The 212,208-nt window shown below is 45.3% G+C and overlaps 4 protein-coding genes across 6 annotated transcripts; 1 reads left to right on the forward strand and 3 right to left on the reverse strand.

Annotated features, from left to right (window-relative positions):
* Window positions 1–21,856: 21,856 nt before the first annotated feature.
* BSX (brain specific homeobox) lies at window positions 21,857–23,854 on the forward strand. Its single transcript, XM_059867348.1, has 3 exons — window positions 21,857–22,124; window positions 22,944–23,140; window positions 23,615–23,854. Exons 1-3 carry the CDS (start codon window positions 21,857–21,859, stop codon window positions 23,852–23,854), a joined length of 705 nt encoding a protein of 234 aa, XP_059723331.1.
* Window positions 23,855–34,641: 10,787 nt separating this feature from the next.
* JHY (junctional cadherin complex regulator) lies at window positions 34,642–53,565 on the reverse strand. The gene is made up of 8 exons (XM_059867358.1): window positions 53,219–53,565; window positions 49,664–50,147; window positions 44,474–44,584; window positions 39,608–40,137; window positions 38,631–38,886; window positions 36,799–36,879; window positions 35,988–36,107; window positions 34,642–34,839 (listed from the first exon to the last, which is right to left on the reverse strand). Exons 1-8 carry the CDS (start codon window positions 53,557–53,559, stop codon window positions 34,642–34,644), a joined length of 2,121 nt encoding a protein of 706 aa, XP_059723341.1. The 5' UTR covers window positions 53,560–53,565.
* Window positions 53,566–57,558: 3,993 nt separating this feature from the next.
* Window positions 57,559–80,206, reverse strand: CRTAM (cytotoxic and regulatory T cell molecule). 2 transcript variants are annotated; one of them, XM_059867219.1, is made up of 10 exons: window positions 79,816–80,206; window positions 74,503–74,655; window positions 72,205–72,357; window positions 70,027–70,158; window positions 63,766–63,936; window positions 63,175–63,267; window positions 62,692–63,075; window positions 61,175–61,321; window positions 60,190–60,273; window positions 57,559–59,262 (listed from the first exon to the last, which is right to left on the reverse strand). In XM_059867219.1, exons 1-10 carry the CDS (start codon window positions 79,862–79,864, stop codon window positions 58,901–58,903), a joined length of 1,728 nt encoding a protein of 575 aa, XP_059723202.1. In that variant the 5' UTR covers window positions 79,865–80,206; the 3' UTR covers window positions 57,559–58,900. The 2 variants fall into 2 exon arrangements, with proteins under 2 accessions (XP_059723202.1, XP_059723201.1); XM_059867218.1 differs by having other exon boundaries at window positions 62,692–63,267; window positions 79,816–80,205.
* An 8,223-nt stretch (window positions 80,207–88,429) lies between these two features.
* On the reverse strand, window positions 88,430–176,967 carry UBASH3B (ubiquitin associated and SH3 domain containing B). Of its 2 annotated transcripts, none has more exons than XM_059867068.1 (14): window positions 176,718–176,967; window positions 118,364–118,417; window positions 116,746–116,932; window positions 116,132–116,330; window positions 111,807–111,976; window positions 110,485–110,693; window positions 107,653–107,788; window positions 106,035–106,155; window positions 104,338–104,460; window positions 100,894–100,986; window positions 98,257–98,401; window positions 95,677–95,783; window positions 93,487–93,596; window positions 88,430–89,606 (listed from the first exon to the last, which is right to left on the reverse strand). In XM_059867068.1, exons 1-14 carry the CDS (start codon window positions 176,858–176,860, stop codon window positions 89,469–89,471), a joined length of 1,935 nt encoding a protein of 644 aa, XP_059723051.1. In that variant the 5' UTR covers window positions 176,861–176,967; the 3' UTR covers window positions 88,430–89,468. The 2 variants fall into 2 exon arrangements, with proteins under 2 accessions (XP_059723051.1, XP_059723052.1); XM_059867069.1 differs by having other exon boundaries at window positions 118,360–118,417; window positions 176,718–176,911.
* Between the last annotated feature and the right edge of the window lie 35,241 nt (window positions 176,968–212,208).

Here is a 212,208-nt window from a genome sequence, read left to right on the forward strand (position 1 = left end):
TATAATAATGTGGTGGTAATAATAATAATAATAATAATAATAATAATAATAATAATAATAATAATAATAATAATATATCCTGTAATATTATAGAACATAATATCACATTATATAATAGTAATAAACACTGAGATATAGTAATGTGGCTGTAATAATAATAATAATAATAATAATAATAATAATAATAATAATAATAATAATAATAATAATATATCCTGTAATATTATAGAACATTATATCACATTATATAATAGTAATAAATACAGAGATATAATAATGTGGCTGTAGTAATAATAATAATAATAATAATAATAAATCCTGTAGTATTATAGAACATAATATCATATTATATAATAATAATAAATAATGAGATATAATAATGTGGTAATAATAATAATAATGATTATCATATCATATAATATAATGCCATATTATATAACATCATACAATATATAGTAATAATAAATAATGAGATCTAATAATGTAATAATAATAGTAATAATATCATGCAATATTATATAACATTGTATCATAACTAATAATAAATAATGAGATATAATAATGTGGTAATAATAATAATAATAGTAAGAAGAAGAAAAAGAAGAAATAATTATAATATAATTTAATATCATATAATATCATGTAATATTATATAACATATCACGTTATATAATAGTAATAAATAATGAGATAATAATGTGGTACTACTACTACTACTACTGCTACTACTACTAATTATTATTATTATTACTATTATTATTATTATATAATATCATATCATATAAAATAATAAATAATGAGATATAACAATGCAATGATAATAAAAAAATTTAAAAATTTAATATCACATAATATCATATAATGTAATATTATATAACATATAATATTATATAATAATAAATGAGATATAATAATTTAATAATAAGAAGAAATAGTCATCATATCATATCATATCATATCATATCATATCATATCATATCATATAGCATAATATCATAGTATATAATAATAAATAATTAGATTAATAATAATAATAATAACAATAATAATAACAATAATAATAATATTATTATTATTATTCCATGGAGGAGAGTTTGCTGTCCAAACCCATTTATCTGACCCCATTTGCAGCCTCGTTGTGCAGATTTAATTTCATTTTTTCAGCAGGAAAAGGACCCAGAACTCAGACACCCCAAATTTTCTCTTTTGAGGTCCCCAAGCACCCCAAATTTCCTGATTTTTCATCCTGAAGCACCCTGAATTTCCTGGTGTTGGTCTCCAAGCACCCCAAATTCTCTGATTTTTCACCCCCAAGCACCCCAAATTTCCTGATTTTTGGTCTCCAAGCACCCCAAATTTCCTGATTTTTGTTCTCAAGCACCCTAAATTTTCTGGTTGTTGGTTCTCAAGCACCCAAATTTCCTGATTTTGGTCTCCAGGCACCCCTAATTTCCTCAGTTTTGTCCTCAAGCACCCCAAATTCTCTGATTTTTGGTCCCCAAGCACCCCAAATTTCCTGATTTTGGTCTCCAGGCACCCCTAATTTCCTCAGTTTTGTCCTCAAGCACCCCAAATTCTCTGATTTTTGGTCCCCAAGCACCCCAAATTTCCTGATTTTGGTCTCCAAGCACCCCAAATTCTCTGATTTTTCATCCTCAAGCACCCCAAATTTCCTGATTTTGCTCCCCAGCCACCCCAAATTTCCTGATTTTTCCTCCTCAAGCACCCCGAATTCTCTGATTTTTGGTCTCCAGGCACCCCTAATTTCCTGATTTTTCATCCCCAAGCACCCTGAATTTTCTGGTTGTTGGTTCTCAAGCACCCAAATTTCCTGATTTTGGTCTCCAGGCACCCCTAATTTCCTCAGTTTTGTCCCCAAGCACCCCAAATTTCCTGATTTTTCATCCTCAAGCACCCTGAATTTCCTGGTGTTGGTCTCCAAGCACCCCAAATTTCCTGATTTTTCATCCTCAAGCACCCCAAATTTCCTGATTTTTCCTCCTCAAGCACCCCAAATTCTCTGATTTTTGGTCCCCAAGCGCCCCAAATTTCCTGATTTTAGATCCTCGAGCACCCCAAATTCCCTGGTTCTGCTCCCCAGGCCCCCCAGATTCCCTGGCTGTGCCCCCAGGTCTCTGCCCTTTGCTGCCTGCAGCTGCTCAGGGCTCAGGGGCCGTTTCAGGAACACCTGGGGGGGTTCAGACCCCGAGCCTGGGGCTGAGCTCTGCCCCCCCAAAGAGCAGAAAGGGCAGAGCTGGGGCTTGCAGGGGCAGGCTCCTGCTCTGGCACTGCCAGGGACAGCAGCAGCTCTTCCTTCAGGGGCCCGGGGTCTAACTGAGTGTTTCTGCTGCTGAAATTGGAAATGTTTCTGCTGTCAGAGCCTCCTCGAGGCTGCCAGGGGATGGTGGGGCCTGGGAAACTCTCCCTGTGCATCCCACGGGATCTTCTTCCTCTGGCTAAGGGGAAAAACACCAAAAATATGAATTTTCCTGAAAGTTAAACAAAATAACCAATCCCTGATCCCTGCTGGTGTGGTGGCAACAAGGCACAGCCATATTTAATATCTCAGCCTCTGGCTAAGGGGAAAAAACATCAAAAAATATAAATTTTCCTGAAAGTTTAACAAAATAACCAATCCCTGATCCCTCCTGGTGGGGTAGCAACAGGGCACAGCCATATTTAACACCTCAGCCTCTGGCTAAGGGGAAAAACATCAAAAAATTTTGATTTTCCTTAAAGTTCAACAAAATAACCAATCCCTGGTCCCTGCTGGTGGGGGTGGCAGCAAGGCACAAGACATATTTAACATCTCAGCCTCTGGCTAAGGGGGAAAAAAAAATCAAAAAAATTTAAATTTTCCTTAAAGTTTAACAAAATAACCAATCCCTGATCCCTCCTGGTGGGGTAGCAACAGGGCACAGCCATATTTCACACTTCAGCCTCTGGCTAAGGGAAAAAACATCAAAAAATTTTGATTTTCCTTAAAGTTCAACAAAATAACCAATCCCTGGTCCCTGCTGGTGGGGGTGGCAGCAAGGCACAAGACATATTTAACATCTCAGCCTCTGGCTAAGGGGAAAAAAAAAAATCAAAAAAATTTACATTTTCCTTAAAGTTCAACAAAACAACCAGTCCCTGATCTCTGCTGGTGTGGTGGCAACAGGGCACAGCCATATTTAACATCTCAGCCTCTGGCTAAGGGATAAAAACCTCCAAAAAGTCTCATTTTCCTGAAAGTTAAACAAAAGAACCAATCCCTGATCCCTCCTGGTATGGTGGCAACAAGGCACAAGACATATTTAACATCTCAGCCTCTGGCTAATGGCAAAAAATCTCCAAAAATTCTCATTTTCCTGAAAGTTTAACAAAATAACCAATCCCTGCTGGTGTAGTGGCAACAAGGCACAGCCATATTTAACATCTCAGCCTCTGGCTAAGGGATAAAAACCTCAAAAAATGCTCATTTTACCTAAACAAAATAGGTTATTTTGTTTAACTTTAGGTAAAATGATCCCTGGTCCCTGCTGGTGGGGTGGGTGGTAACAGGGCACAGCCATATTTAGCATCTCAGGGGTTTTGGGGGTTTTTTTGGGGTTTTTTTGGGGGTTTTTTTGGTGTTTTTTTTTTTCCCCAAGGAGCCCCTGGTGCTGCACATCCCCCTGGATTTGGCTGCTCATTTCCTAGCCCTGAAATCCTTCCCTGAGCCCGAGCTGAGCAGATGAGCCTCCAAGATTTTTCCCTTTCTGGTGCATTTAGGGGTGAAAAATCAGCAGCAAGGATTCAATTAGCATCATAGCTGTGCCTGCACCCACGTTTGGGCCTGACAAAAGCAGCATCTGCCTCATTAGGAGCTGCTTAATTAATCCTGACATGGGCAGTTATTATATGGTGACAATGTCCTCTGGGTGAGCACGCCGAGGGGAAGGGATGGGGCAACCATCCCAAAAAGATTTCCTTCTTTTTCTTGGAGCTCCTTTCAGCACTAAAAGCTGGGGCTGACCTCGAGCCTCGCCTCGTTCTCAGAAAGGTCCCTGAGCTCTGGCTGAGCTGGGGCCAGTTTGCCTCTGGAAGTTTGGGGTGGTTTGTAAATTTATGATTTTTGTAATCAGGAAATGCACGGGCAGCACTGGCAGGGAGGTTTCTAAAGGGTGTGGGATGGATTCGTGTGGTACACGAAAATTGAAGAATTGCAGTTGCCTGAATTGCTCCTCCTTAATTGCTTTTTCTCTTTCTTTCCTTCCTTCCTTTCTTTCTTTCTTTTTCTTTCTTTCTTTCTTTCTTTCTTTCTTTCTTTCTTTCTTTCTTTCTTTCTTTCTTTCTTTCTTTCTTTCTTTCTTTCTTTCTCTCTTTCTCTCTTTCTCTCTTTCTCTCTTTCTCTCTTTCTCTCTTTCTCTCTTTCTCTCTTTCTCTCTTTTCTTTCTCTCTTTCTTTCCTCTCTCTCTTTCTTTCTTTTTCTTTCTCTCTTTCTCTCTTTCTTCCTTCCTTTTTTTCTTTTTCTTTCTCTTCCTTTCTCCCTTTCTTTCCTCCTTTCTTTCTCTCTATCTCTCCTTATTTTCCTCTTTCTCTCTCTCTTCCTTTTTTCCTTTCTTTCTTTCTTTCTTTCTTTCTTTCTTTCTTTCTTTCTTTCTTTCTTTCTTTCTTTCTTTCTTTCTTTCTTTCTTTCTTTCTTTCTTTCTTTTTTTCTTTCTTTCTTTCTTTCTTTCTTTCTTTCTTTCTTTCTTTCTTTCTTTCTTTCTTTCTTTCTTTCTTTCTTTCTTTCTTTCTCTCTTTCTTTCTTTCTTTCTCTCTTCTTCTTTCTTTCTTTCTCTTTCTTTCTTTCTTTCTTTCTTTCTTTCTTTCTTTCTTTCTTTCTTTCTCTCTTTCTTCCTTCCTTTTTTCCTTTTTCTTTCTCTTCCTATCTCCCTTTCTTTCCTCCTTTCTTTCTCTCTCTCTTTATTTTCATCTTTCTGTTTCTTTCTCTCTTCCTTTTTTCCTTTCTTTCTCTTCCTTTCTTTCCTTCTCTCTTTCTCTCTCTCTCTTTCTTCTCTTTCTTTCTTTCTTCTCCTTCCTTCCTTCCTTCCTTCCTTCCTTCCTTCCTTCCTTCCTTCCTTCCTTCCTTCCTTCCTTCCTTCCTTCCTTCCTTCCTTCCTTCCTTCCTTCCTTCCCACCCATACCACACACAAATATTTCGATTTTTGGTTCACACCCAATGCATTGAAGCCCAGATTTACCAAAACCCACAAATCTGAGCCCCATAATCAGAATTAACCCGTGCAGAGCCCTTTGCTCCCCTGACCAACCCAGAAACCCCCATGAACCCCAGAATTTGTGAAATTCCCTTTTCCAACCCTGAAATCTCCATGAACCCAAAAATTTGTTAAATTCCCTTTTCCACCCCAGAAACCCCAGAATTTGTGAAATTCCCTTTTCCACCCCAGAAACCCCAGTGAATCCCAGAATTTGTGAAATTCCCTTTTCCACCCCAGAAACCTTCCTGAACCCCAGAATTTCTGAAATTCCCTTTTCCAACCCACAAATCCCAGAATTTGTGACATTCCCTTTTCCAACCCAGAAATCTCCACGAATCCCAGAATTTGTGAAATTCCCTTTTCCACCCCAGAACCCCCAGTGAATCCCAGAATTTGTGAAATTCCCTTTTCCAACCCAGAACCCCCAGTGAATCCCAGAATTTGAGAAATTCCCTTTTCCAACCCAGAAACCCCTATGAACCCAAAAATTTGTGAAATTCCCTTTTCCAACCCATGAATCCCAGAATTTGTGAAATTCCCTTTTCCAACCCAGAAACCCCAGTGAACCCCAGAATCTGTGAAATTCCCTTTTCCACACCAGAAACCTCCCTGAACCCCAGAATTTCTGAAATTCCCTTTTCCAACCCATGAATCCCAGAATTTGTGAAATTCTCTGATCCCAGCAGCTCCAAGTGCCCTGGATTTGGTTGGAGGAACTTCTTAGGGAGCATTAATTAAACTTTTGCCCCTAATTGGAAGGAAATCTGGACTAAAGCTCCAGGTTTGGGGCATTAATGGATGGCAGAGGAGCAGCAGAGACAGATCCAGCCTTCCTGTCCTTTTAGGATTGGATGGCAACGAGCTCCCAACTAAATTAGAGAAGATGGCTTTCCATAATTTCTCCAAACAATCACTTAATGGGAGAGGTATAATTCCACGAAATAGGTGAATGGAGTACTGATCCATTTTATGGAACCATCAATAAACGAAACCTTGGCTGCTTTTAAGATTAAAAATAAAAAAAGCCCCCCCCAAAAACAAAAAAGAGAAAAAGCCCACAGGCAGTGAAGGGAGAAAAAAGAGTATTTATCTTTACACAGAAAATTTGTGTGCTAGTAAAGTGCAGGCAGTGACAGGAATTTCAATTATTTAATCAAAAAGAAAATGAAAGTGGCTTTAAGTGTTGTGATTTGAGCCAGTGAAATCTAATGTGGGCTCACATTGAATATGAGGAAAATGGGAAGAAAATTAAAGCTGCTCCTACTTAAATCATGTGGTTACAAATGGTAAATTAGTTTCTCGATGTTTTCATTTAAGTGTTTAAGTGGAAGGTTTTATTCTTAATGTAGTGTTGTGACACAGAATAAAAACCTTCTCTGCCTTTTTTTCCTTCCCCCCTCGGCGCTGCTGCCTTGGAAGGCGAAAGGGGAAGAGCGGCAGGAGCGCGGGGCTGCTTTTGTGCGAGCGGCGAGGCCCCGCGCTTTCAGCGGGCTCATTAAGGTAATAGAGCAATAATGGCAATTAAAAATGCACCGGCCTAAATGAATTTCATCTGGGCTGCCAGAGGGATTGCGCTGGCTGGAGGGAACAAACGGGAGATCTCCCTTTCTCTTGGGTGGTGTTAAGGGTTGATCTCTGTCGGGCAGGAGCGCACACGCTGAGCTTTATTTGGGATGGTGGGAGAGCTCCCAAAACCCTAAAAGCCCTCAATATTTTGGGGAGCATTTCCTCTGATTCCCACGTTTCTTATGGCCCTTGCCCTGTAAGTTTAATGTGCCACATGATTTTCCAATCACCATCGGCCAACTCCTCTGCCAAGGCCGAGGCTGGGTCCCCCAAACTCCAAACAAAACCAAATTTGGGCAGAAAACCCTTGATTTCCTTTTTTTAGCATTGTTAACGTGGTGATTTCACTGCACTGAGCACCTCCACCACCAGCTTTGGAGAGCAAAAAATACATTTATCATTTATTATACACATTATATATAATATATATAATAAAACACATGGATCATTTATTATACATGTTATACTATACATTATATGTAGTTATATATCTTTATTACGTAATGTACACATTATTATATATATTATTATATATAGTTATATATGTATTATAACACATATATTATTTATTACACACATCATATTATATATGTAGTTATAGATTTTATATAACATTTTTATTATGTATTGTGCATATTCTATTATATCTTATTATATATAGTTATATATATGACATAACTCATGTATTATTTATTATACACATTACATTAGACATTATTTTATATTTATATATAGTTATATATATTATAACACATTCATTATTTATTATACACATTCTATTATATATTATCTGTAGTTATAGATTTTATATAACATATTTATTATGTATTGTACACATTACGTTATATATTATTATATGTAGTTATATATATGACATAACACATGTATTATTTATTATACACATTAAACTAGACATTATATGTAGTTATAGATTTTATATAACATATTTATTATGTATTGTACACATGATGTTATATATTATTATTGTATATAGTTATATATATGACATAACACAGGTATTATTTATTATGCACATTATATTAGACATTATTTTAAATTTATATTTATATGTAGTTATATATATTATAACACACTCATTATTTATTATACACATTCTATTATATATTACACGTAGTTTTAGATTTTATATAACGTATTTATTATGTATTGTACATATTCTATTATATATTATTATATATAGTTATATATATGACAAAACACATGTATTATTTATTATACACATTATATTAGACATTATTTTATATTTTTATATAGTTAGATATATTATAACACATTCATTATTTATTATACACATTCTATTATATATTAAATGTAGTTATAGATTTTATATAACATGTTTATTATGTATTGAACACATGATATATATTATTATATAGTTGTATATATTGCATAACACATGTATTATTTATCATACACATTCTATTATATATTATAGGTAGTTATAGATTTTATATAACATATTTATTGTGTATTGAACACATGATATCTGTTATTATACATAGTTATATATATTGCATAACACATGTATTATTTATTATACACATAATTTTATATATTATATACAGTTATATATATATCTTATATTTATTATGTATTGTACACATGATATTATATATTATTATATATATTTATATATATGACATAACACAGGTATTATTTATTATACACATTATATTGTATATTATATATATAGTTATCTATATTATAGAACACATGATTTATTATATCCATTATATTATATATTATTATAGATATATTGTTATATATTATAGAACACATTATTTATATATGATGAATTATTTATATTGTTTTATATATTATACAACACATGTATTATGTATTATACCCATTATATTATATATTATAATATACATTATATATATACGTTATACAGCACATTTATTATGTATTATACACATTATATTAGACATTATTTTATATATAGTTATATATTATATAACATATTATTTATTATACCCCTTAGATATTATCTATATAGTTCTATATATGACATAGCATATTTATTATTTATTATACACATTATATTAGACATTATTTTATATTTATATATAGTTACATATATTATAACAAATGTATTCTTTATTGTACACATTATATACTATATTATATATGTTATATTTTATAGAACATATTTATTATGTATTATACACATTATATTATATATTATTATATATAGTTATATATATATAATAACATTATTTATTGTACACATTATATTATATACTATTTTACATATATAGTTATCTATATTATATAACACTTTATTTGTTATCTCCATTATATAATATATTATTAGAGATATATTGTCATATATAACAGAACACATTTATTATATATTACTCCCATTATATTGTATATTATTTATATTGTTGTACACATTATACAACACATGTATTATGTATTATACACATTATATTATACATTATTATAGATATATTGTTATATGTCATAGAACATATTTATTATGTATTATACACATTATATTATATATTATTTGATACATAGGTATATATTACATAACACATTATTTATTATACCCATCATATAATATAATATATATTATATATTATTATCTATATAGTTATATATATGACATAACACATTTATTTAATATACACATTATATTAGACATTATTTTATATTTATAGATAGTTATATCTATTATAACACATTTATTATGTATTATACACATTATATATATTATTATTTATATAGCTATATATATGGCATTACATATTTATAATTTAATGTGCACATTATATTATACATTATTTTATATTTATATATAGTTATAGATTATAACACATTTATTATGCATTTTTCACATTATATTATACATTAAAATATATTTAGTTATATATTATATTACACATTTATTATTTATTATACACATTATATGATTTAATATTTTATATTTATATATAGTTATATATATTATATAACACATTAATTATTTATTATACACATGATATATTCTTTTTAAATATTCATATATATTATAACATATTTATTATTTATTATACACATGATATATTCTTTTTTATATATTCATATATATATTATAACACATTATTTATTAAACACATTATCTATTATTTTATACATATTCATATAGATTATATACCAAATTTTTTATTTATTATACACATGATTTATTCTTCTTTATATATTCATATATATTATATAACACATTTATTATTTATTATACAAATGATCTATTCTTTTATATATATTCATATATTTTATATACCACATTTATTAGTTATTATACACATGATCTATTCTTTTATACATATTCATATATATTATATACCAAATTTATTATTTATTATACACATGATCTATTCTTTTATGCATATTCATATATATTATATATTACATTTATTATTTATCTTACACATCATCTATCCTTTTATATATATTCATATATATTATATACCACATTTATTATTTATTATACACACGATCTATTCTTTTATACATATTCATATATATTATATACCACGTTTATTATTTATTATACCCATGATCTATTCTTTTATATATATACATATATAATATATAACACATTTATTATTTATTATACACATGACGTATTCTTTTATATATATTTATATATATTATAAAACATTTATTATTTATTATACCCCTGATCTATTCTTTTATATATATTCATATATATTATATACCACATTTATTATTTATGAACCAGGAACCCCATTCTCAAAAATCCCAGATTTCCAAGACCCAAAACCCCCAAATTCCCTCCCCTCAGCAGGAATTCTGCAGGTTTGGGGTCTCTGGGATTTTCTATCCCATTTTTCAGCCCCAACAGGAAATTCCAGACTCCTGCAGGGATTTCCAGGCATTCCCAGCCTTTTCCCAGCCCCTGCCACCCGGAATATTTGGGAAATGTCGATTTGAGGCTGCTAATTGTCCAATTAATTTGGCTTTAATTGGCCTCTGGGAACCGGAGATTTAGGGAGGCACAGACCAGCACAAAACTCTTGGATTTTTTCTTTTTCTTTGTGGAGGAAATCAGGTTAAAATCAAATATCAGGAATAGCTGGGCTGAATCAAAAGGTGGGCTTGGAAAATCATCTGAATGTTTTGTTATTGGTTTGGAAAATCATCTGAATGTTTTGGTTTTGGTTTGAAAAATCATCTGAATGTTTTGTTATTGGTTTGGAAAATCATCTGAATGTTTTGTTATTGGTTTGGAAAATCATCTGAATGTTTTGTTATTGGTTTGGAAAATCATCTGAATGTTTTGTTATTGGTTTGGAAAATCATCTGAATATTTTGTTCTTGGTTTGGAAAATCATCTGAATATTTTGTTAATGATTTGTTATGTGCTATCCACGTGCATCACTCCTTGTTTTAAATGACATTTCAGTATTTCCCTTTGAGAATAATATTAAATTTAAAATTAATATGATATTAATATTATCCAATGTGAGGAAGTGCTTGAACACCAGACACCATCCCCTCACCTCCAGCACCTCACCTCTGGCAATGGCCAATTCTTTCTTTTTTTCCCTTTTTTTAATGCAGGAAAACAGGTTAAAATCAAATATCAGGAATAGCTGGGCTGAATCAAAATGTGGGTTTGGAAAATCATCTGAATGTTTTGTTATTGGTTTGAAAAAATCATCTGAATGTTTTGTTATTGGTTTGGAAAATCACCAAAGTATTTTGTTATTGATTTGTTATATGCAATCCACCTGCATCACTCCTTGTTTTTAATGACACTTTGATATCTCCCTTTGAATTAATAATAAAATTAATATTCTATTAATACTGACCAATGTGAGGAAGTGTTTTGAAGACCAGACACCATCCCTCACCTCCAGCACCTCACCTCTGGCAATGGCCAATTCTTTCTATTTTATCTTTATTTTTGTGCAGGAAATCAGGTTAAAATCAAATATCAGGAATAGCTGGGCTGAATCAAAAGGTGGGTTTCGAAAATCATCTGAATGTTTTGTTATTGGTCTGGAAAATCATCTGAATGTTTTGGTTTTGGTTTGAAAAATCATCTGAATGTTTTGTTATTGTTTTGAAAAATCATCTGAATATTTTGTTACTGATTTGTTATGTGCTATCCACCTGCATCACTCCTTGTTTTAAATGACATTTCAGTATTTCCCTTTGAGAATAATATTAAATTTCAAATTAATATTAAATTAATACTGACCAATGTGGGGAAGTGTTTGAACACCAGACACCATCCCCTCACCTCCAGCACCTCACCTCTGGCAATGGCCAATTCTTTTTTTTTTCCCCTTTTTTTAATGCAGGAAATCAGTTTAAAAATCAAATATCAGGAATAGCTGGGCTGAATCAAAAGGTGGGTTTGGAAAATCATCTGAATGTTTTGTTATTGGTTTGGAAAATCATCTGAATGTTTTGTTTTTGGTTTGGAAAATCATCTGAATGTTTTATTATTGGTTTGGAAAATCACCAAAGTATTTTCTTATTGATTTGTTATGTGCTATCCACCTGCATCACTCCTTGTTTCAAATGACATTTTAATATTTCCCTTTGAGAATAATATTAAATTTAAAATTAATATGATATTAATATTATCCAGTGTGAAGAAGTGTTTTGAACACCAGACACCATCCCTCACCTCCAACACCTCACCTCTGGCAATGGCCAATTCTTTCTTTTTTATCTTTATTTTTGTGCAGGAAATCAGTTTAAAAATCAAATATCAGGAATAGCTGGGCTGAATCAAAAGGTGGGTTTGGAAAATCATCTCAATGTTTTGTTATTGGTTTGGAAAATCATCTGAATGTTTTGTTATTGGTTTGTTATGATTTATCCACCTGCATCACTCCTTGTTTTAATGACATTTCAATATCTCCCTTTGAATTAATATTAAAATTAATATTAAATTAATATTGACCAATGTGGGGAAGTGTTTGAACACCAGACACCATCCCTCACCTCCAACACCTCACCTCTGGCAATGGCCAAAATGCCATTTCCAAATGCAATTTCCCCTTTTAAAGCATTATTTGAAGATGCATTTGTGAGATGCTGCCCTGATTCTCTCTCTTTTTTTTCCTCCCCTTTCCCCCCAGACCTGTCATCCACTTCTGCAGCGCTTAAAATAAAGTGCCCAGATACAGGGGAAGCTGAAAGAGTCAAGAAGGCACCTAATACAGAAATGTTTGGAGTAAAGTGTGTTACTCAGATCTTTCCAAAGTACATTTCTGCCTTTTTTCTGAAGGCCACAGCACAGCCAACTCTGCCTAATGCAAGTAATGGAACCAATCTCTCCCTTTGATCATCAAAAAGGGGATTCTTCTTCTCGGTTTTATTGTGTTTATTTATTTATTTTCCCCAATCTGTTTGGGGCAAACATGAAAGAAAATAAGGTTTAATTGTGCTGCAGTAAAGGACAATTCCTTTTAATGAGGAATGGTGTTCCTGTGCAGGTGACACGGGGACACCTCAGGTGGGAGCTGTGACTTTGGTGTGCAGAAGGTGATGGAGAAATTTGTGTGCTTAAAAAAGCCAAGCCAAGTGCACTGGGGCTCAAGTGCTTTATAAAATCCACTGGAATTGAGCTTTTAACTGCAGCCTGAATGGTGGTTAGAAAATCTAAACTCAGAGTTTGTGAATAACCACAAAAAACTCAAAATATGAACCCAGAAATGAGAGCTGAGCAGAGATCTCAGATAAACGTGCTCATTCCCCAATTTACAACCACTCCCTCCCTTCTAGATTCATTGTGATGATCAAATAGAATTTCAAGGCTTAGAAAACTGGTTTTTTTATGCCACAGGTATAAAATTGAATGAGACAATTCATGAGGAATGGTGTTCCTGTGCAGGTGACACGGGGACAGCTCAGGTGGGAGCTGTGACTTTGGTGTGCAGAAGGTGATGGAGAAATTTGTGTGCTTAAAAAAACCAAGTGCACTGGGGCTCAAGTGGTTTATAAAATCCACTGGAATTGAGCTTTTAACTGCAAGCCTGAATGGTGGTTAGAAAATCTGAGCTCAGAGTTTGTGAATAACCACAGAAAACTCAAAATATGAACCCAGAAATGAGAGCTGAGCAGAAATCTCAGATAAACGTGCTCATTCCCCAATTTACAACCACTCCTTCCTTTCTAGATTCATTGTGATGATCAAATAGAATTTCAAGGCTTAGAAAACTGGTTTTTTTATGCCACAGGTATAAAATTGAATGAGACAATTCATGAGGAGTTGTGCTGCTGTGCAGGTGACACGGGGACATCTCAGGTGGGAGCTGTGACTTTGGTGGGCAGAAGGTGATGGAGAAATTTGTGTGCATAAAAAAACCAAGCCAAGTGCACTGGGGCTTGTCTTCAGTGATTTTTAAAACCCACTTCCCACTGGAACTGAGCTTTTAACTGCAGCCTGAATGGTGGTTAGAAAATCTGAGCTCAGAGTTTGTGAATAACCACAAAAAACTCAAAATATGAACCCAAAAACAGGAGCTGAGCAGAGATCTCAGATAAACGTGCTCATTCCCCAATTTACAACCACTCCTTCCCTTCTAGATTCATTGTGATGATCAAATCGAATTTCAAGGCTTAGAAAAGTGGGGTTTTATGCCACAGGTTGGATTTTTTCTGTGTGTTTGACACAGAGCTGGGTTTGGGAGGAGCTGTGGGGTCCTGGGTGCTCCCAGCAGCTCCCTCTGCCCTTGGAGTGCAGATTTTTACTTCTGAGGCTTCAGAACGAGACATTTTAAAGCTGGAAAGCAAAAAGTGGAACCCAAAAGGTTTCAAAGTATTGGTGGTTGCATTTTCACCAAAAGCCATTCAGGTTTTTGTTCTCTGGTGGCTGAGGTTTGTCCTTATGGGATGGCAGGGAATTCCTTTCCCAGCCTTTGATCCCACTTTGATGGCAAAGCAGAAATGAGGAGAAAAATCAGATTTTCAGGCAGACCCAGCCCCACTCGGCACTTCAGGCTGGAATTGTTGCCTGCATTAATTAACTGGGGGATTTGGGGTTTTTTAGGGATTTTTTGGTTTTTTTTCTGGTAGGTTTTATAGAAGTGAACCCCCTCACTCACTCCAGATTGGGATTATTTATTTATTCCAGGGGTTTCTCTGAGTGGGAAAGGCACGAGAGGTTTTCCATGGAGCAGCAGAGGGTGGCAAAAAGTCTGAGGGAATCCACAGAGAACAGGAGGAAAACAATGGGAATAAAACCAAGGTTGGCTGGAGCAGAAAGGGAAAAGCAGGATTATTAAAGGCAAGGATGGACACGCTCAGACACCACAAAATGAGGGAAACAGGGGAGGTCCTGAGCCTTTAGTGCCAAAGAGGGTGAGCCAAAAGGTGCAGATGTGCAGCTCCACAGCTGGAATGGAAGCCAGCCACGGAGCACTGATGGGCTGAAGGCAACGACAAAGAGAAACCTCAGCAGCAGGAATGGATTTTTTCCAGAGCAGGATTAGCCCAGATCCCAAAGTACAGATGGGGCTGGGTGAAATAATCACCTCTGCCCCCAGGGAGGCAGCAGGGCCCGAGGGCTGGGCAAGGAGGAATTGAGGGGGAACCAAAGGGAGAGGGGAATTATTGAAAACAGCTCCCAGGAGAAGTTCTGAGCCTCCCTCCTGATTTCTGATTGCTTCTGAAGAGAAAGGAAATGGAAGAGAGAAAGAGGGAAAGGAAAAGGGAGAAAAGAAAGAAAGAGGGAAAGAGGAAGGAAGGGAGGAAGGAAGGGAGGGAGGGAGGAAGGAAGGAAGGAAGGAAGGAAGGAAGGAAGGAAGGAAGGAAGGAAGGAAGGAAGGAAGGAAGGAAGGAAGGAAGGAAGGAAGGAAGGAAGGAAGGAAGGAAGGAAGGAAGGAAGGAAGGAAGGAAGGAAGGAAGGAAGGAAGGAAGGAAGGAAGGAAGGAAGGAAGGAAGGAAGGAAGGAAGGAAGGAAGGAAGGAAGGAAGGAAAAAAGAAAAAGAAAAAGAAAAAGAAGAAGAAGAAAAAGAAAAAGAAAAAGAAAAAGAAAAAGAAAAAGAAAAAGAAAAAGAAAAAGAAAAAGAAAAAGAAAAAGAAAAAGAAAAAGAAAAAGAAAAAGAAAAAATCTGTCTGTCTGTCTGTCTGTCTGTCTGTCTGTCTTGTTGGGTTCTGGAAATGTCCAGACCACCCTGCTGAAGCTGAGAACAGCTATTAGGGAATGAAGAAAGTCTCAATTAATAAATGTCACTTTTAAGGGGAGTGTCTGGATCAGACCTGTCAGTGTCACTGCTTTTATCCTCTGCCTTGAGGAGATGCTCAGGGTTACCAGATAACGAGGCAGATTTTCAGTACAGAGATGAAATTCTGGATTTGGGGATGAAACTGCTGAGCCCACCCATGGACAGCTGGGTTTTGGAGCTGGGTAAGGAAGCTACAGTCCTTTTACACTTTCAGTTTTTATCTCTTTTTATCCCCAAGATTCCTGCAGCTCTTGGTGGGACAGAAGCCTCCAAAGTGCCTCTCTGTCTCAGAGCCTGCTCCCATCAGCAGCACTTCCATGCCCCTGTGCCTTTCCCCTGGCACTTCAGCCTGGAATTATTGTGCTTTTCTGGGGAGGTTCAGTGATTTTCTCAGAATTACACAGAGCTGGCTTTTGACTGGAGTGTTTATTGTCTGGGGATAAATCACCAGGCTGATTTCCCCTCCAGTTCCCATTCTGGCTTTTCTTCTTCTCAGCACAGGTGAAGGACAGTGCCAGGCTGGGCAGGGATGGGGTTTGAGGCAGCAGGAGCCAAGGGAGGAATTATAAGCCTTGGAACACTTGGATGGATCTTCCCCTGCCACCAACCCTGGTTAGGAGGCAAACTCCTCTCTGCAGCTTCATTTCCCCTCCCTCAGCCCTGGGACAACATCAGACCCATCCTCTGGGCTCTCCTGGAGGGCACAGCAGAGGCTTTCCAGCAGAAATATTCCCAGAGTCACCAAATATCCCAAGCTGGAAGGGGCCCATGAGGAAGGGAAATATTCCCAGAGTCACCAAATATCCCAAAATGGAAGGGACTCACAAAGAAGGGAAATATTCCCAGAGTCACCAAATATCCCAAGATGGAAGGGGCCCATGAGGAAGGGAAATATTCCCAGAATCACCAAATATCCCAAGCTGGAAGGGGTCCACGAGGAAGGGAAATATTCCCAGAGTCACCAAATACCCCAAAATGGAAGGGACCCACCAGGAAGGGAAATATTCCCAGAGTCACCAAATATCCCAAGCTGGAAGGGGCCCATGAGGAAAGGAAATATTCCCAGAGTCACCAAATATCCCAAGCTGGAAGGGGTCCATGAGGAGCTCAGCTCCTGTTCCTCTGTGGCAATGCTGAAATGGCAGAACATTCCCAGTGCAGCCCCAGCCTGGTGCTCCAGGGGCTCCCACTTTGTCTCAGCTGAGCTGGATTGATGAAATCCCTCATCCCCAACATCCACCCACCCCTGGATTTCCCACAGGGCGCCAGCTGAGCCCGAGCTTGTGGAGAAAAGGCAGATTTGGGCAAAGGCAGCCAGGGTGGGGATGGGGAGAGGGGCTGGGGCCAGCCAGGAGTGGTTTTGCCTCTCCCCAGCAGCAGAGGCACTCGGGAAGGGGAAGTGGCTGAGCCTGAAGCATCGAGCAGGGAACATTCTCCATTAAGCCAAGCTTTGTGTTCAAAAGCCCTCTCTCGGTGTTCCATGTGTGCCTACTCAGGCCGGGCTCTTCAGCCCTCTCTGCTGCAGCCAGGCTCCCATTTGGAGCCTATCAAGGCTGTCTGTTTTTAATTTAACCCTTCCTTTTGGAGTGGATTGGTCTTGAAAGGCATGAAAAGGCCGGGCTCCCGAGCTACCTCACCTCCTCAAGAGGCACGGCAAGGTAAGTGCCTGTATTTTTAAACCACACCAAATTTATCCCTAATGCAGCACACTGAAATGAAGCTGCCAGCATCAATGCAGCCAGGCTGATCTTTGAAATGACCCCCGAGGTTTTAAGTCAAATACATTTCTGTTTTCCTGAGTAAAATTCTGCCAAATGATGTAAAGTGTGCGAGTGATGATGGTTGGTGTTTATCCCAGCAAAGCACGTGTGTTCTTAAATCAGAAACTGGGGCTGCATCACTTCCAGCCAGTCTGTAAACCTCCAGGAGCCTGTAAAAATCAGTTTTGTTTTATTGAAGGAGCAAGAGACAAGCTCCACAGCAGCGTGGCTGTGGTCAGATAAAAGTCAGGGGGTCTGAGTTGTTTGGGGTGCCAGGCTGGGATTTACAGAGTCCCCAAGGGGTTTAGGGAAGATGGAGAGAGGGACAATTCTGGTCCTCCCCTCTGTTCCCTCCCAAACAGGGAGGGAGACCCCCAGTGAGTGAAACAGCCCAAGCTGCAGCTTCTCCCTGCCTTACCCTGATCCTGATCTTCATCCTCATCCTCACCCTGATCCTGATTGTGATTGTGGTCCTGGTCCTGATCATGGTCCTGATCCTGATCCTGATCCTGATCCTGATCCCGATCCCAATCCTGATCCTGATCCTGATCCTGGTCCTGATCCTGATCCTGATCCCGATCCCAATCCTGATCCTGGTCCTGGTCCTGATCCTGGTCCTGGTCCTGGTCCTGATCCTGGTCCTGGTCCTGATCCTAATCCCGATCCCAGTCCTGATCCTGATCCCGATCTCGATCCCAATCCCGATCCTGATCCCAATTCTGATCCTGATCCTTCTCCTGATCCTGGTCTTTGTCCTGCAGCTGGTCCTTCTCCTTCTCCTTCTCCTTCTCCTTCTCCTTCTCCTTCTCCTTCTCCTTCTCCTTCTCCTTCTCCTTCTCCTTCTCCTTCTCCTTCTCCTTCTCCTTCTCCTTCTCCTTCTCCTTCTCCTTCTCCTTCTCCTTCTCCTTCTCCTTCTCCTTCTCCTTCTCCTTCTCCTTCTCCTTCTCCTTCTCCTTCTCCTTCTCCTTCTCCTTCTCCTTCTCCTTCTCCTTCTCCTCCTCCTCCTCCTCCTCCTTCTCCTTCTCTGGCTCCCTCTGCTTTTCCCTCCTGTTGTGTCCCAGCCCTGCAGGTTGGGGCAGTTCCTGCTGGGGGACACCTCCCCGGGGTCTGCAGATGGGATGGGGTGTGTAGGAGAAGGCTCTGCTTGTGTCCATCTGTCTGTCCAGCCTGGCAAAGGGCTAATCCAGGATCCAGGGGCTGCTCCTGGGCGTGTTCGGGGGTCCCTGGATGAAATCCACTCTGCTGGGTCCCATCACCCCAGGGACCTGCAGAACAGGGACAAATGGGGAAAAACAGGGAAAAGACTTCTGGGGCGAAGAGGACCAGCCATGCCCGGCACCCCATTAGTGTCACCAAGAGCTGTGACATGTTACATTTAAACCATCCCTGGATGGGAGCGCTGCAGGGGCGATCTCCCTTCCTGGGGCCGCCATCCTGTCCCTTCCCCACAGACGGGGTTTGTCCCCTCTGCTTCTTGCCCCAAACAGCAGCAGGGAGATGCTGCCGTGCCTGAAGTGCCCCTGCACAATTTGGGGACGAGTTTTGCTGCAAACGAACAGGCAGACTCAGCCCCTTTCCTGCCCTGCCTCATTCACCTGCGCCCCTAATCAAGAGCGACTCCAAAAATCAGCCCTGCCCATGTTCCTGCCGAGCCCTGGAGCTGTGACCCAACCTGGCCGCGGTGACACCGCTCCAATCTCTCAGCTCTGCTTTAAATACCCAAATTTACCCCCCAGGGGCCGGGTGAAGCCCCGGCCCCCCCGGCAGAGCAATCCCGGCTGATGAAATGGCCCCTCAAGCAGCTTAGACTCTCCTCATTAGCAGGGGGCATTAGCCCCGTTTCATCACCCTCAATTCATCGGCTCAATTGCTCCAGCGCAGAAAGTTGGATTTAAAAATCCTTCAGCCAAAAACTCCTGCTGGTCATTTCAGGAGGGGCCACTGCGACAGGATTACTGCCTTTATCTGTTTATTTTTTAATCTAGTAATTTGTTTAGCTATTTATTTATTTATTTATCTATTTTTTCCTGGGGAAAAAGAGGGAGAGGAGAGGAGAGGAGAGGAGAGGAGAGGAGAGGAGAGGAGAGGAGAGGAGAGGAGAGGAGAGGAGAGGAGAGGAGAGGAGAGGAGAGGAGAGGAGAGGAGAGGAGAGGAGAGGAGAGGAGAGGAGAGGAGAGGAGAGGAGAGGAGAGGAGAGGAGAGGAGAGGAGAGGAGAGGAGAGGAGAGGAGAGGAGAGGAGAGGAGAGGAGAGGAGAGGAGAGGAGAGGAGAGGAGAGGAGAGGAGAGGAGAGGAGAGGAGAGGAGAGGAGAGGGAGTTATTTATTTATTTTTTTTCCTGGGAAAAAGAGGAAGAGGAGTTGAGTTGTTGAGTTTTTCCCCCAGTCCTGGGGGCTCCTCCTTCTTTCCCTCATCAGGGTAGCTGATCCGTACTCTGCAGGAAAGGATCTGAGTATAAATATATATATTGTTTTAAAATATAAACCCCACATTTAAGACTATAACACGTGATATGAACACAAATATAAGGCACACAATAAAGGCAGAACCGGTACAAATTGAGCAGACATCGACCCTCGCTGCCGAGGTGTGTGAGCACCGCCCGTGCGCGGGCACCCGGCCCCGAACAAAGTGTGGGTGTGGCTGCAGCGGGCACAAAACGCTCCCGGGGGTTTCCTGCTGGCACCGGGGGCTCTCCGGCCGCCCCCTCCCGAATTTTGGCCGCTGCTGAAGGAGCCCCCGCTGTTCCCCTGCCCGGGGCTGTGCCCGGCGCTGGCACCGCTGGAGAAGTCGCGAGCCGCGCGCTCATTAAAGCGCCGCGCTCGCCGTTTCTATTCTTTCCCAGCTTTTTCCTCATCTATTTACCATTTACCAGCTCATCCATATGGAAGGCATGGCTCGCACTTGCCGGAGAACTGTACTTTTAGGACTAATTGATTCGGGTAATTAATTTGTTCTACCTGCTGGATCAGATGGAAACGCTGTCCGTGTGCCCAAGGATTAGCACTTGTCTTTCTAACATCTTTCTTAATTATCTAATAGCATGGGTTGTGCGAATTCTGCCTCTATTAGAACACTTTTACTATTAACGGGAGTGATTGGAATTGTGATGACAACTCGATTTCAACAAATTAGAGCTTAAAATCAGGAGATGAAGGAGAAGCGCCTTCTTTTAATTTCCCTGAGTTTAACATCAATAATTAGAGCAATTTTCCGAGATGCGAACCGAAATTATCTCGGCTATGATGTGGCGTATCACCCTCATTTGAGCAAATTGACTCCGGGGAAATGAATGGTGCAGATTAGAGGGGTGAGGAAAGGCAAAAAAAAAAAAAAAAAAAGACAAACAGAGGAAAGACCCAAAAAAAAAAAAAAAAAAAAAAGTGTTGGCGCAACAGAGAGCGGGGAAGGGATGGGAACAAAACCGCGGTGGGATGAGAGGATGAGAGCTGAGAGGGACGGGAGAAGCTGCGTGAGCGGGGACAGGTTAGGAGCGGAGCGTGGGAAAGAACCGCTGCTTTATTTTCCCCCAAGTTTTGTTCTTCATTTATTTATTTTTAAAAGAGAAAAAGGAAAAAAAAAAGAGATCCCCCCCGTGTTTAGGGAAACGCCCCAAGCGCGGCGCTCGGAGCGGGGCTGAGCGCGCTGGTGCGGAGCGCTGCGCGGGGGAGGCTGCGGCTCCCGCCGGCTCCTCGCCCCCTCCTCGCCCCCTCCTCGCCCCCGGGGTGCTTTGGGTGGCCCGGCAGGCCCGTCCCCCCCCCGCTCGCCATTGGCTCAGCGCGCATCCCCCTTCCCAGCGCGCCTCAAAGGCGCGCAGCGCCCCGCGCATCCCCGACGCGCCCGCCTCGCCTCCCCCGGCTCCGCCAGCTCATTTCTGCCTGGGGGATTCATTTTTTTAAAAATTATTATCGCTGTTTATTTTGACTGAGGATTTTAAAAAGTATTCTTTCTTTCTTTATTTCCATCACCATTTTCATTTCTTCCCTGCCGGCCCGGGGGTGCAGCCGGCCGCCCCCTCTCTCTGCTCCCGCAGCTCGGCGCGGCTCCGTCCCTTGCCCGCTGCCCGAGGGAGCCCGAGCCGCAATGAACCTCAACTTCACCTCGCCCGTGCTCCCCGTCTCGACGGGCCGGCCCACCTCCTTCTTCATCGAGGACATCCTGCTGCACAAGCCCAAACCCCTGCGGGAGGTGCCCCCCGAGCACTTCCCCGGCTCGCTGGCCTCCCGCGTGCCCCTCTTGGACTATGGGTACCCCCTGATGCCCACCCCGACCCTGCTGGCACCTCACCCGCACCCCGCCCTGCACAAGCCGGAGCATCACCACCACCACCCCTATTTCCTCACCACCTCGGGTAAGTGCGGCAGCACCTGCCGGCTTCGGGGTGCCCCGGTGGGGACTCGGGAGGGGACAAGGGTGAAAGAGCCGCTCTGGGGCGGTCCAGGCATCTTTTACATCCTCGCCACCACCCTGGCTGCATCCCCCGGGGCAGGAGCCGCTCGCCCCGGGGCAGCCACTTCGTCAGCGGGTGCACAAAACCTTGAGGCTTTCCCTCTCTTTGCCTTTAATTTTATTTTCTTTTTAAAAATAGCTTTTATTTTGGGACAGATAACCGCTCTTTTCCCTCTCGTTGTCCAAACGGGCTCCGCTTTTCCAGCTCCAGCGGCCCCGCTGGGGCTGCGCCGCTCCTCTCCCGCTCCCGGCTCTGCCCGAGCCCGGGCCCGTTCCTTGCTCTGCGAGGTGAAAACCTCCCAAGTTTCCCAAGCCCTGTGTCAGCGGGGCCGTCAAGGATCGCTTCCCCCTTCCCAGTCTTTTCCAGGGCTCCCCCGTTTTTTTCCGTGCCCAGTTCGTTGTGGTTTCCCCTCCGGGAAGGTTCAGGTGTCCGCGCCAGCCTCGAGTCCCCTCCGGGGGCAGCGCTGCCCGGGCTCCCTTCCCCTTCCCGGGGTGGGCTCTTGGAAAATCCCCCGTTTTCATCACAACAAAACCCCCAAACCCAAACCAATCAATCGACCTCAAAAACGAAACAAAGGAAAAAATCACAAAAAAACCTCAAGGAGGCAGAGGGAGAGCCCACCCCGAGCCGCGGCAGGAGAAGTCCGACATTCCCGGGGGTTCGGCCCGGTCCCGGCCCCCGGGCCCACCGCAGCCGGGTCTCTGCCCTGTGTCCCCCCAGGAATGCCGGTGCCGGCGCTTTTCCAGCACCACGCTCACGCCGAGCTGCCCGGGAAGCACTGCCGCCGCCGCAAAGCCCGCACCGTGTTCTCCGACTCGCAGCTCTCTGGCCTGGAGAAGAGGTTTGAGATCCAGCGGTACCTCTCCACGCCCGAGCGGGTGGAGCTGGCCACGGCCCTCAGCCTCTCCGAGACGCAGGTACGGGGAGCGGGGACTGGCTCTGGCACCTGTCCCCAGCCCTCATCCCATGGGTCCAGCATCCCCCACATCCCGAGGAGCATCCCCCACATCCCGAGGAGCATCCCCCACATCCCGAGGAGCGTCCCCCACATCCCGAGGAGCATCCTCACATCCCGAGGAGCATCCCCCACATCCCGAGGAGCATCCCCCACATCCCGAGGAGCATCCCCACATCCCGAGGAGCATTCTCACATCCCATCCTTTCAGCATTCCCCGCATCACTTCCAGCATCCCAGCACCCCGTGCAGCATCCCCGCATCCCCTCCAGCATCCTTCACATCACATCCCCTCTGAATCCCCGCATTTCACGCACTCAGCACCCCCGGATCACTTCCAGCATCCCCGCATCCATCACACTCAGCATCATTCTCTCTAATTTTTACCTCTTTCCTCCCCCCCCTTTTTTCCCCCAATCTTTCCCCCACTCCCCAGGTGAAAACCTGGTTCCAGAACCGCCGCATGAAGCACAAAAAGCAGCTGCGGAAGACGCAGGACGACCCGAAGCAGGCGGGCGGGGAGGAGAGCCGGGAGCAGAGCTCCCCCGAGCCCGAGCTGCCCGAACCGGCCGGAGCCGAGCCCCGCAAGGGCCCCCCCGGCCCCTTCCTGCTGCAGGACCCCGAGGACGAGGTGGACATCCTGGAGGAGGGGGACATCTGCCCCCACCGCCTCTAGGACAGCTGGGGCTCTCCTGCCTCTCCTTGGCTCGGCCCCGGCCCCGCAGGTCGCCCCCGAAGGGCTCGGGAAGGGGGGCACGGCTCGGGAAGGGGGTGTGGAGGCGGGGGGAGCCCCCTCCCCTCCCCGGGGCCAAGGTGGCGATGCCCCCGAGGGGGCCGGGACCCCGCGGTGCCGCCGGTGCCCCCCAGCATCACCCCAAGGCTGGGTTTCGCTCGGAAATCTGGGGCGGGGGGAGTGAAACGAGCCGAGGTTGGTTTAGGTTCCCCCTTCCCTCCGAAGCGTCGGAGTTTTCCTCGTTCCCCGAACTTTTCCTCGGGTGTAAAATAAATGTATACTCGTGGCAGCGTGTTGTGGTTCCTGGGAGCCGCAGGCAGGACAAATTTCCCCCTTTATCCCCCGAATCCCTAAATCCTCGCCGCTCTTCCCACGCTCGCCGTCTCCATCCCCAGCGCGGGAGGTCGGGCAGAGCTTCCAAGACGTGCATAAATAAAAAGAATTGTAAGAAAAACCCTCCGAAAGAAACAGGTAAGGCAAAAATTCCGGTTTATTTCATTCCTCTGTGGGGAAGTGAAGGGGGAGCATCACCAAGAACTCGATCTTGCCTCAGCTGCACGGAGCAAACGGCGCTCCCAGCCAGAAAAAAGGGATTTTCTCCAGCGTGGAGAAATGTTGGCAGCGTGATTCCAGGTGTGGATGCCGGAGAATTCCCGCTTTGCTCGGGAACAGCCCCGGAGCGGGTCCCGCGCTCGGCTCCCGTCCCCCTCCCGCCTCCCCGCGCTCCGAGTCCGCTCAGCCGGAGCAGCCCCGCTTTGCCTTTCCCTTCCTGCCAGGGCTCATTTCCAGGTAAATTCTGACTTTTTATTATTTAGATTTGATTTTGGGCTGAGCTGCTGGCTGCGAAATGCGCCGGGAGCGCGGCGGAGGTTCAGCATCTCCGGGGAGGAGGAGATGTTGGGATTGGGAATTTTCCCGGGAAAATTCTGGAGCGGGGGCAGTGCTGGCTCAGCATCCCCAGCTGCAGCAGCACCACGGCGGCGTGGCGGCGTCTCCTTCGCTTCTTTAATTTATTTCCTTATTTTATTTTGGTTTTCTCGGGAATTTCATTCGGTTGTCCGGCGTTCTTAGCACTTTCAGGGCATTTTGGATGATGGGACATGTCGTTTTGTTTAATTTTCCTGTTTAATATATAAAATATAGATGATTGAAATGTGTATGTTTGCTTCCTTTTATTTTTTTTTTTTTTGGTGAGTCTGCCTTTCTAGTTTTTTAACATGAAAAATAAAGATCACACTGTGTGTTTAGAGGAAAACCCCCAATACCCACCCACCTACCCAGGAAAAAAACTGCTTGTTTTTAATAAATCCTTTCTGGACAATTATTTCTACCAACAAAATGCCACCAATCTCCCTAAAAATTAGGATTTTAATGCAACCACGTTTCTCGGCGGGGTTTGAAGCAGAGCCGGCTGGAAATGCCGCTCCCGGCTCCGGGCTCTCCCCTTCCCCCAAATCCCGCGGGCAGGGGAGCGATGGCAATTTAAAACAATTTAAAAACCGGGAAATTTCTCGCTTTTTCTGTGTATTTTGCCCTGTGATTATCGTCAGCCTCCCCCCACCCCGCACGCGTTTCTTTGGGAATTATTAAAATTAAGAGCAGATCCACACGATATTTATGGGATCGATATGATATTTATGGGATCTCTAAGGTATTTATGGGATCGATATGATATTTATGGGATCCACATGATATTTACGGAATCAATATGATATTTACAGGATCTATATGATATTTACGGGATCTGTATGATATTTATGGGATCCACATGATATTTATGGGATCTATATGATATTTTTGGGATCCTCATGATATTTATGGGATCCACATGATATTTATGGGATCTCTATGATATTTACGGGATCTGTATGATATTTATAGGATCCACATGGTATTTATATGATTTAGGTGATATTTATGTGATCTAGATGATATTTACGGGATCAATATGATATTTACGGGATCCACATGATATTTATGGGATCTGCATGATATTTATGGGATCCACATGATATTTATGGGATCCACATGATATTTATGGGATCTGCATGATATTTATGGGATCCACATGATATTTATGGGATCCACATGATATTTATGGGATCTATATGATATTTATGGGATCTGCATGATATTTATGGGATCCACATGACATTTATGGGATTTTTTTTTTTTTTTTCTGACCACGTCTGCCGCTGCAGTTCCAGGGTGGGGAGTGGCTCGGGGCTGGCCTGGCTCTGCTCTGGGGCGGCAGATCAATGAGAAAAAGCTCCAAACACGACTCAAAACCCCCTCAAATCTCTGCTGCTGCTCCCCTGCCACTCCAGGAACTCCCTTCCCAAAGTATTCCTGCCGATCCATAAAACCAACCCCACAACTTTCTTCACCTCTGGGCGGTTTTAGGCACCTTTAGGCTGACAACTAAAGCCAAAAATCAGATTAAAAACCGATCCCACGCAGGCAGAGTGGGAATATTCCCATTCCCAGGGATGTCCCCATCCCAGCAGGACACGGAGCCTTGCAGGGACCAGGAAGATTTGGGAATCTGCTTATCCCACAAAGTTTGGTGCAAAAACTCCTGAAATGGAGAGAGCTGAAGGAAACCCTGCCAGAGAAATCCCGCGTGTCAGCAGCAGCTCCTGCCCAGCTGGAGATGGGAAAATGGCATTTCCAGAGAGCCTGGGAACGTTTGGGGACGGGTTATTGGAGAGTGGAGATGGTGCTGGGCAGAAGGAAGGGCTGGGCAGTCAGAATTTGTGTTTCTAGCAGAGATTTTTTCACTTGGAATAAATAAAATGAGATTTTATTCGGAGATTTTTTCACTTGGAATAAATGAAATGAGATTTTACTCAGAGATTTTTCACTTGAAATAAAATGAAATTTTATTCGGAGATTTTTTCACTTGGAATAAATGAAATGAGATTTTACTCAGAGATTTTTTCACTTGGAATAAATGAAATGAGATTTCACTCAGAGATTTTTTCACTTGGAATAAATGAAATGAGAGTTCACTCAGAGATTTTTTCACTTGGAATAACTTGAGGTTTTATTCAGAGATTTTTAACTTGAAATAAATAAAATGAGATTTCATTCAGAGATTTGTTTCACTTATAATAAATGAAATGAAGTTTTATTCAGAGTTTTTTTTTCACTTATAATAAATGAAATGAGGTTTTATTCTGAGATTGTTTTCACTTGGAATAAATGAAATGAGGTTTTATTCAGAGATTTTTTTCACTTGGAATAAATGAAATGAGGTTTTATTCTTGGATCCTGACTTATTCCAAGCAGCCGAACTTTTCCCTGCTCTTCCCAAGAAACTTGAGGAGTAGGGGAGAGATTCAGAGCTGCTCTCTCTCTTTTTAAAGAAAATAAAAATAAAATAAATCAAATTAATGTGTTGACTTGGGGGATGCTGGAGTGGAAGTGACTCACAGGAAATAAATTTTGGGAACAGGGAATGCCGGTGGATTTCCTATTTTTCAAGAAGATCGATTTTCACCACAATTCTTCAGTCAGTTGCTCTGAAATGCAATTGTGTTCTGGTGATTCATTTAAGACACAAGTGGTTAATGCTTTTTTTGTTGTTTTTTCATTATAGAAAATCAAACCCCAATCTATAAAACCCTGCCATGAACTTTTCTTTTCTGGTTTGATTTTGAGCATTTTCCTGCATGCTGCCTCAAACATTTTGAACTTTTCTGGCTTTGGACAGCAGCTCCAACCCCAATTTTTAAATTTCATATCCAGAGCTCCATAAAAGCAGCTCAGATATAGATTTTAAGGGCATTTATAGAGCAAATAATTTGAATTTCGTGCTGTTACACACACATGGAGGAAGTGGGGAAGGTGTAAATAACCCATGGCCAAGCCCAGCAATGACCTGGGCGTGGTGGAAAATTCTTTTTGTGATTCCTCCCCTCATTTCTCTCTGCTGGATTCAGTGCCTTTTTTATCACTGATGTCCCGAGGAGCTTTTCCTCTCTTCTGGTCCCAAACACAAACAGCACCACCTCCACCAGCTGCAAACTCCTGCTTGGGTGGTCCTGGCTTAAAAAGGGGCTGATTTTGGTCTTGGGTTTGTCTTGTGTCCAAGAGCTCCTTGGATTTGTTTCTGGATTTCTTGGTTTTTAGATTTATCCAGTTTCTAAATGTCTTGTTTCTGTGGTTTTTTCTGGATTTCCTTTTTTCTTGGATTCATCTTGTCACCAGATTTCTTCTTTCTTGTATTAATCTTGTTTCCAGATTTCTTGTTTCTTGGGGTTTACTTTGTTTCCAGATTTCTTGTTTATTGGATTTATCTTGTTTCCAGATTTCTTGTTTCTTGGGTTTACTTTGTTTCTAGATTTCTTGTTTCTTGTATTAATTTTGTTTCTAGATTTCTTGTTTCTTTGGCTTGTTTCTAGATTTCTTGTTTCTAGATTTCTTGTTTCTTGGATTCATTTTGTTACCAGATTTCTTGTTTCTTGGGTTTATCTTATTTCCACATTTCTTTTTCTTGGATTTATTTCTAGATTTCTTGTTTCTTGGATTCATCTTGTTCCTAAATGTCGTGTTTCTTGGGTTTACTTTGTTTCTAGATGTTTCATTTCTTGGATTTGTTTCTAGAGGTTTTATTTCTTGGATTTTTTGGTCTAGATTTCTTATTTCTTGCATTTGTTTCTAGATTTCTTGTTTCTCGGGGTTTACTTTGTTTCTAGATTTCCTGTTTCTTGTATTAATTTTGTTTCTAGATTTCTTGTTTCTTTGGTTTGTTTCTAGATTTCTTGTTTCTTTATTTATCTTGTTTCTAGATTTCTTGTTTCTTGGATTCATCTTGTTACCAGATTTCTTGTCTCTTGGGTTTATCTCATTTCCACATTTCTTGTTCCTTGGATTTATTTCTAGATTTCTTGTTTCTTGGATTCATCTTGTTCCTAAATGTCGTGTTTCTTGGGTTTACTGTGTTTCTAGATGTCTCATTTCTTGGATTTGTTTCTAGAGGTTTTATTTCTTGGATTTTTTTTCCCTAGATTTCTTATTTCTTGCATTTGTTTCTAGATTTCTTGTTTCTTGGATTGATCTTGTTTCTAAATGTCTTGTTCCTTGGGTTTACTTTGTTTCTAGATTTCTTGTTTCTTGGATTTGTTTCTAGATTTCTTATTTCTTTGTTTTGTTTCTATATTTCTTGTTTCTTGGCTTTACCTTGTTTCTAGATTTCTTATTCCTTGTATTTGTTCCTAGATTTCTTGTTTCTTGCATTTGTTTCTGGATGTCTTATTTATTGGAGTTTTAAATAGATTTCTTATTTCTTGGTTTTGTTTCTAGATTTCTTATTTCTTGGTTTTGTTTCTAGATTTCTTATTTCTTGGTTTTGTTCCTAGATTTCTTATTTCTTGGTTTTGTTCCTAGATTTCCTGGGTTTGGGTTTATCTTGTTCCTAGAGTTGGCTGAGCCCCGGCTGGTGCCCGGCAGGGCTGGTGCAGCTGGGGAGGCAGGAGGTGCCTGTGTGTGCTCCTGACCCCTGGAGGGGCATTTCCTCAAGGGAGAAGCTGGGTTAAGGAGTTTGCACCCGGGTTTGTGGTGGCAGGAGTGAAGGTGAGCTGCTCACACTTCAGCCATTCCTGAAACCCCTGCAGGAAACCACTGAAACCATTCCTGAAACCATTCCTGAAACCATTAATGAAACCATTCCTGAAACCATTCCTGAAACCACTGAAACCATTCCTGAAACCACTGAAACCATTGAAGGAACACTGAAACCACTGAAACCTTTCCTGAAACCATTCCTGAAACCATTGAAGGAACACTGAAACCACTGAAACCTTTCCTGAAACCATTCCTGAAACCTTTCCTGAAACCATTCCAGAAACCATTGCAGGAACACTGAAACCACTGAAACCTTTCCTGGAACCTTTCCTGAAACCACTGAAATCACTGATACCATTCGTGAAAACATTCCTGAAACCACTGAAACCATTCCAGCATCCACTCCAGAAACCACTGACACCATTTCTGAAACCATTCCTGAAACCATTCCTGAAACCATGAAACCACTGAAATCACTGATACCATTCCTGAAACAATTCCAGAAACCATTCCAGAAACCACTGAAACCATTCCAGAAACCATTAAACCATTCCAGAAACCACTGAAACCATTCCTGAAACCACCGAAACCTTTCCTGAATCCACTGAAACCACTGAAATCACTCCTGAAACCATGAAACCATTCCTGAATCCACTGAAACCATTCCTGAATCCACTGAAACCATTCCTGAAACCACTGAAACCATTCCAGAAACCACTCCAGAAACCACTGAAACCATTCCAGAAACCATGAAACCATTCCTGAAACCACTGACACCACTGAAACCATTCCTGACACCACTGAAACCATTCCAGAAACCCTTCCTGCCACCATTCCTGACACCACTGCCACCATTCCTCCTCCTCACACCAGAGCTGCTCCTTTCTCCACATTCCTGCTTTTTCTCACATGGAAATTTTTTTTTTTTTTTTTATTAGCTATAGGAGTGATGTGAGGGAAAAACAAAGCACAGTTTAAATCAGAGGCAAACCTTCCATTTCATTGGTTTAATATCAATCAAAACTTAGAAAAAACACTGGATTTTATTTTGGTTTGGGCAAACCAGGAAAAGCCTGGCTCCCTGGGAGGAAACAGCAACAATCAGAGCTTGGTTTGTGGGGGGCTATCTGAAGCCTTCAGGGACTGCAGGACTTGGGCAAAACCTCCCCTGGTTCCATTCCTCATCCACTTTTCAGAGCTGGAATGATGGCTGTGAGGTTTTGCCTTGTTTAGTGCATTGAACTGATGAAATTCTTGTTCTGGAGGGTGCCAGCAGCCTGCTCGTGCTGTTTGTGAGGTGCTGGGAGCCAACTTGGGTGTATTTTGGAAGAAAAGCAATGGGGATTTTATTACAGCAACATTTTTTAGGTTGAACTGACACCAAGGCTTTGCCCACCGGAGCTGCAACACTTCCAGAAGTTCAAACATTGAAAAATGATGGCACTGGAAAGGTGTTGCCAAGAAAATGTTGGGAATTTCCATTGGGTGGTGCACACAGACTCCTCCCTCAATTCATAATTAATTCGACATTTAAGACTGATTTTTATTTAAATATTTAGCCTTCCTAATCTGGAATACATTAAATTTTGGCCTTTAGGCAGCTGGATGCTCTCTGGTCTCATTTTTTGTGCCATATCTGTAAAGTGCAGGGAAAATCTGAATCTGTAGTTGAAAGATTTTCTTTCAGTGTAAAAATGGCATTTTGTGGGATTTAAAACACCCAAACCACCAGAATTTCTAAATGGTTTGTGAGACGATCATGAGCAGTGTTATTAAAAAAAATAAGTGGTTGTGAAAATAATAATAAAAAACATTTTTATATCCAACTTTCACACGAGTTCAATACTTAAATATTTCCTAAAAATTCATTATTTTATTAAAAAAAAACCCCAAATGAACAGATTTCTGCCCTAATTTCTGGGAGGAGGATGCCAGCCAGGGAGGAAGGCCATCAATTAAGACATTAAGCATTTTGCACCACATGGACACATCTGCATGGCAGCCCAATAATGCAGCCATCAGCTCATTTTCAGGGGGCTGTTGCCTACTTCAACTCAGCCCTCAGATCAAAGAGAAAATGTCTGCTTGCATTTTCTCATCAGAAAAGGGATGCTAATTTAGGTTCCTTAATGTGTGGTGATAAGAGACTTCTTCAATTAAATGAATTCTATAGGCCAGAAAAGCAAAAAAAAAAAAGGGGGGATACAAAGGGAGTCGGGCTGGAAAGGCAGAAATTCTCATTAAATCAAAGGTCCAATATTCATTACCTCAGCATCTGGGGCTAAACACTGAACATGGAGCTCATCAAAGGGGGTTTAATGGGTTAAATTGAGAATATAATCTAATTAAAATATTAGATACGAGTAAACAGCTCTTTGATATTCATCTGAAGGTTTCATTAAAACAGGCACTTGAGGTTTGGATTAAGGGGGGATTATCACTTTTAAGCAGGAACAACAAGTTGAGGTGCCCTGAGCAGAAATGTTTCAAAGTGTTACAGTTTGGTTCAGAAATAAAAGTAGGAAAGCAGAGCATGGAAGCGTTTCCCAGCCTGGCAGTGCCCAAAGGAGAGGGGGAAGAGGCTGAGGAAGAGGAAGGTTCTGTTCAGAAGATGAAATTGGATGCTGTAAGTGACCAAAATGTCATGGAAATCATTCCCCTGCAGCCTGACCCGTGGTCCCATATTGGATAAGGCTTCTTCTCCAAGGCTTCCCAAAATATCCTTAATATTTCTCAATATTCCCAAAATGTCCTGAAATTCCAGCTGTGAGTCCAAGGGCTGATTCAGCAGTGGGGGAGAGGTTCCTGCCCCTCAGGAGGGTTTGAAGCAAGGCCATGAGGAAGGGCAGATTTGGGATCACTTTTCCCCATATCAAATTGGGAGCCCCCACAAAAAAGAAACCAAATAAATGGGATAAAGCAATTCCACACCATCACAGGATGTTTGGGATTGTCTCAATATTCCCCAAATGTCCTGAAATTCCAGCTGTGAGTCCCAGGGGCTGATTCAGCAGGTTCCTGCCCCTCAGGAGGGTTTGAAGCAAGGCCAGGACCCTTCTCCATGAGGAGAGGCAGAACTGGGATTGCTTTGCCCAAAATTAAATTGGGAGCCCCCACAAAAAAGAAACCAAATAAATGGGATAAAGCAATTCCACATCACCACAGGGTGTTTGGGTTTGTCTCAATAGTCCCCAAATGTCCTGAACTTCCAGCTGTGAGTCCCAGGGGCTGATTCAGCAGTGGGGGAGAGGTTCCTGCCCCTCAGGAGGGTTTGAAGCAAGGCCATGAGGAAGGGCAGAACTGGATTCACTTTTCCCCATATTAAATTGGGAGCCCCCACAAAAAAGAGACCAAATAAATGGGATAAAGCAATTCCACACCATCACAGAGTGATTGGGTTTGTCTCAATATTCCCCAAATGTCCTGAAATTCCAGCTATGAGTCCCAGGGGCTGATTCAGCAGGTTCCTGCCCTTTAGGAAGGTTTGAAGCAAGGCCATGAGGAAGGGCAGAACTGGATTCACTTTTCCCCAAATTAAATTGGGAGCCCCCATTAAAAAGAGACCAAATAAATGGGATAAAGCAATTCCACACCATCACAGAGTGATTTGATCTATCTCAATATTCCTCAAATGTCCTGAACTTCCAGCTGTGAGTCCAAGGGCTGATTCAGCAGTGGGGGAGAGGTTCCTGCCCCTCAGGAGGGTTTGAAGCAAGGCCATGAGGAAGGGCAGATTTGGAATCACTTTTCCCCATACTAAATTGGGAGCCCCCATTAAAAAGAAACCAAATAAATGGGATAAAGCAATTCCACACCATCACAGAGTGATTGGGTTTGTCTCAATATTCCCAAAATGTCCTGAAATTCCAGCTGTGTGTCCCAGGGGCTGATTCAGCAGGTTCCTGCCCCTCAGGAGGGTTTGAAGCAAGGCCATGAGGAAGGGCAGAACTGGAATCACTTTTCCCCATATTAAATTGGGAGCCCCCATTAAAAAGAAACCAAATAAATGGGATAAAGCAATTCCACACCATCACAGAGTGTTTGGTCTATCTCAATATTCCCCAAATGTCCTGAAATTCCAGCTGTGTGTCCGATTCAGCCACGGGGGAGAGGTTCCTGCCCTTTAGGAAGGTTTGAAGCAAGGCCATGAGGAAGGGCAGAACTGGAATCACTTTTCCCCATATTAAGTTGGGAGCCCCCATAAAAAAGAGACCAAATAAATGGGATAAAGCAATTCCACACCATCACAGAGTGCTTGGGTTTTTTTTCCTTTCTCCAGCCTCTTTTCCAGGAGGTTTTAGCCCAAATTCCCTCGCTGTGTGCTCTAATCACATTTCATATGGTGACTTAATTCATAATTTGCTAAGTTCAAGAAATGGAAGTGCCCTAAGAAACCCATCTGTTTGTTGTTATTTTTACAGCCTTAATCTGTTAAAAGCTGTTTCCTCTCAAACATGCAGCTCTCAATTACCCTCAGTTACCCAATCTATTCTCCAACTGCTCCTGGCTAATCCCAGATTGTCTGCATGCTCAGCCAGGACTTGTTCGGAATTTCCTTGTCCCAAATGAAGCTTCAAAATTTTCTTTTTATCACAGAAACTCTTCCCTAAGAGACAACAGAGTAACAATTAAATAATTAGCATTGTGTCACTACCAACTGCTGCGTTTGGAGCACATTTTTGTTCTCTTTTTTAGCAGCAATGGATTATTTTTGATTTATTTCTGGCCAAAAGTCTCTTCTGCACTTCAGAAAAATAAATAAGATCATCAGATGAAACAGAAGTTTATTTTAAATGTTTTGTAGATATGTCTGTCTGTTTATATGTTTAAAAATGACCCAGCTGTGACAAGCCAAGAGCTGACTGGTTTGAAAATGCAACTGTCAGATCATTTATTTCAAAGCAAAGAGGACTAAATTTCTAATAAAACATTTCCTAATACAAGAACCGAGCACTATATTTAAAATGCTATAAATGCAAAAGGTCAATTTATTAACAAAATAGGTACAAGTAGAACAATTAGAACCAATTCTAACATTTAAAAACAATTAAACTTCAGCCAGTTTAAATTTCAGTGGACTAGGAAATGAAAATGGGATGGTCACAGCTGAAAATAAAACAATTCAGGCATTTTTGCCTTGATCCCTGAGATTTCCCAAATACCTACAGGATGTGAAGGGCTTCAAAAGCAGCCACAGCTTCCTTCTCCTTCTCGTGCCTGCTCCACAAGGATTCCAGGGATGGGATTTGGGGGAGGCTGGGTCCAGCTGGAGCCCGGGGCAGAGCCTCCTTCACCTCCTGCTCCAACTGCCTCGCCAGGAAAGTCCTTGGTCGTGGAATGTTCTTGGCATATTCCAGAGCCTAAAGCAGGAAAACTGGGGGAAGTGAGCAGGAGAGAACCTGGCCAAGATTTCAAAAAAATCCCAAATATTTTCCCACTCTCCCCTGCCTAAATCCACTTCTGGTTTATTTCCTTTCTCCGAGGATATCTCTCTCAAGCCAAGGATATAAAGTCCCAGAGAATCACAAATTCTGATTTCTCTGCCACTCTCCCCTGCCTCAATCCACTTTTGGTTTACTCACTTTCTCTTTGATTGTTTCATAGTATCCTAAATACTATTTTTGTATAAAATAATAAATAAATATTATATATATATTTATATATAAATATTTTCCAAACATTTAGGTGGGTTGGGTAAGATATCTCTGAATTCCTGAGCTTGTTTCTGGCAGAATTCAATCCCAGATTCTTCAGGGGTGACTGCAACATAACCCAGCCCAAGATTTGCTTCCTGGCACCACTGGAAGCCACCTTAGACACTGAGGAATTGTTTTTATTTGGAAAAAGAAAGAACAACACAAATCTTTACATTTATAAACATTTTAACTTTTTTTTTTCAGTCTCATTGAGCTCTTGCCCTCAGGCAGGGAGTTTTGCAGGTTAACAGGATGAGCTCAGGTTCTCCTGCATAATGCACTTAATTATCAAAATTAAAAAGCAAAATGATGCCTGGAACATGGAACTGGAGAGGGAATGGAAAGAGTTTTACAGAAATGCTGGAGCTGCTCCAGCCTGGGTGGGTTTTGGTGCCTGTGTGCTGCAGGGATTTGGGAACACCTCATGTCTCCAGTGGAAGTTGAATAATCTCCTGGTGAAGTCCCCATAAAGAATCCAAACCCCTTTTTGCCACCCAAACAACACAGTTTTGTCTCTTAGTGGTTTAATTTTGGGAATAAACTGAGGAATTCTGATATTATTGAATTCCCAGCTTGGTCCTCAACCTGCAGTGCTCACCTGTCACCCTCAGGAACACCCTGGGAAGGGACTCAGCTCTTAAAGAATCCAAACCTCTTTTTGCCACCCAAACAACACAGTTTTGTCTCTTAGTGGTTTAATTTTGGGAATAAACTGAGGAATTCTGATATTCTTGAATTCCCAGCTTGGTCCTGGTCCTGCAGTGCTCACGTGTCACCCTCAGGAACACTTTGGGAAGGGACTCAGCTCTTACCTTCTGCCTGGCCACTGACACCTGGGGCTTTGCAGGCAGCCTCTGGAGCACAGTGATGTTCTTCATGTTATACTCCTTAATTTGCCTGGAATATTCCTTCTGCAGCTTTATCTTTTCTTTCTGAGAAAAGCAGAGCACAGGCCTGGAATTCAATGCTGGGGGGATCCATCAATGGAAGCCTTTCCCCACCAATATTCCATTTCCACCTCTGCTGCTCTTCAGCTGCCTTTGCCATTGATCCCTCCTCAGCACACAACAGGAAGCCCTGATAAATGGCACAGCTTTTTTTAGTTGCTTTTCCCTTTTAAGAGCTTTTCCCTGGACTGAATAGAGGATGGAGCTCAGCAGAAATGTGCCAGGTCCATCTTTATTCTGTCCTGAACAATCTGTCTCCATTTCACCAGAGTGCAGCCAGATATTTTCTCTGTTTACACAACTTGGAACCTTTGGTGGATCTTTACACTGGGAATGACAACTCAGCCTTGAGTGTGTCATTTCCTGATGTCCAATTAGCCCTGGTTAATTCCTATTTCTGGTTTTTAAAAATGAGAGGGTTAAATTATCCCCAGGACAGCTGTCTTTGCTTTTATTTGAATTTTCCTGTAGGATCTCCAGCTAGCCAAGGATATAAAGTCCCAGATAATCATAAATTAGATTTCTCTGCCTCTCTCCCCTGCCTAAATCCACTTTTGGTTTATTTCCTTACTCCAAGGATATCTCTCTCAAGCCAAGGATATAAAGTCCCAGAGAATCACAAATTCTGATTTCTCTGCCACACTCCCCTGCTTCAATCCACTTTTGGTTTACTCACTTTCTCTTTGATTGTTTCATAGTCAGGTCCAAGGCCTCCAAGCTTCATACTCAGATTGAGGCAGAATTTGGAGCCACCCAGCTGAAAACCAAAGAGCAAACAGATTTTCCTTGACATGATTCCACAGAGAGAATAATTCAAGGAGGTCTTGTAGTGGAAGGCTCAGGATTTCATTTGCAATCTCAGTCCCACCCCTGGCACATTTTAAAGAAGTGACCAGCAGGACTGAGGTAATGGGACACAGAATTTCCTTTGGGTCCAGGTGGGAAATTGCCAAATATCCCAATCACAGAGTGATGTTTTCTCAGTCAAAAATGACCTTTGAGTTTTATTGTGAAACAGCCTAAAGCCACTCCTTTGACTGTGGTTAGAATGAGGCTCCAAAGAAATATTGTGTGAGAGAAGCAGATAAAATTACCTGACTTTGGTGGCAAAAATCAGGCAAATGATGTCAGTGAGAACAACTTTGCCTTGTTCTGAAAGCTGAAAAATCCACATTTTTCTGCACAGCAAAGGCTTTCCAGGGGCAGGAGTGGTGGGTGATGCCATCCAACACTTCAGGACGTCACACAAAGACTCCAATGCCTCCATAATATTTTTATTCTCCTTCAAAGCCACATTTTTAGAAGGGAATTTTGCTTTAAAAACTTGTGAGTGAAGCTCGTTGTGATCAGCTCTGTGGTAATTCCAACCACAGAGTAAGGCAGGAACAGCAATTTCCATATGCAAATAAAATGGGCATTTCTTCAAAACACAGGTTCAAGTGAAATTAATTTGATGCACTGAGAAATTAATTTGAGAAATTATTTGATGCACTGAATTTCCTGTTTGAGGTTTCTTGGTGTCAGCTATCCCTGCTCTTACATGCTACAACTCACTAATTTTTAATTTGGGCTACAGTGAGGAGTCAAATTCTCTGTGTCCCACAAAATCAGGGGTTCCTCACTGGCTGCAATGAGAGCATTTGTTTATTAGGAAAAATTGGATTTTCCTGGCAGCACAACCAGTCTGGTTCTCTCTGCATTCCTCACATGTGGAGCGTGAGAAAACTGCTGCAGGCCTGGGACAAGAAACAATGGTTTGAACAGAAAGAGAAGGAGCTCTGCCCTTCAGCCCCCACCATAATCCTAATTCTTCTTAGAGGCACTCAGGCAGCAATGCCCCAAGTGCATGAAATCATTATTCCAGCTTAGTTTGTCTGCCCTGAGACCTGGAGCAAACCCCTCAAACACTGAATTTGTCACGGGCAGCTTTCTGCTGTGCCCCTAAGTGGTGACTCCAGGACAAGTGGGCATGCAGAGGAGACAGAAATCCAGGTTTTAATAAGGACCATCAGGAGCTTTGGGATGATGTTTGTGCTGTTGGATTCACAAATCCTGCAGATTTGGGGCTGGAATCCCTCGGAGAGCTGCACAAGAAAGGAGCGTGAGCAGGATAATGGATGGCTCACATCTGAGGCTGCCTGCTGCTCCTCACAAACAGCCCGACCCTGGTAAATTAAAATAATTTTATCTGAGGATCAATGACAGGACAAACCCTGCTCTGTGTGTCCCTGCAGCTAAACCAGACCGATCCCTTCGCTCTAAAATGATTTCAGTGAACCAAATGAACCAAAATGATTTCAGTGAACTCTGATCCAGGTGGATCCCTTTGCTCTAAAATGATCTCAGTGTCTATTTCTGCCTTTGTTCCATGATTTTTAATGCTCTGCTGTTTGTCCATGTGCTTGTACAACATTTCTCAGTCCCTATTTATAGGTTTTTTTAATTTGGATTATTAAGAAGAAATGTTAGAGGGGGAACAGAAATGTTAAACCACATCTATCTCCTCACCTTCTTGCTGACTTTGGGCTGGTTTTGCTTCTCCCTTTGCAGGAGTGACCCTTCTGAGCTGCTTCTTCTCATTTTCCTTGGATTTCCTTCAGCTTTTCCTGAATCTCCCTGGGAGCCCCTGTGCACCTGGGGCAGGGCAGGTGGGAACAAACCCCACAGCCAGGTGCCAGCAAAATCATCTTCAAAATCAGAAATTCTTGGCTGATGCTGCTCCTTGTCTATGAAATGGGAGATTCTACAAGCAGATGTTGGTGAGCTGTGAGGAAAACATGGAAAAGGCCTTCAAAAATGAGGGGGAAAGAGTAAAAATCTGAATTTACACACAGCAAACAACCTGAACAAGGGAGCAGGGAGATGGGAAGGTGAGGATTTCACAAGGAATGACTTTGCTGGCACCCAAGTGAATGGAAAATAAATGGGAAAAAAAAAAAAAAAAAAAACCAAAATGGGGAAATTTCAGCCTGATGCAAAGGTGATTGAAGCAAATGAAAGGTTTTGGATCAGGGTGCTGATACTGACAGAATTATTTGTTTATGTGAAATAAAACCTTCATTTTTTTAAAAATCAAGACAGGTGAAATTCTTCACAATTGAGGATTTTCCTGCTCTCCCCTTTAGGGACAGAACTGACTCAGGACATCCAACCTGCAAAGCCAATTTTGCAACAAACTCTAAATTTATGCCCAACGCCTTTTCCTATCCATATTTTAAACTTTCCCACCCAGCCTCCTAAAAGGAAACTTTCAATTGTGGAAATTTCCACCCCTGGAGGACAGAGCAGTCCTTTTCCAATGCCATATTTAAAAATCAACACCTATCACGAATCTTCAATGAGTACCAAATTCTAATGGCAGGTTTGTAGCAAAAAAAATGTATATTTTGGAGTTTAAATCATTTATTTGTTTATTTTCTGGGCATCACAGGGCTATGATAATATTATTTTACCACTTAAATCCTTACCACAAACTATTCTGATACCTGTGATCCTCGTGAATGTGATTTTTGAAATCTGGAAGTGGTGATTGATCCTTCACCCTTTCTTGAAAAATGGCATTAAATTCAGATAAAATATTCTCCAGTTCTGGATGTGCCTGGTCACTGCTGCTGTTATTCCTGGGAAAATGCTGCCCAGGGATGGCACTGGCTGGGAATCGCTGTGGAATTCCAGCTGCAGAGTCCTGCTGGTATTTCTTGTCCTCCTGACTGGGATATTCAGGATTTAAAACCTCTGGTGGGTAAAAATTCTGAAATATTGGGAGAAAATAGGCAGGCGTGGTGAGGATTGAATTGGGGAAATTATAAGAAGTCGGGTTCAGGGCTGAGCTGGGGTCCTGCCCCAGTGCAGGGGGGGCAGCCTGGAATCCTGGGGGGTGCTGGAGCCTCTGGATCCAGGGATTTGCTTCTCCTGCTGCTGCTGGGAGCTCCTGGCCGTCTCTGCTGGGCAGAGCTCTTGCACTGCGAGGCTGCGCGGGCTCTGCTCCGGCTCCCTGCGGGAACCTGGGCTGCTCCTGCAACAGCCACCACAGCTGGCTCAGTCCCCAGGGGATGTTTGGGAGACATTCAGGTGTAAATTCCATCACTCACACCAAAATCCCTCTGAGCTGCTGGATCTAACCCTGCCCATGGATTTAACCCCAAATGTGAATTTAAAGGAACCCTCAGTCCAGAACAGAGATGTAATTCAGGTGGTGCTGGGTGAATTCCCAGGGGAGATTGAGATATTCAGGTGTAAATTCCATCACTCACACCAAAATCCCTCTGAGCTGCTGGATCTAACCCTGCTCATGGTGGATTCAACCCAAAATTCAAACTTAAAGGCACCCACAGTCCAGAACAGAGCAGAGATGTCACTCTGGTGCTGCTGGGTGAATCCCCAGGGGAGATTGAGATATTCAGGTATAAATTCCATCACTCGCACCAAAATCCCTCTGAGCTGCTGGATCTAACCCTGCTCATGGATTTAACCCCAAATGTGAATTTAAAGGCACCCTCAGTCCAGAACAGAGATGTTACTCAGGTGCTGCTGGGTGAATCCCCAGGGGATGTTGGAGATATTCAGGCATAAATTCCATCATTCACACCAAAATCCCTCTGAGCTGCTGGATCTAACCCTGCTCATGGTGGATTCAACCCAAGATGTGAATTTAAAGGAACCCTCAGTCCAGAACAGAGCAGAGATGTCATTCAGGTGCTGCTGGGTAAATTCCCCAGGGGATGTTGGAGATATTCAGGTATAAATTCCATCACTCTCATCAAAATCCCTCTGAGCTGCCTGGATCTAACCCTGCTCATGGTGGATTCAACCCAAGATGTGAATTTAAAGGAACCCTCAGTCCAGAGCAGAGATGTTATTCAGGTGCTGCTGGGTGAGTTCCCCAGGGGATGTTGGAGACATTCAGGTATAAATTCCATCATTCACACCAAAATTCCTCTGAGCTGCTGGATCTAACCCTGCTCATGGATTTAACCCCAAATTCGAATTTAAATGCACCCTCAGTCCAGAACAGAGCAGGGATGTCACTCAGGTGCTGCTCAGTGAATAATTCTGCATCAAAACTTTGCTCCATGGCCTGAGACAAATTCTGCAGCACTGGACTATAAAATCAGGTCCTGGCAGGTGCAAACCAGGTGTGCTAAATGTGGATTTTATCTGCAGGAGGGGCCAAAATGGTGCCCTAAAGTGCTCAGATCCAACCCTGTGAATAACCCAGAGCTCTCTGTCAATCACCTGGAAAAATGCTCCAAAAATCAAATCAGTTCTTGATTTTTATGTGCCAAATTTCAGGGGAAAATGGCTTTGCACACCCTGTTAGACTGGCCCATGGCAGAGCAGCCTGATGCCAGTTAGAGAAATAACCTTATGTTATAGAAATGATAAAAAATTATAAATGATAAAAATAGAAATAATATTATATTATAGAAATGATAAAAATAATTATAAATTACACAGACAAATGTATATTATAGAAAGGATAGAATTATTAGAAATTATAAAAATATTATAGAAATGATAAAGGGTAATAACTACAAATTATAAACTATAATAGCTATAAATTATAAACTATAATAACTATAAATTATAAACTATAATAACTATAAATGGGATTAAAGAGGTGGGAAATGCACCCAGCTCCAGCCTGAATTAGCACAGGGCTGTGTTTGATGGTTTGGGAGGATTCTGAGAATTGATTTAGGAGATGATTTGATTGATAATCTAAAATGATAAATCAGTACAGGTTCTGTTGGATAGTTTGGGAGGATTCTGAGAATTTATTTAGGATATAATTTGGTTGATAACCTAAAATTATAAATCAGCATTTATTGAGTTTGATGGTTTGGGGCATTCTGAGAGAAAACTTATTTAGGAGATGATTTAGTTGATAATCTAAAATCATAAATTAGTGCATGGTTGTGTCTGAGATTTAGGGAAGATTGTGAGAACTTATTTAGGAGTTTATCTGGTTGATAATCTAAAATTATCAATCAGTACAGGGTTGAGTTTGATGGCTGGGAGAATTGAGAGGCAGAATTTATTTAGGAGATGATTTAGTTGATAATCTAAAATTCTAAATCAGTATTTATTGAGTTTGATGGTTTGGGAGGATTGTGAGAATTGATTTAGGAGATAATTTGGTTGATAACCTAAAATGATAAATCAGTACAGGTTCTGTTGGATGGTTTGGAAGGATTCTGAGAATTTATTTAGGGGATGATTTGGTTGATAATCTAAAGTTATAAATCAGTATATATTGAGTTTGATGATTTGGGAGGATTCTGAGAATTTATTTAGGAGATGATTTGGTTGATAATCTAAAATCATAAATTAGTAGAGGATTCTGTTCAATGGTTTGGGAGGATTGTGAGCCAGAATTTATTTAGGATATAATTTGGTTGAAAATCTAAAATGATAAACTAGTACAGGCTTCTCTTTGATGGACTGGGAGGATTCTGAGAATTTATTTAGGAGATGATTTGGCTGATAACCTAAAATTCTAAATCAGTATTGAGTTTGATGGTTTGGGAGGATTGTGAGAATTGATTTAGGATATAATTTAGTTGGTAATCTAAAATGATAAATCAGTACAGGTTCTGTTTGATGGTTTGGGAGGATTCTGAGAATTTATTTAGGGGATGATTTGGTTGATAACCTAAAATGATAAATTAGTATTTATTGAGTTTGATGAATTGGGATGATTCTAAGAACTTATTTAGGAGATGATGTGGTTGATAATCTAAATGAATTAGTTCTGTGTAGGTTCTTGATAACCTAAAATGATAAATCAGTATTTATTGAGTTTGATGGTTTGGGAGGATTCTGAGAATTTGTTTAGGAGATGCTTTGGTTGATAATCTAAAATTATCAATCAGTAGAGGGTTGAGTTTGATGGTTTGGGAGGATTGAGAGGCAGAACTTACTTAAGAGATTATTTAGTTGACAATCTAAAATTATAAATAGTACAGGCTTCTCTTTGATGGTTTGGGAGGATTCTGAGAATTTATTTAGGATATAATTTAGTTGATAATCTAAAATGATAAATCAGTACAGGTTCTGTTGGATGGTTTGGGAGGATTCTGAGAAATTATTTAGGATAAAATTTAGTAGATAATCTAAAATTATAAATCAGTATTTATTGAGTTTGATGGTTTGGGGGCATTCTGAGACAGAATTTATTTAGGAGATGATTTAGTTGATAATCTAAAATGATAAATTAGTAGAGGGTTGAGTTTGATGGTTTGGGAGGATTCTGAGAATTTATTTAGGAGATAATTTGGTTGATAATCTAAAATTATCAATCAGTACAGGGTTGAGTTTGATGGTTTGGGAAGAATCTGTGAATTTATTTAGGATATAATTTGGTTGATAATCTAAAATTATGAATCAGTACAGGGTTGAGTTTGACGGTTTGGGAGCATTCTGAGATAAAACTTATTTAGGATATGATTTAGTTGATAATCTAAAATTATAAATCAGTACAGGGAAGTGTTTGATGTTTTGGGAGGATTCTGTGAATTTATTTAGGATATAATTTTGTGGATAATCTAAAATGATAAATCAGTACATGGCTGTGTTTGATGGTTTGGGAGGATTCTGAGAATTTATTTAGGAGATAGTTTGGTTGATAATCTAAAATGATAAATCAGTACAGGGTTGAGTTTGATGGTTTGGGGGCATTCTGAGATAAAACTTATTTAGGATATCATTTTGTGGATAATCTAAAATGATAAATCAGTATTTATTGAGTTTGATGGTTTGGGAGGATTCTGAGAATTTATTTGGATGATTTGGTTCATTTTCTAGCTTGTGGCAATTAATTCACTCCCCATTAATTTTAGGGGACAAATCAGGCAGAAATGGTGAAGTTCTGGCTCAGAATTTCCCAAACCATCAAACACGACCATGTACTAGTTTGGAATTTGAAATCATCAAATAATCTAGATAATTTAGATTATCAAATAATCCCCTAAATAGACAATCAGAGATTCTGTGAGCTCAGAATTTCTTGGCATTCTGCTTTAAATTATTTTAGCCCATAAAGCACACATACATTAAATTACAATGCTCATCTATGGACAGATATTTCAGGATTTCTTGTCCGTAATAATTACTTTAAAAGCCACAAGATGACAGTTTAAACATCCAAATTCAGTGCTTTTATAGAGATATTTCAACTCATAAAATATTTATATATATAAAATATTAAAATAGATATTTATAATATGACTATAATTTAAATATAAATATGGACTATTTATATATTAAACTGGATTTCAATTTGAAAAATGTCAAATTCAAAATGCTCAATTCCACTGAATTTCAGTGATTAAATTCTCTCAAAAAGGAACCTTGAGCTGCTCTCCTTTTGGGTGCCATTTGTCTTCAGGCTTCATTCTCCCAGTCTGGGGTGCTGGGACATTCTGGAGTGGTTCCTCATCAACTACTGGAGGATCTGGGACCTAAAAACCAGAATGTTCATGGTCACAGCAATCAGGGGAAGATCTTAAAATCTTGGGGGAATCATGAGGAAATAAAAGTAAAATTAGAATTAAAATTAGAATTAAAATTAAAATTAAAATTAAAATTAAAACTAAAACTAAAACTAAAATTAAAATGCTGAATTTTGGCGGGATGGAATGGATGACAAGGAAATGGTTAAAAGGAAAAAAAAAAGAAGCAAAACCCAATTAAAGGGAGGGATGATTCCTTCTGCCTTTAAGAGGAATAAAATAAAGGAAAATTGTGCAGCACAGAAACTCTGAAATGTCTGAGCTGCTCCATGCCCAGGAGGAAATGCAGCTAATGACAGAAGAGCAGGCAGAAACATCCCTGGCCAGGCAATCACACCCCAGCCTCGGCAAGATGGGCTGGCAGGAGAAGCTGCACAAACACAATCACGGGGCTGAGAGGCACAGGGGGAGCTGCAGGAATGAAATCTGGGATTCCCAGAGCTCCCAACAAGGAGAGCTCCACACAACCACGGCTGCAGATTTATGTGGAGCAAGATTTTTTGGGTTGTGCACTGCACAGAGAGGAGTGATCCCCGTGTAAATAGAGCAAGAATTCATTTTTTTCTTGAAATAAACTTTTTTTAGTCTATAAACCTGCAGGAAATCCATTTTTTAGTTTTTGGTTTTTGTCCCAAACCATCCTGCTGAGTATTTTAGTGGGCAGGGTGACTGGGACAGGAATCTCTGCTCCACCCCAGAGTGGCAGTGGGAAAATATTCATGACCAAGGGAATCATCAACTGAAAAGCATCTGTGGGGACAAAAATGTGGGAAACTGAGCCTCTCACTTCGGGGGCAAGAGATTGGGGCAAAAGAGAAGTGGGCAGGGATTATTGCTGAATTTGTGGGTGAACTCATAGCTCCAAATCCAACATAAATCACCGGAAAGATTCGCAAGAAAATTAAAAAATGCCACGGAGGTTTTCCTGAGCTGTGGACTGACAGAGCTTTGCAGTGAATAAGATGTTTTTGGTGGAACCAACTGACTCAGTGCATGCATGGAGTGCTGGGCAGGTAAAACATACTTCTACATTATCTCTTTGAAAGAGGAACAGGACACAACCTCTGCCAGCAGTTTTTTTCCTTTTTTTCCCTTTTTTTTTTTTTTTTTTTGTGAACCATTCTATTAATACCAATCAAATTGAGCAAATGATCAAATGAAATTGCATTTTGAGAATCATAAGCTGTGTAATGCCTATTCTGTTAAATTGAGGCCCATAATTGCTTCTCCACTGAAAAGATACAACAAAGGCAGCAATCATGGCATGTCATTATCCCAGACTGCCAAACCAGCCTTTGCAGGGAGGACTTCAAAGCCTTGTGGTTCTCGAATTGCATTTGGCTGCTATTGTTGAAGCACAGGCAATCTTGATTAGGTGTTTACACCGAGGGAAGGCTCAGTGCACACAGAGTCTGAGTGCCTTGCTCTAGAGCCATTAAAAAATTGTACATTATGTTCCTGGCTTTGAAGTAAGGGGCTTGGAGGTAGGGAAGCAACTGGGATGAGCACAGCTGAGCTAGATTGGGCCGCTGCTTCTCCCTCTGCCTCGCTCTCTCTCTCTCAAAGAAACTCATCCTGGGGTTCTTTAGGAATCAGGCATAAAAACGCCTGTATAAAATGCTGTATGAATTAGGAAATGTACAGATCAGCCCGGGTTTGGGGCGTGCTCTGGTAAATCTGTAAATGTAAATCGTGCACAGCGAGGCTGGAAGTGTTTTAACTCAGTTCTGCACCAAGTCCTGCTGATTGTGGGGCCCTGGAAAATAAGATAGATAAAACTACTTAACATTTCAGATAAAACTCTGAAATGTTAAGCCTCGTGTTTTACCTGTGTAAGTAGTATAATTGCTAGATGTGATGATTGTTTAGTAATTAAAACAATTATTGTATAATCATAAGAAGAACAATGAGAAACTGTATGTTCCTAGCCTAAGGTGGCCATGCTTGGCTGAAATCTATGTATCCAATAGAACAATGTAAGTTTAATAATTAACATGAAAGTTATATAATGATAGCATATAAAAGCATATCCATCCCAAACCTATGTCAGAGTCAGATTTGGGTCTTTACCCCTGACACCCAGAGCTCTTCAATAAAAGCACCTGCATAGAATCATTTCTCATGATTATGTGTTCCTGAATGCTAACACTGCCCTCAGAGCAAACACGATTTCATTACACACCCCCAGCAGCCAGCAGATCAATAAATTCAGCTCCAGCCCTTGCAAAGCTCAGAACAATCCGTTTAGGGAAGCACAGCTGGATTGCTGACGTGGGGCACATCTGTTCCTTCACAGCCTGGGGGGTTTTGCACTTTTGGGTGGAGTTTTCCAGCTGGGGTGACCAAAGTTGGCTCCTGCACCACCACAAGGTTCCCCTCTGGCCTTTTTCACCCCTTCCAACAAGACTGAGCCGTGGATATCTGGTTAGGAATCTGTAAATGAACTGCCAATTAACAGGAAATTAATCAGGTCCAGGGGTGGCTGCCAGCAGGTGGTGATGCCCCTCGTGGAATCCCAGAATCATGGAATGCTTGGGTGGAAGGGACCTTGAAGCCCATCCTGTCCCACCCCCTGCCACGGGCAGGGACACCTTCCAGCAGCCCAGGCTGCTCCAAGCCCTGTCCTGGAACACTTCCAGGGATGGCAAGTCCACAACTTCCCAGGAACTTGTCAAGGCCAGGAACACACTTTCCTACCCCCGCTCTGCCTGCTGTGTCACCTCTCTGCTGTCCCCAAGGCCACTGCAGCAAGACAATCTTATCTCACAACCCTGACTTTCACTGACTCCTTTGCCTATTCCATATTTTTAAACAGTGTCTGCACAACAAAGCCCTGATCCCTGGCTCCAACACTTAGACAGAAAAGATTTCCAGAATTCCCTGAACAGCAAACATAATCATATCAACACAGCTCTAATTAGCATCCATCCACACTCATTATTTTTACCATCATCCAAATTAGAAGTGAAAAAAAAAACAAGTGCTCTTAATAGCTCTACTAGAAAAAAAAAATCCTGTCCATCATTCCTGGCACTGGAATGAAGGCAGAAAATTCCCTCTGGTGTTGTGTCAACTCTTCATTAGCCTTGGCAGAGGTGGCACTTGGAGCACAAGGTCACTGGAGCTTCCCAAGGTGAGAATTTTCTGTGTGGAGTGACTGAGTGACCCCCCCTCCCATTATGCATAATAAATAGCAAGGAAAAGCAATGAACTCGTTCCTAATGGTGCATTAGGAACTGTAATTACCCTGCCACAAGTTGGCTGAGACTGTGCACGGATAGAACTTCCAGAATGTGAATCAGTCAGAACTTCCAGAATGTGCACAGTCAGAACTTCCAGAATGGGACTCAGTCAGAACTTCCAGAATGTGCACAGTCAGAACTTCCAGAATGTGAATCAGTCAGAACTTCCAGAATGTGCACAGTCAGAACTTCCAGAATGTGAATCAGTCAGAACTTCCAGAATGTGCACAGTCAGAACTTCCAGAATGTGAATCAGTCAGAACTTACAGAATGTGCACAGTCAGAACTTCCAGAATGGGAATCAATCAGAACTTCCAGACAGAACTTCCAGACTGTGCACGGACAGAACTTCCAGAATGTGAATCAATCAGAACTTCCAGACAGAACTTCCAGACTGTGCACGGACAGAACTTCCAGACTGTGAATCAATCTGAACTTCCAGACTGTGCATGGTCAGAACTTTCAGACTCTGCACAGTCAGAACTTCCAGAATGTGCACGGTCAGAACTTCCAGACAGAACTTCCAGACTGTGCATGGTCAGAACTTCCAGACTGTGAATCAATCTGAACTTCCAGACTGTGCACAGTCAGAACTTCTTGTCAGCAATAATTACTTTAAAAGCCACAAGATGACACCTTTAAACATCCAAATGCAGTGTTTTTATAGATATATTTCATCTGAAAAAATTCTAAATGTCTAAATCCTACACTTATAAAATTTAAAATTCTAAAATTAGAAATTCAATGATTAAATTCTTTAAAAAAGGAAGTGAGAACTTCCAGAATGTGCATGGTCAAAACTTCCAGACTGTGCATGGTCAGAACTTCCAGGCACAAGTGCTGATGTCCAGAACCAGATTTGTCCTGGGATCCTGCCAGGCTGGGATCCTGCAGCCCATGGAAACCTCATGGAGCTGGAGCCAAGCACAGCCCAGGGGAAGCACGGAGCTGCTGCAGGGCTGGAGCCAGGCTGGGACACCTGGGGGGGCTCACCTGGAGAGGAGAAGCTCCAGGGAGAGCTCAGAGCCCTCCCAGGGCCTAGAGGGGCTCCAGGAGAGCTGGAGAGGGACTGGGGACAAGGATGGAGGGACAGGACCCAGGGAATGGCTCCCAGTGCCAGAGGGCAGGGCTGGGTGGGAGATTGGGAATTGGGAGGGTGGGGCGGGGCTGGGCTGGAATTCCCAGAGCTGCCCCTGGATCCCTGGCAGTGCCCAAGGCCAGACTGGGCAGGGTTTGGAGCAGTGAAGGTGTCCCTGCCATGGCAGGGGTGGCACTGGATGGGCCTTGAGGATCCTCCTGACCAACTCTGCATTTGCTCCATTGAGAAAATCTGGAATAAGGCACAGCAGAGAGAATCATGATCACACTTATGCTGATAACACTAACATTAACATGGTGACACGATCAAACTCATTATCCAACTCAAGCTGGCCAAGCAGAAAAAATGAGAGGCAGCACAAAAAGAGCCACTGCCAAGGAGTAGAGCAGATGCAAGGAAAGGAGCCAGAATTTCCTAAAGATCAAGATAAAAAGCCAGTTTGAGGTCTGTGACACTGCCCTGGCCAGGCACAGACAGCTGGAACGTGGCCACCACAGGGCTTGGGAGCAGCTGGAGATTTGTGCTCATCCCACAAAGGGTGAACAGGAAAAGATTTCTCCCTGGAAATGCAGAGCTGGCACTCACTTGCATGGTGGATTTCAAATCTGCTTCTCCCCTGCAAAGCTGGGAGCTCAACACCAGCCAGACCTAACCTGCAGAAACGAGGGAATTTATACATTTACCCACCTGCCCTTGGAGAACTTGCTGCTTTTTATTGTGCAGCTCAAGGTAGGAGTTCATCCTCCCTGACTGCAACCCCAAAGTCCGTTTATTTTTTTTCACAAAGTTTTTTTTGGCTCTTTGGGGTGGATCCTGTTGATTCTGAGGAGGGAAAGCATGGCCAGGATTATTTTTGGGATGAAATCCATCTGCAGGCTCCTCCCTTTTGGCTTGTGGCCCATCAGGTTTGTGGCTGGCCACGTCTGCTCCAGAAAAGCTGAATAATTCTGGCTCAAACTCTGGGAGTGAATCCTGGCTCTCTGCCTCCTGTTGATGATTTTCTGAGGAGCCATCACAATGGAGATAAAATGAATCCACTGAAAAGTCCCCACTGCCTCCTCCAAAAATTTGGGATGCCTCCTCAGCCTCCAAAAAATCTTCTCCCTTTTTTGCATTCTTCCAATGAGGATTGTACCTCAGGCTGAAGTATTTGTCCACAGGCAGTTTTTTCCTAATTTAAAAATAAAAACAACCAAAAAACCACAAATTATTTCTGCATAAATGGTACAAATTCTGGGTTATTTCAGTGTGCAAACAGATGTCCTGCTGTGGCCAAATGAATGATTCCAGGGCATTCAGTATGGCACCAGGATCAGAAGAGTTTTATCAAAGATTTTTTGGTAGAAAATTTAGGCAGGACTTGCTCTTCCTTTTTAATTTCCATCATCAGTGAATGATAAATGGGTCTAACACTCAGATCACAGTGGAACACAATCATTATCCTAAATTTGACATAGACATTTTTAAATCTTTGTACAATCAGCTGAAATGTGAAATGATCAATTGCATTGTTCTGTTGTCTCCTTAAAAATGACACAGTCTGCAAAAGGCAATTTGTGCTGTTCCTTCTTCAAAGGCTCTGCTGAGTGAAATAAAAGTGAAATTCCTGGTAAAATCAGTTTTCAAGTGTCCTTTCGAGACTGTCCAAACAAGAACAGCCCCCAGCTCTGTGTTCCTATTTTCTCTCCTCATTCCTGTGAAACATCTTGATGCTTCGGTTAAAAAACTCCTTCTAGAAAAGATTTTAAATCCCTTTTTATTAAAAACCAGGCTGTGATTAGATAAGAATAGTAAAACACAAATGGAAACTCTGTGTGCTTGACAATTTTTTAACAAGTGGCCAAATGATTGCTCTGAGTTACATTTGTCAGAAAGCAAAGCCAGATGCTCTGCCTTAAAAAATCCCCAATTGATCCAATTTCTGCTTTAAGATCTGATCCAATGGGAGGAAAAGCAACTGCAGGAGTCAAATCCATCCATGCAGGCTTCCAGGAGGTGTGCAGGTGGAAGGAATGGGGGAGAAAAAAGCTTTTAATGCAATTTTTTCTTCCCTGGGCCTGCACTTCAGCCCTACAGCCACTGAAACCTGGTGGATTCTTCAGCTCCTGCTACAGAAATCTGCTGGATTCCCCAGCCCGTGGCTTTATTAATGATATTAAAAAAACCCCAAATCATTTATTCACCATTTCTCAAGGAGCTCCATGCCTCTGCCTATATTTCTATTTATTTTTAACACAATTTTTTCTTCCCTGGGCCTGCACTGCAGCCCTACAGCCACTGAAACCTGGTGGATTCTTCAGCTCCTGCTACAGAAATCTGCTGGATTCCCCAGCTTGTGGCTTTATTAATGATATCAAAAACCCTCAAATCATTTATTCACTATTTCTCAAGGAGCTCCATGCCTCTGCCTGTATTTCTATTTATTTTTAACACAATTTTTTCTTCCCTGGGCCTGCAGCACAGCCCTGGTTTCTGGGTGGCTCTGCCAGAGAACATTTACAGCCACAGAAACCTGGTTGATTCTTCAGCTCCTGCTACAGAAATCTGCTGGATTCCCCAGCCTGTGGCTTTATTAATGATATCAAAAACCCTCAAATCATTTATTCACCATTTCTCAAGGAGCTCCATGCCTCTGCCTATATTTCTATTTATTTTTAACACAATTTTTTCTTCCCTGGGCCTGCACTGCAGCCCTACAGCCACTGAAACCTGGTGGATCCTTCAGCTCCTGCTACAGAAATCTGCTGGATTCCCCAGCCTGTGGCTTTATTAATGATATTAAAAAAAAACCCAAATCATTTATTCACCATTTCTCAAGGAGCTCCATGCCTCTGCCTGTATTTCTATTTATTTTTAACACAATTTTTTCTTCCCTGGGCCTGCACTGCAGCCCTACAGCCACTGAAACCTGGTGGATTCTTCAGCTCCTATTAAAGAAATCTGCTGGATTCCCCAGCCCGTGGCTTTATTAATGATATCAAAAACCCCCAAATCATTTATTCACCATTTCTCAAGGAGCTCCATGCCTCTGCCTATATTTCTATTTATTTTTAACACAATTTTTTCTTCCCTGGGCCTGCAGTGCAGCCCTACAGCCACTGAAACCTGGTGGATTCTTCAGCTCCTGTTACAGAAATCTGCTGGATTCCCCAGCCCGTGGCTTTATTAATGATATAAAAAACCCTCAAATCATTTATTCACCATTTCTCAAGGAGCTCCATGCCTCTGCCTGTATTTCAAGTGGCTCCAAACAACCAAATGATCAGTTTGTCTTTGCTCTCCAGGTGAGCGTGGCTGCCATGGTCTCCTGGAGCTGCCTTCCTCCAGGGAAAACCTCATCCTCCCCAGCTGGCAGGGGCTGCAGGCAAACAGCACGAGGTGAGGCTGCTCTGAAGTGAGTACAGAACTATGTGAGCTAATGGCAAGGACTGCAGTGGCAGGGGATAATGCTGAAGAGTCCCTTTGTGCTGAAATGTGTGCACAGAACCCGACTGCGGGACTGGGCTCGGGTCACCGCCCGGGGACAAAATGAGTGTGAAGAGCTCCTTCATCCCTCATCATCCCCAGACAAAAAGGGCACCTTTTATTCCTGCCCCCAGCTCCAGGGGGAGGCTGGATGGACTCCCTGCTCCTCAACAAAAGTGTGGTGAGCAGACAGCAGCTGCAGCATTTCCTCTTCAAATTCCGAGGTTGGTAATGGATGTAGAGAGGGGTTTCACATGTGTGTGCTGCGATATTTGCTCTGCTTAATGGACTGCACTGGAGTACTTACTGGGCTGAGTTCAAACAAAATAAAATCAAATTTCCATTTAATGAAGAGCCTCACATTCAGCACAGTATTCAGTCCAAAAAAATTACTAAAAATTAGAGCATGTTTCTAGTACAATTAACATCATTTGCACTCACAATAAAATATTCAATAACTGGCCATTTTGCTTGTTGAGGAGGTGAATAAAAGCATGCTATTAATCATTTAGCCTTCATTTGTTTGTCATTTTATTTTAAGTAGACTATTAAATTGAAACTGCACGTTGTTATTACTTGGGGTTTAATGTAATCCCTTTAAACTCAAGAATTATTCCCAATTTATCCAGGGTTAAACCTTCCATGCATATGACAGGATATTCAATTTTATTTTATGTACCCAGTTAATGCTTTCTGAAGGATGTTGAAATGTGGCCTTGAGGAACATCAGGTTAAAAGAGTCAGAATGATTCTACTCCACCCAAGTTTTTGCCTTACCTTCCACTGCCACAAATCTTGGGTTTCCCTTTCTTTTCTGTGTCGTTCTCAGCTCCTTCCTCTCCAGAACTCATCCCCTCCAAGCTGTCCCCATCCAAGCTGTCATCCTCCAGGATGTCCCCAGCCTCCTGCCCTGCCAGCTGGAGCTGCCTCTGCTTTTCCAGGCCCTCCCAGTCGGAATCCTGGGAATCCTCAGGGCTGGAGGCAGAGCTCCTCTGCCTTTCCCAGCTGGCAGCTTGGAACACGGGGGGCACCAGGGTTTTGGGGGGCACGTGGATGGTGGTGGTGGTGTGAGTGTGTGGGGAAGAGACTGAAATGTATTTCATGTTTGAAGGATTCATCCCCTGCTCTGCACTGGATCACACCAGCCCTGCATTCAGAGAACACAGAAAACATTTCAAAAATATTTAAAAGCTCTTTGGAGAACACAAAAAACATTTCAATAATATTTAAAAGCTGTTTGGAGAACACAGAAAACATTTCAATAATATTTAAAAGCTGCATTTTGTTTGGAAAACCCAAAAACATTTTAACAATATTTAAAAGCTGCATTTTGTTTGGAGAACCCAAAAAAATTTTAATAATATTTAAAAGCTGCATTTTGTTTGGAGAACACAGAAAACATTTCAATAATATTTAAAAGCTGCATTTTGTTTGGAGAACCCAAAAACATTTTAATAATATTTAAAAGCTGTTTGGAGAACCCAAAAAACATTTTAATAATATTTAAAAGCTGCATTTGAGTGCTCCCATTGGCTTAGGCTCAGAATTTGATCTTCTATTGTTCAAACAATTCTCTGTTCTCATCTGATTTTCCTTTATTCCCACTGATTTTCCTTTAAGCAATAATGCCAAGATCTCAGAGAATTTACTGCTATGAAATCTCCACTATTGGTGGTAATAAATAATGCAAAACCAGTTTCTGACAAAAAAAAAATTAATCTGTTATCTGTTAACTCTGAGAGTTAAAATGAATTTTTTTTTTTTTTTTGTTCTCTTCATGCAGCTTTAGACCCTGTGGCCCTGTAAAATCAGCAGAGGTTGTGACAGGGAGCACAGGGAGAGCTGCAGCTCTGCCTAAATTGGGATGAGAGGTTCTTTACACTCAGCTGAAGGGTGCAGAAGTCGTTTGCACAGCCAGATATTCCCCAGGTGAGGTGGGAGGGAGGAACAGGAGCGTTCTGTGCTGAGATCTCTGTGCTGAGATCTCTGTGCTGAGATCTCTGTGCTGAGATCTCTGTGTGAGCTGTTCTGTGCTGAGATCTGTGTGCTGAGATCTCTGTGTGAGCTGTTCTGTGCTGAGATCTCTGTGCTGAGATCTCTGTGTGAGCTGTTCTGTACTGAGATTTCTGTGTGAGCTGTTCTGTGCTTAGGTCTCTGTGCTGAGATTTCTGTGCTGAGATCTCTGTGCTGAGATTTCTGTGTGAGCTGTTCTGTGCTTAGGTCTCTGTGCTGAGATCTCTGTGCTGAGATCTCTGTGTGAGCTGTTCTGTACTGAGATCTCTGTGCTGGGATCTCTGTGCTGAGATCTCTCTGCTGAGATCTCTGTGCTGAGCTGTTCAGTGCTGAGCTGTGCCCCAGTGCCAGCACACCTGGCACCAGCACGGTCCCAGGTGCACAGGCAGTGTCACCTCAGCACCTGAGGATAAAGAATTTTGGATATTTCACACCTGAGATCACCCTGGGGGAGCCCTGACACCCGGACTGTCCCCTGTGTCCCCTGTGTCCCACCAGTGACCAGGGCAGCCCTGGGATGGGCAGGGAGTGGGGAATCTGCTGGCCTGGAGCAGGACCTCAGCCCCCAGAGGAAAGCCACTGTGTCCCCAAGGCCACTGTCCCCAGCTCCCTGTCCCTGCCTCCTCTCAGCCCCAGCCCCCTCTCCTCTGTCCCTTTTGCCATGTCCCTCACCCAGCCCTGTGTCCCCTGTCCCCAATGTCCTCACCCACGCCCAATCCCACATTCCCTGTCCCCACTCCCTGTCCCTGTCCCTGATCTCCTGTCCTGGTCCCCCATCCCCATCTCCTCTCTCATGTCCCCTGTCCACTCTCCCAGTTCCCTGTCCCCTTTCCCTCACCCCCTGTCCTTGTCCCCTGTCCCTGTTCCCTCCCCCATGTTCTCTATCCCGGTCCCCTGGCCCTGGTCCTGTCATCCCCGTTCTCCTCTTCCATGTCCCCTTACCTGCTCTGCTGTCCCTGATCCTGCCTCCCTGTCCCCTCACCACTGTCCCCTCTCCCAGTCCCCCATCCTCTGGTGCCCTGTTCCATGTTCCTGTCCTCCATCCCCTCTCCCGTGTCCCGTGTCCCTGTCCAGTGTCCCTGTCCCCCTCACCCTCTCTGCTCCCGTGTCCCTCTCTCCTATTCTGTGCTCCCGTCCCTGTCCCATGTCCCTGTCCCGTGTCCCTGTCCCCTCTAACCACCATTCCTGTGTCCCCTGTCCCGTGTCCCCTGTCCCTCTCACCGCCGGTCCCGTGTCCCTGCCCTTTGTCCCTGTCCCGTGTCCGATGTCCCTGTCCCTCACTCCGCTGTTCCCGGCCCATTCCCCTGTCCCTGTCCCTGTCCCTGTCCCTGTCCCGTGTCCGATGTCCCTGTCCCTCACTCCGTTGTTCCCGGCCCATTCCGTGTCCCTGTCCCGTGTCCGATGTCCCTGTCTCTCACTCCGTTGTTCCCGGCCCATGCTCCTGTCCCTGTCCCGGTCCCTGTCCCTGTCCCGTGTCCGATGTCCCTGTCCCTCACTCCGCTGTTCCCGGCCCATTCCCTGTCCCTGTCCCGTGTCCCTCTCACCGCCGTTCCCGTGTCCTGTGTCCCTGTCCCGTGTCCGTGTCCCTGTCCCCGCCGTTCCGGGCCCGGGCCCATTCCGGGCCGTGCCGCGCTGTCCCCGTTGCCACGGCAACCCCGAGGACGCCGGCCGCACCCACCACGGCGGGGGGAGCGCGGTTCCCCCCCTCCCGCGGGCGCTGTGGTAGCGCCCGGGAGCGCCGCGTTCCACTGAAACATGGAATTGTTTCCTTTGGAACATGGAATTGTTTCCTTTGGAACATGGAATTGTTTCCTTTGAAACATGGAATTATTTCCATTGGAACATGGAATTATTTCCATTGGAACATGGAATTGTTTCCTTTGGAACATGGAATTGTTTCCTTTGGAAAACGGAATTGTTTCCACTGAAACATGGAATTGTTTCCTTTGGAAAACGGAATTATTTCCTTTGAAACATGGAATTATTTCCACTGGAAAACAGAATTATTTCCATTGAAACATGGAACTATTTCCACTGGAAAACAGAATTATTTCCATTGAAACATGGAATTGTTTCCTTTGGAAAACGGAATTGTTTCCTTTGAAACGTGGAATTATTTCCATTGAAACATGGAATTGTTTCCATTGGAAAACAGAATTGTTTCCTTTGAAACATGGAATTATTTCCATTGAAACATGGAATTGTTTCCATTGGGAAATGGAATTGTTTCCTTTGAAACATAGAATTGTTTCCATTGAAACATGGAATTGTTTCCTTTGGAACATGGAATTATTTCCACTGAAACATGGAATTGTTTCCATTGAAACATGGAATTGTTTCCTTTGAAACATGGAATTATTTCCATTGAGACATGGAATTGTTTCCTTTGAAACATGGAAATATTTCCACTGAAACATGGAATTGTTTCCATTGGAAAACAGAATTGTTTCCTTTGAAACATGGAATTATTTCCATTGAAACATGGAATTGTTTCCATTGGGAAATGGAATTGTTTCCTTTGAAACATAGAATTGTTTCCATTGAAACATGGAATTGTTTCCTTTGGAACATGGAATTATTTCCATTGAAACATGGAATTGTTTCCTTTGGAACATGGAATTATTTCCACTGAAACATGGAATTGTTTCCATTGAAACATAGAATTGTTTCCTTTGGAAAACGGAATTGTTTCCTTTGAAACATGGAATTATTTCCACTGAAACATGGAATTGTTTCCATTGGAAAACGGAATTGTTTCCATTGGAACATGGAATTATTTCTATTGAAACATGGAACTATTTCCACTGGAAAACAGAATTATTTCCACTGAAACATGGAATTATTTCCATTGAGAAATGGAATTGTTTCCATTGGAACATGGAATTATTTCCACTGGAAAACGGAATTGTTTCCTTTGAAACATGGAATTATTTCCACTGGAAAATGGAATCACTATTCTGGGATTGTGCAAATGATAATAATCATTATAATTCACATTTAAATGTAAATCACTATTCTGTGATTCTGCAAATGGCAAAAATCTCTGTAATTCACGTTTAAATAAATAAATCACTATTCTGTGGTTGTGCAAATGGCACAAATGGTTGTAATTCACATTTCCTTTATTTTAGGGATTTGCTTTTACCCTCCTGGAGCAGGGAGGGCTCCTGTAAGGCCCGGGAGAAGCCCCAGCCCTCCTGCTGCCCTCATCCCAGCACTTGGGCAGCCCGTGGGGAATGTCCCCTTCACAGAGCCACCAAATCAGCGAAGAATTGGGGTTGGATTGCTGCTGGTTTTTTATTTTTAACCCTTTAGCCACCAGGCCGCTTCCCAGCTTGGTTAAACCCAGCTTCAAGTCCCAGGGAGAAAAGAGAAGTCACAGCTGGTTTGTAGCACCTGAGGTCACAGAGGAGGTGACAAAATCCATCAGAAATATCCCAGTTTGGGTCTGGGTGTCCTGCCAGGGCGCTGATTGCTGCTGGGGGGGACGAGCTGGTCATGGCAGAGGTTCATGGCATGTTCTGAGGGTCCCAGTGACTCTGGCCAGGGCTCCAGGAGCACCTGAGGCGCTGAGCTGTGGGTGGCAGAGGTTCCTGATGTGTTTGGAAGGTCCCAGGTGACTCTGGCCAGGTCTCCAGGAGCACCTGAGGTGCTGAGCTGTTCATGGCAGAGGTTACTGATGTGCTCTGAAGGTTCCAGATGACTCAGGTTTGGGGTCCCAGGAGCACCTGAGTGCTGAGCTGTTCATGGCAGAGGTTCCTGATGTGCTCTGAAGGTCCCAGGTGACTCAGGTTTGGGGTCCCAGGAGCACTTGAGGTGCTGAGCTATTTGAGGCAGTTCATGACATGTTTGGAAGGTTCCAGGTGACTCTGGCCAGGTTTCCAGGGACACCTGAGGTGCTGAGCTGTGGGTGGCAGAGGTTCCTGATGTGCTCTGAAGGTTCCAGGTGACTCTGGCCAGGTTTCTAGGACCATCTCAGCTGCTGAGCTGTTCATGGCAGAGGTTCATGACATGTTTGGAAGGTTCCAGGTGACTCAGGTTTGGGGTCCCAGGAGCACCTGAGGTGCTGAGCTGTTGGTGGCAGAGGTTCATGACATGTTTGGAAGGTTCCAGGTGACTCTGGCCAGGTTTCCAGGGACACCTGAGGTGCTGAGCTGTGGGTGGCAGAGGTTCATGACATGTTTGGAAGGTTCCAGGTGACTCTGGCCAGGTTTCCAGGGACACCTGAGGTGCTGAGCTGTGGGTGGCAGAGGTTCCTGATGTGCTCTGAAGGTCCCAGGTGACTCAGGCCAGGTTCCCAGCAGCTCCAGCCCCACCTCCCTGCCCTGCTGGGTGACAAAACCACCCCAGGTGCCTTTGGGATGGAGCTCCTGACCCTGCTGCTCCCTCAAGCCAAGATCCCTGAAACCTTCCCTAGGGAGCTCAGGAACTGCAGCTCCTGCCCCGCTACACATCCGTCTCCCTTCCACACCAGAACATCTCCTCCTTCACTGCCCCGCTCTTGGCACCTGGGCTCCCCTCTGGGGCTTCCAGAGCCTTCTCTGGGGCTTCCAGATTCCTCTCTGGGACTTCCAGAGCCTTCTCTGGGACTTCCAGAGTCTCCTCTGGGACTTCCAGAGTCTCCTCTGGGGCTTCCAGAGCCTTCTCTGGGGCTTCCAGAGTCTCCTCTGGGGCTTCCAGAGTCTCCTCTGGGGCTTCCAGAGTCTCCTCTGGGGCTTCCAGAGTCTTCTCTGGGGTTTCCAGATTCTTCTCTGGGGTTTCCAGGTGTCCTTCTGTTACATATTGCATGTTGGACTTGGGATTTCCAGCTAAAACACAACACTTGTTTATTATTATTTATTATTTATTATTCATCATTTATTATTTATTATTTATTCTCTGTTGTTTATTATCTATTATTTATCATTCATAACTATTTATTATTTATTATTAATAAATACAACTTTAATAACATTTATTTACTTATTTATTGATGTATTTGATATCTAGTATTTAGTATGAACGGCTCCCACCTGCTCTGGCCACAGCCAGCAGCAATTAAATAAAACAAGAATTGTTTATTATCATTAAATAAAAATTATTTATTATAATTAAATATTATAATATTAATTGAATATTATAATATTATATCATTTACATTATTATGCTAATTATTCTAATTAACCAAACAAGTTATTTATTATACTTAAATATTATAATATTAATTTAATATTATAATACTATAACATTTATAATATTATGCTGATAATTATTTATTATAATATAATAACATTTACATTATTATGCTAATTATTCTAATTAACCAAACAAGAATTATTTATTATACTTAAATATTAAATTAATTTAATATTATAATACGATAACATTTATAATATTATTGTGATAATTATTTATTATAATATCATAACATTTACATTATTATGCTAATTATTCTAATTAACCAAACAATAATTATTTATTATACTTAAATATTATAATATTAATTTAATATTATAATACTATAACATTTATATTATGATGATAATTATTTATTATAATATTATAACATTTACATTAGTATGCTAATTATTCTAATTAGCCAAACAAGAATTATTTATTATACTTAAATATTATAATACTATAACATTTATAATATTATGATGATAATTATTTATTATAATTAGACCCCCCCAAAATTAGTTGTTATTTAAAACAAGAACATAATTACAAGGATATGTTAATTAAAGATTTTTTACCTTGGCCGTTCTTCTCATGGCCTGGACTGTCTTCGTTAGATCTGGATTTATAACTCTCCAGTGTCTGCTCTGAAACATCATTTTCTGTGGAAAAAACCACAAAAATTAATTGAAATAATTCAATTATTTACATTTAATGAAATGAAATAGGTTAAATTCAATAATTAAAATTATAAATTAATTTAGAATTAATTAAATAAATACATAAAATAATAAAAGACCCCACAAAAATTAATGGCAAGAATGAGATTTTTTTTCCATTATTCCTTCTCACCCTCTGCCTTGAGCAGAAAAATGCTGAGAGAAGAGTCACAAAATGGGGATTTATCAGCCTGAGGGAGATCACCATCAACTCAGAAAAATCCTGAGAGAAGAGTGACAAGATGGGGATTTTATCAGCTTGACAGAGATGACCATCATCTCCTACAGCATCATCTCAGAAAAATCCTGAGAGTCACAAAATGGGGATCCCATCAGCCTGACAGAGATCACCATCATCCCCCAAAAATGCTGAGAGAAGAGTTAGAAAATCAGGATTTCTCAGCCTGATAAAGATCACCATCATCTCATAAAAATTGTGAGAGAAGAGCCACAAAATGGGGATCCCATCAGCCTGCCAAGAGATCACCATCATCACAGAAAAATCCTGAGAGAGGAGTCATAAACTGGGGACTTCTCAGCCTGAGATCAGCATCATCTCAGAAAAATCCTGAGAGAAGAGTGACAAAGTGGGGATTTTCTCAGCCTGGGAGAGATCACCATCATCTCATACACCATCATCTCATACACCATCATCTCATACACCATCATCTCCCAAAAGTCCTGAGACAAGAGTTAGAAAATCAGGATTTCCCAGCCCGAGAGAGATCACCACCATCTCATGCAGCATCACCTCCCAAAAGTCCTGAGAGAGGAGTCCCAAACTGGGGATCTCCCAGCCTGAGCAGCCCAGGGATGGCCCTGAGCCCCAGTTCCTGTTCCTCACCTCTCTTCCACACCCCGTGAGCTTTCCTCAGCTTCACCATGAACAGCAGCACAATGATGAGCAGCACCAGCACCAGAGCAGCCACCAGCATGGGCAGCAGGAGGTTCCTCTCCCTCCTCAGGAGCCCTTTGGATTCGGGGTTTTGCTCTGTAACACAGGTTTGTGCTGTTAAATGTCCTGGGAATTTCTGGGAATTCAAACAGGAATGATTTCACCCCAGTGATGCATTCCTGAAACATCAAGTCTCTTTCCTGCAGGGAAAACTGACTGGAGCCAAGAGACCTTTTTGCAGTTCTGTATACTTTTTCCTTTTATATATTATTTATTTATATCATTTATACATAAAAGGAAATATTTATGTATTTCCTTTTACATATATTTCCTTTTACATATATTTCCTTTTATATATATTTCCTTTTCCTTTCCTTTAGTTATATCTCCTTTTTCCTTTCCAAAACCTTCCAGTGATCTTTTTCATCAGTTACACTGGTTGCTACAAATTGATTTTTCCAGCTGTGCTTCCCAGAATTTCCCCCCTGCTACCCCATTCCGTTCTCTGAGATTTTCTAGACAAATCATCCTCTTTTGCTACTGCTTGGATTTCTCTTTTTGTCCAAGAAGCAGTGACAGACCCAGAGCTCACAGCCTGCAGCTGTGCCAAGGGAAGTACAGGCTGGAGAGCAGGGAAAGGTTTTTACAGAAAGGTGATAAAGTTCTGGAATGTTCTGCCCGGGGAGGTGTGGAGTCCCCATCCCTGGGTGTGTTTAACAAAGCCTGGATGTGGCACTGGGTGCCAGGGTTTAGGTGAGGGGTTGGGCTGGTTGGACTCGATGATCTTTGGGGTCTCTCCACCCTGGCCATCACTCTGTGGCTGTGTGAAGAGCTGTCGCACAGTGCCATCTAGCGCAGCCCATCCGAGCATCCCAGCCTGCCTCCCACCCTGCTCCCGCCCCTCTTCCTCCAAGGAGAGCGATCCTGGCTGGGCAAAGGAGGGAACAGGCAGGAATTGCTGCGCTCAGTGTCCCACACTGCTCCGGGAGCGGGTCGGAACGCTGTGCCCGGCAGCATTTCTGTGCTGTAAATCAAAGGTGACTCCGACAAAGGGGAGAGAGAATGATGCACCTAACTCCATCAGCAGAGGGCTAATTAATTACTAATTAATTACTTTATCATACTGTACTGTGTATATTCCATGTAACCTGAATCTGCCCTGCACTCTCTGTTGCTCACACTGCCAGCCCTGCTCTGGTCTCTGCCCCTGTCCCGTGACAGTCCCACACAGCCCTGGCCCTGGCAGGCCAAGGGAACCAAACACCCTCACTGCGGGCAAACCATCTCCACATTGCATTCTGCTTGGGCACAGCACAGGCACAGCCAGCCCGATGAGAATTGGGGTTTTGTGTTTTCCTTCCTCTCTGCTCCCACAGCTTCTCTCTGCCCAGAGGGCGTGTGAATGCCACGTTTCTGTAATTGTCATTTCAGCCTGGATAAACTCAGGGGGCTGAGGCCAAACTCACCGTGCAAGGTGACATCTGTGAGGTTTGGCTGGGCTGGTGCTGAGCTGGGAGCTGCTGGATTCCCTGGGGATGCAGAGGGGCTGGAAACTTCTGGATTCCCTGGGGATGCAGAGGGGCTGGAAACTTCTGGATTCTCTGGGAATGCAGAGGTGCTGGAGAGTTCTGGATTCCCTGGGGATGCAGAAGGGCTGGAATCTTCCAGATCTTTTGGGGATGCAGAAGGGTTGCAAATTTCTGGATTCTCTGGGGATGAAGAGGGGCTGGAATCCTCTGGATCTTTTGGGGATGCAGAAAGACTTGAAACTCCTGGATCATTTGGGGTTGCAGAGGGGCTGGAGAGTTCTGGATTCTCTGGGGATGCAGAAGGGCTGGAAACTTCTGGATCTTTTGAGGATGCAGAAGGGTTGCAAATTTCATGATTCCCTGGGGATGCAGAGGGGCTGGAGAGTTCTGGATTCCCTGGGGATGCAGAGGGGCTGGTACCTGCTGGATTCTCTGAAGAACTGGCAACTGCTGGGTTCTCTGAAGGGCTGGGAACTTCTGCATCCTCTGAAGGTCTGCTTGCTCGTTTGCAGCCTGAAGAAAGACCCCAAAAAATGACAAAAATCAGAAGAGGCTTTGCCACCGAGCAGATCCTTGAAAAACTGCCCTGCCCTGCCCCATGCCCTGCATTGTCTGGGTTTTCTATCCTGCTCCATGCTCTGGACTGGGTTTTCTGGGTTTATTGGGTTTTCTGCCCTTCTCCATGCCCTCCATTGTTTGGGTTTTCTGCCCTGCTCCATGCCCTGGATTGTTCATTGGGTTTTCTGTCTGATCAAGGGTCTCACTTCCAGCCCCCCCTCAGTTTTCCTGCCCTCAGAATGTTTTTGCTGCTCTGAAACGAGCAATCAAATGAAACACTTGGCTCTGAGGAACTTGGGGCAGGTGCTGCTGCTCAGCTCTGCCCCCAGGAACAGCCCCAACCCCTTTTTTTGCCCCAGGCTCCTCATTTTACAGCAGACCCCACACTTCTGGGTGCGGCTGGGGCGTTCCCCAGCTCGGGGCAGGGGAATTGGAGAGGCAGAGCTGCAGAACCTGAGCTGGGCAGGTCCTGGAAGGGGAAAGATGCCACCAGGCTCCGTGGCCCGAGGGCAGGGTGCTGGATGATGCAGCTGGCTGTCACTGTGGGGCTGTAGCTGAGGATCCTCAGGGTGCTCCTTGAGCTCCATGACTTCCCATCAGCTCCCAGCTGGTGCCTGGTGTCACCTGCACGCCCGTGGGGAGAAAAAAAAAAAACTTTAAATAAAATAAAATGAAATAAAATGAAATGAAATGAAGTAAAATAAAATAAAATAAAATGAAATAAAATAAAATAATGAAATAAAATAAAATAAATTAAAATAATATAAAATAAAATAAAATAAAATAAAATAAAGTAATGAAACAAAATAAAATAAAAGAAAATAATGAAATAAAATAAAATGAAATAAAATAAAATGAAATAAAATAAAATGAAATGAAATGAAATAAAATAAAATAATGAAATGAAATAAAATAAAATAAAATAAAATAAAATAAAATAAAATAAAATAAAATAAAATAAAATAAAATAAAATAAAACAAAATGAAATGAAATGAAATAAAATAAAATAATGAAATAAAATATAATAAAATAAGATAAAATAAAATAAAATAGCATTTCTGTCACCCTGAAATCATGCTCTCAGCACAGGTTTGACTCTTCCCCTTTCCCAGCTGTTGGAATTTGCAGAGAGGATTCCTTGCCTTGCCCCAAGGAATTAGGGGGAGTCTGATGGGATTCCCAGTCTTACTGATTCCTCCAGGTAATGTTGATGATATGGAAAAATAAAATTATATTTTATTTCTATTTAATTTTAGAATGATTTATTAATTTATTTAATAATTATATTTATTTATTTTTAATTCTATTTGATGTAACCAGAGGTGTGTTTGACCAGCCCTGGTGGAGGGGAAGGTGTTTCAGATATTTGCCTGAAGGACACAAATATTTCTGTTTCTAATGCAGAGCTTTGATGCTCCCCTTGCTCTGTTTCTCTGAAATGAAAGAAATTCCCAATTTCCAGATGAACCTTTCCAGATCAGCATTTCTCAGCCTCTTCTCCATCCCCAGCAGGGCCAGGTAAGAGCTCCCAAAGGATTTCAGAAATCATCTTTGTCAGCAGCAGCTCAGCAATTACAGCTGCTCGGCCCCTGCTGAGCCCTGGCGCTGCAGTAATTAGGATTTATTAGCTCTTTTCTGATTAGTGTAAATATTTGCAGGAAGTGATTAAAGCTGGGAATGGAAGGGGGAGGAAGGAGAGTTACTCCAAGCCTTCAAAAAATGCAAAAAAACCCCCCAGAAATTGGAGAAATGGTGGATTAGGGCAATGAAGTTTTGTATTTTAAACAGTGAAATTTGTGTCTCTCATCTCCTCATGCAAATGAGGAGCTCCAGGTGAACAGGCCAGCCCCAGGTGACCAGGGCAGCCCCAGGTGAACAGGGCAGCTCCAGGTGACCAGGGCAGCAGCCCCAGGTGAGCCAGGGCAGCCCCAGGTGAGCCAGGGCAGCCCCAGGTGACCAGGGCAGCCCCAGGTGAGCCAGGGCAGCCCCAGGTGAACAGGGCAGCTCCAGGTGACCAGGGCAGCCCCAGGTGAGCCAGGGCAGCCCCAGGTGACCAGGGCAGCAGCCCCAGGTGACCAGGACAGCCCCAGGTGAGCCAGGGCAGCCCCAGGTGACCAGGGCAGCAGCCCCAGGTGACCAGGACAGCCCCAGGTGACCAGGGCAGCCCCAGGTGACCAGGGCAGCCCCAGGTGAGCCAGGGTAGCAGCTCCAGGTGACCAGGGCAGCCCCAGGTGAGCAGGGCAGCCCCAGGTGACCAGGGCAGCCCCAGGTGAGCAGGGCAGCCCCAGGTGAGCAGGGCAGCCCCAGGTGACCAGGGCAGCAGCCCCAGGTGAGCCAGGGCAGCAGCCCCAGGTGAGCCAGGGCAGCAGCCCCAGGTGAACCAGGGCAGCCCCAGGTGAGCCAGGGCAGCAGCCCCAGGTGAGCCAGGGCAGCAGCCCCAGGTGAGCCAGGGCAGCAGCCCCAGGTGAGCCAGGGCAGCAGCCCCAGGTGAGCCAGGGCAGCCCCAGGTGACCAGGGCAGCAGCCCCAGGTGACCAGGGCAGCCCCAGGTGACCAGGGCAGCAGCCCCAGGTGAGCCAGGGCAGCCCCAGGTGACCAGGGCAGCCCCAGGTGACCAGGGCAGCAGCCCCAGGTGAGCCAGGGCAGCCCCAGGTTAGCCAGGGCAGCAGCCCCAGGTGACCAGGGCAGCCCCAGGTGACCAGGGCAGCCCCAGGTGAACCAGGGCAGCCCCAGGTGACCAGGGCAGCCCCAGGTGACCAGGGCAGCAGCCCCAGGTGACCAGGGCAGCCCCAGGTGACCAGGGCAGCCCCAGGTGAACAGGGCAGCCCCAGGTGAGCCAGGCCAGCCCCAGGTGACCAGGCCAGCCCCAGGTGACCAGGCCAGCCCCAGGTGAACAGGCCAGCCCCAGGTGAACAGGGCAGCAGCCCCAGGTGACCAGGGCAGCCCCAGGTGACCAGGGCAGCAGCCCCAGGTGACCAGGCCAGCCCCAGGTGACCAGGCCAGCCCCAGGTGACCAGGGCAGCCCCAGGTGACCAGGGCAGCTTCCCAGGTGACCAGGGCAGCCCCAGGTGACCAGGGCAGCAGCCCCAGGTGAAGAGGGCAGCCCCAGGTGACCAGGGCAGCCCCAGGTGAGCCAGGGCAGCCCCAGGTGAACAAGGCAGCCCCAGGTGACCAGGGCAGCCCCAGGTGACCAGGGCAGCCCCAGGTGAGCCAGGGCAGCCCCAGGTGAATCAGGGCAGCAGCCCCAGCTCGGGGGGCTCTCCCGGGCTGGCAGTGCCAGCTCAGGGTCCCCTCTGCTCCAAAGGCAAGGAGAGATTTCTGTTACAGTACTGGGGAAATGCAGCTCTGGCTTGCAGGAGGGGTCGGTGCCCGAGCTGTCACAAATAATTCACTTTATCGGGGGGGTTTCAGCCTTGGGGAGCCCCCTGGTTTCAGAAAATCACTGTGAGAGACAGAGATAAAAAATCAGGGGGACCAAATACCAGTCCATCGATATCTTGAGGTTTTTATGATTTCCCAGGCCCTCATACCCAGCCCAGCTCCTCCCAAACACAGGCAGGATTTAAAACCTGCTTTTCCACATTTTTTTTTTTTTTTTTAACATGAAAACCTCCCCAGGTTTTATCTGCCAACCTGATTTATTCTCATTATTAACTCTAATTTCCATCCCTGCTCGGGCCAGAACACAAAATAATTCTCTGCTTTTTTCTAGAGCTCTTATTTAAAAATAAACCACCTTGGGCCAGGGCAGGTGACAGGTTCAGCTTTAAACAAATTTCTTGATGATGCAAAACACAAGTAAGGTTGTTGATGTGTGAAAGAAAAAAACATTTGCATCCCTGAGTGTGTTTTTCTCACATTTTGATGCAGGTGTGCACTGGAGCTGATCAGGCAGTGATTTGTAGAATAATCTTATTTTTAGCACTGCTAGAATGGCAGTTATTGGTGCAGCAGGCAGCTTAAAAACAACTGAAAGGCTGCTGGGCAACTGGAAAATTGGGGCTCCAGGATTTTGGGGGGTTTTCAATCCCAAATAAAGTGGGAAAAGTGGGATTGTCCCAAATAAGTGGAGTTCGGTGCTGAAATTCCAGGACTTTGTGTTCATTTTATCCCAGTGGAATTCAGAGCAGAAATTCCAATATTTGGGTTCATTTTATCCCAGTGGAATTCAGAGCTGGAATTCCAGGATTTGGGTTCATTTTATCCCAGTGGAATTCAGAGCTGGAATTCCAGGATTTGGGTTCATTTTATCCCAGTGGAATTCAGAGCAGAAATTCCAATATTTGGGTTCATTTTATCCCAGTGGAATTCAGAGCTGGAATTCCAGGATTTCGGTTTCATTTTACCCAGTGGAATTCAGAGCTGAAATTCCAAGATTCTGGGTTCATTTTACCCCAGTGGAATTCAGAGCTGGAATTCCAGGATTTGGGTTCATTTTACCCCAGTGGAATTCAGAGCTGAAATTCCAGGATTTGGGTTCATTTTATCCCACTGGAATTCAGAGCTGGAATTCCAGGATTTGGGTTCATTTTATCCCAGTGGAATTCAGAGCTGGAATTCCAGGATTTGGGTTCATTTTACCCCAGTGGAATTCAGAGCTGGAATTCCAGGATTTCGGTTTCATTTTATCCCAGTGGAATTCAGTGCTGGAATTCCAGGAGTTTGGGTTCATTTTATCCCAGTGGAATTCAGAGCTGGAATTCCAGGATTTGGGTTCATTTTACCCCAGTGGAATTCAGAGCTGGAATTCCAGGATTTGGGTTCATTTTACCCCAGTGGAATTTCGTGCTGAAATTCCAATATTTGGGTTTATTTTATCCCAGTGGAATTCAGAGCTGAAAATCCAGGGGTTTGGGTTCATTTTATCCCAGTGGAATTTCGTGCCAAAGTTCCAATATTTGGGTTCATTTTACCCCAGTGGAATTCAGAGCTGGAATTCCAGGATTTGGGTTCATTTTACCCCAGTGGAATTCAGAGCTGAAATTCCAAGATTCTGGGTTCATTTTATCCCAGTGGAATTCAGAGCTGGAATTCCAGGATTTTGCCTTTATTTTATTCCTGTGGAATTCAGTGCTGAAATTCCAGGATTTGGGTTCATTTTATCCCAGTGGAATTCAGAGCTGGAATTCCAGGAGTTTGGTTTCATTTTATCCCAGTGGAATTTCGTGCTGAAGTTCCAATACTTGGGTTCATTTTACCCCTGTGGAATTCAGAGCTGGAATTCCAGGATTTGGGTTCATTTTACCCCAGTGGAATTCAGAGCTGGAATTCCAGGATTTGGGTTCATTTTACCCCAGTGGAATTCAGAGCTGGAATTCCAGGATTTGGGTTCATTTTACCCCAGTGGAATTCAGAGCTGAAATTCCAGGATTTGGGTTCATTTTATCCCAGTGGAATTCAGAGCTGGAATTCCAGGATTTGGGTTCATTTTACCCCAGTGGAATTCAGAGCTGGAATTCCAGGATTTGGGTTCATTTTACCCCAGTGGAATTCAGAGCTGGAATTCCAGGATTTGGGTTCATTTTACCCCATTGGAATTCAGAGCTGAAATTCCAGGATTTGGGTTCATTTTACCCCAGTGGAATTCAGAGCTGGAATTCCAGGATTTGGGTTCATTTTACCCCAGTGGAATTCAGAGCTGGAATTCCAGGATTTGGGTTCATTTTATTCCAGTGGAATTCAGAGCTGGAATTCCAGGATTTGGGTTCATTTTACCCCAGTGGAATTCAGAGCTGGAATTCCAGGATTTGGGTTCATTTTACCCCAGTGGAATTTCGTGCTGAAGTTCCAATACTTGGGTTCATTTTATCCCAGTGGAATTCAGAGCTGGAATTCCAGGATATTGGTTCATTTTATCCCACTGGAATTCAGAGCTGAAAATCCAGGGGTTTGGTTTCATTTTATCCCACTGGAATTCAGAGCTGGAATTCCAGGATTTGGGTTCATTTTACCCCAGTGGAATTCAGAGCTGGAATTCCAGGATTTGGGTTCATTTTACCCCAGTGGAATTCAGAGCTGGAATTCCAGGATTTGGGTTCATTTTACCCCAGTGGAATTCAGAGCTGAAATTCCAGGATTTCGGTTTCATTTTACCCCAGTGGAATTCAGAGCTGAAATTCCAAGATTCTGGGTTCATTTTATTCCAGTGGAATTCAGAGCTGGAATTCCAGGATTTGGGTTCATTTTACCCCAGTGGAATTCAGAGCTGAAATTCCAGGATTTGGGTTCATTTTATCCCACTGGAATTCAGAGCTGGAATTCCAATATTTTGGTTCATTTTACCGCAGTGGAATTCAGAGCTGGAATTCCAGGATTTGAGTTCATTTTATTCCAGTGGAATTCAGAGCTGGAATTCCAGGATTTGGGTTCATTTTACCCCAGTGGAATTCAGAGCTGAAATTCCAGGATTTGGGTTCATTTTATCCCAGTGGAATTCAGAGCTGGAATTCCAATATTTTGGTTCATTTTACCCCAGTGGAATTCAGAGCTGGAATTCCAGGATTTGGGTTAATTTTATTCCAGTGGAATTCAGAGCTGGAATTCCAGGATTTGGGTTCATTTTACCCCAGTGGAATTCCGTGCTGACCGCTCCCAGACCTGCCCAGGCTGCAGGCACCATTTGCAGACCCCGCTGACATTTCCCCCTCCAGCCCCTTCAAGCCCCCCACCTGCCAGACCCCGATCTCAGAGCCCAGGGGGTCTCTGAGCTCTCACCTGGGAGCTCAAGCCCGCCGTCCAGGAGCCAGGAGATGTGGGGCTGGGGTCTGCCCCCCTGGCTGAGGCAGCAGAGCTGGACGCCTCCTCCTTCATCCTGGGATATCTCCAGCTCGGGGGGGGAAGGAGCAGCTGCAGCAGGGAGATTTGGGGTCACTTTGGGGCATTTTCTGCTCCTTCTCAGCAGCATTCTTTCTGCTTTTTTTGCTTTTCCTCAGCATTGTTGGAGGGTGGGGTAGCAGGCCCCCAGCTGGGTAATAATTAGCATCGACTCCATGACCCAGAAGGCACCAAAGACACTTCATTATTAAATTATTAATTATGATTAAATGATTGGAAATTGTGTATTATTACAGTTCTTATAGAAAGAATGGAAAATCTCAGATTTTAATGTTTGAAATCTATAGTTCTTCTAGAAACAATTAAAATCTAAATTTTATTGTTAGAAATCTATAGTTATTATAGAAACAATTGAAATCTAAATTTTATTGTTAGAAATCAATAGTTCTTATAGAAACAATTAAAATTTAAGATTTTATTGTTAGAAATCTATACTTCTTATAAAAACAATTAAAATTTAAGATTTTATTATTAGAAATCAATAGTTCTTATAGAAACAATTAAAATCTAAGATTTTATTGTTAGAAATCTGCAGCTCCTATAGAAATAATGGAAAATCTGACTTTATTATTAGAAATCTGCATTTTTTTATAGAAACAACTAAAATCTAAGACTTTATAGTTAGAAATCAATAGTTCTTATAGAAACAACTAAAATCTAAGATTTTATTATTAGAAATCTGCAGTTTTTATAGGAATAATGGAAAATCTAAGACTTTACTATTAGAAATCTGCAGTTTTTATAGAAACAATAGAAAACCTAAGAATTTGTTATTAGAAATCTACAGATCTTCTAGAAACAAAGGTGGACTGAACACCTGATTGGTCTCAAAGTGAAAACCTCTCCCACTCTTGGTGGCTATCAAAAACACACCCTAGAGAACCACATTTATAAATAATGGTTACAGACAGGGACATCAGAATTGTTTGAATTCTTTGAGTTGATTGATTTGTTTGAATTTTAGAGAACCATGTCCATAAATGATGGTTACAGAAAGAGGGATAAGAATTGTTTGAATTTTTTTAATTCTTTGAATTTTCTGAATTCTTTGAATTGTTTGAATTGCTTGAATTCTTTGAATTTTAGAGAGCCATATCTCTAAACAATGGTTACAGAAAGAGGGATAAGAATTGTTTGAATTTTTTGAATTCTTTGAATTTTCTGAATTCTCTGAATTTTAGAGAACCATGTCTATAAATTATGGTTACAGAAAGAGGGATAATAATTGTTTGAATTGTTTGAATTCTTTGAATTTTAGAGAACCATGTCTATAAATGACGGTTACAGAAAGAGAGATAGTAATTGTTTGAATTGTTTGAATTCTTTGAATTGATTGAATTGTTTGAAATCTTTGAATTGTTTAAATTCTTTGAATTTTAGAGAACCATGTCTATAAACAATGGTTACAGAAAGAGGGATAAGAATTGTTTTAATTTTTTGAATTGTTTAAATTCTTTGAATTTTAGAGAACCATGTCTATAAACAATGGTTACAGAAAGAGGGATAATAATTGTTTGAATTGTTTGAAATATTTGAATTGTTTAAATTCTTTGAATTTTAGAGAGCCATATCTATAAACAATGGTTACAGATAGAGGGATAACAATTGTTTGAATTGTTTGAATTTTAGAGAACCATATCTATAAACAATGGTTACAGAAAGAGAGATGGTAATTGTTTGAATTCTTTGAATTGATTGAATTTTTTGAAATCTTTGAATTCTTTGAATTGATTGAATTTTTGAAATCTTTGAGTTGAATTCTTTGAATTGATTGAATTGTTTGAATTGTTTGAATTGATTGAATTTTCTGAATTCAGTGAGTAGTTTGAATTCTTTGAATTTTAGAGAGCCATATCTATAAATGAAGGTTACAAAAGAGGGATAACAATTGTTTGAGTTCTTTTCCTCTAAGTTTCCCACAGCTTCCCAGGGTTTTTCTGGGAAAATCTGTGCCTGCTCTCTGTCTGCCACAGGAGGGGACTGAGCTAAAATCAAAATGAGGAAAAACCCAAGTGTGGATTTGAGGGAAAAAACCCAACCCCAGGGGAGGGGACTTACCCAAAATCTCAACATTCTGGCTCTTGGTTTTGACGTGCCTGGTGTAGTGCAAGCATCTGTAAATTCCTTCATCCTGCTGGGTCAGGTTGGAGAGCTGGATGGATAACTCATCCTTGGCATAACGGAGCAGTTTGTACCTCTGGTCCCTTAGGACTGCCAGGGACAGAAAGGGGGGTTGGTACAGCACAGGAAGTCCAAGCTGAGGAGAGTTTTTATTTAAAGTTTCAGTTTTTTAAATGACAGCATCTCCTAGGGCACCTCTACTCTCCTTCCTCTCTCTGGGCTTTCTAATCTTTAGTTCTTTCCTCCTGCTGCACAATTTACAGGAGCCCTCAGGGGCAGCCCAGCAAGTCCCTGAACTTTTCCCACAGCAGCAGCACAGAAAATGCAAATTTCTGCCCTTAAATTGAACTGAAACTGGGGGTTTGTGCAAACATCAGGGGGAAAGAGACCTCAAAACTTCTCTTTTTATCCTATTTTTTTTTTTTTTTAAGCTGAGGTTTTGACAGAATAGTGAGCTGGAAGGAAATCCCAGCAATTGGGGAGAATCCCAGGCCTTGTTGTAATTAAAACTGAAAGGATTTGAGAAGGAATAGAAGGAATGCTGAATGCTGCAGAGGGGGGAGGCCAAGGGACTCCTCACCCTGCACTGGGGCCGAGAGGAGGAGAGAGAAGGATGGAGAGATCAGAGGGGGGAAAGCAGAAATGGGAACCTCGGCTCTGCCAGCACATTTCAAAATCATTGTTATTTCCCCAAAATCCCCTCCTGATGCCTGCACAGAATTCCTGTGAGTGGAGAGAGCCAGGGCTGCCAGGAATGTCCCCTCCTGTCCCCAGAGCCAAGGGTGGGCTCTGTGCTGGCCCCTGGGGGCTGCAGCTCAGCCCTGGGAGCTCGGCTGGGGTTCCACTGCAGCTGGAAATGATTGATCAGCTCTTCTCTCCTGCCAGGGAGGGGCTGTCACCCACGTGTTCCATGAAAAATCCTTTCCTCAGGATTTGTCCCTCCTGAGAGGCCTCGGGAACAAACTGCAAACAATTCTTATCTGCTGCTGTGGGGTGCAGCAGGTGGAGCTGGGATTGGTCTCTGTGGTTGTTTCTGATCAATGGCCAATCCCAGCCCAGCTGTCCAGACTGTCTGGGTCACAGACAAACCTTTGTCATTCATTCCTTTTCTATTCTCAGCCAGCCTTCTGCTGGAATCCTTTCTTCTGTTCTTTTAGTATGGTTTTAATGTAATATATATCATAAAGTAATAAATAATAAATAAAGTTTTAATGTAATATATATCATAAAATAATAAACCAGCCTTCTGAACATGGAGTTGACTTTCTCATCTCTTCCCTCATCCTGGGACCCCTGAGAACATTGTCACAGGGGGCTGCAGCTCAACCCCCCCAAGGAAGGAGTTGGTGCCTCAGGATTTCAGCTTTTCTATTTTCCCTCAATTTGTAACCCTGCAGTTCTTTAGTGCAGAACTCCAAACCCCACACACAGTGGGAGCTGCTGCTTCCCCATGTGGGGCAGACACAACAATTCCTCTCCAGGCCTGGCACTCAAGGACACCTCACTGCCTCAGGCCCCAGAGATGGAAACAAAAGTGAGTTGGGGGCAGCAAACTTGGGGTCAATGCCTTCATTAGCTGGAATTGGCAGATTCACCCCCAAAATGCAAATGGACCAAAGTTATAAAAGTGTGAACCCCGTGTGCTGCTGTGGAACACGACAGAACCCAGGTGCACACTGCTGCTCTCCAGGTGGAGAGCAAAAAGGGAACTCTATTTTCTGACTCCAACATTTAAAGTTTTCTAAAAGTGACCCTGGATTGGAGGGTGACAGTGCCACCTCTGCAGTGACACTGGACAAACCAGCAGTCCATCAAATTTCTCCTCCTCCATAGAAGAATGCAAAACAATGAGTTATTTACAGAAAGTGTGTGAGAAAGTTCTCTACAAGAATGTCAACATCAGCAGGCTCAGAAAATCTTAAAAAACTCAAACGACACCCGTGACCCATTGTCCATTTTTGGGTGGGTTTTGTCTGCCCTAAATGTCCCTGAAGGCCCTTCAACAAACAGAAAACCAGTGGGTTTTATTCTCTTAATTTTTCTCTGGTTTTATTCTCTTCATTTTGTCTGACCTCTGGTTTGAGGTAGCCCCAAGAGGCTCCAGTTTCTGGTTCTGGACCCAGCTAGAACCCCCCCTGTTGGCACTCTGGGCATCCCCCTGGCCAGGGTGGCAGCAGGGCCAGCTCAGTGTCCCCAGCCCTGGTGGCAGTGCCACCACTCTGGGGTCACACTTACCCTGCTGGGCGTTGAGGAAAATGGTGAAATTCCGAGGGTTCAGCCACTGCAGGGTGAAGTTGCTGCTGCTGGGGGAGCTGAAGGTGCAGTTGAGGTTTAGATTTTCTCCTTCCTTCAGAGCCACAGAGTCACTGGCAGCCCCTGGAAACCCCCCTGCCACACAAAACAAGGTGGAAATTGTGACATCAAGCAAAGCAGGGATATTTGACACAGAGCAATGTGTCAATTTTCCTTTCTTTGCAGTGGTTTTTCTCAATATTTCTACATTGCCAATGTGGTTGTGGGGATAGAAATGAATTATTGTCATTGGACAGGTCATGTGTGACAAAGGTTTGGGGTCTCCACCTGCCAGCACCACCTGATTTAATTATTAAACACTTTTAGTTGTTAGCCAAGAAATATTTCATTGCTGGCCAAGAAAGAACAGCAGTAGACCCATTTCCTGCACTCTCTCCCTGTATTTAAACACAACCATTCCATTTTCACTTATTCCATGATTACAACTAAATAATATTTAAGGTCTCTTCCAACCCAAACCATTCTCTGATTTTGTGTCCCGTTTGCTCAGCGTGTGGCTGAGCAGTGAATGATTTCCCAACACCTCTAAAAATGAGCCTTTTTTACTCAGAAATGAAACTTCTTTTGAAAAGAAAACCACCCAAGCCTGGCCTGGCAGAGGTCACTAAGATGAGATTTCTCTCTCTCTTCTCCCAGCTCATTTCACAGCTGGCAGTAAAATGTGCTTTTTCTCTCCAGCCATTCTAAGGCAGATAAAGCACTTTGTGAAAATATTTGATGGCAATTTGAATGAATTGCCTTCTCCAGACAAAAACTGTGCCCTGGAGAATCCCAACACTTGGGGGCTGAGTAAATGGGCAGCAGGAGAGTTCTGTTTTCATTCCTGTTTCTTGTCTTTGGATTTGATTTTCCACGGAGCTGTGGGCTGCCAGTTCCCACTGCACTTTGGGGAAATGAATCTTTCTGGGCTTTGGGGAAGATTTTCACTTTCTTAACAATTTTAATCGCTCAGAAATGGCCTTTTTTTGGTCGGGAATTTTGCTGGAGCTGATTTTTGTTCCTCCAGCAGCAGCCCTGTCTCCCTGTAGCTGCCCGTGGGCACTGTGGCTGTGCCTGTCCCTGAGAGGAGCTGTGGCAGGAGGTGAGAGTTGTTTAGAGGCAGCTGGGGCTGTGTGTGGTTTTCCTCAGCCCCCTCGGGTATTTCTGTCCCCGTGATGGTTTCCTGTCACCACCAGCAGCGTGGGGACATCACACCTTTGGGGGTGACAGCAGCAAGGCTGAGCAAGAAGAGCTGGGGGTGGTGCTTGCTGCTCCAACGCGGGGCAGAAATGGAATTTCCACGGGAGACCACTGGAAAATGGGTTTTATTCACAGCCTGACTCACAGGGCAGCTCTTCCCAGCACGGGGACCCTGCTCTGCAGCCACCGTGGCCACCAAGTGTGGGACGTGTCCCCAGGGCAGCTCCAGGGCTGGTGGCTTTGGTGCCATGGGGATCCCACCTGGAACAACCACTCTGCCACCAAGTGACAGATCCTGGGCAGGAGAGGGCAGCCGTTTGGAGCTGGAATTGCAGGAGGCACTGAGCAGAGTGGTTCTGCTCTGGCTGCAGCTCTTGGAGCCCCCAGAAAGTGACTGAGAGCTCCTGGCACTGAGGCTGAGAGCACGGGTGCAGTTATCTGTGAGCCTGTAACCCACAATCATCCCATTCAATAACTTTGGTGCAGTTAATTGTGAGACTGTAACCCACAATCGTTTTTATTTAATGATTTGGTGCAGTTATCTGTGAGCCTGTAACCCACAATCATCCCATTCAATAACTTTGGTGCAGTTAATTGAGAGGCTGTAACCCACAATCATTTTTATTTAATGATTTGGTGCAGTTATCTGTGAGTCTGTAACCCACAATCATCCCATTCAATAACTTTGGTGCAGTTAATTGAGAGGCTGTAACCCACAATCATTTTTATTTAATGATTTGGTGCAGTTATCTGTGAGCCTGTAACCCACAGAGCCACCCCAATTAATGAGGAAGTTTTGGTGTAGTTATCTGTGAGTCTGTAACCCACAATCACCCCAATTAATGATTTTGGTGCAGTTATCTGTGAGATTGTAACCCACAGAGCCACCCCAATTAATGAGGAAGTTTTTATGCACTTATCTGTGAGTCTGTAACCCACAATCACCCCAATTAATGATTTTGGTGCAGTTAATAGTGAGATTGTAACCCACAGAGCCACCTCATTTAATGAGTTTTGGTGCAGTTAATTTGAGATTTTTACTCACAGAGCCACCCCAATTAATGAGTTAGTTTTGGTGCAGTTAATTGTAACCCACAGAGACACCCCAATTAATTATTTTGGTGCAGTTAATTGGGAGACTGTAACCCACAGCCACCCCTTAATAACTTTTGGTGCAGTTAATTTGAGATTTTTACTCACAGACACCCCAGTTAATGAGTTAGTTTTGGTGCAGTTATCTGTGAGATTGTAACCCACAGAGCCATCCCATTTAATGATTTAGGTGCAGTTATCTGTGAGTCTGTAACCCACAGCCACCCCATTTAATAAGTCAGTTTTGGTGCTGTTGTCTGAGATTGTAACCCACAATCACCCCAATTAATGAGTTCGTTTTGGTGCAGTTATCTGTGAGTCTGTAACCCACAGAGCCACCCTAATTAATGAGTTTGGTACAGAATTATCTGTGAGATTGTAACCCACAGAGCCATCCCATTTAATGATTTTGGTGCCCTTATCTGTGGGTCTGTAACCCACAGAGCCATCCCATTCCATGAGCTGCTTTTGTCCTGGCTGCTGACCTGTGGGTGGAGCTGAATGAATTCTGGAAGCCGAGGCAGCAGCTACAAATTCATCCTGCAGGAGTTTGGGGCCAAAGGGAGCAGAGGGGCTGTTCTGAGAATGAGCAAATTGTCAGCGAGAGCCCTGCAGTGGATCCTGCTCCAGGGTCTGGCAGGGAGGGAGGGGGAACACTGCTCCAGGATCATTTCTCCTGCAAAGCCTGCAGGGATCCGGTCGTGGATTGCTGCCCTGCTCCTTCCTTGGATCCTCTCTTAGATCCTTCCTCCATCCTCTGCCTGACACACTCAGACATGAACCTGTCACACTCAGACATGAACCTGTCACACTCAGACATGAACCTGACACACTCAGACATGAACCTGTCACACTCAGACATGAGCCTGTCACACTCAGACATGAACCTGTCACACTCAGACATGAACCTGACACACTCAGACATGAACCTGTGACACTCAGACATGAACCTGACACACTCAGACATGAACCTGTGACACTCAGACATGAACCTGACACACTCAGACATGAACCTGTCACACTCAGACATGAACCTGACACACTCAGACATGAACCTGACACACTCAGACATGAACCTGACACACTCAGACATGAACCTGTGACACTCAGACATGAACCTGACACACTCAGACATGAACCTGTCACACTCAGACATGAACCTGACACACTCAGACATGAACCTGTCACACTCAGACATGAACCTGTGACACTCAGACATGAACCTGACACACTCAGACATGAACCTGTCACACTCAGATATGAACCTGTCACACTCAGACATGAACCTGTGACACTCAGACATGAACCTGTCACACTCAGACATGAACCTGTCACACTCAGATATGAACCTGTCACACTCAGATATGAACCTGTCACACTCAGACATGAACCTGTGACACTCAGACATGAACCTGTCACACTCAGACATGAACCTGACACACTCAGACATGAACCTGACACACTCGGACATGAACCTGTCACACTCAGACATGAACCTGTGACACTCAGACATGAACCTGACACACTCAGACATGAACCTGACACACTCGGACATGAACCTGTCACACTCAGACATGAACCTGACACACTCAGACATGAGCCTGACACACTCAGACATGAGCCTGTCACACTCAGACATGAACCTGTCACACTCAGACATGAACCTGTCACACTCAGACATGAGCCTGACACACTCAGACATGAACCTGTCACACTCAGACATGAACCTCCACACTCAGACACGAACCTGTCACACTCAGACATGAACCTGTCACACTCACATGAACCTGTCACACTCAGACATGAACCTGACACACTCAGACATGAACCTGACACACTCGGACATGAACCTGTCACACTCAGACATGAACCTGTGACACTCAGACATGAACCTGACACACTCAGACATGAACCTGACACACTCGGACATGAACCTGTCACACTCAGACATGAACCTGTCACACTCAGACATGAACCTGTCACACTCACATGAACCTGTCACACTCAGACATGAACCTGACACACTCAGACATGAACCTGACACACTCGGACATGAACCTGTCACACTCAGACATGAACCTGTGACACTCAGACATGAACCTGACACACTCAGACATGAACCTGACACACTCGGACATGAACCTGTCACACTCAGACATGAACCTGTCACACTCAGACATGAACCTGACACACTCAGACATGAACCTGTCACACTCAGACATGAACCTGTCACACTCAGACATGAGCCTGTCACACTCAGACATGAACCTGTCACACTCACATGAACCTGTCACACTCAGACATGAACCTGTCACACTCAGACATGAACCTGACACACTCAGACATGAGCCTGACACACTCAGACATGAACCTGTCACACTCAGATATGAACCTGTCACACTCCTCTGCCCAAAACCGAAGGAGCTCTAAAAGAGCTGCCTCCTCTGGCAGCAGTGAGGAGATGAGCGTCTGAAGAGCTTTTCTTTTCCAAAGAGCTTCACAAATTCTCCCCAGGCTGCTCTGACTTCACACAAAGCACCACAAAGGGCAAATCTGGATTTCTGACCCGGGCAAAGCAAGCAGTGATCCCCTGCCCCAAATTCAAGGCGGAATCTTTGGATACCCCAACGCTTTTGTCACCCCAAGCTGCCAGGAGTAACTGGGTCTCACTGGTGCTGGGTGTGGGACTCCGTCAGCTCACTGACCCCTAAATGGGGGGACAGGATTGGGAATGGGGTGATGTCCTGGTTCCCCCCAAAGGGGTTCTTCTAGAAGAGCAGATCCATCGGCCAGCACACCAGGGCAGGACAAAACTGGGAACGGGGTGACAAAACTGGGAAAAGAGTGACTCTATAATTTTGTCACCCAGACATCAACAGCCCTGTGCACTGTGCTGGAACTCTGGGAAGAGTTTTCCCAGCAGGACTGGGGAGGAGAGCTGGGCTGAGATAAAGCCTGGCTTACCTTGCAGCAGGAGCAGCGGCACGGTGAGCAGCGCCCCGGGCACGCTCATGCTGAGCTGGGCTGGGCTGGGCTTGGCTGGGCTGAGCTTGGCTGAGCTGAGCTTGGCTGGGCTGAGCTGGCTGGGCTGAGCTTGGCCGGGCTGAGCTTGGCTGAGCTGAGCTGAGCTGAGCTGGGCTTGGCTGAGCTGAGCTTGGCCGGGCTGAGCTTGGCTGGGCTGAGCTTGGCTGGGCTGGGCTTGGCCGGGCTGAGCTTGGCCGGGCTGAGCTTGGCTGGGCTCGGCTTCCCCTCTGCGGGGCTGCCGCAGTCAGCGCTCCCTTTTGAGCGCATTTACGGTGACTTCATCACCTCCGGGGTCGCTGCCCCTTCCCTTCCCCTGCCCCAGCCCGAGTTTCCTCCCGCTGGCGGCGCCCAGCCCGCCGTGACCTCACGGTCCCCCCGCAGGAACTGGTGGGCGACAGCGGCGGCGACTCGGAACTTCAGCGATGTCCCCGAGCCAGGAGCGCGGCTCGGCTCGGCTGGGCTCGGCTGGGCTCGGCTCGGCTCGGCTCGGCCCGGCTCGGCTCGGCCCGGCTCGGCTCGGCCCGGCCCGGCTCGGCTCGGCTCGGCATGCGCCGAGAGGGAGAAGGGAAAAGGTCGGGAAATGTGGGATGGGGTCACCCTGCTGGGGGATGCTCCGGGATTTCATTCCCCGGGGTCAGGGAGGCGGCACGCACTTGGTGGATGTGGCAAGGCTGCTTAAAAACCCATTTTAATTCTTTAATCCATCCATTTTAAATGCCCCGATTATAAAGATGACACGCGTGGATGTGGCAAGGCTGCCTAAAAACCCATTTTAAATGCCTGGATTCAAAAAAAAAAACGTCACTCGTGGAAGTGGCAAGGCACCTTAAAACTCATTTTAGATGCCTGGATTATAAAAATGACACTTCTGGATATGGCAAGGCTGCTTAAAAACCCATTTTAGATGCCTGGATTAAAAAATGTCACTTGTGGATGTGGCAAGGCTGCCTAAAAACCCATTTTAAATACCTGGATTATAAAATGTCACTCGTGAGTGTGGCAAGGCAGTTTAAAAACCCTTAAAAATGCCTGGATTAGAAAATGACACTTCTGGGACACTCCTGGAAGTGGCAGGGCTACTTAAAAACCCATTTAAAATGCCCGGATTATAAAATGGCACTGGTGGAAGTGGCAGGGCAGTTTAAAACCCATTTTAAATCCTGGATTAAAAGGAAAAGTCCCTTTTGCCCAGGAGGTTTCTGGCTGATGGAGGAGCTGCAGGAAGAGCCCAGGGAAAAGGTGTCCCCCCAGGTGTGGGGTAACATCACATTTATCCAGGTTTATCTCGTGATTGGTGAGTTCCCAAAAAGAATTTTTGGCAGATCCTGTTCTGGCCCCCCTTTGGAAGTGCTCAGGGTTTGGTGTGAACGATTGCAGTTAAAATAAACGGAATTTAATAAAGTAATGATGGTTAAAAACCTGAGAGTGCTTGAGGGAAGTGGACAAAATTAGTTATAAACCCATGGTGTGTTTTATTCCTGGTTTATTAGAACCGATTTCCATGAACTTTCAGGTGCATCACTCCGTGGGCATTTGGTTGATAAAAGCTGTGGGGTTTGTGTTCATCACATGAATTAATTTTACTGGAAAACAGAGCTGCAGGTCAAGAATTTCAAGCAGCTGGCTTGAAAGATTAAAAAAAAAAAAAAATCTAGATTAAGAAAGATGTGATTTGTGAGTTCCCAAAAAGAATTTTTGGCAGATCCTCTTCTGGCCCCCCTTTGGAAGTGCTCAGGGTTTGGTGTGAACGATTGCAGTCAAAATAAACGGAATTTAATGAGGTAATGATGGTTAAAAACCTGAGAGTGCTTGAGGGAAGTGGACAAAATTAGTTATAAACCCATGGTGTGTTTTATTCCTGGTTTATTAGAACCTGTTTCCATGAAGTTTCAGGTGCATCACTCCGTGGGCATTTGGTTGATAAAAGCTGTGGGGTTGTGTTCATCACATGAATCAATTTTACTGGAAAGCAGAGCTGCAGGTCAAGAATTTCAAGCAGCTGGCTCGAAAGATTAAAAAAGAATAAAATTAAAATCTAGATTAAGAAAGATGTGTTGGAAAAATAAATTTGGTTTGAAAGTTGTGGCTTCACTCCACACATCCAGACCTGAGAGTGAAATAACTCCGGGGAAAATCTGAATTCCGAGGGGAAATTCAGAGGGTTTTGGGCCATCTGCTGTCAGGTGGGTGAATTTCAGCCTCAGGAAAAAGAAAAACGCAGCTCAAAACTCCATCAGGCTCCGGAGGAATCTGAAATAGGAAGGGGGCCCGGCATCTCCATGAAATCACCCACGAGATATTTCTGTCTGACTTCTGAGTTCCATTTAATGTGAGAAGCAAATCAAACCGCAGTGCTTGTTTTCACCGTTGGTGGCACTGAAAACTGAGATTAAAAACAGCCACCCACCCCCCTGCCTGCCCCAGCCCCGAAATAAAAAAATACAGATGTCACAGGTAATTACAGCTCTTTTTGGCAATACAGTAATCGGGGGTTTTTAAACAGCAAACATTTGTTTTTCCCTCTCAAATAAATACAATCTGCTCGCACTAAATAATAAAAAACAAACTCCAGAATAAACAGAATGATCCAACAGGTTGGAAACGAAACGAACAAACAAAACAAAAAATCAACCAAAAGGAAAAGGAGCTGTTGGTAACGTGGAGTCTGAAGAGATGCCATGGAGAGAAAGTTCAGGAAATGCTGAAATAATGAGAAATAATAAAGGAACTGCCGATATTTTCTGTCCCGGGTCAGGAGCAGTGCCTGGGGATGAATTTGAGGAAGTGGGGAGCAGCAAGGAGCCACTTAGAGCTGTAATTAACAGCCGCCGTTAATTGCATTGCTTTTGTTCAGGGACACCACCCGAGCTCTGCTCCCCCTCTCCCACCCGGGCTTCATCTCTGTCGGAAGAAACGACCCCAAACCACAAACCAAGGGCGTCATTTGGGGATAAAAATGACCATTTCTGTAAAATCCACCAGAGTTTCACAGCAGAGCCCCTGGCCCCAGCCAGCTTCTGTGGCAGAGAAAAGGGAAATTCCAATTTTTACTGAATTATCACAGCCTGGATCCTCATTTTGCATAAACAAGCAAAGCTCTGTTGAGCTGAGTGCACTCTCAATTTAATTCTTGTTGTTTTTCTAAGCCATACATTGCAAATTATAAAAATTAACTGTTGATTCCTGGCAGGTTTGCAGCTTTTTTTTTGGCCTTAATTGTGGAGAGAAGGAAAAACCTGGAAGTGCTGTGAGAATCAAAGCTGGGATCTGATGCAGCTCACGGTGAAGGGAAAGATTTTGGAGAGCTGAAGTTTAAAATTTTGGATGAACCACTGGAGTGACATCAAATCCTCATTAATGAGCATCAAATCCTCATTAATGAGCATCAAATCCTCATTAATGAGCATTCAATCCTCATTAATGAGCATCCAATCCACATTAATGAGCTTAAATCCACATTAATGAGCATCAAATCCACATTCCTGAGCATCCAATCCACATTCATGGGGTGAAAACGAAGCAGCAATTTTGTCTTCTCACCCTCTCAATCATAAATTTAAAAGGAACAACATTTTTTCTCTTTTATTCCCACCCAAAAAAAACTTTTTTCAACGCTGCTACACACAAAACCCCCAAGAAAACTCAAAATGCTGAAGAAAATAAGATTTTCCTCCCTGTGATTCCTGATACCTAATCCGAGACAAGACTACAATTGTCAAAATATTTCCCCAACATCCAAAAATATATCTATATATTTAAAGAAGAGGATTTTAACATCTACCCCCTCAACCAGAACACTTTTTTTTCTCTGCATCAAAGAGCAGCTGACACCACTCAAATTGTGCATTCACCTCTGTTTCCTGCTCCCAAAAATCTCCTTTTAATGTCACTCAACTCCAGCAGGATCTGAGCAATAAATATTAGAACACAACAAGATTTCCTGCCCCAATTTTTACACCTTGCTGGCATGAAACAAAAAAAAAAAAAATAAAATCTGGAGAATTCACACACCTCAGCCACCAAATTTTTTCTTTTTTTTGGATGTGATTGTCAAATATTTAATTTTTTTTTTTTTTTTGCATGGAGGTAAACAAGCCAGAAATGCTCTTCAGAATGTCTGTACACAGCCAAAAATAATTTAAATGACATTTCAAACTGAACCTGACAGTGATAAAACCACACAGAAGCAGGTTGGGTTGGTTTTTTCCCCCCTGCCCTGTCCTGAATTTCCTCCCTGACTTTTCAGTTCCATCCCTGCTGCAATGAAGCACTGAGGAGAGGCCCAGGGGGTGAGACCTGCTGAGAGGGGAAGGAGTGGAATGTTTCTGCTGGGGTTGTGGGAGTAGCTGGGATGTTGGCCAGGCTGGGCTCAGCGGGGCCCAAACCCAGCTCAGCCCCTCGGGGTTTGCTCCAGCCCAATTTTCTCCTCTTTTGGGGCTTTTCCATCCCAGTTTTCTCCTCTTTTGGGGCTTTTCCATCCCAGTTTTCTGCTCTTTTTGGGTTTGTTCCATCCCAATTTTCTCATTTTGGGGTTTGCTCCCAATTGTTTCTCCTCTTTTGGGATTTGCTCCCTCCCAATTTTCTCATTTTGGGATTTGCTCCCTCCCAATTTTCTCATTTTGGGATTTGCTCCCTCCCAATTTTCTCATTTTGGGATTTGCTCCCTCCCAATTTTCTCCCCTTTTTGGGTTTTTTTTTCATCCCAATTTTCTCCTCTTTTGGGGTTTTTCCCTCCCAGTTTTCTCCTCTTTTGGGGTTTTCTCCAGCCCAATTTTCTGCTCTTTTTGGGTTTGTTCCATCCCAATTTTCTCATTTTGGGATTTGCTCCCTCCCAGTTTTCTCCTCTTTTAGAGATTGTTCCATCCCAATTTTCTCCTCTTTTTGGGGTTTGCTCCCTCCCAATTTTCTCCTCTTTTGGGGTTTTCTCCAGCCCAATTTTCTGCTCTTTTCAGGTTTGTTCCATCCCTATTTTCTCTTTTTGGGGTTTGCTCTGTCCCAATTCTTTCTCTTCTTTTGGGGTTTCCTCCATCCCAATCTTCTCTTTTTGGGGTTTTCTCTACCCCAATTTTTTCCTCTTTTTGGGTTTTATTCCCTCCCAATTGTTTCTCCTCTTTTGGGGTTTCCTCCCTCCCAATTTTCTCCTCTTTTTGGGGTTTTGCTCCATCCCATTTTTTTTCTCCTCTTTTGGGGTTTCCTCCCTCCCAATTTTCTCTTTTTGGCTTTTGCCCCATCCCAATTTTCTCTTTTAGGGAAGCTGGGATTGCACTTTGTCACTCCTGGGTGCTGTGGCAGTTCGAGGGAGGCGACACCAGCCCTGCCCAAGGGGGAAATCCACCAGAACACCCCAAACCTTGATTTTTGTGTGACTAACCAACAGCAAACCCGGGCCTCTGACCCATCCCAAACCCTTCAGCACTTGGGGCAGAGGCAGAGCTGGGCAAGGAGGGCAGAAATCCCTCCTGGAACACCCGACCTGCCTCGGCACTGGGAGAGCTCCAGGATTTTTCCAGCCCAAACCATTCTGGGAGGATTCTGTTCCTGGCCCAAACCAAGACAGGACTGGGCCTAAATCTCTTCCATCCCTTTAAACCCAGTTTTAAACACCTGCTGACAAACCTGAAGTGCCTGCAGCAATAATTTGACCAGAGCTGATAATTTTATGTAATTCTATCCCCAAATAATGTACAACTTATTGATAATTGATAATTTATCACCAAACCTGATAATTTTAGATAATTCTATCCCCAAATACTTTCTAATTTATTGAGAATTTATCACCAAAGCTGAAATTTTGGATAATTCTATGCTCAAATAATTTATAATTTATTGACAATTTATCATCAAAGCTGAAATTTTAGATGATTCTATCCCCAAAAAATCTATAATTTATTGAAAATTTATCATCAAAGCTGATAATTTAGAGAATTCTATCCCCAAATAATTTCTAATTTATTGATAATTTATCACCAAACAATTGATCATTTATCACCAAAGCTGAAATTTTAGAAAATTCTATCCCCAAATAATGTATAATTTATTGATAATTTATCACCAAACAATTGATAGTTTTTGGCCAAAGCTGATCATTTAGATAATTCTATCCCCAAATAATTTATAATTTATTGATAATTTATCACCAAAGCTGATAATTTTAGAGATTTGGGGATAGAGAATTCTATCCCAAAATAATGTCTAATTTATTGATAATTGATAATTGATCTCCAAAGCTGATAATTTTAGATAATTTCATCCCCAAATAATTTCTAATTTATTGATAATTTATCACCAAAGCTGATAATTTAGATAATTTTATCCCCAAATAATTTATAATTTATTGATAATTTATGACCAAACAATTGATAATTTGTCACCAAAGCTGATAATTTTAGAGATTTAGGGATAGAGAATTCTATCCTGAAATAATTTCGAATTTATTGATAATTGATCATTTATCACCAAAGCTGAAATTTTAGATCATTCTATCCTCAAAAAATTTATAATTTACTGATAATTTATCACCAAAGCTGAAATTTTAGAGAATTCTATCCCCAAATAATTTCTAATTTATTGATAATTGATAATTGATCTCCAAAGCTGATAATTTTAGATAATTTCATCCCCAAATAATTTCTAATTTATTGATAATTGATAATGAATCTCCAAAGCTGATAACTTAGATAACTCTATCCCCATATAATGTGTAATTTATTGATAATTAATCACCAAACAATTGATAATTGATCTCCAAAGCTGATAATTTAGATAATTCCAGTCCTAAAACCCCTGTTCTGTCGCCACTTTGGGTTACAAATCCCCACTGTGGGGAATTTTGGGCTGCAGGTTTTTTTGGCCTCCTGCAGGCTCTGGCCCCAGGAGGATCCACCCAGTGATCCCAAAGTTCTTGGTTAGAGGTGGGAACTCTCCTCTTCCACTTCCCCCAATCCCAGCCCTTCCCTCCCTGGATAAATCCATCAAAGGCTGTTCCAAAATTGAAATGTGCAGGGGTTTTTTAGCTGGTTTGTTTTCTTTGTGACAGCTGGCACTGGGGAGTGAAGGGTGAGGAAGGAAAGCACTCAGAATTCCACAGAATTCCACGGAATTCCTGCAGCTTTTCCATCCCATCCTTCCTGCAGCACCCTGCACCATCTCCCCAGGGCTGCCAAAGGGACACAGAGCCACTCCTGCTGAAGGGCCAGCACAAAAATCCCAACATAAAAGGGAAGAAAAATCCCCCAAACCTTTTCCAAACCCTTCTGGAGGGGATTTAAGCAGCACAAACCGTTCAGGCTGTGCCTGGGCACACAGGTGGATCTCAATAACCAAAACAAAGGACTAAAAACCCAAATCTGAGCTTCCTAAACCCCTCAGGTTTGCCTGGAAAAGGCTTCTTTTATTTCCACTTCAAAGAAATCCCTCCCAGCTTTTGTGGGGCTGACTCTTCATGCCCAAACTTCCCCTGTAACTGATGTGAAATTTGGAACTTCCCTTGGATCCAGAATTTCCCTTAATATCAGCCAATCTCTTCTTTTCTTTAATTTCAACCAGTCTCTTTTTTCCTTTAATTTCAACCAATCTCTTTTTTTCTTTAATTTCAACCAATCTCTTATTTTCTTTAATATCAACCAATCTCTTTTTTTTCTTTAATTTCAACCAATCTTTTCTTTAATATCAGCCAATCTCTTTTTTCCTTTAATATCAACCAATCTCTTATTTTCTTTAATATCAACCAATCTCTTCTTTTCTTTAATATCAGCCAATCTTTTCTTTTCTTTAATATTAACCAATCTCTTTTCTTTAATATCAGCCAATCTCTTTTTTCTTTAATTTCAACCAATCTCTTTTTTTCATTAATTTCAACCAATCTCTTTTTTTCTTTAATATCAACCAATCTCTTATTTTCTTAATATCAGCTAATCTTTTCTTTCTTTTCTTCAATATTAACCAATCTCTCTTCTTTAATATCAGCCAATCTCTTTTTTTCTTTCATTTCAACCAATCTCTTTTTTTTCTTTCATTTCAACCAATCTCTTTTTTTTCTTTAATATCAACCAATCTCTTATTTTCTTAATATCAGCTAATCTTTTCTTTTCTTTAATATTAACCAATCTCTCTTCTTTAATATCAGCCAATCTCTTTTTTCTTTAATTTCAACCAATCTCTTTTTTCTTTAATTTCAACCAATCTCTTTTTTTTCTTTAATATCAACCAATCTCTTATTTTCTTAATATCAGCTAATCTTTTCTTTTCTTCAATATTAACCAATCTCTCTTCTTTAATATCAGCCAATCTCTTTTTTTCTTTCATTTCAACCAATCTCTTTTTTTTCTTTCATTTCAACCAATCTCTTTTTTTTCTTTAATATCAACCAATCTCTTATTTTCTTAATATCAGCTAATCTTTTCTTTTCTTTAATATTAACCAATCTCTCTTCTTTAATATCAGCCAATCTCTTTTTTCTTTAATTTCAACCAATCTCTTTTTTCTTTAATTTCAACCAATCTCTTTTTTTTCTTTAATATCAGCCAATTTCTTATTTTCTTAATATCAGCTAATCTTTTCTTTTCTTTAATATCAGCCAATCTTTTCTTTAATATTAACCAATCTCTTTTCTTTAATATCAGCCAATCTCTTATTTTCTTTAATATCAACCAGTCTCTTCTTTAATATCAGCCAATCTCTTTTTTCCTTTAATTTCAACCAATCTCTTCTTTTCTTACTATTAGCCAATCTTTTCTTTTCTTTAATGTCAACAATCTCTTATTTTCTTTAATATCAGCCAATCTCTTCTTTTCTTTAATATCAGCCAATCTTTTCTTTTCTTTAATATTAACCAATCTCTTTTCTTTAATATCAGCCAATCTTTTCTTTTCTTTAATATTAACCAATCTCTTTTCTTTAATATCAGCCAATCTTTTCTTTAATATTAACCAATCTCTTTTCTTTAATATCAGCCAATCTCTTCTTTTCCTTAATACCAACCAATCTCTTTTCCCTAATTCCAACCAATCTCTCATTTTCCCAAATCCCAGCCAGTCTCTGCTCAACCCCAGCAGGTTTGGAGCCCTCCCATCTCTGGAGGAGAGGAATCACCTCCTGCAGCCTGCAGAGGCGGCGCTGGGCTCATCTCCAGCCTCGGGGAAGGAAGTGAAACCCTCTGACTTTTCTGCGAGGTGCTGAGGCTTTGGGGGCTGCGAGTGGAGCAAGCACGAGGTGCTGAACGAGGCTGCAGACACTTTGCAGAAACAGCAGTGAGAAAACAGCCCCAGCATCCTGCCCCACCCAGGGCTCCTTGTCCCTCCTGCTGCAGTGGCAGTGAAAGTGTCACCAGAGGAAACCAACCCCGAGCTCTGCCAGAGCCTCAAGCTGTAGTTTAATATTTTTTCCCCCCCTCAAATCAGAGCATTTTGTTGTAAATTCGCTGATAAATGTAAAAAGACTTTTTGCAGGGCTGTGGCTGTGTGAGATGTGCTTGGAGGGACAGGTGAGGAGGGGTTTCCTGCTGGCAATAAAACACAAGGAGGAAGAAGAAGATGAAGAAGAAGAAGAGGAGACATTCTCCAGTGCTGGGAAGGGCTGTCCTTGCTGGCTGCTCCCTACTCCTGCAGGAGGGTTTCTCTCCAGTTAAAGCCTCCAGTTGGTCCATGAGTGAGAGGGAGGATGGGAGGGTCTGTGAGCTGCCACACACCCGTGTCCCCCAGCTCTTCGCAGGAGCAGAAGCCCAGGTAGGGAATCTGTGAGGAGAGAGGTGGGAGTCAGGGCAAAAGGCAGGGATGGAGCTGGGCAGCCCCAGGGGTGAAACCCTGCTGTGCCACTCCAGGATTGCACCCTTTTTTCCTCTTTTCCCTCTCCCAAAGCCCATTTTCAGATGGTGATTGACAGACTGTGCATCACGAAAAAAAACCAGATTATACCCTTGGAATGTGGGTTAAAAATGGAGTTTTGAATGGAATGGGGGTTTAAAATGGAGTTTTGAATGGAATGTGGCTTTAAAATGGAGTTTTGAATGGAATGGGGGTTTAAAACTGGAGTTTTGAATGGAATGGGGGTTTAAAAATGGAGTTTTGAATGGAATGTGGGTTTAAAACTGGAGTTTTGAATGAAATGGGGGTTTAAAACTGGAGTTTTGAATGGAATGGGGGTTTAAAAATGGAGTTTTGAATGGAATGGGGGTTTAAAAATGGAGTTTTGAATGAAATGGGGATTTAAAATGGAGTTTTGAATGGAATGGGGGTTTAAAATGGAGTTTTGAATGGAATGGGGGTTTAAAATGGAGTTTTGAATGGAATGGGGGTTTAAAATGGAGTTTTGAATGGAATGTGGGTTTAAAAATGGAGTTTTGAATGGAATGGGGGTTTAAAACTGGAGTTTTGAATGGAATGGGGGTTTAAAACTGGAGTTTTGAATGGAATGTGGGTTTAAAAATGGAGTTTTGAATGGAATGTGGGTTTAAACTGGAGTTTTGAATGGAATGGGGGTATAAAAATGGAGTTTTGAATGGAATGGGGGTTTAAAACTGGAGTTTTGAATGGAATGGGGGTTTAAAAATGGAGTTTTGAATGGAATGTGGGTTTAAAACTGGAGTTTTGAATGAAATGGGGGTTTAAAATGGAGTTTTGAATGGAATGGGGGTTTAAAAATGGAGTTTTGAATGGAATGGGGGTTTAAAAATGGAGTTTTGAATGGAATGTGGGTTTAAAACTGGAGTTTTGAATGGAATGTGGGTTTAAAAATGGAGTTTTGAATGGAATGGGGGTTTAAAAATGGAGTTTTGAATGGAATGGGGGTTTAAAACTGGAGTTTTGAATGGAATGTGGGTTTAAAAATGGAGTTTTGAATGGAATGGGGGTTTAAACTGGAATTTTGAATGGAATGGGGGTTTAAAAATGGAGTTTTGAATGGAATGTGGGTTTAAAATGGAGTTTTGAATGGAATGGGGGTTTAAACTGGAGTTTTGAATGGAATGGGAGTTTAAAAATGGAGTTTTGAATGGAATGGGGGTTTAAAAATGGAGTTTTGAATGGAATTGGGGTTTAAACTGGAGTTTTGAATGGAATGGGGGTTTAAAAATGGAGTTTTGAATGGAATGGGGGTTTAAAAATGGAGTTTTGAATGGAATGTGGGTTTAAACTGGAGTTTTGAATGGAATGGGGGTATAAAAATGGAGTTTTGAATGGAATGGGGGTTTAAAACTGGAGTTTTGAATGGAATGGGGGTTTAAAAATGGAGTTTTGAATGGAATGTGGGTTTAAAACTGGAGTTTTGAATGAAATGGGGGTTTAAAATGGAGTTTTGAATGGAATGGGGGTTTAAAAATGGAGTTTTGAATGGAATGGGGGTTTAAAAATGGAGTTTTGAATGGAATGTGGGTTTAAAACTGGAGTTTTGAATGGAATGTGGGTTTAAAAATGGAGTTTTGAATGGAATGGGGGTTTAAAAATGGAGTTTTGAATGGAATGGGGGTTTAAAAATGGAGTTTTGAATGGAATGTGGGTTTAAAACTGGAGTTTTGAATGGAATGTGGGTTTAAAAATGGAGTTTTGAATGGAATGGGGGTTTAAACTGGAATTTTGAATGGAATGGGGGTTTAAAAATGGAGTTTTGAATGGAATGTGGGTTTAAAATGGAGTTTTGAATGGAATGGGGGTTTAAACTGGAGTTTTGAATGGAATGGGAGTTTAAAAATGGAGTTTTGAATGGAATGGGGGTTTAAAAATGGAGTTTTGAATGGAATTGGGGTTTAAACTGGAGTTTTGAATGGAATGGGGGTTTAAAAATGGAGTTTTGAATGGAATGGGGGTTTAAACTGGAGTATTGAATGGAATGGGGGTTTAAAAATGGAGTTTTGAATGGAATGGGGGTTTAAAAATGGAGTTTAAAGAATGCAGCTCTAAAAATGGAGTTTTAAGAATGTAGGTTTAAGAAAGTAGTTTTAAAAATGTAGTTTTTAAGAATGTAGGTTTGAATGGAATTTAGTTCCAAGAATGCAGTTTTAAAAATGTAGGTTTGAATGGAATGTAGTCTTAAAAACATAGTTTTAAAAAGGTAGTCTTGAATGAAATGTAGTTTTAAGAATGTAGGTTTAAATGGGATGTGGGTTTAAATGGGATGTGGGTTTTTAAATGGGATGTAAGTTTTTAAAAGGGATGTAGGTTTTTAAATGGGATGTAGGTTTGAATGTGATGTAGGTTTAAATGGGATGTAAGATTTTAAATAGGATGTAGGTTTTTAAATGGGATGTAGGTTTAAATAGGGACCAGCTCAAAGCAAATGTGCTCCCAAACCAGCACAGCTCTGGGGGAAATGTGGATGTTCCTGCAGCTCAGGAACATTTTTGTTCCTGTTCTGTTTGAACTTTGGGGGATATGGATGTTCCTGCAGCTCAGGGATGCCCAGAGAGCCCTGAATATTCCAGGGAGCCTCTGCAGAGGGCAGGAAGGGAGAGGAATTAAAAACCCATTATGATTTCCAGCTTTTTGATGGGGAACAACCCTTTAGGTGAGCAGGGGAAGTGCTGTGGGGCTGAAGTGCCCTGCTTGCTGTGCTGGGGGGTTTGGGGCTCTCTGCACAGCCCCTGGTGCCCCCAGAGCCCCAAAGAGTCCCTGCAAACCCATCTTAAATGGGCACCTGACCCCAAAAAGCCCTAAAGGGTCCCTGCAAACCCTTCTCAGGTGGGCATCTGACCCCAAAAAGCCCTAAAGGGTCCCTGCAAACCCATCTTAAATGGACACCTGATCCCACAAAGCACCAAACTCAGGTGGACATCTGACCCCACAAAGCCCAAACAGTCCCTGCAAACCCATTTTAAATGGACACCTGACCCCAAAAAGCACCAGACTATCCCTGCAAACCCATCTCAGGTGGGCATCTGACCCTAAAAAGCACCAAAGAGTCCCTGCAAACCCATCTTAAATGGCACCTGACCCCAAAAACACCAAACTCAGGTGGATATATGACCCCATAAAGCCCAAACAGTCCCTGCAAACCCATATGAGATGGCACCTGACCCCAAAAAGCCCTAAAGGGTCCCTGCAAACCCATCTTAAATGGACACCTGACCCCACAAAGCACCAAACTCAGGTGGACATCTGACCCCACAAAGGACCAAACAGTCCCTGCAAACCCATATTAAACGGACACCTGACCCCAAAAAGCCCTAAAGGGTCCCTGCAAACCCATCTTAGATGGACACCTGACCCCATAAAGCACCAAACTCAGGTGGACACCTGACCCCACAAAGCCCAAACAGTCCCTGCAAACCCATCTTAAATGGACACCTGACCCCAAAAAGCACCAAACAGTCCCTGCAAACCCATCTCAGGTGGGCACCTGACCCCATAAAGCCCTAAAGGGTCCCTGCAAACCCATCTTAGATGGCACCTGACCCCACAAAACACCAAACTCAGGTGGGCACCTGACCCCATAAAGCCCAAACAGTCTCATCTGCACACCCATCTCAGGTGGGCACCTGACCCCCCCCCTGCCCAGCTCTCAAGCCCTCCTCCCTCACCCTCGTGACTCCTGAAGTGAGTCAGACAGACCAAGCCCTGCTCCTGCAGATCCCCAGCTCTTTCTGTCCCTGCAGAGCCAGGGCCCTGCTCCTGCTGGTGTTACCTTGCGCACCATCTGCACAAAGTCCTTGGAGTTCTGGGGGGACAGCCCCTGCAGCTGGCAGGTGCAGGCCTCCAGGGAGGATGCATGAGCCACGATCAGGATGTTGTTTCCTGAAACAAAATGAGAAACACAGCCTGAGCCTGACCTAAAGCCAGGTTTAGGGGCTGGTGCCCCAGATCAAGCAGCCTTTTCAAACACTTGATCCTACCACAACACATCAAACTGGGAATTGTCACTGTCACATTCTCTGAAAAATCCCTTGGCTCAGGATTTCTCTCCTGGGAAGCTGAGAAGCCTCAGAGGAAAATGAAAACAATAATGATCTGATTGCTTCTCCTGTTTTGCTGCTTTGGAATGGGTTTGGAGATTCTTTATCCAACAATGAATTGTTTCATTGGATTTCTGTGAGTTGTTCTCACTCTTTGGCCAATCAGGGCCCAGCTGTGTCAGACTCTGGAAAGATTCACAAGTTTTCATTATTTTTTAGCCTTCTGTCTGTATCCTTTCTCTATTCTTTAGTACAGTTTAGTACAGCACTCTTTAATATAATCTAGACCATAAAATAATAAATTGTCCTTCTGAGCACAGAGTCAGACTCATCATTGCCCCCTGCCACGGGGCACCCCACAAATCCAATAGAGAAGGAAGGGAAAATGGGATTTGTTAACATGTTTAGAGCATTCCTCAATTTTCAGGGTAGTGCTTAACTCACTCCTGCTTGGTTTGAAAATGCTTTCTGGAGAAAACAAGAATTCCAGTGAGATTTCAGCTGTGTTGGGAAGCAGAACACCAAAATGAATTCCTATTACAGCAAACACTTTAATTTCTCTTGCTGGCTTTGCACAGTGGCAGCTTTGCTTTTCCATTTCTGAGATCCTTTACAAGCAATGCCCACTGTGCTTTTGAATTTGTGTGCAAACCATTCAAATCAAAGCTTAGAATGCAGAGACAGGTCAGTGAGATGAAATCAGTGAAAAAAAACAGAATTTAAGCATTCTTAGGATGTTGTGGAGCAGGAATAACAGTTAGGGGTTTTAAAAGAAAATTAATTTTGTGTTTGGAAAAATGTTCTAAGGTTTTTATGGGAATATAATTTGGAGGAGGAGCTTGGACAGGGGAGGGAAAATGCCCCATTAGTGCTGGGAACACACAGCAGAGGGAAATAATGCATTTGTTTCCTTGGGAATAAATTCCCATCACTCCAATGGGATCCCTAAAATAATTCTGCTATTTGACTTTATGGATCTCTCTTAAGGTGATATACCTGAAAAATATTTTATTTATTCCCTTGGGGATAAATTCCCATCATTCCAATGCGATCCCTAAAATAAAATAATTCTGCTGTTTGACTTTCTGGCCCTGTCTTGTAAGGTGATATATCTGAAGAATAAATCATTTATTCCCTTGGGAATAAATTCCTATCACTACAGTGGGATCCCTAAAATAAAATAATTCTGCTGTTTGACTTTATGGATCTCTCTTAAGGTGATGTACCTAAAAAATAATTCATTTATTCCCTTGGGAGTAAATTCCCATCATTCCAATGGGACCCCTAAAATAAAATAATTCTGCTATTTGACTTTATGGACCCCTCTTAAGGTGATGTACCTGAAAAATAATTCATTTATTGGTTTGGGAATAAATCCCCATCATTCCAATGGGATCCCTAAAATAATTCTGCTGTTTGACTTTATAGACCTCTCTTAAGGTTATGGACCTGAAAAATAATTCATTTATTCCCTTGGGAGTAAATTCCCATCATTCCAATGATTCAGGATCCCTAAAATAATTCTGCTGTTTGACTTTATAGACCTATCTTAAGGTGATGACCTGAAAAATAATTCATTTATTCCCTTGGGAATAAATTCCTATCATTCCAATGATTCAGGATCCCTAAAATAATTCTGCTGTTTGACTTTATAGACCTATCTTAAGGTGATGACCTGAAAAATAATTCATTTATTCCCTTGGGAAGAAATTCCCATCACTCCAATGATTCAGGATCCCTAAAATAATTCTGCTGTTTGACTTTCTGGCCCTCTCTTGTAAGAGAAGTGTATCTGAAATTATTGCTCAGGATTTCCACTGCTTCTGGGAGAGAGGATGAGAGATCAGGGCTGGGAATTCATCCCCTAAGAGGGGAAGATTTCAGGAATATTGGAATTCCCCCCCTCTGCAGCCCTCACTCACCTTTGCCTTTACATTCACTGATGATTTCCTTCGTCACTTGGTAGCTCCTGCTTATGTAGGAGTCGTAGGACTCAGAAACCACCAGCTTGCTGACAGGAATGTGAGGTCTGGGGAGAAAACACAGCCAGGGAATTGGGAAAATACAGAATTCCAACTGCCAGGTGTCTGACAGGGGAGAAAACACAGCCAGGGAATTGGGAAAATACAGAATTCCAAGTGCCAGGTGTCTGACAGGGGAGAAACACAGCCAGGGAATTGTGAAAATACAGAATTCTAACTTCCAGGTGTCTGACAGGGGAGAAAACACAGCCAGGGAATTGGGAAAATACAGAATTCCAACTGCCAGGTTTGGGGAGAAAACATAGCTAGGGAATTGGGAAAATACAGAATTCCAACTGCCAGGTGTCTGACAGGGGAGAAAACACAGCCAGGGAATTGGGAAAATACAGAATTCCAACTGACTGCAAGGTCTGGGGAGAAACACAGCCAGGGAATTGTGAAAATACAGAATTCCAACTGCCAGGTGTCTGGGGAGAGAAAACACAGCCAGGGAATTGTGAAAATACAGAATTCCAACTGCCAGGTGTCTGGGGAGAGAAAACACAGCCAGGGAATTGGGAAAATACAGAATTCCAACTAAGGTCTGTGCAACCTCCATGATCAGGAGGAATTGCCAGTGATGTGGGAAATTACAGAATTTTCAGGTCACATATATATTAGATATAATTTTTTATATATATTTATATTATTTATATATACATACATACATATACACACACACATATATATATATTTATATATCTATTTATTTATTTATATACAGTGTCCTGTTTATATTTATATATATATATATATATATACAGTGTCCTGTTTTTATATATATATATATATATATATATATATATATATAATTTATTATATCTATATACACTACACACACACACACATATATATATATATATTTAAAATAAATAGATATATATTTTCAGGTAATTTATATATTTATAGGTATTGTTTATATATGTATATATACATATATACACACACACACATATATATATACATAAATAAAAAAGTAAATAAAAGATATTAAAATATGTGTTTATATATAATTTTCAGGTCATGTACATGTATATATAGTGTGTGTATATATATATATGATTTAATAAATGAACTGCAACTAACATGCATATATACATAAATATATACATATATGCACATATATGAATAAATATATATAAAAATAAATAAATAGATTTTATCTATCTAGATCTAGATCTAGAGATATTTATTTATTTCTAATGTTCAGGTCATGTCCAGCACAGCAGCCTGGTGCTGGGTGCACGAGCAGCCTCAGACCTGGCCATACCTGCAGGCTGTGGTACTGTGGGGTGTGGTACCTGTGGGGTGTGGTACCTATGAGGTGTGGTACCTGAGGTACCTGTGGGCTGTGGTACCTGTGGGCTGTGGTACCTGTGGGGTGTGGTACCTGTGGGGTGTGGTACCTGTAGTACCTGTGGGCTGTGGTACCTGTGGTACCTGTAGTACCTGTAGTACCTGCGGTACCTGTGGTACCTATCGGTTGAGGTACCTGTAGTACCTGTGGTACCTGTAGTACCTGTGGGCTGTGTACCTGTAGTACCTGTAGTACCTGTGGTACCTGTAGGCTGTGTTACCTGCAGGCTGTGGTACCAGTAGTACCTGTGGTACCTGTAGGCTGTGGTACCTGTGGTACCTGTGGTACCTGCAGGCTGTGGTACCTGTAGTACCTGTAGGCTGTGTACCTGTAGTACCTGTGGTACCTGTAGGCTGTGGTACCTGTAGTACCTGTGGTACCTGCAGGCTGTGGTACCTGTAGTACCTGTGGTACCTGTGGTACCTGCAGGCTGTATACCTGTAGTACCTGTAGGCTGTGTACCTGTAGTACCTGTGGTACCTGTAGTACCTGTAGGCTGTGTACCTGTAGTACCTGTGGTACCTGCAGGCTGTATACCTGTAGTACCTGCAGTACCTGTAGTATCTGCAGGCTGTATACCTGTAGTACCTGTGGTACCTGTAGTACCTGCAGGCTGTATACCTGTAGTACCTGCAGTACCTGTAGTATCTGCAGGCTGTATACCTGTAGTACCTGTGGTACCTGTAGTACCTGCAGGCTGTATACCTGTAGTACCTGCAGTACCTGTGGTACCTGTAGGCTGTGTACCTGTAGTACCTGTGGTACCTGTGGTACCTGTGGGCTGTATACCTGTAGTACCTGTAGTACCTGCAGGCTGTGGTACCTGTAGTACCTGTGGTACCTGTAGTACCTGCAGGCTGTGTACCTGTAGGCTGTGGTACCTGTAGTACCTGCGGTACCTGTGGTACCTGTAGGTTGAGGTACCTGTAGTACCTGTGGTACCTGTAGTACCTGCAGGCTGTGGTACCTGTAGTACCTGTGGTACCTGCAGGCTGTGGTACCTGTAGTACCTGTGGTACCTGTGGTACCTGTAGTACCTGTGGTACCTGTAGTACCTGCAGTACCTGCGGTACCTGTGGTACCTGTAGTACCTGCAGTACCTGTAGTACCTGCAGGCTGTGTACCTGTAGGTTGTGTCCACGCTGAGCGTGGCTGCAGCCAGGTCGGCGGGCGGGATCCAGGCGGGCAGCGAGCTCCCCGACACCCACTTGGTCCACTCGAACAGGCCGGGCTCCACCCGGATCCGCAGGCTGTGCTCCTGCTGCATGCCTGGGACACACACACAGGGGGACAGAGCAGCTGGAATGCTTCAGGCATTTCTAAATTCATTGACTTTCTACAGAAAACTAAGTGTACATTCAATGTATGCCCTACAATTTATTTGTGAATAATTCAAAATTCTTTAAATAAAAATTAATTATTAAAATTATATTACATTTAATTATTTGTTTAGAAATTAAATTTAATTTAAATTTTACATTATAAATTAAAAATAATTCAATTGATTTCATGTGTATGGTCCACTCGAACAGGCCGGATCCGCAGGCTGTGCTCCTGCTGCATGCCTGGGACACACACACAGGGGGACAGAGCAGCTGGAATGCTTCAGGCATTTCTAAACTCATTGACTTTCTACAGAAAACTAAGTGTACATTCAATGTATGCCCTACAATTTATTTGTGAATAATTAAAAAAAATTTAAGTAAAAAATAATTACTAAAATTATATTACATTTAATTATTCGTTTAAAAATTAAATTTAATTTTAATTTTACGTTATAAATTAAAAATAATTAAATTTATTAAATTTCTATAGGAAATCAACTATTGCTATTCTTATTTTCCTCTTATTAAGTGTTACTCATTCCTGTTTTCTATAGGAAATGAAGTATTGAAATAAATTCAATTATTTAATGGATACCCTACAATTTATTTGTAAATAATTAAAAAGTTATGAAAATAAAAATTTATTAATTATAAAATTGAAAAGAATTAAACTTATTTCATGCATGAATGTCTGTATGAAAGAATGAATGAATGAATGAATGCCAAGCTCTGGCTGGCAGCTGGTGCAATTAGAAAAGGGCTCCTTATGGATTGTGCTGATATAAAATAAATTGCTATGGAAATAATGATTGCTATTCACCTAAATATATAATAACAGTTAATTTAATTATAAGAATATAATATAAAATTAAAATATGATGATAGAACAATATAGGAATACAATAATATATTAATAAATATGACACGTATATGTAATATATATTGTTATGGAAATAATGATTACCATTCCTGTAATATATAATAACAATTAATTTAATTATAAGAATATAATATGAAATTATTATATAATGTAATGTAATATAATGTAATACAATGTAATGTAATGTAATATAATAAAATATAATATAATGTAATGTGATGTAATATAATGTAATGTAATGTAATATAATATAATATAGTGTAATGCAATGTAATATAATATAATACAATACAATGTAATGTAATGTAATGTTATGTCATAATATAATATAATATAGTGTAATATTATATTATATTATATTATATTATATTATATTATATTATATTATATTATATTATATTATATTATATTATATTATATTATATTATATTGTATTTAAAAATTCTTTAAATAAAAAATAATTGTGGTTATACTATAACATTATATTATATTTAAAATTATATTATATTATATTATATTATATTTAAAAATTATATTATATTTAAAAATTATATTATATTATATTATATTATATTATATTATATTATATTATATTATATTACATTACATTACATTACATTACATTACAATGTAATAATAGAAAACAGAATAGTAATGAAGGCACTGCCATATCCTACAACAATACAGTAATGAGCTCAGTAAGGACACGACCCCTAACTACCAGTGCCCACTGAGGCCCACGTTGGGCTCTGCCTGCCAGTGCTCGGTGCAGGCAGTGAGCAGCCCAGGCTGCCCAGCTCTCACCTTTCAGGATGTTGTGAGCTCTGCAGGCAGGGAGCAGCCCAGGCTGCTCTGGCTCTCACCTTTCAGGATGTTGTGAGCTGTCTGCCAGTGCTTGGTGCAGGCAGTGGCAGCCCAGGCTGCTCTGGCTCTCACCTTTCAGGATGTTGTGAGCTCTGCCTGCCAGTGCTTGGTGCAGGCAGGGAGCAGCCCAGGCTGCTCTGGCTCTCACCTTTCAGGATGTTGTGAGCTGTCTGCCAGTGCTTGGTGCAGGCAGGGAGCAGCCCAGGCTGCTCTGGCTCTCACCTTTCAGGATGTTGTGAGCTGTCTGCCAGTGCTTGGTGCAGGCAGGGAGCAGCCCAGGCTGCTCTGGCTCTCACCTTTCAGGATGTTGTGAGCTGCCTGCCAGTGCTTGGTGCAGGCAGTGGCAGCCCAGGCTGCCCAGCTCTCACCTTTCAGGATGTTGTGAGCTCTGCCTGCCAGTGCTTGGTGCAGGCAGGGAGCAGCTCAGGCTGCCCAGCTCTCACCTTTCAGGATGTTGTGAGCTCTGCAGGCAGGGAGCAGCCCAGGCTGCTCTGGCTCTCACCTTTCAGGATGTTGTGAGCTGTCTGCCAGTGCTTGGTGCAGGCAGTGGCAGCCCAGGCTGCTCTGGCTCTCACCTTTCAGGATGTTGTGAGCTCTGCAGGCAGGGAGCAGCCCAGGCTGCTCTGGCTCTCACCTTTCAGGATGTTGTGAGCTCTGCAGGCAGTGGCAGCCCAGGCTGCTCTGGCTCTCACCTTTCAGGATGTTGTGAGCTGTCTGCACGCAGCGCAGCGAGGGCGAGCTGTAGATGTAGTCTACAACGGTGTTGCTTTCCAGCAAGGCTTCCCCTGGAAGAAAGTTCTGGTCTTTGTGAGTGGATCCGGGTGGATGGCACTGCAAGGAGCTGCTTCTCCTGGGGCTGGCCAGAGAAGCAGCCACAAGAATGGAGCAGGGGTTGGGTTTCATCTCAGTGCATTTGTAAGCTGTAAAGCAAACGACTGAACACAACTCAAACCCAGCTGAGCTCAGCTGGCTGGAGTCCCTGCCAGCATAAATCTCATCACTCAGCTGGGAGACCACTGCCAACGAGGCAAGAACCACCTCACTACCAGGCTTGTTCATGGCTTAAAATCAGGGTTTAAATATTCCTGCGTCAGGGTTTCAATAGTCCTGTGTCAGGGTTTTAATAGTCCTGTGTCAGCGTTTTAATATTTCTCTATCAGGGTTTTTATAGTCCTGTATCAGGGTTTTTACATTCCTGCATCATGGTTTTAATATTCCTGTATCAGGGTTTTTATATTCTTCTGCCAGGGTTTTAATAGTCCTGCATTGGGGTTTTAATATTCCTGTATCAGGGTTTTAATATTCCTGCATCAGGGTTTTAATAGTCCTCTATCAGGGTTTTAATATTCCCGTGTCAGGGTTTTAATATTCCTGTATCAGGGTTTTATTAGTCCTGTGTCAGGGTTTTAATAGTCCTGTATCAGAGTTTTTACATTCCTCTATCAGGGTTTTAATAGTCCTGTGTCAGGGTTTTAATAGTCCTGTGTCAGGGTTTTAATAGTCCTCTATCAGGGACTATTCCTGTATCAGGGTTTAAATATTCCTGTATCAGGGATTTAATATTCCTCTGTCAGGGTTTTAACATCCCTCTATCAGGGTTTTAATATTCCTCTATCAGGGTTTAAATATTCCTGCATCAGGGTTTTTATATTCCTGTATCAGGGTTTTTATATTCCTCTATCAGGGTTTTTATATTCCTGTATCAGGGTTTTGATATTCCTGTATCAGGGTTTTTATATTCCTCTATCAGGGTTTTTATATTCCTGTATCAGGGTTTTGATATTCCTGTATTACGGTTTTGATATTCCTGTATCAGCGTTTTAATAGTCCTGCATTGGGGTTTTAATAGTCCTGTGTCAGGGTTTTAATATTCCTCTATCAGGGTTTAAATATTCCTGCATCAGGGTTTTTATATTCCTGCATCAGGGTTTTTACATTCCTCTGTCAGGGCTTTAATATTCCTGTATCAGGGTTTTATTAGTCCTCTATCAGGGTTTTAACATTCCTCTCTCATGGTTTTGATATTCCTGCAGAGCCAAAGGAGAGCAGGGATCTGCTCAGGCCTGCAGTGAGCAGCTGCCACGTTTTCCTTCTGTGGGCAGAGCAAAGGAGTGGCAGCGGGGAGGGGACATTCACCCTGACAGTGGCTGTCCCCTAATCCCCTGAGTGCCACAGCAAAGTGGGTCCTGGGACCCCTTTACTGCCACCAGCAGAGTGTGTCCTCAAATCCCTTTATTGCCACCTGCAAAGTGTCCCCTCAGACCCTCAAATGCCACCAGAAAAGTGTCCTTGGACCCATTCATTGCCACCAGGAAAGTGTGCCCTCAAACCCTTGAATTCCCCACAAAATGTGTCCTTGGACCCCTTTACTGTCACCAGCAGAGTGTGTCCTCAAACCCTTTTAATGCCACCAGCAAAGTGTCCTCAGACCCTTTTAATGCCACCAGCAAAGTATCCCTGGACCCCTTTAATGTCACAAACTGTGTGTCCTTGGGCCCCATTAGCAAAGTGTGTCCTTGAAGCCCTGAATGCCACAGCAAAACATGTCCTTGGACCTCTTCAGTGCCACCCAAAGTGTGTCCTTGGACCTCTTCAGTGCCACCCAAAGTGTGTCCTTGGACCTCTTCAAAGCCACCAGCAGAGTGGCCTCAGACCCCTTGAATGCCTCCAGGAAAGGGTGTCCACAGACCCCTCAAATGCCACCAGCAGAGTGTCCTTGGAGCTGTTAATGCCACCCAAAGTGTCCTTGTCCCCTGAATGTCCCCAGCAGAGTGTCCTTGGAGCTCTTCAGTGCCACCCAAAGTGTGTCCTTGTCCCCTGAATGTCCCCAGCAGAGTGTCCTTGAAGCTGTTAATGCCACCCAAAGTGTGTCCTTGTCCCCTGAGTGCCACCAGCAGAGTGTCCTTGGAGCTGTTAATGCCACCCAAAGTGTGTCCTTGTCCCCTGAGTGCCACTAGCAGAGTGTCCTTGGAGCTCTTCAGTGCCACCCAAAGTGTGTCCTTGTCCCCTGAATGTCCCCAGCAGAGTGTCCTTGGAGCTCTTAATGCCACCCAAAGCGTGTCCTTGTCCCCTGAATGTCCCCAGCAGAGTGTCCTTGGAGCTGTTAATGCCACCCAAAGTGTGTCCTTGTCCCCTGAGTGCCACCAGCAGAGTGCTGTGACACTCACAGGTCCCTTCTGTCCTGTGCAAACCCCGCTGCCACGTGGAGCCTGAGCACCCTGCTGCTGCTGCTGCTGCTGCTCTGTGATTTATTTGTGCTCAAACAAGGCAGGATAATTTTAGCTGCCCCAGTTTGGACGTGACCAGCAAGGAGTGCTGGAAGGATTTGAGCTGGAAATGCTCAGAGCTCTCTGGGGGGCTGGGCTTCCCCACCACGGCTCTCAGGATGGGCTCCTGGACTGACAAAGGATTTTCTGTCTGTGCACAGAGCAGCAGGCTCAGGGATGAGGATGGGAGAGCACTGGAAATGATTTGTGACAATATAAAGCCCGGCTGATAAAAGGATAAAGGGGGTAAAAGCAGATTGTGCAGGAGGTGACAAGGTGACAGCCACACTGCTGCAGTGCTCCACAAGGTGGAAAATAACAAAACTTCCCAATGCACCATCCTTTGCTGGCTCTGATTTCCCCTGTGTCCCACATCTCTGCTTTGCCTCCTCAGCTGCAGCAGCTGAGGGAGGTGAGGTTTCCTCTGGAAGAGGGAAATTGCTGGGGAAGGTGAAGGGACTTTGCAAAGCTCCTTGAAAGATTTAAATCCTGTTAGCTCAGGACATCCCATCCATTTTTTCCTGCCTTGCACTTTTCCTGTCTCTGATGGGGGGGAAGATAACGGGAGGAAGTGGGAGGAAGATAAATGGAAGTGGGAGGAAGATAAATGGAAGTGGGAGGAAGATAATGAAGCTTCCTGGGCAAGGTCTTCATGGAACCGTGGAATTATTTGGGTTGGAAAAACCAAAAACCCCCTGGGCAGGGACAATTTTCACCACCCCAGGTTGCTCCAAACCCTGTCCAACCCAGCCTTGAACACTTCCATGGATGGACAACCTGTGCCACACTCTTGGGGGACAATTCCTTCCCCAAATCCCCCCCAAATCCCCCCTGCTCAGCTGCAAGTGTTGCCTGCTGAGCAGCACTTACCCACGAGCCTCGCCTGGGTGCAGCCCAGCACGGTGATGGGAGCATCCTTTTCATAATCCCTGAAACCACCACTCCTCTGAGGTAAGTTGTGAGGCATGTTCAGGTTGCTGCGCATGTACCTGCCTGCAGGGAGAGGTGCCAAGCTGGAATTATTCCCCCAGGCAGAGGCAGGAACATCACCCCTGATTTTCCCCTCTCCCACCACCTCAGCTGTGCTGTGCAGGTCCTGCCTAGGCCTGGCTCATGAGCAGTTTGTTTTTTTCCCCCATGTAAATCCATCAGGAATCTCACAGAATTAAATTAAACACCTCTCACCAGCTCAAAATCAGCACAGGATGTTGCTAAGGTTCTAAAATTTGTTTTAAAGGACTGATTTCCCCAAGGGAATGCCATTTCTATCCCACAGCAAACATTCCACTTTTACAGGAGGTTGGAAAATCAGAGTTTAGAAAGAAGGGAGTTGTGAAATCATCAAAACAAGGTTTTGAATAGAGGAAGCTGTCTTTTAGGACAGATTTCTGATCAGCTCTAAGGCCAACACAGCCTAAAGTTATAATTTGTTCACTAGTCTGAAACCCAAGCACAACACTGGGTTGAAAACACCAATTTATGCCCCAAAACCCACTCTGAGCAGTGTTATTTTCATTTAACAAGTGAATGGCTCCATTTCATGGCAGCCAGAAGTGCAAAATTTTTCCTTGATGGCAGCAAATGTTTTCATTGAACACTGACTACCAACACCACGACTGCATTTTCTCTCTGGTGATGGAACTCTAATCACTCCTGCAATATTTTCCCAAATTGCCAAATGGAATATTTCCTCCCTGCATGGCTTGCTGCTGCTGGCTGCACAAAAATCATCATTTTGTGTTCAAACCCACAGCTTCCACCAGCCAGTGGCCACTTCTCCTTCCCCCATCAAATCCTGGGATGCCCCCAGGTAAAGGTGACTAACAATGGGCAGAACACCTCAAAGTTCCAGCAGCAAAGGCTCCACTCTAATGTCACAGCCTCTTTTTGATCCAGTTTTCCAGGTTATTGTGTTTTATTCTAACTGGTTTTATTTTATTCTAATTAGAATCAAACTAACTAAATTATTAGAATAAATTCTAATTTTCTGGCCACTCAGTTCACTGCTTGGAAGGTGCCTGTGTGTGTATGTGCCCAGACTCTTTACACAGGTGTTTGCATTTTTTCTGTGTGGATTCTCACAGGACAGATTCCTTTGTTTTCACAGATGCCTTTTGACAAGAACAGATTGTGATGTAAACCCATTCTCATGGCTCTTTTCCATGGGAACTTAACAGGCTACCTGTTAATTGAGCTGAAATAGCAAAGCCTGACTTAATAATGTGGGAGAGTTCCACAGTGACTTCTGTGAGCCAGAGAGGAGCTGGATCAGAGGATCCACCTTTACCCCTGAAAGAATTTCCTACCAAGGTCACTGACACAGAAACCAAGAAAGAAAGAAGGAGAAATAAGAGAAACTGCACGTGCCTGTTGTTTGTCTCTCCTGACCAATCAGTCAAGTGTGAACTGAAGAGTTGTGTAAGAATGTACAAAAAGCACACATGCTAAAATAAAAACAGGGTTGAAACCCTCTGAAAATGGATCTTTGTGCTGTAACCATCTCAACTATGACATTCTAAGGCCTCTTTTTTATAAGGTTTTACCTCTGTGCAACAGCCTGGGCTCACCTTTGGCATCAAAGCACTGGGACAGCCAGTACTTCCCAAAAACCACATCCATCCTCTCGCCGTGCCTGCAGACGAACAGGCAGCGCTTCTGAGGGCCCGGCTGGCTGCTTATCCTCAGGGGCTGCAAGGGAAGCCATGCCTTCAGCTGGAGCTTTTGCACTCCCACACTCTGCACTGCGTTGGTTCAGAGCTCTGAGCTCCACACAAAGTGCCAGCAGGTTCTCCTCACAGCTCAGTCCCTCAGGACAGTCCTTGTCCAGCCCCAGAGCCAAGGACACCGCTGCAGCTCCAGCCCAAAAAGTGCAAACAGCAGAGAACTGAGCAACAAACAACAGAAAATGGAACAACAGAGAGCAGACTGGGAGGGTGGGACTGCATCACCTGAACTGGAATTGGACAGTTAACCCCAATGTGGAAATGGACCAAACTTATAAAAGTGTGAGAACTCAGAGTCCATCTCGGGTGTAGCCCTGGCCAGGCTCCTGTACAGCCCAAGGTGTGCCCTTTAAAAAATAAATTAACAACATCCTTTAAATAAATCCCTGTTTTATTCCTGTAACTCTGCCCAGCCTCTGTTCCAGGCATCCAAGGGACAGCAGGTTTGGCCTTCAGCAGAGTGCAGAGACACCTGAGCCAGCCCCAGGAGCCCCAGCAGGCTCCTCCTGCCTTGCCCTTGGGCAAACACCCCAGGGAAGGCTGCAGCATTTGCTGCTTTGGAGGGTTTGTGGGGCTCTTTGGGAATTGATAATCCTGGTTCATTTATCTGTACATACAATTATTTATCTGTACAGATAATCCTGGTTCATTTATCTGTACATATAATTATTTATCTATACAGATAATCCTGGTTCATTTATCTGTACATATAATTATTCATCTATATATATAATCCTGGTACATTTATCTGTACATACAATTATTTATCTGTATAGATAATCCTGGTACATTTATCTGTACACACAATTATTTATCTGTATAGATAATCCTGGTTCATTTATGTGTACATACAATTATTTATCTGTACAGATAATCCTGGTTCATTTATCTGTACATATAATTATTTATCTATATATATAATCCTGGTACATTTATATGTACATACAATTATTTATCTATACATATAAACCTGGTTCATTTATCTATACAGATAATCTTGGTACATTTATCTATATGTATAATTATTTATCTATACAGATAATCCTGGTTCATTTATCTATAATATAATTATTCATCTATATATCAATATAATTATTTATCTATACATATAATCCTAGTTCATTTATCTATATGTATAATTATTTATCTATATATATAATCCTGGTACATTTATATGTACATATAATTATTTATCTATACATACAATCCTGGTTCATTTATCTGTACATATAATCCTTTATTATAGGGTTATATTTACATTTACATTTGTTATAGGTGCTATAAAGCTGCTGAGGGGGCAGAGGATGGGGTCCTGCCACCCCAGCTGAAGAGGCAGTTTGGGGACGGGGCTGTGTCATTAAAAACTCTGCAACTGGTGCTGCAGGGAGTGAAAAGATAAATTTTTGGGGAAGATCCATTGACTGGAAGGCTGTCCCTGATGATTCCTGGCTGGGGTCCCTACCTGCACGTTCTGGCAGATGATGGTGAGTGGCCCAGCGTCCCCTGGCCCTTGGTCTTCCTGCTGCCTCCTCTCCAGAGCTCCATCAGCAAAGGCTTGGAGGGATGGGCAAGATGTGGTGTTCAGGATGGAGTAGGACCTGCCAAAAACGGAAAAGCATTGTCTTTGGGAATGGTTTTTGTGCTCTCAGGATGCTTCTGCAGCCTCCAGGAGCTGGTGGTAACCACTGCTGTGGTGTTATTCCATTATTATTTGGGGTTTGGTGCTGCCCTGAGACACCTTGCCAGGGGATGCACACACGTGAGGAGACAATTCCATCTCCACGGGCTGTTTCCTTAGAAACAATTCCCAAACTTTGCCCTGGGAGGCTCTCTCCACCCTGGAATGTTCTCATGGAAAGTGCCAGGACCCTCCTGATGACCACAGGCTGCTCACTAACATCACCTGGGCACCTGTCCATGGCACTGACTGCGGATTTGTGGTCCCAAGCTTGGCAATTCATGGCTACAGGGAGTTTGCTCTCACCTTTCTAGCACAAGCTGTGGCTCAGCAGGAAGCTGGGGCCTCTCCCTGGGCACTTTTCAGGGTTTCAGTGCCCCAAACAGCTTCTGCCCCTGGCAGGGACCCAGCCCTGTTGCTCCTGCAGTTTTCAGTGCTGCCTATTCCCCTTCCCACCTGCTTGGGAATTTATTCCCCCCAGTGCCTCCTGTTCAGGGCAGCCCAAGGGATTGATCAGAGCCCACTCTCCCTGCAGGGCCTTGCCTCATGATGGTCCCTCTGAATGAAGCTCTTATTCCCAGATATTCGAGGACTTTGGCCAAAACCCTGGGGACTAAAATGTGGCAGGCAATTACAGAAGCTGCCACGACCCTCTGCTGACTCAGTTACCTCTGCTTAGTCATTAAAAAAAAAAAAAAAAAGAACATTATCAGGTAATGGATGTGGTCATTTCCTTTGACAGAAAGAGCTGCCAGAGCTGGCACCTTTCAGTGCCTTAAATACAGCAGGAGCTGCTTCCTGATAGCAGCAGTCAGGATAAAATCTCACAGGGGTTTCACAGCAGGTAAAATAGCCCCGAGTGACTCTGACAGGGGGACAAAAATAGGTCACCTGTGTGAGTTATATGATTTAAAGGAGGAAGAAGCCTGCTATGAAGTTGGTCCTGATCGATTATCTGCTGAATCAGGGTGCAAGGATGACACTGAGCTGCTGGGTTATTCCTGAGTTCCCAACAGGGGCTGGCCCTGTTGAATTGCTCCCCTCGTTGCCCAAATGCAGGTGGAGCATTGGACTCAGCACTGACCCATCCTCAGGGACCCCAGAACTTGAATATCTCAGTGTGAACAGAATCTCAGCTCTCACTTAGGACCCATCTCTGTTTCTGTACCAAGTGAATTTCTCCCAGCTGTCAGCCCTTCCTCCCATTTAATCCCTTTCCTGCCTTGCCCATTTGACATTTTTTATGGACCCTGGTCTGGAGAATACCAAGGATTTTTTGGTTATCCCACTTCCTTCTGCCCCCAGGAGCTGCCACACAATTTCTGAGCCTTTCTTTCTCTCTAAACCTTTTAATAAAGGCCACAAAAACTTCACCATCTATTTATAGATGCAGGATTTGCTGGGAATGGTGATGAGGCAGAGGCAAACCCTCAGTGTGCCTGGAGAAGAGCCACCAGCCTGTCTCCAGTGCTGCTGGAAAACACAAACTGCTGAGGCTGCTCCAGCTTAGTCCTCTCCTAAGGACAGGTCATTGTTTGGAGGTTTTTCCCCAAAAACTCTGGTTCCATCTCCATCTTCCAGATGGAGCCTTGTCTCCCCAGCTCTGGCAGGGATAAATGAGGGGTCAATGAGTGATTTCAGGACCAGCACTCTGTTTCATGAATTCCCAAATTCAAGAGGCACAACCTTGTTCAAAAAGTGAGGGCTGCATTCTCACTGAAGCCAACAGCAGGCTCCTAAAAATCTGGCTAAATATCCCAAGGAATGTTCCTGATCCAAAGTTCTTCCCAGCAGGGAATTATGCAGGGAAGATGTCTCTTCCCAAATTAACTCTCCAATTTACACCTTGCTGCTGGCAGGCCCAGCCCAGAGGTGCCTGCCCAGCAGTGCCTCCAGCAGCCATCTGCTGCAGCTCCATCAGCCTGCGAGCCACAAAGAGCTGCTGCAACATCTCTGCTGCAAAAATCACCTTGTCCTCTAACCCCTGCTAAGGGGGAGCATCTGCTGCTCCTTGGCTGATGAGAGGAGCTCTGTGTGCCAGCTCCTTCCCCTCAGTGCCCTTCTCAGCATCCCTCCTTGCTGCCCCAGGTGAAATCCCAGCTGCTGCTGATGCCTCAAGTTTGAGCTTTTATATTTTTCAGATTCTGTAAATTATAAACCCCACGTATTTTCTGGATTCTGCCTTAGTGTGTGACTCTGAACTTCATATAAAGTGGCAGCAGGTTCTCCTCACAGCTCAGTCCCACAGGACAGTCCTTGTCCAGCCCCAGAGCCAAGGACACCGCTGCAGCTCCAGCCCCAAAAGTGCAAACAATGGGGAATGGAGGAGAGCAGCCTGGGAGGGTGGGACTGCATCACCTGGAGTGGAACTGGACAATGAACCCAATGTGGAAATGGACCAAAACTTTTATAAGTGTGAGAACTTGTGACTTGGGGTCCATCTTGGGTGTAGCCTTGGCCAGGCTCCTGTACAGCCCAAGGTGTGCCCTTTAAAACCCTTTCATAAATCCCTGCTCTATTCCTGTAACTCTGCCCAGCCTCTGTTCCAGGCAGCCTCCCAAGGCACCCCTGAGCCCTTTTTGCAGCTGAGGGACGGGCAGGAGCAGCCTGACCTACCCATGGAACACCCAGGTGCCACATTCATCCGCCTTGGTGACGTAGTTCTCGGGCAGCAGCCCCGAGCAGCCAGTGGCAAGGGAGATGCCATAAATCCAGCCCTCGCTCGTGCTGCTTTGCTCCACTGGGGACATGAAAATGAAATCCCCTGGGACCAGCTCCAGCTCGTCGTCGTTCTGGGGCGTGTAGGGGTAGATCACTTGCAGAGTCTGGGGGGGGAAAAGCACAAAATGTTGTTCATGGATGTCACATCAAACGGCCCCCCAGCTGGGTAATAATTGGCATTATGAATATTAATCTTTATTAAGAAACCCATTGCTCCTTCTTATATTCTAGCTCACTACAGGTGGAATTGATTGGTCCTTTAGTTAAAACACCATCACCACTGGCTAATTAAGAAATCACCCTCTGGTAAACACATCAGCATACCATCAGCTGGGTAATAATAACCACAGACTCTGATGAATAATATTTATTAAAAAACCCAGTGCTGTTTTTTATATTCTAGCTCGCTACGGGTGGAATTGATTGGTGTTTCAGTTAAAATACCATCACCACTGGCTAATTAATTAACCACCCTTTGGTAAACAGATCTCCACACCAACCACCACTGGCTAATTAAGAATCCACCCTTTGGTAAACAGATCTCCACACCATCACTACTAGCTAATTAACCACCCTTTGGTAAACAAATCTCCATAGCAATCACCACTGGCTAATTAATTAACCACCCTTTGGTAAGCAAATCTGCACACCAATCACCACTGGCTAATTAATTAACCACCCTTTGGTAAACAGATCTCCATACCAATCACCACTGGCTAATCAAGAATCCACCCTTTGGTAAACAAATCTCCATAGCAATCACCACTGGTTAATTAAGAATTCACCCTTTGGTAAACAGATTTCCACACCAACCACCACTGGCTAATTAAGAATCCACCTTTTGGTAAACAAATCTCCACACCAATCACCACTGGCTAATTAACCACCCTTTGGTAAACAAACCTCCACACCAATCACCACTGGCTAATTAATTAACCACCCTTTGGTAAGCAAATCTCCACACCAATCACCACTGGCTAATTAAGAGGCCACCCTCTGGTAAGCAAATCCCCATAACACATTCCTCATGTGCACAACACCGGGTGCAGCAAGTGGAGACAGGAATTGTTTCTCATTCTTTTCTCTGATCTTCTCACAGCCTTCCCCAGGGCGATACCTGGGAAAGTTGTGTTTCTCTGTGTGGCCAGAGAGCTGCTGCAGTGCCACCCTCCAGCAGAGGGCTGGTTTTTGGGGTGAGAGGAGCTCCAGGAGTTTACCTCGTGGTTGACGAAGCGAATGTCGCGGGAGAAGATCGCGGCCACCCAGTCACAGCCCAGCTTGACATCGATGCTCTGGGCCAGCTTCTCCAGCGTGGGCAGGTGGCTGCTCTGGAAGTGATAGGCCAGGGTGACGTGGAGTTGCTTCTTGTGGGGCTCCACGTGGACATCTGCAATGGGGAGAGGTGTTGGGAAGGATGAGAGTTTGACAACAGTCTCACAGCTATGTGTGTGCTTGGCAGAGAGATTTTTGAATGTAGAATCTGATGAAGGAATAGAGATGGAAGCAAGTTTTGATCTAGAAGAAAGGAATTGCTGAGCCAGCCTGACTGGCTAACCAAGGAGCAAAGGGTGTGTTAGTGAGAAGGGGTTTTATGGCTCAGAGCAAAGGATAAACCCACCCCAAACAAGGAGATGTTTGTACCAAGCACAAAGGGAGCACAGGCAAACAAGGCACAAATGTGGCAAGGAGAAAAAAGGGCTCAGAATTTCCCACTGCAAGAAAAGTGAAAAACAACTTCTGGCTGAAACTGTGATGTACTGAGTGTGAGGGACTGGAGAGCAGTGCCATGGATGTGGGAATGACAGGAGTTATGAGAGGCTGTAGGTGGCAGTTAAGGTGTAGATTGGTTCTGCTGGGTGAAGATGCTCAGCAAAGAAAAGGATGGAATGCACTGGAACCTAAAGAAAAGGATAGAATGCACTGGAACCTAAACTCAGGGTGTCCAGGCCTGCCTGCAGCTGGAGCTGACAGCTGTGGGCACAGCTCTGTCACCCACCGCCCTGGGCTGCTGTGACACCTTGGATGGAACAAACTGCATTTGGAAGAGCTGCCTGGAGTCCCACAGAGAGGAGAGCTGAAAACCCCTTTAAACCCCTTCCTGCCAGGTGAGTGACTGTGGCCTCTAACAGAGCTGGAGCTGCAAAGATGCTCCAGTGGGACAAGATGGAGCTCAGCTGGAAATCTGGGAGTGTGAGGTTGTTGCTGTCGTGTTAGGGACAGCTGAATAAGGCAACACAGACTCCAAGGTCTTCTCAGAAGGCAACAGCAAAGTTTATTAGACATCACATTCTTTTATAGACTGTTCTGAGAAAGCTGCACCTGGTGGGTCCTCAATCAACACCCCTCACCTCTCTGGCTAATTAGGAACAACCCCTCTTGTAAGCACCTTATGAGGAAACAAGCCCAAAACATCAGCTGCACAGGTCAAAGATTATTTTATTCTTTCTCTGAGCTTTCTCAAAGCTCCCCCAGAGCAATGCCTGGGAAGGTTTATCTGACTTTCTCTCTGACCAGACTGCCAGCATCCACAGGAGGTCAAAAATATTGAAAATGATCAGAGATTTGGGGTGTGATTCAGCCAGGGTGCCAGACAAAGCACCCCTGCAAACTGCCACACAACAGGGGGTGTGACAATCCTTACTGCAGCTCTGGACATGCAGGATCTCCTGCCAAAAAAAGGACATTTTTCCAGCTAGGAAAATCCAGGAAGCTCTAATGAGCAGCTGAGGATCTTTCCAAAATAAGCAGGTTAAAAAGATGTAAATGATTTTCACTCTCTCTCCATTGTTCTCTCTGCTGCACTGAATTACAAATCCATGGAATTTGCAAGTTTGTGCAAGCTGATTAAATCCTTTCCCTGGACATTTGTTGGATTATCAGTTCAGCCACTGAGGATGAGGTATTCCCAAATTGTGGAAACATAATAATGATTCAAAATGATCCTGCAGAAAAAAAGAATCTGCACAGGAGATGATTCCAGGTGAAAATACGTGAAATATTTTGGCTCTTCCAGTAGATGTGCAAATCACAGGATACATTGTTTGCACATAATTTATTCATGCTTACTCAACCAAAAATTGCAATTAGATTTGACTGATTATTCAGTCACAATTCAGCTATTCAGAGACTTGGCTCCAAGTGCCAGCCAGGGGCAGCTCTGCAAGCTCATCCATCTTTTTGTTGTTGTTGTTTTTCATCAGCAATAAAAAATATGTTAAAAAAACCTCCAGAGACTGTAATGTGATAACCTGACCAAGCTGTGGCTGCAATGCAGCAATTGCCTTCCCCTAAAAAACCCCAATTAGGCCTGAACTGGAGCAGTCTCGGGGCAGAAGATTGTTGGAAGCCACCAATGCTTCTTTGTTCTGGGTCAGTGAGGGTGTGTTTTTGGATAAAAATGGCATTTTTGGCTGTGCTGGAGGGAAACACTGATCCCACTCTCAGGTGGCTGCAGTGTCCTTGGAGCCACCCAGTGTCTGCCCTCCAAAATCTTCTTTTTAAAGATAAAATTCCCTCCCTTTTCTAAAGGGAAGGGAAGTCCTAGGCCAGGTGAAAGCAGCACATTCCAGAGGTTCTGGACCCTTCTGGCTCCCTGCTGTGGAGCGGGGACAGACTCACAGCATCCCTGCAGGGCTGTGGGGGCCTGCCCAGCAGGGGAACAGCCCAGGAGTGCAGGATTTGCTGCATTTGGATGCATTTAAACTCCAGGATAAACCTGGGATTAAATGGGGAAGGACTAAACCAGTTGTGGATTTAAACTCCAGGATAAACCTGGGATTAAATGGGGAAGGACTAAACCAGTTGTGCATTTAAACTCCAGGATAAACCTGGGATTAAATGGGGAAGGACTAAACCAGTTGTGCATTTAAACTCCAGGATAAACCTGGGTTTAAATGGGGAAGGACTAAACCAGTTGTGCATTTAAGATCCAGGATAAACCTGGGATTAAATAGGGAAGGACCAAACCAGTTGTGCATTTAAACTCCAGCATAAACCTGGGATTAAATGGGGAAGGACTAAACCAGTTGTGCATTTCAGCTCCAGGATAAACCTGGGATTAAATGGGGAAGGACCAAACCAGTTGTGCATTAAAGATCCAGCATAAACTGGGATTAAATGGGGAAGGACTAAACCAGGCCAAGCAGTGACGGAGGGTGGGAGGATTATCCAGGGGGATGCCCCAGTGCTCCCAGGGTGTTGTGATTCCCAGTTTGGAGGTGGCTGGAGGACACTCAGCGAGGTTCAGCAGTGGAGAGGACGAGGTTCTGGTTATTCCCCCTCCAGAAGCAGGAGAGGACCACAGAGCACCCATGAGCTCTGAGGTTGGAAAGGGCAACCAACCAACCAACGTGGGGTCTTCTCCCAGAGCCCTCCTCACACCTCAGAAATGAAGTGAGAAAACAACCACGGCCTCAAAATGGTCGGGGAAAGTTCTGTGGTGGTGGCTGGAGGTGGTGAGAGGTGCAGGAAGCAGCTCAGAGCAGCTCTGTGAAAGGGCAGAGAACCACCAAATGTCAGCTTCCCCTCCAGAGACAGCGCTGCAAACTCAGGGTGAGACCTGTCCCAGCTGAAAAGCCAAAGCACCTGCTGGGGTTTGAGTTTTCACCTAAAAGTCAGGGATTTGCTTTTGAGCTTTGCTTTTTGGTGGCATCAGAGCTCTGGGGTTCTGAAAAGGCCCAAACTGTGAGCTTTGGCAGCTGCTTTGGCTCTGCATGGCATCAAGGTTTGGTTTTCTGACAGTGCCCAAACTGAGCTCCTTCGTGGCATCAAAGGTTTGGTTTTTCTGACAATGCCCACACTGGGCTCTCATGGCATCAAAGGTTTGGGTTTCTATCAATGCCCAAGCTAAGCTCTTTCGGTATCCAAACTTTGGTTTTCTGACAATGCCCAGGGTGAGCTCCTTCACGGCTTCAAAGGTTTGGTTTGCTGACAATGCCCAAACTGGGCTCTCATGGCATCAAAATTTTGGGCTTCTATCAGTGCCCAAGCTGAGTTCTTTTGGCACCAAAGTTTTGGTTTTCTATCAATGCCCAGGGTGAGCTCCTTCATGGCATCAAAACTTTGGTTTTTCTGACAATGCCCAAACTGGGCTCTCATGACACCAAAACTTTGGTTTTTTTCGCAATGCCCAGGCTGGGTTCCTTCATGACACCAAACTCTGTTTTTTCTGACAGTGCCCAGGCTGGGCTCTCATGGCACCCAAACTTTGTTTTTTCTGACAGTGCCCAGGCTGGGCTCTCATGGCACCCAGACTCTGTTTTTTCTGACAATGCCCAGGCTGGGCTCTCATGGCACCAAACTCTGTTTTTTCTGACAGTGCCCAGGCTGGGCTCTCATGGCACCAAACTCTGTTTTTTCTGACAATGCCCAGGCTGGGCTCTCATGACACCAAACTCTGTTTTTTCTGACAGTGCCCAGGCTGGGCTCTCATGGCACCCAAACTCTGTTTTTTCTGACAGTGCCCAGGCTGGGCTCTCATGGCACCCAAACTCTGTTTTTTCTGACAGTGCCCAGCCCGGCAGCTGCCAGAGCAGTCACTCACCTGCTTTGGAAGCCGCCTCTGCAGCGAAGTCTGCAGCAAACTTCTTGAGCACCTCAGCACTCTCCTCCTTGACGAAGAGCCCGATGAAGTTGGAGGATGTGTAGAGCTCCAGGGGCAGGGGCACGGGGAATTTGCATTTCCAGCGCATCACCGTGGCCTGCAGGGCTTCCGTCAGAGCGTCCACCTTGCCGTCCTCACACTGCCAAGGAAGCAGCACAGGCAAGGCTCAGGAAAGGAGAGGGTGTGGGTGGGTGTCAATGGCCTACCCTTCCCCTCATGCAGTGAGGAAAAGCACAGGGGCATGGGGAAAAAAAAATAAAAAATCTATGTTTAGAAATCCTCGGCCCCTCCCTTGTCCTCAAAGAAGGATCAGCTATCCCCAAGTAACCTCCCCAAGCTCCCCCACCCATTCTCACTGAGGGTCACTGGAGAGGATGAGAATTCTGTCTTCTGCTGCTGCTCTTCCCTGAAAACAACAGCTTAAAAAACCAATTACCTCCTCCAGCAGCCCAGGCACCCACAAAATCCCCCCAGCACCCCCCTAAGCCGGGATGAAGTCTCCAGGCTGAGCCTGGCAAGGAATGGCTAAAGGAGACAGGGGAGAGGAGCTTTACCATGAAGAACTGGCAGAGGGTGATGTGGGGGAAGATGTTGTGGGCTTTGTTCTTGCCACAGATCTGCTTGGACTGCTGCCAGAACTCGGAGAGCTTCTGCGCCAGGGGCCCGGTGGGGCGCAGGTACAGCACGTACTCCCGGGGCAGGGAGTCATCCAGGAACGGGTCACCCACGTGGGAGAAGAGCCTGGCAGGCAGAAAGAGCTCCTAAATCAATAGATAATGGTCAGAACCCAGGAGATCCCTCTGGCTGCCCTGGAGGGCTCCAGACCCTGCCCAGGGGGGCTCAGAGACCCTGGCACAGAGCCCAAGACCCCTGTGCCCTTGATCCTGACCCATGAAAAAACAATTACCAACCTTTATCTGAAGAATTACAAGTCAAGAGAGTTTAAGTATATAAAAATAGTCAGTTTGTCCTGGGGTGCAAAATAGATTTTTGGGGTTTTTAGAGTGGGGGCTCGGGGTCTCAAGATGAAGGAATTTGGGTGTGCCTTGTCCTTTTTCCTTCTTCTTCTTGGCCTTCATCTTCTGGGTGATGTTGGCACTTTTGGATTGGTTTAGAGCAGAAGCTCACTGTCTAACACAGGTGATGGGGATTGGGAAGTTATGGTAAATAATGCACAGGGAGTTTTTGGTATAAAAGATAACACCAGAGTGCCTCAACCCGACTGCCAGACAGACCTCGGTGGGTCAGAGAAAGAATGTTAGAGATAAGGAACAATAAATAGCCTTGAGAATGAGAACAGAAGAGCTCTGACACCTTCTTGGACCGACAGGCTGGGAAAAAGAAGCTTCTGGGTATTTCAGAGTCACTCTGACCAGCAGAGATTCTGAGAGATAAAGATTTTCTTCCCCCAACAAAACCAGCTCGCCCTGTGCTGCCATTCACTGTCCCTTCATGGGAAAATGCTGCTCTGGTGGGTCAGGCAGAGCTGCTCTGCCTCACTCACAGCCCATTAGCACTGCTCAGTACTACAGAAAATTGGGTTTTACTTTCAGGCTGATGCTCTGAAGAGCTAAGCCAGGTCACTGCTTCTGCCTTTTCTGCCTTTCAGGGTGTACAACACAGGGAGGAGAGCCCCAGGGATCACTCAGGTCTCAGAGCAGCAGCTCTCAGCTGCAGAAGGGGGGGTTCCTCCTCTCTCCTACTCCCCTTCCCACCTGCTTGGGAATTTATTCCCCCCAGTGCCTCCTGTTCAGGGCAGCCCAAGGGATTGATCAGAGCCCACTCTCCCTGCAGGGCCTTGCCTCATGATGGTCCCTCTGAATGAAGCTCTTATTCCCAGATATTCGAGGACTTTGGCCAAAACCCTGGGGACTAAAATGTGGCAGGCAATTACAGAAGCTGCCTCGACCCTCTGCTGACTCAGTTACCTCTTAGTCATTAAAAAAAAAAATAAAAAGAGAACATTATTATAACACCTTTGCTGCAGATCACAAACCCTCTCAGACCAGGCTCATTCCCAGCACTTAGCACCTCACTAGTTCATAAGAAAGGTGTTTTTATTTGCAGGTGCTTTTCACACAACACCCCTGTTTAAACATTCCACATGCTAAAGGCTGAAACCCTGAATTCACCATTTCTGCTGCTTTTGAACACTGATTACTTCATACCAACCAGTCGCATGCTGCTTGGACACTCCTTCCACCTGTCGATGCCAGCGCTTTTTGTCTGCAGAGAGAGCAAAACAAAAAGAGAATTTCAGTGCTGCTGGGTCCATTGCTGTGTTTGGGCACTCCTGGGATGCCCTTTCCAATTCTCCAACCCCTGGAGCTTTTGTTTATTTTTTTTTTTTTCGAATGTGCCACCTGTCAAAGCCCCATAAAGTGTTTGAAGGGCAAACACTTTATGTCATGCAGCCAGCACAAAACATGAAATATGGACCTCTGGGTTTTCCCACTTTTTCTGGACAGAGAAACATCAGCATTTAATGGTTTCTTTGCTGGAAATTTCAGCATCAAGCCCTGAAAATTTGGGTCTGAAAGTGCAGGAGTTGCACTGAGGAGAAGAAAAATTCAGCAGCCACGAGAGGGCACAAACGGAGATTTTCCAGCTTAGAAAAGTTCCCTCTAGTCCTTGCTGCACTCAAAGAGCTCTTCTGCTTCTCTGCCTCCAGGATGCCTCTGAATCCCTTTTCCCTCCAGCTGGGAGCACCCAGCTCTCCTGTTCAGCGACTTTTCTGAGCAGACAGCACAAGGAGCAGATTTAAAGGTGGAATTGTGTTTTCCAAGGGCTCGACACCAGCACGGGAGAGCAGCGTTGGCTCAGCTCAGCTCTGTGGCACCAGGGCCAGCCAAAGGGAGGGATGTCACCAACATGTTCCATGAAAAATCCTTTCCTTGGGATTTTTCCCTCCTGAGAAGCTGAGAGGCCTCAGGAACAAACTGCAAACAATTCTTATCTGCTGCTGTGGGGTGCAGCAGGTGGAGCTGGGATTGGTCTCTGTGGTTGTTTCTGATCAATGGCCAATCCCAGCCCAGCTGTCCAGACTGTCTGGGTCACAGACAAACCTTTGTCATTCATTCCTTTTCTATTCTTAGCCAGCCTTCTGCTGGAATCCTTTCTTCTGTTCTTTTAGTATGGTTTTAATGTAATATAGATCATAAAATAATAAATCAGCCTTCTGAACATGGAGTCAGATCCTCATCTCTTCCCTCACCCTGGGACCCCAGTGAACAATGCATCAGAGGGATCCACCCAGAACCAAAAGGGAGCAAGAATTAGCAGTGAAGAAGGCAGAAGATGACCGAAATTTCAGGGTCACGAGGCAAAGAGAGGAGCCCAGCTGGGGAGGGTGCAGAATTCCCCAGGAATGGGTGATTTCAGAGCTCCCTCCTTGAGGAAAGGGAGCAGATCCAGGCTCCAGCCGTGGGCCTGGGGTCAGGGACCCTCCAGGACTTGTGGCTGTGCTGGTGTCACCCCTTCTGTCAGCAGTGCTGCCTTTCCAAACGCTGTGACACCCCCTGAGGACATTCCTGAGCGTCACCCCCAGCCCCCAGCCATGTGCTGTTGACTCAGCTGTGCTCAGCCCTCCCCACCCCTTGAACACACACATCTTGGTTCCTTTGGAGGGTAACAGGAAGGCAGAGAGATAATGCTGATAATGATAAAAAATAAAAAAAAACACAAAAAAAGGAAAAAGAAATAAAGGGCTGTGTTGCAAATGCGTGATGATGAAAATACTTCCTCCCCAAGCTGTTTTGCTGCCCTTTTGTGCCAGCATTCCCTGGAGTGCTGGGCCCAGCTCCTGCCCTCTGGCAGGATGGATTTGCTGGGTTTGGGGTGCTGAACGCTGTGGGTTGGGGGTCCTGCCTGGCTGCCCCTGCTCTGCTCTGGAAAATGTGCTGTGCAAAGCAGAAACTGCTTTGGTTTGGAAAGCAGCTCGGGCAGAGGAGCTGAAAGAGAGGGGGAACTCTCTAAAAGATAAGGGGGGACTCTAAAAGAGAGGGGGGATCTCTCTAAAAGAGAGGGGGAACTCTCTAAAAGATAAGGGGGGACTCTCTAAAAGAGGGGGGGACTCTCTAAAAGAGGGGGGGACTCTCTAAAAGAGAGGGGGGACTCTCTAAAAGAGAGGGGGGGGACTCTAAAAGAGAGGGGGGAATCTCTAAAAGATAAGGGGGGGACTCTCTAAAAGACAAGGGGGGATCTCTCTAAAAGAGAAGGGGGGGATCTCTCTGAAGGATAAGGGGAGACCTCTCTGAAGAAAAAGGGGGAACTCTAAAAGAGCGGGGGGATCTCTCTAAATGATAAGGGGGGCCCTCTCTAAAAGATAAGGGGGGGACATCTCTAAAAGATATGGGGGCACCTCTCTAAAAGATAAGGGGATCTCTGTAATAGAAAAGGGGATCTCCCTAACAGATAAGGGGCACCTCTCTAACAAATAGGGGGGATCTCTCTAACAGACAAGGGGATCTCCCTAACAGATAAGGGGATCTCTCTAACAGATAGGGGGATCTCTCTAACAGATAGGGGGATCTCTGTAACAGACAAGGGGATCTCCCTAACAGATAAGGGGATCTCTCTAACAGATAGGGGGATCTCTCTAACAGACAAGGGGATCTCCCTAACAGATAAGGGGATCTCTCTAACAGATAGGGGGATCTCTCTAACAGATAGGGAGATCTCTGTAACAGACAAGGGGGATCTCTCTGGGAGCAATGCCTGGGCATTCTTCCTGCCCTGCCTCCACCATCGGTTGTGCTGCCCTTGCTGAGCTCCCCTCCCCTCCTGTCTGGGCTGTCTCTGCTCTTTCCAGGAGGGATGTGACTCTGCAGAACTGTCCCCTGAAGCCTGGCAGAGGTCCTGCCCTCCCAGAGCAGCCCTGGCTCTGCACTGAGCAGTTTCTGGGATTTCCTCTGCCCAGATCTCCGCCCAGAGCTCTGGAGGAGCAGGGCACAGCCCAGCTTCCACCACCCCCTTCCCCTCCCTGGGGACTCCTCTCCTTCATGGCCTGGTGATTCCTTGGAACAAACCACACAGAGGAGCTCTGCTGGCATCAACTGCAGCTCCTGCAGGGCTGGGGGCCCTGAAGGGAGGCAGAGAACACGAGGCTGGAGCCACACCTTTGTTCACCTGTGACTTCCAGGGCTGCCTCCATCACCCACAGGGACAACCAACTCCCTTTCCAATTTAATTCTCAGCGTGAGGAGGAAATGCTGCACAAAGCAAACAAAGCCAGAGGATATTTTTATCCCAGGACCTGCAACTGAGAGATTTCTTTGGTGATTTTTTTTCCCCCTTATTTTTTAATTTAGTGCAAGGAATGGTGCTGATGGTTGATAAGTCTCTGCTTCCCTCCCAAAATCCCACCCTGGAGAGGACCCAGCCTTCTAAAAATCAGCTTTTTAGAAGCTGAGCACTCAAAGCTGGTCCCAGCCATGCACAAGTGGCCTGGTTTTCACAACTGCTGAGTGCAGTGGGAGCTGGAAAACACATCCTGCTCCTGAGAAAACCAGGTCACTTAATTAGGTGACAAATTATGGCTTAGGTGCTCACATCTCCTCACGCTGGGTACCAAGTGCTGGCTGGAGCACTGCACAAAAAACTGTGACTCAGATGAACCAGAAAAGAGGAAGAAGTAAGAAAATGAGTTATTTTTCAGAATTTACTGGATGGTACCACTGAGTAACCATTTCTGGTGATGCAGAATGGGTTCAGAAGCTTCGTGCAGCATTGCTGGTCCCCTGGGGCACCCAGTTCCTCCATCTCTTGGCTTCTGAGATGAAGTGCAGGGAAATCATTTACAAGCTCCCAGCAACATGGAATAATCATTTTGAACATTCAGCAAGGCAGAGGCTCTGTGCAACTTCAGCTCTGGAGAATTTGGGGAAGGGGAAAGAAAATCACCAGGAGGAATTAAATGGGTTTGATTCTTCCACCTCAAAGCAATCCCCACAACACTCTTGAATCTCAGGGCCCAAGGAAATCCTTTCCCCACTCAATCCCTGGCTGAACAAGGTGGAAATTGCCAGGAGCCATCCCAGCTGAAGAGCTGGCCCCAAAACATTCCAGCAGAGTTGGTGTTGCTGCCCTGGCCCTCCCTGCTGGGTGCATGGTGCCCCCTTTAACCCCACTCTGAGCAGAGCCCAGAGCTCTGGGGGCTGCAGCACTTCACTCCTCACTGCTGAGGGAACTCTGGCTTCCTGTCACTTCTGGCTGGGAAGAACAAAAAGGGGGAATGTCAATTGAGCTGGGAAATATTCACCCATAAACATAAAATAGAATGGGGAAATCCCTTTTGCTTCAGAGGAAATGGCTGGAATGGGGAATGAGCACTGGCCACGATGAGAGCCTTCAGCCTCAGCAGCAGCACACCAAAACCCTCCCTCTGCTGAGAGCTCAGCCTTCTGCTTCCAGCCCAGTTTAAAAAGCCTTGGGCTTTATCTAAGCCCAGCTTAAAAAAGGAGGGTGAACAGGCAGTGGGGAAGCAGCAAGAGCAAGGCATGGGGGGGGGAAATATTCTGAGCTAAAATATAATGCAGATAAAAATACATCACTAAAAAAGTGTGCAAACTTCAGGGGGTTGATGCCCCAGCAGGGATTTCCATTGGCTCCTCTTTAATTTCACTGATTGTGCCACCAGCAGAGCTCTGCCTGTGAGAAGGACCCGGTTTTATTTGGAATTTCTGCTCTCAGAGGCTGCAAAAAGGCCAGCAGCAGCCTCTGCCTCAGCCCCAGCTGCACAGGCACCCAGGGATTTGGGAATGAGCCCTGCAGGGATGGAGGAAAGAGAGGGAAGGACCAGCTCTGCCCTTATCCCACCCCACAAACTCCTTCCCCCTGAGCCAAACCCCTCTGAGGGATGAATTCCTCACCTGAGCCTTTGGCCCATCAAATATCCCACAGTGTTTAAAATAGATTTTAAAACAAATCTGATGGAAATTCTTCTCTTTCCTCATCAGGTCCCACTCACAGGCCTGCCTGAGAGGGTAAAATAGGAATTACAGCCCACAATTTATGCCAAATCAGTTTGAAAGAAGGATGCTGTCAAACAGAGCAGTTTTTCCTCAGCAATACAAAATAAGCACCTTCGTTTTGGCTTGGCTGTGCCTATAAAACATATTTATATAAACATATATTCAACCAGCTCTGTGGATCTATTTAAAGTTGGCTTCTTCCTTCTCTGTAAAAGAATAGAAAGCAAAATGTTGGCTGGCTGCAGAGAATGGGAAAAAATAGGAATTTTCTGGCTGCAGCTGCTGTTTGGAGCAGATCTGTCAGTGCAGGTACAGGTCAGGAGCCCAATATTTAAATTTCTTTAAAATATTTAAATTTCTTTAAAATATTTAAATTTCTCCTTGCCTTATGTGTCAAAGTCATGGGGTGGGAGGTCCTGAATTCAAACTCTGCTCTATAACCCACAGTAAAACTGATAAAAAAATCTCCACAAACAGGAAATTTCCCAGTAATTTCTGTGGGTTTTTTTTTTCCAAATTGCCCATTGAGTGACCTTTGCAGATCCCTGAATTTTTGCAGTTTTCACCAATTGTTTGTTAACAGTCCAACAAGGGGAATGAGTCTGCTTTAGGCTTTCACTAAACAGCTGCACATTGAGGAATGATTTTGCAAAAAATCCAAAAATTTCTGTGCATTTAATGACTTGGTTATGTGGAGTAGGAAAAACCCACCCAAATTCCAGGGTGCCACGAATTTCTGAATTATTTTGCACACAGAAGGAGAGGTGTTCCAAAATGTGCTGTGCTCCTCTGAACCCCCAACGTGCACAATTCACTCAGCCACTCCCCAAAAATAAAAATCATCTGATGCTGCCTCTGTTCCCATTTGGGTGACCTTGCTGCTATAAATAGGGCCAGGACAGGAAGATATCACCAGGGATCCAGTTCCTGTTTGGGGCAGGGGTTGGGGATGTTCCTTTTCTGCATCTGTGAAGGAAAAAACAACAAAACCCCCGCGGTGTTTTTGTGAGGAGAACAGCTCTGATATCAGAGTGTGGCAGGGGAATTAATTTCTCTCCCTTCACTGAGTTTTAAGCACAAGAGAATCTAAGAAGTGAGTAAAGTCTGTGATTTCCATCCACCTTCCAAACCCAGTCAATTCAGCTACAGCACAGCTCAACGTCCCCAGGAAGTCTGATCACCTTCACAAGTTAAAACTTGGCAAAAGACAAATTTCACTTGCAAAAGATTGAGCAAAAAATTCCACTGGCCTCTGGAATTCCCTGTTTTCCTGCCTGGTGGCAGAGAGAGATCCCTGCTCACGTTGAACTCAAGAGTTCAGCTGCAGCCACGTCCCCTCCCAGAGCCCCAGCTGGTTCTACACCCCGGGATCCCCTCTGGGAACGTGCTGTTCCCAACCTCTGAGCTCAGCAGGGGCCAGCAGCGGATCCCAGCTCTGGAAAACACCCAGCTCCTGCCTGGAATGCAGCAACTTCCAGAGGGGAAGCTCCTGGGGACTGCGAGCTCCCTGTGCTGCATCCTGCAGGTCACTCCGTGCTTGTGGAAGGTGCTGCTGGGGCTGGAAATTCCCAATTCCCTCTTCCCAAGGGCTGGAAATTCCCATTTCCCTCTTCCCAAGGGCTGGAAATTCCTTTTTCCTCTTCCCAAGGGCTGGAAATTCCCAATTCCCTCTTCCCAAGGGCTGGAAATTCCTTTTCCCCTCTTTCCAAGGGCTGGAAATTCTTTTTTCCCTCTTCCCAAGGGCTGGAAATTCCTTTTTCCCTTTTCCCAAGGGCTGGAAATTCCCAATTCCCTCTTCCCAAGGGCTGGAAATTCCCAATTCCCTCTTCCCAAGGGCTGGCTGCTTATCCTCAGCTCTGGAATAGAGAGGGAAGAGAGGGAAAAGGGAAATAAATACAATAATGTGTGTTTGTGTCTCCACAGTTTCAATGTTCCTTTTTTTCAGAGGACGAGCAAACTGCAGCCTGGCCACAGGAGGAGGAGGAGGAGGAGGAGGAGGAAGAAATGGTGATTTCTATGTGCAAAGGAGGACGAAATGATGATTTTTATGTGCAAAGAATGAAGGCCTGGGCACGTGTCTCTTGCTTTTTGGAGTTATGTAAGGTTTTGAAGGCGGATTTCTCTCCCCACATGTGCACCAAGTCATTCCCTAATCCCCTGCTCAGCCAGCTTGTTCAAGCACGAGGAGAGGGAAGTACAGGCTTGTAAAAGTGGCTGGGATAAAGGCAGGAATGTGGCAGCCATTCACCATTTTCAAAGAGAGCCGGGCTTTAAGGAGGAAGCAGGATATTCCCTTCCTGAGAACAACAACAGCGCAGCTTCTAACGAGGCGTGGGCTTGGCTGTCCAGCTCCTGCCAGCCACTCCAGGTCCCTGCAGGATGGAGGAGGAACAAGGCTCAGGCTTTGGGGCTGATCTGAATCGGTCACACCCCATCAGAATTCTCCATCCTTTCATTCTCCCCTTCAGCTGCAAGGCTCTGCCGTTAGGTTTGCTCACAATCCTGATATTGGTTTTCTTTTTAATTTCTGGTCTGGGTGATATTTGCTGTCTGGCTTCCTGGTTCACTTCCTTCAGCTTCTCTCCCCATGTGCTAATCTAAAAGTGCTGCTCAAACAAGCTCTGAAAATAGCAGGAGGCCTGAAGCTGGGAATTTAGGAAAATGCTGTCTCACAATTCCCTAATAAACCCCCAGCCCCCTCCTCAGCTGCCTGGTTCAGACTCAACCTGAGACTGCAGGGCAGTGGGGGCTGGCTGAAGGAAGGTGAAAATAACTGCTGCTGCTGCTCAAGCTGCTGCAGAGCTGTGGCCATTAGCAAAGCAGCCAGGTAGGGTTAATCATACAAATAAATCCACACACAGCTGGAGCTCATTCAGCAGGGGCTCGTCCCCTCCAAAACCTGATTTTAACAGCGGCCAGAGCTGACCAGGAGCTCAGCTCTCACAGGAGCAGCTTTCATCTCAAAGCCATTAATCCATCTTCAGCTAAGCAGGGAGACAATGTCTTTGCAAGGAGCCAGGCTGGAGGTTAAGGATGCTCCAAGGCACCATCTGGAGGCTCGGTGATAGCCAGGAAAGGAAGCACTTGGCAGCTGACTGGGGAGAAATGCAGTCCCACATCTGAGGCAAACACGGCGCCTTCCTCTCCCTCACTGCTCCTCTCCCCATCCAGGAATGAGATTTGCCACAGCTCTGCTTGTTCTTCCTTTTTGCCACGGCCTCTTTCTCCTACCAGGAGTGGGGTTTGGGCTGGGGGAATGGGAAGGGGGCCAGGTGACTGCTGCAATGTCACCCAATGTGCCACTGCCACCTCCTGCCTGTGCACTTTCCTCTCCCTATCCAGGAATGAGATTTGTCACATCTCTGCTTTTTTCCCTTATTCCCACGGCCTCTTTCTCCTACCAGGAGTGGGGTTTGGGCTGGGGGAATGGGACCAGGGCCAGGTGGCTGCTGCAGTGTCACCAATGTGCCACTGCCACCTCCTGCCTGTCCATTGAGGCAAACACAGCGCTTTCCTCTCCCTCACTGCTCCTCCTTCCATCCAGGAATGAGATTTGCCAGGAATGAGATTTGCCACAGCTCTGCTTGTTCTTCCCTTTTGCCACGGCCTCTTTCTCCTACCAGGAGTGAGTTTGGGCTGGGGGAGCTGCTGGGGGAATGGGAACAGGGCCAGGTGGCTGCTGCAGTGTCACCAATGTCCCACTGCCACCTCCTGCCTGTGCACTTTCCTCTCCCTGATTGCTCCTCTCCCTATTCAGGTATAAGATTTGCCACACCTCTGCTTTTTTTCCCTTATTCCCACAGCCCCTTTCTCCTACCAGGAGTGGGGTTTGGGCTGGGGGAATGGGAAGGGGGCCAGGTGGCTGCTGCAGTGTCCCCAGTGTGCCACTGCCACCTCCTGCCTGTCCATTGAGACAAACACTGCACCTTTCTCTCCCTCCTCTCCCCATCCAGGAATGAGATTTGCCAGGAATGAGATTTGCCACAGCTCTGCTTTTTTCCCCTTATTCCCACAGCCCCTTTCTCCCACCAGGAGTGAGTTTGGGCTGGGGGAGCTGCTGGGGGAATGGGGCCAGGGCCAGGTGGCTGCTGCAATGTCACCAATGTCCCATTGCCACCTCCTGCCTGTCCATCTGTCACAGCCCTTCTGCGCTGTCCCCAGGGCCCGGCACAGCCCCACCCACCCTAATTTGGGGGGGTGGAACAGCTCCTTGTGCCCCCTTTGTGCCCCCAGTCCTCCAGCAGCCCCACTTTACTCCTCTGTGCATTGAATTTTTAGTAGATCTTTAGGAAGAAAAGAAAAAAAAAAACCCAAAAAAAAAAAGGCAAGCAAAGCCACAAGTAGCACTTTAAAGTGCCAGTGTTAACATTTTCCAGCTTCTTGGGGTTTCAAAACAGGAAGTTTGGGGGCGGTGCACTTGCACAATTTGCCAGAAGCTGCTGTTCTGTGAAGCTGGTGACACGGGGCTGTACCAGGAACCCGAGCCCTGGCGGCCACCAAGGATGTGACTCCTGGGACCGACCCCCAGCAGGTTTTGGTGTGCTGGAGGAGCCCTGTGTGAGCTCCCCTGGAGCTGCAGGGCAGAGCTGGGTTCTCCTGCACAGAGCTGTGCCCAGGGCAGCTTTCCCAGGCTGAGAGAGGGAGTGAGCAGAGATAACACAGCCCAGAGCCCAGAACAGAGCCCTGAGCTGCCTGGTTTGGGTCTGCTGAGGAAACCTGGGGTGTGAAACCCCTCCTAGGTGAGAGCCCAGGGCTCTGTGTGCTGCACACCCTCCGAGGGGCAGGCAGAGAGTTGCTCTGAACTTGCTCTGCTTGAGATTCGGGATTGAGGTGCAAACAGCAGGTTTTGGTCAAAACTTTGTCAGCTTGGGTCCTGCACAATGAAATCATGGGATCCTGGGATGGTTTGGGTTGGATGGGGCCTTGGAGATCTTCTGGTTCCACCAGAGACACCTCCCAGCACCCCAGGGTGCTCCAGCCTGGCCTTGGACACTTCCAGGGATCAGGGGCAGCCCCAGCTTCTGGAAAGCTCTCCCAGAGCCTCAGCACAGTGATGGGGAAGAATTCCTCCCATAAATCCATTGCCTGTTTCCCTCCCTCTCTGCCCAGGGAAGAAGGGAATATCCTGTGCTTGCCACAGCTGGGTGAGCTCAGCACTCCCACCCCAACCTCTGCACTCAGCCTCACCTGATGTGCTTTGCCAGGGCTAAATTCTCGTGTTTGTGGGGAGAATCTTCCCCTTCCCATGCCCCCAATGTCTGTTTAGGACCAGAATGGTTCTGCAGCTGTGTCAGAGACCTCAGCAGGACACAGCCTGGTGTGGGTCACAGAACACCAGCTCAGCAGGTCTCTCCCCCATCACTTCAGCCTTGCTGAGAGCTTCTCCCATAAATCCATTCACAGTTTCCCTCCCTCTCTGCCCAGGGAAGAAGGGAATCCTGTGCTTGCCACAGCTGGCTGAGCTCAGCACTCCCACCCCAACCTCTGCACTCAGCCTCACTTGATGTGCTTTGCCCTGATCAGTTTTCTGCTCATTCTGAGCCCTTTTCCCCTCGAGTGCTGCCTCTCCCTTCTCTGGGGGCAGTGTGTGCCCATGCCAGAGGTTCTGCGTGCTTGTGGGCTCCCAGCTCTGCTGAAAAGGCAAAGCCCAGGCAGGGAAAATGGGAAGTGGAGCTCAGCCTGCTCTCACACCCAAAATAGACTCAGGCAAAGCAAGAAGGAAGTCTAAGAAATTAAGGAAGGTGGAAGGAAGGAGAAGGGTGGGGCGCTGAAATAGTTGGGTCAGAGGCAGAAAGAGAGACTCAAAATAGCCTCCTGCTCTAGACTGCTCTGTTCAGGAAATTCTGGAAGCCTTGTTGTTTTCAGTAACACACGAAATTCACAATATTCCAAAGTAGTATTCCTCACTGATTTTTTTGTTTGTCATCTAGAGAAGATCAATATTCATTATATCCATATTAATTATGTCAATATTCACTATGTCAATATTATGTCAATATGCATTATATCAATATTAATGATGTCAATATTCAATATGTCAATATTATGTCAATATTCACGTCAATGTTAATTATATCAATATTCATGATATCAATATTAATTATGTCAATATTCAATATGTCAATATTCAGTATGTCAACGTTATGTCAATATTCACCACATCAATATTCATTATATCAATATTCATTAAATCAAAATTAATTATGTCAATATTATGTCAATATTCAATATGTCAATATTCAGTATGTCAACGTTATGTCAATATTCACCACATCAATATTCATTATATCAATATTCATTATATCAAAATTAATGATGTCAATATTCAATATGTCAATATTTAGTATGTCAATATTATGTCAATATTCACCACGTCAATATTCATTATATCAATATTCATTATATCAAAATGAATTATGTCAATATTTATTATGTCAATATTCAGTATGTCAATATTCAATATGTCAATATTATGTCAATATTCACCACGTCAATATTCATTATATCAATATTCATTATATCAATATTCATTCTATCAATATTAATTATGTCAATATTTATTATGTCAATATTCACCACGTCAGTATTCATTATATCAATATTATATCAATATTCACATGGGAGATCTGGCTGCAGGAAAAGGGGCAGAAGGGGTTAATGCAGCAGGTGGTGAGGGACATTTGCCACTGACTCAGACACCCCCAGGACAGAGCTGGGGCTGGGAGTCCCCATGTGGGGGTGAGAAATCTCACACAGGGCTCAGGCTCCTGCCTCAGTTTGCAGAGTGTGGTTACAGCCCTGAGCTGCAGCTGAAGTCAAAGTTTCCACCAGGGGAAAGAGAAAACAAGCGAGGCAGCAAGCTCTGCTCTGAATTTCAGTTTGGGGAGCTGGACTTGGTCTCCTTCAGGTCACCTTGGAGTCCTCAGGTGATAAAAAAGCTGTAAAAATGTACAATATTTTGCTGTTATAATCATGGTAAGTTGTAAGCTTGTGGCTGGACTTTAAACTCTAATACCAGAATAAATATTAAAAATGATCCTGCAGTGTCTGGCTCAGTAATCTGGATTTTTTTAATGTGAGATCTAACCAAGAGACTCCAAAAAGTTTCAGTCCTCACTAGGGAAGGGTTAAAAAAACCCCCACATTAAAAATAAATATAAAAGGGAACAGGAAATGAAGAATTGTGATAAAGTGAGAAACAATGAGATAAAGAAGGATCTAAGAATTTAATGAGAAAACTTCACCACGGACTGGCAAGATTTTCCTGCATGCTTTCCTGATTTTGTTCTGGCCTGTCAGCTCTGAGTGTGGAGCCTTTTTATTCCTCTGTCTGATCCTGCAGAATCTGTCAGTGAAGTACAAAAAAAAAGCAATAGGAAGACTTTAATGAGACCTGGATTTAGTAATTATCCCTACACCAAAGAGTACTTATGCATCTCTTTAACTCCAAGCATGTACTTACAGACTCCAGCCCTGCTCTTATGCAAAGCAGGTGTTGCAAGGTTATTAAAAATCATCATTAAAAATCATCAAGGCTTTGGGGCTCTTCTTCCTTCCAGCACAATTTCCAAGGATTTTAAACCAAGTGTTTGCTGTGATAAAAGGAGCTTTGTTCAGCTCCCTGAAAACCTGGGGATTTGGTGCTGGCAAGAACCCAGGGGTGTGGTTTTTGCTGGTGTGTTTGCTCACGAAAATCCCCGCAAGCAGCAAAAGTCTGGAAAAATGCTGGAACCCAGGGAATCCCTCTGGCTGCCCTGGAGCACTCCAGACCCTGCCAGGGTCTCAGAGACCCTGGCACAGAGCCCAAGACCCCTGTGCCTTTGATTGTGACCATGGAAAAAATATTTACCAACCTTATATGAAGAATTACGAAAGTTTAAGTAGAATGATGGTGAATTTATCACTTGGTGAAAAAATAGATTTTTGGGGTTTTTAGAATGGGGGTTCAGGGGGCAAGGTGGAGGAATCTGGGTGTGTCCAGCCTTCCTCCTTCTTCTTCTTCTTGGCCTCCATCTCCTGCTGTGATGGTGGCACTTTGGATGGGTTTAGAGCAGAGGCTCACTGTCTAACACAGGTGATGGGGATTGGGAAGTTATGGTGAATAATGCACAGGGAGTTTTTGGTATAAAAGATAACACCAGAGTGCCTCTGTCTGACTGCTGAATGGACCTCGGCTGGCCAGAGAAAGAATTTTATAGAAAAGGAACAATAAACAACTTTGAGAATGAGAACTGGAGAGTTCTGACTCCTTCTTTGCCCGCCAGGCTGGGGAAGGAGACTTTGTGACCCACCTGGGGGTCACTGTGAGCAGCAGAGACCCCGAGGCATCCCCTGTGTGCTCCCAGTGCATCCCCTCCCCAAGGATCCTCCTTGGCCCTCCCATGCCTTTCCTTACACACTGCTGGTCTTGGGTCTCTTCTTGGAGATCTGCATCACACCCAAGGTGCTCAGCTACCTCAGAAGGCATCAAACCAGCAGGATGGCTTCTGGGGCAGTGTTGGAAACAGAAAAGTTTTAGTGAAAGGCAAAATAACAAAACTCTTTACAGGATAGAGCCGAGCCAGGTACGAGAGGTTTTTGCTCCTGGTAAAACATTTCCCAACAGTGATTGGTTTCTTTGTTCTTTCTTTGCTTAGGTGGGACTTTTTAGTTTCTGTTTAAGTGGGTATCCTTGAGTTTGAGGTGAAGTCCCCAAGGTCCTCTGAGGTGTCTTTTTTCATTAATTGAAGAAAGAAACTTCTGGGCTTTTTTCCTTTTTAAGGAGACAAGGAATAGTTTTGTCCCTCTGTCAACAAGAGGCACATTCCTACATCTGCCCAATCCAGCAGTTGGCACAAAGAATTGGTCACTCCAAAATTCTCGTGTTTGTGGGGAGAATCTTCCCCTCCCCATGCCCCCAATGTCTGTTTAGGACCAGAATGGTTCTGCAGCTGTGTCAGAGACCTCAGCAGGACACTGCCTGGTGTGGATCACAGAACACCAGCTCAGCAGGTCTCTCCCCCATCACTTCAGCCTCTGCTGAGAGCTTCTCCCATAAATCCATTCACAGTTTCCCTCCCTCTCTGCCCAGGGAAGAAGGGAATATCCTGTGCTTGCCACAGCTGGGTGAGCTCAGCACTCCCACCCCAACCTCTGCACTCAGCCTCACCTGATGTGCTTTGCCAGGGCTAAATTCTCGTGTTTGTGGGGGGAATCTTCCCCTCCCCATGCCCCCAATGTCTGTTTAGGACCAGAATGGTTCTGCAGCTGTGTCAGAGACCTCAGCAGGACACAGCCTGGTGTGGGTCACAGAACACCAGCTCAGCAGGTCTCTCCTCCAACACCTCAGCCTCTGCTGAGCCACCTGGGTGAACACCAGCAGTGGCAAGCCTTAAGAAGTGCCCAGCACATCTGAGCACAGGGGATGGGAGCTGCCAGGGCTCAAGCCCTGCTGAGATCCTGCCAGTTTCACTGCACTGGCCAGGAAGGTGCTCAGCTCCAGGTCTGTGCTTTTGTACCCAGAATTACCTGATGTGGGCACTGCAATCATTGTGGGTATCAATGAGGGAGAGGACAATGCAGCTGACTGCAGCTCAGCAGAAGGCTAATTCATTACTTTATTATACTCTATTATTCTATTCTATATTACATTATATCACATTGCATCTGAACTGAATCTGCCAAGCACTCAGCTCTGCACACACAGCTCAGAATCTCGTGACTGTCCTGACAGTCCTGACACACACACACACACCTGGCCCCAAGGAACCAAACCACCATCACTGTGGGTAAACAATCTCCACATTGCATCCTGCTTTGGCACAAACACGGGCACAGCAAGTGATAAGAATTGTTTTTCCTTTCTCCAATGTTCAGAGAATGTGAAACCCTGAAATATTCTTGGGAAGAACTGTGTCTTGAGTTTCCCTGTGAAGAGAAATGTGGGGCTGCACACCTGGGCCTGACAGCCAAGGAACCAAACCCCATCACTGTGGGTAAACAATCTCCACATTGCATTCTGCTTTGGCACAAACACAGGCACAGCAATTGATAAGAATTGTTTGTCCTTCCTCTGAGGTTCAGAGAATGTGAAACCCAGAAATATTCCAGGGAAGAATTGTGCCTTGCTTCTCTCTGTGAAGAGAAATGTGGGGCTGCACACCTGGGCCTGAAAGCCAAGGAACCAAACCCCATCTCTGAGGGTAAACAATTTCCATGCATCCTCCTTTGGCACAAACACAGGCACAACAAATGAGATAAGAATATTCTTAGGAAGATTTGTGCCTTGTTTTTCCCTGTGAAGAGAAATGTGGGGATGCACACCTGGCCCTGACAGCCAAGGAACCAAACCCCATCTCTGAGGGTAAACTATCTCCACATTGCATCCTCCTTTGGCACAAACACAGGCACAACAAATGGTAACAATTGTTTTTCCTTTCTCCAATGTTCAGAGAATGTGAAACCCAGAAATATTCCAGGGAAGATTTGTGCCTTGCTTCTCTCTGAGAAAAGAAATGTGGGGCTGCAGGCTTGGCCCTGACAGCCAAGGAACCAAACCCCATCTCTGAGGGTAAACAATTTCCATGCATTCTACTTTGGCACAAACACAGGCACAACAAATGAGATAAGAATATTCTTAGGAAGATTTGTGCCTTGTTTTTCCCTGTGAAGAGAAATGTGGGGCTGCACACCTGGCCCTGACAGCCAAGGAACCAAACCCCATCTCTGAGGGTAAACAATCTCCACATTGCATCCTACTTTGGCACAAACACAGACACAACAAATGGTAAGAATTGTTTTTCCTTTCTCCAATGTTCAGAGGATGTGAAACCCAGAAATATTCCAGGGAAGCACTGTGCCTTGCACATGAACATTCAGGCTGGATAAACCCCTCAGTAATCTGATGTCACAGCTGACGGTTTTCAGCCAGGGACTTCCTGAAGTCCTTTCTGCCTGAGCTGTCAAGGAATGCTGTTCAATTCTCATCACAACAATGCTCTCTTAATCCTCCCCATTCCAAGAGTTGCCTAGAATTTCTACAGTTCAAAAATACTTTCTGCTTATCTGAACAGTGTGCCATGAAATAAACATTCTCTGTTCTTCCTCCACGATGCAAAGAGTGCCAGACAACATTGTAGACAGAATAATCACTGAAATCTATAAATCTACAGATCTACACATTGCTTGATTTTCTACCAATCCCTCCATGAAGAGAAATGTGCTACACTACAGCCAAATGAAATCTCATTTTTCCCCTCCTTTCACCATTATAATTTTAATTTTTGACACCTAAGAGGTGTGAAATGGGGTGGGAATAGACAAGGGCAGAGCCCTCATTCCTTTTTCCTGAGAAAAACTTGAGTGTGAGCTCAGAGCCACATCCTGGCCTGTCCTTCACCTCTGTGGCCAGAACTTCCCTGGGTGTTCTGGGATGGCCTGGGTACCAAAACAGGGACAGATCTGGGGCTTCCCTTCACTCCAGACTTTGCCCACGAGGACTCCCAGCCGAGCTGTGCTGCCTGAGCATGAAGTGCCTTTTCTTTCCCATGGTTTATTTTCCCTCCTTTCCCAAGCTCACACCTCATCCCAGCACTGGGGACACATTTCCTGCCACGCCAGGGCGGTGTGGGATGGCTCAGAGCCCTCGTTATGCAGGTACTGGCAGACAGACAGACAGACAGACAGACACACCTCCCCCCCGTGAGCAGCACCTCATTTCCAGAGCTCAGCTCTCCCCCGCACCTCGGCGAGCGCTGCTGTGGGGGTGTGCTGCTAAAATTATTCATGGGGGGGAAAAAAAAACCCAAAAAAACCCTTTTTACAGCTGAGAGCTGAGCCCCATCTTCTCTGGGTTTCTGTGTGTGGCTGATATCTCGAAAGCAGCCTGAGAAGTTCAGGTTTTCCTTCCTAAACACACGAGGAGCCTCTTTTTCCATCTGTTGCAGCCTCTCTTTGCATCCTGCTGGGGAGGCAGCCTGCCCTGGGAGGGAATCACTGATCCAGGGGCAATTCCAGGCACAGCAGCATCAGGAGGGAGGAGAACACCTGGCAGTGTTCAAAATAATACATAAATAATAAAATATCTACTACTTCAAAATAATATCTGTGCTTCCAGCCAGACCCTTCCCTCCACCTGCCAGGGAGGGCTCTGGGAGCTGGGACATGAAAAATGGATCAATAAAAAAATGGATCAATGAAAAAATGGATCAATAAAAAAATGGATCAATGAAAAAATGGATCAATAAAAAAATGGATCAATGAAAAAATGGATCAATAAAAAAATGGATCAATGAAATGAGTGGCAGGTGCTTGGGAAGGTTGGCTGCAAAGCTCTCGTGGTTTTTAAAGGTCAGTTTGCCCTGCAGGCTCCTGTGGTCATGGTGGAGGACCCAGACTCGTGTGAGCTTCCCTTCTGGTAAATGGTTGAGAGCTGCCTCGTGAAAAATGGGCACGGAAGGAGAATCTGTCAGTTGAGAGGAATTCTTTGCAGTAAATTTCAGGGCTGATGCCTCAGTCGTGGAATCACAGAATGGTTTGGGTTGGGAGGGACCTTAAAAATCATTTAATTCACCCCCTGCCCCGGCAGGGACACCTTGCACGGTCCCAGGGTGCCCCAAGCCCCATCCAGCCTGGCCTTGGACACCTTCCAACCCTTTCTGTGCAACGAGGCCTCTCTGTTATCAGTGCAGCCCTCTTTGTTCTGCACTTTAACATTTCCTGCTCTCAGCAAAGAGCAAATAAATCCCGTGGAGCGAGGCTGCAGGGAATGCTCAGGGCAAATCCTGTGGGTAGCAGGCAGACCTCGGTACCATTTTGGGGTTTTTGGGATTTTTTTTGGCTGCTGAGCCCAGCTCTGGATTCCTGGGTGGAAATGCCTCCATCCTGGCAGGCAGGTGAACGTGCAGAGCTGCACAGAGACCACGAGGCTTTCACAGGAGCTCAGCATCAGCCTAATTTCACTCCCAGTGGCATTGGATGAGGCAGAATTAGGCTGGAGCTGAGCTGCTGAAAGCTGCATCCCATCTTCCTCTTGCTGGAGTTGCCTAAAAATAAGGAGTCCAATTAAATCTACAGCAGTACAAAGTATGAGGGAATGTATAATTAATTTAAAAAATCAAAGGCTGTCTTACAGCACTGATCAGCATTTAGCCATGCTGCCACCAGCTCTCACTCTCTTCATTCTTCCTTTTTAATCAGTGATTATTGTTGGATCTCTGACAGTGTGATCACATGTTCTGGTGGTATTTCAACAACTGGGAGCTGCAAACATACCCCCAGGAGGAGAAGGAGAGAGGGAAACATTTATTTCCCTGCTCCTGATATTGGTGAAGGATGAAAATATTGGATACTGGTTTAACTGCAGCCCTGATACTGGTGAAGGATAAAAATATTGGATATTGGTTTACTTGGAGCCCTGATACTGGTGAAGGATAAAAATATTGGATATTGGTTTAACTGCAGCCCTGATATTGGTGAAGGATAAAAATATTGGATACTGGTTTAATTGGAGCCCTGATATTGGTGAAGGATAAAAATATTGGATATTGGTTTAATTGGAGCCCTGATATTGGTGAAGGATAAAAATATTGGATATTGGTTTAATTGGAGCTCTGATATTGGTGAAGGATAAAAATATTGGATATTGCTTTAACTGGAGCCCTGATGTTGGTGAAGGATAAAAATATTGGATATTGGTTTACTTGGAGCCCTGATATTGGTGAAGGATAAAAATATTGGATATTGGTTTAACTGGAGCCCTGATATTGGTGAAGGATAAAAATATTGGATACTGGTTTAACTGCAGCCCTGATGTTGGTGAAGGATAAAAATATTGGATATTGGTTTACTTGGAGCCCTGATATTGGTGAAGGATAAAAATCTGCTCACTGTGAAAGTCAAGGCTTTCATTTCCCTCCCAGCCCTGGTGAGAAACTAAAAGCTGAGAGAAGAAATTGCATGTCCAAGGTCATCTCCCAGAGTTAGCCCTCTCCTTATTGCTGTTTTGCTGGATCCAGCTCTCCCAAAGACAAAAAAGGATTTTTTTTTTGGGTCTACCAGGGCAGCATAAGGGCTTTGTCACCTCCCAGACTGGAGTGTCACCCTTCAGTGTGCCCTGCAGCTGAGGGGAGCTGCAGAGGATGAGCTCCTGCATTTCTGCTGGCAGAGATCCCCAGGAGCTCTGCTGGATCCCCAGGAGCTCTGCTGGATCCCCAGGAGCTGCCCTGGCTCCCTCTGGGCCCCCAGGGCAGAATCTGCCTCTGATTTTGGCTGCCAGCTGCTCACAGAGGGACAACAGCGAGGGTGGCTTTGTGTCACCCCTTGCTGGAGCCTCTTCCCTGGGCTGTGCCCAGATTTTCCCTTTTTGGTGCCATTTCAGGCTGAATCCCTTCCTTTATGGCTGGGCTGTGCCCACATTTCCCCATTTTCCCCTTTCCTGGGGCCATTTCAGGCTGGATCCCTCCTTTCATGTGGATTATGCCCAGATTTCCCCACTTTTCCCCTTTTTTGGAGGCACTTCAGGCTGAATCCCTTTCCCTTGACCTGGGTGCCATTTCAGGCTGAATCCTTTACTTTTTATGTGGATTATGCCCAGATTTCCCAATTTCCTTTTTTTTTCTGAGGCATTTCAGGCTGAATCCCCTTCCCTTTACCTGTGTGCCATTTCAGGCTGGATCCCTTTCTTTTTATGTGGATTATGCCCAGATTTCCCCATTTTCCCCTTTCCTGGGGCCATTTCAGGCTGGATCCCTCCTTTTACGTGGATTATGCCCAGATTTCCCCATTTCCCTTTTTTTCTGAGGCATTTCAGGCTGAATCCCTTTCCTGCTGCCATTTCAGGCTGGATCCCTTTCTTTTTATGTGGATTATGCCCAGATTTCCCCATTTTTCCCTTTTTTTGGAGGCATTTCAGGCTGAATCCCTTTCCTGGGGCCATTTCAGGCTGGATCCCTCCTTTTACGTGGATTATGCCCAGATTTCCCCATTTTCCCTTTTTTTTGGAGGCATTTCAGGCTGAATCCCTTTCCTGCTGCCATTTCAGGCTGGATCCCTTTCCTTTCATGTGGATTATGCCCAGATTTCCCCATTTTCCCTTTTTTTTTGGGAGGCATTTCAGGCTGAATCCCTTTCCTGCTGCCATTTCAGGCTGAACCCCTCCTTTTCTGGCACACTTCAAAACCCTCCTGCCCCAGCAAGGACAGACTTTTTTATTTCCTGGAGGGAATTCTGAGAGGAAAGCAGCCCAGAGCCCAGCAGGGGAGGCAGGGATTGCTCCCTGGTGGTTCCCCTCTGGTCAGGGACCTGCCCCAGCCTTGTCCCCAGATGATTCCTGGCCTGAGATGCAGCTCACACCTGGATGTCACCTGCTGCCACCTCAATTAGGTGAAATTCCTCCTCCCCTCTGCCTTTTCCCTGCCCCATCCCTTTTTAACCCCCAGATTCCCCCTGGCACTGCCAAGTCCTGCCATGGGTGATGGGATGCCAGGGCTCCCTCCAAAAATCACAGTGCAAGGCTCTCTAATTACTCCAGGCAGGCAGGAAATAAATAATTGTGAGAGGGAAATTATTCCCTGCACTCCCCAGGGTGAGTTTGACTCATCTTTTCTTGATTTTTAACTAAATACCTTTTGTTTAAAAAAAATTAAATTATTAATAATACATTTCAAATGTTTTAAAACTTAAAATAAGGGGTTTGATAGCAATAATTTTATAATTATAATTTTTTTTAATTTTTTGGATTAAAAATTATTAAGGAGAGATCAGGCCCCCCCTAAGTGCAGTGAAATTCAGGGAAGGTCTCTCCCTGCTGGTGTAGAGCAGCTCAAGGAGGACAAAAAGAGATCTCAGAGCTCTTGAGGGACTTTTATTTGTACAAACATCAGCCCTGGGCTGGGTTAGAGTTTTTCTGTCTGTTAAACCTAAAAAAGAAACTTTTCTTTACAGTTTGGAGCACGATTTCCTGCATTATTTAATAACATTCAGTGCATTTCTGAAGGATCACCCCTCCCAGTGGATTCAGCATCCAGCTCTGCTGCCATCAGATTTAAAAATAAAGATCTCCACAAGAGTTTTTTTTATTTAAGGAAGAGTAATTTTTACTTTTCTGCTGCCTTTGCTGACTGGGCACTGCTCTGGCTGCTCTCAACGAGGCATTTGAAGTTATTTTTGCAATGTGTTATTTCCCTCAAGCTGCATCTCTCCCTTTTTTGATGCATAATTTAGATTTTAGCCTCTCATAAATTACATGCCTAAGGAACTGCTGATGCTTCTGGGAAAGAGAGAGAGAGAAAAAAGAGAGACTCCCACAACAACACAAAGCCTGTACAAAGTATTCTTTGTGGGGACTGCTCTGGGCAGGAACACATTTCTGCTCCTCTGAGTTCTCCCCTGTTTTTGTCCCTGGGATGTTGACACAAACACAGAACTCCTGTTGCTGGGTGATTCACCAGGACCAGGGTGAATTCTGGATCATCTGCAGCCTCAAACCCCAGCTCTGGGTGGCACCCAGAGGGATGGGTGGGTAAAAAAGAAATGGAATCCATTTGATTGTTTCTAACGGAGAACTTTCTTCCTTGCAGAGCTCTCCAGGAAAAGCAGGATTGTCACTGACATGTTCTATGAAAAATCCTTTCCTTGGGATTTTCCCTCCTGAGAAGCTGAGAGGCCTCAGGAACAAACTGCAAACAATTCTTATCTGCTGCTGTGGGGTGCAGCAGGTGGAGCTGGGATTGGTCTCTGTGGTTGTTTCTGATCAATGGCCAATCCCAGCCCAGCTGTCCAGACTGTCTGGGTCACAGACAAACCTTTGTCATTCATTCCTTTTCTATTCTCAGCCAGCCTTCTGCTGGAATCCTTTCTTCTGTTCTTTTAGTGTAGTTTTAATGTAATATATATCATAAAATAATAAATCAGCCTTCTGAGCATGGAGTCAGATCCTCATCTCTTCCCTCACCCTGGGACCCCTGAGAACACATCCACACCTGCCCATGGAACAAAATCATTCTTAAGGATCCTTCCAACCCCAAACCAGCCTGGGATTCCATGGGATGTGAATTCCATCTCCCAGTCCAGTCCAAGCCTCAGAGCTGAGATTTGGGAGCTAAAACCTCCCCTGGGGCATGAGGCCACCATAGGAAAATGCAGTTTAACAGAGGGAGCTGAAATGAATCATTCCACCAACAAAAAACCCAAACCTCTTGGTTTTATGAAAAATCCTTTCCTTGGGATTTTTCCCTCCTGAGAAGCTGAGAGGCCTCAGGAACAAACTGCAAACAATTCTTATCTGCTGCTGTGGGGTGCAGCAGGTGGAGCTGGGATTGGTCTCTGTGGTTGTTTCTGATCAATGGCCAATCCCAGCCCAGCTGTCCAGACTGTCTGGGTCACAGACAAACCTTTGTCATTCATTCCTTCTCTATTCTCAGCCAGCCTTCTGCTGGAATCCTTTCTTCTGTTCTTTTGGTATAGTTTTAATGTAATATAGATCATAAAATAATAAATAATAAATAAAGTTTTAATATAATATATATCATAAAATAATAAACCAGCCTTCTGAACATGGAGTCACCCTTCCCCTCTCTTCCCTCACCCTGGCACCCCTGAGATCACTGCATCACAGGATTATTCCAGTCCTGAGGGGGTTGCAGTAACTCAATCTCCTGCTGCATTTGCTCCTCTTCTGCTGCTTGATGTTGACAAATCTATTTATTTTTGGGTGCATTTTATCCTCTGCTCAAAATAGAGGTAGGGAGGTCTTTGCTTTCCCTTAGGTTACCATAGAATTTCTTCCAAAAGCTGCTGAAAATAAAATAAAATAAAATAAAAACTCCCAGTGGCTCCCAAATGGCTCTGGCCTGAACATTTCCAGTGAAAGGAGTGGGAATTTGGGACAAGTGGGTGAAATGCCACAGCTCCCTGCTGAACCTGGCTTCAAATTAGCAATGCCAGGTGTGGAGTTAATTAAAATCATGGCAAATGAACTTTCTGTTGCAAAACAAACTGGAGATGTCTGCAGGCTCTGCGTTGCACCTCAGTAATTGTAAGTGAGCTCATCTGCTGCTCCTGAGGTTAAAAAGGAGAAATTATTGCCTGGAATTGTCTGCCCAAGGAAAACTGAGATAAAATGGGGAATGGGGGGAAAAAAAAGTCAAAAATTTGATGTTTTTGTAAGTACTGGAGGCAACACCAGCAGGTTTTTAAGTGTGTAATTTATAAGGGAAGTGCTTCAAATGAAATCAGGCACTTAAAAAAATCAGCAGAGTGTGGAGGACATAATCACCTGTGAGGAGTTCTAAAAGCCTTTTCACATTTGTGTTACTGGAGCTCCTCTCTCCTGGAATTTCACCTCTTTTTTTGCTGCTGTTGGTGTTCCAGAGGCACAGCTCCTGATAGCAAGGGATCATTTCAGAATCATTTCATCAGAAAAGGCAAAGTCAGTCCATGTCCTCCCTGCCTGGCAAGAAAAGCTTAAAAAAAATCAACTTCAGGAGGTCCTAAATCCTCACAGGAACGAAAATAAACCTCAAGTTTTCATGTTCTGATAATTAAATCTCAGCCTTTAAGCCAGGTCCAGGAGTTTCTGTCCTCAGCCAGACCCTGAGTTTTGCAGATTTCTGTTGGAGCAGGGAATAAATAAAGAAATAAAATAAAATAAAATAAAATAAAATAAAATAAAATAAAATAAAATAAAATAAAATAAAATAATAAAAAAAAAAAATAATGTGATGCAGGATGGAGAGAAAAAAAACCTCAGAAACTCCAACCCTAAAACTCTGTGGCAGTTCCCCAGAATTATTAAAAATCCATGGCAGATTTTGGGGTGGGGCTCTGATTTTCTGTGTCCCTCTGTGCCACGAACAGGGAGAGATCCCAGAGCATTTCTGGGACAACCCAGCCCCGTGTGAAAACCTCCTCACTACAGTTCCCATCACGGTCCTCCTCTCAAATCAACGGGAATGGAATGATTTCAGGCATTTCTGAATTATTTCTGAATTATTTCAGACATTTCTGAATTATTTCTGAATTATTTCTGAATTATTTCTGACATTTCTGAATTATTTCTGAATTATTTCTGATTTTTTTCAGACATTTCTGAATTATTTCAGACATTTCTGAATTATTTCTGAATTATTTCTGAATTATTTCTGAATTATTTCTGAATTATTTCAGACATTTCTGAATTATTTCTGAATTATTTCTGAATTATGTCCGAATTATTTCAGACATTTCTGAATTATTTCTGAATATTTCAAACATTTCTGAATTATTTCAGACTTTTCTGAATTATTTCTGAATTATTTCAGACATTTCTGAATTATTTCTGAATTATTTCAGAATTATTTCTGAATTATTTCAGACATTTCTGAATTATTTCTGAATTATTTCAGAATTATTTCTGAATTATTTCAGACATTTCTGAATTATTTCTGAATATTTCTGAATTATTTCTGAATATTTCTGAGTTATTTCTGAATTATTTCTGAATTATTTCCGAATTATTTCAGACATTTTTAAATTATTTCAGATATTTCTGAATTATTTCTGAATATTTCAGACATTTCTGAATTATTTCTGAATTATTTCGAAATTATTTCTGAATTATTTCTGAATTATTTCGGAATTATTTCTGAATATTTCTGAATTATTTCTGAATTATTTCAGACATTTCTGAATATTTCAGAATTATTTCTGAATTATTTCTGCCTGATTTCAGGCCTTTCCCCCACAGAACAATCTTCCCCGAGGTTTTTAAAGCCTGGGGGACCTTGGCTACCAGCAGGACTGAACGATCCTGGATAAAAACCATCCAGGCACAGCCCCACACCGTGCCCAAATCCTCGAGGATGAAACATTGATGTGGCTGAAAAATCAACTTTTTTCCTCCCCGAGAGCTCCTCATTTCCAAACCCAGCAGGGGATTTTTGTCAGGGCAAAGAAGAGGTGAAATTTCCCAAGTGGGATTTATTTTTTTGCTTTATGAATTTATTATTTTATGTTTATTAATTTTATCATTTATTTATTTATTTTTGCTTGATTTTTGTTTTATGTATTTATTTATTATTTTATTTTTATTAATTTTATCATTTATTTATTTATTTATGCTTGATTTTTGTTTTATTTATTTATTTTATTTTTAATTTTTTTTTCCCAACTGGCATTTATTTTTGCTTTTATTTTTTTTTTTTTTGTTATTTTTTCCAACTGGGATTTATTTTGGGTGTGGTTTTGTTTGCTTTTTTAACTTTTTATTTATTTTTTTTTTCCCCCAACTGGGATTTATTTTTGTTTTATTGTTTGCTTTATTTTTTCCAACTGGGATTTATTTTTTGTTTTATTGTTTTATTTTTTCCAAATGGGATTTATTTTTTGTTTTATTGTTTTATTTTTTCCAACTGGGATTTATTTTTTGTTTTATTGTTTGTTTTATTTTTTCCAACTGGGATTTATTTTTGGTTTTATTGTTTTATTTTTTCCAACTGGGATTTATTTTTTGTTTTATTGTTTGTTTTATTTTTTCCAACTGGGATTTATTTTTGGTTTTATTGTTTTATTTTTTCCAACTGAGATTTATTTTTTGTTTTATTGTTTTATTTTTTCCAACTGGGATTTATTTTTTGTTTTATTGTTTGTTTTGTTTTTTCCAACTGGGATTTATTTTTGGTTTTATTGTTTGATTTATTTTTTCCAACTGAGATTTATTTTTGGTTTTATTGTTTGTTTTATTTTTTCCAACTGGGATTTATTTTTTGTTTTATTGTTTGTTTTATTTTTTCTAACTGGGATTTTTTTTTGTTTTATTGTTTGTTTTATTTTTTCCAACTGGGATTTATTTTTGGTTTTATTGTTTGTTTTGTTTTTTCCAACTGGGATTTATTTTTGGTTTTATTTTTTCCAACTGGGATTTATTTTTAGGCAGCAGGGTGTTCTGATGACAACAGGAACTTCTGCTCCTTTCAGACCTTTGTGATGGAAATTTGGGCTTGCAGGTGTTATAAATTCATATTTTATTGGCTTTTCACATATATTAGGATTAATGCTCTATATATAATATTCAATTTAGTTTGCTTTTATTTCTGCTATTAACAAAAAACTTAGAGTAGCAGTAATTAGTGATTATATTATTAAGTATATAATAGTTTATAAAGTATTTTAACTTTATAGTAACATAGTATAATGATAGTTATAGATATAACTATTAATAATACAGGAATATAGTATAATAATAGTTATATCTATAATTATTACATAGTTATAAGTATCTGATAACAGCCACTGAACATATACAGAGGACCCTACTATTAATTATTAATATATTTAATATACAATATTAATTATTATTACTATAATACACAAACTCTCTACTACTAATTACTTGACCAATTATCAACATCAGCCATTGATATAAAAACTACAGACCAAGGCCCAGATTAAAATGATAAAAAAAGAGCCAAAACTCATCCAAGAAACAAACACCAAAAAAGCAGACCCTGAGAGGGGCCATGCACAATAATTCCTAAAATATGTAAAGTAGTTTATAGAAAAAAATGAATATTCATGAGAGTATGAATGTAGGAGTATAGAAGGGTATATTATGTATATACTCAGTATAGGAATATATAAAAAATAATATAATATAATATAATATAATATAATATAATATAATATAATATAATATAATATAATATAATATAATATTACATTATATTATATTATATTATATTATATTATATTATATTATATTATATTATATTATATTAATTATATAATATAATAAATATAAAAATTATATTAATTATATTAATTATGTTATATTATATTATATTATATTATATTATATTATATTATATTATATTATATTATATTATATTATATTATATTAATTATATAATATAATAAATATAAAAATTATATTAATTATATTAATTATGTTATATTATATTATATTATATTATATTATATTATATTATATTATATTATATTATATTATATTATATTATATTATATTATATTATATTATATTATAAAATATATGATATATACTGCACTTGGAATTTGGGGTTATTGCAGAGGGTCTGGGGCAGGGCCCTGCTGGGAGCTGCCAGGCACAGCTGGAGCAGGGCTGAGAGAAGAGAGGGGTAGAGAGGGTGAGAGGGTAAGAGAGTAAAATGATAAGAGCATGAGGTTCCTGTTTCAATACTCTAAATCTTCTTCTGTGCTGAATATTCCAATTCTCACCAACCAATCTAGTCCAAGACACAAATCCTACAGCATTTACATACAGCCTATAAGAATCATTCCATTGCCATGCTGTGTTCCATTTTAAACCCTAAAATCTCCTCTTTGGGCCCTTCTGCCAGGCCAGCAGGGTCTGCTCTGACCCCTGGAGCTGCCTGCAGGCACAGGGTGTTGTTCCATCCAAAGGGGATTGCCCTCAGCCAGCCACGCCATTGTTTTCCAGTTGTTCAACAACTAAAACATCTCAAAGCTGCTTTCATTTCAATCTCCCTTACAGTTTCCATATTCTCAAAACCTTTTGCCAGGCAATCCTATTGATAAGGTTTTCCTGTTTCATCTTCCCCAACAGTTTTCTTATTTTTTATTTTTTTTTCTTCCCCACGAGGAACAGAAAGGAACCTAAACCTGAGGCTCTCAGTGTTAGATAACATGTAAATGATGGTGAGTCAGAGTGGAAAATCGTAGATAAAAATTGCACAAAGGCTTATTTAAGCAGCATCTCATGATTCCCTCCCTGTGCCTGAGCGTGTGAGATGTACTCACACACACACTCTCCAGAATAATGCTACTATTTGTCCACCCCTCTGCCCTGCAGCTGCCTTGGGAGAGATGAGAATAAAAATCCAGAATAGAAATGCACTTTGGTATCCATATTCATATTTTCATATTCATTCCACATTCCCCACCGAGGCACGAAAACCCTGGGCCAGATTTCATCTCTGCTACACTTGTGACAAACACCCCAATTCCCACAGTTTTCCCCATGGGAAATCTTGCTGGGTCACAAATGGGATATTCCTGATTTACAGTCTGGAAAAGAGGCAGCTGGGTGATCCTAAGAACCCAAAGCCTGGGGATGGATCCCAAGGGATGCTTTCCCAGATTTCACTCCAAGAACTGCTTGGAAAGAAGGTCAGGGCAGGCAGATCTGACTTGTGGCAGGAAACACTGAGAACAAGGTGCTGGGGTTTTTTTTTCCCTTTCCTCTGTGCCTGTGGTATTTCTGCAATTCAAGCTCCAGCAGCAGCCAAGCTCTGAAAACAAACCCAAAAGAAGAGCCAAATGTGTCAGTAGGAGCTGGAGAGCAATCCCAGCAGTGCCTGAGAGTTTAGGGATGGGAGATATTCCTGTTTTCTCCTGAAACCTGCATGAAATCTGCTGAGGAAACATCCGGAGGGGAGAGAGAAACCAGCTCAGCCAAAACAAAAGAAGATTTTAATTCCTGAAGGACCCAGGTTCACAAATAAGAGCCAGAAAGCGTGGCTGGATTTCTGGAGAAAGGCTGAAAAAGTGCATTATATTGTGGAGAAGGAGTTTCCATCTCACTCATCCTGCCCAGAATTGTTCCCAACAGGATCCTTTTATTTCCCTCTCCAGCCCAGCTGAAGGAGCAGGGCCAGCCGACCTCACAATTAGGAATGTTCTTCCTAATGCTCCCTCCTAATTTGTCTGCTCATTTTCATGCATTAGCCTTCATCAGCTTCCCGAGGCTGCCTTAATTGCATTCCCCTCTGCCTGCTCAGGAAAGGGTTTTTTCCTCTTTAATTTTTGCATGGATTGGAGGCAGAGTGCTGGGAACAGGGAGCTCTGGCAGGGACCATCATCATCATCATCATCATCATCATGATCATCATCCACAGCACTGGGTGCCAGTCCCGGGTCTGGGATCCCAGCCCTGCCACTCACAATTCCCATTTTATTCCTTTGCATTTCCCTGCTGTGCCCACAGCTCCCTCCTGGAGGTGCCTCAGTGAATTGCTTCTTTTCTTCCTGAGCACCTCAGCTTCCCAAATCCCACCCACCTGGCTTTGCCAAGCCTTGCTCAGCTCCTTCAGCCTCCTCTGGAAACTCCATCCCTGAAAGAATCCCTGAGCCAAAGCTCATTTGGAACATCCGTGCTGGAATGGAGCTCAGGAACTCCCAGAGGGAAAACACCGGGGTGGTGTGGCCATAAAAAATGGACACAAAAGACCCCAAAAGTGCTTGTGCACAGACAGAGGGGCTGAAAAACCCCAAAAACTGCCTGTGCACAGATAGAGGGACTGAAAAGTCCCCAAAAAGTGCCTGTGCACAGGCAGAGGGGCTGAAAAATCCCAAAATTGCCTGTGCACAGACAGAGGAGGTGAAAAGACCCCAAAAGCTCCTGTGCACGGGCAGAGGGGCTGAAAAATCCCAAAATTGCCTGTGCACAGGCAGAGGGGGTGAAAAGTCCCCAAAAAGCTCCTGTGCACTGGCAGAGGGGGTGAAAATACCCCAAAAGCTCCTGTGCACAGGCAGAGGAGGAGAAAAAACCCCAAAAGCTCCTGTGCACAGGCAGAGGGGGTGAAAATACCCCAAAAAAGTCCTGTGCACAGGCAGAGGGGGTGAAAATACCCCAAAAGCTCCTGTGCACAGGCAGAGGAGGAGAAAAAACTCAGAAAGTGCCTGTGCACAGACAGAGGGGGTGAAAAGACCCCAAAGCTCCAATGCACAGGCAGAGGAGCTAAAAAGACCCCAAAGCTCCTGTCAGAGCAGGGGGAGAGGCAAAGGCTAAAGGCTGCTCCAACCACCAAGTACCGACTCCATCCCCCACCCGCCTCCCACACAGCCCCAGAAATAACCTGCAATCATTCCTCTGAGTGTGTCTGAGTTGCAGTTAGGTCTTTAATGACTTCAAGGGAAATCATCTCACTTCGGAACAAAGGTGGATTTTCCACGGGTTGAGGGGAAGCAGCTCTCCTGCAGCCAATTTCCTGAGTTTTTCTGAATGCTGTGCAGCTCTCCATGCCCTGAACTCCAGGCTGCTGTCTCAGGTAGTCATTACCCTCATTAAGAGAGAGAAAACCACAGCACAAATGGGTTCAGCAGCTAAACTTAGCAGGCAGTAATTCAGTGAGAGAGCAAGGAATGAGAGAATTCTGCCACCCTGCTTGCTGAACATTAGAAGAAATAAAAACACATCTCGTCTTCCTTCTGCTCCTGTTGCTGGTTGCCTCGGGCATTGTCTTTTTGGGGATGGTAATGCATTCAGGGCAAAGAGCTGAGCAGAAATGTTTGTGGCAGGATGCTGGGGACATCATTCAGAAAGAGGAGTAGGAGGAAGCACAACCAGGGGAATTTCATGTTGGAGTTGTCCAGGCTCTCTGGGGATGGGAGCATCTGACTGAGTCACATTCTGAGTGTTGTTAACACGGTGAAGAGTTCAAATCCCTGGGATTGTCTCTCCTTTCCTCCAAAGATTTCTGCAGGGACAACAGCCACACTCTGCTCCAGCTGCTCCCAGGAAATTCTGATTTTCATGTCTTTAGCATATCAGTGTTAATTTGGGTTTTATCAGCAGAGGAATATCCTTGAATGTGTTTTGCTTTTTGTTTTAATGGGCTCTGCTCATTTTGACCTTGCAAATGGGCAGGAGAGCTGATAAAACTGAGTTTTTGCTGGTTTTGCCATCACATCATGCCTGAACTCTGAGTGAGAAAACCCAACAAACTTCTTGGGTGGTTTCTGTGCTCACCTTGGTAGGGACAGCACGCCCCAAAAAAGGAGAGGATTTCAGCTGATACTCCTGGAATCATTTTCCCCACCCCCCTGAATCATTCTGGTTGGAAAGTTGAGATCACTGAGTCCAGTCCTTCCCCTGCACTGCCAGGCCAGCACTGACCGTGTCCCCAGGTGCCACATCCACAGTGACTTTTTGTTGTTTTGATTTTTTTTAAGATTTTCTAAGGTTTTTGAGGTTTACATTTTTGTAACGAACTCTTTTTACATACTTTATGTAAATAACTTTTAGGTTTGTATTCTTTTATGGAGGATTTGATAGATTGTTAGTTTGTCTAAGTTTTATTGGAGAGGTGGCACTTTGACCCTCCAATCCACTGTTACTTTTAGAAATCTATAAATTAGAATTAGAAATTAAAAACTCTTACTTTGAAAAGAGCAGTGTGTCCACGTCGTGTTATTTCATGTCCTATAGTGACATCTTTTATAATTCCACCTCCACGAGGGGAATAAAGCCATGATTTAGTGCTTGCCATCCACCCAGGGCTTGGAACAAACCTTTGAGGCTCCTCCCAGCCCAAAGCATTCCGTGGTTCTGTGGTTCTGGGGCAGGCAGAAGTTTGGGATGCTCTGGGGGTGTCCCCCTGTGAAGAAAATTCCCCTCAGCCCTGTGGTCTGTGACATTTGGGGACTCCTGCCCTGGGAGTGTTTCCTCCTCGCAGCTGAGTAGGAAACACTCAAAGAACCACTTCCTGTGCTGTCAGGGGGGCAGGATGAAAGCTGCTGTGAGTTTTGCATTCTCTGAGCCCTGAAAGGCTCAGCAGAGAGCAAACAGCACGTGGCACTTGCTGTGTTACCAGAGGGAATCTCCTGATCTTTACAGCACCACTTCCCCCTGTTTCCAGCACAACAAAATGCAATTCCAGCCCCCAGGCTGACAATTCCCAACAACAGCCCCCAGACAGACCCCAGAGCAGTCACCAAATGCTCTTTTGGAGGCACAACACCTGAGCAGGGTGTCAGCTCCCACCTCAGCTTGCCTGCGACAAAGCAAGGAGGCAGCCGAGCCCTGGCAGCCTCACTGCCCTGCTGGGGGGCAGATGGCAGCTTGGCAGGGGTGTCACAGCTGCTCAGAACTAACAGGGTGCTGCTTCTTCCAGTGCTCCATCCTTCTCCACAGGAGCCAGCCATCCAGCCTCACTCAACCATCCATGGTTTAGTGGCATCATCATGCCACCAAACCATGGCACAACCCAACAGTCAAGGGACTGAAATGTGACTGGGGGTAAAAAAACCATTAAAATGACACCACCTACATCACCCAATCCCCTGTCAAATAAACAGGGCTGGTTACTGTATTTTCTCATGGTTTTTGTCACACAGAACTCTGTGCTGCTCACAGCCAGGCTGCCCAGGATAGGCAGGGTGGGAGATGCCCTGACTTTTGTTCAGATGTTTGCTCCATCCTTCTCCACAGGAGAAACCATCCATCCTCACTAAACCACAGCTCAACCCGACAATCAAGGGACTGAAATGTGACTGGGGGTAAAAAACCCCCCAAAACCATGAAAAATGACACCACCTGCATCTCCCAATCCCCTCTCAAATAATCAGGGCTGTTCACTGTATTTTCTCATGTTTTTTATCAGTTTAGGAGCTGAACTCTGTGCTGCTCACAGCCAGGCTGCCCAGGATAGGCAGGGTGGGAGATGCCCTTACTTTTGTTCAGATGTTTGCTCCATCCTTCTCCACAGGAGCAAACCATCCATCCTCACTAAACCACGGCTCAAGCCAACAGCCAAGGGACTGAAATGTGACTGGGGGTAAAAAAAAATTTAAAATGACACCACCTGCATCTCCCAACCCCCTCTCAAATAATCAGGGCTGTTCACTGTATTTTCTCATGTTTTTTGCCAGTTTAAGAGCTGAACTCTGTGCTGCTCACAGCCAGGCTGCCCAGGAATGCTGAAACATGCAAGGTGAGAGATGCCCTGATGTTTGTTCAGATGTTTGCTCCATCCTTCTCCACAGGAGCAAACCATCCATCCTCACTAAACCACAGCTCAAGCCAACAGCCAAGGGACTGAAATGTGACTGGGGCTAAAAAAAACCCCCCAAAACCATTAAAAATGACACCACCTATATCCCCCAACCCCCTCTCAAATAATCAGGGCTGTTCACTGTATTTTCTCATGTTTTTATCAGTTTAGGAGCTGAACTCTGTGCTGCTCACAGCCAGGCTGCCCAGGAGTGCTGGAACACGCAGGGTGGGAGATGCCCTGATGTCCTTCAGCCTCGTCCTTCAGCCCCAAGGTGCTGTTTGTTCAGAGGATGGGGCTCAATCCCTGCCCTGAAGTGCTCCCAGCTCAAACAGAGGAGGGAACAAACAGTCCATGGGACAGAGGATGGAATAATCCATCTTTGGGACCTCCTAACTCCTGGGCCAAGCATCATGTGCATCAAATTGTGCATCAGATGATGGTGCTCCCATCAGTATGATCCCAGCCAATATATCCTGGATTCCTGTTGTGTTGGGAGTGGTATGGGAAGGAAGTTCTGTGCTTAAACCTGACAGTGCTGGTCCTCTTCGCAGGAGAATTGTGCCTCCAAGTTTCTGGGCTTGAGCAGGTGCAGTGGGATCTGTGTGAGCCTGAGATCAGCTCAGGTGGTCAGGGCATGGTGCTAATAATGCCAGGGTTGTGGCTTTGATCCCTCTCTGATTCATGGAAGAGTTGGGCTCCAAGATCCTTGTGGGTCCCTTCCAACTCAGAGCATTCTGTGCCTCTGTGATTGGATATTCTGGGATTCTGCAGCTGCAGATATTTGCTTTAGCTGTTTGTCTGGGCACTTCTGATAGTCCATGGACAGCAATACAGACTTTTAGGGCACAATCCATTGCATCCAAAATTGTGTCATCCAAAATCATCACATGACACTGCAGCCATTCCTGGATTGCTTCCCTTCCACTTCCAGTTCACCATCAGCCACCCAAGAACAGCTCAGCTCAGAACCCAAGGAATTTGGGTATTTGGGAATTTGGGAACTTGGCCCTGGGATTGGTTTGTACCCCACTGCACCAGGGCTCTGCAGCTGGTTGGTAACTGTGCCCATGCCAGGGCTGGCTCAGAGCAGAGCCACATCCCTGCTCTGCCTGAGAACAGCTCCCTCCTGCTCCTGCTGAATAATTTCTGGGGTGTTCCAGCAAGGCTGAGCTCAGAGTGTTTGACAGTGAGGTGAGCCAGGCTGGCAGCCAGGAGAGCAGGGCAGTACCAGGCAGATCAGACTCTCACACTGATGTTCAGATAATTTTCTTATCTGAAAGGGGGAAGGGGGATTTCCCACTTCTGCTAAATGCCTTTTGGCTCGCCATCAAGAGGGAATTAAGCTCAACAAAACCCACCCAGGTCTTGCTTGCAGTAACTTGTGTCCTCAGATCTCTCCTCTCCCTTCAAAAATCAGTAAGATTGAACTCTAGATTTTAAACTGTACTTGCTATGATTTAATTGCAACCAGGCCTCTGCTGCCATTGACTTCCCATGTGTCTTTGCAATATTATCTCTGAAATCTGCATTGCACTCCTGCTCTCAGCCTGGGCTCACAGCAAGGAAATGCCCAGCCCAGAGGAACCATGGCTCTGTTAATCCCTCCTGAAAGCCAGGGTTTAAATCTACCTGACCCACCTGTCAAAACTTACACCAAGATTAATGACTAAACTCTTCCAAATGCATTTGAGAGAGTTAAGGCCATGTCCCTGCTTTCTCCAAGGTCTCTCAATAAAAATTTAAGAGCAGCACCCACACGAGTGCTGGAGGAATAGAGGGCTCAGATTATCTGTGGGGAGAGAGGCAAAGCAGAAAGTTTGACTTTATTTCACCAACAAAACTCAGTCCTCTCTGCTGAACCAGAACTCACGTTTGGATGCTTCTGGATATGGCTTAAGCCACCTAAAATAAAAGCTCAGGAGCTTTGGGCATCCTCTGGAGTTGATGCAGATCTTTATTCAGACAGCCTGAGGTCTGAGCTGAAGAGTTTTTGTGCTCAAAACCAGCAGCAAACCCTCTGGAGTGCTTTGAAGATGCTGCAGAGAGCAGTGGTGTTTACTGGCACACGTTGTGGGTAAAGCACAAATGCTTTAAGAGAGGGAAATCACAATTAGGCCTGGCTGACAGAAACAGTAATTAACGTGCAAAGGTCTGATTTTATTCATCAGGCTCCTACAAGTGTGGTCAGCCAGACCTGCCAATGTCTTGTAGGACAGGTTTGTGTTTCCAGGGCAGCTTTTGCACACAATTTCCTGGTGGCTGAATCATTTCACCCCACAGACCCTCCACCATAATTCACGGGGTTTCAGATGCAGTTTTCAGTTTTATGGCTGATGTTTGTTGTCACGCTTCGTGTTCTTTTCCAAACCAACAAGCTCTCATGGTTTCTACTTCTAATTCTGATGGTTTGTGCTGTAGAGAGGAGGGGAAAAAATACAGAAGAAAGCAAACCACACATCGGCCACAAATGGCTGCTTCACTTCAAATATCTGGATATAGACAGAAAAAATGTATTTTCTGTGTATTCTCACAGCTGCCAGCCCTAAGGACCCTCAGGGATGTTCAGCATTACAGATCTGTGGGGCTGGGATAGATTTTCAACTGCCTCAGGACGTTTTGGGGGAGCTGGAGAGTGGCAGGAGTGCTGCAGGGGTGGAAGAAGCCTTTTCCTTTCCCTGCCCAGGCTCAGGAGGGCAGAGGAGTCAAACTGTCCCTGTGCTGGGTCCTGACAGCTTCCCTGGGACTGGGAGGAGGCAGAGCAGGGGGAAACCCCAAATATCAGTGCTGGGGTGGAAGGAGGGACCTCCACTGTCTTCTACCCCTCTCTTATGGCTTGAACAGATCGTGGAGATTCTTGAAGGTCAGAAGTGATCCAAGAAACCAGAAGAAGCAGTGTGCAAGTTCTAGAATTGCTCTGACCTTTCATAAGTCAGAGAAGTTCTAGAACTTGCACGCTGCAGGAGAAGGAGAATTGTTGTTCCTCTCCTTTGAGTGCGTCACAAAGAGCGGGGAAGACACAGAAATCCACAGAAATCCACAGAAATCCACAGAAATCCACAGAAATCCACAAAAATCCTGTATTTCAGCAGTTCTTTTCACCCAGGCTGGGCCTGCAGCCAGATCACCTGCCAGCAGAGCAGGGCTGTGACACAGCTGACCCCAGAAACAAGCTCTGCTGGCAGATTTACAGCTCCACTTTTCTGACCTTTGTTTCCTGCCCCAGCAGGAACAGTTTCCTGCTGTGCTCCTGGGAGAGGGAAGGGATGGACAGAGCGAGCCAGGGAGAGTTCCTGGGGTGTGTTCAGTGCTCTGAGCCACCACCCCATGGGAAGATGAGATTCTGCAAAAGCAGAGACCCTAAAGGGCAAATTCTGCACAAACGCCCTGGCAGAGCTGGGGAGCAGGGCTGGGAAGGGTTGATGTGGTGGGGAGGAAAGGATCCACGTGTTCCCAGGCTGCTGAGGCAGCCCTGGGGAGGGCTGGGAGCTCCCAGCACCCATGGCCACCTCCACTTCTGCTCTTGGTGCTTCCCCAAACCTCTGCAGAGGGGTGCCCTGGCACAGGGAGCCTGCTGGGGTGGCAGAGGTGCTCACAGGGGTTCAGAGCCCCCTGAAAGTCAGACCCAGAGCTAATTCAGTGCTCCCTGCTGACTTTGAGCAGTGCCAGGGGTTCAGAGCCTCCTGAAAGTCAGACCCAGAGCTAATTCAGTGCTCCCTGCTGACTTTGAGCAGTGCCAGGGGTTCAGAGCCTCCTGAAAGTCAGACCCAGAGTTAATTCAGTGCTCCCTGCTGACTTTGAGCAGTGCCAGGGGTTCAGAGCCCCCTGAAAGTCAGACCCAGAGCTAATTCAGTGCTCCCTGCTGACTTTGAGCACTGTCAGGGGTTCAGAGCCCCCTGAAAGTCAGACCCAGAGCTAATTCAGTGCTCACTGCTGACTTTGAGCAGGGCCAGGGGTTCAGAGCCTCCTGAAAGTCAGACCCAGAGTTAATTCAGTGCTCCCTGCTGACTTTGAGCAGTGCCAGGGGTTCAGAGCCTCCTGAAAGTCAGACCCAGAGCTAATTCAGAGCTCCCTGCTGACTTTGAGCAGGGCCAGCAAGGCACAGCAGCCTCTGAGGCCCAGGACTGGGCTGGGTGGGTGTTTGCTGTGTGGACACGTGCAGAGTGGGGAAATGACTCTGTTCTTAACCAGCTTGCTCAGGGAGGCAGAAACAAAATATTCCTTTAGCTCAGGCTGTGCCATTTGCTGAGATCAATGGTGTGTAAATGAATGTTTAGGGCTTTCCTAAATCAGAACCTACAAGTCCTTCTCTGCATGCCCCAACAGATCCCACCCAGGCACCAGCACAGGAGATTCACTGTCACCAAGGACTGCAAACATTTCCACCTTCCCTGCCCAGCCTGGCCCTCTGACCTGCTGCCAATCTCCTGGCCAGGCTTATCAGGTTTGCAGAGCTGCCTGGGATATCAGCAGCACACAAGGCAGGAAAATCAGTGCTTGCAAAGGCTGCTGAATGCAAGGGAAGGATTCCTCTCCAAGGCAGTGTGCTCTGAGCCAGGCCAGACCAAGGGGAGCTCTGATGGCCATTGATTTCTGAGGGAGAGGAGCTGCATCTTTGGCTGGGCTTGAAAATGAGTTGGTTAGAGGTAAAGGCAAAAAAAAAATAAAAATCCATGCTGGCTCAGGGAAGGTGATTGTGGGTGAGGCTCCAGCTCTAATGGGGAGAACTGAGAGGGGCTGTGCTGCAGACACAGAAGTGCTCTGCCGTGAGAAACGAGACGGGGAGAGCTGATAACGAGAATGAAGAACTTCCTTTGATTACTGCCTCTCATTTCCTCTAATGCAATCTGCATCTTGAAAGAAAGCTCTTGTGCTGGTTGTTAGATCCCCCTGCCCCCTCCACGTGGTTAGAAGATCTTAAGCAGCAGCATTGAAAGAGAAAGGTTAACCTGAACCAGGGAGAATATAAACCTTTTTTTTTTTTTCTGAATTATAAGATGCAACGTAACACTGCAGGTACAAGAGGAGCCAGCTCAGATATGCTGCCAAATCTGGCAGGCAGGAAAGTGCAGAACCTGGCTGTGGGAGCAGCCAAGACAGTGCTGAGAGAATCACCAAGGAGGGGATGGAATTGTTGTCTGGATGCCTGAACACTTTTTAAAATCTAACCACTGAAAACAACTCCTGAATTCCCAGATTCTGTCAGGCATCCTGTCCCAGGCTGTGTGCTCAAATGGGACTGGTGCTTTGGCTTTGGACAGGGGACAGGCTCACGAGCCAGGTGCAGATTTTGGATGCTCCCATTTCAGCCCTGGAAGGGTTTTGGAGGAGGGCAGGATGCACCTGGCAGAGCTCACTCACGCCTGCTCTGCCACGTGGAAACCCGAAAAATTGCCAGCCAGTCTGGAAAACAGAAGCGTCATCCTTCTGTCCTTGCACTCCCCTCGCAGTGGAGGGGGATGGAGAGAACACTTATCACCCTGCTGATGGCAGGAAAGCTGCTGGAACCTTCTCTGCCTTCCTCACCCCGCAGGGAAGGCAGAACAGCCTCAGCTCCCCCAGGGCACTGCCTGTGCTCAAAACCCAGCAGCGAGCAGAGCCAGGGGATGGAATTGCACATTTCAGCCCAAACAGGAAGCACCAACACACCAGAGAAAAACCCTCCCTGATCAGCACCCCAGGAAATGAAACGAGAGCCACTCAGATGAACCCTGGGTTCATCTGCCAAGGTGGGATCACATCTGGGGAACTGGGAGCACTCCCTCTGCCCCACTTTGCCCTGAACTCCAAAAATGACAGGAATATTTATCCCTTAAACATTCCTCAGCAGCTCAACACCTTGGCCAACACCCAGAGGAAATGAAATGAGAGCCCCTGATCCAGGTAAGGGACTCAAGCAGCTCTGCTGTGGGATGGCTTCAGCTCACAGTAACTCCAGCACCGAGGGGCTCCCAGCAGAGTCCCCCCTGCACTGGACTGAAAACCAAAACTGCTCCAAGCAGCTCCCAGAGCTGCTCGTGTGTTTGAGCTTGAGCAGCACCTCGGAATCCTTTGTCACCAAAACCCATCCTGGTTCCTCCCCCGAGGTGGGATCACACATGGTGAACTGGGAGCACTCCCTCTGCCCAGCTTTGCCCTGAACTCCAAAAATGACAGAAATTTTTATCCCTTAAACATCCCTCAGCAGCTTAACACCTTGACCAACACCCAGAGGAAATGAAATGAGAGCCCCTGATGCAGGTAAGGGACTCGAGCAGCTCTGCTGTGGGATGGCCTCAGCTCTCCAGCAGAGAGGGGCTCCCAGCAGAGTCCCCCCTGCACTGGACTGAAAACCAAAACTGCTCCAAGCAGCTCCCAGAGCTGCTCGTGTGTTTGAGCTTGAGCAGCACCTCAGAATCCTTTGTCACCAAAACCCATCCTGGTTCCTCCCCCGAGGTGGGATCACACGTGGGGAACTGGGAGCATTCCCTCTGCCATTTGGCTTAAACTCCAAAAATGACAGGAATATTTAACCCTTAAACATCCCCCACCAGCTCCCAATCCCAGCTGGGATGCTGCTGAAATTCTTTGCTTGTTTTACCACCACCACCATCACCACGAAAGCCACAGTTTTCAGGAATTTTCACTGCAAGAACTTGTCTCTGCTTTGACTCACACCTTGAATACTTTGCCCCAAACTCCAAAGATGACAGGAATATTTAACCCTTAAACATCCCCCACCAGCTCCCAATCCCAGCTGGGATGCTGCTGATATTCCCTGCTTGTTTTACCACCACCACCACAACAAAAGCCTCAGTTTTCAGGAATTTTCACTGCAACCAAGAACTTGTCTCTGCTTTGACTCACACCTTGAAGCAAAGGGACAATTATCTAATCACAACACTCAATCCCGTTTTTGTAATCTCATCTGAATTGTTCAACTGCTTCAGATCCTTCAGTGATTAAGATATTCCACAAATAAACTCTCTGCGTGCTCCTGACACTCAGAGCCAACGTGCTGCAAGCCAGGGGAAGATAAAGCAGCATGGAAAAAGGATTGCTTCCTCACCATGCCTGACATCCAGCCCAAGAAACCACAAAATTGCATGTCTATCACCAAAATGAAAGTCACATCAAAGGTCCTGCAAGGTTTGGGGGTGTGCTGCAGCAAAACTGAAATAATATCCAGTGGGTGGAGGGGTGAGGTGGATGCCTGGAACAGCAGCTAATTTCCACCTAAGAGCACATTTTGGGGTTATTTATGGCCTGATGGCAAATCCAAATCACCCAGTGCTGCCAGAGCCTCTCTTCGTGTCCTCAGGCAAAAACCTGAAAATGCTTTCCTGCTCAGGGAGGAGTTTAATTTGCAGAGACACTGAGCATCCCTCAGCCAGGGCTTCCCAGAGTGGCTCCTGGCCTCAGCTCATCCCTCCTGGGCTTCCATTAAGGCCTTGCTGGACACAGCAAAGCCCTCAGCTTTCCCAATTTGTTCTTTCAGTGAATAAACCCAAACCCCAGCAGCACAACTTCCTCCCGTGTGCTGCTAAGTTAGATTTTTTAGGGGATTTTTTTTTGGCTTTTGGTGCTCCAAGGGGGGAATCCTGCCCTTATTGTGGTCCAGACACAAGTCCTGTGCCCCATCACTGTCCCAGCTCACATCTTTGATGGAGTTATCCTGCAGGACACCTGTGAGACAGGGAGTTACTGCTCCCCTGAAGCCAAAAGAAGGCAGCACCCTGCACTTGGAGCTGGCTGTGGCTCCAGGAACCAGGGAAGATGGTTTTTTCTGCTCTGGTGGCTCGGTTGTGTTGCTTATTTCAGCTTCCTGTGAGATCTGAGAAGGTTTTCCAGTGACTTTTTGCTGTCAGAAAGGCTAAAACAGCCCTGTGAGTGTCCTCCCCACTCCCACAGAAGTACAAGGGGGTTTTGGGTGCTGGGTTTGGGTTGGGTGCTCTGGCACTCCCTGCTCTCATCCCTCCCCACGCCTGCACAGCCCCCCTGGCTGTGAGGAGGAGCTGAGGTGACATCTCTGCCATCCTTCCCCCCCAGAACAAGCTGCTGACAGCAAATCTGTAAAATTCCTGAGCTGTCATGCAGGGAAATCCCATGGCACCTCAGCAAAGCTCCTGCTCCTCTGCTTGGAGAAGCAGCAGCAGCTCCAGGAGGATTTTATCTGCATTTGTCATGGAGACTGGTGGGGGGTGAGCAGAGGGAGGAAGTATTAAGGCACAGCAATCCTGTCCCCATGCTTTGTGACCCCAGAATTTACTGCCAAACCCAGCCCTGCCAGCCTCCCTCGGGCTCTCTGCCACATTTCTGTGAAATTCCTCATTTCCCCCCTCCTGTTGTCACAATTTCTCCAGGCAGCCTCGGCCCTGCCCTTTGAGTGTTCCCTTTGCAGCAGATGGGGCTCCCTGAACACCCAGAAGGAGCAAAGGAATCAGCAGCTGCTCCTGGAGCTGCCCAGGAGGAGATGGAAAGGATCTCAGCAGGCCCCGTGCCCTTGGTCAGGCTGAGTCACTGCAGAAGCCTGGCAGGACACAGCCAGGGTGAAGAGCAAATCCCTCCACGTGGGAGGCACTTCCAGAGGAGTTACAGGCTGTGCCAGGAAAAGCTGGCAGGTTTCAGCAGGAATATCTGAGTGCAGCTGAATCCCAGCACACTCTGCACTTCCAGCACCTCATCCTTCCCCCTGGAATTCCCAGGGGCTGGAAGGGATGTGATCTCAGGGGGGTGAGCAGCTTTGGGGCAGGAAGGTGGGAAAGATGGGGAAGATGCATTGATCCCTAAAGTCAGGGAGTTTGTAGGGAGTTAAATCCTCTCTGTGAGCAGTTTTGGGGCAGGAAGGTGGGAAAGATGGGGAAGATGCATTGATCCCTAAAGTCAGGGAGTTTGTAGGGAGTTAAATCCTCTCTGTGAGCAGTTTTGGGGCAGGAATCAGAGGAAGGTGGGGAAGATGCATTGATCCCTAAAGTCAGGGTGTTTGTAGGAGTTAAATCCTCTTTGTGAGCAGCTTTGGGGCAGGAAGATGGGAAAGATGGGGAAGATGCATTGATCCCCAGGGTCAGGGTGTTTGTAGGAGTTAAATCTTCTCTGTGAGCAGTTTTGGGGCAGGAATCAGAGGAAGATGGGAAAGATGCATTGATCCCTAAAGTCAGGGTGTTTGTAGGAGGTAAATCCTCTCTGTGAGCAGTTTTGGGGCAGGAAGGTGGGAAAGATGGGAAAGATGCATTGATCCCTAAAGTCAGGGTGTCTGTAGGAGTTAAATCCTCTCTGTGAGCAGCTTTGGGGCAGGAATCAGAGGAAGATGGGAAAGATGCATAGATCTCTAAAGTCAGGGAGTTTGTAGGGAGTTAAATCCTCTCTGTGAGCAGCTTTGGGGCAGAAAGGTGGAGAAGATGGGGAAGATGCATTGATCCCCAAGGTCAGGGTGTTTGTAGGGAGTTAAATCCTCTCTGAGAGCAGTTTTGGGGCAGGAATCAGAGGAAGGTGGGGAAGATGCATTGATCCCCAAGGTCAGAGTGTTTGTAGGGAATTAAATCCTCTCTGTGAGCAGCTTTGGGGCAGGAATCAGAGGAAGGTGGGGAAGATGCATTGATCCCTAAAGTCAGGGTGTTTGTAGGGAATTAAATCCTCTCTGTGAGCAGCTTTGGGGCAGGAAGGTGGGAAAGATGGGAAAGATGCATTGATCCCTAAAGTCAGGGTGTTTGTAGGAGTTAAATCTTCTCTGTGAACAGCTTTGGGGCAGGAAGATGGGAAAGATGGGAAAGATGCATTGATCCCTAAAGTCAGGGAGTTAAATCCTCTCTGTGAGCAGTTTTGGGGCAGGAATCAGAGGAAGATGGGAAAGATGCATTGATCCCCAAGGTCAAGGTGTTTGTAGGAGGTAAATCCTCTCTGTGAACAGCTTTGGGGCAGGAAGGTGGGAAAGATGGGGAAGATGCATAGATCTCTAAAGTCAGGGAGTTTGTAGGGAGTTAAATCCTCTCTGAGAGCAGTTTTGGGCAGGAAGGTGGGAAAGATGGGGAAGATGCATTGATCCCTAAAGTCAGGGTGTTTGTAGGAGTTAAATCTTCTCTGAGAGCAGTTTTGGGGCAGGAATCAGAGGAAGGTGGGAAAGATGCATTGATCCCCAAGGTCAGGGTGTTTGTAGGAGGTAAATCCTCTCTGTGAACAGTTTTGGGGCAGGAATCAGAGGAAGGTGGGGAAGATGCACTCATCCCCAAGGTCAGGGTGTTTGTAGGGAGTTAAACTCTCTCCGTGAGCAGTTTTGGGGCAGGAAGATGGGAAAGATGCATTGATCCCTAAGGTCAGGGTGTTTGTAGGAGTTAAACCCTCTCTGTGAGAGCTTCTTTGGGAAGCTGGGTGATGAAATTAAGAATTCTCATAAAGGCTGACCTCCCATGCAAATAGAAAATGTTACCTCAGGGGGAAAACAGGCAGTACCAGGGGCAGCAGGTTGTTTTTCCCCTGCAAATTACCAAATGTAAGCAACACTTTCAAACCCCCTACAGCTGGGTGTGGGGGGTTCTGATTGTGCAGAGCCCCACCCAGACCTCATCAGAGACAAACTGGTGGCTGAAGAGGACAGGGGAGGGGTGCCCTGTGTCTGCTGGGGCTCTGGAAGCAGCATCAGCTGTCCCGTGCCACCACCCACTCGGGGGGCCCTTCCTGGCTCATCCTCTGCTCTGCTTGGCTGATGTACCCGAGACACAAATCATCAGGATTCCCCTGGATCCAGCTGCCTGGAAAAGCAGGATGGTGTCCTCGGAAAAGCAGGATGGTGTGCCTGGGAAAGCAGGATGGTGTCCTTGGAAAAGCAGGATGATGTGCCTGGAAAAGCAGGATTATATCCTTGGAAAAGCAGGATGGTGTGCCTGGAAAAGCAGGATGGTGTGCCTGGAAAAGCAGGATGGTGTCCTTGGAAAAGCAGGATTATATCCTTGGAAAAGCAGGATGGTGTGCCTGGAAAAGCAGGATGATGTCCTTGGAAAAGCAGGATTGTGTCCTTGGAAAAGCAGGATGGTGTGCCTGGAAAAGCAGGATGGTGTGCCTGGAAAAGCAGGATGGTGTCCTTGGAAAAGCAGGATTATATCCTTGGAAAAGCAGGATGGTGTGCCTGGAAAAGCAGGATGGTGTCCTTGGAAAAGCAGGATTATATCCTTGGAAAAGCAGGATGGTGTGCCTGGAAAAGCAGGATTATGTCCTTGGAAAAGCAGGATGGTGTGCCTGGAAAAGCAGGATGGTGTGCCTGGAAAAGCAGGATTATATCCTTGGAAAAGCAGGATGGTGTGCCTGGGAAAGCAGGATTATATCCTTGGAAAAGCAGGATGATGTGCCTGGAAAAGCAGGATGATGTGCCTGGAAAAGCAGGATGATGTGCCTGGAAAAGCAGGATGGTGTGCCTGGAAAAGCAGGATGGTGTGCCTGGAAAAGCAGGATTATGTCCTTGGAAAAGCAGGATGGTGTCCTTGGAAAAGCAGGATTATATCCTTGGAAAAGCAGGATGGTGTGCCTGGAAAAGCAGGATTATGTCCTTGGAAAAGCAGGATGGTGTCCTTGGAAAAGCAGGATGATGTGCCTGGAAAAGCAGGATTATATCCTTGGAAAAGCAGGATGGTGTGCCTGGGAAAGCAGGATTATATCCTTGGAAAAGCAGGATGATGTGCCTGGAAAAGCAGGATGGTGTGCCTGGAAAAGCAGGATGGTGTGCCTGGAAAAGCAGGATGGTGTGCCTGGAAAAGCAGGATTATATCCTTAGAAAAGCAGGATGATGTGCCTGGAAAAGCAGGCTGGTGTGCCCCAGCTCCAGGCAGGAAGCTGGAGCCATTATTTCTAAAATACTCCACTTCCCCACCACACAAACCTGCTGTGGGACACCTGAGGTTTGTGTTTTCCCTCCCAGAGGCTCTGGGGCTGACTCTTTTTATGCCCAGGCTTTTCTGCATTCCCTGAGTGTATAAAATTCCCGTTTCTCTAAGGAAGCTGTGCCAGCCAGGAGAGCTGGGTTATTTCTGGGGAAGAGGCTCAGCTGCTGTGTGGTTTTATTGCTCCAACAAAGGAAATGCTGCTGGGCTGATTTACACTCCTGGAAGGCTTTGCCCCTCAGCACCTGAATTCATTGAGATACAGCTACGAAGGGACTGTAAAAGGCACAGAAATGTGATTTGGAAGGTGCAGCTCTAAGCTCCATTTGCTCCCAGGCTTGCTCCTGGTGCCCATGTGAGTAAGAACCAGCTCCAAATCTGGGTTAGCTGGGATTTCTCTGAATGGAGCCTGGGAGAACTGGCTTATCCCTGGCTAATATCTTGTCAGCTGACACTTCCTGGGGCTTGGCAGCTCCTCTCAGGAGGAACTATCGATTGGGAGGCAGAAATCCAATATAATTGCAGGAGAAGGGAGCAGGACATCATTGACACCACTTAGAGCCCTTTGTCCCCAGGGGATGGCAAATGTTAATTAAGGTGCCCTCTCTGGCATCAGAGGCCTCCGTGGACTGTCCCAAGGTGCATTTTTCTCTCTGGAAAATGGGAGTGGTGCTTATCTGGGAGTAGATAAGTATCTGTTTATCTGCTCCTCACACAGCTGTGGATTAACCAGCAATGTAACTCGCTGGGAAAAAAAGGGATTTGGGAGCAGGGCTGGGATCAGGGCCTGGCTTCTCCCTTCCTTCTCCCCATCCTCCCCTCTGGAGGCTCTTTCTGGGTCCTGTTTCGTGTCAGCTCCTGGAGCAGGGAGGATGTTTACCTTTCCTCCCTGCACAACAGGGCTGTGCTGCAGAAAAATCAGATTTCTGCTCACAGGGGGGGAAAGGATCACAGGGGTTTCACCTCAGCTTGAAATCTGCACCACCAAAGTGCAAAAATTGAGTGAAAGGGGGAACAACTCAGGGGGAAAAGAACACAATCTCATCTGTTTCAGGTCTTCCCAGTGCCAGTTAATGCCTGGAGATGTTTGAGATCTTGGTCTCAGCCATCCCATTGAGGGGATGAGTCGTGGAGGAACATGCTGGCTTTCATTGAGCACAGGGGAAGGAAAAAAGTCATTTTTACACATCAGGGGATGAGAAATCTCCCTCAAACACCCCCAGCTCTACACTGGCAAGTGATGTCACCGTCAGCAGCCCCGAGTGATTAATTCTGCACAGTCATGGGAGCAGAGCTGCTCCACGGGAGGGTGGAAAGTGGCACTGGCCCTGTGCTGGGTGGGCGTGGAGCACAGGTAAAACCTCTCTCCCTGCCAGCTCTGGCTGTCTGTCAGAGTTCCCAGTCTCTGGGTTTAGCACAGAGGGCAGACATCCCCAGGTTTGCTCAGCCCTTCCAGCAGCATTCCCAAGGTGTTCTGCTGCCAGGGACTGGCCTGCCAGGTGCTGCCCGTGCCAGAACTCAGCCCCAGGGGCACAGATTTGGTGTCTGGGGAATGCAGAGACATCAAACCCATCTCCTGTCCTTCATTCCAGGCTCAATTTATAATTGCTGGTTTAAATTTTATTCCGATCCTGACCACACCTGACAGAACATTGTCCTACCTGCACATGCAACTCTGTTTTTTGGGAATCTTGTGGGAAATGGGAATTCTGAGGCTTCCCAGGGAAGGGAGGAGCACTCCTGCTCCCAGGTGTGTGAGGCTGGTGTCTCTGAGCTCTGTACCACGAGTTGTGGCTGTTCAGCAGCACCTCAAGCCCCACCTTGGGGTGCTGGGACTTGCTAAACTTCAGGGGAAATGTTCAGAGAGGGTCTGAAGGGACAGCACCAGATGCACACGGACAAGAGGTCCAAGGGGTCTCAAACAGTTTCTGCAGCCTGTCAGCTGCTTCGTTACAGCAATTTTAGCAATTCCCTCCATTTCTCACTGGGTTTTTTTCCCCTCCACTTTTCTGCAGTCCAGCCTCAGCCTTTGTGCACCACCAGGCAGCACAGAACGTGGTGGGGACAGAAAAACACCCAGGATGCTTTTCCTTTTTTTCTTTTTCTTTTTTCTTTTCCTTTTTCTTTATTTTCCTTTTCCTTTTCCTTTTGTTGTGTTTCTAGAGGGGCTTGATGCCCTGTGCAGGCTGACATAGAGCAGAGGCTGGACAGAGTTACAGAATAAAGCAGGGATTTATTAAAAGGCCTCCATGGATGCACCTTGGGCAGCACCAGAGCCCAGCCAGGGCTGCACCCAAGATGAACCAAAATGGTCCCAAGATGAACCAAAATGGTCCCAAAATGAACCCAGGATGAACCAAAATGGCCCCAAAATGAACCCAGGATGAACCAAAATGGTCCCAAAATGAACCCAGGATGAACCAAAATGGCCCCAAAATGGACCCAAGATGACCCAAAATGGCCCCAAAATGAACCCAGGATGAACCAAAATGGTCCCAAAATGAGCCCAGGATGAACCAAAATGGCCCCAAAATGAACCCAAGATGAACCAAAATGGCCCCAAAATGAACCCAAGATGACCCAAAATGGCCCCAAAATGAACCCAGGATGAACCAAAATGGCCCCAAAATGCACGAGCGCTCCCGGGGTCTCTCCCTGGGATCAGCTCTGCTCCATTTGCCCCTTGCAGTTCATTGTCCCATCCCAGCTTTAGCCCAGCCAGTCCCACCCTTGTTTTTCTCTCTCCAGCCCACGGGGTTTGTGCTCCTGGGCTGAGATTTGGCTCATTTGTCCTTGGTGCCCAGCTGGAGCAGGAATTGTTTTGTCTCCCTGCTCTGTGCACAGAGCTCCCCATGCCCTGGTGTGAGCCCAGACCCTCACACTAAAGCAGCACAGAACTGAAAACAGAAAACCCAAACGCTGAGGCAGCCCTGGCGTGGCAGGGCAGCCCGTTGTGGAGCACAGAGGCTGCAGAGAGCCTTGCTGCTGGAATCCAAATCCCTGTCAGCTGCTGAGGCACAGCTCCTTTGATGACTCTGCTTGTTGAGGATAATTAGCTGGTGCTCACAGACACACACACGGATGTCTCTATTCTTCCTGCAATTGCTCAGCACATGCTGTGCATCCACCATGAGCTCTTGGTTAAACCCAGGGCCGTGTTTTCAACTCTGAGAGTCCAAATTCCCTTTCTAAAGTGACTTAAAAACACAAAAGTGTCCTCAGGAGCCAGCAGGGTTAGCAGTTGATATTTAAAAGCACCACGTTTTTAGGGTTTTTTTAAAATTTTTTTTGGTGGGTTTTTTTGTTTTTGTTTTTTCTCATGATCTTTCAAAGAATGGAATTCCCCCCCTGACTTCTGCCAGTCTCAGGAGCTTGCAGCATCCTCTGAGCACAGGCTGCTCCAAAGGAAAGTGGCAGCAAGAATCCAGGGATGAACAAGAGGCAGAGCTCTGCAGGAAACACAGCCCAACACGCTGCCCCTGCCCAAGGGGGAGGGAAAATCAGCATTTGATGCCAACAAGGCTCCATTCAAACACGCTGGATATCTGAAATCCCTGGCCTGAAATCCTGACTTCTCCCTGCCACTCTCTGCCCTGAGAATCTCACCAGTACATTTGAGCTGGCTGCTGACAGTGCTGTCAGGTCTGGAGAGAGGTGAGGAGACAGAAAAAGGGACAGAAGAGAGAACACTGAAATCTGCATCCCTCCGGGCTGATAGGAAGCTTGGAAGGGAATTGCATCCTAAGGATCAAGTTTTTAACTGCCTGGGGCTTTGGCAGGGAAGGCACAGAGCAGTTTTTCAGGCTCCCTCAGTGCCATGAGAGGTCTGGTTGCTCTTTCTGAGCTCCTCTCCTTCCTGGAGCAGAGGGCAGGATCAAGTTCAGCACCTTGGCTCCGAGACAGGGAAATCATCAGAGGGACGGGAGCCCAAGGAAATGTTTTCTTGTCACCATGTAATGTTAATACCAAAACAAACCAAGTGCTCAGGGACCAGGAAGCTCTCTGACATCTCTGTCAGCGTTTGCCAAAGTCAGACAGCCTTGAAAAGCTCAGCTCAGCACTGCAGGGAGTGCTGGCTGGGCCGGCACCTCTCTGCACATGGTGGGGCTGCTCCAGCGCCCAAACACCAGCTGCCAGGGAGGTGAGGGCTGTGCAGGCACTCCGAGGAGTTTGCTTTTTGTTCTCCTCCCTGAACACACCCACGAGCTCGTTCTCTGGGCCAGCAAGCCCTGCAGGGACTCCCTGACCTTGGCCGAGCAATCTTTGTGCAGGGCTCTGCTCTGTCCTGAAACTCTTTCCTCAGAAACATTTTCCCTGTGGATATCAGCCCCAAATATCTGATTGTTCCAGGGCTCCCAGCCCTGGATTTGATTCATGGCAGCTCTGGGTCCCTTTGATTCATGGCACTTCTGTGTCCCTTTGGTTAATGGCACTTCTGTGTCCAGCATCCTGAATCCCTGGGGAGGTAACACCAAGCCCTGCTGCTGCTGTTATCATTTTGCAGTGTGATCTTATCTCAGAAATGTCTCCTTTGATAAGAGGTTTCCCCCCCTCTGAAAATGTTGTACCATGTCATGGAAATAGTTGTTGTACTAAGTCTTGTCATGAATGGACTGAAACTCCAGAGATTCAGGTGCAAGTCTCAGCCTAACTGTAGATTTGATATCTGAGCTGCTCTGTGCCTCAGTTTTCAGAATATCCAGTGGAAATAAAGAGCCCTCTGTGGTTTATCACTCTAGATCTTCAAAGCAAGGAACTGTCTCAGGGAGAGCCCCCCACCCCACACACCACTGGCCCAGAACAAGCTGAATCCTGCAGGAATCACCTCAGTCCCACAGCAGAAAGCTGCAGTAAAGCCATTGGAAAAAAAAAAAAAAATTAAAATCCATGTGCAGAGCAGCCACGGACTGAGTCCCAGATGGATTTTCTGCAGCTCTCCCAGAGCACCTCCCTGGCAGCTGCTGCCTTATCTCCCTGTCCCTGTCCTGCAGACCTGCTGGATCCCCCTGCACAGAGGGACAGAACACTTGTGAGGCCTCAGGGCTGACCCAGGAATTGCAAAACACAACCCAGAGCAGCTCAGTGCTCCAGTCCCAGCCCCTAAACCCCAGCGTGGGCACAGAGCTGAGTGCAGGAGCCAGGGGCTCGTGCAGGTGACCTCCCAGAGCAGCACCCCCAGAACTTCTCCCTGTCACCTTCACAGTCTCTGAAAAGTCCCTTTGACAGGATTTTCTCCTGGGAAGCTGAGAAGCCTCAGAGAAAAATGAAGACAATAATTATCTAATTGCTTCTCCTGTGTTTTGGAATGGGTTTGGGATTGTTTATCCACAGGTGATTGTTCCATTGGTTTTCTGTGAATTGTTTTCACTCTTTGGCCAATCAGGGCCCAGCTGTGTCAGACTCTGGAGAAAGTCACAAGTTTTCATTATTATCTTTTAGCCTTCTGTAAATATCCTTTCTCTGTTCTTCAGTACAGCTCTAGTGCAGCACTCTTTAATATAATATAGACCATAAAATAATAAATTGCCCTTCAGAGAACACGGAGTCAGACTCATCATTCCCCCTGCCACGGGGGTCTCTGAAAATCCCCCCTCCCTCTGCCTCCAGCTGCCAGCAGCTCTCAGACCCTTCCTGGGAGCCCTGTGCTCAGAATGTCCACGGGCAGGGCTGGAAATGGAAGAATTTTGCTCAGATGGTTTCTCAGCCACACAACCCACGGCTCCATCCCAGCCCCAGCCCCCTGCCTGGAGTGCTCAGCACAGACTGAGCTTTAGGGGAAGCTTTTCCCTGAGCCCTTGTGGCTGCAACACCTGGGTTTTCCATCCAAGGTTTCCTCCAGTGCTGCTAAACTTGGAAATCCCTGGCAATGGAGCCTCCCGAGCTGCTGCTTCCAGCAACATTGCTGTCCATCAGCCTCTGCCCTTGGGATGGGGCTTCCCTCCACGCCCTGGGCCAGCAGCAGTCACTGGGAATCAGGAAAATCCTTCACATTTCTTTCCCAGAAAGATCCTGGGAATCAGGAAAATCCTTCACATTTGTTTCCCAGAAAGATCCTGGGAATCAGGAAAATCCTTCACATTTGTTTCCCAGGAAGATCCTGAGAATCAAGAAAATCCTTAAAATTTATTTCCCAGGAAAATCCTGGGAATCAGGAAAATCCTTCAAATTTGTTTCCCAGAATGATCCTGGGAATCAGGAAAATCCTTCAAATTTCTTTCCCAGGAAACTCCTTGGAATCAGGAAAATCCTTCAAATTTATTTCCCAGGAAAATCCTGAGAATCAGGATAATCCTTCACATTTGTTTCCCAGGAAAATCCTTGGAATCAGGAAAATCCTTGGAATCAGGAAAATCCTTCAAATTTATTTCCCAGGAAAATCCTGGGAATCAGGAAAATCCTTCACATTTGTTTCCCAGAATGATCCTGGGAATCAGGAAAAGCCTTCAAATTTCTTTCCCAGGAAACTCCTTGGAATCAGGAAAATCCTTCACATTTGTTTCCAGGGAAATCCTGGGAATCAGGGAAATGCTTGGGCTCAGGTGGGACTTGGGGCTGCCTCTGGACCTGCTGGGTCTTTGCAGCAGGATGAGCTCCAGCCAGGAGCATCTGCAGCAAACAAACACCCTGCAGGCAAAGCTGGGAAGGGAAGGGAAGGAAACCACCTGAAAATTGAAAATTTTGAGCAGCACTTCACTTCCACTCAGACATTTCCCAAATCCAGCCCCAGGCCCAGGGGAAGGAGCAGCTCCAGCCTTGCTGTGCTGAAATGCTGGGATGTTGCTAAGTCTGTTACCAAGGAAAACATGTCTCAGCAGGCTGAAATCCCTTCCAAAGCACCAGAGGAGCTTTTGCTGTTTGCAAACGGGATCTGAGCTTCGTTTCCTCGACAATAATGAAACCTTTAATGCTTGTAAATAAATTCTCCTCCTTTCAGAGGAGGCAAATCCTGGTTTTACCCTGGTCCAGGGGAATTAACTCCTCCTCATGGACTCAGAGTTAAACCCTTTTCCAGGCCCAGAGGAGGGAAGGAAGATCCACTTAGTTTTGGAAAGCTTTGCCACCACCATCAGAGACAGAAAAAACACAGTATCTCTAATTTGAGAGTTCTGGCTGTGGGCAGTGATTTACCCAGCCTGAGTAATGGCAGGGACCAGGAATTATCTTCATTTTCTTAGGCCTGGATCTCTTCTGAAACAGAATCTCAGAGCTGTGCCTCGAGTTCAGAGATGTGTGCAGTGGCTGAAACATCTTGAATTTTATCCATATATATATATATTATCCATTTATATATCCATTTAGATATCCATTTATATATCCACTTAGATATCCATTTTTATATCCATTCTGTGAACCCAGAATTCAAACAAAAAAAGCAGAATTGATTATTCTTCCTCATGCTAGGGCTTTAACTGCTTTTGAGGATGTTTTGGAGGAGTTTAAAGGCTGACAGGAAACTTTTAAAACTTGCAGATTCTGGAGCCACATTGATTTCTACACCATGCAGGACAAATAATTTCAATAATTCAAGTTTGGTCAAAGGTCTTCTTCCATCCTGAATGAAACTGCAGTCCATCACTAATTTTTTTTTTTCAATTTTAGCCTTTTATGGACACATTATGGATTTTTTTTTAATTGCTTCTACAGGCATAGGAGCTGTAAGTGATCCCCTGTGGTTTTGATGGCCTGTAAATGACTTTGTGCTGTTCTTCTCTCTGCTCTCAGGGTTATAAAGGGATTATAAACAATAGTGAGAGGTGCTGGCAGGCAGACTGGATGACAATTAGGTGGAACCACTGATGGGAAATTCATAACAAGATGATAAATAATATTTTGGGGCAACTGGGAAATAATATTTGTATGAAATCTCTTTCTGGAAGAATCCTTCTGTTGTGTTCAGGGCATTGGAGCACTGGGGGTTTGATCAGGCCTTTGTATGAACAAGGGTAAAATGTTTCTCTTGGTGCCCAAATTGCAAAATGGGAATTTTAACCTCACCTTTGCCTTCCTTGCTTGCCTCAATCAGAAACTCCTGGGGATAGGGGCAGCCTGTGGGGCCAGACAGTGCGTAATCTAATAGGCTAATTGCAAAATAAAATCCTCATCATCATGGCTGTGTGCTGGCAAGAGCCAGCAGGGCAGAGCAGCAGCTCGTGGTGCTTCAAAGGGATGACACACCGGGCTTGAGCAGGTGCCATGCTCAGGTAGAACCTTCCAGAAGGGCTTTGAACTTCACCCTGTGATTCAGAGGAGCCCTGAACTGCAGCTGGTGCTGGGAAGAAGGAATAACAGACAGAGCCATGCCAAAAAATTCTTCAGAGAGGGGAACAGGGAAAACCTCAGGGGTCTCAGAGTGAGCTGGGGGACACTGGATCAGTGCAGGTCATGAACTGCAGTCAGAGCTCAGCTCAGAGAGGAGGGACACAGCCTCTGAGTCCCCCACAAACCCCCTGGGGGATAGACAAATAAAGGCTTTGTTAAGAACCAGATCCATGGCAGTTCGGCCCTTGTCACCTGAGCTCTCCTCTTGGCTCCTGCCACGGCCAATTTCTGCCTCAGCTGAGCATCAGCAACACCTGGAGATGCCATTTAACCTTTCACCTTCCTTCATTTTAGCAGCCTCAGGGTAAAGCTGAAGGCCAGGCAATGTGAGCTGTGCCCAGGGCCTCAGTCCTCAGTGCCAGCCTGGAAATGCAGACTGCAGCTCAGCCCTGTGCCCGTGCCCTGCCCTGCTGTCCCCTCTCTGTGCCCTGCTGTCCCCTCTCAGTGCCCCCAGCTGCAGCACAGAGCCAGGAGGCACTGCTGCTGTTTTGTGACATGCCTGACAGACTTGTCTGACAACTTGGAGGGTTGTTTTGCATAAGCCACCCAAACAGATGGTCACCACTTTTAAGTACCAGCCTGGCTCCTGTTTGTGTGCAGAGCTGAAATCCCATCTCACTGAATTCCTGTTTCACTGAAATCCCATCTCACTGAATTCCTGTTTCACTGAATTCCCATCTCACTGAATTCCCGTCTCACTGAAATCCCATCTCACTGAATTCCCGTCTCACTGAATTCCTGTTTCACTGAATTCCCATCTCACTGAATTCCCATCTCACTGAATTCCCACCTCACTGAATTCCCATCTCACTGAATTCCTGTTTCACTGAATTCCCATCTCACTGAATTCCCATCTCACTGAATTCCCATCTCACTGAATTCCCATCTCACTGAATTCCTGTTTCACTGAATTCCCATCTCACTGAATTCCCATCTCACTGAATTCCTGTTTCACTGAATTCCCATCTCACTGAATTCCTGTTTCACTGAATTCCCATCTCACTGAATTCCCACCTTACTGAATTCCCATCTCACTGAATTCCCACCTCACTGAATTCCCATCTCACTGAATTCCCATCTCACTGAATTCCCACCTCACTGAATTCCCATCTCACTGAATTCCCACCTCACTGAATTCCCATCTCACTGAATTCCCACCTCACTGAATTCCCATCTCACTGAATTCCTGTTTCACTGAATTCCCACCTCACTGAATTCCCACCTCACTGAATTCCCATCTCACTGAATTCCCATCTCACTGAATTCCTGTTTCACTGAATTCCCATCTCACTGAATTCCTGTTTCACTGAATTCCCATCTCACTGAATTCCCATCTCACTGAATTCCCATCTCACTGAATTCCTGTTTCACTGAATTCCCATCTCACTGAATTCCCATCTCAATGAATTCCCACCTCACTGAATTCCCATCTCACTGAATTCCCATCTCACTGAATTCCCATCTCACTGAATTCCCACCTCACTGAATTCCCACCTCACTGAAATCCCACCTCACTGAATTCCTGCTGGAGCTGTGCCTTTGGGGCAGCAAACAGAGGTGGGAGAGTTTTGGGGGTAAACTCACAAGGGCTTTAAGGCTACTTCTCCTTCCCCTCTCTGGAGGGAGATGATGATATTATGTCCCTGGCATCGTGGTTTTCTCATTCCCACGTCCAGAGAAATGCTGAGAGTTAAAAATCACTCTCTGGGCCTTCAGGAAATGTCCTCTTGCCACGCACTCCTCCCTCTCAAGCTCCCAAACCTGTGCTCCATCCTCATCCTACCCTTGGTGGCACCACTTGGACTCAGTTTGCTTTCTTTCCCTTTTGCTTTTTGTGTGAATGTTAAGGATGAATTATTTGTAGCATTTCCAGCAGGGTGGGACAGGGGCACTCCCTGCTCCTTCAGTGGGGCGAGTGGTGCCTGTCCCAGCAGAGAGCTGAGCTGTCACACGGGGTTATCCTGAGCTCAGGACAGCTTTCCCCACCTGCCTGGCTGTGGGTTTCTTTTTTTTTTTTTTTCATTTAGGGATATTTACTCCTTTTTCTGGCTTGCTCCCTGTGTTTAACCCTCTCTGCTCCACTGAGCTGTCACACAGGGTTATCCTGAGCTCAACACAGCTTTACCCATCTGCCTGACTCTATTTCCAATAGATACTTTTTGCATTTAGGGATATTTTGTCCTTTTTCTGGCTTGCTCCCTGTGTTTAACCCTCTCTGCTCCACTGAGCTGTCACACAGGGTTATCCTGAGCTCAATACAGCTTTACCCACCTGCCTGACTCTATTTCCTATAGATACTTTTTGCATTTAGGGATGTTTTACTCCTTTTTCTGGCTTGCTCCCTGTGTTTAACCCTCTCTGCTCCGCTGAGCTGTCACACAGGGTTATCCTGAGCTCAATATCAATACAGCTTTACCCATCTGCCTGATTATATTTCCAATAGATACTTTTTGCATTTAGAGATATTTTGTCCATTTTCTGGCTTGCTCCCTGTGTTTAACCCTCTCTGCTCCGCTGAGCTGTCACACAGGGTTATCCTGAACTCAACACAGCTTTCCCCACCTGCCTGACTCTATTTCCAAAAGGTACTTTTTGCATTTGGGGATATTTTGTCCTTTTTCTGGCTTGCTCCCTGTGTTTAACCCTCTCTGCTCCGCTGAGCTGTCACACAGGGTTATCCTGAGCTCAGGACAGCTTTCCCCACCTGCCTATTTCCAGTAGGTACTTTTTGCATTTGGGGATATTTTGTCCATTTTCTGGCTTGCTCCCTGTGTTTAACCCTCTCTGCTCCACTGAGCTGTCACACAGGGTTATCCTGAACTCAACACAGCTTTCCCCACCTGCCTGACTCTACTTCCAATAGATACTTTTTGCATTTGGGGATATTTTGTCCTTTTTCTGGTTTGCTCCCTGTGTTTAACCCTCTCTGCTCTGCTGAGCTGTCACACAGGGTTATCCTGAGCTCAATATCAATACAGCTTTACCCATCTGCCTGATTATATTTCCAATAGATACTTTTTGCATTTAGAGATATTTTGTCCATTTTCTGGCTTGCTCCCTGTGTTTAACCCTTTCTGCTCCACTGAGCTGTCACACAGAGTTATCCTGAACTCAACACAGCTTTACCCACCTGCCTGATTGCTTTTCCTATAGATCCTTTTTGCATTTAGGGATGTTTTACTCCTTTTTCTAGCTTGCTCCCTGTGTTTAACCCTCTCTGCTCCACTGAGCTGTCACACAGGGTTATCCTGAACTCAAGGCAGCTTTCCCCACCTGCCTGACTCTATTTCCAAAAGGTACTTTTTGCATTTAGGGAGGTTTTGTCTGTTTTCTGTCTTGCTGCCTGTGTTTAACCTTCTCTGCTTTGCATGATGAAACAGTGAGTGCATTTTAACAAATGCCAGAGCTTTTTGGGCAGGAATGTGACCCACAGACACAGCTCCTGAGTCAGGGAAGAGCAGGGCTGCCTGGCAGCCTGGATGGCACTGTTGTGCATGTCAGAACCACTTTCATTCACAGGATCAAGCTGGTATTTTTAAATTCGAGCTCCCCTGAAAGATACCCATCTTTTTTTCCCAACCATCTTTTCTCCCAGCCGAGCTAAGCATGAAGTCACTGCTCTGCCCTGCTCTTCATTTGCATTCACTGTGTCTAAAAGCTGGTGCTGATCTCAGTGGATAACTGACAGCCAGAAGGAGTGCAAAGCAGCACCGTGGAAAACAAAAATAAGATTTCCTGCATGTGCTGGTGGATCTGTGCAATCCCACGAATCCACAAGGAACATATGCACTTAAACTGCATGTGCCTGTCTATATTTATATTTAAAAAAACCCAAAAACCCCTGTGACAAGACAGGCTGCAAAACCCAGGAGTTCTGACGGGTATCAACAACAAACTGAAAACTTGGGGAGCTCAAGGAACCATCCCCATCCCCACCGGCTTCATTTGCATCCCAAAGCGAGCAGTCCCACCTCAGGAGCCACCCTTCCCTCATTAAGCTGTCATTAGTTTGCTGCCTGATTAATTTAAAGCCTGAGCACACACAGGGCTGGAATTGGGCAAGAAAAACCGAATTACTCCGGGCTACGGATGGAAATCTGCTCCGCTGCTTTCAGGGTGACTTGTACACGGCTGAAAGCGAATCCCCCGCGTGCCCGAGCTAAAGCAATTTCAGTCTGGGGGGCAAAAACTTCTGGTGCCTCCTTGGCCACCCCCAACTTCGGGACAGGCGGGCTGTGGGGAGGGCAACCGGAGGGCCCGGGGCTCCTGCCTGGCCGGAGGAGGGGAGCGGAGCATCCCGAGGGTCCTACAGCGTCCCCAGGCTGCTCCGGGAGAGCATCCCCTGCTCCGGGAGCATCCCCTGCTCTGGGAGAGCATCCCCTGCTCCGGGAGAGCATTCCCTGCTCTGGGAGAGCATCCCCTGCTTTGGGAGAGCATCCCCTGCTCCGGGAGAGCATTCCCTGCTCCAGGAGAGCATTCCCTGCTCCGGGAGAGCATCCCCTGCTTTGGGAGAGCATCCCCTGCTCCGGGAGAGCATCCCCTGCTCCGGGAGAGCATTCCCTGCTCTGGGAGAGCATTCCCTGCTCCGGGAGAGCATCCTCTGCTCCGGGAGAGCATCCCCTGCTCCGGGAGAGCATTCCCTGCTCTGGGAGAGCATCCCCTGCTTTGGGAGAGCATCCCCTGCTCTGGGAGAGCATCCCCTGCTCCGGGAGAGCATTCCCTGCTCCGGGAGAGCATTCCCTGCTCTGGGAGAGCATCCCCTGCTCTGGGAGAGCATCCCCTGCTCTGGGAGAGCATCCCCTGCTCTGGGAGAGCATTCCCTGCTCTGGGAGAGCATCCCCTGCTCTGGGAGAGCATTCCCTGCTCCAGGAGAGCATTCCCAGCTGTCCGGGCCGTTCCGAGAGGGCATCCCCAGGCCGCATTCCCTCTAGCCTGGGACAGCATCGCGCATCTGCCCCGGCGGCCCCGGCAGCGCATCCCCCCGCTCTGGGACCGCATCTCCCCGCTCTGGGGGCACATCCCCCCGCTCTGGGGGCACATCCCCCGCTGCCGGGAGAGCATTCCCCGCATCCCTCCGAGAAGGCATCTCCGGGCCGCTCCGGGAGCGCATCCCCTCACAGCCGGGAGAGCACTGCCCGCTGCCGGGAGAGCATCCCCCCCGCTCCGGCAGCGCATCCTCCCTCTCCGGCAGAGCATCCCTCTGCTCCGGGAGCGCATCCCCCTCTCCGGGAGCGCATCCCCCTCTCCGGGAGCTCATCCCCCTCTCCGGGAGCGCATCCCCCTCACCGGGAGCTCATCCCCCTCACCGGGAGCTCATCCCCCTCACCGGGAGCTCATCCCCCTCACCGGGAGCTCACCCCCTCTCCGGGAGCTCATCCCCCTCACCGGGAGCGCATCCCCCTCTCCGGGCGCGCATCCCCCTCTCCGGGAGCTCATCCCCCTCACCGGGAGCTCATCCCCCTCTCCGGGAGCTCATCCCCCACTCCGGCAGAGCATCCCCGCCTCTTCCCGGGCCGGATCCCCGGCTCCCGGCGCTCCCTCCCCGCGCCCGGCCCCGCGCCGCTCCGGAGCAGCGCAGCCGAGCGGCGCCCGCCGCTCCTCCGCCTCTCCCCCCTCGGTAAAGCGCGAGAAAAGAGAGGAAAAGCCCCGCGGGGCAGCGACTCACGCCCGAGCTTTGGGGAAGCCCATGGAGAGCAGGATGTCCAGCGAAGAGCCATGTTTGATGGTCCCGGCGCGGTGCTGGCGGCTCCGCCGGGGGATGACTTTGCTGTAGAGCTCCTCTCGGGCGGCCATGGCGAGCTGGGCCATCAGCGCGCAGCCATCGCCGCCCGCGCAGGGCCATGCACGCCGCGGGCTGGGGACAGCGCCGGGGACAGCCACACGGCCGGGGAGCCGCGGCGACACCGCCCACGGCCAGCGGAGGGAGGGAGGGAGGGAGGGAGGGAGGGATGCGGGGAGCGCGGCCGGGATGCCCCCGCCCCGCCGAGGGTGGGTGGGGGATGCGCGGGAGCGGGCAGGAGAAATGAAGGTTTCCTTTAAAAAAAAATAAATTAAAAATTAAGAAATAAAAAATAAAAAAAAAAAAAAAAAAAGGAAAAAGAAAGCACGTGCACGCGCGGTTTGGTTTTCTTTTTTTTTTTTTTGTTTGTTTGGGTTTTTTTTTTGTTTTTTTTTGATTGTTCTGCTTTTACTATGGTTGTTATGTTGATGTATTTATTTATTTAGGGTGGGCTTTTTGGTTCGTTTTGCCTTTATTAGAAATCTATTATTTATCTAGTTATTTGTTTGGTCGTTTCTTTTTGTTCACTTTGCCTTTACTGTAATATTTTTTGTATTTATTTGTTTGTTCATTTATTTATTTATATATAGAAAATCTTTCTCTCCTTCCTTCCTTCCTTCCTTCCTTCCTTCCTTCCTTCCTTCCTTCCTTCCTTCCTTCCTTCCTTCCTTCCTTCCTTCCTTCCCAAACCTTCCCAAACCTTCCCAAACCTTCCCAAACCTTCCCAAACCTTCCCAAACCTTCCCTTCCTTCCCTCATTTTTTAGGAAATCCTCTCTGTGATCCCAACCAAACTCCACAAAGGGGGCCCAGGACTCTCCAGATCTCCCTGTGCCACTTCCACTGTCATGGGAAGGGTTGGGTTGGAATAACCCCAACTTGAATCTCATCCCATCCCCAGTGTCCAGCCCGGCCTTGGGCACTGCCAGGGATCCAGGGGCAGCTCTGGGAATTCCAGCCCTGCCCCTCCCCACCCTCCCAGTTCCCAATCTCCCACCCAGCCCTGCCCTCTGGCACTGGGAGCCATTCCCTGGGTCCTGTCCCTCCTTCCTTGTCCCCAGTCCCTCTCCAGCTCTCCTGGAGCCCCTCTAGGCCCTGGCAGGGCTCTGAGCTCTCCCTGGAGCTTCTCCTCTCCAGGTGAGCCCCCCCAGGTGTCCCAGCCTGGCTCCAGCCCTGCAGCAGCTCCGTGCTTCCCCTGGGCTCTCTCCAGCAGCTCCACTCAAGGATCTTTGTGTTCACCTGGACGTGGCTCAAGGCAAAACAAAGAGCTGTGCTCCAAACAAAAGAGCTGTGCTCCAAAATTTTGACCTCATCCTGGTGCTCCCAGCAGCTCTGCTCCCCTCCCTGCAGTTCCTGTGGGCTGGGTGGGACAGATGACAGATATTCCTGCTTTTCTCCTCATTCTATTTCAATTCATCCTCCTCATCCTTCTCCTTTTTTTTCTATTTTTTATTTTTTCCCCCTGACTTTCCCTTTTTTGCACTTTCCCTTTCACTTTTAAGGCCAGGCAGATCCTGCAGGCCCAGCTGGGAGCAGCCTGAAATCCCAGCCCTGCCAGCAAATAAAAACCCACGAAGAGGCATTTTTAAAAATAGTTTATGTTGGGGCAGGAAATCAATAGTGGCAATGACAAATCTATCAGTGCAGTTGTTATCATTCACATTAGGGAAAGCCAGCAGCCCATTTCCATTTTGTTGTATCAATGAAGGGGAAAAAATAATTCCCCTCCCAGCTCCCTGCTCGCTCTCCTCCTGTGCCAGGAGATTTTCTGCCTCTTTATCCACAGGGAAAAACCATCCCTGAACCACAGAAATTCCAGCTTCAGAAAGACACAGCACAAAAAAACAAAACCAAATCAAAAAAGTGCTTCCTGTTCCTCTCTTAAAATCACTTTAAACTCCTCTGGTCTTGCTGAGGTTCTTTAATTTGCCCTCGCTATTAATTGGCAAGGACTTCATGAAAGGCAGAGGGTGAAATGAATTTAGTTGTGGATTTCAGCTGTGAAATCAGGATCAGGCCCCCAATCCACTCCATTTTAACTCAGGGGAGCACTAAGAGCATTAATAACAATATTTTCTATTCCATTTTAACACGGGAGCAGAATTAATAACAACATTTGTGCTGAGATTTGGATGGCTGCAGCCCCAGAAGGGTTTGGCAGCCACCAACTCATCCCAGCCACGCTGGGAGCACCACAAAGACCCTGGAAGAGAAACAAAAATCCCAAAAGAATCCTGATCCCACCTTCCCATCTCCCAGGGGAGCACAGGGATCTGCAGCCAGCAGAAAACGTTTGGATTTCTCTGCCTGGGCCTCCCTCCCGTGCTCCAGCTGAATCACTCGAGCAGGAAATAACAATAAAAATGAAATTTGCTCTGGAAGCAGCTTGCAGGGACTTTGCCCAGCTGGGAATCTCCTTCCTCTGCCTGTGACAGATTCACACAAGAAATTCAAACAGAAATAAAGAAATCCACGTCAGGGAAGTTGCAATATTGAAGTTGGTTTTGTTGGATGAGCTGCTGCATCAAACAAAAAGGAACAGAAATAGAAATAATTTTTTTTTTTTAGGTGAGACTGGCTGGAAATTATTTTCCAAGCCTGCCAAGATCATGCCCTTGGAACTTTAATGCCCCTGCATTTGATCTGGCTGGGCTTTTTTTTTACATGGAATTATTTTTTTTTTTAGGGAAAAAAAGTTTCTTTTTCTACCCCCAGCTATCAAATGTGTGCCTGGAAATAAAGCTGCAACCCACCTTTTTCTTTTTTCTTTTTTTTGATTGTAAACTGAAAATGAAAGCTGTCACCGTGATCCAGTAGGGAAAGGGGAGAAAGTAAAAGTAGAAAGGCAAAGTTTTAAAAAGGAGAACACCCAGAAAAATGTGTTGCAGCCTCTAAAATTAACAATAATTTCAGCAAAATAATCAAAATAGGAAAAACGATTTGGCTTGTATGAAAGCTGTGATATTCAGTTTATTTTAAATGCTGACAGATTTTCACAGAGAACATTTCTGGTTTGGTTTTTAATTTATTTTTTTTTTCACATGGCCTTGTGTTGCTGGCCTGATCCCAGATATTTCTGTTTGTGCTCACTTACTGCTGCTCACACTTTTCCTGTTTAGGGCAACAACTTTTGGGTGCCCAAAGCCAGAAAAAGGCACAAATTCCTGCCCTAAGAGCCTTGGCTGTGTCCTCTGGGAAATCCGAAATTTTCCTGAGTAAACTCCAATTCTAATCCCTTTCCCTACAGGAAAAGGAGTTTTTAGGGGATTATTTTTATTTTTATTTTTATAGAATTACATTTATTAATTTTATTATTTATATTTATTTATATTTAATTTAAATGTTTTATTTTATTATTATTTATTATAATATACTTGATTAATATAATATAATATAATGTAATATAATATAATATAATAAATATAATATAATATAATATAATATAATATAATATAATATAATATAATATAATATAATATAATATAATATAATATAATATAATATAATATAATATAATATAATATAATATAATGTAATGTAATGTAATGTAATGTAATGTAATATAATATAATATAATATAATATAATAATTATTTATTTTATTAATTTAAATATAATTTTCATTATTTTAGGGGATTTTAAAATTAATATTATTTTTATTTCTCTTCCTGGGGTGAAGGCAGAATTGAGGGGGAAGAGTTTAAAAATTCAGGAGGGGGGATTTCCATAGGAAGAGCTCAGGTTCCTGAGGAATTTCAGCCAAATTCAGCTTTTTTTTCCCAGCCCGATGCTCCCTCCTGGTGCTGCCATGGGAATGCTTTCCTCCTGACAATGGGAATATTCTGAAATAAACAGAATATAAACAGCTCAGCAGCAGGAAATGGAGCAGGGGCTTCGCTTTTCCCTCTATCCCAAATCCATCCTTGGCAAGCCCATCCTCACTTTTTGATTTCTCTGCCCACAGCCGCTACAGAATCAAAAAGAAATTGAAATTAAAAATCAGCTTCAGCCCACCCTCAGCAGTTCCCCTCCCCTCTCACCTCCTTTTAGTTATTTTTTTTTTCCCCCTCGCTCTCCTGAGGTTCCAAGTGTGGAGGAACGTTGATTTATGGCTGAGGAAAATCAACAGCTGCCTCACACTGGATTCAAACCAGCACCAAAACAGAGGGAAATGATGATTTCGTTGTTATTTGGGGTTTTTGGTGAAGCTGAGAGCAGACAGAAACTGCAAACTCCTGCTCATTTCCTGTGCGGTGGGTGCTGAGCCGCGGTGGAAGTGGAAGAACAACATTCCTGAGAGCAGCCTTGGGGAATGAATCCCCTGTGTCCAGCTTGGGGGCTGTTGGGGCTGGACTGGGGCTGGAATCAGCATCCTTCCCACAGGGATCATTCCCACGGGGATCATCACCACAGGGATCCTTCCCAGAGGGATCTATCCCACGGAGATCCTTCCACGGGGATCCTTCCCACGGGGATCATTCCCACGGGGATCATCACCACAGGGATCCTTCCCACGGGGATCCTTCCCACGGGGATCCTTCCACAGGGATCATCCCCACAGGGATCATTCCCACAGGGATCCTTCCCAGAGGGATCCTTCCCAGAGGGATCATCCCCACAGGGATCCTTCCCACAGGGATCCTTCCCACGGGGATCCTTCCCACGGGGATCATCCCCACAGGGATCCTTCCCACAGGGATCCTTCCCACGGGGATCAATCCCACGGGGATCCTTCCCTTCCTCCCCTCCCCTCTGCCAAGGTGCTCCCTCCTCTCTGCACTGCCGGATTTGGGTCCCCCAGGGTCGGATGGCCGCTGGGTTTGGCACCCCGAGCTGGGTTAACAGTCTCTGCTTCAAAGGATGGGTCAAAGTTCTTAAATTTTCAGTCTCAGAATTGTTTATTGTATCTCATCTATAAAATTTCCTCCTGCCCAGCCGAGGTCACCCAGCAGGACAGCCAGAGGCACTCTGCCTGCCCCAGGGCAGTGTTACCTCTTTGTACTAAAAACTCTGTGTGAATGTTTACAGTCATTTTCCAATCCCCATCACCTGTGTGAGACAGTGAGCTTCTGCTCTAAACCAATCCAAAAGTGCCAAATCACCAGTGAGGATGGAGGCAGAGAAGAAGAAGAAGAAGTTTTGGATGGCCACTGGGTTTGGTACCCCGAGCTGGGTTAAAAGTCTCTACTTCAGCCCAAAGGACAGAGGCACTCTGCCTGCCCCAGGGCAGTGTTACCTCTTTGTACTAAAAACTCCGTGTTTACAGTTATTTTCCAATCCCCATCACCTGTGTGAGACAGTGAGTTTCTACTCTAAACCAACCCAAAAATGCCAAATCACCAGTGAGATGGAGGCAGAGAAGAAGAAGTGTTGGATGGCCGCTGGGTTTGTGACCCCAAGCGATGTAAAAAATCTCTCCTTCAAAGGATGGGTCAAAGCTCTTCAGTTTTCGGTCTCAGAATTGTTTATTGTATCTCATCTATAAAATTTCCTCCTGCCCAGCCGAGGTCACCCAGCAGGACAGAGGCACTCTGCCTGCCCCAGGGTGGTGTTATCTTTATACTTAAAAACCACGTGTGACGTGTTTACAGTCATTTTCCAATCCCCATCACCTGTGTGAGACAGTGAGCTTCTGCTCTAAACCAACCCAAAAGTGCCAAATCACCAGTGAGGATGGAGGCAGAGAAGAAGAAGAAGAAGTTTTGGATGGCCACTGGGTTTGGCACCCCGAGCTGGGTTAAAAGTCTCTACTTCAGCCCAAAGGACAGAGGCACTCTGCCTGCCCCAGGGCAGTGTTACCTCTTTGTACTAAAAACTCCATGTTAACAGTTATTTTCCAATCCCCATCACCTGTGTGAGACAGTGAGCTTCTGCTCTAAACCAACCCAAAAGTGCCAAATCACCAGTGAGGATGGAGGCAGAGAAGAAGAAAGGCTGGACATGCCCAAATCCCTCCATCTTGTCCCCAAAACCCCTATACTAAAATCCCAAACCAACCCTTACACCCAGTGATAATTTTATTCTTACACTGTTTAACCTGCTGTGGTTTTATCTCTTCATGGAAAGGTGGCAGATTGCTCCAGGGTTCGTACTCGAGCCCCCTGGAGTTCTGGGCTGTGTGCCAGGGTCTCTGAGCCCCCTGAGGGGACTCCCACAGGGATGTCCTGACACCCCAGAGGGTCTGAAACCAGCAGGAGCAGCTGGGGAATGGAGCAGGGTCCTGTGCCTGGCCAGAGGGGTGGGAAAGGAGGATTTCCCCCCATTTCTCCCTCACCTCAAACCTCTGCCACGAGGGTTGGGCTCTGGGAGAGGCATTAGGGCTTCAGGACTGCGGGTTTTCTTATCCATCTCCATCTTTTATTTTATTTTATTTTATTTTATTTTGGGTCTGGGACTCCAAATTCAGCTGCAGTTGTGGAATTGTGGGGTGAAAAAAGCACCACAAGCTGCATTAGAGAGACGCTGAGAATTCACTTTTCTAGCTCAGGTTTCCTTCAATTTTGGAGTGTGTTTTCCTCATTAAATTAAAAAAAAAAATCACTTTAATTTCATCATAATTCCTTCATTTGGGCTTGGAGTTATGGGGCTGAGCAGGAATAAGTCAAGAGGCAAAATGTCCTTCAGATATTTCAGGGCAGGGCAAGACAGGTGTAGCCTGAAAGTAAAAGAGAAATAAAACAAAAATAAAACAGAAATAAAACAGAAATAAAAGAATATATTAATTTTAAAGGGCTTTCAGCTATTTTTGGCTCTGCTGTGAGGGGAAGGGCTTTGTTGCTGGGCCCTGATTCAGCCCAGGGCTGGGTGCTGAGGGTGCCCAGGGCAGGATTTGCCTTTATGGGTCATTAAAAACCAAACAAGCCGTGGAGAGTGGCTGAGGCTTTGCTAAGTGAGGCTTTACCCTCTCCTAACCAGGCAGGGCTGCGTTCTTCCCCTGCCTAGAAAAGAGTTTAATTCAGCAAATTTCGATTTGAATTTCTCCTGCTTAGCCCAGCAGCTGGGGGAGCTCTGGGACAAGGTGGGATTCATCTAAAACCACAGGCAAATTAAAATATTGGTGTAAAATCCACTTTTATTGGTGTAAAAACCACTTTTATTGGTATAAAACCCCCACTTTTATTGGTATAAAAACCCCGCTTTTATTGGTATAAAAACCCCACTTTTATTGGTATAAAAAACCCACTTTAATTGGTATAAAAAACCCATTTTTATTGGTATAAAACCCCACTTTTATTGGTATAAAAAACCCACTTTTATTGGTATAAAAAACCCCACTTTTATTGGTATAAACCCCCATTTTTATTGGTATAAACCCCCACTTTTATTGGTATAACCTCCCATTTTTATTGGTATAAAAACCCCACTTTTATTGGTATAAAAAACCCACTTTTACTGATATAAAACCCCATTTTTATTGGTATAAAAACCCCACTTTTATTGGTATAAAACCCCCACTTTTATTGGTATAAAAAAACCCACTTTTATTGGTATAAAACCCCCACTTTTATTGGTATAAAAACCCACTTTTATTGGTATAAAACCCCACTTTTATTGGTATAACCCCCCATTTTTATTGGTATAAATTCTTATTCTGAGCTGGAGAAGAAGCTGGGCTGCTCCCTCTGCTAGCAGGAGAAGAGTTGAGTAAATTAATGATTAAAAACATTAAAAAAGCCCCAGCGTGCAGCCCACGTGCAAGAATCATCCAGGTCCTTGGCTGTGTCATCTGGTGCATCCCTGGCTGTCCCTGGGGTGAACCCAGTTTATTTCCACCCTCATTTATTTGCTGGGGACTGAGCCAAGAAATAACGTGGGACAATGGAAAGCTGCTGGGATTTCCCCGACTCCCCCACACAGAGAAATGTGCTGAGCTGCAGGAGGTTGTACAAAGTCTGCAAATCTCTTTCTTTCGGGGCTTTGCTTTGCTTGGAATTATTTATTTTATTTTTTTTTAGTATTTTTTTTTTTTTTAGCTGCATTCCTGAGCCCTCCTTGGATTCTCTGGAGGAAAAAAAAAAAAAATTGCTTTTGTTTCACAGAATGTTGGAAGGGAAGGGGAGGGGGTGTTTGTGGCCATTTGAAATCATCCTAATTCATCCTGCAATTGAAATTGTAGAATTGGAATTGAAATGGTAGAATTGTTTGGGATATTATGAGGATATTGAAATAATTTGAGGGTTGATTTAATTTGATCTCAAGGACAGGCAGGAACCAGCTGGAATCAACGGGGTGATGCTTTGGTTCCTTTCCTCATTTTTCCTGAGTTATTTTTGCTGTTTAACTTTCCTCTCTTTGTGCCTTTGAATGGAGAAGAGCCTGGAAGTGCTTCTGTGAAAATGCTCAGCCAAGTTTCACAAAGTTCATTGAAAGAGAAATAATAAAGCAGCACATGGCAGAGAGAAGCAAAACTTGAAAAGGAAATATTTCTGATGTAATCACCAACCAGGCTTAGGGACATAGGAGGCAGATTTTTAATGTTTGTGATAAGATTTTTCTCTGGAAAACATCACTTTGGCAATGACTGGAGAAGAGGATTATTTCCCATGGACGTGTGTGTCCATTATAAACACATTTCTGTAGCTGGAGAGGAGCTCAGAGCTGCAATTTCAATATGAATGAGCATCATCCAACATCCTGCTCCTGCTGGAAGTGTCTGCAATTTATTTCATATTTAAATCCTCATTAGATGAGTGGCTAAAAGAGAGAGGCTGCTCTGTGTAAATTAAATTCCCCCGTCTGTGGCTCCATGTGTAACTCTTTGCAATCATTTACTCAAATGTTACATTCATCCTTTGGAGCATAAATTTCCATAGAACTTTGATTTCAGCTGCTTCTCTCTTTGTGTGAGTGCTGCAGAGGATTAAACACTCTCAGTCCAAACTCTGATCTGCATCGATAACATTTAGCATAAACCTTGCTCTTGTCATCTGGAAAAAGAATAAATCAGATTTCCTGATTGGGACAGTCCCAAAAGTGCACACACATGTTTAATTTTACTACTCAGAGTATCCTTGTTGTATTCCCAGCAAGGAAATGATTCCCTGGACCTGCTGGGGCCCAAGGTGAGATTTCAAGGCATCCCATCCAAAATCCACGTGTCAGTGCCCTGCAGCCCTGGCCTGGAGTCACTTGCAGCTGCTTTCCCTGCCTGTGTTTCGTGTTAGGGATAAACAAAGCGAGGGAGGCAAACCAGGGAAGGGAAGAGTTCCTGTTTGCAGCTCTCTGCCCATCTGTTTCTCATTCTGCCTGGCTCTGGGGAGCCTTTCCACGCTGTGCTCGCCTCCTTTCAGAGAGCACCAGCCTGGGCTTCCTCCTCTGAGCTCAGCCCAAAGCCCTGCAGGAGCCTGGGAGGTGCCAGGGGTGCCTCGAGAAGGCTGCCCTGGAACAGGGGCTAGACAGGGGGAGAAACCTTCTGGGTAAACTGGAGGAAAGTGTGGGTTCCTCGGGGTCTGGACTGAAGGCCCTCGAGGCAGCAGTTCATGCTCACACTCAGGTGTTTGTTATCTCTTATCACAAACAGCCTCACAGCCATGAGCTCTGCAGCCTTGCATCAGAAGGCACAGAATGCCCAACCATCTCTGCTTCCAAGGGCTTTTAGCACTAAACCATCCAATTAAGAGCTGACACCTGGATTATTTCCTTTTTAACCCAATAACTGATCCCCCAATGTGGATTTTCCTGCCCAGTTACAAAATGCCCCCCAAACCCATGGAGGAGGAGGAGGAAGGAGCAGCATGAAGAGAAGCCCAGGACAGCACCCTGTGCCCTCCATCTTGCTTCCACCCTCAGCACACTAAAAATCCCTAAAAAACCTGAACTGGGAGAATGAGCCAGGCTGGAGAACTGTTGGTTCCTCTGGGTCTGGACTGAAGGCCCTCGAGGCAGCAGTTCCTGCTCACACTCAGGTGTTTGTTATCTCTTATCACAAACAGCCTCACAGCCATGAGCTCTGCAGCCTTGCATCAGAAGGCACAGAATGGCCAACAAGTTCTGCTTCCAAGGGCTTTTAACACTAAACCATCCAATTAAGAGCTGACACCTGAATTATTTTCCCTTTTAACCCAATAACTGATCCTAAAGATCTGCCCCATTACAAAATGCCCCCCAAACCCATGGAGGAGGAGAAAGGAGCAGCATGAAGAAGAAGCCCAGGACAGCACCCTGTGCCCTCCATCTTGCTTCCACCCACAGCACACTAAAAATCCCTAAAAAACCTGAACTGGGAGAATGAGCCAGGTCTGGACTGAAGGCCCTCGAGGCAGCAGTTCATGCTCACACTCAGGTGTTTATTTATTATTTCTTATCACTAAAACAGTCTCACAGCCATGAGTTTGGCAGCAAGGCACAGCATGGCCAACAACCCCTGGTCCCAAGGGCTTTTAAAGCTAAACTCTCCAATTAAGAGCTGACACCTGGATTATTTTAGGGGCACTGTGGCAAAGAGCAGCTGATGGAAAACTTGAATTGAGAGGAGAAAAAACGTCAATAATTATAAATGTACCTTGATGCAGTCCAGTTGAAATTAAGCCTGGGTTTAAATGACAGCCTTTGCTTAAGTATTTGGAGTGAAATAAATCAGCATCACTCCAAGGGGAGGGGGAGGCTCCACCAGGGAGTGCCCCAAACCTTCCACAGACCCCAGAGCCCAGCCTGGCTCCTGCTGCTCTTTCAGGGCTGGATTTTGGTGCTGCACTTCCCTCTGCTGTTGGCTGCTCACACTGATTTCCTCGGCCTCCTTTCCTCCCCACACCCTGCTGAATGCAGCTTTAATTTGCCCTCCCCCGATCCTCCCCTTCCCTAAGATTTTTTGGGATAAATGAATAATTCCCCAATTGAATTGAATTTCCCCCCTGTTTTTGTGCTCTGAGAGAATTCTGCCCAGCTTGGCAACCACAAGAAGAGGAGTTGCCCAGGGATGGTGACATTTTGAATTTTTGATGAACAAAACCCCAGATTTCTCCCCAAAGGGAAAGGCCCTGCCTGTCCTTTCCCCTCCATGGAGTTTAGGCCAGTGCTAAGCTCAGGCTCTGTCCCAGAGCCATTAAACCCCAAGCAGGGTTGCATTCCCTGACTTTTCTTTAGGAGTGATGAGTTTTTCCATCAGCTGTTGTGTCCCAGCCCTGGTTTCCAATTCCTTTTGTAAAGAATGCTCTGGGATGCTGGGGTTTGGAATCACAGAGCAATTGGCAATGGGATTTCAACCTTCAAAACCTCCCTGAGAGCTGAACTTCACCCTCCAGGTGTTTTCTAGGAAGGTTTTGAGAAAGGACCACCCCAGGCTGTCAGAACCTCGAGTTTCTCTTTGGGAGCTCAGGGGAAGCTTCTCTGTAATTCTTCCACATTTCTGAGACCTTTCCCCCACTCAGGGCCAGGTGAGAGCAGCACCTGGAGAACTTTTGAATCAGAATATGGCTTTTTTGCCCCATCTAGTGGGTACAAAATGTACTGAGCCTGGAGCTGGTTGTATTTTAATTATTTTTTTCCCCAAGGCAGATGGCAGTCCCTGATTTCTGTTTTGTTTTCTGGCTGTTTGGGCAATAATTGTGGGTGGGAAATGCACAGAGAGAGGTGGATCTCAGAATAACTCAATCCTTACTTACTGAGAGGAGGGAACAGGGCACATTTACCCAAAAAGAGCAGCTCAGGAAGGGCCAGCATTTCCTAGGTGAGGGATAAAGGTGCTCAAAAGCAGCCTGGTCCTGGGGTGGAGAGCAGGGTCAGCTGGGAGCTGAGCACAGGGAATTGTTGTGTTCCACAAGGCCCTGAGGAACAAACAAACAGCCTTCTAAACCTTCCTCATGGATGCTGCAGGTCCCTCATTTTCTATTTTATCCTTGGAAATGAGTGTGAAGAGAGGACAGCAGCAATTACAGTGGTAGGGTGGAAAAAAACTTTCCAGCTTCTCTTGGAATTTCTTTTTTTTTTAAATTTTATAATTTTTGGATTTCCTTTGAGGTGGCAGTTTCTGTTTTCAGCTGGTTTTCTGTGCCTGAGAAAATCCCTGGAGCCAAGGGCTGGAAAGACAAAGCATGGGAGGACATCTCTGTGCATGTCCCATCCCTTCAATTTATTTTTCTGTCACCAGGAAAATTACCCAGTTATTTTCCTGTGCTGGAAGTTTGAGATGGGAAGGGAAATTTTGTCCTGTCCTGAGATTTTTGAGCAGTAGCTGCTGCTCTGTGTTGGGATGTGTGAATAAATTGTGGGGGAATTGCAAACCATCCTCTGCTGGAAAAGGTGATGAGCTCTTCCTGCTGCTGTGTGTTCCTGGCTGGAATTCAAGAATGACAGGTTGCTTAAAAAAAAACAAGAAAAAACCCACAAAACCAACAAAAACCTGTGGTTTCATCAATTTCTTCCATCCAGATGTTGAGTCCAAGCTGTGATTTTTCAGGAAACTTTCACAGGGAAATGAGATTCCTTGAGCAGAGCAGCTGCTGGCTCGGGGGGCCAAGTTCCCCCCTGGGATGTGAAAGGCTCCAGCCTAAGCCTGGCTCACAAAACAGCTCTGAGCCTCAACTAGAGCATTAAACTGAGCCTGAACTTGGCATTTCCAGAGAATCCCAGAATGGTTTGGGTTGGGAGGAACCTGGAAGTTCTCCCTGTTCCCCCCCCCCTGCCATGGGCAGGGACCCCTTCCACCACCCCAGGCTGCTCCAAGCCCAGCTCCCATCCCAAGGGAATTTGTCTGGATGGGCTCCATGGCCCATCCTGAGTTTGCTCCAGCAGGAATATCCAACCCAACTCCCTCCACAGCTCCTTCTGTTGTTCTGGCAAAGGGTTTCTCAATGAGAGTTGCAATAAAAAATGCAGCCCAGCTGCTGTGGCTCCTCCAGCCCCGAGTGGCCTTGCTGGGACAGGGACACAAACCAGCCCACAGGGAAGGGAGGCTGGGCTGCTGACCTGCACTTGGGAGCACTCTGGGCTGGACCAGCTCTCTCACATTGGTGGGCAATGGGATTCAGGTCATTTCCCAAGGATTTGGAATGTGTTTTGTCCTTGGTGGAGCTTCCAGGGGCCCTGAAAGCAGATAGCCCAGGAGGTGACAACAATCACCACAACGCCCTCTCCATTTCATGCTCTGATCAAACAAACAGCTCTCGAGGGTCTCCTTGGTCAGAGTTCAGCCCCTCACACTTCCAGCCAGCTCTGGGACACGGGGGGAGTTCAGAATATCTGCTTCACTCCTCATCAGGCACAAAATATCCTCTCGCCACGGGGGAGCTGCAGCAAAGGTGGGAAAAGGCACAACTGTAAAGCACTGCTCCAAAAATGAAAAGGAGAAGAGGAAATCAATGTTGTTGGCAGTGTCCAGAGGTCTTCCCATGGCTGGTGTGGGCATTAATTCCCAGATTTTCCCAAGGGTCTGAGAAGGAGAGATGTGATTGACACGTTAGCAGGGTGCTGGGAGAGAATCTCTCTTGTCTGTCCAAGCAGCTCTCTGGAAACTTGCAGAAAACAACAGAAACAGCAGAAAAAAGAAAAAAAAAAAAGAAGAAGAAAATAAAATTCCCTGCCTCAGAGCACGACAGATGGGTCACCTCTGCTGCAGGTCACTCCTCAGAGCTGCTGCCAGCGTGAAGCAGACACAGAACTGTCCGTGTGAGGCAGGTGGAAAGCTGCAGGGTGGAGGCACAGAGCCTTTTGTCACAGATATTTCAGGATTTTTCACCCTGCTGTGCCAGGGCTCCTCGTGGGGCACAGCAGGAATTGCTCTGGGGAGCTGGGTGTCCCCAGCCAGGCACGAGGGACAGGAGGGGTGAGGGACACGGGGCTGGCTCAGGTGAGCTGCAGGTGCCTCTAGGGGATTTATTCAAGGTCGTGCAAGGAGTTTGTAGCAGAGCCAGGACCTGCATCCAGCTCTTCCCAGCGTGATGCCTCCAGAATAAAGGCTATCTTTCATCTAAATTAAACCCCCACCATTTCCCAGAAGCTTCAGGGCCTCTGTCTAATCTATTCACACAGCATTCATCACCATGGCATCTAGGTGCCACTCTCCTCATCCCTTAACCTTGCCAGAGCCTGTCATGAATATTCCCAGCATCTTTTATGGGTTTCCAAAGGAGATGAGCACACTCTTCCACCCTCTGCCTCTGCCCCCGCCCTGAACAGCCTGCCTGATAAACAACCCACCAAAAATATTAAATAAATAAAAAAGAGAGGGTTCCAATTAGCAAATCCTGCACTTGGCCGTATTTTGGGGTGTCTGCTCCCCTCCCCACCAGAAGCTGGGTGCTCTAACAACACTGCCTGTCATTGCTCAGCCTGCCAGCTGCATAAAATCAAGGCTTTTTTAATTGAATGCATAATGAGGTGACTGGCAGGTTTAATTAACAAAACTCATCCTGTGTATGCACCTGGAGGTGAAAATAAGTTTAATCAAGAGGAGTTGGCAAGTGCCAACAGCTCTGTCATGGCTGCCCCCCTTCCCCCTCTTGTTTTGGTTTGTTTCAACCAGGCTTTATATTTGCAAAAATGGCTCTGGGTGCTGATTAATTATCTTTTGCCCAAGATTGATGAGTTGTTGCAGCCTGCCTGGTAATGAGCCCTTGCTCCTGGAAAAGCTGCACTGGAAGCTTTAATAATCAGCCTGCCTTGGATCAACTGCTGATGGCAAACACTCGAGGCACCTGAATTGCAGGAACCCTTCAGGACTTGATCCATGGGAGGAAAATTTGTCCAGGAAATGTTCTGGCTGGCACCTTATGGCCAAGGGGAGGTGGAGCAGGGTGGTGTGGAACTTCTCAGGAAGTTCAGGATTGAGGGAGAAGCCACTGAGGCGTCTGAATTACTTCTGGTTTGAAATGGCATCACTGGCAGGGACACGGGGTTGGTAAAAATCATGGATAGAAAGTGAAAAATGCCTGAAAAATGCCTGAAAAATGCCTGAAAAATGCCTGTGTGCCTTCCCTGCTCCTGAAGGCAAGGCAGGAGGTAATTCTCATGTTCTGGCTGGCACCTTACAGCCAAGGAGAGGTGGAACAGGGTGGTTTGGGGCCTCCTGAGAAGTTCAGGATTGAGGGAGAAGACATGAAGGCTCTGAATTACTTCTGGTTTGGAATGGCATCATTGGAGGGACACGGGGTTGGTAAAAATCATGGATAGAAAGTGAAAAATGCCTGAAAAATGCCTGAAAAATGCCTGAAAAATGCCTGAAAAAAGCCTGAAAAATGCCTGTGTGCCTTCCCTGCCCATGAAACAAGGCAGGAGGCAATTCCCATGTGCAAGGACTGCCTGTGCCCACAGGACACCCACAGCACATCCAGCATCCCCTTGGCCCTCCCGAACCCAAAGCGCACATCTGGGAGTGTTGGTGAGCAACGTGGGGGGTTGGAGCTGCACATCTGGAGCCCCGAGGTGCCAGTGGGCGAGCGGATGTCCCAGTGGGCGAGTGGATGTCCCCTGGGACCCCAGACTGGGCCAGCTGGTGGCCCCGGGGTGCTGCTGGTCCCTCTGTGCACGCCCAGCTGGGGAAGGTGTCCCCAGCCCCGTTCTGGCAGAGGCTGAGGGCGTTGCACGGGGAGGTGAATGCGCTCAGGCTGTCAAAACATCCTCCCTGCTCCTCAGGCACCCAGCGTGCCCTCTCTTTTCTCCTGCCTGCAAAGGCGTTTGCTCTGGAGCTGCAGGCCCTGGTCTGTGCTGGAGACGTGGCTGACAGCTGTGGTGTGACTGCAGGAAGGAAATGATGGCTCCCTAATGATAGCATGTCACGGCGTGTCTCGCTGCTTTTCCTCTCCTGCAGCTGCACATTGCCCTGCTGTGCCTCACCCTGTGCTCAGCTGTGCAGCTCTGCTGCGGGTGCTGAGTGCTGAGGGGGGAAATGGGGGCTGAGCGCTCCCGCTTTTGTGAAGAACCTGGATGGATTTTCTCCCCCTCTGCTCCTGGGGCCCCTCCTGGGGTGCTGTGTGGGGGTTTGCAGGGTGCTCAGGACGGAGGAGGGAATTGAGGAATCAGACTCCATGTCCTTAGGAGGAATATTATATTATATTATATTATATTATATTATATTATATTATATTATATTATATTATATTACATTACATTATATTACATTACATCATATTATAGTATATTACATCATATTATATTTTATATTACATTACATCATATTATATTATATTACATTGCATCATATTATATTATATTATATCATATCATACTATATTATATTATATCATATTATATATCCTACTGTATTATATTATATCATACAATATTATACTATATTATATTATATTATATTATATTATATTACATTACATTATATTACATTACATTACATCATATTATATTATATTACATTACATCATATTATATTATATTATATTATATTATATTATATTATATTATATTATATTATATTATATTATATTATATTATATTATATTATATTATATTATATTATATTATATTATATTATATTATATTATATCATACTATATTATATCATACTATATTATATCATACTATATTATATCATACTATATTATATTATGTCATACTATATTATATTATGTCATACTATATTATAGTATGTCATACTATATTATAGTATGTCATATTATATTATATTATATTATGTCATATTATATTATATCATACTATATTATATTATGTCATACTATATTATGTTATGTTATGTTATGTTGTTATGTTATGTTATGTTATGTTATATCATGTTATATCACATTATATCATACTATATAATATCATATCATATTCATATGATATCATATCACATTATATTATATTTATATTATATCATATTGTATTTATATTGTATTTATATTATATTTTGCTATACCAAAACCATACTAAAGAGTAGAGAAAGGAGGCATCAGAAGGTTTAACAAGGCACTCAGGAAAAACTCGTGACTGACTCCTCAGAGTCTGACACTGCTGAGGGTGATTGGTCATAGAGTCAAAACAATTCACAAGAAACCAACCAAACAATCACCTGTTGATAAACAATCTCCAGCCACATTCCAAAGCAGCAAAACACAGGAGGAGCAATCAGATAATTCTTGTTTTCATTTTCCCCTGAGGCTTCTCAGCGTCCCAGGAGGGAAATCCTGGCGGGGGGGATTTTTCAGAGAATGTGACAGTGACAGTGACAGTGACAGTGACAGTGACAGTGCTGTGCCCGGGTCTGGTGCCCGCAGTGAAAGGAGAACATGGAAGTGCTGGAGCAAGGCCATGAAGGATGAGAGAGCTGGGGCTGCTCAGCCTGGAGAAGGTTTTGTGGAGACCTCACAGCACCGTCCAACGTCTGGAGGGTGCCCAAGGAAGCAGGAGAGGGATTCTGTCACAGGACAAAGGGGAGTGGGGGCAAACGGAAATTTGGGGCAGGGATTGGGAATTGGGAATCGCTCCCTGGGAGGGTGGGCAGGCCCTGGCACAGGTGCCCAGAGCAGCTGGGGCTGCCCCTGGATCCCGGGCCAGGCTGGAGGGCCCTTTTCTAGTGGAAGCTGTCCCTGCCCGTGGCAGGGGTGGAGTGAGATGAGTTTTAGGCTCCTTTCCAACCCAAACCGCTCTGGGGCTCCATGGAGCTGTCAGAGGAGATGCCCTGTGTGGTGACCTCCCTTTTGTACTTTGGGGTGCTTCATTTCCCAACACCCTACCCTATTTTTGGAGGTGCTGGAGCCCCGAAATGCTCAGTTAAGGATCAGGCACTCAGGGTAATGAAATGTGCACTCAGCTGTCCTGCCAGCTTCACCTCTCATGTGGCTGCTGTGGATTTTCCCGGATAAACTCTGGAAAATCAGTGCAGAAATGGCTGAAAGCTGTGGGAGAAGGAGCCTGAGAGGCACACAGAGGTGTCTCTCCTCGTGGGCCCCCCAAGCCCCTCTCTGCTGTGATCTCACACCTCCAGCCTTGCAGGGGATCTCATCCCAAAAATCTAATGAGAAGTGACCAAAAAAAAAAAAAAGAAAAAGAAAAGTCTTTTACATCTGCTTTGAGGAAGTGACTGGAGTGCCAAGTGTGTTTAACCCAGATTTGAATTCCCCTGCTGTGGGAGGGTTCCTGTGCCCAGGCAGACGGCCCAGCAGGGTCATGCATCATTTACAACCCCGTGTTCCCAACGAGGGGCAGGGCGGGGGCGGCTGGGAGTGGAAACGCAGCTTCAGAGCCCTCAGCTCAGCAGGAGCCCCTGTTCTGTGCAGGGGCAGAGCCCAGCTGATGAACAGCTCCTGGCAAGGCCAGCAGGGCTTGGCTCCCTCCTGCTGCCTGCTGGCACGACAGGGAAAGTGTCCTTTCCATGGCAAGGGACAGCTGCTGGCTGCCTGTCCCCTGGGAGCTGCTCCCAAGCCATACCTGGGGGACTCTGATGGGTTTTGGGGTCCCCTGGAGCCACCCAACAGGTCAAAATCCCTCTGTGGCACGAGCTGGTCCCTGCTGAGCTCCTGTTTGTCTGTGAGGGGGGTTTGTGGCTGCTGCTCAGGGGAAAAATCTTCTAATTCTGGGTTAATTTAAAGATTTGAGGCTAGGGAGGGGCAGCAGCACCAGCAGGAGTCTGGAGATCGTGTGGAGAGCCAGACTGGGGCTGCTGGAGCTGGGAATGTGCTGAGCATCCCAGGGGATCCCTGGAATCTGGTTTGTCCTGGTCCTGAGCGGGGAAACTCCCCGAGGGATCTGCTGTTTGCTCCTGTGAGGTGATCCCAGAGCCCTCCTCACCTTGGGAGTTTGGACATCTGAGGCACGGGTCCGATGCACTTTTGGAGTAGGAGTTGGATTTTGGGAGCCTTGACCTTTTAGAACCACTTGAATGAGCTGTGGGATCCCCTGTTTCTGTGGGATCCCTTGTTCTTATGGGATCCCTTGTTCTTGTGGGATCCCTTGTTCTGTGGGATCCCCTGTTCTTGTGGGATCCCCTGTTCTTGTGGGATCCCCTGTTCTGTGGGATCCCTTGTTCTTGTGGGATCCCTTGTTCTTGTGGGATCCCCTGTTCTGTGGGATCCCCTGGTCTTGTGGGATCCCTTGTTCCTGTGGGATCCCCTGTTTCTGTGGGATCCCCTGTTCTGTGGGATCCCCTGTTCTGTGGGATCCCTTGTTCCTGTGGGATCCCCTGTTCTGTGGGATCCCCTGTTCTGTGGGATCCCCTGTTCTTGTTGGATCCCTTGTTCCTGTGGGATCCTTTATTTCTGTGGGATTCCTGTTTCTGTGGGATCCCTTGTTTTTATGGGATCCTTTGGTTCTGTGGGATCCCTTGTTCTTGTTGGATTCCTTGTTCCTGTGGGATCCTTTATTTCTGTGGGATTCCTGTTTCTGTGGGATCCCTTGTTCCTGTGGGATCTTTTGTTCTTGGATGATCCCTTGTTCTTGTGGGATCCCTTGTTGGATCCCCTGTTCTGTGGGATCCCCAGTTCTTGTTGGATCCCCTGTTTCTGTGGGATCCATTGTTCTTGTGGGATCCCCTGTTTCTGTGGGATCCTTTGTTTTTGTGGGCTCCCTTGTTCTTGTGCCATTCCTTCATTTCTCTGGGATCCCTTGTTCCTGTGGGATCCCCTGTTCTTGTGGGATCCTTTGTTCCTGTGGGATCCTTTGTTTCTTGTGGGATCCTTTGTTTCTTGTGGGATCCCCTGTTCTGTGGGATCCCCTGGTCTTGTGGGATCCCCTGTTCTGTGGGATCCGTTGTTTCTGTGGGATCCCCTGTTCTTGTGGGATCTTTGTTCCTGTGGGATCCCCTGTCCCTGTGGGATCCTTTGTTCCTCTGGGATCCCCTGTCCCTGTGGGATCCCCTGTCCCTGTGGGATCCCCTGTCCCTGTGGGATCCCCTGTTTCTGTGGGATCCCCTGTTCTGTGGGATCCCCTGTTTCTGTGGGATCCCCAGTCCCTGTGGGATCCCCTGTTTTCCTGGGCTCTAAGCTGCAGAACAGGCCAGCAGGATTTCTCCTGGACAATCACATCCTCACTTCTCCAATATCCACTTCCAACACTGGCAAGATCCCATTTCTGCTTCAATTTAAGCAAAAAAAAAAAAAAAAAAAAACCCAAACCAACAGATTACCAGAAATCTGGTAAGAGAAAATTAAAAAAAAAAAAAAAAAGAGAAAAAACCAAATTACCAGGGGTGGAATTCACCTGGTTGTAGCAATTCCACAAGAACTCTGCAGAGCACATGCCTTGTTTTGTAGGAATACACAAACCAGGAAATTTGATGTCCTAAAAGTTGTTTTTCTTTTGGGATTGATGCCAGTAAAGGCACATTTCCCCTCACCCCCTTTCTGCTGGTAGACAGCACAAGTAGATGTGCACGGGGTGAGTTTTTCAGGTTTCTTATCCCCCAAAAATAATCTAAATATGCATCAGCCGGCTGGGAGAAGGGAAGAGCGGCTCTGGGGCAGGGCTGAGGAGCCGCAGCCACAGGAGGTCAGTGTTGCACTGTGGAAATGGCAGGGAAAAGTCAGAGTGGCCTTGGAGGAAAACTTGACCCAGGAGGGAGGTTAATTCCTGCCGGGCACCTGGGGGCAGTTTGGGAGCTGCGCTCGGCAGGGCTGGTGGAGGATGGGATGCTGGGAGGAGCGGGGATGTGTCCCAGGTGGGGAAGGAAAGGAGAAAAGGAGCATGGTGTGGATTTTGGGGGAAGGAAAAGGAGAAAAGGAGAAAAGGAGGGCGGTGTGGATTTTGGGGGAAGGAAAAGGAGAAAAGGAGCATAGTGTGGATTTTGGGAAGGAAAAGGAGAAAAGGAGAAAAGGTGAAAAGGAGGGCAGTGTGGATTTTGGGAAGGAAAAGGAGAAAAGGAGCATGGTGTGGATTTTGGGAAGGAAAAGGAGAAAAGGAGAAAAGGAGAAAAGGAGGGCAGTGTGGATTTTGGGAAGGAAAAGGAGAAAAGGAGCATGGTGTGGATTTGGGAAGGAAAAGGAGAAAAACAGGGCAGTGTGGATTTTGAGAAGGAAAAGAAGAAAAGGAGCATGGTGTGGATTTTGGGAAGGAAAGGAGAAAAGGAGCATGGTGTGGATTTTGGGGGAAGGAAAGGGAGAAAAGGAGCATGGTGTGGATTTTGGGAAGGAAAGGAGAAAAGGAGGGCAGTGTGGATTTTGGGAAGGAAAATGGCAAAAGGAGCATGGTGTGGATTTTGGGAAGGAAAGGGAGAAAAAGAGGGCAGTGTGGATTTTGGGAAGGAAAAGGAGAAAAGGAGCATGGTGTGGATTTTGGGAAGGAATAGGAGAAAAGGAGGGCAGTGTGGATTTTGGGAAGGAAAATGGCAAAAGGGGCATGGTGTGGATTTTTGGGGTGGAGGCAAAAAGAGCACGGTGTGGATTTTGATAAGGAAAAAGGCAAAAGGAGCATGGTGTGGATTTTGGGAAGGAAAAGGAATAAAGGAGCACAGTGTGGATTTTGGGAAGGAAAAGGGCAAAAGGAGCACAGTGTGGGTTTTTGGGGAAGGGCAAAAGGAGCATGGTGTGGATTTTTGGGGAAGGAAAAGGAGAAAGGAGGGCAGTGTGGATTTTAGGAAGGAAAAGAGCACATTGTGGATTTTAGGAAGGAGAAGGGTAGAAGGATCACAGTGTGGGTTTCACGCCTTGGGGAGCTGGGAGCAGAGCCTCGATGGCTCTGAGCTGGGGTGGCCCTCGAGCTGCAGGCTCTCCCCTCCCCGTGGCAGCCCTGCTTCTGGCCCAGGGTGCCCCTGAAGCTGTTTGCTGGAGGAACTCAAGCTCTCCACCTCTCCACCCAGAGCAGCATCCCCGCGGCCGTGGCGGGTGGGTGGCTCGCCGGCAGCTCCGCTCCACTTATCAAGGCTTGAAAAGCCCTTCCATGGCTGATCCCAATCCCTCCTCCCAGGATTCTCCTCCCAGGGTGGTCCGGGGGCAGGTTGGAGCAGGAGGCGTGAGGGATGCTCGCACGGCTGCTGCCGGGGCTGGCTGCTGAAAGGGGATTTGCATTCCAGGAGATTCCAGGGGCTCTGTCCAGCCACTCTCTTCCCTCAGGGCTCTGAAAGATGTTTTAAGGCCCATTCCCAGGGAGCTCTGGCAGCTGTTTGATGTGGTGGCAGCGCTTTTAGAGAATGGCTGGGCCGGTGACAGAAGTGAAACTCGAATATTCTCCAGTAGGCTCTGCGGTTCCTTCATTAAAAACAGACAGATAAACAAACAAATTACAGCCCATTATGAGCATGTCCTTCAGTTCCTCTTCAAACAGCTTTTTGCTGTTTTAAAAAGCCTTAAATAAGGACACAGCCTCCCCAGTCTTGGCCATAAACCGTTGGCTTTCAGCTTTCCCTGTGCCTCTGGATCCGTTGTCTTTGCTGTCTTCGAAGTGTCTGATGGGAGCTTTTAATTCGTTTGGCTTTTCCTGGTGAGAGGCTTCAGAACAAGATTCCTTGTGTGCAGCCTTTGATGTTGCACCACAAAGAATCTCCCCCTTTTTTCCAAATGCTCTGCTGAACCCCCATTAAAAACAAAACAAAACAAAAAAAAAAAAAGAAGAGTTTCCCTTAGCCAGGCTGGGAGGAAGTGGGGTGAGCCATGGAAATGGTTTTTGTGTCCCTCACAAAGGCCCCAGTGCTCAGCCAAAAGAGCTGTGCTCATTTGGGCAGGGCTGGGCTGAGTTGTCTCTGCAGGCTTGGAAGCATCACGTGAAACACGCTGGGAAAATCCAGCCAGAATTCTTCCTCCTCCAAAAGTGGAGGAAGACCTGGTTTGCTTCCTCTGACACTTGGTGGCTTCTGCCTTATTGGCACTGAGCTCCTGGTGTCGGGACTCTGCTGCCCCCTGACATCTCTGCTCCTGGGCACCTGGGCTTGCTCCTGAGACAGAGGGAGAACAATCTGCACCACACACTGGAACACAGCTCTGCGTCTTCCCACCCTGGGCTGTGCCTTGGGCTGGCTGAGGGGCTTTGGGACTGGTTTTTGGGCCCCTGCTCGGGGACTGAGCCCAGAGCAGGTGCCGTGGGTGAACCCTCAGCTTGGTTAAAGGGCTTTGTTCCAAGTGTGCTCTGCAGAGGAGAAACCTAAGCACTGACCCTTTTCAGGAGCATCTGATGCGTGCACTGTGATTAGAAAGAGTAGGGGAAGTTAAAAATAACCTGTGGAGGAGGCATTCTAATGAGCAATTATCATTCCTCTCCATTGACTTTTTGCAGCAAGACTCTCCATGTGTTTAGTCTTCTCCAAAGAACATGCCAGATGTTAGAGTGAGTGACTTGTTAAGTCCCTGAATTCTATTCTCACTGGTGCTCTGAAGCATTGTCAGGTTCTTTTTTTTTTTTCCCCTTTTTATTTTTTTTTTTGTAACTATTAAAATAATTGGGCCTGAACATTCTGACCTGATAACGCAAAAGGATCTTGGCTGGCTTTCCTAAGGGTCAGGATTTGTGAATAGAAAACTTGGGGAGGGTTTGCCAGAACAAAGAAATGTTTCTGCATGCAAAGATCTTCAATAAGTTAATCTGAGGTGGAATCATCTGGCTTCAGAAATCATGCCTCCTGGCAAAATCTGACTTTTGCATTTCAACATCCTGAACTTTATTCTCCAAGGAAGCTTTTGTGCTTGTGGGGCTCTGCTTTTCTCCCTCTTTAGAAATGATTGACGACGAGGCCGATTCCACCTTTGCAAAATTTTCATCTGGGGGGAAAGCGAGGAGGAAAAGCAAAGGTTCCTTCACAAAGCCACCAGAGCCCTTGGCCATCCCCGTTCCCTCGCAGGAATCTTAATTGGATTAAAATACAAATCTGTATATTGTGATTTTGCATGCCATGGATCCCACCCTCTTGTTTTTAGGCGCATTGGCCAAACTCAATGAAGTGCACGGTCAATGTTTGAGCTCTGCCTTTGGTGTCCCTCGGTTGGAGCTCATTAAGCATTCGGGGAATAATAATTCTGGGACTTGAACTTTGATCTGAGGAATCTGGGAAAAGAAAGGGCCGGAAATTGCAGCAGCCTGATTAGCTACCCCAAGTTGATCAACTTTTCTGCCAGATGCAGGCAGAGCTCTCGGAGGCGCCGAGACAATGGCGGGGGTGAGGCAGAGCCGCCGCGGCCGTGTTGTGTCTGCGCTCCCATCACATCCCATTACTGTCTCCCGTGCAGATGGCACTTTGAACCACCCCACAGCCAGCCAGAGCCTTTCTCCAAAATATCTACTTGGCAAAAAAATTAATAATAATTTGTTGAATTTTTATTTTGTTTTTAACCTGAAGCGGTTGCTGATTTTCACACATTTGGTTTTGTTAGGGCTGGAAGCATCAAATTATCTCGAGAAAACATTTCCGTCAGAGCTGTGCCTGAGCTTTTCTTGAGCCTCACTCCGAATTTTTGGCAGTTTCAGTGGCACACTATGAATTAAAGTGGGGCCAAACTGGGCCAGGCTGTGGAGTTTTACATGGGCAGTGCTTTATTCCCCAGGAAGAAATTTAGATTGGGGTATGAAACCTAAAATGCTCAGATGTAGAACAAGGCAGGGGTTGTCATAAATTTCCATTTCTCCCAAAAATATCAGGAGAATCTCAGCTGGAATTCAAGCACATGTTGTGACAACCTAAACTGGATGAGGAACCAGATTCAGAGCTCTGCTGTGTCTGACTGGGGATTTTGTGACCTTGGCCACGGAGAAGTCCCAGCTGTAGCTGAGACAGGAGTGGAATGGAGCTGCTTCTTCCAGAGCAGAGCTGGAGACTTGGAAATCTCCCTTCTTGGAAAGGAGACATCCCTCGATAAAACCAGAAATATGGAGGCCAGAACACCTCAATAAAACTGAAATACTGACCCCTCCCATCGCTGGAGAACCTTCCTGATTGTTTGGTTGTTACTTTTTCCCAAAACTTTTCCCTTTCAGTTTCTGTCAAGAGACGCATCAGATGTCTACCTCAATATTCAAGGGAAATAAATATCCACAAGCTCAGTGCCATGTTTCTGGAGGCTTGGCCAGCTGGCAGAGCAGGAATGGGATGTGGAGCTTTTCCAGAAGGGCTTCTGATGAAGACAAATTTTTTTCTTATTCCTGCTAGAAATCAAATACTAAATATTGTAGTTGAAAGCCCAAACGGTTTAGGTTCCAGCAATAAGACATCCTGGTGCCTGCAGTGCTGTTTGATCCCTCCTGGTCCCTCTCCTGTCCCAGGCTCGGGGGTGATGCAGTGCTCCTTCACATGGAAATGTGCTCAGGATGTTTTCCAGGAGGAAAATCACTGTCAGAGCGAATAATATTGTTTGAAAGAAAGTTTCCTTTTCAAATGAAGAAACGTACTATGGTTTTGGCAGGCTCCCATCTGCCTCCCATTGCAGACACTCCATGTTGTGGTTGTGTGTAGCATCAGGAGCTGCCTCGAATGTGATTTTGGAAATTCTGTGTTGAGTGGCTGGGTCTCAGTTTTCATGGTGGAGAGGTGTCTCCTTGTCAGAGCGCCAAACGTTCTGTCAGATTCCGTCTTTTCTGTCCCTATATAAAGCTGAGCTTTGGTTCCAGGCTCGGTGACGGAGGAAGCTGACACTATTCCAACATGTTGTTCATATCCTGAAGTCTTTTAATTTCCCCTGGCTGCTGTTGCAACAGCACCATTTCACTGAATAAATTAATCACAACCCCAGATTTGTTGAATATGAAGCCTCAAAAGCCAGGTTCCACTTGTGACTTGGAGAAAGCTGTTCCAGTGGGGTGCTTTGTCATTATTTTTTCCCCCTCCGTGGGTGAAATGGTTACAAGAACCTCTGCTATTGTTGCTAGAAAAAAGTGGCTTCCTGTGATAGAAAGTAATTTTTTCAAATAGGAAACATATGGCTGGTCTCTAACAACAAAGTCATATTCAGGTGCTGGTGGCATATGCCTCCAGCCCTGTCACAGGAAGCTATCTTGGAAATCTGGTGGCAGAGGCTGATCCACACTGATTTTCAGGAAGTGGGGTGTGGGGATAGAGTCTGAACCCGATATCAGACATAAATGATTTACATTTTTAATTTCACAGGGGGTTCTTTGCTGTCCCTGCCTCAGGAGTCTCTGCCGTGCGTCCCTTGTTGGCTGTGAGAAACCAGCCCTGGGGGAGGCCCGTGGTGCTCTTCAACACCCATCTGGGAGTATAAAAACCCTGAAATTCCATGGTGAGAGCCCCTCTCAGGGTTTGGTGTCTCGCATGAGGAGTGACAGGAAAAGGGGCAATGGCTCCCAGCTGACACTCAGCAGGTTTAGGTTGGATTTTGGGGACAATAATCTTTATTATTGGGTGGTGAGGCCCTGGCACCAGTTGCCCAGAGAAATTGGGCTGTCCCATCCCTGGAAGTGTTCCCTGCCTCTTCCAAGGATTTTTAGCAGCTCCAAGAGCTGCTGGGGTCATTATTTATTCTGAGTTACATTGTTTTTGTTGTGGTTCTCAACCTTAATCCAGGACTGAACCACAGCTGAGGATATTTTTACCCTCCATTACTGGAATTTTTGCCTCTAATAATTAATAATATTTCCCTTTGCTTCCTTCGTGAGCCAAGCTTCTTTTTCTTCTGGGTTCTGGCTGAAAATTTGAATTTTTACTGAAAAATTAAAGTGTTGTTCATCATAGCTCAGATATTCAAGTCACTTCTCAGCCTGAGCTTGGGCTGGTGGGCTTTGCCATCCTGGATGGGCCAGAGCAAGCAGGGCTGTGTGGGATCAGCCCCACTGGGGTGGGAATCACAGCCTTGGGTGCCAAGCTGCCAAATTCACTTTTGGTTTGCTCTCCCTGCACAGAACCCCGTGTTTGGGGTTTTCCAGAGTGCTGCAAGCCCCCCTTTGCACCCTGCTTGCCTTCATTACTGCTCAGTCACCAATTAGTGCTCTCACATCTGCAGCTTCTTCAACTGCAAGACTTTAACCCTTTGGAGGGGCACAGCTGGAGAAATGTCAGAAAAAACATCTCAGGACTTGGGGTGACTTCTGTGTCAAGAAGGGTCTTTGGGTTTGTTGTATCCCCATATTTCAGGAGCTGAGAGCAGGAGTGATTTTTGTTTGGCAGTGAGCTCCGAGGAGGCCAACTCAGCATCGACTTGCAGCATTCGGAAATAAATGGATGAGCAAGAATGCCAAGGTTTCCTGAACCCTGGAGGAACCTTCTCCAGAGCTGCAGCAAGTTGCAAAGAGCCCCAAGAGCTGGGCAGGGTTGATGAAGTGCCTGCAACTCTGAGTCTCTGATAGTGCTGCAGTAAAAGTGACAAATGGAGGAGAAGAGTGGGGCTGCTGGAAACTTAGCATGACTGAAGGAAAAAAAATAAATGCACAGGGTAATTTATTGGCAATGAAGAACCATCAGCAGGAGAGAGGGAACTTAATTCAGCCTGGTTAATTAGGTATGGGACTGAAACCTTGGTCTTGCACAGCTCCAGCCACAGAGTTGCTGGGGCTCTCGGAGGACTCTGACTGCAAAACCTTGAAATGAATTTTAATTGTTGGTTCCAGGCCCTGCCAGAACAATAACCAGGAAAACCCCTCCAGACAGGCCTGGGGTGGGGGTGCCACCGTGATCAGCAGCTGCCAGAGCCTTCACCTGGGGGTTTGGAGTGTCCAGAGCTGTCTTAGCCCTGGGCTTCTAAAGGTTTTTGTGCTGTTTAAAAGGGCAGGGTGGGGTGGCACAGCCTTTGGTCATCTCCAGAGGTCCTTGAACCTCTGTGCCCACCCAGACCCTCAGCACCCCCCCCAAATTTTGGAGGTAGTTTAACACCCACCCTCCCCTAAACACAGCACCCTGCTGCTGGCAAAGACATCTGGGCTCCTTCCCCAGGTCATTCTCCCTTCTCCCAAACCTTAGGAAGCCCAAAATCCAAACGGGTACGGTGGGATGGAGAGGGAGAATGTGGTAAATCCATATGGGTACAGTGGGATGGAGAGGGAGAAACAGCAGCACCATCCAGGAAAAAAAAGAAAAAAATAAAATCAATAAAGATTCTGAGGGATGAAGCACAAAGAAGATGTTTTTATGGGGCTGGGTGAGGCTGCTGTGCTCGGAAGGGAACCCGGCAGGCTGATAAAGGGATAAATTCATGGGATGTCATCCCGACACTCCACTGAGGCTCCAGGCAAAGCCAGTGTGGTCAGCTCGAGCCTGGGGGGGAGCAGAGAGGAGGAGGAGGAGGAGGAGGAGGAGGAAGGGGCATCCCAGAGCGGGAATGTTTTTACAAATAAAGGAACAACAACAGCACAGCCCCGCTCAGGCTGAGCCGGCTGCGCTGGCTCGCCGCGGTCCCGGGGAGAGCCGGGAGCTCGTCCTACAGAAATGATTTGTTAGACAAGTCCAGCCGGGGCTGGGAGCAGGGGGAGGAGGCTGCCAGGAGCCTTGGAATGGCTTCAGGAATGACTGATGGGCTCCGCTGAACATTTCATCCGACTACTGCCTTCTGGAAAGGGGGGGCTGAGCTGAGCCGAGCTGAGCTGAGCGGGGGAAGGGGGAGAAGTGAGAAAAGGCAAATGGAGAAAGGCTGGGCTGTCTGCTCTCCAGCATCGTGGTATTTTATTTTTCACCGCTAAATGCAAAATTGATTTTTTTTTTTTTTAATGCATTAAAAAAAAAAAAAAAAAGGCAAGCAAGCAGCCTCTACCTCTCTGTTCTAATTCTCAGACAAAGGAAGCTGAAGCAGACACCCCAGACAATGGATGGTCCTGTCTCCCTTAAGCATTTGCCTTTCTCAGCAGTTAAGGTTAAAAAAAAAAAAAAAAAAAAGAAAAAACCAACCAGAAAACCCTAATTGAAGGAATGAATTAAAAAGATGACCCCGGAAAACGCGGCAGCCTTTTTATTTGATGAGGAATCAAGTTCACAGCGTGTCAGCAGAGGTGCTGCGGGCCGGGCTTTTATTTGTTTCCTGGCAATAAGAACATTCCTTTTCAGCCTGGTATCATCCTCTCATCTTCTCCCTCCCTCTTTCTATCCCTCTCTTCCTCGTCTCGCATCCTTTTTCCTTCCTCCCTTTTTTCTCCCTCACCCCCTGGCCCTTTTTTCTCCTCGCTTGCCAGTTCAGGCATTCTCACATACATTACCCCTTCCTTTCATCTCGGGAATGACCTGAAATGACCTTTTGCCTGGCACTAGACGTGACTTAACTGATAATAGCACAGACTCGGGGGCCTCAAGCGGTGGCTTGTCTCGGCACGTAGAGGGAGGGGAGAGAAAGAAGAAGAAGAAAAAAAAAGAAGAAAAAAAATTTAAAAAAAATTATAAAAATCCCCTTTTTTTTTTTTTTTTTTTTTTCCTAGGGGAAGCACGGCTTTCTCTTTGTGGCAGCAATTAATGCCACTTTTGTGCTGCTCGTTGCCCGTGAGATAAAAAAAAAAATCCTTCAAAAAAAATCTTCCCCGGGAGTGTGGAGCCCGAAGCTGTCGAGGAGCAAAAGGAGAGGGGAGAGAAATCTGTCTGCAAGCGGTTAAAAACTCCAGAGCAGCATTTTGATGCCACTGGCTACTGGCGCTCTGCATTGCGTCTTCCCCTTCTTTGTGCTCCAAATACTTGTTGGAACAGCACAAATGTCCTTCTGTCTCCAATAATCGCCACTTTTAGGTGACTAATCTGGGCAAAAGGTTATTATTTGGCTTCTTAATGTCCCTTGAAGCAGAGATAAGATTGCAGCCGGCCCCGCTGGGGCTGGGGTTTTTTAATTTTCACTATTTATTTGGATACTCGGTGAGGCTGGGCGAGTTACCACAGCAACCACCGGGAGTCTTGAACATGAAAGGGCTCTTATTGTGCCATGTGGTGCCTCAGAGATACAGAGAAAGGAGGAGGCGGGGAGGAGAATTCCTCTTTGGAGAAACAATAGCCAGACATTATGTGAACTTTTGGGGCTTTATAATAAAGTTTGAAGCGAGGGTGGGGGGGGTTGGGGAAGGAGCTACAGTCTGTAGTGAATATAAAAATAAAAAATGTGCTGACTTCCAGAAGTTTGGGAAGAGAGGTGTACGTGTGTTTATAGAAATATTAATTAATTAAGTGGGAAATGAAAGCTTAAGCTCTAATATTTGTATTTAGGTCTTTTCTCTGGCAGATCATTGAGCCCAGGCAGGTCAGAGCTCAGGGGCAGAACCCAAAGTGTGGGTTTTTTAATTTTTATTTTATGTTCTGAACTTTGTTCCGCCCTTTCTGTGGAGAGAAAGGGAAAGGGGTGGGCACTGGGATGTGGAGGAAGGTGCCAGAGAGCAGCCTGGCTCTCATTGTCCCCCAGAGCCACTGCAGCTGCAGACAATGGGCAAACCTGGATAATGGGGTTACCAAAGGGTGCAGAGCACGAATGGCTGCGTGTGGGAGCAACTTTGGGGCAGGGGAGCTCGTTAATTCCCATTTTCTGCTACCTTGGCTGGCTCCAGTGCCAGCCCAGAGTCCCTGTGCCGTGTCCCCCTGGCCCTGAGGGGTTTCTTTGCTGCTGTGCTGAGCTTTGGGCTTGGCTTTCCCCTCCCTGTGAGGCCAGCTCGGGGTGTGCTCCGTGGCACGCTCGGATCCCCACCTTGTGAAAAACTGGGGGCAAAAATATCCCCAAATATCCCCAAATATCCCCAAATATCCCCAAATATCCCCAAATATCCCCAAATATCCCCAAATATCCTGGCATTCAGCCAGGCTCTGGGGTTTTGTGGGGCTCACCACGCTGCTTTCTCCTCCCCAGCTGCTCAGGAGCTCTGGCCCTGCTGTGACTCAGGGAGAGCCCATTTCCTTCCCAACACCCAATTCCAAGTCAATCTGGATTTTTCTCTCCCAACTCCAGAGTTTGGGCTGAGGGCAGAGAGGTGGGAATGAGTGAGGGGGGAGCAGGGATGGACCTGCTGGGATGAGAACGCTGCAGGTTCAGCTCCAGGGCTCAGCCTGAGGTGGCAGGGAGGTGTTATCCATAATATCCTGGTTTTCCAGGATGTGTTGGTGCTGGGAAATCCCCCAAAGTCCCTGGACAATCCCCAAAACTCCCTAAACAAGCCCCAATTTCCCCTGTGGAACTCATGCTTGGATGTCTTTCATCTGGGGTGATCCTGCAGCTTGCCCTGCAATTTCCACCCTTCAGTCATCACAACTGAGCAAAGTTCTTGGGGTTCCCCTGAAATTTCAGGGAAATGCCAACTTTTGGTGAAGGAAAAGGGATTTCACTGGGATGGAGCATTGCTCCAGCAGCTCTGAAACATCCCTGAGTCATTTCTCCAGGGCTTCCCATTCCCCTCTGCCCTGGGGGGTTCAAATCTTGCTGTGTTCATTGTCACTGAATTAACATCAGGCATAAAGAAATAAAAATATGTTTGAGTTACTATTATAATATTATTAGTTAATATTATTATGGTATGGGAGTAACCATCTCTCTGTGGAGGCTCTGGAGTGTTTAATCCCATCAGCTGCTTCCATGTTTGTGGAACATTGAATATTTGCTGGCCTGGAAGGTATTTTCTATAAAAATTCCTTTTCCCCCACTGCTGTGTGCAGTTTAGGAACTTAAAATTTTGGCTGCTATCATGTAACTCCTTCAGGATTCCTTTCCCTCTCCAGCACAAGCTCAAACCCTTTCCTTAATTCATTTCTGGGTTTCTAGCCCTGCTTTTCAGAACTTGTTGCTGAGTGGAGTGCAGTGGGTGAAATGAGTGCTGCAGGGGGAGACCAAGGCCAGTCAGGGTTTGTTGCCTGAAAATCGTCCCTGCCTGGAGTGCTGAGGATTGTGCACTCCCCAGGATGTGCCAGGGCCAGCTCAGGGTCTCTGCAGCATCAAACATTCCTGGTCCTTCCATTTCTGGGATGCCTGGGATCTGTCAGGGTGATGTTGGCACTGAACCTCCCTCTGATTCTCCATGAGGGTGGGATTAAGGGGGAGAAGTTGAAATCTTGAATCTCTTCATCAACAAGAAAAAAGGATGCAGTGGAGAAGGGATTTGGCTTTGATGGCTGGTGAGGCTGAGGGAAAATGGGTCAGAAGCTGCATTTTACTGACTGCTCCTGTACCAATGGCATTGTCAGCATCCTGGTCTTCCCTGCTTGCCTGTGCTTGGGCCAAAGGCCACGTGCAGCCCCCAAAACCCCAGAGTTTCCTGCCTTTCTCTTGGCACAGCCTCCTCTGAACACCTGAGAGGGAACACTGAACAGAAAGTGGATCTGAGGCCACTCCAAAACCTCCCAGTCTGGATTTAATTCTGTGTTTGCAGAGTGTCTCACAGCAGGACTGCAGGCACCACGCAAGAGGAACAATGACAGCGTTTAGGGCATGGCAGAAAGGGTTCTAAGCAATAAATTGGCCTTTTTTCCTTAAAAGATGTGGGTGTGGCACCTTGAGGACACAGTCAGTGATGGGCTCAGCAGTGCTGGGTTAAGGGTTGGACTGGATGCTCTTGAAAATGGATCATTTTCAATGGAAACGATTTTATGATTTAACCTAGAAATATTTCTGCATGAATGTACCAGTACCTATGAACTCCTCATACCTGTGGCTTTATAAACAGAGAAATCAAGAAAGAAACGAAAGGCCAGGAAGGGACAGGAGCAGAATCCCATCAAACTCACCCAAAACCTGCAGCTCCCCTCTGTCCTTCATGGAACCACTCCATGCTCTGAGATGGGGGAGCTCCTTCCCTCTCAGCCACCCAGCAGCTGTTTCCTCTTAAATCAGTTGCTAAACTCCTGTGAGTTACAAACACCAGCAGGACAGGACTGAGAGAAGCTTGGGTTCTGAGGAAATCTCCTCAGAAACCGTGGAGTCAATCAAGCATGTGCAAATGGCTATTAAAAGCATTTCTATTGCTCAGCAACATGAAAATGGAGAAAGGTGAAAAGGAAATGATGTCCAGGGCGAGCTGGAGGGGGTTTGTGCATCTCAGGAGACACGAGCTGGAAACTGGAGCATTGCTGAAGAGTTCTGACCCATGAAGAGCTGGGTCTCCTTCCAGCTGGCAGGAGAGCAGCAGGAGCTGTGGGAGCTGGCCCTGCCTCCCTCACTTCCACAGATCTGGGAGAGAAAGGAGAGGAGAGGCTTTGAGTGCTCTGCCTCTGCCCATCCTGCCTGTCCTGCTGCATGGCACGGCGTGTGGGGCCTGGGCTGAGCCTGCCCAGCCTGCTGCTGGAGGCTGGGATTCCTCAGGGGTGTTCCCAGCATTTCCCTGAATTCCCCTCCATAACCCTGAGCACAGAACTGCAAACCCCATTTGTGAGTGGGATTTGGGGTGTTACAAGGGGAGAGGCTGGGATTCCTGAGGGCTGTTCCCAGCATTTCCATGATTTCCCCTCCATAATCCCAAGCCCAGAACTGCAAACCCCCTTTGTGAGTGGGATTTAGGGTGTTATAAGGGGAGAGACTGGGATTCCTCAGGGGTTTTCCCATCATTTCCATGAATTCCTCTCCATAACCCTGAGCACAGAACTGCAAACCCCATTTGTGAGTGGGATTTGGGGTGTTACAAGGGGAGAGGCTGGGATTCCTCAGGGGTTTTTCCAGAATTTCCCTGAATTCCCCTCCATAATCCCAAGCCCAGAACTGCAAGCCCCCTTTGTGAGTGGGATTTGGGGTGTTACAAATTGAGAGGTTGGGATTCCTGAGGGCTTTTTCCATCATTTCCATGATTTCCCCTCCATAACCCCAAGCCCAGAACTGCAAACCCCCTTTGTGAGTAGGAACAGGGGATTTGGGGTGTTACAAGAGGAGAGGTTGGGATTCCTGAGGGCTGTTCCCAGCATTTCCCTGAATTCCCCTCCATAACCCCAAACCCAGAACTGCAAACCCCATTTGAGAGTGGGATTTGGGGTGTTACAAGGGGAGAGACTGGGATTCCTCAGGGGTTTTTCCAGCACTTCCATGAATTCCTCTCCATAACCCTGAGCACAGAATTGCAAGCCCCCTTTGTGAGTGGGATTTGGGGTGTTACAAATTGAGAGGCTGGGATTCCTCAGGGGTTTTCCCATCATTTCCATGATTTCCCCTCCATAATCCCAAGCCCAGAACTGCAAGTCCCATTTGTGAGTGGGATTTGGGGTGTTACAAATTGAGAGGTTGGGATTCCTCAGGGGTTTTTCCATCATTTCCATGATTTCTCCTCCATAATCCCAAGCCCAGAACTGCAAACCCCATTTGTGAGTGGGAACGGGGGGATTTGGGGTGTTACCAAGTCAGAGGTTGGAATTCCTGAAGGGTTTTCCCATCATTTCCATGAATTCCTCTCCATAATCCCAAACCCAGAACTGCAAACCCCCTTTGTGAGTGGGATTTGGGGTGTTACAAATTGAGAGACTGGGATTCCTCAGGGGTTTTCCCATCATTTCCATGATTTCCCCTCCATAATCCCAAACCCAGAACTGCAAGCCCCCTTTGTGAGTGGGATTTGGGGTGTTACAAATTGAGAGGTTGGGATTCCTGAGGGCTGTTCCAGTGGGAGCAGGGGGATTTGGGCTGTTACCAGGTGAAAACTCCCTGTCTGCTATTCCTGGACTAGAACAGGTCCCAGCTGGACTGGTCCAGCTCCCAGCAGAGGTGCTGGGCTTGGCTTAGCAAGGCCAGGCTGCAGGAGCAGCTCAGGGGAAGGGCAGGCAGGCTGAGCATCCCTGGGGCAGGAGCTGCATCCCCAGCTGGGGCTGGGAAGAGTCTGGGGGATGCTCAGGAGGGTGATGTGGAGCAGGATGGGATCTGCAAACTGCAGGTTCAGCCTCAGGGCAAAGCTTGGGCTGGACCTGAGAGCCCTGCATGAAAGCCAGGGCCCTGCTGAGCCAGGGGGGCTCAAGGAGGCTCCCTTGGGAATTATTTCCCCCTGGAAGTTGTGAACAGAAGGAGGATAAGCTGCTAATAAAGAAGGAAAGCAGGGATTTATCCCTGAGTTTATTTTTCTTTGCTTGTTTTAGGAATTATTTGCTGGGAGAGGCTCTGGTTGGGGCTGGCTCTGTGCTCTGTGTGTGGAGGTGTTGGGCTCTGCAGGGAGATTTGAAAGGTCACTGAACCAGGAGAGGAAAAGGGACTCGAGCTGAGTGCTGACACTTTGACTTGGAAAATCTTCCAGCTTTGCTGATGTTGCAGGATCAAGGGGGCCAGAAAATCAAATTCCAGACCCAGCCTGGGTTTTGTAGAACTGGTTGGATTTAGGGTCCAGCCTCGCTCCTGTGCCACTGTGATGGCTGAAAAATCCTGCATTCTGATGCTCCTTGTGGCTGTTTTCTGCCTTAAACTTCCTGTTCAGCTCTGATGTTCTCTGCACTCTCCACCAGGCTGGGATTGGGCACCAGAGAACTCCTTAATCCTGCAGGGATTGATAGGGACTGGTGGGGGGCAATGCAGGTGCCAGCCCTGCTCCAAGCACGTTCTCTTGCATTGCCCCGTGGCTGTTTGATGCAAAGGAAAAAGATTAATTGTTGAAATGAACCAGCTGTGTTCCCAAATATATAAATTATAAATACCCGTCTGTAAAGGAGAGGCATTCAAAATGTCTGTGCCCTTTCTATCATGAATTTCTGCAGGAGTTCATAGCAGAAATCTGTTTTCAGTCCCA

This window comes from Haemorhous mexicanus, chromosome 24 (assembly GCF_027477595.1).
Source record: "Haemorhous mexicanus isolate bHaeMex1 chromosome 24, bHaeMex1.pri, whole genome shotgun sequence".
Taxonomy (NCBI): domain Eukaryota; kingdom Metazoa; phylum Chordata; class Aves; order Passeriformes; family Fringillidae; genus Haemorhous; species Haemorhous mexicanus.

Excerpts from the sequence above, each read along its gene's own strand:
- BSX (XM_059867348.1), top strand. The coding sequence starts at position 21,857 with ATGAACCTCAACTTCACCTCGCCCGTGCTCCCCGTCTCGACGGGCCGG. Across the intron at positions 22,125-22,943 it reads CTATTTCCTCACCACCTCGG|GAATGCCGGTGCCGGCGCTT; the intron begins GTAAGTGCGGCA and ends GTGTCCCCCCAG. Across the intron at positions 23,141-23,614 it reads TCAGCCTCTCCGAGACGCAG|GTGAAAACCTGGTTCCAGAA; the intron begins GTACGGGGAGCG and ends CCCACTCCCCAG.
- JHY (XM_059867358.1), bottom strand. The coding sequence starts at position 53,559 with ATGAATCCTTCAAACATGAAATACATTTCAGTCTCTTCCCCACACACT. Across the intron at positions 36,880-38,630 it reads AGCCCAAAGTCAGCAAGAAG|CTGGGTGGCTCCAAATTCTG; the intron begins GTGAGGAGATAG and ends TTTGGTTTTCAG. Across the intron at positions 36,108-36,798 it reads ATGAAACAATCAAAGAGAAA|AAAGAAAAGATAAAGCTGCA; the intron begins GTGAGTAAACCA and ends TGCTTTTCTCAG.
- CRTAM (XM_059867218.1), bottom strand. The coding sequence starts at position 79,864 with ATGAGCGTGCCCGGGGCGCTGCTCACCGTGCCGCTGCTCCTGCTGCAA. Across the intron at positions 72,358-74,502 it reads TTTCCTCAACGCCCAGCAGG|TCCTAAGGGACCAGAGGTAC; the intron begins GTAAGTGTGACC and ends TGTCCCTGGCAG. Across the intron at positions 63,268-63,765 it reads CCAGGACCTGCCCAGCTCAG|GCTGCAAACGAGCAAGCAGA; the intron begins GTTCTGCAGCTC and ends GTCTTTCTTCAG.
- UBASH3B (XM_059867068.1), bottom strand. The coding sequence starts at position 176,860 with ATGGCCCAGCTCGCCATGGCCGCCCGAGAGGAGCTCTACAGCAAAGTC. Across the intron at positions 116,331-116,745 it reads CCCTCTGCCAGTTCTTCATG|TGTGAGGACGGCAAGGTGGA; the intron begins GTAAAGCTCCTC and ends CTTCCTTGGCAG. Across the intron at positions 110,694-111,806 it reads TTCGCTTCGTCAACCACGAG|ACTCTGCAAGTGATCTACCC; the intron begins GTAAACTCCTGG and ends TTCCCCCCCCAG.